We start from the raw sequence: 207331 nt of genomic DNA, 5'->3' as shown, positions 1-207331 counted from the left end.
TACAGTAATTGCACACATTAGTCAGTTATATAGCTGTTTTGTTTTTTCCTACAATCTCAAGTTTACTTTCTTGAACTTTGTAAGATTTAGCATATAGATACAAGGTACCTTAACCTGATCTACTGTATATACAGGCTATATTCCTTTTCAGTGTAGCAACAGTGAGCACAACAATTCTATTGATGAAATAGGCAGAGAAAACAATGTTCATAACCCCAGTACTGTATTATTCTTGTTATTACTGTTGTTGTTGCAATAAACCAGAACCACAGCTCAAGTAAAAAAATTGTACACAGAAAAATATCTGTAGGTCAGTTTGATTATTACCGAATATTCATTTTTCATTCATGTTTCTAAACTGAACATGTATAATCACTAATACTGTTCAACCGAGGTCTCACTAAATGTCACATTGGTGTCTCTGATCCTCTTGAAATGAATGCATAAAATTGAGCTGTCTGAATGTATATTAAAGGTTGATGGTAACTTCCATAGGTCTGCTTTGGCAAAAGCTAAATTAAATGTATTGCACCTTAACAAGATTTATTTCAAATATGGAGATGTTGGAGACACAGGAACAAAACAAAAGTGTTGTTGTTCTTGACTTGGAAGAAATGTGTTTAGTTTAGGTTCAGTGCAGTTCGGCTTTTCACCCAGTATAAGAACCCATGGGACCAAAGTGCCTTATTTACAAGGGCTTCTAAATGTTGTTGTTTTTTTCATACAGAAGCTATATGAGTCAGAGGAAGAGAAAGACCACAATGGGATTTGAATGATGACATCATAATGCAACTCTGACCACCAACAACAGAACCACAACATCATTTAAAAACTTTACTCATTAGGTTCCTCCATCTCTTGTCCTACAAACAGTTTTTACAATAGGTGTCCTGGATTAGTATATTTAGATGAATATATGTATGGAAAGGTCAAAAGGTTTAATTTAGTGCTTTAAATTAAAAAATATATATACTTTAATTAATTTCCATCTAACTTAAAAAACTTCAAATTCACAGAATATTTTTTTAATTTTTCTGAGATTATATTTAAATTTGAAACAGGTATAGCGTAAATGTTATTAAAGAATATTTTTTACTGCGAGATTGAAATGTATGTAGCAATTAATCAGATTTGCCTTCACTTAAAAAACAACTTTAAATCAAGTTTTCACTAACATTATTCCACAGTTATAACTCATAATGTTGATCACTTATTATTATAAAAGCACCAATCAACACCATACAGGAAAGCTCTTGATTCAATCACTGAGTTTGATTAAATAATTCATTTCATATCACTGTTCTTGTATTTGGTCTTAAGGTAAACAATTTCACCCCTAATAATTTTAATCTGGGGGCATTATAATTTATATAACAATTAACATTAAACAAATTTTATCAACCTTAAAGACAGCTTAAAATTACTTTTTGGTGCTGGTGTTGCAGTGCTATGGAGCTAATCTAGCCCATTGTGCCTATAGTTTGTAGTAGTGTAGCCTTAGGCCACTGGCACGAACAGCCTTGTCATTTGCTACCAACTGGGTTTCTTGATGAGAGTCTGACCCAGCCGACTCATCTGTCACCACTGTCTCATTCCTTTTATTTACATCTGTCTTTAGCATTCTAATTACTCCCTTTATTGCTTTAGCCTGGAGGAATCAGCAGAAAAACTAAGGACACCGGGTTTTAACCAATAATAAAAATACAACCCCCACCTACTGGCGCTAAATATGTGGCTTGTAATTATAAGCTACAGATCATGATCAGGTGTCACATGACCTCTTACATAATAAAACTATTCCTATTGACAATACCACCCCACCCCCCGACGCCAAGTATGTTTAGATCTTTACAGTATCTCCTGTACTACTAATATTTATTTGCTTGGACCAAACATTTGTTTCCTTAGTTATCTGATATGGACCTATGGGCATATATTTTCCCTTTAAATTATGTGGTTCTATAGATACTGCATACTATATGTTGGCTGTCGCAGTTATTTCTTTTAGGTTTACAGAGAAGTCGTCGTCAAATGGTTAGTCGCTTTATCTAAATTGATTGGTCTTTAAAGGAAAAAATGAATTTCTTCCTTTTACATCACTGAATACTAATGCTAAGTGACTTTTGGGGCGACTTTTTTGTTTTTTGTCTGCTGGAGCGACTGAAATCACTAATACTGCATCAGTGATATGGTTTCTCAAATGAACTTAACCAAAAAACCGATCCGAAGCTTACCCCCGAAAGCTTAGCACAATCATCGTTTAATGATCGTGCACACAGAAACATCCACGCCCACACAAGCAATTTTAACAGAGTTCTGTTTATTTCACAAACCGAGTCGCCTATCATCTTCGGCATTCAAAATCACCAGACAAAAGACTGCATTTAAAATGGCAGTACTGTATAAGTGCGATACAGACTACTGTTTCCTGAACCACAGAAGCCTATGTAATGTCGAATCACTGTGCTCTGTTTTGATAAAATGAAAATCTATTTGATGGGGGGGGACTTTTTAGTTCCAAGTCTTATTCTGTAGGATTCTTGTCTAAAATGGCATCAATAACAGGGCACACAGTCTTTAATGAGCTCTCAACTTTAAAGACTTGAAGGATATTAACAAGCTGCTTGACAAATGGTGCTTAGAAGCACATTAAAGACGCTGCTAATGGAGCGCATAATGACGGCTAATTTTCGATCAGATATAAATTAGAGCCCCCAACAGTTATTTGCCTTAAGGACTTTATGTAAATGATTCTGTTCTGTATAAACTGAAAGGCGAAGAGAGCCCTGCCATGTTGGCACTCCTTGTGGATATGATTAATAGATCTGCAGCAGAATAGGGTTGACAGCTGAAGGAACATACATCCACAGACAGCCATACCGCGTTCTTAATACGAAAGGCCCAATCTTTATTACAACTGATTCATTTATAACACTGCCTCAGCATCTGGGAACGAACAAAGTAAATCCTTTTAGCTGTTGTACGAATCTGTGAGGCAAAAAAAAGCGTGTTCGAAAACCAGAAGCGGATAATTTAATGTTGTAATGAGTTTCTTCCGTTCGAATGTGATGAGCACTTTTAATCATACTTCACGTCACAGCTTTGAAAAACGTAATGCAAAAGCACTAACAACCAAAGTAATAGAAAACTATTCGATTCCAAAAGATGTATGAAGTTGTTGGATTCGTGCGGAATGAGCAGTAAACTTAAGCTATTCTGTATTGGCCAGGCTTAAGTGCTGGAGAGTGATACACTTGACAAGGCCCATTCTCCTTTTTTGATTGCTGAACGGACAGGCAGGGTGAGCAGCAGGAATTCAAATCCATTATTCCCACGAACCGAAAGCTGAGAAAAATGAAATATGGGATATATGATTTTTAATAAAATACTAAACGTGCTAGAGGCGTTTTGGAAATCAAGATGCATCTAGCAGCCAAAGCTGAGAAAAATGTTAAAAGCTTTTAAGAGGGTTGTGTATTATAATTGACTGAATGCTTTGCGTATTTGCTTGTAAAACGCTTTACTGCTTATAAGATTAAATATTAATTTGACAAATTGTCTGTGAGCAAGTAGTAGCACTTTTGATCGTTTTTAAAAGTAAATAACTTTAACATTCAAAACAAAAATAATATACAACTTTAAGCAAAACGTCAAGTAAAATATTGCGTTCAAACTGGAAGCAATGATAAAAATACGAAAACAAAACAAGGGGGTTTACAGGTCTGGCAAAATATCCATTAGAAAACAGGCTTGTGGTGCTGTTTACGATAGACTTACAGTACGATACATCTGCACGTAAAACTGTTGTATTTAATATAATCTGTTTTAGAGTGTAACCAATGAAATTTGAAATATGAAATTTCTATATTATGTCGTTTTGTCAGGTTGTGACAGATGTCAGTTTGTAGGGCAGTAAACTGATCATTGAATTATTTGAATTGTCCCGTTTCTGAAGTTATGATGTTGAGAATTGCGTGTTTGTCATTAAAAGGTTTAGGCCAGTCTCCAAACTTTGTTCATTTTCACTAATATAGCTGTATAATTCTTCACTCGATTCTTTAAGTTATTAAACATATGTTTTATTGATAATGAATCTTACAGGTGGAATAGACACTGACGTTTAATAAAACGCAAATGTGTTTATACATGTGCACAAATATAAATGAGATGAGCTTTTACATCAAAGGATGTGTCTATAATAAATCTATTCCGGATTTAAGTGTGCTGTGCTCCTCTTTTTCCTTTTTTTGAAAATAATCGATTCCTGAGGTCTTGTCCAGATAGACTTGTAGCAGCCCACTTAAAGAAAGATGCTTTAACACAGATAAAAAAAAACATTAGTAAGACGTCTTCTTTAAAAAAGCAGTGCTTAATTATTGATACCTCTTGCGTGTGCCATACACGTGCTTTTGTTTTTGTGTCCATTTATGGTCCCCCAAAAATTCAGGTTTTGACTTACAGGACACTAAAAAACCGTGAGACATTAAAATGCAAATAATATTCAGTACACTTGTGACAGGCAACGTGCTGTTCGTTGCATTGCTTTATAAAATGTATATAAAATATAATGTTTAGACAATAACATTGCTAAAAAAGGTTTTTAAACAACAAATGAAGGACTGCTGACCAATATGTTATAGCATCAATTAAACTACCATTTAAAAAAAACTCCAAAACATTAATGACAAGGGCTCACGCGATAAAAGCCCAAACCATGAACTCATGTAGTCTCATTTTTGACATCATTGCACTACTTTGAGTGAACTGTAGCCTTTTTTTCATGAAGTGCTAACTATGCTAACTACACTTTCTATGCTAACTAAATGCTCGACCTACTGTAAAACCATGACTAAGCACCATATGAAAAAGGACCCACACAAAGCATTTTTCAAAAGGATATCAGTTTATACATCGTAGAGTATTCTGAACTTGTTTTTGTTACCAACATACTATTTTAATAACTATTGCATTAATTGAATTGACACAGCATTAATGCATTATTTAGATACAATAAAATGTTTCAAGAATTTTAGATATGCAGTACTTCTATACTAATCTAAATAACTAAGATTAAAAAATATACGTGAGATGATGTCACAATTCCTAGATTAAAGTGGTAGCGGCCCACCAAAAATGTATAAATGTTCTCCATTGGTTCGGAATCGAAAGCCTGTACTGTATATATAAATGCGCATTCAAGGTTTAGCCTACATTTCAAACAAAATCTTTTTCATTTAAAATCAGACACAATTAAAATGTTAAAATAACATAACATATATATGACGTTTTTTGTTGTTGTTGTTGTTGTTGTTGTTGTTGTTGTTGTTGTTGTTGTTGTTGTTGTTTAAATTAACACGTTTAACTATCAAAAGACCTCTTACCATAGGCTAATAGGTAATGCCTGAATCTTATGTTCAGTTTAAATAAGTTCCAACTTCCCAGCAAACTCAAGCTGTAATTGAGTTTTCCCTGTCCATACACCTATTGGCAAAACACAACAGACTGGCCCTCGTCAATTGCCACGGGGAAATTAGCTCAGTATTAAATAATACGTGGAACAGCGTTTAAGGATATGAAATAATTCCTCTGAGAAAGCAGGGACTCGTGATATAACCTCCTTAATAGCATTAGGAAAATATTTGGGCACAATAAAACTTATTAACTTGCAAGTTTACCACTGTGAGCCTGAATCCTCTGGTTGCACATGATTTTTAAGAATAATTATGTGTTGAGCTCTCTTGAGCATTCCCTCGGAGAAAATAGAGAGCTGTATTAGAATTTAAATGGACGTTATTAATAAAATACAAAGCATTGCATAAAACCACTTTTTGTCATTTAGGAATAGAGAGGTGGTTTCTATTCCAGTTCTAGCAACATATATTACCTTCTTCACCACAAAATTGCAGTTGTGAAATACTACGATTACAGCAGTGATTTTAATGGTATGAAGTTTTTTAAACAACGAATTACGCAATTTTGTTTACTTTTTATAGAAAATAAAGATTCTAGCACATTTTACACTTTTTAAAGTTCATTTATACTGCTATATAGAAATAGTGCGATTTCATATTTTTTGTTTCTTTAAAACAGTCATACGCGTCAAAGATTCAATAAAATTAATAAAACACATCTGACAGTCTACTCACCGGTGCACTGTGAGTGTTTGAAATGAAATAATACAAAGGCGTTTGTCTTTACTCTCACACCCCAACTCCATCGATTAGTTTCTGAAAAACACTTCACATTCTTATAACCACCGATGCGAATGAATATTGCATAAGCCCCATTAAAAAACCAAAATCACAAAACCATTGCAACTCTATAAAAGGCATCTATTATTAAAGAAATTGTAATTAGACCCCGGATGTATCTAGCACCTCAATGTTAAAAGGGGGCAGCACAATGAGCGATACTGTGACATTATCTAAAGAACCGAAAACAATAATAAAAAAAGAGGTTGTGGCGTCTAGTTTTCCATTTCTGGCCTGTGGTTCTTCTAATTTGAGATTAAAAGCAGTCACGTCTTTGAAGGCAGACACTTGGTGTAAATGTACAGTTAAAATATTCTATTCGTAGGTCCCCAGGCGGAGCTCCGCCAGTCCCAGGCTTCATTAATTTTTTATCAGCATCCCAGAGAAAGGGGAAAAATGTTCAGGGGAAAGAGAAAAATAAAACATAAGACCTAATTATAACAAAGGAAAACAGCATTCTATTTTTTCTTTAAAAATATGACCACTGAATTTGTTATTACTACTACTACTACTACGATTTTGTCCTATATAACATATTTCAAAGAAATAATAAATTATAATAAAAGTAATATCATCAATGAAAGCAAAAGTGGTACATATGTTGGAAGCCTACCTTGTCCTAGTATTCATATTACTAAAAATTATATTACAGATGGACGTCGTCCGTTTGTATTTTTTATGTGTCCATCCTACAGTACAGGATGTATCCATTTACTTGTTCTCCATCGGTCGTATTTAATTTAATATATACAGTATACTGTATGTGTATGCATTATCCCTTTTTAAAGCACACATTATTATCATAGATCATAGACCTAAATTGAATTTTTTCCCGTCTGTAGAAGTTAAATAGGAGATTGTCACGCTAGGGAGCTGCCACACTCGCGCTGAATGGGGATGTCAAGCAGTGAGTCTCACTAAGCAAAGTTAATTTGAATTCCCGAAGAGAATTTCACATTCCAGTTCGCCCTGACCCACAGTAATTAGCTGAGATAACTAATGATTACTTACTTACTCCTAGTAATTATCTAGTTTTCATAATTCGCTGTGTAATTTATTAATTCGTTCACATTAGCTTATTAAGTGAATGGCTCATTTAGGAGATGGGCAGAGAAGACACGTTTTAAAGAATCATTTCCTTACACCGAGAGGACATTTTAATTGATAAAATGTGTGACTATCTCAATGATATGGCTAATTTCTAAACTATTTCTGCCACTTTGATCCTTTTTACTTCGCCAAATTTACTTTTTAAGACGCTTACAGCAGTCATTAAAGGTTTAAGATAAACATTGTCCTACGAGCAAGCTCACTGCATGACCTGACTTTTAACACTATTAAGTCTCATAACTGCTTAAACATTGCAAAAACTTTGTTTTTAGGTAAAATTAAAGTAGGCCTATCGCTGAGGAATACATATTAAAACGACATTCATTTTGTTGTAAAATCTGGATTGCACCCATTTATCCACAATATAACTTCAATAAAAATGAATAGAATGGAAATACTTTAGAAATGCTTAATGTAACTGGTGGATAATTAAAAAAAAACAACCGGACAGATGAACACTACCAGTGTTTCTACTAAAAACCCCTTTAGTCGTAACATTGAGTGTCGTATTTGGACTACATTTTGATTTATTACGCAATAAGTAGTAATGAGTGAGAAAAGTTTTAGAAAACGTTTCGCGATTTTTTCTCAATACCGTGGGTTCGTCTCATACTGTTGAAACCTTTATAAGCATGAGGATCCATAAATCAATAAATGCAATTTAAAGAAAGGCCTAAAATTTAAAACATCTGTAAATTACACTGACAACGTAAAACCATGGCTGGTGTTTCTTCTCAAAACATGTCTTCAGACGCTGAAATTTCAGTTTTCAATCTGACTGAAATAAAACGCAATTTTATTCGTGTTTTGTCATTTGAAAGTTTATGTTTGATTCTTTCTCAATGTGTTGACATATATTGATCTGATTAATATTTTATGAGCGATGTCTCCTTAACTAACTCATATTTTGTGTTCGATAGCAGAGACGTCGCAGATATGTAAATCATGTGGAAACTAGTGAAGTCTCAGATCTCAAACAAAACACATTCACACATGTAATTTAGCATGATTTCGTTAACATTATGTGTAACTGAAATTCAAAAGCTGCATTATAGTTAGTCCGTGACACTTAATGTGTTTGTGCTATTTTTCTTAAAGTCTAATGGTTACACAAAAAGCTGCACTTTTTGAAAGAAATTTAAATTTCCACGTGTTTTCCAACTCCAAAATATATGTAATAATTCATACACGTATACATACACGTATGGTATAAATATATCATCAGAGAAAAAACGATAACTAAAATTAAAATTCCAGACATTATCTCATAATCTGCTCTTGTACACCGCATCTAGATATCGGGTAACTATCCATGGTACTGAAGTTGTTCAGTAATGCTGAATCGCCTATAGACCTACACTTACGAATTTGTAGTGTTTCACAGAATTTTATTGACTACGTATGGCACTGTTCAGAAGTATTATCGTACATTTAAATGTCTTTGTATAATTGCTATATCAACGCTTAACTATTTTAACATAAAAGGCTATTTTAACATTAACAACTTTCAGAGATTGCTTTCGGTATTGGCGTTCAAAAAGCTCACATAGAAATTAGACTTTTAAAAAGAAGTGCTATAAGACCTTGTGTTTAACATACACTAATATGAAGGTGTACTTCAAAGCTAGCTTATGTTGATGTTGGAATGGGAGTTGTTGGCTGTATATTTAAATAAAGACTGCCACGTTGGCAGGCGAAATGTTTTTCTAGGGCTTTGACATCTGGCAGGGATACGCTCCGGGGACCTATCCAGATCTCTATAGACTCCCTGATTAGAGCCTAATAGAATATTAGCAATTTCTCCCAGGTACGTGCTACCCCGGGCTCTTATATCTGCCAAAATTGCGCTTATAGAAACGCATCTTTATCGTTCATTTTAACTTGAGTTGAAACGCAAAAACAAAATCAAATTCTCACAGTTAAGAAAATCCGTAGTTGCTGTGCAGTTTTCTAGACCTCTTCAGTTTATCATCTCTTCCTCAAACTAAAAAAGCCCATTTTTAGGCGTACTGCACTGTACGTAGATAGTAATCTAAAAATGAAATAAGAGTTTCCTCTTCGTTTTTTAGAAAATAGTTTTTATTAGAATTCGATTGCATAAATTGCCCTGTTACATGCAAGTGCTGTTATATATTAGTAAACTAAATTGTACACTTATGTTTAGTAATTTTCAGGAATATGTTTCGCAATAATCCAACTCATTGAAAACTTAATTCCATGAAAATGTTAAAATTTGTTCTTTAATGAAAGACATATCGCAATTCAATAATTCAATAACTTAAAAGATACATGAATGTAATAAATAATATAAAATTCATTTGACAAGTAACCAAAAGGAACAGACGTTACAGAAAGTAATTCTTCAAATTCTCTCTGCTAAAACAGCAATACAGCAAAATCTGTAAGAATATATCTATGTGCATCGACTCGTTCCAATGAAATATTTACAATATACAAGTATACTTCCATGAAATTGGTTCTTCTCTTCAATAAGAAAACAATACTAAACAATGTGATTTAACAAGCAAAGACTTATTATTAATACGCTGATATTTTATACAAATAAATCTCAGGGAAAAGGAGAAAAACAAGAAAACAATATCTAATATACTCAGATTGTACTATTTCAAACGTTAACAGAAACGACAAAAATATTATTGACATATTTTAGCAGTCATCTCCCCTTCGAAAACATATTTTACTCGCTTTCAGAATTTGATATACTCTAGCAAAACGAGGAGGGAATCCCAATAAATATGTAATGAAGTAAACATTACCTCACACAATAAATAGTTTATAAGAAGGAGACCCACGCAAACGTATTGTAGAGGTTTGCAACTAATAAATAGAACATCTGGCAAAAGAAATCCAGCACTGACAAACAATTATTTCACACTTTATATCAATGTGTTGTGTTCTGAATCTATACATATATAAAAAGAAAACGTCTCCCCTTGTTCAGACGCGGTTTTTTATCATGCCACAGTATTTTGGTTATTTGCAAATAAATCAGTCGGTATTTTTGTAAAATACCTTTTTCATTTCCCCTGCTGTCATCATAGTTTAAATTAAAGAGGCGGAATTAATTACACTGAGCACAAAATTAAGTATATAGACGGCTAAATTAATAATTTACAGGGGGGTTGTTTGGCAGTAATCTAATAATAGCTTTCAGGAAGAGCAGCGAATACAGCTCTGCTCCCTTTCATCGCCTCTATAAAACGCCAGATTACATCATGATAAAAAGAGATGTATATTTGTTCGGGAAAATACTTATTAGTGGCTGCTTTGAAATAAACATATGTAGATAATACTGAATTCATCTATATGACCACTGGTTTAAAATGGTTTTATTCTCATACCTGAAATAAATCCAATACCATAAAAACGGTATTTTCCGAGTGACCTAAACATAATGAGCTGCATTTTTTTTTTTGACAAAACGGTGAAGCATAGTAAGGGGGAAAAAACAAATTGTCTTACTTGCTCAGTCAAACGATCCCTTTTTTAAATGATTCCACATCCTTTCGGGGGGGGGAACAAGACGTGTCAGTTTATGTTTTGATTTTGAGTCACTTTGGGTAATGATGAATAATTCTGTTTCAAAGTTCAAGTCATTGATGATTGAAAAAAGAGCGTGAGATAAGAAATATTATACAAATCGAATCGAAAGAGTTAGTGGGCTTTTACAGCCTTCATTGTTCTCTACTTTTTTTTTTTCAATTGCTAGAGGTCAAGCTAGGCGCAAGCAGAATACTTCATTCTTTTCTGTTTCTGCCGCTGGTTGCAAAACCAGACCCGAACCACATTCTTTTTGAGATCTAGTTTCTCTGCGATGGCTGCTATTTTCTCGGAGGAGGGACGAGGCTGAATGGCGAAGTACGCTTCTAAGGACCTCTTTTCTGGCGCCGCTATTGAAGTGCGCTTCCTCTTCTTCTCTGCCCCGTTGAAGAGCTCGGGTTTGTTGAGTTTCTCCCTGTGTGATTTCTCTGCTTCCTCCAGCCAGGCTTGCAGAATCGGCTTCAGGGCGATCATGTTGTTGTGGGACAGCGTGAGGGACTCGAACCGGCAGATGGTGCTTTGGCTAAGAGAGCCCACCCCTGGAATCTTCAGGTTGGCCAGCGCTGACCCAACATCCGCCTGGGTAACCCCGAGTTTGATCCTCCTCTGCTTGAAACGCTCGGCAAAGGCTTCCAAGTCTCTGGGATCCGCGTCGACGTCGCTCATGCAGCCCATGTGAGAGGGCAGCCCGTGGGCATGGGCCATGTTGATGGCCGCCTGGTGCATGGGGTTCATACCTGCCATGTGGGCAGGGTGTGCTGGCGTGGAAACAACAGATCCGTCCGGCCCCGCCATGGCCCCGAGCGCCAGCCCTGGCGTGATGTGATCGAGAAGGTCCCCCTCCAGAGCCTGGTGAGGCTGATGATGATGGTGGTGATGGTGGTGGTGATGGTGGGTCGCCAGAGCCGACGGGTGAGAAATAGGCACGGAGGACGAGGAGGAGGCAGAGGAGGTACAGGGGATAGTGTTCATGGTGTGGTAGGTAGCGTCCGGCTTGAAAGGGCTGTGATGAGGAGGGTGATGGTGGCTCTTGGTCTGAGAGACTATATCCACAGCCGCCAGAGCTTCAGCGCGGGCCAGCAAACTCTCATCCAAACCTCCGAATATATTGCTCTGCAATTGCAAATAGAATGCACACATTACTGTCAGCAGGGAATTCTCTCTCCACTCTTCGGATTAAAACATTTCCAGAATGTTAAAAAAAAGAAATCCTAAAAAAGAACACACAAAACAAGACACATGCAACATCCCAGGTCATAAAAATTAATACGAAAGGCAAACCCGACTGAATACATAAGTTGGGAGGAAAAAAAAGATTGGAGGTGTTGGGTGATTTGCTGTGCAGACATGAAAAAAACATCAAGCAAAAAAAAAGTGGGCTGTCAAAATGTGCCTTTAAGCGGTGATTATGCAGAATACGTACCGGTGGGGTTGGGAGACAGGTTCGGCGCATCGCCTCTGAGCTGCTGCTGCTGATAGTACTACTGTGTCTGGAAGACGAACAGGAAGAAGGCGCACTTGAAGTCAAAGTAGAAGATGAAGAAGAATGCAAACTGGAATACTTGGGTTCGGGCAAGCTGGTGTGAGGCATGGCGAATGCCTGCTTGCTGTTCAGAGACATCATCATCATATTTGCAGGCGACTGAGTTGAGGCGAGTGCCTCTTAATAAGTTCAGTCTCCGCCTCTTCGATGGGAGCTGAAGCCCCGCTGCCTGTTCAAGTCTCGAGTCACTGCTTAATAATTGCTGCTCTGTAGAAAGAAAGAAAAAAAGGAACTGTCTAGTCTGTTTAGCACATCTGTTAGTGCCCACAGGTCGGGGGACTTTCGCACTAAGTCTTTGCTGCTGCACTACGAGTGATGTCGCGAGCAGTGCAGACTACGCAAATGAACAGCGCTCGCGCCTTGGGCTACCTCTTCTGCTATGGCTGAGGCACAAGCCGCTTTAAAATAGATGCCCGCCTCCTATCCTACTGCTTTTCAGGTTTTTAAGTCTGTCGCCCCACTTTCTTTCTTTGTTTTGTCGCCGTTGATGCCTGTTGTTGCTTCTTCAGAAATGACGCTGCTAATCTTTTTTTAAAAGTTGTTTTTTTTTTCCTTCTCTTTTCATTCAGCCTTCCAAGAGATCAGCCTTGACATAGCGCACTTTCACCCTTTTCTGTAGTAGCCGGTACAAGAGCAAATTCAATTAAGAGATAAGAGGTGACAGTCTCGAGACTCTTCGACTTTATTCAATGCTGCGGGGACTCGGTCTGCCTCTTCTCTCAGGCGAGAGCTCTCTCTCCCTCTCTCTCTGTGTGTGTGTCTCTCTCTCTCAGCTACACCTGAAAAACCTTTCATGGATTTATTATTCTTCATTAGCCACAGCACCGCTGGGGGGCTACGCGCATGGGCAGTTTTGGCAAAGGCACTCAATTCACACGGCCAAAGCTAGCTAGTGTTGTGCTTTGCATTAACAAAAGTTTCTGGCACTTGCAGTGCGCAGTCTGCAGTATCTGCTAAAGGTAAAGAAAAATGAAGAAAGAGACAACAAAATATTATCAACCATATATATTATCATGGTCAACTCAAGAACGGGAAAATCGTCCAAATAGTTTTGTTTTGTTTTATTTTATTTAAGTACTGGCAGCTGGTAGCGTATGCATGAAGGTGTGTACTGTATGCATGGTCATATGCAGAGTGTATACATATATAATAATGAAGTCGTGGATGTCATGTTTCAAGCTTTAAGATTTTGAAGATGTGATTACGAGTGAAAGAAGCATGCTTTATAATTCCGATGGAAATAAAGAAATAAATATGAACAGCTTCATGTACCGCTATCTCCGCGGAACGAAATAAATCAAAGTTAAAAGCTTGACTATCATTTAATTATGGCGCGAATAGCGCTTTGGAAGAAGTAGAACAACATCTCTAAGCAAATTATGGCCAGGCCAGGAAGGGATTATTAGATTGGAATTTCATTTAGGCTCGTGAAACACAGCTTTTCAATATGTAATCTGCTACGCCTTATCTTATTTGTATGCCTAATTCACCTTGACGAATTTATTAGTTTTTGTAATAGTGAAAAAATTGAGAAGCTCCTTGGGTTAACGTATTGTATGTAGCATAAATTTTATGTCACTGGTGAAAAGGCTTTGTATGGGGAATCTTTTATTAATGACAGCGAAAAGTGGAATTTTGAAAGTCTTTAGGATTTGATTGCAAACCCAATACAATTCTGCACTTGTCGCAGCAGGCTATTATCATATCTTCACACTAATTAGGGTACTTCATCAGTGATATAATTAAAAACCTTTAATCATATTCTAATTAACAAGGGTTGTCTAATTTGTTTAATCTGTTAGAAGCCTTTGGATGGGCTAATTGATATAAACTGTTGATTAAATGCTGTTATGGATCATACTGTATGTACTTTTTATTAAACTGTTTTAGTTTAATGAGAAAGTGTGCGTTAAATCCCATGTTTAAAATGTTTGGCGAAAACGGTTTTCCAGGTAGCTTTTACAAAATAGAGTCACAAAGTTACCTGTCCGTATATTTCTTACCACGAACAATACTACAGAAATTCCTATTGTTGCCCAGTGTTTCATTAGCTTACCAACGACAATGTACCATCAATAAAAAACTGTTGTTTTGAATCTAAAACAGTTTAATGGTAAGTCGCAAAATAAAAACACAAATGTATTATTATTATTATTATAAGACATATAGGTCTGAAGGTTTACATCTGCTGTTGCCTTTAAATAATTTTCTCAGTAGTAACGTTTATTCAAATTTTCTGAAGCATTTTCTAATTGTATCAACAACCCTGATGTATGCACATGCTCCAAAATTAAGTATAAATTTATTTTTTCAATTAAATATTTGCGTATATCCATTCATATCGAAGTTAGAGCTTTTTTAAAAAGGTTTAAAGCTTATGGTTGTTTTCCAACCGTCTGTCTTGGAGGATTACAGTTTTGCCTGGCAGTTCAAGTACTGTTTCCAATTTGACGTTTAAAATTGAAATAAGAAACAACTGTTACGCATTTAAAAATATGCAAGTTATTTGTCCTTTATTCATATTGTCTTTCGTGTCTTTCCGAAATCTCTGCTCTGGACCTTTATATGTGTTGTGTGAAGGAACCATTGTTTAGTGATGAGTAAATACGCCAAGCAACCCCAATATAGAAAATATCAAGAATAATTGGAGACCTGCGATGTTCCGAACATCGGTAATTGTAATTTCAAAAGTGGGTTGAGCGGTCAGGCACGCTGCTTGAGCTAGATAGCCGAGTCTGTCACATCTGATCCTTTCTGGCTTCGTTTGTTAATGGCTTGTGTCTCTGCCGTTTTTTTTTCTTTTGACGCTCAGACATTTTGTCCCACTGCAGTGACAAAGCTACTGGTAAAAGTGCATTGCACTTACAGTCCCTCCAACTGCCACCAGATTGAACGCTGCCGGAGCTCACGAGTGGGTTGCCAGATACTGGAGTCACCTCTTACACACGCGGCCGAAGACATCAAGGGGAAATCAGTGTCTCCTCGCATACACTGCGCAGTCTGATTTATGATGAAACTTTAACGAAATCATTCATATTTCACCGACTCTAAACCGGCGTATGAAATTTTTATTCACAATGAAACACACTTAACATCCGTCCCATGTCAAATAAATCAATGCTGACAAGCAGCCGACTTTTGAAGTGCGTTTTGTTTCGAATTCCTAATTTTTTAACTTTGCCGAAAAAAATGATTCCCCATAGTCGTAATTACAATAACTCTTATGATTATAATTCAGATTGCCTGTGGGTCCTGTATTTTCCTTTGTCTGTATTTATGAATGTAATTCCTGTAGTGAAGATTCCCTGGTTGAAGAGGGGTTTGGGATTCAGCCTCGTCACCTAGTCCAGTGAATGAGAACGTCATCTGCATGTTTGCTTTTCATTTCAGTTCCTGACACTGGTTTCTTTTTTAAATTGTAATGTGATTTCATGGGGAATAACAAAACAACATACTTGTGACATAAGAATATGTCCCCATTCATCCCTCATGCCTTGGTTTCAAAATGACTAATAATCTGGTTGAAAATTATTAGTAGCAGTAGCGATGGAAGTACTGTATTTCCATGGTGTCCTGAAAAGGAATACAACTGAGGTCGCTATGCAACCTCTAGTCGTTGTTTAAAAAGAACACATGAAACTTCTACCGCCTTATTCTAAGATATCATTCCACAATTTAATACAATAGAAATATAAACGTTTATATTGATTTAGTCTTTGAAGATGATCTAATTTAAAATGAAGAAAGCTGTACAGGTAAATGAAAAAAAAAACACTTAATTGTTCTTCTAGATGCTATAGCCTTGAAAGAGTATACTGAATGCTGTACAATAACTTCTTTATGTTAAGTGTTGTTCTACTAATTAAGTATTAAGTAAGGTTAGGATAATAAAGATTGTACATAGCATGACATTTATCTTAAATCCTTTGTATAAGCCATTTACTATGAACACCTCATTCACACCCTTTACCAAACCAGACCTTACAGTCTGTAACACAAACAGTAATGAGTTATGCATTTTGTAATGTTCTTTTCAACCCAAAAGCTTTTACTTCATCTACCACTGATGAACAGAACAAACTCGGACGACGGCAAACATTGTGCACCAGCAGTGCATTACAGTGCAGAGCATTCCGAGTGTTTGGTAATGCTTCACTAGTTGAATTAAGGAGGAGATTTCAGAATGCTCGATTGAGCCAGCTCAGTGGAAATAGCCAGGATACCAGGGCTAACACCTCTTCTCTTACGAAAACTTCCAATGGCATCTTTAATGAGAACATAATTAGGCTTTTGGTGGAATGTTTAAGCACCTATTACAGCATGGTTTCCCCAGTCACTGCACTGGTGCATTAAGTCTAGTGAAAAAGAATATCACATAATGGTCTTCTGGCACCACTCAAAGCAGTAGTCTGGTCTCTCAGTCCAGTTCTGACTGTGCTTGTACATGATATGTTACGAATCGTTATTATTGGGCATTGATAATTATTGCAAAAAATCCATGTCATGAAAAAGAGGAACTTTAGAACTTGAGAAAAATGTTCTAAAAAACATCCAGATACATACTGTACTTGTCAGTACCATGTTTGACCTTACCACCCTGACAAGAACACAAGGGCAAGACATATGGGCTTATTCTTGAAAGTCAAAATAAAATACCTAAAATGTGATGATCTTGATAAACCACCTTTGAGAAGTGTTATGCTTTCAAAACTAAAATGTGGAAACACAAAGAGATTAGACATGATATTTTCTTATACATTATTCACTGGGGTTAAATATAACCTTCATATTTGGCGGATATTATTATTAAAGCCATATTACAACTGATCAACATGTAAAGATGAATTACCATGACTTTTGACATCCAATTATATGCTGGAGTATTTTGGTTATGATTTGGTTATAATTAAATACCGAATAACATTGGCAGGCTAAAGATAGAATATAAATGATTAAGGCTTTACAGAGCCAAAATTATATTAGATATAATGCATTTTAATATAATTATTCTCTGTAGTTATAGATTTAAAATAATGAAATATATTGTTTTTAGTCACTGTGTCATGTGCCTGTTTGAAAAACATCCTCAATTAATTAATATAAACACAGAAGGGATCAAAAGCAGGAAGAAAACATTAGGAACTAAATCTGTTGTTTGTCATTTCATAGGAAATTGTTATTGTCTTTTAATGTTTTAATTACATTTACGACCACTCAATGTGGGAAACTAATTCATATAAGAAAGTGATCCCATTAGCATTTGCAGTAAACTCCAGCACTAATTCCTTTAGGCTTTATCACTCATGAGATGCATTATATGTAGGTTTCAGTCCCTCTGTTTTGCCTTGTCTTGATTTTTGTCTTCCTGCATTTCCTTATTGCGGAATCATGCAGATGAGGAAAATGGTGATAAGACGTTGCTGTAGAAATATTTTTGCAAACATTCTTTTCAGATGTACCCTATCTTGCTAGAATTTCTTTTTATTTTCAAAAAACCATCATGCACATCATCACATGCATCTAATTTGCATTTTACTCCATAATATTAATGACATTCAAAATAACACGGGAAAAGTATGTACAATTACAAAAGCAGAAGAAAAATGTTTTAGATGTCATTAAAAATATATATTTTTTAAAACCAATGACTATTCACTGGGGCAGTGGTTAGCATTACTGCCTCTCAGTGCTGGGGCTCTGATTCCAGTTCTGGAGCTGGGGTGCCATCTCAATAGAGATTTTTGATACTCCCAGCTGGTCCAGTTTCCTCCCCAGTCCAAAGGCATACTGGTAGGTTAGCTGGCTTTGGGAAAATTAGCTCTGGTGTGTATCTGTGTGTGCCCAGTGATGGACTGGCATTCCATCCCTGGTGTATTGTGCTTTGCCCCCGTTGCTTACTGTGATAGACTCTGCCCCCCCCCATGAATTTGGAGGAGACAGATTCAATTCTGTATTTGTACCATTACCATTACATTGTCATTATGATTATATTGCTATTCATGTGCCACTGTGAAATCTGGAAATTCATCACCTAGAACTTCACAGTCACTAATAATAAGAGAGACCTGCTCGACTAAAACATTTAAAGGCTCCAGTACAGGAGTTAACAGATCTATGTTCACAATTATTAGTAAATATGTAGTTAAAGCTGGAAATAATAAATAGCGTGATCAAAAATAATTCCAAATGTAATAAAATGGCACTTAGGCCTCAATCTTCCCTAGAATCTAGAGTTACTTTCCTCTCTTAATGCACTTCCTTGAAAAGAGTAAGCTGTCTTTGTTGCAGTGTTCTCCTTTTCTTCTGTCTATTGGTAGTTATGTTTATACAGTAAAAAAAAACTCTCTGAGGAATTCTGAATAAAATTTTGCTTTTAGTAATTCTTCAGAGAAAGTGATATACAGTATATATATATATCTTCTTACTCTAAAAACAGCAAAGCTTGATTCAGCGTAGGTGACTTGTTTGGTTTTTACTTAGAACAGAATCAAGGTAAGCTTAAGCAGCGTATGTGTGCTTTACAAAAAGATATAAGCAGGTTTCCCCCAGGAGCCCTGTGCGTTAACAATCCCAATTATATTGCAAAGACCACCAGAGACAGGTTTTGTTATGATACATTCCTTTGTTATGCCACGAACAAGGTAACTGCTGGTAGCTTTCAATAGAGTGAAATAAAGATGCTCTGCAAGGAAGGTATGCAGTCTCTTAACTGCTTGCTTGTTATATCAGTTTTTATCTGATGACACCTATAACTTAATTATGATCCTTGGAACTTTCAGCTGAATTACCAATAACATGTGTCTGCAGTTTAAATGATTACATCCCAGCTGAGCTATAACATAATCATCCATCCATCCATTTTTTAACCAGCTCATTCAATTCAGGGTCGTGGGAAGCAATGAGTGCGAGGCGGGATACACGCAGGACAGGACGCCAGTCCATCGCAGGCCACACACAAATGCTCATACCAGGGTTAGTCTTCCCAGGAACCAATTAACCTGTCATTCATTAAATATTGTCAAACACCTCCAATTTTTTTATGTTGTTTTTCCTTGTATAAGTGCAATGCTTATACAGGAGGCCAGAGAGGGTGGGGGTAGGATGTCTGTGTGAGTCTGGACAGGTGAAAGAACTCTGAAGTATGGAGTTATAAACTTTTACTATTTGTGATTTTCATGGGGAGTCCTCCACTACTGAACTGAGAACACACATTATAGCCCTTGAGTTAGTGTTGAAGTAGCAACTGGGTTTTGAAACAGAGTACACTGGTGGAGAGGAAAGGGGAGGTAGACAGATTAATTAGACAGTAAAAGCCAGTTCTCGGGGCTGCTTTCATAAGAATGCTTTTTCATGTAGGCCATATAAACTTTAGAGGCATTACAAATCCTAATAACAGCCAAAAGGAAAGTGATCACTCCAGCACAACCAAAACAGAGCAAATCACATTTTATATACTGTACATTTCTTATTTGCAATCATCAAGGCTTTTCGTACCTAAGAACAACCATTGCAATCATGAGGAGACCATTTGGCCCCCCTAGCTTGTCTGTTGTATTATCTGATTAAACCTGTCTGGAAAGAAGGCAGGATACCAGCTTCAACAACATGGCTGGCAAGCTTGCTCCTTGCTTCCACCACCCTTTGTCCAATGCTGTGTGTCCTGATCTTGGTTATCTTATAAAAGCATAAGAAGGGTAAGTCAACTTTTAAGTTTGCAAAATTAGCTAGTTTATCAAAGAACAAGTTAGGAGAATCCAAAAATTGTCCTTTCCTGTCGACACCTCTTCCCTAATTCTTGATGGGGTTTCAACCAGTATTTAGCTGAAACGCAGTCTAGAATCTTTTCTTGATCATCTTCATTCTGTGACCTGGTTTCATTTGTGTTAGAGATCCAATGTTGTTTCCCAACATTGCCTCACCTCATTGGCTGTGTTTTTTATCTTGAGACAGGTATGAGTGAGAAAGAGACTTATTACAAAACATTATCATGCGAAAACCAGTTCTATGTAATAGCAGCTTCACAATTCCTTTTTGCTCTAGGAATGTTTTGGTTTTTTAAATGTGAATTAATGTATTTTTTTTACTTTCAATCTTGTTACATTTTGCTCCCTAGCATTTTTCTTTTTGGCAAGAGGCTACATTTTTCATAAGCGAAATTAATTTTGGATTTATGGTTTATTACATAATCACAATCTATGGCATTATCATAGTAGATCGTAGCACCACCTTGACAAAATTGTCAAGGTTAAAGCAGAAATCGCAGTGGCAATAAATTAAGAAGAAGAATACAGGAGAACCAAGCAAAACAGGGAAATTACCAGGCAAGTTCACCAAGCTACTGTAGCAAAGTGTATTTACAATAAAAAATATTCTTCCAAAATTCTCAGGTTACATTTTATTCTATGTGTTATATTTTGTGTATTTGCCTATTTCATTCATCGCATGCTAGCATTTTCTTTGATAACATGTTTTCTTTCACCAAGACATGCACAGAGTTTGAACAGAAAGAATGAAAATGAGGGTAGCAACTGATTAGAGCTAAAGAAAGTGAGGTGAGATAAGAGGTCAGCAAAACAAATAACACACTGATTTCAAGATGATGGACTACTGCCGATGTCCTTTAGGGAGGCATTAGACTTTGCGGGCCTGAATAGCACACAGCAGCTGCAGGGCAATAGATGATAAGGTCAATACTTATAATGATGTCACATACCTCTAGGTGCTCAGAATCAATATAGAAAGGCCCAGTGCACCTGTCAGCAAGTCAAATATAGGACTGGTAAGAAATCAACATTGTCTTCAAATTGTCTTCTATACTGAAATCTAAAAAAAAAAAGCATTTTTGATAACATTCATTTTCCAGAAAATCAGAAACCAGCCAAAAAAATATCTGTCCTGGTTTGGAAAAAAAAACTCTTCCTTGTGTTATAATGATTTTTAGACTTTTGAATCATATTAGAGATGACAGGCTGTATGCTATACTGTGTCAAGTCCACACTAACAACATCTTAAAAAAACAACGAGGAAAAGAAAGATTCTCTGGTTATAGGCAAATTAAAATATTTTGAATTTTACTCAAATATTTGGACATTACACATATTTAGAATTTTAGCTTCAGTTGCTTTGAAGATAATAGATTTTAACATATCCTTGATCATTACGATATGCTCAATAATTGTACCCTGCATTTACATCCCATAAGAATGTTAGAGAGGCGTAAAAAGAGATGACCCAATAGAACTTAACCCATTCGATTCAACTGACCATTTCTTGAAAATATCTTTGATAATGTGTCTGGGTAGCTTGTTCCTTTTAAATTAAAAGTGTCTTCTGTTTTTTGCACTAAATGCTCTTACTGTACTATTAGTTACCATTTGTGACCTCTGGTTTGTTCTTTACTGAGGACGTCCATGGGGCTAACATTGATCTTACAGTCTTCTCTATTCAAGGCAGAATAGCTTTGGTTATTTTAGCCTGTCAGAGTAGCACACTCCTTTGAGTCCACGCGTGTACCTGGCTGTTGTTTTTGGTACCAGTCCGAGAGCAGCAATATATTTTGTTTAATGTAGTGACCACAATTGTGCACAATATTCCAAATGATACTGTATTGCTTTAGTGTAACAGCCCTTGATTTGAATTCTGGACTTTTAGCTATGGATTCAAATCTTCTATTTCCTTTTTTATTGCTTCCTCACAGTGTCTAGATGATGAAAATGATATGTCAACATGTGTCGGCTTAAACACCTAAGTCTTCTTCACAAGCAGCTCCATCCGGCACATTTTTCAGATCACATTTTTACAAAAATGGAAAACCAGCCACAGACTCTATTCAATAAATACATCAATTACAACATCAATATTTAAAACTTCAAACTAATGCTAGAAAGATGTATCCATCCATAAAAATTAGATCAACAGATAGACTTAAATATGCATTTTGAATGAGATACAGTATTGGAAATAAGAGGGAAAAGTGAGTATATAATGCAAATTGCACATTATAAATTAATAGCTTTTGTGTAAAAAGAAAATGTTTCCTAATACAGTATTAAACTGACATGCTACAATGTCATTGGCTGTCAGACAACCCATCAGAAAGAGCCACAGTGCCTCAAGGCCAGTGTAAGTATAAGCACTAGAGTTTTAAGTATGGAGCGAACACCGTGGCTTCTGGGAAGGAAATCTCACATGATAAAAGCATAGAAATCAAAGTTTTAGTCACTGAAGGCTACTTCTACCAAGAGACTGCAGAACAATTTCATGCTTCACCCACTATGTAAGAGCGGAGTTAAAGAAATGAGTACATTCAATAACAGAAGAGCCTGAGAAAAACTCTCCACAAACAAAGTCAGGTTTCTCTGCATAAATTGTGAAACAGACTGGGAATTACCTTGCAGGAAACATATGAGTTAAATGAGTTCAATTTTAGTACGATCTGCATTAGCGGAAAATGGTCTCAATAGGCTTCTGGGAAACCATTTTTAAAACCTTTTAAAGGTTGTATATGTTTCTTATGTGAAATGCAAGATGGGTCAAATATCCTCTTCTTCCTCAGGATTGTTATCACTTACTACTGAAAACTTTTCTGTAGGTGCCCTTATTTAGAATGGGTCTTCAACTTAGAATATGTTACTTAATTACATTTCTATAGCATTTTTCACACCAAAGGATTGCAAAGTGCATCACATGTAGAGAGGGACATACTGTACTTTAGCCCATTACCTGGGTGAGGTATGGAAGCCATTATGTGTCTACAGCCTCCCCACAGAGAACAGGTAGAGAAGTAAGAAATTAATTTACCAATTGAATTAAGAAACTACATTATGTGGGCCAGATTACGCAAATTAAGAACCGACTTTAATCCAGACACTGGGATTCACAACTCAGTAGTCTATAGTAGTCAGGACTTTGGTTTAATATCTGATCCTAATGACAGTTTCTCCTGCAGCAGAGTGTCCCCAACTCAGTTTTTGCATCCATGTTGATTATTTCTAACATCCAAGAGAACAGTCAACATGGATTATAGACACTTGCCATTTAGGGAACTGTGTGGATTAAGAACTGATTAATAACCAATTACCCTGCAGCTCTCAACTGGTAACCCACGCATGTTAAGCATGTGTAAGCCTGAATCAGTACCTCGATGGTGGTGGAGAGGAGTCCCCATTATTTAATTATAATCATGAATTATAAACATTAAACAGTGTACATAAGGGGTAAATGTTAAAACGGGGGTGGTGTAAATAGTGGCATACCACAAGATCTGTTCTGGGACCACAGCTCTTCCTAATTTTTATCAATGATCACGATTCTGTTATAGTTGGTAAAGTAGTCATTTTTGCAAATGATACCAATTCAGAAGGATTAGAGTTCACTGTTGAAGTTTCAAGAAACAGAAAAATGAAATAAAAAAAGATTTAGATAAAAATTAAAGACTGGGCAAACATGTGCCAATGATGCTTAATGTAGAAAAGAGTAGGATTTTATATGCAGATAGTAAAAATGTAAACTATACTGTAAATACAAAAAAGCAGAGCTATAAGGAAGAAGACTTAATGGCTGATGTTAACACACTGTTAACATATTCCAGGCCATGTAGGGAAGCAATAAAAAGACAAAACAAAATATTATGCCATATGCTGTAGTCAAATCAAGGAGTGTTATATAATTCCTCCTCAAAAAATCCTCAAAGACTATGACAATGTCAGTTAAGCAGATTTCTCCAGAACGAACAGTAAAGCACAAACCAGAGGACACAATTGAAAACTATGTGGAAGTGTAATTAAAACCAAGAAGAGGAGGTACTCCATTACCTCAAGGGTTGTGGGAATATGGAACAAGCTGCCCAACCCTGTGGTTGAAGCTGATATTTTGGCTACCTCCAAGCCACAGCTGGATGAGATTCTTAGATCAATAAGGTACTAACTACCAAACAGGCTGAATTGCCTCCTCTAGTTTGCAACATTTGTTCTGTTCTTATTTTCATTATGTTTTGGAAATTATGGTCCAGATGGAAGAGCCCCACCTACTGGTCCACCAACACCACATACAACAGCAAAAAGTTTTCCATCCCAGTACTTACCAGTACTTAGCTTCTTAGATCTTAAAAGATCAGGCTAGAAGGTTGTAACTCTATTTTTTTTATTCATTTTCCCACCTCCATACTATGGTGTCCATTTGAGAAAAAATACTTTGCAGATCTGACCTGTATGGTAATTTAACACTTTTCTCAAGGCAAAATAGCCACAGACAATATGTGACAGATACAAGGACCTAACTGAGGGAAAATAAGGTGTGGCTGGCAGCTAAAAACATTAAGTAAGAGCTGTTCAGAAGAGATTATTCCTACGGACCGTATGGGAAAAAGAAGTTTAAAAAGTCTTTTATTTCAGTACAATGCAATTACTGAAATTTTCTTCCATGTAACTATCTTTACTAGTGTATCATTACATGCCAGACCAGAAAACCAATTACAGATATTTTAAAGACTTGCACCCCTGTACTAGATAAAGTGGCTTAGAAAATGAGCAGATTGATGGATACTTTATTTGTTATTGAAGTGCAGTGTTACTCTCTTGCCATATCTTGATTTTGATTGACTTTTGACCGAAGAATACTACTTTATAGTCTTTGCATGCTTATATCTACTGCTATCTGAAATGTCCCTACTGCAGACAGAGATGGGTATGTTCAGTAGGAGTGACCTATGCATTGCATATGCATATGGATTGCCACATAATCCCTAAGGCTGTAAAAGCAGCAGCAAACAAGGCATTTCCCTCAATGTGCTGTGCAGATGATGTACAGTAAGTAACCTCATAAGAGAGAAGTTTATTGGTGCAAATGCCTCTGATCAACACCATTCATCTTAAAACACACAGTTAATAGAACAGTTCCACAAAGTCATCACAGGCAACTTCATACAAAACAAACTGATTTTTAAGACTTTGGTGTGGGTTTTATAAGGCTGCCTAAAGAATAAGTCAAAGATCTATGTTTAAGTACCTTGCCTCTATACAACAAGTATAGGAATTTATTTATTAACAGCCATTGCGTAAGATAATTGAGAATGTGTAGTTGATGTAATATGGCGTAATATGGCAAATCTATAATTAAACGGCAGACCTCAAAATAGATTTTACCAGTAAAACCTTTTCTTGCAATTTTAATAGTTTACAGAAGTCTGACCTTTTTCCCATGGAATTTTCTCAGGGAGTAATCTGGGGGAAAAAATGATTTTTTAAAATGTATCTGAACCCAGTCCCCACCCCCCCACTCCCTCCAGCAACAGCACACCACATCTGACAGTCTCATACAAGCACAATAACAAGATTTAATTTGCAAAATGAATTTATTAGTTCATGTTGTAGCTGTACAATGTGCAATTCACAGCAGCGTGACCCTATTTCCCGATGCTGATAACTGGACACCTGCTAAAATATTTCACAGCTACTGTATGACTCTCTCCTCTAGGGCTGCCAACTTTGCAATGCAAATAAATGGCCTTCTGGGATCATTCTTGTGTGTGTGTAAGGGGGTGGGAATGGCCCACTCCAGCTTTTCTGTTTTCAGGGCTTGAAGGAGAGTGGGTCCTCCTTATCTGATTTTTTGGAATTTAAAACTTGCCTGCACTTATGATACAATAAATATTTTATCTCATGCATGTATAACATCAGGAAATAGGGGCAAATAACCAGTATTGGCAAAAAACATCAGAACTTCCAGGACAGGTCTTAAATACAGGACAGTTCCAGTAGAAATGGGATGCATGGACATCCTGTCTCTGTGCACTTTATAGTGTGAAGTATGAAGAAAAAAGAGAAATCACACTTTTCACTTGACCTTGGGCTCCTAAAGCCATACGTGTGGCACTTATCATTTGAAACTGCCTTCAGCCTTCTCGACTTTTGCAAAGCTTCTTGAAAGCTGCACACACAATTGTTTGGAGAATATGTGCCACCATTGGGATAGAGTAAGACAGACAGCATTCTTCTGTTTAATAATTAATATTTCTTTTTCTCTTTTGAATAGTCTGTTTCATGTGAAATATAGGATAAGTATAAATGTTTCAAACAAAAAATAAGTTTCAATAAAGTTTTAATAATGACTGATGTTTTTGTGTCAAAACAGGCTATTAGAACACTATACCGAGAAATTCTACCGGCATTGAGTTTTAATATAAATTTTAAACAAATGTGTCACCTATTGCCTGATTACAGTTTTTTGCATTTTAAAGCAGAATTCTCGCAAATATCGCCATTCATTTATTTCAGCTTACCATTCAACTTCTTCTGAAGAAGCTGCTTTATATTTAAACTTTGAACTTTATAACTGTGGATCTCTTTGTCATATACTTACACTTTTGTCTCTTCTCCACACAACAAGGAATCGATAATTAGCTCAGTAGCACAGCGCTTCTCATGTGACATTGCAGACAGATAGTTAGCACTGCTGCCGCACAGCTCCAGGATCATGGTTTTGGTCTGAGTGGAGGCGCCTTCTTCTCTCTGTGTTCGCATGGCGTTGTGACCCCTCCTTCATCTGCTTCCTCGCATCTCAGAGACATGTGGGGCAGGTTTGACTACTACTCTAAAACGTCCTCCTGAGAGTTGTCTGTGCTCCCCACCTCATTACTTTTCTCTGGCGTCTCTTTCCCCTGTGACCAGTTTGGAATCTGGGACTATAAGGATGGGCAGTGCTATTCGTCCACATGTCTAGCTACACAACACCAGAAGAAAGCTTTAGCAGGCCTACTGCTTTTAAAACAATACATTTAATCAAACTAGTATGTTCATAGGTCACTAACATACTATTTTCTATTTACTTATTTTCTTACTATTTTAAGAAAGTACAATCATTTCTATTTAACAATTATATTGCATAATATTAAGAAATACTGACCAGTGAAAGTCTGTCCCTCATTTCAATGTTCATTACAAACTCAAGAGCCATAATCTTCATATTAAATTTAATTAGTGCAAGAGAGTTATCTTTTCACATTGTTGAGACACTATGTCCTTCTCCTATGCAGTTTTATTAGCTGAAAATATTTAAAGAGTGGGCACTTATGTCTGGGATACACTACATACAGTGTTCATTTAACGTGATTGGTAGAACCACAGAATATATCATAACCCTCATAAAATAACCTAGAAATATCTTTTTAACTGTTAAAAGTTCCATAAATTCTATGTCTGAGGGATGGGCAGGAGGGAGGTGTGGTTTCACAACACTGGGGCCCTGAGTTCACTTCTTGACCTGGGGTGCTATCTGCAGGGAGTTTGTGCAGGCATGTTCTCTTTGTGTTCATGTTGGCTTCCCCTGGGTGCTCCGTTCACAGTCCAAAGACATGCTGGTAGGTTCTGGCTTCTGTGAGATTGGCCCTAGTGTGACGGCATGTGTTTTTGTCTGTGTGTGCCCTGTGATGAACTGGTGTCCCATACAGGGTGTATCCTGCTTTGCACCCATTGCTTGCCGAAACAGGTTCTGGCTCCCCCACATCTCTGTACTGGACAAACCCATTAGAAAATGGATGGATGGATGACAGCGAGTGCAGCTGAACTAAGTACTGACAACATGATGTATCTGAAACCGAGGTACAGTATCTGATGTGGAGAAGAATGTCATCCCTTCTATGAAGCATTGTGATGGATCAATTTGGCTTCAGGGCTGCCTTGCCTCCTAGTAATCCGGTGTCCATATTAGAACTGAGGAAGAGATAGATTCTAGAGTCTGCCAGGATATTTTAATCAAAAACCTTGTGCCTTTTGTTAAAAAGTGCTGGCTGGGATGAAAATTGACTTAGAAGGCGGGGTCGTTATCCAAGGAACACACTGATGTGAAGACAACAGTGCTCCTGATCTGTCATCTCAGTCACCAGGAGAAACTGTAGGGTGGGAGCTGAAGAAAGAGGATCACAAGTGCAAGCTCTCAATCTGGGGAGCTGGAGAACTAGATGAGAGGCTGAACTTCAAAATAGACTACAGGAAGCAGCTTCTTGAGGACATCAAGGCCAGATGAAAATTCACAAAAATACTGATTGCTGAGATGTGAAATCATTTGAACATTGTGCATTTAGGCATTTTTGAGAGATGTGACAGCTAGTATAATAATAGTAATACGTTCTTTTACATGTTATGAAAAATATTTAATGTACACCAATTTTTCTGCGCCAGCCTATATTGCATTGAATAAGGGTCTTAATCTTATATTAAGCATTGAATAAAACAAACAACTGTATTTGTGTGCACCTAGCTTAAAAGCTATATTTTTTTTGTCAGCGAAGTCTCGACTATATCTATATTATCTATAAGTTATAGTTATCTTAGCAAATGTCAAGATGTTCTTTTAATTGGAAATAAAGGGTTTATATTTCTCTGCCAGCAGCCCAGTAAATGTCCCCACTGACAGCTCCAAACACACGAGGTGGAGGCGGTGCCCTGTGCTTACACGTCACTAGCTCAAATAGAACCGTAATGCCACAAATATACGAATCCTAAAATAGTTAAATAAATAAACTATAAACTAAAGGAAACAATTTAAAGCATTATCGAGTGTTCGGTTAAATACATGCAAATAAAAATTGAAAACGTGGAAATAAACATGAGAAATTCAGTTATCCATGATGTGCACTACTTTGTATTCTTTGGAAACGAGATGCGCATTTTTTTGGCAAGATACATTAATAATGGCGACCTTCTAATGTGTAAGGAAATAAACCTGCAAAGCTTTCGGACGCTTCTTCTCTCACACTGTAGTCCAATCATATACCTGCAGTACAGCGGCACATACGAAGGTTTGCGCAGACCAAACGCAACATTTTTTATGTGAAAATGGGCCTTTTTGAAAGGGTACGAAAGGAATGGTTTATCATAGGAATAGTGTTAGTGATCACCTTTGCAAAACTGGAGCCTTCTATTGGAGTGAAGGGAGGTAAGTGCTCTGTACCTGAGTAATACTTTTATGCTTCCGTTTCAAAATCCATAGATTCTATTTGAAAAAAAAAACTTAATTATTTCTTAGGCATTTTGAGTCTTTTTCACCCATTTCTGATTGGCCACAGACTCACAATATTAAGTGCATTCCCTAAAAAGAGCATCTACATTCAAGAGTAGTTAGTAAGGTGAGGCTAACCGATAACTACATTCTTTTAAATTGCTTCTATAATGGTAAAATTAGGGTAGTTTGATGCGTGTTAAAGGACCATTAAGGAATTATGCATTTAAGAGCGTTGTCAAGGTACCTTCACGCGGTTCTTCAATGACTAGCCTTCTTCCCAATATCGTTCGTAAGGGTCAAGCACATTAGCTAGTGAATACTGTACAGTATGTAGCTAATGTCGTGGCTCGTCTTTTTTACACGAATCATCAAACTAGAAATATTTCCTGTATAAAGTATTCCTCGCTCTTGTGCAACAAATTAAGGAAACCATTTACAGTAGTACAACGCCTGAAAAACTAAAATCTTCTGCATAATGCTTCTATTACCAACTAGGTAGTAGTGTGAGTGACACGTTGCAGTAACTAGGATACACTTCCGTGTTCTGCTTTATAAATGTCCCGTCCCAGGTGGTGCTGCAGTGAAAGCTACAGTACATTAACTCTCCATCATACTTCATCCCTCTCCTTAAATTCTTTTCCACTTTACAGTGTTTTTTAAACAAGGCTCACACGAATCTATCCCGCGTCTTGTTTACCGCTAACTAGGAAAGCGTTGTGCCACTAACGCCAAGGCTAGTTTAGTTTTGTAATACTGATGCGTTTTTCAGTGCCAGTCCTGTATACTAAAAGTTTAAGATTTTGAGTCTGAGAAGTTCCTAGACTGCTAATTCGCAATTAATCAGTCACTATTTTTACAAGTAGGGAAAAACGTCTTTACTTAAATAAATTACGTTGTGGTAAAAAAAAAGTGCGTACTGTATATAAATTAACTTTGTCACCATATATACGGTTTTTCTGTAAGTTATCAGCCTTTTATTTGACCATTGTACCCTCTACAATGTTGAAGTTGGTCTTTGGAACATTGTTTTGTTAGCGGTAATGTATTTGTTATAGTGCAGGTTTTCAGTTTAATGATTTGGTTTTTGCAGAGAGGAGTGAGGAATACCGTACTTGCACATTCTACCAGTCCATGTGTTGGGAGTAGCAGATTGCTTGGCTTTTTTTCCTACTACTCAGTCCTTTCACCTAATAAATACCTTGTTTACCCAGAACAGTCACCTGTTGCTGTGCACATTCATGTTTGCTTTAAAAATAGATGGTCAAACTGTCATCCTGTAGGGAATTGTGATGTGGGTGACGTATTCTTTTGTTTGTAATAAATATACAATGGGCGGCACAGTGGTGCAGTGGTTTGTATTCCTGCCTCGCAGCACAGGGGCCCTGGGTACAATTCTAGACCTGGGGTGCCGTCTGCGTGGAGTCTGTATGTTTTCTCTGTGTTTGTGTGGGCCTTCCCCAGGTGCCCTGGTTTCCTCCCATAGTTCAAAGACATACTCCAGGTCCCTGGTGTGAATGTGTGCATATTTGTGTCTGTGTGTGCCCTGCTATGGACTGGAAATCCTGTCCAGGATGTATCCTATCTTGGCCCTGTTCCTTGGAATAGGCTTCGGCTCCTCCTTGACCCTGTATGGGGTTAGGAAGTGTAAAGTGGTTAGAAAACGATTAGATGGATATATGAAGGTACAGTATATGAAGCTCAAGTAGGTACTGTAGCTGCATCAGCATGTGTAGGCTGCTAAGGAACAGGTAAAGGTTTATTCCGTGCTGAAAAGAAAAGAGATACAGCGTTTTGGCAGTGGAGCCTTCTTCAAGTGTCAAATTGAGACATAATTAGAAATAGAGGAACATACTGTATGTAGAACCAGGCTTTACAATGTTTGTGGGGTTTCCTTTGTTTTGTGCTTGAAGAGTGGAGTTTGATTGATTTATAAAATAAAACAAGGATTAGATCTCTCAGTAGGAAAGACAGTAATTGAAAGGAGATCCATACAATAAAATCTCTGTAGTTTTTTTTGTTTTATATTCAAAGTGGCTACCTGACCGAGAAGAAATAAAACTTGTTAATCGAACCCAACGTCTTAAGGGATTTGATCATCACACTTCCATCATTATAACTCATATCCCATTTTTATTGAACAGAGCTTAATTTTTTATATACTGTAAGTTTTCTTTTGAGGTACTGTATATAGACAACATATCATAATTCATTTAGTACCTGTTTTTTATTCATTTGCAAAAAGCAAACTGAAACTGAATATTGGTTTTTCTTCTCCTGTGTTCACAGGTCCCTTGAAGCCAGAGATCACAATTACATATGTTGCTGTGACGCTCATCTTTTTCAACAGTGGATTGTCTTTAAAAACTGAGGTGATTGTTTCATTCTTAGAACACAAGTGGTCATTTTAAGATCACAGCAAAACCTGGAATATATATACTGTATATACATTCATTAATTTGTTGTATCATTTTTTAATTTCCCTGATCAGAAGCTAATTTCAATAATTAAATTTCCTAAAGCACGCTGAAAGTGAAACCACTGTGGAGGAGGCAGTGTGGAGTAGTGATTAGGGCTCTAGACTAGTTGTAATTGGAAGGTTGCTGGTTCAAATCCAGAGAAGGTTAGTGCTGTTGTACTCTTGAAAAAGGTGCCTCACTCAGATAGGTTTACTAGAAATAAGCCCAGTGCTAGAAATGTAAGTTGCTTTTGATAAAGTGTCTGCCAAATACATTAATGAAATTCCAGGGAGAAAAGAGTAGTGTTCTGTTGTTTGACATAGCTTGTACTATACTCTTAAGCTGGCAACTTTACAAACTCCTGATTTTTCAGCAAGTTTGTCTAATGGATGTTTGTGGTTGAGTATGTGTGTAAGCTGCAGTTGAAGTGGAATACAGATTTAACAGCTTGTATTCTAGAAGGATAGATAATGAGGTTTATTGTATGCTCTTACACAGATAGATCATGCATATTTGATATAATTTAGCTGAGAGCATTGACATTAGTTACAAATATTTGTAAAATAATTTGAAGACCAAATGTAGACAAGAATGCTAGCAAACGAGCAGCATCTTATATCTCTTCTAGTATATACTGAGTATCAAAACACACTCATCTCTATTTACTGTATATATGTATGTTTTATATATGTATAATTTCATGTTTTTACTATACTGTAGGTTTGATTAATTAATCACTTATTACCTACTATAATACACTTAAGTGACTTTGACTGTTGCATAAATGCCATTGATCTATAGCAAAGAAACTTGATTGGACACAAGTAATGAGGTGATTAAGTTGCTGAATGTCTAGTCTGACAATCTATCAAATATAAGACAAAAAAACCAGAAAGAAATCAATTTACCCTATTGAGAATAATTGATTTGCTTACCTAAAGATTAAATAATGCCTTAGTGCCAACAGTATGTTGGAACAACACTTCAGGTGGAATTGTGAGCAGTGGAGCCAAGACCTCTTTAATGACGAGGGTTTGGGTAGACCACCCATGTGGTGTGTAAAGCTGCTGAATGATGTGCTAACTGTCACGCACAACAGACCATTCAAAGTTTGATGGAGCTTCTCTTGTAGTGGAGCTACATGTTCTCTCTGTGTTTGTTTGTGCCTCCTCCTGGTGTCCTGGTTTCCTCCCAAAGTCCAAAGACATTGCTGGAGGGTTAATAGTCTTCAGGGAAAATAAGCCCCGCTGTGTGAGTGTGTGTGTCTGTGTCTGAGTATGATGTCCCATCGAGGGTCTACTCTGCCTTGTGCCCGTTGCCTGCTGGGATAGGCTCCAGCTCTTCCGTGATCCTGATTTGTATAAAGTGGTGAGAAAATGGATGGATAGTGATTTGAGAACCTGTGTGTTTAACTCGGGACATCACAGCAAAGAGTCCATCTTCTGCTTCCTTAACCTTACATCTGTCAGCAACCTTTTGTCTCTTTCTGTCTGTTGTGGTCACTTCAGAGTTCCTAAAACATTGGAGCAGAAATCTACCAGTTTTGTTTTGCAGTGCTCCTATTTAGCGCCCATTCAACAAAGTGTTGGACTCCTGTGTGTATCCACACTCCTGTTGTGTAACTGAACAGTACATAATTGTAGAGAACAAACACGTCAAACCCTTTACCAATTAGTTACACTGGAAGACAACTTTTGCCTTTTATCAGTCATGATGTAATATCATCACTGCATTTCTCATTACCTTTGACTGTCCTTTGTGATAATGTATCAGCTTGTCATCCATTGTCTAATAGTCGATGCTAATTTACCTCCTTTTCCTCTTTTCTTCAGCACTGCTGAAAAATCTTCCACCTCCCTCTGATGGATCATGTCACTATCTGATCCTACAAATTAAAAAGCTCTCTGCTGTCACACTGTCATTTCTCACACTGTTCTGCTGATGAGTTGGGCGATTAAAGTTTGCTGCACTAAAAATATAATGATCATTTTTCTTTATTGAATTCACTGTTCTGAAAAAAAGTGTTAGTGAGAGCTTGGTAAGTGTGTGTAAAAACTTAGGTTTTGATAAAAGACCTTATTTTAAAAGAAGAATTAGATTCTTAATTATATTGTTCCACAAACCAGATGAACATGGATCTTTTCAAAATGTAGAATTTGTTTTCTTTGTGTTCCAAAGAGAAAGGATTTTTGATTCCCTTTTATAAAAGTAATGGTTTTTATTTGGTAAGCAATACAAATGTTTTTATAAGCACATATCTAAAGAAACCTGGAATAGCATTACTTTTATGTAATTTATCTCTGTAGCTTTAAGATAAGTGTTTTGTGTACTTTTAGTCTTTTTTGTAAAATTTATGTACTGTATGTTAAATTTTCTCTGCAGTAAGACTAAGAAACAGCTTTCACCTTCACCCAGGTAACATTGCAGACTTCATGATTCCTCTGAGATGAAAGAAATCACCTCGTCCTTCACTTTCCTGGAAGAGCAGGAGGGCTAGATTCTAGAATGAGTGATGTTATGCCTCATGACATGACATCACTCATAGAATCAGTGATGTCATGCTTCTTGGTGCTGTTTTTGTTTGCACTCATGCAAGGACGTGCAGGTTTTGAAAGCCAGTCATTCAAAACTGAGCTTCACAATGTAAAACTGGAGCTGATATTTGGAGCTGATATTTGGCTTAACCAGCTTGGCTGAGGGCTGACCTCCTGGCCATAGGACGAGGAGGCCAGGACCCCCACACCGGGTAACCAAGGGGTCGCTGCAGAGGTGGAGCTGGGGTGGAGGTGGGATGCACGCGAGGGAGAGAGATATCGCGTTGGTATTTATAGCATTTGGTGGAGGAAGGATGAAGGGAGTGATTGCTGATTACTGACGGCTGGAAACGATTGAGCTTGGTTGTTGTCATCCCTCCCGAACTTTCGTTATATAAACTCCATTTAATAATTACGATGCAAAAGCACATTACATTTTTTAGCTGTTGCTGTAGCATAAAAATAAACTTTTAAGTTTAGAAAAAATGAAGTATATAGATTTTGATATAGATTAAATATTTTTATCAAAGGTGCTTGAGGTGCTTTAACTTTCTGCAACCAATAAAATATAGAAACCAATATGCCCTGCTTAACAGAGAGAAATGTTTTCATGCCATCGATATGCTGTCGCTGGCCTTTCAGGGTGTTCGCAGGATTTTATAATTTGGCAAGACCTTACAGTTCATCAGCGACAGGCCATGGTGTAGGAGACCAGGAGTCAAGGCGCCTGGCCAAGATCGTGCTCCATCTTCCTGCTTGTTTTCACACTGCCAGCTCCGATGGCGATCAGACCATCTCGTCTGTTCAATAAAATGTCAGTTCACCTCTGACCGAAAAGAGGTCTTTTACTGCTCATAACTTTGTAAATGTTCTGCTGTTGAAAGGGTTTTTTTTTCCTATTAGTATATTATGTTGGAAAGAATTCTGGGTTATTTGTCTTAGAGGACAATCTGCCACCCATGTATTGGTCACATTAGACAACATTAAATCCTCACTCAAACCCTTATGATTGTTTAAAGCAGCTTTCCTCAGTGTTTTCCATCCAAGAGCACACTTACATACTGCATATATATAAAAAGTTTGTGGCACACTGCCCCATCATTACAAACACACATACCAACAATATAATTATTAATATTCTAAACAAAATATATTTTAATGTTTAATATAAGTTTGCCTCAAAGAACATAGTCAACCTATCCTGGCAGGAGGTGATGATCTGAGAGAACTCGGCCACCCTCGGCCCTATGTTCTTGTTCTTTTTTTAAAGTCTGATGGCCGTGGACAGTTGTCTAACTGCGACACAACACTAATATATAACCATGTAATTTGTTAATTTAAAAAAAAAACATGTAACTGTTTTTTCCAAAAACTCCATGGCACGCCCGATAAGGTGTGCGGATAGACGCCGGTCTAAAGGAGGAAAGTAACGTGGCTTCTCTTTCTCACAGGAGCTGACGAGCGCTCTGATGCACGTGAGGCTTCATCTGTTTGTGCAGATCTTCACGCTGGTGTTTTTCCCTGCCGCAACATGGTTATTCCTGCAGTTCCTGGCATTTACCACCATCAACAAATGGCTGCTAATAGGGTAAGTTTGTTCTTAACTGACTTCATTTGAGTTCAGTATTGTTCATTGAATATAAACCAAATAAGCGTGATATTGTCAATTAATCTGTTATCTAAATTGTGATGGGAGATCTCTTAATACAATATTTTAAAGGTAAAGTTAGCATTTAGCGGTTCAGTAGTTGTCTTCTACACAGCAGTACCCTATTTTTATTGTGGTTTATGTGTAAAATAAAACAGCTGTGGCTTATACGATCTATGTATAGCTCAGATACAGGCCGTGAAGATGATTTTCTTTTTTTAATCTTCAGATATGATCTTCTTATTGTATCTCCCAGCCATAACTTTTAATTTGTCACAAGGCATATATTTTTTGTGTGAAACTTTACTGTCTCTGAAACACCAGTGTACAAAATATTGCTATAATTTTTATTGTCTCAATTTCAGGAACATGGTGAATGTGGTCTTTAAATGTGTGGGAAAATATACCGTAAAGTCTGCTGTTCTCTAGCTTCAGCAGACAGACCATGTTTAAATGAAAGCCAATACACATTTAGGATATGTAGAAATATAAATAATTTTTTCATTACTTTTTTAATACGGCATTAAACGTTTTATACATTTTTTCACATATTTATATACAGTACAGTACAGTGCATGTTCCTAACGCAGTACTTTACTGCAATCCATATTGCAGTAAAACATTGATTTTTCTCAATCCATGGATGTATGTAAGGTTTGGGAAATTCGTGTTTTATTTTTAAAATGATGCACCTATTATAATAGAAGGAAATGCCATTCAGTGACACAGAACAAACTTGCTACAGTCAAGAGCAGTGTCCTGTACTACGGTATGTAGTGTATTCATATGACAGGATACATAAGTTAATTCCTGTTTTTATCCTCAGTTTTATTTCTTTTGTGGCACTTGCTGTCATTCAGTTTATTTGTAAATCCAGACTTGTAGCACTAAGTCATGTTCATTTTCATCAGTGTTTGATCATTATTGTGACACTGCAGAGAAATTCTAATAATACAATCAGTTCTACACATCACTGGAAACCAACAGCAGCTCATACAATCCTGGAATAATTAATTAAGTGTTCAGACAGGGACTTTTAGCTGCATACAAATCATTTACGCCTTATCCCCATAATTGTTAGTGTAATACTTGTTCTTGTCCAGGTTTTAATGCAGTGCTATACAGAAGTTAAATGCACCTTACCTTATACAGTTGTTCATACTGTATTGGTGAGTTTTGGTCATGTAAAATGGTTTGGTAAGGTGATTGTGAGATTCCAATAGGAGTTTATGAATGGATAGAGACAGCAAATTAATGGGTTATTTTTCAGCCCCTTTTAATTATTAAATTGTAGCGATAAGTAAACTAAAACCACACACAAAATTGTTTTCAGAGTTTGGTAAGTGTAGGCACGAAACAACCACTGATTTTGAACCACACAGTTTTATGAATTTAGGATCATCAGCAGCTTTTTGGGGAATGTTTATTTTCTCAGACCTGTGTATTTGTTTTAAAACTTTGACTTTCCCACAGACAGAGAGGTCCTAGTGTATCTACTGGGCCCCGAGGCTCCTTAGTTCGACTTATTTTATAAAACATACATTTGTCAAGCTTAATAGAAAGTGTGTTTTTACTTGTCATTTCTGTCTTGCATTTCTATGAAAGCCCTGTGTATGTATGTATTTATGTGAAATCTACATTTTCCAAGAAAGTGTTTACATAACTGGAATCACGTGTTCTCCTCTCTCTGCCCCGTGTTATAAAGACTTTTTTCATTCATTCTTCCTCGACACCTGGGACTGCAAGCCTCCATCAATGTCTCTCTTGTTTTATGTTTTACTTTTACCAAAATGCAGGATAAAATTTACCCCTGTTACCGTAGTCACCAGTGTGAAAGTGAAACATTCTAAATCTTTAGAACAACTAAATCTTAAAGACATTTCCAGTTAAGTAGGGACATGGAGATCTAAAGGCAAAGGCGTGTCACCTGCAGAACAGGCACAGAACATAAGAACAGTGTATCTCATCTAGAAGAATCCTACCACTGACAAGAAGACTAACTGAGATTTAAACCTGCTGTCTGCACCCCACAATGATGAGCCCCTTTCCAACACTGGTTACAACACATATAGACAAGGGGAACTCTGGAACTGTCTCACTCATCCATATTGATGATGTGACTCATGATGGCAGCAACAGGATGAATTCTGAGGTTTATAGAGCCATTTCATCTGCTTATGTAAAACACATCTTCAGCAGCGCTTCAGAGAAATTGCATGGATTAATCTCATGATTTCAAATACATATTGCCTGAACGTATAGCAGAAATAATGTTCCAACGCTTTTGGAGGGCACTGTACAATATACATTTACAAATATCCATAAATGTGCCATATTGTATGGTAGATTCAGTGTCTTAGATTGCATAAATCCTTGGTGTTTCATTCCAAAATCCCAAATATAAGAGCAAAGCCAACACAATCACAGAGCCTCTGGATAGGTGAGTTAAGGCATTCAATGTTGATGTACTAACTGGAGGAGAGGGGATAAGAGAAACAGGGAAGAATTTCATGGAACTCCTCAACATGTAAAACATGAAACATGTACAGTAAATATCATAATGAACACATCTACTGTGAGTTATACGGAAACTAAATGAGTCCACATTGATTTCAGTGAGCACCCTGAAGCCTGGTTTACACTGCAGAACTAAGATAGCAACGACTCTCTGGCCTCCCCCATGGCACTGCCAGTGGCTCAGCTCTGAGACGGATTCACTCATCTCAGTAACACTACTCCACGCACTTTGAGGTTCAGAGAAAAAATATTGCTCTGCGTTTATATAGTCATGACTGGGGAGCTAGCTATGCTCTTCTCTTCCTTGTGTTTATTTCCATTTAGATGCTCAATCAATTCCTGATTGTTGCCACTCTGATATTTTTATCATTCTGTTCAGAGGTCTCTTCTTTAATCCTCAGATTACAGACTGTTGGCTGCATGCCTCCGCCTGTGTCATCTGCAGTTATTTTGACCAAAGCTGTTGGTGGAAATGAGGTAAGGCGTCTTCAGAGGTTTGTGCTTTTTCCGAGGGTTTCCAAGTTTTAATGCAGTACTATCCTGAAGTTATTCATTTTCACAGTGCATGATGTTTGCATTTTGTTGGAAAAGCATGTTACAGAATTGTAAGAAACAACACCATTCATAGGTTAATTTCACTTTTGTGCATTTATTTTTGATAAGCGTCTTGACAAATATTTTTAATTACAGAATATCGAATACATTTCTGGTATCGCAGGAGCTTGGCTAATCTTAACTATTTGGTGTCTTCTAAAACACTACAGCTCTAAATAATTTATTTTCAAATGGGCTATCAGTTATGAGACCCTCTAGTAAGGCTGTATAGAGATGTTCCTGAATAGCTTCCTTTAGGTCCTTTTCTTTACTGTTGTGTTTCAAAGCGTACATATTTAATAGGCGCAGTTAGATGGCGTTGTGTATATTATCTTCTGCCAGTTTTATATTCAGGCCAATTCAGTTCTTTTTAAATTGCAGATTGTGGCAGATAGTAAGATAAAATTTTACCATTGATGTACAGCACACTTAAGTTTATCTGTTCACATAAGGAAATGCATAACCTTTACTGCAGTTTTTAATGGTAAGGAAGAGCCCCATGTGCTTTGTTTAAGACTATAGTGTTTCAGTTGAGCATTCTGCATACAACCAAACCCAGTGCAGCCTGCTACAATGTTTCACATTGGTATATTTGGGTTCCCATTTTGAGGGAGAATTTAACCTTGTAGGCATTGCTGGTTGAAGTCTGGACTGTGACGTTCAGCATGTGACAAGCATCCAGAAAAGGCAATACACGACTAGACCAATGGTACTGGTCAGATCTGAACAGGTATTCCTTGGGCTTAAAGGAAGAGTAACACCTACACCGTTGCACAAATGTCTTAGACATCTTAGGCACAATCAGGATTTTGAATATACTATATGTTATGAGCATTGGTTTACTCAAATCCTCAGCTAGAATTTGCCGCAATTGTAACAGCTTAGACTGTTATTGCTATGCTGTAGCTTAGTTAGTTGGTGAGAAGAAACCAAGTTTATCCTTTAGCAATGTTTTAATATGCAGCAATCAGAATCTTTAAAATCCTAGATCACAACAACCAAAGGTGAACTGTGTCGTTATGTAGTAGTTAATCAGTCATTTTTTACCAGTCAAATCGAATTGACTCATTTTCTGGTGTTCGTCATCATTAGCTTCATCTACTTACTGTACCTCCACATATCCATAAAGATAAAAAGCTTTTTGTTCTCCAAACTACAGATCTGTTAGGATTAACTGTCAGCTTCAAACAAAATGGCTAAAATTCCAGTAGATGATCACCACAGAATTGTTTCTGTCTAAAGAAGGAAGAGCGTTGAGTGAAAAGGGGAGAACAGAAACATCTGAGACTTTTGCACAGCAAGGTATGACTTTTCAGGCACACGGTAGCTTGTGGTGTTGTCACTGTGAGCCTCATCAATCTTTCAGACGAAGCCCACGCGGCGGTGGGCGCTGTGCGGCTCACAGTGTGAGACATGGTGGATGGTTCTGTCAGGGCACGTTGCCGTTCTCCAGTGAGGGTATGACATGGAGGTGAGTGTTGGCTAGTGCTTCACAACTCTGAAACTGGGGAGGTGTGAAATTTAAATTCAGAAAAAAAAAAGTTACCATACTCTCTTCAATGTCTCGCTTTTATCTGCCATTTGATCTGAAAATGAAAATCTTTTTCTTTTCTTCCGGAGTTGTGCGGTCTGAACCAGTGACATTGGTTATTCTGACGTAGTTTTGATGTTCATGAAGGCTTGCATTTGGTAATGTTACTAAAATCATGATAAAGACTAGCCAAAGCGGTCATTGGCTATTGTGTATTAACTAGCAATTCTTAACATATTGTAGGTATACCAAATTTGTGTGACATAGTTGAAATATTGTTATCATATTTGTTAATGTTCAATTTCTGCTACCGATGGTTGTGACAGAATGACTTGGCTTCAGTATTGGCTTCATTTTTAGGGCAGTATTTACAAAGATGCGTCAATGAGACTAAATGTATTTTATGGTCAATTAATAATACAATTGTTCATTTTTAAGGTCCTTAGGATTTGCTACTATTTTGGTATCAAATGATGGAATTTACTTAAATTGAAATTTCATCAGTTTGCCATTCTGGTGGTAACAACAAACCCTGCTCCAGAAAACTGGTTTTGTTCAGTGCCTTTAAGTAGAAGAAACAAGTACCGTTCATTGTTATTTACTATTCTCCTTCAGATCATTAATAATTCTAAAGTAAGAACATTCAGGAAAGAACATTCATTATATAAAATCAGTACACGCATGGGCATACTGTAGGTTATGTAATGATGTTAAGAGTGATAAAAAATAGTCCATGAACTTTTATGTTTTTCTTAAAGTTTAATTTCTAGTTCTTCGTTTCAAACTACATTGACAGTATAAGCATGTAATTTGTGTTTCATTGATGTCCTTTACATAGTCACAAATATATGGTGGTAGCAAAGTATGTTCAAAACTGTGGGGGAAAAAAAAAGAAAAGAAAGACTTTGCAAATTACATCCATTTTGAATAACAGCTGAGCACGATATAGGGTTGAGATGATCTGTACAAATTCAGACACTGTCTGTAGGTCTGAGTGACCCTGGTAAGGAGGCAGTCAGGAAGCCTCCTTTCCTCCTTGTGATCACTAAGCTTACAGCAGCCATATCACCCTGCAACTCACAACTGACAACCCACTAAAGCTAAGCAGGTGTGAGCCTGGTAACTACCTGGATAGGAGACCTCCTGGGACAAACTAAGGTTGCTACTGGAAGAGGTGTTAGAGGAGCCAGTAGGAGGTGCTCTCCTTGTGGTCTGTGTGTGTCCTAATGCCCCAGTAGAGTGATGGGGACACTTTACGTTTAGATGGAAACATAAAACGAGATTTCCACTCTCTGTGGTAATTAAAAATCCCAGGGTGTTTCTTGTAAAGAGTAGGAGTGTAACCCCGGTGTCCTGGCCAAAATTCCCATTGGCTTTTACCAATCATGGCCTCCTAATAATGCCCATCTCTGAATTGGCTTCATCACTGTGTTCTCCTCCCCACTGAGAGCTGGTGTGTGGTGAGCGTACTGGCGCACTGGCTCAATATAAGTGTAATGAATTAATATTACAGAAAGGATATCCTGCTCTGCTGAACCAGGATCTGTGATGATTGGCTCTGATAGCTGTTTCTGACTCACCTTCCCTTGCAGATATCCTTCCCATCCACAGAGCCCCTTTACAACATGGTATAAAATTCATCTCGTTTATATACCTTATCTGCACATTTTATTTCCCCTGACATGGAATGTCTGTGTTCTTATTTCAGCAATCAATGTACTCTGAATGCTGTCTTCAGAAATGAATTCCAGAGACTGCAGGGTTTAATTGTTCTATCTTAAAAGGACCAAAGGTTGCCTTTGCTTTGGTTTGTCTCGTCTTTTGATCAGGTATCCATAAACTCGTTATAGAGTGTTTGTACAGTTTCAGAATGCGCGGGCTCCTCTGTGCTCCTGGCGGTCCCAGGAAAAGCTGGCACAGCAGCAGGCTGTTCCCTGACCCCGGCTCAGCCGTCTTGCTCCTCCTGCTCTAGGGAGAGGGGAGGAGAGAGGAATGGAGCCAGGGACAGCCTCGCCACGAAGTTGCGTTGTGTCTACCAAGTGGTCCCTCTGGGAACCGACAAACATGCCACTTCTTCAGATCGTTATTAATTCCTGCTTTGCATTTTCACTGTATGTAATATTAATGGGTCACCGCAGCTTTGTACTCGAATATGGAAACACAAGAGAGGGGCTACACCTCAATCGATGCTGTGAATAATGTTCTTCTGATAGTACAATGCCTTTTGTCTGTGTGCTTAGACAGCATTCCTTTCTTAACCCTTTCAGCAGCCTGTAATTCACAGTCATTTAACCTCTCAAGAGCAGCAGAGTGTGGATCGTTATCATCTGTCAAACTGAGCAGGAAATGTTTTTGTAATTAAAATTAAGGGCATAGCCAAACCTGTTTAACTATTTAAGCCTTTCACAGACCATTTAAAGTTGGCAGTTTCAAAGGAATTAATGATTGTCTTCTTTTATTTACTACAATATGTCCTTTATTGTTTAAATGAAATTAACTACCTCTTTCTGTACATCCCAGTGCTATATTTGAATGCAGACGTATTGTGGAGAAATGTTTCTTTGGAGAAATCAAGGAGGGCAATGGTACAAACAGTGTCTAGCCAGTTTCACGGGTCGTATTTATTTAGCTTTTAATTAAAATTGAGTGGATTATTTGCAGTGGTTGTAGTGGGAGGCATTAATCAGACTTCAATTTTAAGGCTATGGAGTGAACATACCAAGGTGTTTTATATGCTTATTGGAGTTTTTTTGTCAAGTTGAACATTTTTCCAATAATTAAGCACAATGTACTGAATTCCCAGTATCAGTATTGCCTTAGCTTCAAGACCCTGCCCGCCCTTATTGTCTTTTGTCCAAGAGTATAATTTCAGTAAATTAACATTTTTTGGTTCCTGTATTGCTTGCAGCTTTACTTGGACTGCACTTTTTCTGTTTTTTTTTAGCCTTTAATTCAGCATAAGGCACTTTATTCCTAACCTTTGCACCAAGTTTCAAATTGGAGGACCTGGGGTTCTATGGTTAAACCAATACATAATAATAAATCATATGGCTGAAGCTCTTAAGATACCAAGATGTTGATATAATTTTTGAAATTTGATGTCCATGTTATCTGAAGCCCAGACATAGTTATTATTGTTTTCTATTTTCTTAATAATAACAACTACATAATGATGCTTGTGTTTAATAGCCTTTTATGAAGAATTTAGCATGCAATTTAATGTTATAGGAACAAAACTACCTATTACCCATTTCAACGCACAGACTTGTAGTGTTTTATTATTACTTTTAAATTTCTTTAAGATTTACAGGGATGATGTAATGAATAATCATCAGGGAACAGCGTAACACTAAATAATAGTAAAGACAATAATCTGTTATGTATAGCATTTTTCATAAAAGTATCTCAAAGCTGTGTTCATAAAAAGTTTCATAATATTAGTGTATAACAATACAATCCCCAGTCCCACAGGGTGCGGAATTCCAGCACAACTAGAATCTGGCCACTGTGCATATCGAGTGGGAGTGATCTGTGTGGTAGACTGGGGCCAGACCATGGGGCCAACACTCTGTCAACGGCAGGAGTTTAAGGGCCTCCAGACATTTAAAGAGCAGTGGACCTGATATAACAGAATTTGTTTAAAAAGGGCAGAGATCATCCATAGGGTGTTGTGTAAGCCTAGTGCCAGAGACTGTTGTTAGATACACTGAGCATTTGCCTGAATGTGCTGCATTCGATACTGACACCGAAACAGACGGCTGTATGCGATTTTCAAGCCATAGGCTATACATCTCCCGGATACTCAGAACTTCCACTTTTATCAGCCGCCTCTTCCCCCCCATATTAGTCGGTCCTAATGAGGGTTTACTTATTTGTCAAAGAACAAGTCTGGATTTTGTATGAAATATAATGTAATCAGCATATAAGAAAGTATTATAGCAGTCAGTTCTCCGAGAAAGAAAGAAGGTCATGTCTGAATTTCTCCACACCAGACAAAGAGAGAAATGGCTGTGGGTAAATAATAACTTGAAAATTAAATATGTACTCTACCTTCACAGTGCACAGCACCTGAAACCCCCTCATGAATGGGGTTGGAGATAACTTACAGGATTTCTGAGAATTTGAACCAGTACAGTGCTATGCCTAAAATGAACACTGATGTTGAAGTTCTTTGTATTGTGCCCTTTGTCTATTGTTTCTTAGCTACTTATATTCACTGCATGAGAATTGTCTTTGCTGGGGAGACATTGCCTATTCATAATCTGACTTGATAGGTTAGGAGTATGTCTCTGGTAACGACACGCGTGTGAGTAGTGCAGAGTGCTCTCTTCTGAAGTGTGTGCTGTCAGTCCCCTTGCCATTTCCCATGCTGACACAGACCACACAGCACATTTAACTGACTGGAGGAGTGACCCGGCTCACACTGACAGCTCCACAAGCTCACAGGTCCCTGTCCACTCCCAGGCTCTCCGTTTCCGGAGAAGCTGAGGGTATCTCGACCATTAGAAGGCTGTGTGCTGCCTTTCTGGGATCCCAGACACAGCTGCATAATGACAAAGCCCATGTGTGGGCTGGAGAAGTCTGGATTATAGGGCTTGGCCTGGGCTTGGAACAAGCACGTTACTGGTTGAGCGACTTGTGTACATTTATGTGCTTGGTTAAAATGCAACTGTATAGGGCTTGTCCCCATTCCCTACTTTTTCTATACTAATAAAATACGTACCATTACCTAAGTGCTCCGAGTTGTTGCTCTTCATGAAGAGGCATGAAGCGAAATAAGAACTGAAGAGAATGTATGCTGGGCAGCATTGCGCCCTTGCAGTGCTGGGGCCCCGAGTTCCGTTCTGGACACGAGGAGCTCTCTGCATGGAATTTCCTTCAGGTGCTCTGGGTTCCTCCAAAACACACTGGCGGGTAAATTGGCTTCTGTCAATGGGCCCTGGTGTGTGGGTGTGTGAATCTGTGTGTTCAGTATAGCAAAATGGCCTAAGACTGAGTTGGGCCTCCGCAGACGTTTGTGAAATACAGTTTTTATAGCTTTGGTTTTAATCCAATTGAAAGTGAATAGAAATGAAATGGAAGAAAAATATTTCCAGTTTAACGATGGCTATTTTCTTGCTTGCAAGAGTTTTCTAACAATGTAAATGTCAGAGTTTAAAATCAATGCAAAAAAAGATAAATAGTCATAATCTTAAATCCTGGGTTCTGCAATTAAATCATTCCAGCCATCCACTTTAATGAAGAAAAATCATAAAACTGTCTTCTGATAGATGTGCTTAGTGGAGTGAAAGTCTCACCTCTTTGAGAGAAGTGTATTGGGTTATATGTAATCTATGATCTATGAATCCTAATAAATCAGTGATATTTGATTTTATTATTTGTGTTCTTATTTATGTTGGACAAATATCTAAGACCAGACTTTTTGCAATGTAAAAAAGGTAATACAAAAAATTGCACACATTCCATATATACTGGACATAAACACAGAAGCTGGTTTTAAAACTTGTTTTCTGTTTGTTAAGCGTTAGCCAGGAAAGAGAAGAATATTAGCTATCAAAAGGTGCCAAATATAATCCAAAACCATTAGAGGGTCGTACTCTTTCTAGCCTCCTTGTTTCGAGACCCACGGTAGCAAGGAACATTTCACACTGGCTTATAGCTCTATTATGGGACTGTTTAAGTCACGGGCCTGTGTAATGAATCTAGAAACCCCAGTGGAAGACAGCTCACAAGACCCCTGTAGAGATTTGAGGACCACTTTGGAACTCTAATCCACTCAAAATGTGCTGATAATTTTCCTTGCCAGGACACTCTCTGCCTGGTGTCACAAGAGTGGCCTCCTGGGAGAGGATCAGCCAATGATAACAAAGTAGCCAGATGTCTGGTTCTGGCAAACTCCCAGAAGTCAGACAGCGGTACGCAGCAGCATCCGCTGTGGGCTGGAGATCAAAGATACCTGAGAATTACTTATGGGCACAAAATATGTGTTGCTTATTCTACAGTTCCCATTAATAACAATCTGGGAGAATTTGTATTTCTAATTAACTCTTTCTTTCGGCATAAATGTGCTGTAGGTTTTTAGGCTGCAGCAAAATTTACAGCAGTGGGAGCGAATAACAGGAAGTGCGATCCAGCTGAGTCAGAACACGGCTCGAGCGCAAAAGCAGCTTTCAGAACAGCTTGGTGTTGAGGAACCTCGGTATATTCCTTCCAAACTAACAAAAGTGTTCGCCTGGCCTCAGGCACGTCATCTTACATTTGGTGGTTACTGAGACCCAGTGGTAAGATAGAGGTGAAAAGGTTCTCATGGCTTTCTTAAAGGCGTGCACATTATGTTAAGCTCTGATTGAGCAAAATGTTTGCTATAAATTGATATAGCTAACTAGAAGGCTGAGTGGTGTTTTGCATTAGCTGTACTTGTGAGTGAGATGCTTGATTTCATATACAATAATGTGATCTTTCTTTTCATTCTTTAGACTCCCTGCATGTTTCATGATCTGTAATCAATTGATTTTCTTGCATATTCTGTAATATGTAAATAGGCCTAAGCTGATTTCCTACATGTGGTGTGGATAGTGCTCGTTCTTTTACATTAGTTGTTTGAAAGGGGATTTTTGAAGAGGTTAAACTCGGATGTGTCAATTTTCTTACAGTTAGATTTACTGTCTGCCTCTGCCTGCTCTTTCTGCAGTTGCCTGTGTATATCTGCCTTTTAGAAAGTTTTTTTTCAAGAAATCATCTTTGTATTGCATAGCAAGGTTCTCCTTACATGCACAGTGGAATAGGTCACTGTACTTGAGTTGTGATTTGTCCTGTTTCTTCTGAATCCACTGTAGTATTGGATAACTACCTGGTGGAATTACATAAATGCATTTTATTTAGGTTTTGAATGGTAATTACTAATTTGTTCCTAGGAAGTGTCACATTTAAGGCCCCATGTAATGCTTTTGTGGTCATCCTGTTTATGATGAGTACTGTACTGTATCTTACTTTGTTAATGCTGTGAATAATCTAAATTCTGGTCTACTTGTATACTGTGACTATGCCTTGTGATCCAAATCAAACCACCTAACCTTTATAGTTGTTATATGGAAAGACCAATCACTTATTTGAAATAGTGATTTTTAATTCTTCAAATAAGGATTTATAACCTGTGTTGTTTTTGTGTTCTGCTTTTTCCCCAATTCATAATGTTCATTTTAAGTACCTTTTCTTGAGTATGCATGAAATCTCCCATTGGCTTATTGTTGTACATTTAAACATTCCAAACCTTCAAAGTACAGTATTTAAAACCAACTAAAGCATGCTACCTATTTTGATTACAGTTGATTATTATAGCCTTTTTGCACCAATGAAAACTTTTATTAGGTAATAATTTCTTGAAGGTTATTTGAAGGATTTAACATTGGAAAATGTACAATGATGGTGATGTTTTAATATAAAATACGATACATGGCTCCTAGAGAGATTGTCTTTAACTGGATTTTCTCCTTTGTAACCACACGTGGAGCAATCAGTTTGTATATTTGTCTGTGGTGAAAACTGTTTTTAAAACAACTATAATTGATAAGTCAATTGATTGTGCTCTTTCTTTTAGTATAAATAAATAGAATTATTTAACACCTGAAGAAGTATTCATAGCCAAAAGGTTGTTTTTTATTTCTAATTTTCAAACAGAGCTGAAAGAGCAGTTAACATCTACAGCATGTGCTACTCACCAGCTCCCCACTGATGTCTAAAATATTGGAAATACTCATTTTAAAAATCAAAATCTTATTGTAAACAAAATGTGTGATTTCTGTTGTGAACTCATTTCATAATTCTATCTTCAGATGTTCATATGTTACACCTTTGCAAAAGGTGCGCGTAATTTGACTTATTTTTGAAGATAAGATGGTCTTTTTTGTTATCTGAATTTGTCCTCAGAGTTTGATGCAGCTGATATACACATGTATATGTTCTTTTATTTTATTAAAAAATTTGCTTGAACGTTTGTGTTTCAAACACAAGTTTTTTTTAAACTCTGCCTTTTCTGTGTTCCTGTTTCCCCATCCTCTACACTAGTCTGTTTTGACATTCCATTAATTTATTGACATTATAAGCTTTAACTTCAAATTGTTTTGAGGACTGTGATAAAAACGTTGGTGGTGTACTGTACGTTCGGCAAGAAGAAAACTTTGAGGAGAAGACAACAGGAAAACAAGATTTACACCTTTAAGGATGAGTGTTGTTTCCACCTTAAGAATTTTCTCTGCCTTGATCTGAAACAACTGGCAGATCATCCAATACAGGTGTTGTTTTTATGAGGAGTGTACTGTAGTTGTTTGAATGTTAATCTAAGGTAGGGTTTTTAACAATCTTAAAAAAAAACAGGACAAGGGTGCTTCAATTGTTTAAAGCCTGCAACAAACTCACTTGGATTCCATTTCCTTTGGTCACAGGGAATCGGATTAAGGATTTATAAGTTCTGCACTCAGAACTGTGAAGGTATGATGTGGTGTAGGGTCAAAGAATCAACAAACAATCACGTCCATAAGGAAAAGAGGGGGTCCTGGTCATGGTGTTCTGGTCCAAGCTCTGAAAAATCAAGAGGATCTGCTCCTTGAACTGTCAGCCTTTTGTAACAAGCACTGGAGGCATCCCTTGAAATATTTAGATACTCCTGTTCTACTGCCGGTTTTCAATCTTTTGGTGTTGGACATCACTGTGAATTAAATTTGTGTATTTCTTGGTATATATGTGGGAAAAAGTGGATAACTCTCTTTAAGGTTATTCTTTTTAATGTGGTTTTGTTTCATATATATCATACACTACATCCTCCTGAGGTTGTAGCAAGCCTTTACCTACTGTGTTTTGTTACCACTCAGACCTGTGTGTTTATTAGATGGTACGAGTAACCCAGAAGCATGAACACTTTGGTATGTGCCCTTTCAAATTACACAGAATAGGTCTGCAGTTCAAAGTATCAAGAGCTTTTTTTGATGCCCAAAAACACGCACAACTTGGTAAACCTACAAAATAGGTCATCTGTTTCTTTTTAAGAGTTTGGGCTTTTACAGATGTAGTGTAGGAAAAACAAAATAAAACATAAAAATCTAAACCAGGGTTAGAATAACTTCCTTCTTTGCTATTACTGCTTTTGTTGCAAAAGTGTTTTAAATTATTTAGCAGAATAAAATTACTTTTATTATTCTTCATCTTTTCTTAGGAAAAAAAACAATTGAATTGGGGTTTTTTACATTGAAGTTAAATATCATTGCAAAGGTATTTCAAGAAAATAGGTAAATATTGAACTGTATTACGATATTAATTAATCAATCAATTAAGAGTGTTTAGTTTTTGATCATAGAAAGCCCTGTAGTTTTTATTCCTTGTGACCACACCTCACAGTGTGTAGAATTCAAAATAGTCATCTTTTTCATTATGTCTTCCAAATTAATAAGCGGTAAAAGCACATCGAAACTAGAAATTTACAATGTGTTTTTTTGGGGCAAAGATTGGAAATATAGTCAAGCTTCATATACAGCAATGACTGTAATGAGCCCCATAGGACTGTACACATGATCTGTACTGTAGTCTAAATTCCAGATGAGTACCTGGTGATTGAAGGAAGGTTTCAACTGTTGGCAGTTGCAGAGGCCAGTGCAATATAGCTGGTCTCAGTCATATTCCTAGTGGACAACTGTCCACATCTCAAAAATCAGCCCCACAATTGGCACTAATTAGCGGGTTGCCTAGCATCTCCTTAGAGAGGCCCAAGACTGAATGGGCATGTACATTAAGCTGCCCTCTCCACCAATTAGAAATTGGTCCCTGCGGGGGGACCTTCTATGCTGCTTTGTCAGCTCTGTAGGGTGTGATATGGGATCTGCGCTGGGACTGAATAACACAAGCTTTCGTTTTGCACTGTCGGCCTTATGTTTTCCACACGCTAAAAGAGCTAAAACAAACACACAGAATTTAATTTTAAAATGTTAACTGGTAGAAAGACACAGCTGGACTTGAGCATTTCATTTATAATGTGTAGACATTTATCACCCTAAACCTTGGTCAGATTTGTGCGTATTCAGCCTACCCTGGTTTAAGAAATATGCATTTGTGTTTGTTCTCCTCATTGGTTATGAAAATGTTAACTTTAACTAACAATCCTGTATCTGGTGATGGATACAAACCTTAACCTTACAGCATTCTTATTTTTTGTTTTTTGCTTGGCTTTTCCAGTAAGAACAATGTTCCCTGAATAACCTGGGATCTGCAGTGATTACATAGCATTTGTGTGCCTGTAAATGTGATAATTATATTTTTAAATTATTCTGTAATGCTTTAAATGCAGTACAGTAGACCATTCTCCAGCTTGGGTTTGCCTGATGTGGATTTGTTAAAAATCTGAACTAACAAAAAATCAATGGAACAAATATCTGTCAGTTGAAAAGAAAAATTGAAAAATTAGCATTTACACGCAGTCCACCAAAAGTGGTATCTACAGTAACCTGTGCTCTAGAATCTTGTAAAAATATCTGCAGCACATCCACACAACCTCACACCTTGTTCTCTCTGTCTTGTTTGCACTCCTCTGATGAAAAGTTTGGTGTTTGCCTTTTTTGATGGTTTTTGTACTTTTTTGGTTAATACCCTTACCACACAACATACTGTAGCTTCCAGACGAAAAGAAAAAGTTAATGAGATCAGAGGAAAAAGTAAAGATTCTGGGTAAGTTGTGTGAGTGTTTTCAGTTTCCACAATTAAGAAGTGTTTGATAATATTCATTTACCATAAGTATATGTCATAAATGTATATACTTTTATTGCACTATGTATTTATTACTAGATTTCAACTACAATTCAGTATAGGTAGGGCTATTCATTTGAGTCAAATAATCTATTAATATAAAAATTGATGAGTTTACATGGCTGCGTTTACGTATTGCTATTTGTTACATTAGGGGTTAAGTTTTTCCCCAGGTTTATGTACAGTATTACAGATTGATTTTTCTTTTTACCCAAATTAATTTTAACCCCCTGTACTCCTTTTGTGCCTAGCTAATGGTGTTTTCTTTCTATGTAGGAATTTACAACATACTGTACAGTATATTGGGGTATTTATCAACCTTTACATTGCTTAGTCATAACAAAGTAATTTTGTAATTACAGCTTTGACATCATGTTACTTGCCTGTGATTGAAGTTCACTTCAGAAAAATAAATGTCCTCTAAGGAGTCCAACACAGTGGTTCAGAGCCTTTCCGACAGTATTTTCCATTCAATGTATGCACCTGTGTGCACTTGAGAAATGACTATGGACAATAGATCACAAGCATGCTGCATGCAAAGAGTTATTCCTCTGTAAATGCCTTTGGGAAGAAATATAAAAGCCCTTGTGGTTTTTAAAAATTTAGAGCTTTGTCTTTGTGCATTTTCATTTCTGTAAATATATATTGAAAAGAAAGGAAAGAAGAAAAAGTTTCCTAGACTGAAAGATCCAAACTAGACACCTTTTCCTATGACATTTCTCTTAGTGTAAATTTGTTCATATTGGTTATTCATACAGTAAAGAGTGTTGAAAGTCTCAGAATTTCTGCTATTATATTTTAAAAGATATGTCCCCAAAAGAATATTTTAAAGTTATTTGCCATATTTTTAGCTTGTTCTGCCTCTTATTCACCACATGGTTAGTTTCTGCATGTACAGTACCAAACACGTCAGCTCTCTAAAATGGAAAAATTGATCATTTTTAAAGACGCTTATTCTATGTACAGTGTTTTGATAGGTACACCCCCTTAAGATTTTATATTTGACCTTCACTTAGTTCTCACAAAGTCCTGACAGGAGATACAACTAAGTTAAAACTCATTTAACAAATAAAACACAGAAAATTTTAATTTGTCATATTTATTTTAAAAAGTCAGCCATATTTATTACCTTTGTGTGAAAAGAAAGATAATGTATAATTGGAGGAAATTCAAAACCGTTGCCAATCTACCCAGGAGTCGACGTCCTACCAAATTGTCTGCAATTTCTAACTGCATGATGCTTCTATAAGTCTCAATAAACTTATATTATTGCAAAAATATTATAGCTGCTAAAGGGGGTACCACAAGTTGCTGAATGAGGGAGTGCACTTACTTTTTGGGGTTTATAGTAGTTTTTCACCACTGTTTGAGACTCCCAGCGAAAAGATTATCAGAATGCTTCAGAAAGGTCTTGAAATGCTTTGATTTACCAGTAATCCATATACAGTTTAATTTGTCCAAAAACATGTAAAACATAATAGACTTCTTCTTTCTACCACTGATTCCTGAACTATTTATCTATATTTGACTGAAATTAGAAAGTGAATGCAGAAAAATATTTTAGTTGATATACTATAAACATAATATAATAACAATAATAAATAAAAGTTATTTTATGGGATCAAGAACTATCCCTATCACTACCTTCTGTCATAGAGAGTTGCATTGCAGCATTAAGTGCATGGTGTGGCCTGCAGTGTCAGCCTGGTGCCCACAGGGAGATGTCAGCTGTCCTGCAGATAAATGACACAGTATGCTTCAACACTACAGTATTTAGTGAAATGTTGGTTTTCCTTTTCCAGTAAAAGCTAAGGGTTTGCTACAGAATACCATTTTTCCCATGTTGCACATGGCTCATGTGGCTCATGTGGCATCTTAAAAGGTAGAGTGCAACTTCCCTGTTTTATTACCTCCAATAACTCAGGCAATGTTCAAAAATATTTTATGATTGCGTTCAGTGTCTGCTTTTGGGAAATGATTTACCCAGGTATTAATAACAAGAGCTGTTACATGACCATTACTTGTCAAATGTACTGAATCTGGCAACAAGGCTCAAAGCATGTCATTGGATGTCCTCTTCATGTAACTGGCATTATCCTCGACAAATGCAGTCATGCCATTAAAATCGACTGTAACTGTGTTTAGCCATTTGACAGTGCCCTCATTTACAGAGTGCAGCCCAGATGCAGAGTATCTGCTGTTACTGCTGATATGCATTAACTTCACTGCTACTCCGTAAAACAATGTGCAGTAGGTAGAACTTCTCCGCAGGTACAGGTGTCTTAATCAATTCTTGGATTTCTGTCTTGTGCAAATAAGCAATTTTGGGGGATCTTTCCCATCACAGTGACCTGCCGTGGAAATGCCTCCCACCTCTCTTTATTAAATGTAATTTAAGAAATTAAGAAGTTTCTTGGCAGTATAATGGAATGGACAAATACTTCTGTCAAGTCATAACACAGTATGTCACAGTTCCAAATTCTCTCTGCCCTTGGATTTAGTTTTTTCCAAAGGACTCTGTCTCGCCAATCTCAGTTCTAGCCTTTTGCTTCTGTGGTTACGTGATGTTAAATCTCAAGTGATGTCTAATGATAATTTGCAGGTTGAACAGGTTGTATAAATTGGGTTTCATCCATCAATGCCCAGTACATGCATTAAGGTTTTTAGCCAGGAAATCCTGAAATTGTGATTTTTATTCTAAATCAGGTCATTATTGGCTTAATAGAGCTCATTTAACATCTTTTCCTAGATTTTCAGGTCCTGGAGCTTTGAAGAGAGCTTTAAAACCTGCAGACACACCAGCTCTCCAGAACCAAGACTACCCCCTCATGATTCTGTGTTTAGATCTCTCTAAACTTTTATTTACTCATATGCATTAATTGAACAGCAACTCCTGACAAATATTGATGGACTGATTTCTTAATTAGTTAAGAAATTAGGGAAGTTTAATGGAGTGGCTAAAGGGACACCTGGAGCATACCAACTGAAATGCAAGTAACATTGCCAAGTCAAGGAAAACAGAGGGCTCCAGTTATAAGAATTAAGATTTGAAACTAATTTTTGTTAATTCCGTAAATGTTTGTACTGTAGTAATGAGGCTATAAAGTAAAAATGAATCATGTCAAATTAGTTAAATATCACTTATTGATAAAGCCGGATATGGGTTTAAGCAGTACCAAGGAAACTTATCATACATTAATGTGATTAATTAATCTGTGTGTGTTATGGGAATTGTGCATATGAATGAAAGTTATCTACACATTTCGTGTCATAAATATAATTAATTTCAGATTTGCTTTGTGACCGTTAGGATCCCTTTATCCATTTTTATATAGTTTGAATATTTGTCTATTTGGTATCTCCTGTTTTACTAGGCTCTTACCACATAGTCACTGTGCCCTTCATTGGCTTCCAGGGTTTTTTTCTGCAACTTTGCTTTTGTCATGTTATACCAAAGCAACCTTTCAGTTATTTTTTACGCTAAAACTGTGTCATCTAAAACAGCAATCTTAATAAAGAATCACCTATGTTCACACATTGGCGGTGTAATGCACTTGCGCCACCAAAAATACAGTATACAGTTTGTACCTTGTCTAATTCCCAAACATGACTTATTGCAATTTCCTTTAACTCCAAACCTCTCCGCACTACATCTTAACCTACTGTAGTTTTATATGGAAATAACAGTAGAACAGCCATTTCTTTTCAGTCCCAGTTAAACAACATACCTCAATTCTCTAAATTACTTCTTTCTTCATGTACAGTAACAGCAGTTTAGTAAAAACTAGGCTCAGACACAAGATTTTAGTATGATTCACACTCACTGATAAATTCAATTCTGCTAATTCCTTGATTGCTGAAACTACAGAATTTCTGTCAGATACATCCCGATAAGACTGCAATGATACTTATTGTTTCTTCCTGTAACTAGGACAATTTCAACTTGTTCATTGATGGAAATGAAATGTAGCCAAGCACAGGTGTAAAGGATCTTGGTGGTTATCTTGGAAGCAGATTTGTGTTTTGAAAAGCATGTTTCAAGGTTGCTATGGTGTCTTTATTCACCTGTCTCTAACACGGCTTTCTACCACCTCTTGATTTTTGGTGTTCTGTTGAGTACTACTTCCTGGTGTTTCAGAAAAAAACCTTAAAAGGCTGTTGCGATTTCTGCTGCACAGATTTTAAATACAACAAAGATGATAAATTACATTTACTGTATATTTATAATCTGCCTTCACCATACATTCTTTCACACTGATCTCTAGACTCTGTCCTGCACTTTTCACTTTTAACAAAATTTCAGTTCTCCTGGTTCAAATACAGGTAGTGGAATGATCTTTCAATGGATTTGGAAATTGTGTAAAATTGTGTTTCTCTTAGCTTTAGTGGTTTAACCTGTTTTCATTGCCTGTTGTTTTCAGTATTATTTTTCACCTTAGAAATTGTAATTTACACAAATATTAAAGCAGGGCTGTTTGGAAGGATGTGTCACTCCTGCTGTATGATTTGTCAGCAGATGATGTAAAACGTGAGAAAATTGAAAGGAAATAATTGATTAAATCATTGAAAGATGTCAAAATAATACTTAATCAAAGAGAGGAGATGCAGTAATATGTGTTCTACTAACCTGTGGCAATGACACTAAATGAATCCACTCAATAATATGATACACAACCTGCATTGAAAGTGTGATGTAATAGACAAGCTGTCCGCTAAGGATTAGAAATGATAGTTATTAAATAAGCAGTAACAAGGAAGGTTTGAATCATTATGAGTATTGTGTAGAAAACTGGAATATGCCTCTTCCTAGATGCAATAAAAATGTTTTTTAGTGTTATGGCTCTAAAATTAAGTAATTTAAAACAAACACCTGAAATTCCATGTTATACAGAGAGCACCCTGCTTTTTTCATGAAACTTATTGCTTTTTGCAGGCACTAGGTGCTACAGGTTGACAGGCAAGTGATAAGGCAGCTTTTGCAAGGACCCACACAGGAGGCCTACCTAATATGATGTCTGGCCTAAGGGCCTATGGGAGCGCAGTTGGATTATTATGTTAATGCATGAGCCTGCTGCCCTCTTCCTATCCCAGCTGGCTTCCCTGTCGTTAGGAACTGCTTTGCTCTGACAGAGGAGTAATATGCTTCATGATTGAAAGGGCAAAGGATCCAGGAGTAAAAAGAGCAGGGCCATGCTGATAAGCATATGAAAAAAATAGCATTGTTGAAAGGTTATAATACACAATTCGAATGCCAGAATAAGCAGGCAAAGGAACAGTTGATTTTGTGCCGGTAAAAGGGAATATTTTAATGGGTTGTGAAGACCTTTAGTTCATCAGTAAATACTTGCTGAATGTCGGAGAGATATGGCCTCAGACAAAAACCCATGAATCGGAACAAAAATCCAGCTTGAATAATGTCTTGCTTTTAAAAATAAAATAAATAATGTCTTGCCTTAAAAATAAAAATAGTATTGTAATCTTATGACTTTGCAGAGTAGTTGTCTTAATTGAAGTCTGTGTGTGAACTACTTTATTGAGTTAGGACCTTGAACTATGGATTGGATTGAGAACTGGATATTGAGATGGGCAGCTCAGAACATTTATTTTGTGTGCTGTTAACCATTCTTTTGTCAGGTTGGATATCTGATGCATTTGGATTATTGTTACAGGTAAACCAGGAGTTACCTGTGCCAAAACGTCTTGGTATGCGGATTTTCCCTAAATTAACAGAGTCTGCAGGACCTGTAGATGCAAGACATCCCCAAAATATAATAATCCCCCTCAATATTTTCGCAGTAGCCAGGAGTGTTTCCTTCACAGGAGCTTCACCTTTTTAACGACAAACAATGCTGATGAGCATGTCTCATTAACTTTTCATTCAAGTTAGACAGTAAGTCGGTCGGTCCAATTGCCAGGCAGATGTAGTTTGCAAATTTGTATTATTTTTTCCTCTAGTGCAAAATAAATCTGTAGGGGTCTGTATGCAAGCTTTGACACAATGATATAAGGTTGTTATCCAAAAGGATCCCTGCGCGCCACAAGAGGAGAATCGTTTACCACATTCATCAGTGGCACCCAACTCAGTCTTTATGCTTCAGCAACCACACTGCACAGCAGAACAGGTGGAGGACTGAGAAGTTGCTTCACCACTTAACTTAAAGGGAAAGTTTATGTAGATCAGAATGAAATTGGTGCAAGCCTAGTGGAATTACCAAGGACATGAGGAGTTAACACCCTTACTCTTATAAACGGGGACGCCATTGGATCTTTAATAACCAAATAGTCAAAACCCTGGTTTTACGCCTTAACTGAAGGACTACAGCTCTTTCAGTACGCGTCCTTCGTCACCAAACGGGCATAATGGTTTGGAATTACTGATCGGAGGGAAGAGGGCCACCTGGTGGTCCACCAACACCATGTCCAGCAGCAGCCTGGTTTTCCACAGAAGTCTCCCATCTCAGTATGGACCAGGCCCAGCCACACTCAGTTTCTCAGATCTGACAAGGTCACAACCACATTTTCTCTCTGTTGCTGGATAAGGAGGAAATCATTGCATCGTGTTGCCATAGTGCCTCAGTTAGCAGACTTCCATTCTCAATTCACAGAAAAACAATTTAATACAAAGAAAAGAATAAGAACAAGCTGCATATTTACTTTTGTAGGTTTAGTCATAATTGAGTAATTATGTCAACTCCCTCTAACGTTCTGCTGCATTTTTATTAAAAAAGCTTAAAAATAAGTGAAGTCTTTACAATTATTCTGTGACTAACTTTTAGTACTTGTGTATTTAAATACACAGACATTTACAGTAGAAGTGGAGGAGACCTTAAAATAAAGTCTTGCCATCTTTAAAAATATATTGTATTTTATTATTAAAAAATAATGTATTTTATTGTTTACACATGTGAATTCATTAAAAAAATATTTTAAACACTATATCAGTGTTGAAAAAGAAACATGTGTGACCTGAGCACGTGTACAGTACATACTGAATTGGCATAAAAACCTTTAATTGTTTGAAGAGTAAAGTGAATGAGTCCTCTTACATGCATAATATTCACAAGTGAAATTTATCTCTGGAACTCAAAAAATTACTAGGAAATGCTACTTTGAAAAAGTAATTTTAATATTTGACTGCATAGCATGGAATTGTACAAGTAGCAAAAGTAAGGCATCTATTGAAATGATTTCAAATATTGTTTAGATGATTTACTAGTCATTTTAAAAAGATTTGTTTGCTTAAGCATTTAATATAACATGAGTGCAATTTTACAGTGGAATACTATATCCTTTTACTGTCCGAGACATTTCCTACAAGATACTGGGATAATCAGGCCATCACTGAAGGTGATGAGAAATGTATAGAAATATATATGACACTGAATTCACTAAAATGGTTTCAAATTATGTATTAGTTTTAACTGTAAATGCATTTCTGATAGATCTATTATAACATTTGCTAAATTAACATTTAAACCTCAAGATACTGCTTGCAGTTTGATTTCCAATGGGATTTTATGATGTCTCATGTCAGCAAGTAATCGTTCCAAAGTTAAATTAAAAAAAAAATGTTCTCTATTATTTTTCCTCAATAGTCATGTAAGAAATACTGGTGGTCATGATTTGCTTCTTGTGTTAACTCAGATCAAAGCTATTTCAGTTTCTATAACTTCTATAACCTAAGAGATCTTTAACAGTTGATTTGCTTTTGTGTTCTAGCATAATATTCCGTGAATCACAGAATTGTTTTCATCCCTGTAGAGTATGATGGGGGCACCACTTTGTTTGGGTTTTGCAGCAGTATTATTTAGAATTAAATCTGAGATGTTTGTGGCTAAAGACTTAATGTAGGCAGTTTACGGGTGCTTGAGTTTTCAGTTGGTTCGCTGTCAGTGATTTTCTGTGGTTGACACAGAAATCTGCAGCCAAACGCAAATTCGGCACCGTTGTCTGCAATCACCAAATACAGAAGAGTTTGAAAAGTGTATCAACGTGCAAAAAAGGAGAATATGAAAAAATATTTCATCATCTGCCTTAAGGATGCCTCGGTAGTTTTTTTTTTATTGTGCCGATTCGTATACTTTCACAGGTTACAACGTTTGTGCATACAAAGTACAGTACTGTATGTGAAGTGTTTTTTTTATTGAGTGTGTTTGTTTCTGTTACTATAATCAAGTTCAGTTGCTTCAAGTTATTTACAGAATGCAGGAACAGATTTTCTCTCTGTCTGCATCACAATAGTCTGCTTTGGTGAAGAACAGTGCTGTTGTGTCATTATATTCAGGGCATTGCTGTTAACGAGATGAAGGGCATCAACGGGTAATTGCTGGGTAAATATTTTGCTTCAGCTAAATGTCAGTAAAAAGGTGGTACTGCAACTCAAGCAAGGTGTTCTTTTCTTAACAAGAGATAATAAGAAACAGATGAGATTTGCAGTACAGGGATTGTCTTTCTTTCTTACCGTGTATGTCAGGGCTCGGGACTCACTTCATCATTGTACAGCGTTTTGTTTTGATTCTGCCTTGAAAGCTTTTTCCTTGGGCTTTTTTTTAAACTTCAGTGACTCGGAAAAAGCAAAGGCAAATCAGATCTAACAGATTTTATACTTGTGAGCAAGATCACAGTGTCGCATTAACAAATGAGTATTTTCTGTATGATAGGCCTACATTTCCAGTATCATCTTACGAAGTACAAGGCCTCCCAAAATTTTATTTACTTGTTTGTTTGGCAGAAGTTTTTCTTTCTTTAGTGGTAAATTTGCTCGATGACTCAAATACTCAAAATACGACAGTTCTGAGCCGACCAATGTGCTCATTCTCCACATGGACAGCTTCCCTCATTAAGCCATATTTAACACCCAATCAAAACAGTCCTGTAGCAAAGGAAAACTAAGTTTAAATCTGGTGTGTAACCAAATTAAAGAAGACATGGTTTAATGTATATCTGTACTGCAGCCATGGCCACACAGAATTTTCGTGGAGAGACTCATTATGAATGTTATGTTGAAATGCTTGTTTTGGCTTCTATGACTTTTAATGGCCTCATTGTCTCGATGCTCACTGCTGTCTCCTACCTGTAAGTCTATACACACTTAACACCGATGTCAGTCTGCCAGACCCTTCACAGAATGTGTTCTAGCAGAGAAAGAGCCATTTGTTCTTATGCTTCTAAATTCTTGATTCCCCTTCCATCTACAGTTAGACATTTTCAGTTAGTTTCTGAGATGATGTGTCGGTTGAAGCAGATTTTTTGTGAACAGGCAACTTATATAACAAGTTTATAATAGGGTCAGCACTCTTTAATTGTTTCCTTTTTTGTGCAACACAAAGAGTTTGAGGTTTTGCACCATGACACCTGCTATATAAAACCACAGTTGTTATTAGCTCAAAGCAATGTTAAATATAATTCCATGGACTAATGAGAGGAACTTCAAGCTCGGAAGATGATACTGTCAAACATATGACATAAAAACGTCATCCACAATCCCAGCACAGGCCTTGGTGTAAATATGCCAGCTCCGCAATTTCAAGTCATTTACTTACAGTTCAAACAACACTGCTTTTCTGCCTAAATGAATACCAATATGACAGTGGAGTGCAACCATCATATTTTTGAGGAAAAGTGAAATGAATGGAATTAGATGAATCTTATTCGGTGGTAGATGTCATGGATTGATTTGTCTGTCTATTTATCCATCCATTTGTTTTCGTACCTGCTTATACAGCTCATCAGACAATAATCCATACTGGGGTCTAATTTGCAATCTTTGCATTTCATGGTCCCTTCTGTTTCCTAAGGAATTCTGCGGGGAATAATTTGACAAACTCGCTTGATTGACGTATGGGTTTAGTGCAGCATTTTGTTTGATGTTTGTGTTTAGAGTTTTCCCAAGCCCTTTTCCCGCTTAATTAATCAATGGAGACGCCAGGTATCCCCAGCAGGGATCCCCAGGTCATTTGTATTTGGAGCTTCTAATTCTATTCACATTAGTGTGTGGAGCTGTATCACACCAACACTCACCCTCCGCATAGGGGAAAGGCTGAAGGGAAATGTTCTGTCTGTTTTTTCATGTTCATAATACTACAAAATACTGTACATTTTCATGGGTTTGGACATTCCAATGTCAGTGCTGTTCTTTCCGATTGTGTGGTATTAATAATTGCCTTATAAGAAGACAGGACCCCTAAATTAATTTGTTAATTAATTCACGTGATGGATTTGAGTAATTAGCTAGTGGGGTCATACAAATGAAACAATGCACTCTTTGGAGCAAGAACTAATCCGCAAATGATATTCAACACGGATAGCAAGAAATATAATGAAAGGTAAAAAGCTTGTGCAAACGTTTGTCTGTGGCCATTTAAATATGGCCATCCCTTATGGATCTATACCTCAGCAATTCTCAGTTATTTTTCTTTCTCCCAGGCCAGTAGCGCAGTCTTATTCTATATCCTACCTGTTTGGCTTCCTGATGAAACAGTTGAAGTTGATAGTAGCAAGTCTCAGCTGACATCATTGAGGCCATTAAAGATGGAGCATGACCATGTGGTCACGGGGAGCTGGTCTCAAATCTCAGCTCTGCAAACTGTTCTTGACACTGTGCTGATAATGAGAAGGGGCTCGACTACGGGCTTAATAATTCATACTGAACTCAAATCAACAGGGATGGAAGAGGAGAAGTTCCATTTTGATTTCAGAACCTTTATTTTTTCCAACACAGTTATTTTTGATAAAGAATTTCTGCTTTTCTCAAAACTAAACATGACTGTTTTCTCGTGGTGCAGTACTTTATTAGACCTCCACTCATTTGTTTCTTTATTCTACAGCATCATTATTGGGGATTTTTTAAATGCTGTCTAATCTAACTTATTCTTTAGCCTTGAATCCCAATTAAAAGTCAACGGCTTCCACACTGTATAAACTCTTGTTCAGACCAAACCTTCACCTAAGCTGCACTGAACTGTTGAGTGTGCAGAGTTTCAGTTCTGCTGTAGAGTAAGAAAAACATTCCATTGAATTGACTTTGTATTGTCTGAGGGGCTCCAGACAACACCACAGTGTTCAGTTATATACATGATAGAAAGCAATGCTGAGACAGTGTGTGATCACTCTTGATGGAAGGTCAGAACTATATTGAAACTGACAGTAATGTGTTCTGTTGTAGTTTGCTAAGAATAATCCTGTTCTCATATCAGTTTTGAGAGAGAGTATTGAATGCATTGCCTAAAAAATTTAACTTTGAGGGAACCTTTGGTCAATATAGGTATACCATAATAACTGTCTGGGTGTTTTCATACAGTATTTAGATTAAAACAATATAATAATAATAATAATAATAATAATAATAAGCAGGGGGTCTAGTGCTGAGCTTCTGAAACAAAGCTACACGACCTGAAGATCTCATCCTGCCACATTTTGAAAGAAGTAAAATTTTCTGTCTTTACAGCTTTGCTGCGTAGCTTGTTCCCAATTCTCTTCACCCTCTGTGTAAAAAAAAAAACAACTGACCCTTTTGTGCCTCAGTTCTAAATGTGCTTCACTGTTAATTCTGAAGTCCAGTTGTCAGTGCTCTTGAGGACTTTGAAGACTTGAATCAGGTCCCCTCATAGCTTTCTTTATTCTATTACTCTATTCAACTAAGATGATTAATTTCTTTTCGCTTTTTAGTGTCGGACATTACCTTAAACGTGGGAACATTTTCTGGTTTCCCCTTCCTGAATTTGTTCTAGAGTAGCAATATTTCTTCTTTAACATATTGACAACATTTTTATACAGTATCCTAAATGAGGTCCCTGACAAGTGCATTTAATGTACAGTAACATCTCTCTATTAAAATTCTACACTCTTTAACTGTATATATTAACATTGTTGGCCTTTTTATTGGTTATCCAAATTGTCTAGAAGACCTAGTGCCACTCTTTAATGCTCATATAAATGTTGAATAATGGAAGTGAAATGACTAGCTTAAATAGTAATTGCTGTTCACCTCTTTGACGTATAGTGGTAATTTAGGTGTTTAGACTATGTGGCCTCTGTGGAATATAGAATATATATTAGTATATGGAATGCATTTATTTATAAATTACTTCAGGTACCCCACTAACATGGCTTGTGTTATTTTCCCACAAAGACTCGGAGGCAGGTATCCCACCGTGACCCCAAGCCCTCAGATCAAGTGTAGTAGAGGCCTTTCAAGCTGCTGGTGCTGAGACTCGCCTCCTTGCTGCACTTCAGCATTCCTGATGCACATTTCTGCTGTAGTTGTTGGGTGAGGTGGGATAATCTAGAGTCCGATGATGCATTCACATCTCCTTCCTCATAAAAGTGATCCTCATTGAAAGAGTGTGAGAAGCAGCAAAGAGAAGCCCACCCAGGTGGGTTTGACCCTATTCTACAAATGTTAACTGCAGGGCTAATATGACACAAGATAGAGCAATAAGCTGCCTCAGAAAAGAAAGGGTTTTGGAAACCTTGTAATATCTTGAAACTTTATTGAACGGAATTAAAATTGTATAAATGTTTTCTTTTGCCAAATCAAAAATCGAAAATTAAAAGCCTAAATTCAGGTAAAAATACAAATGTTCCATCACCAAAATAACTTTAAAAGTTATTATTAATAATGGCATAAGGATTAGTAGTATTATAAATTAACTGCGAGTAGAATAAGTTATCACTTTATCCGTTGTTTTAATAATGAATTTTCCAAATGGCATTTATGCGAGATTGAATTTCATTTAAGAATACTTTTCTCTTTTCACACTGTTGTATATTAATGTAATGAAAGAGACCTGTCATATCTGCAGTAAAATGTAGCCTATATAGTTGATTTTTCTCGCACTCTGCATTATTAAATAAAACTGATTTGCAAGAAATAGGTTGGCCATAAATATTTCTCAGCTGCAAGGTGCATAACTGGCCTTAAATGTGCATGACTGAAATACACCTGCCTCTAAAATCTGAGCAATCCGGGAATGATCAATCAATACCAAATAATGACCATAATCGGAGCACTATGTAAAAATACAGCTTATAAAGTATTTCCTTTATTAACTGTCATCGTCTGCAGAATATATGCTCAAATAAACGTTTTGTAATAACTATGCCGGAGATGAATAGGTCCCCCATGAGAAGCCAGTGGTGTTGGGGATGGAAAGTGAGAAATAGGCAGCAGAACCCGAACATGCAGATATTGTCCTGCTTACATGCTCTCCCTGGTGTCATTCCCATTCATCAATGTCGGCAGGCTTGGTTCTCATTAAACCCCCCCCCTTCCACAGAATGACTTAATTTCCTTAAGAGGACCAGACACCTGATTCAATTTTGCACCCATTATGAGGAACCTGAATTTGTTTTCTGCCGCAGCTGCATTGAGATGAATGTTCGTATGCATTTAAAGAAAAAAAAAAACAATTCAATAATACTGTATTAAATGTTGTCAACTTAATTTCCAATACCAGATCCACGTCTATCCTTCTCCCGCCAAACTGAGAGGTTCATGACTCTTTTTGTTCCTGCTGAGGGGAAACCATTCAGTGCTCAGTGATTGTGTCAAAAGCATTGGGTGCAGCATTGCTCTAGTGCTGTTATCATTGGCCTTATGTCCTGGGATGCTCTGAATAGTCTCAGATCTCAGAATCTGGAGAAGATCAGCTAAGCTGAAACTCTATTTTTCTGAGACCCGTGTAGCTTGTCCACTTGAACTGACTTCCAGGTGAAATGAACACTAATTTTTATTTAGAAATTGAAAGACTTCGATTGATCATCCATTCCATCCCCATTTCTCACATCTATCCTTCTGGAGAAATATGATTTTTTTTTTCATTACATGCATGGGAAAAAAAATAAAAAAAACAAAATGACATTAGCCAGTCATCTGAAATATCAAAAGAAAAGGAAAGCTTTTGACAGCTGCGAAAGTAAAGATTTACTCCAAGAGGCTATGATTGGCTGTTAAGACAAAGAGTAATTATGAAGGTATGTTACATGATTAACTTGACTTTCTTATAAGCTTGTTACAGCTTTAAGGCTGGGATTCAGCTTATTGTTACTTATGGTACTCTATTTATTATTATACAGTGGGACTGCTGGTTTACAGTTCAGCAAATGAAAAAGGGTTTAATCTGAGAGATTCCTCTTGATTTAGAGGATATCACAGAAGAAACAAAATCATATAAACTTCAGTGTTACTGTCAAAATGCATGTTGATTTAAATTGATTTGCTAGATGCTTAAATTATTTTTTTTCAATTCTGACCAACAGTGTTTTTTCTCCCTTGTGGTGCTGGGAATTATTAAAAAGTAATATATAAGTGCATTGTTGAACAAATTAGATTGAAACACCTCTTTCTGGGACTATCTGATTTTTGTTCAGCAACCGCTTGGTTATAGTATGTGATTTTTAGATGTTATGAAAGGTCAAGAGGTGTAAATGGAAGGGCTGTTTATTTATGTCTAAATGAGTTCCACCAAGTCTATTGAATTATGAAAGCTTGATTTCTTATTGATCTCTTTAAATTAGTTTTTTCTGAGATTAGATTATTAATAATACTCACTTATGTTAGTATTTACTATATACAGTATGTGTGTTTAGTGTGTTTTTTTTAAAACATCACTCACCTTTTTTAGTTAGATGGATACTAAAGATTATTTTTGAGTGAAGTAGATATGTACAGTAGATATTCTATCTCACCTAACATCCATTTTGTAGTTACAGTAGAGTTCAGTAAAAAGTGTAAAATTGTTTAACCTGATAAAGCCATGTTGAAATTTCTGATAGGATTAGTAAATAGTGGGGGGCTATCAAACCATAAAACACATTTTAATTAACAAATCATTAGTTAATATCGATTTTGTCATTTTCATTAGGTTGTTATGAGTATTTCATTATTAAGAAACCATACTAATCTGATTTGTGAATTTATGTTGACTGTATTAAAGATCAGTAATATTCCTTACTATTTGACATGTTTGCATGGCAATTTAAAAGGAAATCGGTGCTAATAATCATAATTTTTCAGGAGTTAATTTTCTTGTAGAAAAGTGTGTTTTTTGTATAACCAGTGTATAATAAATGCTATTTGCTTTGCTTTAAAGGAGTAGTAGATGTGCAGTTGAAATGTGGTTGAAATGTCCTGCTTAATTTATCGTAGTAATTTTGAGTATAACCTTTTTAATTACCATCCTTGAGGAATATGAGCTGTAATACTAAAACAATATTCCAATATTTTTTTGTTACAGATGTTCTCTACAAATTATCACTTTAAACAAACCATTTCAAAATAAATTTCCAACAATAGAAAACATTGTTCAGGTGATTGCAGTCCGACATAAAGAGTTTGTCGGGAAAGAACAGGACCAGCTTACATGAATGACAAATTATTTCCCAAGTTTTTTCTTCTAAGTTCTTAATTGCTTACATACAAAATAAATGAATTTGGTTATAGTTAGTGTCAGTGCTGATATAATTAGGGGTCATTCCGGTATTATTATTATTATTATTTCAATTTATGCTTTTCATCCTGTGTTCAGTAGTTTGGTTTTCAGTCACTTTTAAAGACACTTTTGTTCTGTCGTGTCTTTCATCAGCAGAGCATGATTACATTTAATATAAGTTTATAAAATATGATATTTAATTTTTTAAGTTGATTAAATATGTGAATTGAAAACGTGTGCAAATAACATTTTGTACAGGACTGAAATTCATAATGAGCAAACGGTTTCTGGAAATGACTGTTTGACAAGGTGTTTTTTTCACCATCTCTTCTAGTGGGCCTGAAGTCTGAGGTTTGTAATTCACAAATGGGTTATGTGCTTCAGAATGAACCCGTCTTTCACAGAGCTTCATTCTGCTTAAGCCATGGTGAGCTGAAGGGAAAAATAGAAAAACTCTATCGTAGGTCGTAGGTAGTATGTATCGACTAGAAAAGAGATGATCTAGGTACAGTAAACCCATTTACTATGCTGTATTCCCTTCCTTCATATGTTCCAAGGTGTGTGGAAGATTCATCTTCATTTAACCCGTTGCTAACATTCTTCAAAAAATGTTTGATATGGTCAGGCTACATAAAGATTTGTTTCAAAGGTGGGTATTCAAGAGTACACCACCAAATAAATTGTAAGATGCAATTCAAGACAACTTTGTTAGAATTTGTTTGGTGAAAGACATTTAAAAATCACCAGAAATGAAATCTTCATCTACAGCTTTTATTTTATTTGCAAAACATAATGTTTCACTCTCTAAGATCAATATACCATTTTTCATACACAGTGTAAAAAACAGATTTTATATTTTTATAACTGTTAAATAGAAAATTTTTATTGCAGTTAATATAAGGCTGGACCTACAGTATGTGTTTTTTAGGTTTACTAAGCAATTAAAATACACATTTTTATTGCTATCTTAGATAGCAATACTTCTGAGTGGAGAGATTTGAGATTAGGCTAATTTGTTTTGCAGCATCATTTTTTTGTGTTTGTAACACTGTACCCAATTTTTTGCTAAAACACAGAGATGCTGTATATTTTTCGAAGAGATGAGTTCAGATGAGCTGCATGGGAATACCAGAGGAGAATAAAAAATATATATATCTACTTACTTGCAGCATTTCACTGTATGTCAAAGCAAGATTGGTGCCCTTGTGTTGCCTTGAACAACCTGTCAGTGCACAGGGGAGGTTTGGAAAGCCAGACTGGATTTTGAACTTGAAGTCTGCTCTGGTATTTTGTTTCCATTACTGTCAGGGCTGAAATGCTGGCCTCACACAGGTAGGTAGTGGGAAATGATAAAAGACCCTTCAGAATATGTTCATTGCAGTCTGATTCCAATTCAGGAAAATAACCTGTGAATTTGACTTGAAGTGCTGATAAGTGTGTCAGTCTTCTCCTTCCACCTTTCAAGCCGAGATTCTCGGTTCTGTCGAAGTGACTCTGAAAGCTGTGGGAACATATCTTTGATTCTACCCTGATTCGGGTTTTCTAGACGTGAAGACTTTTTCTGGAAAGCTTTCAATTTGTCTTGAAGCAGCTGGGCCACTGCAGTATCTTCTTGCTGATCTATATTCTGTACTATTATTGTTTGAAAGACATGCAAGGTAAGCAGATTTAAACACAAATATTGTTTTGGAAGAAGTTTGCAGGCATTTGACTTTGCAAAGACTGATTTGCATTCAAGAAATTCTTTTTTCTTGTTGTATGAATTTGATTTTTATTGTTGTACGGTACATAGGTGTGTTTCTTCTATATCAGAACTGTATAGCAGCCCGTAAATAGTACATCACAGTCTTTTTTTTTCTGTACCTGACATAAAAAATGAACAATGTTGTTTGGTTCATATTGTGCAAAACACATCAGAATGATACAGACACAAAATTAGTAAATTTCCTGTTTTTTACACCACTGGGTGTAATATCCAGATCGTCTAATTACATATGTGTATTGGATGATGTTTCAGGCCCCTCAAAGTTAAGGAACATTACTTTTAGTTTCCAGAGTTCTGTCCCTTATGCCTAATGCTCAAAAATTAAGGTTCTTCTTTAAGATTGTTTACTGTATATGGCATTAATGGAAGTTTTTTTTACTAAATCCTTTGTTAGTGACAACGTGTCTTGGACTAGCTGTTAATTTCATGTGATCGAAATTCTGTGCATGTAAAATGAAGTCAGTGCAGCCCCCCTTTTTAGTTAAAATGTAATTCTGAACATCTAATATTGCAGCATTATGTAGGAAGTACTGGATATGACAATCAGTCAATCATATTTGATTGAGAGAAATATTTGTCCTTTGATGGTGTCTTTATATTTATTACCTGTCATAAAATGCATTTGCATTACCTAAAAGGTTACTCAAATTAATATTTCAGTGATACCAGGTTCAGGCCATAGGGTTTTTAGCATAGCTTTTTTTAATGAAACAGAAGCGTTTTGTCCTTTCTGGACAAACAGATGTCATCTTGCAGGCAAACAGTATTTGACAAGTTTTTACTGCTTATAGGAAATGTTGCTTTTTTAAAGGATTTTAGCATTTTTCCTTAAATTAATTGTCAGCACGGAAATAAGCAACACAAGGGCACCAATCTTGCTTTGACATACAGTCAAATGCTGTAAGTATCCCGCACATGTTCATTTTATTTGCTGAAAAAAACTATAAAACAGAGATAAATTACACCCAAGACCAAAATAATTTGACATTTTTCAAGAACAGGTTCTGAAATGACAAAATGCTATTGGGTCAGCCTTGGTGCTCCAGTATGTGTTGCACTGGATTCAAAGGAAGGCCCCCTATACTGTGCAAAAGGGTGAACTCCATACTCTTCAGTAAGTGGAATGAGGCTCACTCTGGAAGCTTTAAAGTATGCAACACAAGGCAGCGCAATTAAAGTGGAAAAGGTCACAACTCAGTGTGCATGTGAACCCAGTCAAAACATTGAGTATCCATATTTCTTTTAAAATCTATTTGTACCTTTGAATGACAACTGTCATGCATTCTTAATGGTGTGAGTAAAATCGTATTAATCATGTGGAGTATATCGGGGTAGACCTTTTCCTGATTTTCTTTTTATTCTTTAATTCTAAGTGTCTTACAAGCCAGGAAAGATTATTGGTAATGGTGTTTACGTACTTCTGGTTATAACTGAATAACATGTACCCAGCCACTCAATGGTTTTGATTGCTTTTTGTTTGCCTATAAATGTACATAGTATGTATACTATTACCTTCTCTTTCATCTTGGTAAACCTATTTATGCCTCTGCAAACTTTTGCTAATGTAATATTAGCAACAGGCTTTCATGTTGGCACCAGTAATGCACTGAAACTATCAAGCATTTAAAACTGAGACAGGCATAAAGCCATACTTCCCAGGAAACTTATTTCCAGGCAGTGTTTGTTTACTTTCAGTTCTAAAACATAAGTCCTCTTTGCTAAAAAATAAATGAATCAGTACATGAATTAAATTCCCCATTCTCCTTGTCCTAATGTGTCTCCCAGACCTTGTGTTGAGGCGTGTTTCCCATAGACACGTTTGCCTTTGTACTGGCTAAGCTGGTAAGGGAGAAGTGTATTAAAATATTTGGGGTCTACAGCTGTCAGAAATAATGTTTTATTTAGCTGCCAGTTTTTTGCGATGTCCCTGTATTGCTCAGAATACCATATGTCGGGTCCCTGTTAGTAAACACAGGTTTCAAGCCACAGCTTGTTTCTGTGTTTGCGGATGCTGTGGAGCTGTGGTCCAGCACCATCATTTATTGATAAAGCTTGGAAACGAAGAATCTAATGAAATTATCAAAGTTGTTGAATTAATTATGAACATGAATAAGAAAGCTAAGCTCTCTGGAGCCAGGGATCTCATTACCCATTCAGTCTCATCATATCCTCTTTTGGAGCAGTGTGCAGGGGCTTGTGCTACAGCTCGTATGGACTTGGCTTTGGACTTCATTCAAACTTCCAGAACTAACTGGCAGCATCACCTGTTTTTTTTCTTAATTTGGCAAAGCCGAAGGTCTTTGGTGGTTAATATTTTGCTTTTTTTTTTTGCTTTGTACTGTCGTTTGACCGATATGCTTACAGAAGGCAGTGGTCTGCTATCTGAAAGCACTGCCTTTCGCATGTGTTATTTTGTTTTGTGTGTTACGTGCGCAACTGGACGTCGTTCAAGATTTTACTCATGTAAATCTCCTCGGCAAACTACTCAAGGAATTTGTTTGAGTTGTGTGCAGCAAATTAAAAAAGATCAAGGTGTCTCATTAGGTAAGCAAAGGCTGTTACTGCAGACATTTGAAACTATATAATTCTTTGCTGTCTCTTAACATTCTCATAGGGTGGTTTTAGATGTAAGACTTTTAAAACTCATTGTTGAGATAATTCTTTAAAGTACACTGTAATCATACATTGCTTGGTGCACATAAATCTTTAAAGAAACTGAGGAGATCTTATTTCCACATTTTTTTTAAAGCTCTATTGTGTTCTTTTTGTGCATGTATTTCTGTCTCTAAATTACTTTTCTAAAAAAAAGCCGTATAAAAAGAATTGAATCTTTGTTCAAGCATCATTTTATTACCCGATCGATTCAAAGTTGAAATTACTTTAAAGTTGATTGTAGGGGGAAAATTGTTCGCCCCAAACAGAATGACATTCTTCTTCAGGAGACATTGGTGTTATGTGACGGGAGGAATGTATCCTGTTGATGAACAACATATAAAAGATAATAACTTTTATTTGTTTCTGTTTACAGGCAGCTGCTATATTCAATTCTGCCTTTGGAAGTTTTCTGGTGAGTGACTTTATTTAACTCCTGTGATTCTTAAGATATTTATTAAGGCTTAGTTACATTCTGCATGGTTTTCCCTGAAAGGTGAAAGTCTCACATTCACATGGTTTAAAAATAACAGTAATGGAGATTGAGTAAATTATTTTAAGAAAAAAGTAAATATTTTTTTATTAAAAAAGGTAATATGTCCTTATATGTCTTTAAGAAAGTTGTACGTGTACATTAATGTATCTAATGTGCTTTAAAGTTTACACTGCCAAGTTTTAGCACAAGTTACTTTCCTTTTTGCCCTTTTGCTCACGTGTTTTTATTACATTCATTTGCTCAAAGATGAACTTCTTTCAACTCCTTCAGAAAAAAATATTATTAGATAAATGTGAGTTTTCCTAAAATAAAAAAGCTACAGCTTAAATACAGAAAATATGATGTTAAAGAAATAAAGAGAAGTATGCAAAATGTTGCGATACAGTATAAGAAAAAAATGGTCTTTATTGCTTCTGTTTAGAACTTGGAAAACAAGAATGGTTTGTGCAGTATCCATTAAAAAATTAAAAGATGACCACAGTTTTGGGATTTTAAATTTTATCTTTATAGTATTCTTTAGAAAGTTACATATCCTGATCCTGTGGTGCTTTCTATGAATTGACAGAATTGATTGCTCTGCAAATTAGTCTTAAAAGAGGCCCTATCAATATATTGATTCTTTTTATGAGGTCCATCAAATAGCCATTAGTTTTATCAAGGGGCCTTGGATTTTGAAAGGGTGCCTGAACTGAGTGATTGAAAAAGAGACACAGATGTCTGCTGCAGTGTGTTTGATGCTGTTTGAAATAATGAATTTGTAGCCCAGCAAACAGTGTTGCTTAATTTATGTATTATATATACATACAGTACAGATATAACTGCATTGGATTATATATTTACACACAGTTTTATGGCTTACACCAAGCCCATTCTTTGGAGACGTCTGTGAAATCTTTTGCATTTTTTACTTTAATCTTTATATAGTTTTTTTAATTTATGCAACTCTGTAAACATTTTGCGAGATACATTCAGCCTCTGCATAAAACTTTCGTTTCATAAATGTCAAAAGTTCAATGTTTAGAATTAAAGATTTTACATATTCATGTTGGGCCTGTAAGTGTCCCTTGCCTAATTAATACGCAACATTTTAAGATCTAATTGTTAAAGAAAACTGTGTTTTTATGTAGCAGCAATGGTAATAACTAATGATAGATGAATAAAATTTACATAAATTTCAGACCAAGAGAATATCTGATCATTGTGCCACAGAGAATTGCTCTAAGTTAGGAAGTTAATTTCATTATCTCCTCCCCTCATTTAAGCCTGCTGCTTTAGAATAATTGGAAAACAGAATAAATGATTAGATTTTACTACATGATGGGCTTTAATAAAATCTGATAGCATGTTAGCATTACAGAAAGGGTGCCAATTACAGAAGGAAAGCGTTGATATGCCAGCAAGGAAATTTAATAGAAGAATTAGGCTTCTTTTCCCTTCCTCAAAAACAAAATCATTTGCATTAGTTAATGCATAGAACCTCAAGCTTATTGTATATTTTGCTAAAGCATGAAAAGCAAAAGTTAATGGCTGACATGAAAGATAAGTGTTTCCTTTTTGCTTTAAACAGACAAGTAAACTGCAAGCTATGCATGCAGACTTCAAAACATTGAGCAACATAGAATGCATTGATTGAATGAACATAGGATTTAATTAGTTATAGTACATCGTTGCCAGCAATTATGCAGCAAATGTTTCATGTAAAGGACAGCTTTTGGGAACTATTAGAACTTTTTTAAGTATGACAATTAAACATGTACAGTATATAGCATAATGCTAACAGCAATTGTGTTCTGCCTAGGCTCTCCTTTTCTCAGTTGAAACCACTCCTGTAATGGCAGAGTTTCACCAAATATATTTTAATGAGTTGTTTTAACCAAAGTTTTGTGTTCACTGAGTATTCCTTGTGGTTTCTGAAATTCTGAAGTCAGTAAATTTCTGTCTAGATCATGTGCACAGGGTATTGTCAAAGGCAGGTGAACTGAGCAATTCCCACTTTGAATGTAATACCTTATGTACTGTACCACACTTATAAGTCATGTCATCTTCTGACATGTAATGGCAGTTGTAGTGCTACGGTATAATGGCAAAGTCACAGAAGCCATTCTAGTGAGGCTCTATGTTATTTTGGGTGCTCCATTGGCCACCTGTTCTACAGAGACAGCTTTTGTAGAAAATCTGAAACACATCTCCTTGTGAAAGAAAGAGCAAACAAATCAGGCTGCTCCAAACATTAAAGCAAACAAGTTAAAACATGCTTTTGTGGGGGGAATCTCGGAAACATGCAGTGTTTTGAGGTGCCATATTATTTAACTCCTTATCTTGTGCAGGAAAGCATAACAAATGTAATCATGTTTGCAGATTAAATATACATAAATTACACTAGCACATGTACAGATAAAAGTCATTGCTTAAAGGATTCTTAAGGTAGAGTATGGACAAATTCTGTTAGCTGTTTATCTCTGGGTTCACTGTTTGCTGTCTATGTATGGAAGGGACTTTAACTGGTTATTGAAAGTGATCACTAGGTGAAAGCTGTCATCGCTCTCTGCAAAAGGAAATACAAAAAATTCTTATTCCTAAAATAAAAAAAACAAACATGACCATTGTTATCTACAATTCAGATAAAGCACTTCGTCACTCATTCTGCCACAACTGTGTATAAATAACTGCATTAGTCATGGTAGGCATTTTTCTTAGAAATTTGTGACAGGAATTTAATTATGGGAATGACCAGCAACTAACAAATTTAATTTCGGTAGCTTGGGCTGACTAGATTTTTTTTTCTCCAAGAATGATGGATTTCTTTATTCACTTCACACCCTCCTCACCCTCCCCCTTTGTTTAAGAAATGCAGATAGAATTCTGTAAAGGAAGTTTTCACTTTCTATCTTTATTTCTCTGCAAGTATTCTGCTTCAAAACACATCTTTGTTGTCGAGAGCCTCTCACAGAAATTACATATTCATGGATTACATTTAAGGTTTTTCTGCTATCGTAAGCAAGCGTTATTGTTTTAAACCTAGGGTATAAAGGCGTCTTTGGCATTATCTTGAATATATCTGTATTATAATGTATGAGAATGAGCTGTGGTTTTTATGCATGTCTTAGTGTTTTTTTCTTCTCCTTCTAGAATATAAAAGTCTTCTTTTAATAATAGCTTGGAGGTTTGTAGCAAGACAGGCTACTTCCTGTACCAGACGTGTATGATTCAATTGACATAATTCAGTGGCAGCAAAACACAATTGTCCCGAATTGCCACGTGTTATAGTCCCCATTGCAAATGGCAGCCCTGTGTTGTTAAGGTTAGCTCAAGTTGCTTTTTATTTAATAAACAAAACATTTTTCTTCACTTGGGGCACTGGGTAATCTACCTTTCATAAACTGTTCTGTACTGCTGTGCCTATGTTTACAAAGAACTCTTAATATTAAAAAAATCTATAACTGTAGAAACAGTTTGGGGAATAAAAGTCTTTCAGAGTTTCTAAATTGTTTAGTTATTTTGAGAGCCATGAGATTCTTTGCAAGCTACTGGAACATGTCTTTTTTTTACCTTCTGTAAGAGGCTTTCTTTAAATAAAAGAGGAAAGTGAGAAATTTGATCAAAAGGTCTAATTCAAATGGGAAGGAAATGAATGCCACTTAACATGAAAACATAACCTGAGTTTCTGTCTCAATTCTAAAAGTGAGCTATATTTACACTGTTTTCTCTTATTCACTTTAATGTATCTATTTAGCACTTGTAATAGAAATATCGCATCTCATTGTAGCGGAGCTAGTTTGGGCACGGTGACATCATTGCCCTACCTGCGCGTAGCACCTCAGCCGCAACCTGGGCTGGGAAAGGTCTCCTTTAGCTCATGCGGCTGATTCCCTGTTGCGTTATGTCAGAGACCCGGGTTTGTGCCCAGGTTTTGCGGGACGAACCGGTGGGGTGGAGCAGCAAGGGACCGCGCGGAACCGCGGTGGTCACATCATCAACAAGAGCTGATAGTGTTCACTAAAAAGTGACATTTCGCTGAACAGGACAATACCCCACCCTTGTTATGGGAGTCATTTCCATTTACGGGGGATATACAGTACTTACATTAACACTTGCTCACATCCGATCCTGTAAGGGGAAAAAAGGTGTGTTCAAATGCTTTTCCAAGTTTTGTTTCCTTAACAATAACAAAGGTTTTTGTGACTTTATTAAAACTGACATTCCCTGAAGTGCTGAAGATCGTATTATTGAAATGTAATAATGAATTGACTATGCAAGAGTTTGAAGTTAAAGGTTTCTGGTACTGAAGCCACCAATCCCAAACCACTGGCCTCGGATGATAGTGTCTGGCAGTTCCAAACGCAAAGAGAGCTGTCTGGTGATCATTTACAGTGCAGCACACTGCCCTTGCCAGTGAGCCCTTAGCGTCCTTTACACTGACTCACTGTCAAAACACCAAGGTTCATGGCTTTACTGCTGTGCACAGAGATCCATCAGAAGGGTATTTATAGACCACTATTGGAACTCACTGCAATTTCCTGTATAGCTCACTGAACCTGGGTATTCCTACTGTAAGTGTAAACACTTTAGAATGTTTTGAAGTGTCCTGTAAGTTTGTTCTGGAAAATGTTTAAAATGTATTGTTTGTAATTTTAATAATTAATAATTATATACATATTAAGAAGGAACAAGTAAAGTGTATTCCATGTTGAAAAGAGAAGAAAAGAAACACACTGTTTCGGCTATGGAGCTTTGTTCTCGAACTCGAAATTTAAATTATTTTAAATTTAACCTTGATTAGATTTGATATAGTTTGCGAGCTATTTTAAAACTTTTGTATAGTTTTGCCATGAATCTACATTACTTTTCACATTATTTAGTCTGTCCTTACCCTGTTATTTTATAAAATAACCTGATCTTCAGACCTCTCTTTTGGTATATCATGTCGTTTACACTTCATTTACTTTAATAGTCTAACACAAGGGATGAAATTTTGTCAAACAAAAATTGCATATTTAAGCCTATTGGTTTAAATCCTCTTTGAACTGACTGCTATTTATATTTTAAGATTTTTAGATATTTTAATGACATTTACAAACAAAAGTTAGCTAGGCAAAGTCTAAACAAATTTGCTTACTTCTTTTTCTTTTCTACAAATGACCAGTCATTTTAAATGTCGCAGCAGCTGTGTCCCTCTGAGCAATATTTCACTGACAGTGCAGGTGGCATTAATCGAAGGTGTACGGTGAGACGGCCAAATTAAAGTTACAGGTCTGTGTTGAATGGATGAATCTGGAAGCCCTCTTGAACGGCTTCATGCTCCAATTTTGGTTGCATCAAAGGTAATTGTCTTTTGTAGGACGTGTCAATAATGAGCCGGATGTTTTAAGTAAGATGTTGCTGTCCTCTGGGAGTAGGATGCTAACCTTAGACAGCATGTCCAGTGGAAACCTTTCACTTGCTTGGCACACTGACAGATGTGTATCTAATGGGATCCGGAGTAGGTTAACTAGTGTACTCATTAAATCCCCCTTTCTCGTGTGGCAATTAGAAATGATGTGGAAGAATGAACACAGGATTTTTGCATGGTGGCAAATGAGCAGGTTTGTTCTTATGTTTCTCAGTCGTCATATGCGAGGATGAAAATGCGTCTTCATTTCTTTGTCTTATTCTTCAGTTTTATTAATTTTCAGTCATGATGAGAAATGCATTTTTAAATTCAAGAGCAAAGAACATTATGCATTTTGATAACTAAAAGTGGTAGATTGCGCACTGCGTTACACCATTAGGACATTCCATCACCCATTCAGTAACATTGGTAGCAACTTTGATCAACTACTCCTACGATAAAAACGGTAAAAGGAAAACAAACATGTACGTACTGTAGATATTTGGATGAAACAGAATAGCTCCAATCACAGTGGAGTCACTGTTTCTTAAAGTTTCAGATGTCTTCTCTGCACATCAATTTTCATGTTACCGTGTTTAAAGAGATAACAGTGGTGCTATCTCGGTGACTGCTGTTCTGGAAAGATCACATGGTGCTTGCTTCATGGACAGTTCAGGAGAGATAAAAGATAAGATCTCATGCCTTCAGAATATACCACAGTCTTCCAGTAGTGATGTGCTTTATTGTATTTCTGTGGAAAGTTTTTTTTTTTTGCAAAGCAGACTTTGTAAAAGCACTACACTACAGTGAAAATAATATTTTTGGTGGGTGGATATGCACCTGTGTTTACAAAAACTTTAAATTGCAGGATTTCAGAATTGAAGAAATGTTATGTATAGTTTCTGACTTTGTAGCATGTTTCCTTTCTGGAGTACAATATGTGCTGGAGAGAGTTGGGGTTGGATTTTCATGGATAATATTTCAAAGACATACTCTAAGTACAATCTCACTCACAAATCACATAAGAAATTAATAGCCATGTTAAAGCCCCAAACAGTAACATATTGATAATAACACTTATTCAGACAAGAGGCAAAAATAAAAAAAGCAACTTCTGTTTTTGTTTTTTCACAGTAATTCAGCAACAGGGAGGTCGTAGCTGTTTTTTTTTCAGGAGCAACTTTGTTAAATTAATTAATTATTATTGTATATCTAATTTGTAAGTCGGCCAACAGGCCATCGTTTTAAAAGAGGCACTTTTTATAGTGTGTTTATGTGTATAAATCCTTAATATTTATAAATATACTTGAAAGAGTGGTGGTACAGTGGCCCAGTATTTAGCACTGCAGCCTTATAGTACTTGGGTGCTATCTGTGTGGAGTTTGTATGTTTTTTCTGTGACCTGCTTGCCAGGATAGACTGGCTCCTCTGCAACCCTGGATGAAGCAGTTAGAAAAGATTAATTAGCATTGTTGTGTGCATCTCTGCTTTACAGTGTTTTGGAAAAAATAGAAAGTTATTTTGAAATCTATGTCAAACAACCAAAACTGGTTATCTGGTTGTCTACTGAGTGCAGAAAATCCTTTGTTGCAATCGTAATTCTAAACAACACATTTCCTGCAAGAATGTTTCCAGTGATAAAAAACAGAATTAAAATCTACCATTTTGATTTTTATCTGCTTGAGTTTTATATACCTTTATATACCTTATTATATATTACTTATTATTTGACTATATGTAAATTCACAGTACAGAAAACAGCTGCATCTTGTTATTCCTGTGAGTAGGTGATACTTTATAGTACAAGCAAAAACTTCCATATTTATGCATTAAAAGGAACGGTCATTAATTACATGTAAACCCCATTAGGTCATATTTAATAAAGCCTAAAGACCAAAAACAGTATTAACAAGTTACATACAGTATAGTTACACAAGTAAATATATTAATTGATTAAACAGTCATTAAGATTGAGAGATTAAGGATGAAAACTAAATCCCTTGATTAAACTATTCTGGCAATTACTCACAACAGGGGTAACACCCATAGACTGTAAAAGTGAAATGAAGTACCCTTCACAAGTTTTAACTAAAGTATACAGTATGTACAGTATATGGCAATAGCATTCAATGGGATACTTAGCATAAATTTAAGAAAGATAAACTTTAAGTTGTTAGAGTTCTTTGAAGAAGCAACAGGAGTAACGCATATACTGTAAACAATGCATATGATTTGATTTAGCTTGTCAGAGGGCTTTTCATTAAGTTCCTCATACATGATTAATTATGAATTTGCAAACAGTACGTGTTCAAGGAAATGCATGTATATGGATTAAGAATTGGTTAATGGAGAGAAAGCAGTGCAGATAAAGGGTGAATGCTTCAATGGGGATGATGTAATTAGTGGCGTACAACAGGGATCTGTATTAGGTCTACTTCGCATCTTAATTAACTGTATATCAATTACACAGATTCTGGCAAAGTAATGAAATTCAGAGATGATACAAAAAAGCTAATTAGCAAATTGTAGTGGTAAAGTGGCAATAGAAATGAATGACTGGGCTGATGACATTTGATGTAGACATGTACACTGGCCAAAATCTAATTAAAATTTATATTTTAAATTTATCAACACAGATATCCTTCTTGGTTAAGATAAAATCAAATGTAGTGAAAATGTTTTTAAGTCTATGGTTTCATGAAAAAAACTGGAGGGGAAACTAACAGGGCAATAAGCAATCTGTGCTCATATTGAATGTCCAACAGTTTTTGTATTGCTGAGGTTCTGTAGTATACAGTCTTTTCATCAAGTATCTGCTGCTGTAGCTGAAACTTCTGAACATGGACACCACAGTTTAAGGTAAGGGTGAGACATTTAGATATCTTAGTAGTGTACTGTATATACTGTACTGTATGTGGTTTGTGATCAGCTCTGCTGTATCTTGGATTGAAGGACAGTATGTGATGAATTTCATTCTGTTTCATCAGGGTACAATCATTTTTATTGGTACGCACGATGCCATGCATTAGAAAACTGTTTTTTTAAATTGAGCAGCAGATATTTTTGCCACCTCCTCATGGACCTAAAGAAGGATTGTTTATCCTGTTCAACAGGAAAAGGTTTTAAGCAGTTCCTTAAACAGCAGGACCTGCAGTCTAGATTTAAAATAGCTGGGATTTAGACTTTTTAATTGCTTAATGTATAATGCATATGAATACAAATAATGATGCTGATGTTTTGCATGTGCAGGAATTACCATCAGGTCGTGAGGGTAAAATGAGGAAAGAAAACTAAGAGGCAAAGTAGCATCTTGTCTTGTTGGTTTACTTTTTTATCTAACTTTTAAAAAGACATTCTTGAGTGATTTTGTTTTTGAAAATATTTTAGATGTTGAAGAGATCCAGCAAAGGTTAACAGTGGGTAGCAACAGAAAAAAAACAGCATTGAGCTATCGAATGTGTGTCCTGGTTTCTTGGTAGATAATGATCTCTTGGAACAGTGTGTTTTTGTTCAAGTAACAGTGTAAAGATGAAAGATTTTTCCAGGATAGCACTGTACTTCACATCTGACTGAAGCAGGTGTTAGAAATGCAGATGAATCGTGAAGACTAAAGACAATACAAATTTGAAGTGAAAATGCTACTGGCGCGCCTTCTCTGTTCTTAACACGTGAAGCCTGGGGAAGATTAATTATTCATCTTATTGTGTGCGTGTGTGTGCGTTAGTTCTGTAGTTAGAGAAAAGGTGTCTATTACATTTAAACAGTAACCCTCAGTTTGTTTTGTACAGGTTTGGCAGCTTGCATGTACGCAGCTCCTTGTGCCATTTTAATGATCAGATCAGGAGGAGATTTGGTGGCTAAAGTGCAGCTTCAGTTATTTAAAAAAAGAGGTGGGGAAAAAAGCTTTGCACACTGGGGGTGTTTTTCAAAGACGTGCAGACTTGAAGCCATTGGGAGAGTCCTTTGACTTTAATCTTGCACTCCTTTGAAAATTATGGCCGAGGACTGTGGTGCTTCATTAAAAGAGGTGTTTTTTTTTTTCTTATGTACTTTAAGCCAGAGTTTCAATACATGCTGATTTCAGCTTTCTTTCTTAGTAAATCTCATTCAGTCTAAGGGCAATTTATGTAGCAATGATTTTGATTTTTTTTTCTGTTAATTGCAGAACCACAACTTTTTATGATTTCCCAATGGATTTTGGTTTAGTTCCTGGGAATGATTGTTAGTTAAAATTTTAGTTTCATGATTAAGACAGTGCACGGTTTGTGAAGAATACACTCTCTTTTCATGGATACCCATTTCAAGCAGACATTTCCTGTCTTCTGTGAATTTGCCTGAATAATAATTGTAACAGGAGGTTCAAAAATTCTTCTGAAATACTCCTGAATCTTCACTGCCTTTCAAGGCTGTATTTTGCTGCTTCCTTCTTTCTGTAATCATTAATGTCTTCTGTGCAGAACACCTCTCTTTTAGCTCTAAGCACAGTGTCTGTGTTGCTTCATAGCCACAGTAAAAGCCACAACATAGATTTTTAGTAGTAGTACCGACTGCAACATTTAGCGTTTGAACTTTTGGCTTAGATACTTTAGTGAAATGTCACATGGTTACATTTTGACCCCTTGTTATGTTCACATACTGTTAATGAGGCTTCTATACATGAAACTAATTTGCAGGATGAGTTTCAAATAATTATTGAAAAAGGGGATCAAGTACTTATACTGAAAAGTGCTTTTGTGTAAAAATGTTTTGCCTGTGTTGTGTAAGCATGGTAAAATGTGATTGGTAAAATGTGAATGCCTTGATATAAGTAAATATAAGTATAGGCAATGATACAATTTTAGAGCTTGAAAGAAGGCTACTCCTCTTGCATAACAGCCTGATAAAGATCGATAGATATATACAGTATTTCATATATCTATATATTTAGATATACATATTTCATCCAGGGCAATACACAAGACCCTGAAGACGGTTCTTGAAAATTGTACTACTGACAATAAATAGGTTTGTGGAAGAGAGTTAAAACTATCCAGAACAAAGTATAGTTCCTCTGAGTGAATTGTCTGTGTGATTGGAGGCTATCAAGTAGACATCTTGAAAATACCTATTCTACAGGTACAGGTGTTTTTGTATTTAAAAAAAAGCTACACTTTTGGACAGAACAATTCTTAAGGGACATCTCATTGCTGGGAAACCATTGCTGAGAGAAGACAGCAAAACAAAAGCACTGAACTGTGCAACAGCAATGCAACAGTAGGATGAACAAACCTTGAAAAATGTGCTCTTCACAGATGAATCAGTTTTTGAACTGTTCAGCAATAATTAGCATCAGTTTTAAAGGCAGACTGGAAAGCTGAAAAACAATAAAACAACTATACAACAGTATGGGGGTGGATCAGTGCATGTGTACGACTGTTATCTCAGCCAAGGGCATAAGGAACTTGCCTAAAGTCAAAGACCAACAGAAACAGGTACATTCTGATCCACCAGGCCATTTGCTCAGGATCATGTTTTGTAGAGCAAGGATTTATCTTTTATCATGACTGACATACCGTCAATGTAGTAAAAACCTATTTGGTTATGCAAACTTATATGAATGCGAGGGACCATTTAACAGAGAGAGCCTTTTAACATTTGCAAACAGTCCTCTGCAAAATTCTGTTCCAAATATCATGGAGGATGAGAAAATTAAAAGGCAACCAAAAAATGTGTCCTAATTCTGGGGAGAGTTAAGGGATACTGAATTTTGAGCAACATTCCACACTCCCAGACTGATAAAATCGTTTTACATTTGAACAATTTTACATATCCTCCTAAATTAATTATAAATATAAAACAGAAAACAACTGATTGCACAAGTATTCCCCCCCCCCCCACCCCGAGAAAAGATTTAGTAGAGGCACCTTTGACAGAAATTACAGGTGTGAATCTTTATAATTCTAAAAATTCTAATTCTAAAACAAGTAAAGCAATAAAATTGCTTTGTAACAAACACTCACCATATCATTCCAGTGTCTTTTTGAATCAGTTCGGTTAAAGGACAGTTGTCCACCTCCACAAACGTTCCCTCTCAGCTGGATTCCACCAGGAGAAAATCGTCAATAGTACCATATACAATCTTTGTTCATATTTAATCAAAAACAAATTGTCTAATTAAGGAAATTTAAGAGTCTTAATTAGACCATTTGAAATACTGTATGAATCGGAAATTTTATATTTCTGCGAATTGGGATGGACAAGCGAACAAATTCCGTGAGGTGGGAAATCATTCGAAATTGTGGTTTTCTGAAAATACTGTATGTTATTAGTACATAATTGCCACAAGGTAAAATAAAAAAAATGAATTATATTGTTAAGGAATAAGACACATTATGTTAACAAAATTTCTGAATGAGAATAAAAGGCAACAAAATTTATTTTTCAAGTTGCGCTGGAATGTATGTCTTCGAATTAGAAGGAGCATCAAGACACTCCAATTCCCTGAGCTCCGCCTGCTGTAAGCCGTGCTCTAATATTCTAACCTTTGTTTTAAATGTATGCAGTGATTTCAGATTTAGCAGTGCAGCTGTCTGCTAACAGGTATTGTCTGAAAAAGAGATGTCACGCCTCAGTGGAATTCTAACCAGTTAAAACAAAATGAATAATGACATTTGTAGTCTGGCTTGTTTGGTTTCTTTCAGTAGTTTTTTTTCCCCTCTTTTATTTATTATAAAGTGCACTTCTTTTTTTGTTCATTGTATTCCCTTCACACACTCCCAAAATGTAAGTAGAGAGGAATTAATGGAATTATTTTTAAATTTGTCTATTCAAACAACATATATGATATTAATAATAATATTAATAAAATACATTTCTACAGTATGTAGGTCCTTCAATGAATCAAGGATTGTTGGTAGGAATGTGTATGTAGCATATGTATTCTGTCAATACAATCGCACAGATTAGTTTAAAATACTGCTAAAATTGTTTTCTCTCCACTCTAACACATAAAGACTTGTGCAATAAGATTGTCCTTAACATTTTAGGAAGAAGTTTTGACCTGTTCACTTTAAAACACTTAATATTTGCAATTTGCAAAAATGACAATCGCATTAATGCTATGTGCAGACTTTCTTCCACACAGGGAAACTAAATTATACTGTATATATATATTTAGTGTAGTAGACCCTAGCTTACAAAGAGGAATAATAGAGTCTGGAGCAAACTGCCCCACCATGTTGTTACAGCAGGTATCTTGGCTTTTATCAAAAAAGGCTTGATGAGATCCTCAGATCAGTTAGCTACTACCTATCAAATAAGCTAGATGGGATGAATTATCCTATTATATGTAGCTGTTGTATGTTCCTGCTGCTCATTCGGAAGCAAATGTATACAATTTAAGTTGTCTAATGGATTACTTTTGAGATGTGTCTGTCTGATTGTGTATAAATTAAGAAATGGCATTGTAGTGGCTAATTGTTACCTTGTACACTGATCAGTTATGATACATTCATTGTCAATACCTTGAAATCAAGACTTACAGTAAGTCCAGTCCAATTTATGGAAATTGTGGGAGACTTTATACTATAAACCGATGCTTCAGCTTCTATTGACCTCTCTATATTATTCTCTTTAGTTTTGTATGTTAACATCTTATATCAGCACTCGATGCTGGCAAAAGTGACAAAAACCTTGCATTAAGCATCAATGTTAGGGGCTGAGGCAAGCAAGATCTTATAGATTCATATCAATAATTCTAATGGAATAATTTGCAGTGTTGAAGCCAGCTAGTTTGCCTGTACGTGTATTGTTATTTTAATACAGCAGCAAAGTTTCGACGTTTTCCACAATTTACATCTCATTATCTTTCATTTAAAAACAGACTTGCCACTTAAAATTCTGTCATTGCAAAAAGTTGTAGTTGGCAGTTTTAATATTTTTGTCCAATATTTTATTTTCTTTTATTGGAAAAACTTTTTTAAGATATTGGTCAAGAATGCTGAAGATTTATGGAGATTGTTTGTGATTTAATTATTTTTAGTTGGTACTGCACAACCTGCAACACATTATCTGTTGTCATCTAGTCCTTCAAATGTATTGCAGTTTCTACTACAAATGTTCAAGGTTTCAGTTCAGAAAAAATCTTTATTGCCTAGCTAAATAGAAAACCATTTATTTAACACCATTGCCTCGAACCTTGGTCTCAGTAAAACCCTGTTCATTGGATATTTCAAAAATCCTAAATCGGAGGCTAATGAACGTGTTAATATTGCCTAGTTAAGCCAATATGTGAGAAATAAATAACTTGATATCCTGAAGCTCTCCAGGCCCAGGATTGGAAGGAAACTATTCTAACAAATCTTAAATGCTTGTGATAGCATTGTTGCTTGTGGTTTCTGGCTTAGAAACCAAACCAAGAATACTGTGTCAGGTGCCACTCAGAGACTGGATGAAGTCGGTTCAGTCTAAGTATGTTCAACAGGTGAGAGGAGAGTTAATGTTCAAGACATACATGAAATTAGAAGCCCACTAACTGACCTTCAGTCTGTTCTTTTTACCCAGTTGCATATGATCCATATGAAGGTGATATGATGAAATTAGGGCAAAAATGGGACAATACATTGTCCCGTCACTGTGCAAACATAATCCACAACTGTGAATCTTCTCTTCTATCATTCAGGCTATAACCCAGTTCCTATACAGGAGCTTATATTGTTAGCTGTGAAGGCTGAGAGATGGAGCAATATTTGCAACAAGATCAAGCTGTGTTAACTCTAGTCTCTAAGACTATTACACCATGGATCTAAATAGTAACAGCAGCAGGACTATCATAAATTAGATTTTGACTTTAAGCAGACACAGATTAGATGCTGATTGGTCCCGCTGAATCCACAAATTATGCAGTACCTGTCTCTCGGACTGCTTTCAAAATGCTTCTGACAAGGAGACCAATTGTAAGAAAAATTGGCCTTTTTTGTGATATTGTGTACCTGCAGCAAATATTCCATTATCATTTAAATTATAAGGAAATTAAAATGAAAGGAAATAACGGCTTTGTATTTTCTCATACACATGGTGGAGACCACATGCAGCTAGTGTAACAATCTGATTAGTTTAAAATTTCACTGGATATTTTGATACGGAACATGATAGGGGTTTGACACATAGCTTTCTTAATCAAGCTTGACATCCATCCTTTAATTGCTGAGAATATACCTATATAGTGGGTGAAAAAGTGAGTGGAAAAACTCAACTTGTTTTGGCTATAGTATATTTTTTTCAAATATGCCATTTGTATTTTATTGTTTTATTTCCTGCTACACTGCTATGTGGTGTTGCACTCGGTTACTGTTTATATGTAGTGTTCTATTACCCTTATAAAAATAATTCTTAAACCTAATTGTGACCAGTGGGAAAGACAAACTGTTTTGCCTCTGTCTTTCAGAGGCCTGTTGTTGAATTATTGCACATCTGATGTCGTGAGAGTTTGTTAAACAAAGAGAAGACATCATTTTTTATCATGTGTAAGTTTGTATAAAAGAAAGATTTATAATAATGTTGTATTATGGATATTAGCTGAGAGAATTTTCTCATGGACTTCTGTGCAATCACCTTTACACCCTAGATACTATGCTGTAGTTATAACATAGACAGATAAGGGGGAAATTCTCCCATATTGATGTAATTAATAAAGTACCAGAGAGATTTGTACTAGAACCACTGTTCTTCCTGAATTATATCAATGATCTAGATTCTACTGTAGTTAGCAGACATGTTATGTTTGCAGGTGAAACCAAATTATAAGCAATAACACTGCAGGAGATGCAGAAGAAATTCAAAAACTTTTTTTAGGAGTGGCTAGTAAGTGGAAGGTGATTTTTAATGCATGCCATTGCCAAAGACAAAAAGAGCAGGGTGAAGAAGACAGAGTTTTTCTCCTTTAATTTTATTTATATTGGGACTGTGCTATTTCAGCCATGGTTGTCCAGTTGTTCTTCAAAGAAGATGACTTGACATCTGCTGCAAAGAATATAGTTGTCCTCTGTTTGACAATGCACTGTCTACTCTACATTGATGCATCTTGAGTTCAAAACAAAATGGTAACAAGCCTGTACTATAATAAAATCGAATAAGATATTTTAAAAAAGCACATCTTCTGTGTAAGAAAAAATGTATTGCTCCCAAGAGGTATCTGTTTAAACTACCTGGATGTGTAGATTGCATGCTAATATATCTTGCAATTAGACTAGTTTTATCATTTAAATGTGGTGCTCAAGAGCTATTGAATTCTCTAAAAGCAGCTTTTAGGTTTCGTGCAGATCTTAACAAAACCTGAAGCAGGGCATATTTTGAGGGTCATGTGGAATGTTGCAGTTGTAGTTGTGCACAGAAATAGATCATATTAAACATTCCCCTAGCCATCATTGCACTCGAGCTTTATTTCTAACACAACTAAATTCCCCCAAGACTTTAAATTATTAATACCCAGGAATCTGTGGGATTCAGCAGATATTTTCACTGTTATTGATGGCAAATTCCAAGCTTTTTATTTACAAGACGTATATAATGAAATAAGAAGTCTGATATAACTCTGCACTTAGTCTTTAGGCTAATTTTTCAAAGGCCGATGGGGTTTTGGTTTTAATAAGTGTCTGAGTTTTTTTCTCTCTCGGCTCAACAGTAAGTTTGCAACCAAACTAACGAAAAACTATTCAGTCCCTACTTTATTGACCCTTTATTGCCTGCAGTAAAGACACAGAAGCTCTGATTTCACTTTATTCTGTTTTATTTTATTAGCATTACTTACTTAGTTGACTTTTTATTAGTATTTTGTGCACCTGAATTTTATATAGAAATGATGGACTTCCTGGTTTTGCAGATATATAATGGGTGAATTTTCTCTATTTTTGATAGTAGTTTGAATCTTGTGTTGTGCTTATGTGTAATTTGCATTGTCACATATAGATGCAAATTCATAATGGTTAGTTTTTTTTTTTTTCAGTTTAACTAATACACTGTGCTCCATACTATTCCTAGGAACTGTTCTTGGCAATTAGAAATGTAAAAACTGGCATAGGACAGCCAGTTTGCAGTGCACTGTGGACTGACCTGGTGAGCTGAGACTTCCTTGTGTATTACCAGGGCTCATAGCAGCAGAAAACTCATTTATTTCACCCTTTTCTTCAGAAAGCCTATTCATGTAGGTGAGGACAGCTCAAAGCCATGGTTCATTTTAATATTTTTCAACCACTCCCAGGAGGGAGCTTCTGAAATTCCACTTTCACACAGCACTTGTCTACAATTTGCTACTGATGCCTTGATCAATATCATCTAAATACACTAGGTAAGAATGAATAGTGGTCCCAGTACTGAGCCTTGCAGGACTCCACTTAAAGTTTTGCACGATCCAGACACATTACTGTTGCCCTCTGTATCCTACACTGCAGCTGGTGTTGTATCTATGCAGTGCAGAGGATATTCCCAAAGCTTTAAGTTTGACAATAAGCTTCTCATGAGGAAACTTGTTCAACTTCCTGAAAATCCAGACACACAAAATAAATAAAATAAAAACAGAAACTTAGATTATTGAAAAATCTTCTTTGCACTTTGATTCATGTACAAATGAAAGAAAAAAAATGTTTCTTAAAAACATTGTGACAGATTAAATTCTATACGTGGTGTGCATACAGTATGCGAATATTAAATTCAAATACTTTTTTATTATGAAGAGTATGTCAGATTAAAACTTTAGTTATTTTTATAAGTGAGAAAGAAGTTCTTGTAAGAAAAGCAAAGCCCTGATGTTTAATTGAATGTAAATCCTATGCTTCTTACTAGCAAAGTTTGTAAATTGAAGTGTGTGTAGTTTTGTAATAGGAAGTGGTACAGATCTAAAACACAGTGATAACTGTGCTAGCTCACACTAGTGAGAATGGTTCTTGTAAAATATTGTAAAATGGTGTTTGATTTGGGGGAGAAAAAAGTCAATGCACCATGAAAATAATTAACAATTAGGGTGAAATTTGCTCAGTGTGGATAAACGAATGCCCATTGCCAGTATCATTTGGCCGTATTAGCAGCCTGTTCACTTGATGATCTTCAAGTGTTTTATGTTTATAATTTTTGCCTTATGATAATAAAGTCATCAGTTCAGAATGATGCCGTCTCGAACAAGAGCTTAACCTTTGTAATGAAGCCTTTTATGGACTTTAATTTGCCCTCTTCCCCAGGGGCCGATGATAGATGATGCACTTTGTGCTTTTTACATCTGTGATCTAACACTTGTTTCTATATAGTTTTCTCCCCTAAGAAGCGCTCTCCCATTAGGCTGGTTTGCATTTATTCTTATTTTCTGTGGTATTTTCATAAAAACAGATGTGTCCATTAACTGGAGATCCAAGAGCCTTAGCTATGATAATTAATTGCAATTTCCTATCCTGATGACAAGCACATATGTCTAGAATATATTTACGCATGGTCAAAAGGCATTTTAATTCCGAGTTTAATTGGTGAACCTTTTCGTGTATCTATATCTGTATATAGATTTAAGAAAGTTTTCATTGTATAACTAGAGTCATGTAAAACCACATTTTGTCAACAAGCTGCTCATTCAAAATGTTGATTTTCACTACACTTCCTCCTGGGAGATGAAATCTTTAAAGTTTAGCGCCAGTTGGCAGTGCTGGCCAGTAAATAAAATAACCCCTGATGACCTTGGAGATTAATTTGTCTGGTGGGTCCAAAAGAATAAAATAGCTATGCAGCCTGTACTTTAGAAGAGGAAGTATTGTCAGAAAACGTGGAACAAGCTCTTTCTTTCATACCCACAGTTCTCTATTGTTATAATGTGTGCAACATTTTATTCTGTATTTGGTTTATCACAGTTCAAATCCTGACCTGGGCAGCTATCTGCATGAAGTACGTACAGTATGAAGAAGGCTCCACAGCCGCAAATCTGTGTTTCTTTTCTCCTACTCTTTTTAGCATGGAATAATTTGCTTTAACAAACCTTTGCTTGTTCCTCCATACTGTGTGTGCATGTTCTCCCTGTGTTCGCACGGGTTTCCTCTAGGTGCTACAGTTTCCTTCCACATTGCAAAAACATATTGGCTGATTGGGTAATTGGCTTCTGTGAAGACTGGCCCTGGTGCGAGGTTGTGATTGTGATTGTGTTTGGTCGGTGATAGACTGGTGTCTCCCGTCCAGGGTGTATCCTGTCTTGCGCTCATTGCTTGGTGGGATAGGCTCCAGCTCGCCCACAATCATGTATGAGACAAGGCTGTTAGAAAATTGAGAGATGGATGCATGGTCTGTAAATCCACATGGAGGAAAAGCGAAGATTTAAAGTTGTATGTAAGGTCTTTTATAGAAAGTATGACAATTCTTTGGTAGTTGCTGTTGTACTTTATTAAAGTCCTGTTGTTGACAGTGCTGATTTGGCTGGTTTCCTTTCCTGTCACATGCTTGGCAGAGTAGACTGGGGAGACCTTGTAAGATTGTCTATGGAGTTGTTTTTTTTATTTCAATAATAATAAACTTCATTTTTTTATTGCACTCTGAAAAAGCGATAGAAGACGACTTTATAGCTTATCCAGTTATCATCCTCTTCGACAGTATACATGTAGGAACTCTTGCAGAAATGTAATGCATCCCAAGCAATTTCATTAACAAACAGAAAACTTGATTTTCCATGTTGTTTTGCAGGCTGGAGTTTGTAAGCTTTGTTTGTTGTTAGCTGTAGGTAAGACTTGGCTCTGCTAGCTTGCATAACCTCAGGCAATCCTGCAGTAGAGGGGTTGGGTTAGATTCATACCGATAAGAGTGTCGCTGAAGAGTTTTTAAAAATTCTAATCAATACATTGTGTGGTAGGACAATGCTAATGTGAAACTGCACGTAAAGCTTGAGTTCCTCAAGCTTTTTTAAAAATTATTTTATCAACCATGTTTGTTACTGCTTTTTAAGAAGTGTTAATCTCTTGGTCTGGTTGCGATGTATTTAATTGGCTTTTTTTTTTCTTCCGAAGCATCTACTACTTGCACCCCTCCTTTTTCATTTTAACATTTTTAAACTATTTATGCTATATCGTGCTTTAAAATGAGCAATTCTTTTACGATAGATTGTTTTTTAAGCAAGACACTAATGTGCAATATAAAATATAAGTGAATGCTTATGTTTTAATGGTGTTCATGGAAAGACAATATGCAAGCGATACCCTGAAGAACTAATTTAAACATCTAAAACTTTTTGAAACACTGTGAAAAGGTTATGTAAGTACCATGTGCAGGTTCCCTTTGTTAACTGTTTTTTTCCACTTGATTTCTTCTTAAGTTTATCTGTGTAATTTCGCCAAATCAGAATGTTTTTAGCTCCTAAAAAGTTATTGAATTCGGTCAACTTAGAAAATATCACATTCTGCCTTTTTAAAATTCGAATTTTAACAACAATGAAAAAATAAGAAAACAAATTAAATGATGGTTTAATTAAAGGGACAAATAATCAAAGGTTGGACTTAATTACTTACTTAATTTTTCAAAACTAACTTTTCATTGCAATGGTACAGCAGAATTAGAACAATTAAAAACTTTTTTGAAGGGCAAGAACTTTTCATTTAATTTCAATTAGTTTATCAGAGAAAAAAAAGGCCCTTCCATTAAGACAGGTTAATGTGATATTCAGTCAAACTCTCCTTTAGCTGCACTAAAGAGTAAGTATGGCACATAGTAAACCCTGTAAAACTGCACATACAGAGAATGTTACGATCTCCAATGTCCCCTCGTGGCTTGTGCAAGGACAACAGCCCAGCAGCCCCTCTGGGTCAGCTATGTGTTCAGATAAGCAGTGTGTCATGGAACGTGCTGTCTTGCTGTAGGTGTTTGAATTTGAAATAATGAGCATTTTTTTGGTTACTGATTAAATATTGTGATTCTTTGTCATCAAACAGGTTATTTTTTATCCACCAAGCCTGTCTACACTCCATTGATGACGGGGCTTTCTCCTGTTATGCCCCAAAGCTCTGGTACTCTGTCCATAAGAATATCAGAGACTCACCTTCCCTGAGCTCTTTCAAATCTAGACTCAGAACCTTCTTCTTCAGAAGGGCCTTTACTTAACTGGTTCTGTTACAGTATATACTCATTTGCTCCTATCGTATTCAGTTCACCCATCTACTGTCTCCTCTCATTGTGTATCTTGTTGTTGTTGTTATTCTGTAAAGCCCTTTGAGAAGCCATCTTCAAAGGTGCTATATAAAATAAGTTTTATTATTATTCATATTTTCTAAACGCATACTGTAACTTGACCCTCAAGAAGGTAAAGATCGGAATCTGTAGTTAAAAAGACTCCATGCTTTAGTGTTTGTGTAAAATCATTTTTTTATCTTGAATAAGATTTTCCAAAAACAGATTAACTTAATGAGTGATATATGTCATAATGCAGCAGTGAACTGATTTTCCTTGGGTTTTCGGCAGGATGTTTAGTAAGACGTGCAGCACTGTACTTGTGCCAGTTCTGTCAAACAGATATCTCTACATTTCTGATCTGCAAGCTCTGACATCGATTTTACATTTATCGCAGGAGCCATCCAAAAAGCAGATGGGCAACAGAAAAGTGCAAGGGATGTGCTTTTCCTTTTGTTGTTGTTAGTTTTTTTTTTCTCTCAGCACCTATTTTTCCTATCAATTAAAGATTCTTGACAGTCTTCAGATGCTGAAAAGAGAGAACAATGTGCTCTGACCTCAAGTACCTCCCCCTTGCCACCCTTTCTGGCAGAGTCTCTTCCCAGCAGGAAGGAGAGCTGACACTCCTCTGCCTCTGCATCTTTAAATCAATAGCACAGTGACACAATACAAATTAACCTGGGCTGCTATGATTCATTGTAAATCACAAAAGCCACAGAGGAAAGGTTCAGAATAAACCCTCGACTGCTTACAATGACTAAGGTAGAAAGGAGGGGACAAATGAAGCAATTGTAAATGAAGCTGTATTTTGATTATTTTCAGTTTCATTTGACATAGATTTTAAGGGTTCCTCGGTTAACCTTGCTATTGTTTACTTAAAATACTTATTACTTTGACTCGCTGAACAAGTCCTCCGGGATTGCACGTTGCCTTCCTGTAAATCTAGAGTGGCAAAATTGTGCTAATTTACCCAGCTAGAAATATTAACCATATTATATCAAATAACTGCCAGAAACAATTCACTAGCCAGGCCCGTGACTTCATTTTAATTGATTTTCTTACTTGCGTTCAGCCTGTGTTGATTTGGTTTCCTCTGACAGAATGTTTATTAAAGACATTATAAAAAACGGTTTGTAAATTGTTTTCATTTATTGTTGATTTGTTACGGCTAAAACATTTAACCCTTCTGGCCCCAAATTAATTTAGTAATGAACTCCCACTGCGTTTGTTTCATGTAAACCCCATGTTTTTCATTCTGTTCTGGTCGTTCAGCCAGGCCCCTCTATTGCAGGGAGAAGAGACTAGTAACTGCATTTGTGCATAAGAGTTACAACAGTGGAAATGAATGTTGGATAGAAAGGTTTAAAATGAAATTGTAAGATAGTGATTAGTTCACCCTCCTGTTTTTGCAATGGGTTATAAGACCAGTTGCACTAAAGCATGGTATTTGCATGGACCCTCTATTAGAACTGGCACTGAGAGGTAGGGAGGTCCTGGATCTCGGAAAGGTGAAGGTGAAGGAATACACCCTGGAATGGAGGGGCGTACCTGCACTCTGAGGGACTGGACCCAGTGACACTGCAGGGAAGAGGAGTACCTGCACTCTGGGGGACTGGACCCAGTGACACTGCAGGGAAGAGGAGTACCTGCACTCTGGGGGACTGGACCCAGTGACACTGCAGGGAAGAGGAGTACCTGCACTCTGAGGGACTGGACCCAGTGGCAGTGCAGGGGAGAGGAGTACCTGCACTCTGAGGACTGGACCCAGTGACACTGCACTCCTCTTCCCTGCAGTGTCACTGGGTCCAGTCCCTCAGAGTGCAGGTACTCTGAGGGACTGGACCCAGTGGCACTGCAGGGAAGAGGCGTACTGCACCTGTACTCTGAGAAGCCAGACAGTGCACTGAATTGCTGTTGATCATACAGGGACAAAGTACCAGCTACTTTTCAATGTGGGTCTACATTTCACTAGCGTCAATAATACAGATGAGAACAAATAAACCCCATTTTTGATGTGGAAGTACGAATTTTAAAGCCATTGTCTTGCCATTACCAAAAGTTCACTTAAGGAGCCGATGTTTGTTTTGAAACCTATTAGGTTATTACTCCTCATATAGATGTGTAGTCTGAGGTCCATGTACGTACCAGACAGTGAATAGTAAGTGGCATGTTTTTCTCTGGGACATGTTGCTTTGCTCTTCTCTGCTGCTCACAGTCAGGGGTGTACACCTTGTATCAGCTCAAAAAGAAGCTATAGCACCAAGACAGTTACATTTCTTAAAAGGTTAATTAGTGCTCATGTGTTTCTGTAAGTAAATAATGGAAGTAATCAACAGACTTTTGCAGTGTGGAAAGTAAATCAAACTAATTAAAAAGTTTTCCTAATTTAAGTTGGATTTTTATTAATACATCACTAACAAAAAGAGGTCTCCCCATTTTTTAATTGAATAGCTGCAAGGATGCCACATCAACATTTTATTTCGAGCATCATGTACCAGCTGTCCAAATATGACAGACGTGCTGTTTGCCTAAAAGAAATGCTGCTAATCATCATTTTCAGTTTTAGGGCACAAAATGCTGGAACACACAGTACTATACACACACACGCTGAACAGTGCGTGACAGCAAAGCAGGGAGGGAACAGGCCAAGAGCCTGCTGCTTTAAGGTCCCCTGGCTCCGGGGAACAGAAAGAAAAATAGTAATTACTTGTTAGAGGTCTGGCTTGCTGGATAGCAAAAGACTGGTTTGAATCTGTTACAAATTGACTTCCCTGTTTGTCATTCTGAGGCTCTGGTGAGCGTAGGACACCACCTAGTGCACTGTGTCAAAGCTTTATGACAGTTTTCTTCTTTTCTTCCTGTAGCTGGAGGATGCTTAAACATTTCTTCCCTGCTACTTGTATAAAAAAAGGACTGTTCTTCCAAACATCCTACTTCATTGTTATACAGTTTTTCTATCGGAAGTTCGTTTTCTGCCACATGATAGGGAAAGCATGGACATCTTCAGACTAGGTTCTTATATTACATGCTAAATGAAGACCATCTGAATTTTTGTTTTGGAAGAGAAATACTGTTTTGGTACAGTCCATTCTTTGATATATATTCAGCTTGTAGGGATCTTGATAACTTAAGGCTTCTGCAGGTATTTTCATGAAAGATCAAAGAAATGAAGACAAGGTGTTTCCTTCAGTGGCTACACTATTTAATTGTTCTGCATTGTAAAGCAGTACCAGAGTGATGCACGTAAATACTGAGTCTGTTTTAATTTCTTCTACTTGTCTGCAATTGTCGTCATTGTTCATTTTATTAGCAATCCAGTGCGCGCCCCAACCTTCCTCTTTTCCAAGTAAAGCAAAAAAAAAATGAATGGTGACTTGACATCATATTTACAAATCTGCTGAAAGCTGTCTTCTAAATGCATTGAACAAAAAACAAATGTATGGAAAAAAACTGTTGTGGGCACATCTCTTGCCATTAGATGTTCTTATTCAGCTGTCAACATAAGGCACACTCGCCTGCCAAATTCTCTCACACTGTGCACTGCCTGCAGCTCGCCTGGAGCTTCTCTTTGACTAAAAGTGTTGATTTCACTTCTTTTAGCCTCATTCGCGTGTAGCGCTAAAATCTTGCTTGGAGTCTACCTTTTATTCTGTAAAGCATACAAGCGTGTGCCTGTTCTTGTACACTTCTGATGATGGTGTTAAGGAGTTCCAAGGCTGAGTGAGTGATCTTAATAAATAATTGATTAGTAGAGAATAATAAAATGGCAGGAAAAAAAGAGAGCAAGATGCTTTTAATTTTGACGCGAAAGCTTAAAAACAGTTCTTTAAAGACCTTTTTTTTTTTCTTTGACTTTTGTTTTTATTTCCTGCATATATTTCCTTAAGAACCTTCTTGTGTCTTTTGCTGTAAGCTACAGGGTCAAAGCACTGAAGTGGAATTTAAAACAGGGCCTTTGAATGTAATGGGTTTTGACTGGCATGTGTTATGTGCCTGAATGCACCATTGATTGAGCACTTGTTTGTTAAATCACTGCTGGTTTCTTCTGTTTGGAAGCCCGGTGACACATGTGTGGTCACTTTAGTGGAGAGGTTGCAGGGACACTTTTGCATCCATGGAAAGAAGGAGTCTGACTGGTTGTAGCCTCACTGTCCTGCTGTGCAGACTGCAAAGAAGAGAAGGGCTTGGTTTTCAGTGTACTGTAGAATCCCTTTGCCCAGGGAGGAGTTTTCAGCAGTGGTTTGCATTAGAATCCCTGTGCAGATTCTGGACAGCTCTGAGCTTCTGGAGAGCTCTGAGGCTCTGAGATGTCAAGTCACTTGGGCAAAGTCTCTTTCCTAGGCAGCAAATAAAGTCATACTAAAGATTTGTTTAGATTCATAAAAAATGATTTTTGTAAGTAAATCGAGCTGTTAACAGACGCTTCTTAAAGAGGTGTGGGAAATGTGCTAGGTCATATTTAGTTTGCAATATTGTCAGATACCACTCTCAATATTCTTAACGAAAAATATGTTTTCTGTTTATAACACGTCTCACAAACTGTTCAAATATTTTGGTCTTGTATCCAGGTTTTGATTTGTTTTCTGGAATATTTCTGTGTTCATAAAATGAAGGAGAGCAGTGGAACTGGAATAGAAGTCTCAAGTCTAATGCATCCTTGTGGTAATCTTCAGTGTCATGGGGTGGAAATAAAGAGCCCTTTCTTAAAATGTATTTATTGTGATATTACATAATAACCTCTAACTCTTGTAATCCATTTATGTTATGTAGCTTTTTGCAGGCTCAGTGTCAGACTATTACTGTTGCTTATCTTGTTGTATTTTTGCATTCGGGATCTCATTTTAACAATTTCACATTTTACCGTGACTGATTTTGAAGGTTCGACAAGCGTAACAGTTTATCTAATCTAAAAATGTAAGAATTTATTTGCTGCACAATAAGCCACATTTTTCCAAATAAACTGATAGATTTACATGCTTATGTTTTGCTTTTTTACATGATAGGCTACTCTTCACAGATATATAACGTATTTAATTAATAGAAGTTTTATTTTATACAAGACCATATTGTTTATTGATCACTCTTGAATTGGTGCACAGCATCGTCAATCTGTAGCCCTGGACACACTGAGCTTGAGAACTGTACAGTTCAGTAGCTATAATATTGAGGGTAACAGCTTGGATGATTGAAATATGGGGAAACTTGAAAATACTAATAATAGTAATTAACAGGAAGGAAATACTCTCTCTAGGAGCCTCAAAGAGGAAGTATAGACCTTGGATAGATGAACATTTAAAAATTCGAGATAGTCTTTTAGTTAGCTTGTGTTGAATGAAAAAAAAAACATGATCAGAAGATAGGACTTCATCTTTTCCTCTGCCTGGAAACTGCTGTATGAATATGAAGTTTCTGTGGTGCTGTGTTTCCCATCTATTACAAGAGGGAAGGTGGTGATAAATCACAGTATCCGTGACCGTTTTCCCCAGCCAGCGGAATACAGGAAGGAAATCAATCAAACCCTCTAACAGTAAAAAAAAAAGTTTGCGATCAGTAAGAACACCTGCTGGTGACATGAGAAGAGAAGGTAAAGCAGTCCTAATTGATTAATTTTTGTATTTGTAATATGCGACACCAAACATAGAAACATTTGTCTCTCTATAAAGAATCAAAAGTGAAGTGTTGAACAGGCAAACAAGTTCAGGCTTTTGAGTGCTGTTAGACACAAGGTATTTTGGATTTGTTTTTGATTAAGATTTAAATCCCACTTAACTGAAAAGATTTTAAAACAGAAGTTTTACCTTTATGCATTCATCTTCTAACTGTGCTAGACAAATAATTGTTTACGTTCCATGTCTGTTGAATAATACAACTTGTAGGCTGCTTCCAGATTTTTTTTAAAATAATGTATTAAATAATACGTTAATAATCTTTGAATTATTAATTATTACATTCACCACTTCAGCTCTTTTATGAATTTAAAAGAATAGTCAGTCAAGTTGTATTTATTTAGCTTCTGGTATATTGAAAATGAAAATTTACTATACATTAGTTACAAAATGTAACCACACCTTCAGAATCTGGCATACCTGTAAATACATAATGATAACTGCAAGGGAATCCTAGATAGATCTCTGTGGTGTCCTTATGTTGATCATAGGAGCAAAAATAAAAAGCTTCAGTTGAAAATGAAAAACCTGTAAAAAAATCTATGCCTTGTAATTCATTATGTTCACGTGATAATTTACATTTTCCTATCACAAGTGTATTGTTCAATGCTCATTAAGGTATCTTTCTGGAATGGTTTGAAGGTTTTTTTTTTGCATTGGCTTTTATTGGCTTAACACTGACATAAAATAGCTTATTCTTTATTTTCATTAATAGTCTCTACTCAATATCATGTCTTAGTTGTGTTAGTTCGAATACATGCTGTACAGTATTCGTTACATTTGTCAGTCAGAATGTGATGTCATTTCTATTGATTTTCCTACAAACAAAAGTGATCACACTGTAGAAATGTCCTGAGTGTATGCAAAAATAAGTACAGTATACTGTATATGGACTACAAGTTCACCAGGCTCCTTTTCCTGCCACCCAAATTCTGAAAAAAACTGTCTGCTTCAATGAACTGTCTGTGCAGGTATCTATTGGCATCATACGATAATTTTTGCAGTGTTAATATTTTGTTTCCTAGATCATAAATCACTCTAGATATACTGTAGGTGTCACACAAATAAATTAATAGCCACTTGTAAATTGTACAAGGCCACCTGAACTTAAGCACCACCATCTATACTTTGTTTTACAAATGAATGACAAATTCATCAGTTCTGCAGCAAGCCTGTCTCTCTTGCACAGGAACAAAAATTGCAATAACAATTCAATTAAAAGTTATATAAAGTAAAGAGGTGAAGAGTAGGAAGTTGCGTCAGCATCCAAGTAGCAAAGGAACAAGAAGATTTTAATTCCATGCTGCAAAGTAGGGAAGATAAGGAAAGTCACTGTTGTCTTTATTTACCTTTTCCAAAATAAAGTAAAAATAAATACAGTAGGCAGTAAAATAATGCTGTATGACTAGGAAGATATTTTACAGAGGGCAGACTACATGCAATGTAAGATATCAGTACCTTGAATGTAAAGAAAGTTCAGGAAATTGCATGAAAATTGACATACAGGTATCAGGATTGGCATCTTAGTGAAATGTATTCATGCCTGTTTAAAACAGAAATATGTTTTTTTGCAAGTTCTTTTATTGATGTGTTTATTTTCTGACTTGTTCAAGATGTTAATGGGGTTCTTAATGATTGCCTGTTATTCCTTCTTTACATTGTAATTTGCTATGCTGTTTCCAGCCAAAAAAATCAGGCTTTGCTAAAGAACTTCTCAAACCTGGTGACATGGAGCCCTGGTTGCTTCAGAATATTCTGAATCCCATTTGTGGTGTTCTGTTGAACACAGTCACCCTTGAAGAAAATCAGAAATGCTTTGTGCATGAGTAGTTAGATTGGCAAAAAAATCCAGAGTAGAGTTCATCTGAACACACAGAATAGACTATGGGACAAGTCTGACATGAAATAACACAGAAGAAAAGACACCTCTTTCACCATGTAACCTGCGTGGGATTAGACTAGCCAATCCATGCTGTTTTAGTTACAAATTCTGTGCAAAATATTATTCCTAAATGAATATTCTTGCAAGTCAGTTATTTCCCACTTGGAATGAAAAGCAGCATTTTGTATTTTGTATTTTCCTGTAAGAGAAAGTAGAATCGTTTCTTACTGCTGTTAAACACAAGAACAGAAAAGCCATGATAACCTTGCCTGTCATACAGTATGTGGTTTCAATATGTGGAAGAGTATTGTTTTAGGATGTGTATGGCCCTGATTATTTAGGTGTGTAGAACTCAATTCCTGGACTGCCTAGTTTCTTTTGTTTTTTCTTCCACCCAAGCCCTTAGGTACAGATTTGGTCTAATTATTTAATGAACTGCATAATTGTTATAGTTCTGGTTTGACTCTGAGGTCATGAGTAGCTGTATCTTTAATGGCATAAATGTTTTGAGTAAACAGCTGTAAAATCCCTTAAGAAACCTATTCATAGCTAACTAAAAATAGCTTAATTGTTTAAGTGGTTGGTCAGGATAGAACAAAAAACAGATATCATTAGACCCATCGGGAACTGAATCTGACACCCCCGATTTACAGTAGAGAATCTTTCCTTGAACTGTTTGTTAGATTTAACTTTTTGTTATTATTTCATGCATTTTATGTAGTTTTTTTAAAATGCTGATTATTTCTTTTTAAGAAAGCTTTGACATCTGTTGTGACATAACCTAGGTTTAAAGTATATATAATAATTGCAGGTGTTACTGTGCATAAGCCAATATATTTGTGTTTAATTATTCACTGTAAAAATAATAAACCAAGGGATCACAGAAACCTTGCAGCCTGACTTGCTTTCCAAGCACATCACAGATGGATGCCTATTGACAAGCAATGCCTTTTCACTGTCTGTTGGTAGAAATGCACGCACTCGTGCATTTATATGTAGTGGTCTGATGAGTGTCTTTACATTGTTAGAGGACCCAAAGAGCTCCAGATTCCTTCAAGACTTTGCTCTTGCTACACTGTCAGTTGAAGGGCCTTTTTAAACACTGAATTAATAATAAATACAGTATCTTTAGTTTTAATGTAAAAGAAAAAAATACATAATGTGGTCTATCATTTGGACAGGAATTTCATTTGATCTTTTAGACAAGGAAAGAACCTTTGAAGAAACAATCCATTCTTGTCTCATTGGAAGAGCTAAACAATTTGGTCTGCGAATGTTATGTACGTAGGATGAACTGCTGCTGAACTGTTTTTTATTTAAATGTTTTTTTATATCTCCCTTTGTTTTTCTTTCTCTTGTTCCTGTTTTATTTAGTTAAAACGTACTAACTTTACCTTTGAACAGACATATTGAATTCTTATGACATTTGTTTTGTGGTATTGTGTTACGTGCTACAGCACTATGAGCATTATATATTGTGTACGACACAACATGCTGGTGTAAATGTCTGCCAGCCCATAGTTGCTTAGCAACAAAACTGATACTGACCTTTTAAAAATATTTGTGTCAACCACAACATGTCTCGCGCTTTATCTATGGCCACTTAAACATTGATTCATTCTCATAATCATTAAGCCAGTTATAGTAACTTCCTAGTCAGAAGACAGTTAAACCATTGTCCAATGTAGTGGCATAGGACAGTAAATTTCGGACTATCTACTATAGAGTTGGTCCAGCTTTTCAGCATTTAAATCTAATCAGGGAAATTTCACACAACTTTTTTGTGCTTTGTATTCCGAGGCTTCATTGCTGTGGTTACAAGTGTGACGTTGTGTATGCTCTCACAATTTTCAGTAGCCACGACAAGGAAGCCCATTGAAATACATAGCAGTTATTGCTACCTTTGCCTCATGCACTGTGAATTGTAGGCAATATTTATTTTAGAGCAGGTCAGCTGTGTTTTAAAAAATTAAGGTAAATAATTAAGGTTAGTTTTCATTATCACTTTTTTATACAGTATTGTGCGGTCAAAGGAACCTCAATACCTGTAGTATTCTACGTGGTACTCTGTTGTCACGTTATCATCACTTGTTTCACTGTAAACCCAGAGGACGTGTTTGTCTTCTCCCTGTGCCTGGTGCTGGAGCCTGCATCCCTTGGCATCACAATGCTATATCAGGATATACAATTGGTATTCAACAGCGCAAGTACCTTCAAAATGCAACTGAAGGAAATGTTTATTCAGTCATTTGTACGGTCTCCAAAGGATAGATCTTTTGAGATAAAGACAAAAGTAATAATGCAATATTCTCTTGGAGGTGTCTTTGTGCTGCAAATGAAGATGTTATAACAAGTGTTGCAGAGTTTTTGTTTTTTGGTTACAATACCTTTGGTATGCTGTTTGGCTATGAGAATGTAATTTCGTGAATTTTGTTAATAAGCTACTGTATATCCATCGGTCTTACCAAATTCAGATCTAATTTGTACAGCTACTACAGGGGAAAACTGATTCTTAGAGGGGCATGTGTGAGTCTGTACATATTGAGATAGAATCACATTCACCCTTCAAATTGTGTCCTCCTGTTAATTTAGTTCATAGTACTGCTTATTTTACTCTGCCCTTTTGAGATTTTTTTCAATATAGCAGTGGTTATAGTAGTAAAAATTCCTGGTTAGTTTAAGAAGTTCAAACATTCTTTCCTATCCTTTCTATATGGAACTCCACTTCTATCTAAATTGAGAGATTTCAAAAGCAAATATAAGTTTCAAGCAGATTTAATGACTGTTATACACTACAAACCATTTCCTTTTGTAAGAGACTGCACATTCTACACCTTTTCAAAAAGAAGAATAGGTAGAGCTTAACATTAAATATTTCTTTATTCTTTCAGCTTCAGGTGAGGCTGTGGGACTGTTGTACAGTACTGGTGTTTGAGGAGGAGAAACACTAAATAAATAGTATATTTGATAAGAAACATACTGTTCTTTAACATCAGGAAATATCCTCAGGGTGACAGCTCATAGGTGAAAGATCTGTTGGATCCCATGTTGTAGTTTCTTAAGAGAAGATGAAGAAATGTTCATAAAAATTGATGATTTATTTGGCTTCTCTCAGTTTTATTTCTTTGAGATTCTTCTGTGTTGATTGCAGGTGTATTCCCCCATCATCTTTTTTTTCTTATACTACACCCAAACTCTGACACCTACCGCAGAAATGGAGCTTTTTTCTGCAGCATCCTCGTGTGTAAATTCTTTTCTGTGGCTCACGAAGAATACTCTCTCGAAACTTCTTTTCTGCGCACTATTTCACTAACAAAAAGAAGAAGCTTCTTACAGGCAATGATAACATTAATCACATCAGTACCTGTTGTTTGGGAAGTCCTGGGGTACAGTATCTCTCAAAAGAAATCCTGCACTTTGTATTATCCAATTTGAAAAAAATGAATCTATCAATTGCAAGGTTTTGGTAGCAGCAATTGTTCCCCTTAAGGTAACAAACATTGTGGCAGCATCCTAAATTTCCATTATTGGTTTAAAGATTTGGAGACTCTTTGCAGCCTTCCAAAGGCTCTTTTGAAAATAATATTTTGTCTGTAAAATTCACTTTGCACTTGATTTCCCAGTGAGGCAATCTGTTTTGACAGATTATATTTTCTTAGTAATTTATGAATCACTTCAGTTGTTTTTTTTTATATGGTCATCCAGCAGTGAGAAAGATGACATATCTAGAAACTTTATTTTCAAGCGTGTGGGTGCTGTCTACTTCCAGTATGTCCTCATAGTGCTTCTTCTTTAGGAATGTTTGAGTGCAAATGAAACATCTTCAGTAGCTTTTCAATAGCAGGGAGCCACATGAGAATATTGCTCAGGCCTCTTCTGCCTCTGGACAGAGCTCCTGACTTTCTGAAAGAGTTGACAAGACACACTTTCCTGGTCCCTGCTGTCAACAGAATCATCAGCTTTCCAGCTCCCCTCTGATTTCTGGAACAGCTCCTTCGCATCTGTGACCAGTTTCTGCCATGAGATGTATTGATGAGCAATGTAAAAGAGTTGTTAACATGACAAACCAAATCTGTTTTTCTGCATAGCATGCTGTTTCTATAAACGTTGCAGTAGAACTGACATTTCTACTTGTTTTAGACATCAAATTAGATAAAAAAAGATACAAAAAGGCTTGTGCCCTGTTACACTTGCGTCACAGTGCAAGTTGGTGCTAGAGGTGTAACCTACATTAAAAATGTAAGGATGACGGACAGCAAGATTTCCTTTGTTTCTGCTGTCACTTATAAAAGCTTCATGCAATTAATGCTGTGTTGTACCTGATTATTCACTCTGCTTTATTACTGTTAAACAACTAATGAAAGTTTACAGTTTCTAGATTTGCCAGATCGAAACAGAAACGTTCTGCTTCAATCGCTTCTGTGTTGTAATTAAATTACTGGTGAATGTTTTTGTATTCCAAAAATGTTTCAAAACAGTTTTAAGTTAGGGATGATATATGAACTATAGAACTTTAGAAATGCTGTAAAAATATGGATTAGCTCAGGCTGACAGTGCCATTGGAAAATGAAAACCAAAAATGATATTTAAGGCTGAACTTCTCCACTGCCAAACATGACTATGCACAGCCTCCTGTAATGAGCATTTAAAAGCATGTTTTCTTTTAAAAAAGCATATTTAACTCTTACTCTGTCAGCAGTTAACTAATCAAATGCATGTTTTCATTTGATACTCAAAAGCAAAAATTGAAACTCTCTTGGTCAAGTCTTACTCTGCTTTATATGGCCATTACATTCAATGTACTATATAATATTGTTTGTTGATTTCCTTGTGCTATTGTTAACATTAAGGACAATCTCTTTTCAGATTGGGTTCATGGTTAAAACTTACGCAATTTCTTTCTAACAATATGACCATTGGGTGAGCTCCAAAATATAACTACCAAAACAAGCCTTCAGAGAAGCAATAACTTGAATAGCACTTCTGTGATTTTGTTGCTTTTAAGAAACCCTTTACAAGCTTATGACACAGCCTACTGCTGTAGCTGTATATTTCTATTCATAATTGATGACCTGAGGCCAGACAGACAGCACAGTACACATGTAATATGGATTCACTTAGAGTTTCAGATCCATCACCCTGTCTGTCTTCTGAGCCTCCAAACATTCTGTAGCCACGTGTGCTGCTCTGAACCATGGAAAGTGTTCTGGGGTGCAATTTGTTAGAGGGTGGCCTGCACCGAGGTTAACAATCTATCAGCTGTTTCTTTTGTCTCATTTTCCTCCTTGTCTGTCCGGCCTGTTGGAGCATGAATGTGATGTTTGCAAAGTTTTGTTTGCTTGCATTGAACCACGATGCCTTAATGGAAAGTGGAGTTGAGAGGCGGTCCTTTTCCAATATCACACTTTGAACTCTTACCCCCTTATGTACTGCATTTTTGATTAACCATTGTCATTAGCTGGACTACATTTTGTGATATTATCCCGTTAGGCATTCTTTGACACCGAATATCAATGACAAGTCTTGCACACCTTCAGTCACAGTAATCGCAATTCTTTTACTTCTGTACAGAATGGAGAAATGATTCTTTGTTAATGACCATTTGGGCAGTGATATGAAATTCACCCTAACTATAGCTCATACCAGTATTTTACTTTCAGCATGTAGAATTAATCAACGGATTATCTGTGGTTAATTATTTTTTTGCAGTCCTGTCATTTTATTTCTATGAAGACTATTTGCAAGTTACTTTAAGGCAACCCACAAGTGTGAGGTTGATTTCTTCATGCTGCCCACACAGTATAACCAATGGCATATGTCTACACTGATGTTCTGTCAGTGAGTTTTCTTTGTCTTTCTTCAGTTCATTGTGCCTTTTAACAGCATCAGTCACATTTCTCAGTAGCCATCATCTGTGCTCTATGACCTTTAATCCAAATGAATTTGATTTTAACGTAAAAAAACAGTGCTTACTGCTGAAAATCCATTGCATACAACACAGGGTTAATAACCTCAAAATGCACATTGACTAAGAAACAAGCTCATACAGCATTGAAGCACCAGACATTAAATGCGCTGCAGGTTAAAGTTCACAGCTGATTTTATTATACAGATTGTAGCTTTTGTTTTATTATAGAGCTGGAAAAGCTCTGTATGCTGCAAAATCTGTATCTTCACTCAAATGGTACATTCAAATTTTTCATCTTTTATTCACAGACGAGAACTTGTTTTGTTGGTTTTGAGTATATAATTCATAATTACAGCTTGATAAAGTTGCACCTTGCAGAACAAGCAGCCTTGTACATATCTCTACAAAACTAATCGTATGCTCCCATGTGCTTTTTGCATTATTAAACAGCACTAATCAGGAAATAAGCTCCTGCATGTTAACTGCTGTACAGCTTTGTGTCCCAGCTTCCTGACCCACGTGCACCTTATGGTGTTAAATTTGTTTAAGCTGCACTGCTTTTTGTAGTGCCAACTACATTAGCTTTGGGGTTCAATGGATCGCACACCTTGCAATTCAGGTGATTAAATGCTGTGTTAAATGCAATGACTGTACTTTGTTTAATGCATCACTGTGGAAAGCAAAACAATTTAAGTAAATTAGCAGTGAGAGAAAATTTTGTTATAACTGAACGAACTAAAAAACTGCTCTGTTAACTCATCACCTGATGTTAAATCTGTTCAGTGGATATTTTATTGCGAAAGAGGACAGAGCGTGTTGACCCAGGTTTAATTCTTGTCTGGTCCATATAGCTGGCCTTTGTTCTTTAACTTGGCTTTTGTGTATTCAGATAGAGTAATCCACTTCCTTGTGATTAATTCAGATTCCACAGGTACTTTCTTCACCCACCTGCATTCAGATAGCTCTGGGAAAGGAAATCTGGAAAGAAATGTGTCGTGTCTTCCAGAGTCTTTTTCTTTAGAGAGAGCTGCTGCTCGGCTAATTAACAAATTCATATGGTCTTGCAGAGGAATCCAATAGAGGAATTCAACTTAGTCTCAGTAGGCACCAGCTGAGTAGAGGATAGTGTAACCTGACAAATTAAGCCCTGACAATTTTCCTGTCTGTGCCTGCACATTGCCATTGAACCATTCCCTACAGATTCTAGACCAGGATCTGTTAATTTACACAGTTAGACTATTTATTGTACTTCAGATGACACCATGTCCCTCTTAACTTGGTGGGGCTTTTCTGCATTTTATGCTGACGGACTGGGGAGTAGGGTGACAGATTACTCGCATATCATTTCGCCATTTTTTCTGCACATCCATGAACCTGAATTGATTTAAAATTTGTACTGCTTGTGAACAGCCTTTTAAACCAATGTATTTTTTGTAATCTTAAGCAAAAAAGGATAACGGCATGAGTGGTTAAATTCATTTTCCCGTTCTGTCTCTCGCCAGCTTTTGGTGTGACTGTGGCTTGCCTCACACTGACACTGAACTTGTTCCCATGAGATGGTGATTCACATTCAGCTCAGGGCAGAGCAACCACAGGCCCGTTTCCACTGGGCAACTGTCAGCAGTTGATGCAAAATGAGAACCGCAGGTCGCAGCCCATTACAAGATGATGAGCAAGAGGCCAGATCTCCAAAATCACCAACCCATTTAGCAGTAATTGCCCCCTTAGGTGTACAGACCTGGAGAGAGGCAGCCTGATGCGGGTGGAGTCAGGGACGAGGAGGAGTGAGGGTGACCTGGTAAGGTTATTCAACCAGCAGAGGTTGAGGTCCTGTGAAGGGCGATATATTTCTTGTTGCTGCTCATTGTGCATGTGGGTGTAAAAAGCTCTGCCATGAGGATTCTCGTGGCCCCTAATACACATCACGTGGCTTCTGATGAAATTTGCCTGCCGGCTCTGCATCATGTCAGATAAATATGAGGGTGAGACACTGGTTTTGGATGCATACAGACCTGACAGTTTTTAACACTGGCGTTGCAGTTAACCAGGTTCTGCCTGGTGTGCATTTCAGCAAATGCTAGTTTTTGTTCTGCTTTGCTTTGAGTTATTCGAATTGCCAGTAATTTCAATAAAAACAAGCTTCTCGTTTTTTACCTAAGTGCTTTTCTCGGATGATTAGCATTAAGATCTGAGTTGTCAAGATCAGGTGTATAAACAAATATAAATGATTCATGGATAAGGTTATTGTTCTTTCCTTCAAAGCTCTTGTGATGGGAAGGCGAGGGCTGTTTCTGAATCATGCTTGTTAAGTCCCTGAAATGAATTTGTTAATTTCTGCTCTTGTATTCTTTTTCTGCCCAATAACAAAGAAGGAATGCTTTCACAATCAGGAAAACACTGTCTGTGATCTATTGGGAGAGCTGGGGGTCTTCACAGATCGACTACAAAATCATCTGGGTCAGATATCATGTTTGTGGAAAGGGAAATTGAAAACCTGCTGTAATGTTATGGTTATATCACACTTAGAGGCTCAAGCAGAACACTGGGATCGTCAATTGTCCGGTATTTTCAAGTCTTAGTGGTGTGTTTTGTAAGCTTCTCGTGTCTTTCAAACGACAGCACTTAATTGTTTTTTTATTTGATTATAAATAATTTCTACAGAAATACAGTATATAAAGGTGTTGTCTCTTTCCTCCCTGACTTGTGTCCTGTGTGTATTTAGGACTCCTCCTGGCACACAGTCATGATGAAGGTGATTGCAGACATGTACCCCCTTGACCTCAGCCATTCAATAGCTACAACTACTGATTGGCAGAAGATGTATCAGCTCCATTTGTTTATATCACTTGGTGGTCTAGAATCAACTCTGCATTTTACAGGGCTTTGAATGAAAATAATAAAAAGGCAAATAAAGTCCTTTTTTTCCAACATTCATTGCATTTTATACTTTTAATTTACATGTCTTACGTTCCTTTTTCCGGAGTTCCACCTACAGTGTTTGAATTGAAATTGAAGTCTGCCGATGAAGAAGATTGAAGCCCTTGTTGATGAGGGCACTTAAAATCTTGCTGCTTCACCCTGTCCACTCAGCTGGTCCTGAAAACACTGCTGAACAAGGTAGAAAGGCCTAGGGTTAGACATCTCTTCCTAGCCAAAGTCAACTTTAAGAAGAAGCCATTGTGCATTACAGGATTTCTATTGTATTCTGAAACCTTTATTTTCAGTGACTGATTTTTATTTTTATTCTATAAAACACCTTCCTACAAGGTAAAAGCAAGTTGACCCTGATTCATATGAAAATCTAATTATATTAAATCATAGAAATATTCATATATGTGACATTCCTACAGATACTATTGTATCATTGTGAGGACAGTTCAATGTAAATTAAAGGACTAAAGCACCATCTAGTGGAAAGACAGTCTTAGTCAAGAATATTTTAAGGGAAATAGAAGAAATTAGGTAGTACTGTTTCATTGCGGTGTACAAGACCATATTTTTTATTCAAAATTAAATGCCATTGTTTGTAGAATATAACGATGTTCTCTCTTTCATTATTTTGGTCAGAATTTTGTATTGTGTGGTCAGCCACCAGGAATCAGAAAATTCCGACATTTGAACCGATCTTGAGATTAAATATTTAAAGGTTTTAGAATAATTTTGTATTTGTTGTACAGCTTCATTCTTAAGTACCTCAAAACTCTAAAGCTGTTTCAGAAGGCATATTGTAGTCAGTTTCAACTTTATTTGAAAGGCTTCTGTAAAATGCATTGATTCTTCATGATTCCACTGGACTAATGTAATTACTGCCTCTTAGAGACAAAAACCGAAGATCTGAGGCTTTGTTTTGAAATTGAGCGTTATTTAGTTAACCAATATACTGTATATAATCTGTCACTTAAATTGAACTGGATATATTTTTAACTTGTTCTAATTTTATTAATTTCTTTATTAAAAATAAAGAAAAGAGAAGAACTATCTAAAACTGTCTAGTTTTTAGTGCATTGTGAGTTGTAGAGAGGAAATAAATGCTGACAGAAATGTTTTAACAAGAAATAGTATAGATCATTGGTGAAAAAGATTTGAAGACTACGCCATCTGCTGGCTTTGTAACAGCATGCGGAGTTAAGAATAGTATTTTTTTTCTGAGTACTTGATTTAAATATACAGTACCAACCATTAACAATACAAGCACTTTTTAGTCTGGTCTGCATATGGACAAATTCCAATATTGCTGTTTTCACTGTATTGCACTTTTTTGTGTCATTGTTAGATTTTATCTAAAGTGACATTTTATGCAGCAGAGCAATCAGAAATCGAATAAAGCAAACTGTGCTTTTTCCTTTGCAAATTTCACATTTATTGCATTAAAGCCTTTCGGCATTTTTGCCGCTCTTTAAAAATTAAACTGCTGTACCTTAATTAATCATACAGCACATAAGCTTTTTTCAGTGGGTGAGAAGTACTTTCCATATACTGTAAACTCATTCTCTTTCTTCTAAAGAGCAACAATCTTTTTGTTTAAACTACAAAATCTGCTCAAAGGTTTTTTCAGAAAGCACACTGGTAAAAATGAATTAAAATTTGGTATTTTAATAATAATTGAAAAATGTGAGGAGAATTATGTTGTCATAATTATCTCAGTGGCTGGCCAGTGCATAGGCAGAAAATAAATTATTAAATTCTCACAGTATGCATACTGCACATATTTAGAGAGACACAAATGCACAACTAATCCACTACCTGATCCAGCAGTACAGGAGAGAGGCTGGAGGTCATACAGTTTATGGAAAGCTGCTCCTTGGATTGAGCCCTCTCCGTGACTGGTTTAATCAGAGCTCACTCATCATTCTCTAAAACACTGATGATGTGTGGAAATGATTTTAAAAATGACACAGCACAGTCAGTCCATTGAATTGAAGTTCCCCGGTGTGTGGCAAGTGAGAACATCCCCAGATCTGGCTTGCAAGAATCTGCTCTGGTTCACCACCACCATACTGATAACCAGTCTCCCTTCATACTCTGTATTCAAGCTCTTTGCCTTTTAAATGAATATGACTTTCCCTGCGTACCTCAAATTATCTAAGACAATGAAATGTAGATTTCTAGCACCAATATATGGGGGTATAAAAAGGACTTGTATTTTGAAATAACCATGACAATTAAAAAGGATTCTAGAAGTGTTTCATATTAATTTCAATACTAATTACTGTTGAGGTGGTCTTTGTGAACTTTGTACATACTGCAGTTGATGCTGCAGTAATTTTTAGGTTGGACATACAGAACTGGTTTGAACCGGAATGGAAGAATGCTGGTCACAAAGGCTACTATCTTATTCTGTACTGGTTTATATAGGAATGCATGCTATATAACTAAGCACCAATTGTATTAAAAGAAGAAAAGTCTTTTGGCAAATAGGGAAGAGGAAAATGTGCACGATCCTAGGATGCTACCAATTTACTAAGCACAGGGAAGCGTGATAGATAACAGAAAAATATTAAAGGACTATTCTAGTTTAATCTCTTTGAGAAAAATACACTGAGCATCTCTGTGTGTTTTGCTCCCATGCACATGAAATAAAAACTTCTTTTAACTTCTGATATGGATTACTGACTGTCTTTTAAGAGGAAAAACAGAAGAAATTATCCAACATTACCAATATGTTTCCACTATAAAGGATGTCTTAAAATCAACACTTTAATATGTGAGTTGCTAAAGCAACACGAGAGAATATACTGATTTTGAAAGAAGACAAATATTCGGTGCCTGATTTGCAGGTGTGTTAAACACAGAAACGGCATTTGTGACACAGTCTCAACAAAAACGGTATGTTTGGACCTTTACAAAGGTGCTATTTATTGTAGGGCTGTCTTTCAGAAACCGCTTGTAAGCAAAACCAATGTGCAGCAGCGCATGACCTGATGTAATGAGCACAATATCTGGTCATCTCAGCAGAGGAAGAAAGTAATATGGTCTGATGAGCTGTCTTTCTTACATCTGGACTGGTTTATGTTAGGAGAAAGTCAAAAGAAGCCCTTATCACACACTTTGTGCCCAACTGTTAAAAATGGTGGTGGATCTGTTATGGTATGTACAGCCATCTCCTGGGAGTCACTGTGTCAGATTATTATTCTGAGCAAGCTAGCATTTGTCATAGTACCTGTCCATGGAGCTGTTCTCCATACTGGTAACCATTGAAACACATTCTGACTGGAAACCTGTATCACCTGTGGGCAATCACACTATGCTTGCCACAGGTGATGCAGAATATTAAAGGTCCTATCTCAGAGTACTCAGGGCTCTGGTATAGAGTCTGCTATCTAGCACATGCTCTGCATTTTAGCTCTCTAGATTTTCATTCCTGGCTCTTTGTCTCTCAAACCCATTTTGTCCCAACCTCAACTCTTAGATATCTCCAGTGCTCTGTCTCAAATTACAAACTTGTTTCTGGGCCTTGACTCCAGGCTATTCCCTTGTGCTTTACTACAGTGTTTTCCTGGCTTTGACCCTTTCTAGGTTAGAATACAAACTCTAGACTGTGTTTTCCTGCACCACACTCATGAAACAGTGGTTTCATGTACACTAGGTTGAAGTCAAACACCTTCCAATCCTTCCCAATCGCCAGATCTAACATCATTGACTCTTTATAGGAAGGAAATGGAGGATTTCTTTCTTGAAGAATGGTCTCATATCCCACTAGAAACAGATCAAACTTGCATAACAGTATTTCAAGAAGGATAGAAGCTGTTCTGAGAGTACGAGTGATGCAACTCCTACTGAAGTCAGTTAATACTGTATACTGTATATACTGTATATTGCTTTGTGTTTCCGTTAATTTGTACACCCACTATATATGTACCTTTAACACGGAATGTCCAACCCAACCAAGGGACTTTCCTGTGTAAAGAATATCCCACTGTGTGTCTACAAATCTTTAATAATCATGAAAAAAAACCCACCTTTGAATAATCAAATGAAAACACGTTTCATTAAAGAACATCCTGCCTGCTTCTGATATATGTTTGGTCAACCATGGCTCCTGCCAGTGTGAATCATGAGGGCAATGAGTTTGATGGTGTTGTACAACCTCACTGTCAATATACAGTATCTCTGTGGAAGAGCAATGTGTGGATGATGCAGGAAGAGTTACATGCAGTGTGATTAAACTTACTTTGGACTGCCTCAGTGTCTGGTCTTTAGCAGGTTAGTCTAGGGCAGTAAATGAAGCCCTCTCACATTTTAGGGATGTAGTGGTACAGAATGATGTAGAATAATGTTCTGTTTTCATATTGTAGGCAGAATATGTGCTGGCAGTACACCGTGCATGTGCTCTGTGAGATGAAATATCAAACTGTAGAGCTCTTGAAAGGCTGGCAGATCATTCATAAATCAGTGTATAATATACAGTAACACTAGCAACTAAAATAAATTAAGTCAATACTTTGAGTACTGTTATTGGAAATAAGGCAATCCTAATGGTAATTTCCAAACATTAATGAAAGTAATGTAGCGTAATTACATCTGTTTTCTTTTTTTGCTATACTTTTATGTTCTGTATGTAAAAACATGACTAAGCCACGTCCTAGGGAAATATCCCTTTAAAAAATTCTTAATATTGCTCGTTAAGAAAGTCGATAATAGTTGTTAAGCAATTATTTAAAAAGTTTAAATAACGCCAGATTATTCATATCTTACAGGTGTTTTTTTTATTTCAAACACACACGTACATAGTGTGTGCACATACAGTACAGAGAGATATGTGGAAAATATTTTGTGATGTACAGAAAGGTTTAATGATGGAAAAAAGCATTTACCGTATTAAGACACTTTAGAAAAAGTCTCTTCTTAGAATTTGCTGTTCTGTTTACTTTTTTTCCACACAACCAAAGAAGGGTTTTAGTCTAAAAACATTGTGTAACATGCATTGTATTTTAATTTTGTAAGGAAACACATTTTATCAACCTTTAATTTTGTACTCTACATGTAGGTATGTACAATACACAAAGTCTTACAGTCACTGTGTAAACACACACGAGAGTTTCCATCTAGTTTCAGTTATGCATTCTTCATAAACCTCAGTGCATACCTTTTCACTGTTAATGGCATTTCACTATCTGACATTTGAGAGATATCATGTAATATTTGGCAGATCATCTGAATTAATGTAAATGCATTTGTATCATACAGCAAACCATAAGATCCCTGTGAAAACCTGGGCATTAACCAAGAAAGGGAATTTTAGAAAGTCATGTATTGTCAATAACTGAGCTGATGTACAGTATTGCAACTCCTGAAATGCCTTCAGGGCCACATTTACAGCATGATTTTACTCCAGTGTGAAATTTGCTTCCCATTTGCTGGCATTAATTGTGCAAATTTAAAGTGAAAAAATATAGCAATAGTTTTATTTTTCACTTCAACACAGTTTTACATTAAACAATGCATAACTGTCAGAGAAAGTGGAGCAAATTTTGTACTGGCACTGTTAATCCCCAGGGAATAACTTGAACACTGTGGTAACAAGGGCTCTAGAAAATGCCTGTTTAAATTTGTGAATTCTGTGCACGCGAAGGGACCGCATCATGTGTTAACTGTTCTTATAATGCTTGAGTTAATTGGAGTTTTACTGTCGTGTGGATTTGGGATAATGTAGTGCTGGTTTACTGATATTCAGACCCTTTCTTTTATCTCAGTGCATTTGCCCATCTGAGATGAACAGAAAAAAATCAGGCCAGGAAGCAGCCGTTGTGTCCAAGATAAACATATTGTTTTCAATATATAATTTAGTTCATCTGTTATGTTGGGGCTCTGCTTCTGAAAGCAGTGGATATATTAAAATAGTCTTTCGGTTTATCGTGGTTTTGACATTGTCGATATGTAAACTAAATTCCATGTACAGGATTGTAAAATATTAAGATGTGCAGCATGGTCAATTTTTGTAAGCATAATTCATAAAATGTTTATTACTCATAAGAGTAACTAAGCTGTTTTAACATGAACTTGACTTGTCAGACACTTCTGTGTTGGCATGGCTTTTAAATCTTTAGAAATGCAGGAAAGGCTGCCCAAACAAAGAAATCAGACCATGGAAGCAGAGAAGACATCTAGATAAAACTGAAATGAAGTGTGCAGGGATAAGAGTAGGAGGTACAGTATTTAGAAATTAACAGCTAGCAGGGGTTGTGAAAACATACCTTTCATTTTTTAATAGTTGTCTTTCACTCTGTATATGCAAAAACAATCGTGATGCAGAAAAATAAATAAGTGAAAAGGAAATATTCTAATGCAACATGACAAAAGTGGTACTTTGATATGTGTTATTATTATCCTCGTTATGTGCTAAATGCAACTGATAAGATAGAATGAGAAAATAGATGCAGAAGGCTGTTTCCTTTTAAGTCGAGGGAAATGTCACATTGAAATGAAACTGAGGAGCTAACCAAGTGTCTGTTTCTTCCTTTTGTTTTCTGAAATTGGAGGTTGCTGGTTGATTGCGAACTTTTCTGCTGTTGTGTGGAAGGTTTTTAATGCTTTTCTCCCATTTTCTCTGCTTGCTTTTATGTGACTTTGAATAAGACAAATAACACTTACTTCAGAAGGTCTTTCTCCCAGGCTATAACTGAATTTAATCCGCATACTGCATGAAGTCTTAAAACATGTAAAACTGTTTTTTTTGCATTAAGGCAATCTGAAGGGAAGTCATTGTTTTATCTTCTTAGGGACATACACCTGAATGTTTTTCCAAAAAGTATTACAATTTGTACAATTAAAACTTAATTATTCACAGTAAAAACACACAACATGTTGTTTAGCGATATTAAGCTGAAAGAAATAATTGTTACAATTTTAATAGCACCTTTATGAATATGGAATAACCTAATAAATGTATTCTTAATACTTCAATATCTAAGGGTTGCATAAATGTGACAGTTTAAATGTAAAGATAAAAATCTATTTTTTATTTATTCTTTAAGAACTAGAGAAAAGTCCACTTTGGTTCAAAGTCCTAATTATACCTGCCTTTTATTGTCCTTTATAGGCAGCAGTGAAGTCTTGAATAATTAGTCTGAATTTATAGGAATTTCAATAAATGAACAATTTCAGCATTTTTCTAAGATATGTTTAGGACTGCCAATTATGTTTATTGCCAGTTGGGAGTTCTTCATGTTTTGTCTCACCGTTGTGGACTCTGTGACCAAACACGGGAATGAGACGTAGTCAGAATCCTCCAACCCACTCGTCTTTTATCCACTTGTCTTTTAACACGTCACAAGCACCAGGGTCTCACACCACAGGTTCAGCTCTGATTGTAGGAGGATTATATTCCTCACAGACAGCACCACATGCCTGCAAGTGGCCAGGAGGTAACGGGGGTCACTGAGTCACTCAAGGCCAGAAAGCCATTGCTCAGATGATCCCACCCAGCTCTGGTGGCACCCAGCCACTTGAGGACTCCTAGTCTGTGTCAGCTAGTGACATGTCCCAGATTCAGACACATCAGAGAGCTTTTCCTGCTCTTCGGCAATAGCCTTCAGCAACTGAGCCACTCAGTACTTTCTTTTCCACTTTGTAATTTCAGGCCAACTATTGTCAGTATCATTCTTGCTGTCTGAACGACAGCATGATGTAAATGTCTCGACTTGAGACAACCTTGTTTTTCTTGGCACCATCAACATAGTGGCATCATTTCCGCTACAACTTACAGTAATCTAATAAGCATTCTCTCCATTTTCATTCTGGTAAAGCGCCATTCTCAACTTATTAGTCCAAGTTCTCAAAGGTTCAGTTCAGCGAGTCTGTTTCTATGTGGGATAAGTCTTATACACTCATCCTCACCATATGAACACAATTAGTTCCATTATGCTTGTACTGTAGGTGAAAATTGTAAAGGTGACACTAAATTCCAATTAAAATACAGATTAAAGCCTCAAGATCATAACGACATAAACCAGCTAACTGAATGTACTTTTCTGCTGTATTTGAAGAGTGTGGCACCATGAATTAAATATATTGTACAGTATGTTACAAATGTTGTATGTTGTTTTTTATGTAAGTTGTTGTGTTGAAATGTATTATGAAGCAGTTATGTGGACAAATTAAAGTTGCATGATCTCTATCATACGCATTATCAATAATTATAAAGAGAGCTAATCAAAATCCTTAATAAATGTTAGTTTAGTTATGTTAGTTAGTAATGGGAAATGTTAGTTAATAAACGTTGTGCAGTCAAAGTCATCAAGCTGTCTAGGGAATCTGTCAATTGGCTTCATTACTCTGCTCTCCTCCCCACTGATGGCTGATGTGTGGTGAGTGTTCTGGCGCACTATGGCTGCTGTCGCATCATCCAGGTGGGGCTGCACATTGGTGGTGGTGGAGGGGAATCCCCATGACCTGTAAAGCGCTTTGAGTGGAGTGTCCAGAAAAGCGCTATATAAGCATAAGCAATTATTAATTATTATAGTGATGTCAATAATGCGCGTTCATAGTGTCTGTATACCTATCGCTCATTTTAGTGAGTACTCATAAGTAAAGTACTCATTTAACAGGGGATGAATATACTGAATTCCCCAATCTTCACATTAGCATTTGTTCTGTGTTACTGGCTGTGCTCAAGAGGGAAGGTTTCATGTACACATCTGCAGGGTTTATTTGTTTTCTGGGTGGGTTCTACCATAGCCATTAGACAGTAGCCAGATTAAGACTGTTTCTTAAGAAAAACTGATTGTGCACTGGTTAAGGTTAAGCCACTGAATCAGTAGATGTGTTCTGGTAGATTTCTTGACAGAGTTTTGGGCATTATTAGTTGCGTTCTGCACCTGGAACACATTTCTAATACAAGAAAAACTGTGATTTTTTTTGCTCTTTTTGATTTTGTTTTAAGGGAATTTGCTCTGATCCGCAAATGGCAAGACTGATTTGAAAAAGTGAAAAGGGCACAGAGGGCACTGGCATTCATGTCATGCAATTGTTATAAACCATTTGAGTTTTGATTTGAGGAGCATTTCATTTTGCAAAATCTCCATCCTGACGACTAAGCCCCTGTCTCACTGTAGCCTGAAGCAGTTAGCTCTGTGTCAATGCACACCTTGTTTGCTTCAGTGAATGCCTCCCGGGACACCAGCAAGTAACCAGGCTTGATTAAATACTTAAATACTGTCCCAAGGTTTATAGAAAAGGAGAAAAAATAAAAGTTATGTTACCAGCAGCTATGTTTACCTCCCCAAAGTAAACCAACATTGATTTTTCTCTTGATTCTGTCATTTAATCTGCTGGAGTGTTATATAACCTGGTTATTGGTATTATTGCAAGTAGAAAATATTTGTTATTCTTCTACATACAAAAGGGAGTTCTTGTTCCTTAAATTAATTAATAGCACAGATGCACTCTATGAACTGCTCTCACTTGTATTATTTAAAAAAATGTAAAATGCGTTCTTTGGAATAACAAGAATCTACTGTATAAGGATATTCCAACTCTGAGCTTAAAATTGCTTTATTATTATAAAATATTATTACAAGATTTACTCTCTTTTAAAAGATGAATAAGGCCTACATTAGCCATCAGTGAAGACACCTTCACTATCTAAACATCAGTCATTTCTTCATGTAAAAAGTTTATACATAAGAAAGGCTAACATTTGATATATTTTGCTGATATTTTACCTTAATAATGCCCTTGAACATATTGCCTCTTTTAAGGGAGGGAAGATTTCCCTCACAGAATCAAGGCTGTTGACAGCTTTTAGAATAAGTCAAGAGTACATGTACTGTTGCACAGTTGGCATATATGAAGTGTATCTGCTTCTGCGTTCCTCACTTGTTAGTTCAATCTTTCAGAGGAAAAATAACACTGAGAAGCAATAATATAAAAGAAAGCCTTTCATTATTTATACACTGGCTTTTTTCTCTTGAAAAATGTGTATATTTTTAAGTACATTTATATGGCTAGAAGTATGTTTCCATGGCTAGACAGTCCTCTCCTTCCGCAAAAGAAGTGCATTTGCAGTTCTGACACAGTGCGATTTATTTATATCTTAGAAAGCCTACCAAACCCATCATTGCATTTGGCTGTCACAGGAAGAAATAAAGCCTTTCAAATCAGAAGTGTAAATGTATCAAAAAGGAAGGTTTCATACGAGAAGCGGAAGGTATCCAGGTTCATTTCGGCAGATGGAAAAAGAGAAATCAAGTGTGCTTTCTTTAACGTCTCTGAATAAGACAAGGCTGCAAGTGACCAGTCATTCAACTTCAACTGCAGACCCAGCAGCGTCAGAACGCCGTCAGTTCACAGTTGTCAAACAGTTTGTAATTTCATTTTTTGGGTCTAGAAATTTTTTCAGTTCAGCCCTGGATTTTCTAACTTTGTTACTACAACAGTAGGTCTGTGTACAGCATATACACAATCTCTGGGTTTCACAGTAAATTAACCCTAAACTTTTATTGCATTTCCAAACTGAAAAAAAGGAATCTTTAGCCATGCCGAGGTATAGTTATTCATGGAAATAAACTCCTTGCCTCTAAATTTAAATTTCATTTTTGTGTTCTGTAATTTATAAAGCAATATTTCTCTTTGTTTTTCAGGGTATTATAGTAACACCACTGCTGCTCCTGTTTTTTGTAAGTACAGTGTTCTTGTTTTATTCATTTCATTTGGCTGCAGACTAGAGGGTTTTGGCATCTCCCAAGGCCTGCTTTGGGCCTTCCACAGCTGTGTAAGGGAGAACAGTGTGAAAGCAAGATTGACCTGCTTTTCAGAGCTGCAGCAAACACACCCTTATTTAAATATTCTTGTGGATTTTTCTGTTGCATTTAAAATTCTAAGTCAGAGCTCCCGAGTGGCTCATCAACAGTAAAGGCACTCTCTTTAAGTACAGGCTGAGCTCATGTCAAAAGTAATGTAAATGCATGGCAAAACTATTTAAAAAAAAAGCTGAAACAATTTGGTAAAGGTCTAATTTTAATTATTTTAAAAAACGACCTTCATGTTTAGGGAAACCAAGGCTGCTTGAAGATGAAAGCTTAGCAAAAACATAATTTTATATTATTATCTAAGGATTTCACGGGTTGGAGCTTAGGCTATGTCACTGTCTGTAGTACAGCATACGGTTGGCTCAGTGTCACCTCTGGGTTGGGATTAGTTGACCAAAACTCTCTCAGAGGTGTGAAACATTTTAATTTTAAGGCCACAACTATGTAACAATTCCAGCTCAAAGTAAATACTCTTATAATAATGAAAACTAATGATACTACACTATAATTCTTCGTCTTTAGATAAGCAATTCCTAAACCTGAAGGCGTTTAATAGTAATAAAATAGGTTGAATTGTATTTCAGCTTAATTTATAAAGGCAACAGAAATTAATTGTAGATTGGTTAGAAAGAAAACACTACACACGCTGGTAAAACAATTTCACTTTCCCCAGTTTCCAAAAGCACAAATCAGAACAATTAACATTTTTTCAAGGTCTGTCCCAGAATCAGGTAATTTCATTAGCATCTGTTTTTTCGAGCCGCAGCAAGAAACAATGACTCTTTCTTCATCCGTGGTAATGTTAGCAAGGGTCCGAAATGCACAAGTCCTCTAAGCAGCACTAAAGGGAGGCTGAGGAGCCTGTGTATAATAATAATAATTATAATAATAAAAATTATAATAATTGCTTACAATTATATACAGTAGCGCTTTTCTGGACACTCCACTCAAAGCGCTTTACAGGTAATGGAGACTCCTCTCCACTACCACCAATGTGCAGCCCCACCTGGATGATGTGACGGCAGCCATAGTGCGCCAGAACGCTCACCACACATCACCTATCAGTGGGGAGGAGAGCAGAGTAATGAAGCCAATTCATAGATGGGGATTATTAGGAAACCATGACTAGTAAGGGCCAATGGGAAATTTGGCCAGGACGCCGGGGTTACACCCCTACTCTTTTTGAGAAACGCCCTGGGATTTTTAATGACCACAGAGAGTCAGGACCTCAATTGTATGTCTCATCCAAAGGATGGCGACTGTTTACAGTACAGTGTCCCCATCACTATACTGGGGTATTAGGACCCTCATGGACCACAGTATAGTCAACAGATGAACAGCATGAAGGGTGGGCAGGCCGGAGCAGGTCTGCACATCCTCACACTGCCCTGCAGGTCACTCTGAGACAAGATTCAAAGGCATTATAACAATTCCAAATAAAAAATAATTGCAATTATACAGTATATATTAAAAATATATATATATTTCTTCTTAAAAGAAAGTCTTATTTTAAAAAATGTTTATTCCTTCGATTTTTAACTACCTAAAATTAAATATATTTAGCTACGAATGTGTATATACAGTACTGTATATTTCATATTGCTTATTACGTGTTTTCAATTATATTATTTCATTTTGTTTGTATGACACTTGTGTTACTTTCCCAACTTATGCTAGTCTTATTATCAGTTAAATTCTGCATTTTTATCGTATTGTACCTGCATGTTTTTTCCTTGTGCTCAATATTAATAAAAATATTTGTAAAATGCCTTTAATGGTGCATCATCTAAGGGTGCTTTAATATTAAATGAAACCAATGGGTGTCAATGGGTTAATAAGGTAAATTGAAGATAATTAAAAGTATAAAACTAACTTTGAATATGGTATTTGAAAGTGTATCCCAATCTGAAGCAGAGGATTGTACAAAAGGCTGTCATTGAATATACTGGAAGTAGTTTAAAAGATACATGCAATTCCACTGTAATTAGAGGTGCTTGTACTTAGTGTAACTGAAACACATGAGGGTTTTTGTTCAAGACAAAGACATTCAGTAAATATTTGTGCAGTAGTTTAGATGCATCTTTGTTGCAGTAGCCCTTAGCCTTGAAAAGGTCGAAATCTTGTGTAGTGTGTTTTTATTCCCACTTTACCCTTCTTGTCACTGCATGTCAAACTGTACCTCAGTGACAACCTTCATATCTACACCAGCAAATTATTTTCCTAATTGAGAAGACATTCCTTTGACTTTGAGTGCCATATTAGTGCTGGAGGATTTCTGATGTCTTATGTCTCCGTGCTGACATTAAGCCTGTTTAGTTGAGAACTGTCAGCTCATATTTCACAGCTTGTGCAAGAAGGGAGTTTCATCCATATACCTGCAGCTATACTGTGTGTGAACATATGAAATGCTTATCTGATGTTTCATCACTGCTGCACCCTGGAAAGCTCTTCTAAAAAGTCTCCTGGTAATACAGGGTCTCGGACAAATGTATGCTTTAATTTTTCTTTTATTACCTTCAACCACATGCAGATGAGTGCTGGGGCAAGTCAGCTTGAAGGGTGAATTGCTAAATATAGAAATGTCTTAAAAGCCACATTGAAGCAGGGCAAAAACAAAGGTCATGATAATGGATTGCTGCTGTGTTTGGTGTGAGTTGCTGATTATTCAGGGGAAGGGAGGGAGTGTGTGGTGCATTAAGAACTGCCAGTTTTGTTTACAGGTCAGCAGATTACTATGATTAGCTCAAAATGTGCCATCTGTTTCCAGCAGATTTTTTTTGCTTTCCATAAGGTACAGTACTGTAGCATAATATACCAGGAATACACATGGTGGCCATTAAGTTCGCTGGGGGGATTCAAAGCTGACCTGTTTTAGAGTTACATTACTATGCCCAAAAAGGTCAAGTGAGCACAGGTCATTTGTTTTTGTAATAATTCAGCACTCAGGATTAATGTTTTACAATTTTCTTTACAAAATATGTACACATGTGAAGTCTACTACACTTGACCTCAGATAGCCAGTGCTTGTAAATAACAACCCATAGGAATCAACACTGTAGTTCTTATTTTCTACAGCTTAGCTCTACAAGTTTTTAGGAAATTAATGCAGTGTAAGTAGTGGTTTAGATTCCATATCTTCTTTTATTTTTCTAATGTAGAAGCTCTTTTGTCCCAATCCCACTTTGACATTGCCAGAGTTCTTCTGTTTTTGGAGAACTTGGTCCATAGCTCAGCACTGTCTTACATGTGTTGATCTAATTTAACCACATGAATGTAGAAAAATGACATTCAGCAAATAAATATTTTTTTATAATACTTTTGGAGGTGGAATAGTGGGAATAGATTTATAATACCCTAGTAAAAAATACTGCTGTTCTTGTGGTCTTATCTAGAGAGTCTGGAGAGGTTCTGTGTGTTGTTTCCCCATTTAAGTGAAAACTGAGCACTTGAATTTGGTCTGTGTTGACTTTTTCGCTATCCATTGTTTTAACAAAGATCATGTGGAACCTATGCTTGACTTTTTTCTTTCGGAGGAAGTTGTTTTCTTCCTTAAAAATGAGATGAAATCTCTGTTTTTCATTCTTGCAGCTTGGCTCTTCCTCCTCAGTGCCTTTCTCCTCCATCTTCTCCCAGCTTTTCATGACTGTGGTGGTGCCTCTTATTATTGGTCAGGTAAGTCTTCATTCATGCTTCAGTTACACTTACAGTTACATTGTCCTCCTTAAAGATGTGTAATGAAAACAAAACTGAATTGATCAGTAGAACCACACCTAGAGCTATATCTACATTTTGGTTTACTGTATACAGTACATTTACCTACTAGTGACAGGCTTCTGTTTGAACATTTTTGCTTTGTAATGTAGGGCTGGGCATTATTCTGTAATCATGGATATTTATGGGATTTACATCTCCAGTGTGTTTGGGCAAAGGTGTTACATGGAAACAATAATAAATAGTAACTAATAAAGCTCAAATAGCTTTTTCCTCACGAAAAACAAACATTTCTCACAGCTGTGTAATCTCCATGTCAAATGGTTTTTGCTACTGCTTCTCTCATATACGCAGCAGGGAACCCTACATCAGGAGGGCTGGAACTTCCCCTGCTGCCCAGTCTGTCATGTAAACACATGCTCTTGAAATTACAACCTTATATATCCTTGACTGCCATGGATGAAAATAACACAACACAACAACTTGTATTCACCATGTATGCAACATGTAGTCACCAGGTGATAAGCCATGATGCTGATAACCATCAGCTCAGCGCCTGGCCTGAGGCAGTCAGCAAAAAAGGGTTTTCCACGATGAGACAATATTAGTCATTCCTTCTCTGTACCTCATGATGGTGGCCTTCTGTTTGTTGACCTCCATTGTGACAATGTTCCTTTATGTTGCACCATCTACTCAGGTATTCAGTGAGTATTCAAGGCCAGGATGTAAATTCTCATTCCATGATGTGCATAATCACCTTAGTCCCCTGTGCTTGTGTCCCTGGGGACAGTTGAAATCACAGATTTACAGATGCAACCTCAGCAGCACAGTTTAGGGGCAGTCAGTCTTACCACAGCTGCTCTGACTGATGCAACACATTGCAGAGTATCAGGATGCAGTTGCTGAATGCTTGCACATTGGTTCAATTTTGACCAATTTATGTAATTTAGACATTTATTAGTTTTAGAACTTTTTTTCTTTTTCTGTTATTTCTGTTACTTACATTGACCTTCCCTACTAAATCTTAAATATTTTTTGTTGCTGTGCAAAATCATTCTTGTAGTTTGCTCTGTTTCCTTGAAACCCTCCAGGGCTTCAAAAGTGACAAACAGCTTTTTTTACTTTTAATTACAATATACAGTATTACTTCATCTTATGACCTTAATAATTCATTCATGCAACTAGTTGCCAGGGTTTAACGAAACTCAGTGGTAATACGCAATAAGTGCAAAGATGCTGAAAAATAGAAGCCAAATAAAATTAAATCAGTAGTATTATATCAAGGATTCATATCCAAGAATAGGTAGGCTGGAATAGGCTGGAGGTAGTTCTTTAGCTTTTGATTGACAGATTGAATAGTAATAATGTGTATTAAAAGTATCTTGTCACAAGTAAAAGTGTTTTCCAGCTTTTTGTATCGGTTGAAAAAAAGATGATTCATGTTGATTTGGATTAGTCTCTTTGGTTAGGATGATGCATTTCTCAGTGTTAAGAAACAACAATATTACATGGAAATGTGGAAAGACGTGCAAATTATTTTTCCTGTAGTTGTTGATGGGGTCTTTCGTTGGCAGTGATAAATGTGTCCTTTCTTCTACAGAGGTACTACGTAGATTTCCATTAAATACATATTTGAGGACTTAATCTTCCAACATTGCAATCTTCCCATATACAGTAGCTTTTGGGCAACCGAAATGCCAAATTCTGCACAAATCCATCTGCCTGCCTGTGCCACACACTCCACCTTATAAAGGTGAAGAGAAGGGAATGCATAAAGGCTCCGGGGGTATAAGTATGATTATAAAATTACAAAGAGAGGTTTCATCAAAATACTCTGAAGACTGCAAACTAGAAGCCTGCCTTTGAACACTATTCCACTGTTGTAAGATAACACAACCTACTTGAGACTTCTGTCAGCGGCACTGCATTGGCAGAACAGTTTTTACCTCAGCATCACATTTCCAGACTGTCTTCCAAACGCTGGGCTGCAACATGACAGATAGAAGAAACAGCGACTGCCACAATTGACATATTCCCCATTCTTTTGGCATGTCTTCTCCTTTCTGGACACCTGATTGATTCTGACAGTCTATATTGGGTATTTCATATGAAAGAGAATTTTATGATTAAATGTTAATGAGCAAGAATTTTTCTCAGTGCTTTTATTACAGGCCGCCAGTTTTGAACATTTTTCAAAGTAACACACCCAAATCCACTGTTTGCAATGAATTAATAATACCATCTTGTCACTGAAGTATCATGCATTCTTTAATCAGGATGGTTGAAACAGACGCTTCATGAAAGGTATTTTTTATGATCAGAACAATTAGAACTTATCTGGTATCAGACAGGGGTTTATGCATTAATTTGTGACCCCATGTTTTTCTCCTTTTTTCAAGTTCATATTTATAATAAAATAAAAATATAGTCTGGGCATATGAAAAAAGCTTGTCCAAAGGCTTTGTGAACTTTGAAACAGCAAAAGAAGTCTTTGTTCCGTGTTCAGTAATGAGTAGTCGACTTGTAAAATAAACATACGCAAGTAAGCATAAGTAAAATACTTGTTTGCCAGTAGCTTAGATCACTCTTTAATAGCTGAAGATTTGGTATCTTTTTAACCTATTCTCACATGTAGTTTTGTTTCCTTTTTTGTGGCATTTGTGTGATATTTACTGTAGTATTCCTAATGGTGTAATTGGCTTACACACATTTTAGTACACAAAAGAAATAAAAACAATATACTGTAGCACGCTACTTTAATTGTTATTTTAAATGTCCACTGTGATTTTTTTGAATCTCTGGTTTATCATTTTCAGTTCTATTAAGGTGCAATTTATATCCTTATTTATTTAACATGTATTTATTTAATAAAAATGATATATACATAAAGTATATATCATTGTTATTACCTACACTTATTACTATTACCAGTCTGGATCCAGGTCTTCCAGAAAAGCTTCCATCAATCTCTATTCCTGCTATCCTCATCCAGCTTGGTCCTTTTCAACTTCTTGTGTGAGTGTCCACCTTCCCTAGCTCAAATATTCAGTAATGTGTGGGTGTAGTGAATTCATTTGCTAAACAACGTTTAATTTCCAGTGATATCTTTTCCTCGTTTGTTGAGCAACCATTTATCCTATGTTACTGTATGTCCACACATGCACTCCCAGTCTAATGAAGAGATTATTTTCATTCTCCTTCAGGATGTACAGTAGTTGGGGATGAGGTGCTTATCCATGCTATTGAAAACTGATCAAAAAGACCCTTCACACCTTGATATTATTATAATAATCCTTTATTATCTCAGATATTTATTCATCCGAAACCCAGATGAAGGTGATCTTGATGGATAGAATGGGATTGGGTTCTAAATATGTTTTGAGGAATAAAGGCCACATTGTTTTCAATTTTGTATTTGTTTCAATGTTGTCACTATTTAACCAGATTCTTTTAGTTAAGAGCAATGTCTCATTTACAAAGAGACCCTATTTTATGTTCAGAGAGTTTACAGGAGCATTTTGAGTGAAGTTCTCTACACTGTTCATGGATACCTCAGTTCCATCCAGACTCTGAACTCGTAACCCTTCTGTTCTAATTGTTTGTAAAAGGTCAGTATAGTTGGGTTCCCAGTATTTTAGTCTCTATGTGTGTGTATAATGTATATCAGTATGTACATATAACAATGTATTGGATGTATATATTTGAAGAGAAGAAAAATAAACCTACATGATGACCATTTTTAGTTAAAAATATACTGTAGGTGGAAAATGCTAGAAAAATCTAAGCAAAAGCATAGAAAATATTAAACACATTTGTGAATATTCTTATTAGAATTCTGTCACATTTCGGTGCATTTGGTTTGCATTTTTCTTATTAATGTATATAGAGTGTTGTTAATGATTAAAATTAATAACTTAGATAATTATTTTCTTTTGTGATATTTAATTACCATGTATTTTGAATATTTTTATTTCTTAATATTTATATCTAAATATGTGACCTTATTGTAATATCTGCTCTATTTTTTTCTGTGCAAAAAGTGTTAGACTCTACATAATATGTACTTACAATAAATGTTATACTGTATAGATGCACAATTTCTCAAAGCCACTAGCATTTCTGACTATTATAATAACTTTGAATGTTCTAATACATTCTAATTAGCCAGCAGCCATATCACCCTTCAACTCACAACGGGCAACCCACTGAAGCTAAGCAGGTGTGAGCCTGGTCAGTACCTGGATGGGAGACCTCCTGGGAAAAACTAAGGTTGCTGCTGGAAGAGGTGTTAGTGGGGCCAGCAGGGGGCGCTCACCCTGCGGTCCATGTGGGTCCTAATGCCCCAGTATAGTGACGGGGACACTATACTGTAAACAGGCGCCGTCCTTCGGATGAGACGTAAAACTGAGGTCCTGACTCTCTGTGGTCGTTAAAAATCCCGGGGCGTTTCTCGAAAAGAGTAGGGGTGTAACCCCGGCGTCCTGGCCAAATTTCCCATTGGCTCTTATCAATCATGGCCTCCTAATAATGCCCCTCTATGAATTGGCTACATTACTCTGTTCTCCTCCCCACTAATAGCTGATGTGTGGTGAGTGTTCTGGCGCACTATGGCTGCCGTCGCATCATCCAGGTGGATGCTGCACATTGGTGGTGGTGGAGGGGAGTCCCCATTACCTGTAAAGCGCTTTGAGTGGAGTGTCCAGAAAAGCGCTATATAAGTGTAAGCAATTATTATTATTATTATTATTATTAATACAGCTAGGTTTGGGTGAGAATATGTCACTTCCGTTTTAATTCACTTTGATCAGAAAGTTCAAAACCATAATGAAAACTTTAAGTAAACTGTACACTAGCATCCAATACAAAGTGTTGTAGTAGCTTATCCTATTTACCATTCAGATTTAATCAACTCAGTATTGGGCAATCCTCTTCATTAACATAATGTCTTATTTATTTTTATTTCGAATATAATGTTTTACTTAATGAAATATGGTATTAAGGATTAATTGCTCTCATTAAACAAAATTGCTAACATTTCAGTTGAAGATCACCATAGAATTAAGACTTAATTGCTTTATGTTTTTTTATTTTAATAAGATTTATAATTATGCAGCTAAAAATTGTAGAACATTCACATAAGTGCAGCCTTAAATCCGAAAGAAAGAAATATATGAATCCTGCATTCAGCATAACCCCTCAGTATAAATGTGCAGTACTGTACCAGAAGTAACCAATAAGTAGGGGTTGGTGTTTTAAGGTTGGGGTGGGTGGATTCACCTACTGTGTGCTTTTTATCTTCAATTGAAGGTGAATTTAAAATGGTACAATTTGGTAAACTGTACAAGTGTATTTGTGTCAGAAGAAAAGCTCAGTCTTTTTACTGTGCAAACTGAGGGACAACAGCATGTTTTAACTTCTTTAAGCAACAAACTAATCAATATGTGCCCAGCTAGCTCTTCATATAAAGGAATCTTAAAAGGAGTTTTTCTTCAAATTTGAATTAATTTTTTGAGAGACACCACAAGAGTAATATTGGTCAAAAGATAATCTGCTTGAAAATGAACACGTAAGTAAATATCACTGAGCCATATATCATTCATACACCTGATGTTACTTTGTCATGAATATAGAATATTGTTATGAAAATATCACATATATACACATATGTGTAGAACTGCTGGATTATTTTAGCCTAGGGACAGTTTTAGCCTAGGGACAGTTTCAGTTTTTGTAATATATACTATATAATGTTACCATTAATATGAGATTTTTTTCTTCCTAAATATTTTACACTTCATTGAAATTGTGCACATATATCCTCCCTAACTACATTAATGAATTGACTAATAAGATTAAATTATTCAGTTTCTTGTCTTTTCCCTCTCTTTGAGTGGAGAGTTTCTATTTAAAAAAGTTAGCAGGGATGTAAGGGTCACAGAACATGTAACTAAGGTATGATGTAGTAATATCATGCTGTGGGTCGCAGGGTAGGCTGATGTAACCATTTTGCAATCTAATGACAAATGTCTTTTCCTATTAGTGGACCTTTTTCCCCCAAGTTTCAAAAGTTATGCAGTACCTCAGCAGCAGAGTCAGATTAAATTTGAACTTTGAAGGGTAAAATATATACAAGATCCTGTTGTTAATTTTTCTAGTAGTTCTCATCTAAAAGCTTGCAAATGCCATTTGTCTTCGGGTTAACAGAAAGACTAGATATGGGGCAGCTGAATTATTTAAGCTCCCACAACACATGCACTTTTGCTTTTCAAGCATGAGTTATAATTTAATTAGAAACTTCTGGTGCATTGCTGGCTATTTAAATATTAAAATGTTCCGCTGATCACTTTCGATTAGCCACCCTGGTGAAATTCCTTAAGATGTCAGTGGGATTTCCCCCCCCCCTTCATGTTCCCAAACTTGCGCTTGAAATTGTTTGTTGATACAAAGGGGACCCTGGTAATTACATTCATCCATTAGAATCAACAGAGGAGTGAAACTTTAGGGAGGTTTAATGGGCACGTCTCTGTGACAGCTAGCAAAGAGCATCTGGCATGATTAGTACCCAATTGGAAGCTAGTTGAAAATGTACTCTCATTATGGCTACCCACTGGAAGTTGCTCTAAAAATGCTTAAATTTCCCCGCAGTGAAGTGGTGGGACAGGAAAGCTTGAAACCTCCAGGGGCATCTCTCAGTCACTGCATGCCTCTCCGCTGTCACATTGATTTTGCGATGCACTGTTTGTCTTTTGAATGAAACCTGTTGATGTATCACTGTATGTGTGTGCTTTTAATCGGGCCTTTGCTGTTCTCTCCTCAGATTGTTCAGCGGTACAGTAAGGAATGGCTGGAGAGGAAAAAGCTCCCTTTCGGGACCATCAGCAGCTGTGTGCTCCTCATGATTATTTACACCACCTTCTGCGACACTTTCTCCAACCCCACCATTGACTTGGACAAGTTCAGCCTGATCGTCGTCATCCTCATCAGTAAGTGTCACCCTCCCCCGGTTAATAATCTGCTCCTGCCCTTGTGGCAGGTTGCTCAATCGTCTCTGGCCCCTCTCGCGACATCTCTAGTTAATCACCAGTGGCAAAGATTTAATAGTGATCCCTAGCCATGGGCGCCCGTGCTAATTATAAGTCAGCATCTACTTTAATCTTGTCCAGACTTATATTTATCCCTTTATGTATTAAAGCAATTTGTTAGCTTTGGAGTCAAATCTTGAAATGCCTGGGATAGGAAGACAAGATTTATATGATATGAATTAAGTCTGAATCACAGTGTGATACCTCACCTGTCTTTACTTCAGAAATAGCTACAAGAGAGAACATGTCAAACACAGTATGTAACCAGGCTTGGGAGTGGGAGCACCTGAATGCTGTGATGCATCTTACAGAGACTGTGTAAGCATGTAAAAACCCTGAACGTGAACCAACAGGGCTAGAGAAGAGTTCTCTTTGCCTTTTTTGAGTTCCCTCCAATGAAGCAAAGTCATACAGTAAAGAACCTTACATGACTTACATGCTCTCTGTATGTTTCCCGGGTGTGTTTTCTGTTGTTTTGTTTTTGACTTTTCTTAACTTGGCTTGGAGATATACTTTTTATGAAAAATACTGAAAGCTTGCAGCCATCTATCCCAAATCAGGAAGGCCTTTGTTCTTAGACACCCAGAGCTTGTGTCAGAAACATGGGGTACAAAGCAGGACTACACTCCACGAGACACCAGTCCCTGTCAGGTCACACACGTGCCCACGTGCCATTCTTCAAAGTTGGGAGGAAACGAGAGCATTCACTAAAAACCTGGAGAGACATGTAGGGGGTGTTTGAACGCTACAGAGAAAGTACCCCAGTTCAAAATTGCTGATAAGCAGCAGTGCCATCTGCAATCATATGGCAAAATCATAAAGAAGAAAAGAGAATTAATGAATGCATTCATTTTTCATCTATCCATCCATTTTCTAACCGCTTTGTCCAATATAGGGTTGTGGCAGGGGGGCAGATCCTATCTCCTCAAGTTATGGGCACAAGGCAGGATACATCCTGGACTTGATGCCAGATATCACAGGGCACACACATACAGTAACACACTCACAGTGGGGTCAATTTTTCCAGAATCAAATGAACTGACTAGTACAGTATGTCTTTGAACTGTGGGACAAGTCAGCGCACCTGAAGAAAACCCAATCCATCTCATGCAGAACATGCAAACTTCACTTAGAATAAACCCGGGGCCCCAGCACTGCGAGACAGCAATGCTGACCACTGAGCCACACAAACTACAGGACACATGTAGAAACTGAGAAGAGGAGACACATCTTTCTGCAGAGTATAAAACAAGCTGCCTCGCCACCATATAATAGCTGATAATTCTTCAGAAAAAAGCTAAATGATCAATTACAGTAGCTACTGAAAAAACAAGCATGATGGACTAAATGGTCTTCTCATGTTTATAACCATTAGGACGTACTGTACCTGTGCATAGAAAACAATGTATATAATCATGCCGTAAATTTGAACAGAAAAATTGTGAAGATGGATTGAAAAGCATCCTTTTATTGAATTTAATTGTTACAGAATGATAAAAACATAAAAATGAATTTTGCCCATCTTGCTTGATTGATTACTAGTGGCTGATGAATGACAATGTTTGATAATGATGGCCGTTCAACAGCTTCAACAGCATGGGTTGAATCTTTAATAATCTTATTTTAATTTTAATCATCTTTATCATCATATTTCATTTTCTTGTCTCAAGATTGTGCACGCCATCAATTGTGTTCTCCCAATACAATCTGCATGAACTATTACAGTCTTTGATTTTTTCTTTTTCTCCTTCACCTGCAACGCTATAGAGAAAAGCTATAAAGCAGTAGTGAGTGTTCTGCCATCCAGTAATCTACAGTACCCAGGACTTCTTTTTAATCCACAAGGTTTTCCCACTATACTGCAAATGGGCTTTGCCCTTACATTATGAGGTCTAATCTGGAACTTCTCAATAGAAATGATCATAGTTCATGGGGGCAGACACAAACAAGACCAGAACAAAATTCTCTTTGTAGTTATTTTGCTTGTGCAGAGTGGAGTTTTATTTTATGCTCTTTTATTTTTTCCTCTGTGCTGAAGCCTCACCATTGCTCTGCCCATCAAAGAATACAAATAAGTGCTACTAGTCTATTTGAAAATTTCCTGGTTGGCAAGTAGCTTTATCAAAAGATGGTTCCATTTATTTTGGCACTGTTCTTCCAGTCACAAGGGTGACAATTAACCAACAAGATGTTTTATACACTTTTCTACAGTTCTGAACTTACTGTTTTCTAATGGTAAATTCAAGATCTTAAATTAAAAGGATTATGTACTGTTAATGAATAAACCAGGCTTAATTGCTCTCCTAAAAACAATACTTATATCTCTTTCTGAAAAAAAAATACATTTTTGCAGAAGAACAAAACTGTTTATTGACTGCATGTACTTCTGTACACATTTTCACCTAACATCCAGGTGAAAACACATGCAAAAATAGGAGATAAAAAATAAAAACCTTATCGTGCCAGATTCATCACCAAATAAAACAACAGAAAACTCCTCTAAGACAGTGTGGGTTGCTTTGAGGTAACACATGCTTGATTACTTGATGTAGCGTGTCTGAAATACTCCCCATTACTCCTCTATCAAGATTAATTGAGTGGTGGAAGTTTTGGATGAATTCCTCAGAGAGAGCCTTGTTTTGTTAAAGCAGCATGTGAACTGGTTGCTACTGTCAGCAGACAGCTTCACAGACCCTCATTATAGGGGGCCTAATTCATTACGTGTCAGAGCTGATCTAGTAGAGAACCCCTTTCATCTCTCTTTGTATTAAAGTAATTTGTTCGCATCAGAGGAATCAAAGAAGGGGACTGCCTTTATATGAAAAAAATTAAATTGTTTGAGAACTGGTAAAGGCTTTCTTTGGCCATATATTTCTAAATCAAAACTATGAACATTAAACTGTAAAACTGAAGTGAACAGTAAAAGCTATTAAGTTATTTCATTGCTGCATTTGTGTAGGTTTTTTTATTTAAGTCTTTCATCTCACAGGACAGATTTCCCCTGACCATGTTTGTGCACTAATATAAAAATGATTATCTAAACATTCATAACATTTGTTTTTTTAGATTAATTAAAATTGTATTTCAGAAATAGGTTAGAATTAAACAATTATCACAGTCCTTGTACATGAAACTTTAAAAAAATAAAGTATGACTATGAATTGTATTCAAAGAAAAAAATGTAGACATCACATACGGTACAATGGTCCTGTTTTGTAAGTAATAGTGTGTGACTGGTGAACTTGCACTTTCCACTCTCTCCCAGTGAGTAAATCACAGACGATAAAGCATTGTTTCAAATGCATTAATAAATCAAGAAAACTGTGTTAAAAGCACATTTTACATTCACTTAATAAAGATTCCCCATTAAAATAAGAGTAATGAATTGGCAAACTGGTAAAAACAAAAGAGTATTAGAATGTGCAAAGTTAAAAAAAATATTACAGTAAAGGTTAAAGTAATAAAAGGATTTTTCAGTACATTACTGAGCAGATATGTTTGCATCTTTCATGCATTAGTGTTTAAGGTACTTAATACAAAGTTAAGGATGACTTAACTTTTACTTTTGTAAAAATAAAAATTATTTGTAAAAATAAATGTTAAAAAGAAAAAGAAATAACAGGTGACACAAATAAAATTTACATGATGCACTTAACAATATTTTATAATTTTTCAACTGTTGATACAGTATATGTAAATCGGCAACAAATGAAAATAAAATTAGAAAACTAAATTACACAAACAGGTCTTATTGTATGCAAAGATTTAGAAACATGAAGCACAGACATGATCTAACTGGGAATTACAGTAGTAGTAGTAATAGTAGTAATAATAATAATTCCTCACACTTATATAGCACTTTTCTGGACACTCGACTCAAAGCGCTTTACAGGTCATGGGGACTCCCCTCCACCACCACCAATGTGCAGCCCCACCTGGATGTACACATCTATAAAGTCCAAACACAAAATGTAGCATCTCCTTTCCTTCTTAGATTTACCTGGTGGCATTCTATTTAGTAAAAGCTTAAAACAGGAGGAACTAAAATTAAATCTGTGTCTCAATGGAAGTCAATATAAAAATACTGCCACAGGTGTTTCAAGTGATGTCTTTTCTAGTTTAGATAACCTTGCAGTTCAGTGTTATACTAGCTGTAATATGGCTTGACCAGCCCAACAAAAAGTGTTACTGTAATACTGGATGAAACAAAGGCATGGACTCCTGCCTCAACATCACATAAAGGGAAAAAATCTGTCTGTCAGCATTTCTTAAGTGGTACACATATATTTGTAATGGAATAACATGGAAGACATGACAGTATTAAAAATACAAAATAAAGAAGAAAAGGCACAACAATTCAGCTGTGAAGCCTCCTTCAGGTGTGTGGGAATATGAGGCAAAGGCATGAGTAAGGAAGACAAGAGAATTTGAGATTGGGTACAGGGTGATAAAGTCTAAAGAGATGTAAATCTCAAATTGGATGGGGAAATAAATCTGGAAATAAATTAGTCAATCCTTTAGATCAGGGGAAGTTGTGAACCCAGTTTAAGGATAATGTTGACTTCTGCTTCTTTCTGGTCAGTGTAATCGTGGCCAAGGAAGGTAAAATGGGCAATAGTCTTGAATCCTCACTGCTCTTACATGAAACAGCTGAACATAAACAGAAACAGCTGCCCAGTCTTCTTCCAACACATTTATGCCAATGTAAATGTCAAGGCACTGTCTGCAACAGAAGTTTGGACAAACAAAATAACCTCTCTAGGAGACTTTAATATGACCAGAAATTCTGTCTGTATTTGTATGAGGTGCCGTTTAGGCCATAATTCAAACTTCACTTCTTATACACACACAAATTGCTCTCATATACAGTACACACAAAATGCTCTCACACTCCATTTTACCTCTAAAATGTATTTGTTTCTTGAATAAATATGGTGTGACATTACATTTTCTTGGTTGCTTTTTGGGTGTGCTTATTTTAGGAATGAAAGTATCTGGAAAAGACCCCTATTTCCTCTGTGCAAGTATTGTAACTGGCCCCTTGAACACTTGGGTATGTGATTGTTTCAGATGTGATGCAAATAAGCAGTTAGATGAGTGCTCTGAGCTGGATCAAATGGTTGCCTGTGCTGGATGTCTCAGTGTTTGATTCCTGCCAACCTGGAGGGTTTGATTTTATTGATGAAATAAATTTGTGTAAAAAGTTGTATATTCTCGTGCAGCTTCTCAGTCTCGGCCTCTGTGGTCCTTAACAAGCCAATGTTTTTTGTTTATTTGTCTTTTGCAGTATTCTCCATCCAGCTAGGCTTCATGCTTTTAACGTTTCTCTTTTCTACAGGGTAAGTATTGCTGTTACCTTTGAGCACACTGCACTCCTCCATGCTGTGTTTAAAGCAGCCGTCATGTTCCACACAGCCCCTTGTTGCATCTTGCAGGGCAAGATTGACAGCTTCCTTGCTGGATCGATGGGTGTTTTTTCTTCTTCTCTTCCAGGAAGAAGTCAGGTTTCACTCCAGCAGACACTGTGGCGATCATGTTTTGTGCTACACACAAATCCCTCACTTTAGGTAGGTGGATCTCACTTTTCCTATCTAAGGTTAGTATTTTTTTGTTTTCTGTCCCAGGCTGATGGAGCTACAGTATCACGCAGCATGAGATTTTCATCTTTGCAGTCAATACTTTCATCCTATCTTGCTCTCTTTGGCAACTTAACAGTATGTAAGAGCTCTGAAACACATTTGGTGAATACCTGGAATGCTATGGATATTTGGCCTTGAGAATTCACCAGCAATGAATTATTTGCCCCATTTTATTAATGCCTCTACAAGGAAGGAAACATACAGTAGGTGGATCTGAATGTTCAGTTCTGGGCAGCAGAATATGTTGACAAGTTAAAACCCCTTAAAAGACTCTGGAGTCCATTATAAGCCAAGCATTGATGCTGAATGTCATGACTGGAGATCAGTGGATTGTTAGCTTATCTATGTAGAATGCTCATTAACATTGTGAATCAAAGGAGATATTTTTATAAGATAATTATACAAATACGAAGTACAGAAATAGTTTTGTAGTCTCTGGAAAAAAAAACCTTTGACCTTCATTCGTCATACTTCGTACTTCTTTTGTTCAAGACAGAAGTCAGAGAGGATTTTTTTTTCCTCTTGACTGCCCATTGTTTTTAAATAAGTTGTGCATTTTTCATAGGACCATTGTATATTAAGGGTATTTAAGTGACAGAAAGAGTGAATTACTTGAGTGTATTCTGAAATATTTATCAACTTTTGCAATAAACCGTACTCATGTTAATTAGAAAAGTGTGTGCAGTATCTAGTGGAAAGACTGTGGATTGATGACTAGGTAGAGAAACAGTAAAAAAATAAGTTTAACACTTGTCCTGTGTTGTGACTCACAGTAGGTAATCTCTACTGCTAATACAATTATACATCTGTGTTGTTTTTTTCTGAGTTGGTTTGACGTGTTTTTTTATAAAAGCTAACATTACAGCTAGAAAAAGTACTTTTAGCAAAAGTTGTTTTTCTGCCTAATAATCAAAAAAGAAATGGACACGTTTTTAAATTCTCTTTTAAATTGAATGCTATTGATACTTTTATTTTTTGCACAGTGAAATAGATACTGATTATGCAGTATTCCACATTCTGTGCTGATTAACCTTTTTATTAAAATATCTGGGGCATAAAGAGTTCATTAAATATTAACATGTGCACTAAGAGTTATTAAAAATTGAAAAACCCTAAATTTTATTAACCTATAGTAATATATTGTCTTCTTGTGAGCAAATTGTGCCTTTTCAGCACATTGAGGGGTTTTTGACTGCCAAGCAATTCATAAAGTTTTTTTGCCTTTCTTTTTATACTGTATACTTTTGACCTTATACTTTCTTTGTGATTTTTAGATGATATTTGTATCTTTTTTCACTTTAATGGTGGAAATATTTATGACTTTTTATAACTGAGAAAATACAACAATGACTGATGGCATAATATGCATGTCTTGATCATTTTTTTTTATTGTTATGCCTTTTAACATGACTGCTAGTGGAGATCATAACTGTGGAGAGAGGACCACAGAGATTGATAAAGGAATGAAATGACTTAAGTTCCATATTCAGCACTAGGCTGTCCCATTTTACATATTTTACATTATTGTTAATACTAATAACAGGCTTTAAAGCCAACTTCTTATAATAGCCATTTTCTAAAGCAGATTTTTTCATATGTATTTTAAAACTATATTGTTGGGTCCAATTTAGAGATTGGGTATTTGACTTCCAGAATAATAAGTGCCAGAGGAAAAATGTTTAATGAAAGCTAGCTTAGTGAAGAAAATCACCATTACCTTTTATCCTTTCTTTCAAACTTAGAAATTCCCAAATATGTTTCTGTTTTTTTTTGTTCTGAGATACAAAGGGTTAAATATCGCCTGGTGTTTTTACCTGAGAACAGAAAGGAGTTATTTTTAAAATCAATGCAAGAAGGTAGTACAGTATTTCATCCTCATGAACCATTAAGCCCCATCATGTGTAGTGTTTACAGGTGAAATTGGACGTGTTAATGTTGTACTGTGTGAATATTCTGGTATACAGCCAATGGTGTTCATCCAAACTGTCACCAGAGCTGGTACACAATAGTACAGCAGGGTGGCACGTAATGAGTAGTCACCCTTGATGTAAAGCAGTCAATTATAAAAAACTTTGGAATACCTAAAAAACTTTGCCTTTCAGGACCTTTCATCAACTACTAGATACCAGATTTTGTTTTCATTCTTGGGTTTGTATGCTTTGTATGCTTTGTATCATCACAATACAATAATCAAGTTTATTTTTCATATTAGGAATTTTCGCTGTTTATCTCGTACAAGCAACAGGGTGATATACTGTATGAAAGAGGCAGAATATGCAGTATTAGACTGAGCTACTTAAGGGAAACTGATGGTTGATTTGTTTAACAATAATGTTGTTTTTCTTTGAGAATGCTACTCCTTTTAGAAACAGAAAGACTCTTGTCATCCTTTTCTGAAAAAATTGATACTTAATGACCAATCTTTGAAAACAGTATTTTATACAACATGAGAAGTGTTTTTATTTATTATTTGCAGAACACTGCACTTCCTTTTACAATGTATCCCACTCCCAACTCCCAGTGAAAAGTAGAGTGCACTATCTGTAGTTTTCTTTTTCATGCAAAAACAAAGAACATTACTTTTATTCACAAAGCTTCAAGGCTTTGAAAGTCATGTTGTAACTGTTATATAAGTATTATTTTACAAATTTATATTGACCATATTGAACGTCTTTATGAGCAGCTGCTGCTCTCTGACAGCAGTAACAGAATATTTAAAATGCTTTTTAAGGCTACTTCTCTCCTCCTTTTATCTCATTTTATCTAGTAGCATAAATTTGTAAAGACATTCTGTTAGCACAGACATGTTACTAAAAATCAGTGTGGAAAAAAATATTTTTAAATATAACAAAGTTTTTTCAAACAATGCCAGAGTGAAAATCAAAAACTAAATGAGCTTTACAGGATAAATATTGTTTTTCTGCAGTTTCTCTGGGAACTCCGCAGACAAGCAGAGGAGCCTCCGAGGAGTAGTTTATAATCTTAAACACATAAGGGCAAAAGATCTCTCATTTCCATTACGGTCTGGCCTTTATAGAGTTAATGGTGGTGCTAATATGTTCTTAAGCAAAATGTGATTCATGGCTTTCATTAGTACGTGTGCCAGGATGTCTTTTCTTTTCTCCCCTCTTTTTATTTAATGATTGCCTGGAGATGAGGTGGCACAGTTGACCCTTAATCATGAGGTTGGGCATTGATGTTGAAGTTGAGCTATGGAAGGACACAGCCCAGCTGGTAACTCTTCATAATCCAACTCCCAGGAGTTTGTTAAGCAAGAGGGTCAGCCCCCGGGGAATGCGGCGCCTCCGTCGTGGATAATTTAATAGAGCCCCTCTTGTCTTTGTTTGCTTCCACCCTCATAAATATCTATTCTTCAGAACAATATTAGTTCAAGAGAAGCAGCTGGTTAGGGTGGAGGTCGCAGGCTCCCACCTTTGAAATCAGCTCATCTGAGTAATAGGTTCATGTTTGTAGAACAGTCAACAATAAATAAATTACTGCTTCCTCATGTAGGAAGAAAAGGGGAATTACTTTTGTTTTCAGTGCAGACTGCAGGTAGAGCAAGGTATTATTTCTGTCTTAAGCGTGATTCCTGGGATAATTTGAATAATTCACCAATAACGTGATGATGTAAAATGATTCTCATGTCCTGTTTAAAAATGCAGTGGCAAATACACCAGTTACTCTCTTGTCTTCTCCTCTGGTTGTACAAGCCTCCGTGATAAACGGCAGATGTTTTCTCGTCTAGAGAGCTGCTCTGGTGCATTCGTTCTGGGTTTCATCCAAGGAAACCTTGGTTTGCCAAATAGAAAAGGATTAAATCTAATCCCCTGCAATTGTAGCGCTGGCCTTTGTCCTCAGTGCTTGTGAAGCGACTGTGCTGTGCTTGGCTTCCTTTCGAGAGATCAAAAGGTTAGGCTAACTCAAATGATCGAAGTGACTAGGCCTCAGACGTGGTCTCGAATGCATATATTATGTTAGGCAAATGTTTAGCAAAATGTCACTCTCAGGTGCTGTCAACAGAGACTGAAAAACGTTTTTTTATATATGTAGTGAGCTGGTTCTGTGGCCATGTGTGTAACAAGCTTTCATTTCCAAACAGTAACCCCGAGGAGGCCCTTCACACCTGCCCCTGCCACACTGGCATTTCAGGGATCCGAGAGGGGCGTGGGCTGTTTCAACAGCAGGTCTACCCCCAAGCGGACTGCAGCTATTTGAAAACAGCATGTTTGTTTTTCACAGATTTTTAGCGCTTGTACTTTACTCACAGCCGAGCAGCACATGAAATGCTGTCTTTGGTACTTAGCACAAATGTGAAGTTGACGACTTGTTACATTTAAAGACTAACGTTGCTATACGTATACAGGCTTCTTTTTGCCCTAAGTGACTAGATGGAGAAGTATAATAATTTCACAAAAAGCTCTTTTGATGCCTGGTGGGCAGGATAATTGACATCATAATAGAAACTAGTATCCTGAAGGTGGCCTATAGTGTCCTAAAACAGAAAACAGTAAGAAGGGAAAGGTATGGTTTGTTCCTTCACAATTGTCATCTGTATAGTATGGTCTACAGTACATATTGCCACTAGATGCCTCCAACCTTTGAAATCAGATGTGCAATGGCTTCTGTAAATCACATTGAAAGATGCAGTCTTGTAGCCTTTCCATTAAAAATTCCCTCTAAACAAATAAGATTTTGCTGTGTGCAAGTGTTACATTTCTACATTTTTGGTGCCTTAAGCTCTGCTCTCTAAATGAGCATTTAGATACACTTCTGTACTTTTTTGCCAAAAGGGGTATCAAATGAATTACTATAGGCTGGCATTTTCAATAAAAACATTTTTTAAAAGACCCATAATTTGCATTTAAAAGCAATACAAGAACAGGGGGAAATGCTTATTTTTGCTGGGTTTTCTGTTGTTTTTGTTTCGCTCGTTTTGCCAATGGAAACACAATTTTTAAAGTAACATATGATAATGTAATGTGATTGTTCCATGGTGCCTCACAACAGTACAGCCCTCACATGAATCTCAGTGTTATAGAATTAGACATTAACTAATGTGTAATTAACATCCTTTTCTTTGAAGGAATGTTATCAGAAATAATGTGTGAAAACTGGCCGTGCTACAGTGTAAACCATATTTTGGTGGTACAGTGCTACAATGAACACCAAATTTTGTCTGGTTCTGTTCCAGTCATTGTTATAATTACCATTATTATTATTATTATTATTATTATTATTATTATTATTATTATTATTATTATTATTATTATAATTATTATTATTAATAATAATAATGATAATAATAATAATATTATTAATAATAATAATAACAACTATTAAGCATTGTTTTTCACTCTGTTCTTTAAACAGTTCAAATCTTCATATTTTGTTTTCCTGCGTACCTGCACATTATCTGTGTATTTCCCACTGTTCATTATTGTTTCAAAATTGATCATTTTCATCCACATTTCTGATATCTGGATAGGCTTTCTTGCCAAAGTAGTTTTTAAAAGAGTCTAATTGTGCCTGTGCCTAACAGTTGGGAGCCTTTCCCTTTGTGCAGTAGTTGATCTTCTAGGAGTAGAAAAGGAAAGCAGCACAAACAGTGACAGACGGTTTTCTGTATTTAAAAGGCTGAAAGCGATAGTGTTAACCAGTAAACATTCATAGGAAACATTCATTTGGGAAAGCATGTGAGGGAACATGTAGAGTGATTATAGGAAAAAATGTCAGATTTATATGAATTTATAAATCAGAAATATGTGAACAAAGAAGAATTAAGAAGTAGGGTGGCTGAAGGGTAACATGCTAAACATCTACAGAAAAAAAGAGTTCTGAAAAAAAATTATATACTGCACTGTATGTGATAAATCTACTGTTTGCTTTGTGCACTTGTAGAGAACAGTACTGGGTGTTTTAGAGAACACCCATCCCATATTATCCTCAGGTGCTCACTGGGTAATATGGGATGGGTGAGTGCAGTTTCATTGGTTAACGTTTTTTAGAGTGCTTTGGTACCTGCTCACAGCTAGACACACCCTGAAGGAGCACAGCACCATTGTTTAAATGTTAAGCATTTTTTGCTGGCTCTGTGAAGCCTTTTAATCTTTCAGCATAGCAGGAATGTGTAGTTCACTCCCTGTAGGTTTTGTTATTTCAGCTTGGAATCAATTTGAAAACAGTTTGAAAATATCTGTTGCAGGTTAGAAAATACAAAAGCTTTACCAACCTGGTCAGAAGCATCTCTGTTTTGCTGTGGGGTGCAAATGCATTAAGTTTTATTTATTTTTTTTATGAAACAGACCAACAGCTGTGAACACTCCAAAAAAGGTGTTTAGAAGTTGTTGTTTTTTTTTGTTTTAATCAAGACTTTTCAGGAGAGAATTGCATGGGGATTCCCTCCTGGACTGGGTAAAAAATAAACTTGTTGTTTGAAACAGAAAATTCACACATTCTTGACTGTTTATTGTTTCAACAATTTTGCTTCTTACTATGCGTTTCCTAAATGAGGTCACTTTATGTTATTGAAGGACCCAAGTGCTACATTGCTAGCTGGCTGATTGAAAACCTTTTCCTCAGTAGCAGAAAGGTTCATTTCAAACAGGTAATTGTAGCAAAAACACGTTCACGTACTGTACATCCTCAAAACTCAATCTTTTCATATTTAATTTCTCATGCTGGTAGAATGGTAGAATAAGAGCATTCTTATGTGGTTTGCAGCATGCAGTATACTGCATAGAGTGTATGGAAAGAACGACTGGCCTGTCTCTTCATCTATTGAGGTAAAGTTAGTCTGGATAAAGCGGTGGCAGTGTTTATCAGTAGGAAGGGTGATTCCGCTCTGCAAAGTTCCACAGTTCTGTATGGCATTGACTTTCATATGTGTGAGGGTATAAAGTTTACCAAAGATTGTTTTGAATACTTTTGTTGATTTGGGGAGACGGGTCCCATAATTACAGAGCCAAGGGTCAAATGTCAAGGATTTTTCTAACTGCCTGTGAGGGACAGAGGTAAGGTCCTAGTAAGTCCTCTCCTTCCAGTGTGACAGGTGTGTAAATGAAGTCTGTATATACCATTGCAAGGAGAAACAAAGTGAAAATCCACAAAACTCAACATTTTAAACACTTGCTGCCACACTGCCAAGCACTAAACATTTTTTCTGCTAATGAAATGGATTTTCTGTCTAACTGAGGCATGGGCCCTTCTAAAAGGACCCTGCACCTGCATCTACTGTATGTGCATGTCCAGCGTGGGTGTTAAAGGCTGTACTGTAAGTCCTACTGTAACTGTAATGTGAACCAGGCTATACTGACATTTACTGTAGTTCATCTCTCTAAATGCGTTTTCCCACATACCATCTATTACACATCTGGAGGAGAGGTGGGTGTAGTCAGACGCTATTCAGCCAACTCTCATTGTGACATGGCACCAGCTGCAGAAGGAAGGAAGCTTTGCCTCCAGCAATACTAAAGTGTGCATCAGAGAAAAACAGTTGTTTACTTTGTTTGAACTGCAGAATCTCACCACAGGGAGATGGTTTACTTGAAGTTTTGCATCTTTCGTTCTCATCTCGCGACAAAGAGACGGATGAATAACAATGTCATTTTCTTGTTTCACCTCTCAAATTATTTATTTGGTCTGTTAAATTTTCAGCTTGCAGTAAATTGAATGCGACACACAAAGTACATCGTGTTTTTTATCGACAGCTAGCTCATCTCTCTTTAATCACTGAAGGTCGGAGGTTGTACAGTAAATAAGCTGTGGTTGGAACACGAACTTGAGTGTATCAAAACTAACATGAAAGTGTGGAAACATGAGTAAAAAGTTTGTTCTTTTTAGTTAAACTTTTGTTACCAGCTCTGTCCTTTAATTTTCCCTTTTCCCTTTGTCTCGTTGGTTTTTGTGGCATTTTAAGTGCAGATTTGTCACCCTCATTATGTTTCAATAACTGGCTAATAATTTACTTTTTTCTAGTTTATAGAAGAAAACTAAAATGCATTTTCTTAAACTTTTTCTAATTTGGTTGTAAACTATTTTTATTTCTTTCAGAAATAACTTGTCGTCTGAATTACCTTATGACCATCTCAGAGTTACAGTATTATTTTAATACCATTCCGTGTTAAGGTCAAGATAGAAAATCAGTAAAATATTAACAAGTTACGTGTTTCTAGAAGTGGATAAGGACATCTGTATAGTCAAAATCTACCATGCACCATGAAACAAGGTTTAATACAGTGTCACCAAATATGAACAAGGTCTTAGAATACATCTCTTAGCAAGTGGAGTATGATAAACCTGGTATTAAGAAATATACTGTATAACTTTATTAGGATTAATACATATTTAAAAAATGTTTTAAATTATTTTTGATTTAATATGATTGGTTGTTCCAGGGTCCAGCCATACACATATTGGATGTACAGGTATATGGATTAAGGGGATTTTAGCATGTAAAAAATATCTGTGGGGAATATAAAGCATCCTGAGAATTTACTGTAGTCAGTTAGAGCTGGAAGTACAAAATAATACCAGTTTTCTTTTGCTCTCTTCCCTTTATTAGTGTGAGGATATTTAACTCCAACAAGACCACTTTCTGTTTTTCAAATCAGCTCTTCAACCTAGAGCTAGATTATTAGTGCCATAAAAACCTTCAGGGTATTCCTATCTGTCTGTGACTTTTTGAGCTTGAGAGACCCCCAGCTTTGCCGCAGGTCACACAGTGCCCTGAGGCATTGTATAGTATGTGTATATGGACATCATGTCAGGCCTAATCACATACTGTATGTCCATCAACTTGATACAGATTCCATGATGATACAGCCTGAGCAATATCTCCAGAGGAAGTTTGTACCAGCATTTTGTACCTTAACAGAATTTAGCATAATTTCAAAGATCTGTGGATGTTTTCAGTTAGAGCTGCCACTTGCCTTCTCATCCTCATCTTCATCACCTTTTTCCATATTTTGCATCTTTGTCACAAATAAAGGGCCAGGTCAGGAAGGTTTTTGAAGTTTGTTGCTTTTGATTGACATCACAGCTCCTCTCCTTGCTTTGATTGACCACATCCTTTTCTCAGAAGGAATGTAGTCAGAAATAATGTGAGAAAACTGGCTGTGCTACAGTAAACAAAGAGATATGTTCATAGAAATTGCATTTTGATTTACATATGGTTCATGTTCTCTGGGCATAGTTTTAATTTAAATTCCCTCTTAGTAGATTGTATTTCTTTTCATCTTATCAGAACAATTACAGTGGGCCTACTGTATTATTGTATTATTTCATAACTCTGGTATACATTTCAATAACTTCATGAAACTTTGCTTTTAAATCACAGCATCACATCATAAACAGATGCAGTATATAAGAAAAACAAGTTTTTCAGTATACTAGTATTTGTATTCTGTACAACATGTTGATTGAGAGCCCTTAAGGAGTTTTTTAGGTTTGTCTTGATCGAACCTTGATGTTTTTCTTTTTCTGCAGCATATTTTAACTTCTTGGCAACCTGCTGCTCTGAACCAAGAGGTCACAAACTGAAAAGCCCTCACCTGCTGTTGCTGTTGTGATTTCTGTGGTCGTAATGTTGAAATGACTGGAAGAAGTTGTTTTTATTAGTTTAGGGTTAGCTGGGTTTTCTTTACATGCGGCATATGAATTCAAAGTCTCCAGCCAGAAATGTGAAAATAAGGAGCAAAACATTGCAGGCAGAATAAATCTCTTTCTTGTCACACTCTCCTGAGTACTCCTAATCGTTCATGGTATTTTGAAAGTTTTGAATTTTGCATTAGTGCTTAAATGTACATTGAAAAATGTAGTGGTACTTCTCATGACTTTCACGGGCAAGCAAAACTAAAATCAATTCAATAATAATAAGATGAATACTGCAAATGGATCTTACGTTTTGGCTTATAGATGAATATTATGTGGTACTAGTGGTGCAGCCACAACAGTTTCTTGGGCTGCTGATGAGTTAAGGTATCAGTCAACCATTTGGGCTATTTTGTGTACAGATATGTGAGGGCTTGAGTCGTCTTCAGTGGTACCCTGCTGCTAATTTAGAGTGCTTGAATTGTAGAGTCTGATTGCCAGGTTAGACACAGAATGACTAACTAAATCCTGTTTCAACAACTTATTTGCAGAACAGGCATCGAACAAAGCATTGTATATTTGTCTAATAAAAACGTAAGCAGGGATTGTAGATGTCTCTGCAAGTCTCAGTTGTGTCAGTTTACTGTAGATCCACTTTTAATTAATTAATTTAAAGCCACCACAGCAGTGAATAATTTGGGTTGGGGGGGGGGGGGGGGGGATCTTAAAATGGGGTTTGTTGTAATCTCGGAAGTGAGTTTTTTTCATAAGTTAAGAAAAAAACAAAGTGTAACATTCATTGAAGTGCAAATGACTTGTTTACTTCTTTGCTCCCATACTGTTAAAGTTCCTGTGATAAAATAAAATTACAAATGCTTATGAGTGAAAGACAAACAGACCTGAGATCAAAAGAACACAAAATGTCTAGATGTGATTTCAGACAGTCAAATGGGTCCATTTCACTTCCTTGTCATATAGTGTACTTTTATCCCTGGGGCAGTTGCGAATAAATAAATCAAATGTTGTCTTAAATGGTTAAAATACAGATTTCAGAAGTCAAGCTTTTGAAAATTGCGATTATTTTGCTTCAGTAGGAGGTATATTTTCAAAGCCATCTCCTAAAAGCACAAGAGACTGGTAATGTTTATCTCTGTCGAGCTTGTAGCTCGAGATGAAAAGCAGACAGAGCAGTCAGGTTCTCTAGCCCCCTACAGAAAGTTTTTTTTTTCCAAACCTGACATTTAAACCCAATCCCTGGAACACTATTATTTCTTTATAACAGTGCAAAACTGCAGCTGAGCTTAGAAATCTAATATTATGAAGAACTGAAGTCCTTATTGTTTTACCTCTTCCGCCTGGAGTATAGGATAAAAGAAACTTGGTGCTTAAACATTGTTGGCAGATGTCGCTTGAAAGCTCTCCTTATGGAGTGTGCAGCAATGTCAAATTCTGTTGGGTAATTTTTGACAAATGTGTCATGCTTGACATGGAAATGTGCCTTGCTGTACATTAGAGATTTCCCCAGTGTTCAGAACAGGTAGTAATGTGCTGAGAAAGTGCTCTTCATCTACTCACACTATGTACTTGTCTACTGGTGGAGAAAGGCTCTTGCAGGAAATTACTTTAGTCAGAAGAAGAATCCATTTACAATATGTGCTTTATAACATCTTTCAGACAATGCATTGCAGATTAGAGACATTTTTGATTAATCTTTCATAAACATTTTTCAGTGCAACGGCTCTAAGTCCTACCAAATGCATGCACAGTGCCTGTTCCATAAAGTCAGATGTCATCAAAAAGACTTGTACTGGGTCTTTGCAAAGGAAGTGACACGGAATCATAGAGTGGCGCATTAAAATGTATCTGTGAGTCATAATGCTACCATGATAGCTCTGTGAAACTTTCCTTTGAAATTTGCATCACTTGGCCTCGACTATTTTTCTTTCAAATAAAAAAAAAATCTTTTCTGTCCTCATCAATACTGCACAGCAATATGATGTCTATTTAGTCCATTTGCATTGCCTTTTTTTCTGAATCTTCGACTATAGTTTCTCTTTTATATGTTCTTTTTAATATGCTATTTAATTTTAATGCAAAGGAAAAAAATTTATATATATCAAAAAGTTGGCATGATGTTGTTCTACATTATTCTCTTTGAAAACCGGTTTTGTTCATCCTTCAGGGATGTACAGAAAAGTATTGTCATGATGGTATGATCGCACACTTGGGTTCACAGACTTGCAGCCCAGGACAAAATAATGCTGTTGTGTAGAGTGTTAATATAGCTTACCATTGAAAAGCTGTTCTATGATCTAAACATTTTAAAACATCCCAAGCCAGTGTGAAGCTTTTTTGGAAGAATTGTACAGTACTGTTACAATGGTAACATGCTGGGAGGTCTTAGCATATAAAAAAGCACACTTAAATAGGAATACTTTAAGACCTTAAAAAATCTGTATTTTCATAACTTGATCCTCTATTAAGAAAGTGGTTTCATGGACTCAAAGAGGAGTTTCAAAGAGTGGGATAGCAAACTTTTTGACAACTGTCCTTTCATGCAAATTTCTGAAATGTTTCATGATTGTCATGGTGTGCTGCAAATGATTTCTCTGATATAAGATAAATATAAAATATAAAATGTGCTACTATTAATTTCTCGTAGATAAACACATTCACGTTGTGGTCCTGGATTTCATTGCACATAGAGGCCCTGTCTGTGTGGAGTTTGCATGTACTTATGGGCTTTCAGAAGGTGCTCTTTTTTCCCAAAGATATCCTGGCTGGGTTTATGGCTGTCTCCAGACAGATGTCTTCCCACCTTGCAACCCCATGATTTTTTGATAGGCTTCTGGGCGCTCCAACCCTCATCAAGCACTCTTACCAACCAGTGTACTGGTAATATGTTGGGAACAAACAGTTCAGATATACGATTGTCCTTTGGAATGAAAAAAGAGTATGAATTAAAAGATAAATGAGTCAAAAACTCTAAAAATTGATTATATCTTATTAAAATTCAAGGTGTGTTTCACGTAGGATAAACATCGATGTCTCTTTAAATAATAAGAACTGTCTGTTTTGTGGCTGTCTGTTTACAAAATTTGTGACTGCAAATGAGACCTGGTCTCCATGGAACCCTCCTTGTATAAATATAAATAATGAATAAATATTAGATAAATAATTCCTGTTACTAAATAATTCACATATTTTAAAATTCACTTCAAGAAAAAATATTAATATATATATATATGTCGCTGTCAGCTCTTTAGACTCTAGACAACGAAGTTAATCCTGGCTTTAACAGGATGGCACCAACTGATGACCTACAGTATGTGTGACCCAGAGCCGGTGAAAGGTCACTGCTGCTTAAAAGCTTCGTAGGAGGCTTCACAGCGGCATTAGGCCTCATGGCTCAGAGGGCAGGAGTCCAGACTTCAAACACAGAATCCTCTCCTCGGCTGGCAGCAACTGGCTTGTCATTCAGCAGACTTCACTCTGCAGGAGACAGAAGGACAAGCTATCCCGAGAAGGGGGATGAAAGATTGATTTGGCTAGCTCTGCTCCCGAAACCTGGAATTTATTCGTGCTGAGATACTGTACAGTATATGTCTTCATTTCAATGCAAACTTAAAAGCTAAGCTAAGAAACTACTGAAGGAGGCAGGAAAAGTCTTTGGAGTTAACTACACAATGTATTGAAAAGAATGAAAAATGGGAGTAGAAGTGATATGTTAATATTACACTTCAGCTGTGCTTAATTGTGCTTAATTGCAAGGCAGGTTATAGAGGTTTGAAAATACAGAATGCATATAAATGAATTCACCATTTTACTCCAGTCTCTTGCATTGTTCTCTATATTTTAAAATACAGTAACTCATGTTAGATTTAATTGTATTACTTAAAGATTGTTTTCAAAAATAGTTAGAGGTGAGACTTTAGAAGACTTTGCCTAACTTTTCAATGAAATGAACATTTTTCCAAAACAACATTTTGTATCTAGAAAACCACTCAGACAGGTTGCTTGTTCTTACCTATTTCACAAAGTGGGCGCTGATTCAGAACTCTCTGTGTCTGTCATAGTTCACTGAGCGTCAAAAGAATGTTATCGCTTACAGCTACCTGTACACCAAATCCACAAAGTTACCAGGAAAAAGACTAAATTAATTTGGAGCAGTTGCATTGACATTTAAGCGGCGACTTTTGTCAGGTCTGTGTACACATCAAATAGCACATTGTTTTGCACATCTGTGCTTTTGTACCGACATCCGTCATTATTACATGTACTCAGTAGTCAGTTTCTTTTCATGCTCAGTATACATTGTTTTATAGAATGTAAGGCTTTTTATACTAGCTATTTATACTAAAACTATTGTAACAACCTGCGTTTTAAAAAGCCAGAAGTGAGATAACTATACCTTAGAAACCCTTGTTATTCATTTATGTGTCTGGCTATCTAAAGCTAAATATAATAAATGAGGCAGAATAATCCCTCTGTAGACAGTTCTGCTCCTAACGGTGTGAGGGCCATAGCAGTATAACATTCAAATTTCCTTTAATACTTGGTGACAGTTTTGCTTTCATTGACGCCCAAGTCAATGAAGGGTTTCTCATTATAACCCAAGCAGAACGAGAAACAGTGCTCTGTGGTTGCTTACCTTGATTAAAAATACAAGAAGCTAAAGTAAAAGTCTATTAAAGCACTACTCTTTTTTAACATCAGCGATAGCAATTTAATTTGCATATTACCCATAATCCACATCAACTTCTCATAGGTACAGTAATGGTAAGTAGACTTAGATTCATTTGACTTGTGTTTGCATTTTGGGATTCCCACTACTTATGCTCTGGGAAATAAATTCTGTGTGCCTTTACGGATTTATATTGATCATGCAGTTCAGCCTTCAACAGACTGTATTTTTATAGGTGACTTGTGCACTTATTCTGTACAAAGACATCTCATGGTCCATTCTGATAACTGTAACAAACTGATAACTGTAATTGGTATAGAGCTTCAAGGTCAATAAAAGGTAACTTATACATTTTGTAGACTGTATCTCCTCCTTGTGTCTTTAGGGATTCCAATGATGAAGATCGTGTTTGCAGGCCATGAGCACCTATCTTTGATCTCCATCCCACTCCTGATCTACCACCCCACACAAATCCTCCTGGGTAGTGTGTTAGTCCATAGCATAAAGTCGTGGATGGTCACCAGACAGAAGGTAAGACTAACTTATGTTTTTTTTTTTAAATCATACAGTAAAGGTATCCAGAACACTAATGGACTTTCAGAATTTAAGACTGTAAAAACCAGGAGCTTCTTCACAAACAGACCTGCGAGTATCTGAATTGACTTCATGCATAAGGATATAGAATCAAGCAGCCTGTGGGAATCAGCCTGGCCATTTTTGGGGTTGTGCTGTCTTTTCCTGTTCACTTCTCTGATGTTCTATATGAGTGGTGTGACAGTAACAGCAGGTAAACGGGTCATCATTTTGCATTACTGTGCTTTTTCATTTTTCCTTTCGTGCTTCATGATAGCCTTGTCATCTCAGTGAATATTGGATTGGTGCGAAACATTTTCCTATGAACTGCCTCTCAGCCTCGAGGAGATCAACGTGGTAAATGTCTCCGCTAATGCAGGCACAGCCATGGTATCATCACAGTAACCAACAGTATTTTCCAGAATATCGAGTAGGCAGGATGCTTTAGCATCAAAATAATAGAGCGAAGTGCTTTTTGGTAATAAAATACAGTAATCCCTCGCTATGAACAAGCCCTATAAGAGTTTTTGTTTAATTCAGATGTAATTCCTACCTGTGAAATCTGTGAAAAAGGCAGATTTTCACTCTTGCAAGCTGGGCTCTCATAAAACATTGCTGAGATTCCTCTTTTCTTGTATTCTGGAATAAGGAATTTACTTTTTTATTAAATTTCAACTTATTTTATTATAAAGCTTGTGTTTTAAGCACATATAGTACAGAATGGTACAGTACCTAATGTTTATTCATTTGCTAATGACAGTAACAATGTAAACACTGTACAGTAAAGCAGAACCTTTCCAATGAAAAGTTGTTTTTGTGTCCACATGTACTGCAGGAACATTTTACATTCCTGTCCAAAAAAAAAACACATCAGAAAGGGAATGCTGATGGGCTGAATTAAAAACACTACTCCTCAGTTTTTTGTGCTTTTTGTTTTCACATTTGCAGGCAATGAAATTAACTAAGCTGCAGCCTGTATAACAGGAACCCGAAGTCTTTAGGAACCAGCTTGTTGAACCGCTGGCCCAGGTGAAGGACTCCGTCGTGACCTCGACATCGCTGAAGGCTTTTTGAGAGAAAGGACACTGCCATTCAAGTGCCTTAACACAGCTATCCAGGACCACAGTCTCTGCCTAAACCCAACAGGTTTGGTGCTGCAGGTGGCATTCTTCTGAATTTTTTTAAAAATAAATCTATTTTTTTTAAATAAGGGATGAAACTATAATGACAAAGATCAGTGTGTCAGTGTCCAACACTAAATTGCCATGGCAATATTTAACGCTTTCCTTAATTGTGATGGACTAATTAGGTGAATGTAGCTGTGGGTTTTTTATCTATACTTTTTTATTTTTTTGTTGTCTGTTATCTTTTAGAATATAAGTGAAAGGGTTCACAGTTTTGGCTTGCTGTCCAGCTGAATTTGGCTAAACACACTCAATGTGCTTTTCTGTTGTTGGAATAAAACACCATAGACCGAATGAGGTAGAGGCAGTTACCCCAAAATATTATGCCCATGGTTGCCCTGAGTTTTTACAAGACCTTTAATGTGAGTCATGAAATCAGTTCACCTAAATAAGCACGTCTCTGAAAACCTTGTATACCATCCAAACCCCCTGAATTGTAGCTGATATTACCTGTAACACAAAAGTTCTTTCACTGATAGAAAATAATGTAGCTCAAAGAGTTGCATTTTGTAAGTGGAAATCTGAGGGTAGCTAGACAGTCTGTAATAATGTCATTTAGCATGCGGTGTATTAAAATAGGTTAATGTGTTCTTGCCTAGAGGGCCTCAAATACCTTAACAGAAAACTCTCTTTAGTAAGAGTTCCATTAAGAAAGAACACAGTGCCCTATTAATACTCTTTAAAGTGCTGCTGCTTGGAAGAAATACAATTTGCAGAGCTGCAGACTTATTTGTTATTTCCATGGCTATCTCTGTTCTTGATTTCATGTAAGTTTCTAAAATGACAATTCTGCAGTTCTGCCTTGCCAGCAAGTGGACCTACATTCTGTTGGAAGTTTACTGATCATGTCTCCTCCACACAGCAGCCCAGACTAACAGTAACGCAATGATAAGATGCATTATTTCCTGTGCTCATCTGTTTTACTGAAGTTCCCCATTTAGAACTGCTTGGCACTTTTGTATACGTTCTCTGTAGTGCCACTGCATGTATTTCATCAGCTTGAAAGCTAAGTAACTCAAAGATGCCAAACCTATTTCCCCGAGGAGATGGAGTGAAAATGAGCAATCCTGCAGTGGAAACCAACTTTGCGTTGGACACAGACCAATGAAGGGCGCTCTCAGATTTAACAAGATTGCAACTCCATGGGTGACAGGCCTGGCTGCCCTCCATGTGCAAGAACAGGCTGGTGCCATTGACTTTGCTTACAGTATATTCCAGTCTTGGACATATCACAGTATGTGGATTCCAGACATGTGCCCTCTTGTCTTCTGGCTGTTCTTGTGTAAAAATGTCAAAGTTCCCAATCCCAGTTACAGAAAACAGCTTCTTTGTATCTTAGAAGAGTTACATCTTGCGGCGTTAAAACCGTGTCCTGCTTCAATCTTCAAATCTTGTCCAGTGCAGTGATCTGCCTCAAACTGAAAGACATTAGTTTAGTACAATTCTTTAAACACTTGCTTGGCCTCTAGGAAAAACCAATTTAACAAATATTCTTCATATATGTTACTGGAGTGCAACCATGATTTATTTTCTGTATCTGCTATATATTTTACAAGGGTTTGAACTGATGATAAACACCTTTACCAAACATTCCAATTACAGCAGGATTTCAGGGAAGGTCCATTTTTTCATATGATTCTTGGATGATGAGTTGCTGGGATGTTGACTGGCCACTAACATTGTTTTGTTTTAGATTTTTCTAATCCAGTTTTTTTTCCTAAAAATGTCCCTGTTTATTCCTGCTGTGTTAGCTGCAATATTAAAATATTCCCCATCGTACAGCTTAAATTAACATTGTCAGAATGTTTTCCTCCAAAATGGAGGAAAAAAATAGAGGTTCAAAATTTAGTTCCGTTCTTGTTTCAATCTCAGTTTTTCCCTTTGCTCATTGGTTTGAATGTAAATTCTGCTCCTGTGGTTTTTCCCAACTGTGTGATACATTCTGTCTCCCATTTAAAACAAGGAGATGGGGTTAAATTTATTACAGAAATAAATTTATTCTGGATAATTCGTGGATATAATATGAGCTGCTTTGACATAAATGCTATACAACCAGTCCAGAAATTCATCATGGGGTATAGTATATCTTATTACAAAAAAAAACTTTCGCTTAAATTTTGTGCAAGGTGTTCTGTGCATCTGTGAGAAGGCTTTGATATGATAAATACCACCAAAAGCAGACACTGACATTTAAACCTTTGTGCAAGACTCTGAATACCACTTCACTTCTACCCACAACTACCCTTCACAAATTGTACCTACTGTAGAGTGTTGTATTGTAATTCAGTGCCAGTGTTGGCCGTTGGCTGCTCTGGCATAAAGGTGACTGACAGCCTATAAATGCCTTTTGATGGGGGTATAAAGGAGCCCAGTGGGGTAACTCCTGATGGCTCTGGTGCAGCTCGGGTTCTGCAGTTTCCGTGGGCAGTTCTCCCTTATACATTTGTGAGGATAACAGGCTCATTCTGTCTAACGAAGGGAAAGGGTGTGTGTGTATCTGAACTTTCCTGTACATTGCTGCTGTCTTTATAATGTTAGTGGGGTAGGAAGATCAGGGACCTTTAAAGCTTTCAGTCTGGGATCAAATTGCTTCTGTTCTTTTTTGCTTTTTATTTTCTTTTGCCAGTGTACCTTTGTTTCCTTAAACCTTTTGGAAAACCTCAAGAATAAAGAATTGCTATAGATACCAACGTTTGGAAAGAATCTGGGTCCATACACCACACAAGCATATTGAGTGCTGAACTGTCGGTTGTACTGTGTCACATTTTGTACAAGGGGTACATTTACACATTACGCACGTCATCAGTCCTGGTCTGCAGAATTTCTGCCCTGTCTGGAATCCGTATTGAGACTTCTAGAAAGTGAGGTTACTGCGGTGTGTGCAAGGTTACAATTGTCAACCAAAGAATAGCACACACACAAACACAAAAGGGTGCTTTTCTGGTGAGATGAAAGGCTGAGATAGATTCTACCTCTTTTCATGGATAATGTGAACAGGAGTAAACCTCTTAGGAACCCTTTGGGATGAAAAGCACTATTTAAATGTAATTCTGTATTCTTATAATCATTATTACTATCTTGAATAATTCCGTCCTCTCCACAGATAACTGTCGTTGTACAAATCCCTCTTAGGTTGTATCCTGTAGCTGATACACTTGACATGGCTGAATATAAGTCGATATAACCATTAAATCGGTGTGTGTGTGTGGGGTGTGTCCTGAGACAAACCCTGGGTCTTTTTAAACCAACTCCCTCACTCAGATTCTCTGACAAAAACAGACTGAAACTATCCACAAACTAGTAGATGCATATTCTTCTTTAAACCTATGCTTGTAGCTGTCTGTAACACACAGTGCACAGTCAGTTACTACCCAGTCAGCCACTGGCAGACTATGGGCGATCCTTCTTAGGCTATTTCTGTATGATAAAACTAAAATGCAATGTGTTAGTTGAAGTGATATTCTATACTTCTTTTTGAGGTATTCAGGTAGTTCTCAATTTACATACTCTTAATTTGCATGTTTTCTTTTTAACACACCTGAGGAATATATGCTACTTAATTTAGGACAAATTCTTTCTCATTTTGAGGTGCTTTGGCTCGGCAAGCAACAGGCAAGTTGACAGAATGATCAAGACACTGTGAAAAATATTTTGAAAAGGATATCTCAATACAGATAATTGTTTTAAATGAAAAGAAATATTGTTAGTCATTAAAATTCCAAATCCACAACCTCAGCTAAATAAATAAAACTATTAAAAACAGTTGACAAAAAAAACCTGAATAAGGAAAAATTATTTGAAATGCTAGTTTACAGGTTTTGTAATAAATTGTATTTAAAATGTTCACTGAGAGTAAGAATAACAGTGCAGTTCATGAGTCATACATTTCCACACTGTCCACACACCATTACCAACAGTCTTCCCTTCACAAAGTACTGGAAATATATTAAACACTAACAAACATTTAGTTTAGAATGAGTTTTGGTACAACTATACTGTATAAACACCTTACATGAATAAAGATGAGCAATTTATTTTTTTTGCGAGATCAGCCATCTGGTTAAGACTGAACCCAGAACGCATCTTTCTGCTTTACACACACTGTTACATGAAAATCTGTTTTAATTTGCACATTTATGAGTTGCTCTGCATCTTTAAGGAGTGTATCTGCTGTGTAAATCGAGAACTACTGGACTATGTTTTTTATTTTTGTATTTACGACAACGTTGGAGAAAAACAGTATTGCTGATCTCATAATGTACTGTACATCTGAAAGTTCACAGTGTTTTAGAACATCCTTTGTGTAGATTAATAATTACTTTATACTTAATACATTGAAAAAGACTTGTCATACCTGACCTTGGGCTCATATGTAGGAGTTGGTCCCCCTTCCTCACAAGTCAAGCTACAGTATCAGTGAAAATGTGTTTTAGTCTTTTTTGCAATGACCAGACAACATGAGCGTTTGTAAATATTCTTTTGTGAACAAGAAAATGAAAATACTTCTGAAAAATAAGGAGTGTTGGGCTGGAGCATAGGGAGAGATTTTTCATGATACTGAACTCATCTCAGAGATGGTCCCCATGGTCACTTCATGCTAGAAACAAGAACCAGAGAGTGGTTACAAGACAAACACAGACCATGACATTTAAGCAACATTAGTAATAGTCCCATATTATAAAAAATAAAATATAAGCTGCAGAATTACAACAAAGCAATTCTATTTTGGGATTTGGTGACATTTTATAAACCTCCTGGGCTGTGGTTTATTAAAACATATACTAACGCATGATTTAATGAAGATACTAGAAGTTCTTACAAAATTTATAAAGATCTATTTGTCTCAACTCATAATAATAAACCCAAATCTTAACATTCTACACAACAGAGTACTGTGTTGTTTCTCTTTCATAAAATATGGCACAAATTTTAAAACTTTTTTCCAAGTTTAACTTTTTTCTAATTTTTTTTTGGTTCATCTTAATATGCGAGAAGGCAAAGTTGTGCAGATTCAAACTTTTGTGAATTTATTTAACATTTATTTCTGTATTTACACTGTCACTGGGGACATATTCCTACAGTATATGATATGCCTCTATATGTGTGATACTTGATGACCTGCAATCAATTATTTTGCTTTAGGTTTTCTTTTTCTCCCTTTACAAAATGTTTTTTTTTTTTAATTAAAACTACAATCGCATCTCCCGTCTCTTCCAAACCATCCTTAATGTAGTTGTGGATTTTGAAGCCCTTCTCCTGTTTTCCAAGTTGTCTTAAAATGTTTGCTTCTATTTTTATTCTGTTTTCCTAATCATAATCTTTATTGGGAAAGTGAGAAATATGTCATCTTGAAATTAAATGTTTGAAAATGTTGATATTAAAAAAACTGGGGTCCTTGCATTTAAGGCACTTTTTACCTTTTTTTAATGATGTAGTTGTTTACAGTTATAGATAAATTATTTAAAAGGGTTGTATAAATGGGTGGACAAAAATATCAGCCAAATAAATCAGTAAGTAGTAAATAACAGGAAAATACAATATATTTGGCTCATGAGCTGCTTTGCATCCTAAAAGCTTACCTTGTGAGGGACTCTGCTTACTAAAGAAATGTGGTGTTATTCTCTGTTCCTTTCATTTCTTTTAAACAGCAAAAATGTTACTAAAGGGACCATTATTCATTTATTAGTCATATACTGTACAAATGTTTAATGACAATGTGAGATATAACCTCTTGAGTTACACTAAAAATTGTAACTTGACTAAATTTGTCAAAAGCCTAAAAAGTATTGAGGTGTTCTCATGCAAGTGTGACATTTTTCACGCATTGATATTTCTATGGTTTATAATACTTAAAAGCATCATACAATTATGAAATGTATCATTTATTATATTCCAGTTAAGGCAAACAGTTCAAAAGCTGAATATCTCTGGAGATTGCGTTACAAAGCAAAGTGAACTTGTTCCCTTCATTTTAAAATGTGTTTGTATTGCATTCCCTGACTGCCAAACAAACTAAATATTGAAGCCAAATGATTTCAGGTGTATTGTTGTTTTTGTCTTAATTGTTTGTCATTTTGTTGCAAGTGTTCCTTCAGTTTTTTATCTGTTAGTGACATATCCTTGTTACTTCTGAGACTGTACAATAAAAAGTTGCAAGATTCGAAATCACTGATGTGTGTGAGAGTGAATTGTATTTCAAATGTGTTGAACAGATTATTCTCTCTTTAGTCTCTCTATAAAATAAGCAAAATACACAAACATCAACAAGTACAGATATTAGTTGTTCATATATATATTTAATATTTTATGTCATCTCGTATAAGTGAATAATAGAAATTGTATTAAGAAGCTAATTTGACTCATGTAGTTAGTAGTACAGTATATTGTGCAATAATTAGTATCATCCTTATAAGAGAAAATAAATTTGTACAAAATTATGTAGCCAACAATTCAGTTTTTATTTCAATTAAAGGAAATACATAGTACTTTTACAATATTAAAGTATTTCAGTATGAACTGATTATTGACTACAATTCATGATAATAGTTTAGCGATGAGCAATGTTAAACTGTCGTTTTATGCCAGGACTAGTAACAATGTGGCATTCTCAAAAAATTAAATGTGTGACTTCATTGATGGGGAGTTTTAAATTAAGTACTGTAACAAATACTCATACAAATAAGTTCAGGGGGGGTAGCTGCGTCAGCATGCATAGGCTGCAAAGGAACAAGTAATATGTTTATTCCTTGCTGAAAAAAAGAAGAAAGAAAACGCAACGTTTCGGCCGTGGAGCCTTCTTCAGGTGTTGTGTTTTCTTTCTTCTTTTTTTCAGCATGGAATAAACATATTACTTGTTCTCATACAAATAATACATTTTAAAAAAACATTGCAAAGCCAACCAATATTTTTTAATTGATTTGAGATCAGGTCATTTTCCATTTTACGTGTTCATGACATCGTAGATCAGTATCATGGATTAGAGGGCTTGGCAGGGAACTGCAAAGGAACAAGTAGAGGCTAATGTCGCACTAAGAAAGAAAACTGTGAAATAAACGAGTCACCTGTGGAGCCATCTTCCGTTCTGTAGGGCAACGTGTGGAAGAGCAGGAGTATGAGATGAAGAAAGAAAAATTAAAAATTAAACTCATTCCATCATGGCATTGTGTTTGTTCAGAAATCTGTTATGGCATCTCTTGCCTTTTACATGGGTGAGATAGGAAGAAGAGTGGTTTAGGATTAGGGTTTTATGACATGACAGAGCAGTGAGGATTAAATGTTGGCCTCTAACAGCCAACAGTTCCCTTATTTTACCTCCTTCAGGCATGATTAATCTGACCTGTCTGTGTCCTTTCATAAGGGAAGAAAGACACCAGAAAGACATCAGAACCCAAACTTATTTTTTGTAAACCAAGTTCACACCTTCCCTTACCTTTTAAAACTAGATTGTTTCTATATCTCTCAGATCATTTCCAGATTTCTGGCATCATTGTTCTCCTGGTATTTGTCTTCTAAATGTCTCTCTTCAAACCCAATTTCTCATCCCCTCACTCTCCTATCTGCTCTTCCATAACCTCATTTGAAGGCTCCTGTTTCCGTTTCTTTTCCCTTCTTTTTTGCTTTTCAGCTCGCAGTCGGCCTCTTCTTGTTCCCTGAAGTCTAAATACATAAAATTAAATTATTAATAATAATTGTGATTATTCATTCACATACAATATACCATACATATATATATATAATTTAAAGTAGTCGTTTCCTCTGATTTTCTGTTCAATAGCGGTTGTTATTCAAATTAACATGATTATGAACATTGTAAACAGTGTTTTGAGGGTTAAGAATACTTTAAAAACAGATATTGGGCACTGCTACAAATTATTCTAATTTCATTGACATCCATACCCACTTAATTATATATCTATAACAAAAGGTTTCTCTCACAACCGGATTTACTCAACACACAAGTTACAGATGTACAGTACACCAACTGCTTGGCTTTTTACTTTAATACTTGGGACAAGCCTGACCTCTAGTGGGCAATTTTGAAATAACCGAAAGGTTGTTAAGCATTTTCGGGTCCTAAATTGGTTCTGCAAAACTCGTGCTGTTGGCTATAATATTTCAAAAGAACATCTCTGCACTCTTGTGAAATCTGTCCTATCTGTCCTTGTGAAAATCTATTCCTATCAACACCTTAACTGAACAACATTTTATTTACTGTATTATGGCGCGTTTTCAAGAGTTTGGAAACTAAAGACTATTGAAATAGTTGAATGTACAGTAAGAATAAGGTATATTCACACAAGATACTGTACAGTATACCAAAAGCCACACAAAAAAGAGAATTATCTTGGGGGGGGGGGTGGAGAGGTGTTCAATAGTAATTCAAATTTTAAAAGTTCCTGGTTTCTTTGTACTGACTGGAACAAGGTAAAACATAATCCAGATTATCAAGTATTTCAAAAATAGATTACACATAATAACCTCATGAGTCTAAAGAAGGCTCTCAAACTCCTAATCTGAGAACACAAATCATTTGTTTTTTTCCTGCTAATATTTTTAGTTAATATTTAACATATACCAAGTAGCCTTTATAACCACTTAGATATTGTATTAGTACATTTATATTGGAAATTAAAAAATACCTTGTCCATTTTGTTGCATAACCTACTGTATAAACAGTAATTTAGTTTAAGTAGTGTCAATAAAGATATATAGACACTACACCAAGTGGATAGCAGAAAACTGGAAATGAACCGAGAGAATAACAGACACTTTCAAAAATTAGATTTTTAAGCACAGAATAAGTGCATGTACAGGTCATGCGAAGATTATCTGGATGTTCCATAAAATATCTGCAAAGAAAATATTATAAACATGAACACATCAACCCAGATCCTTTGCATTTTAGTAAATTGCAATGTCTTGTTCAATAAAAACAATATTGAAACAATAGCTTTGTGTGTAAATTTTATTCCCAAGGAAAAGGTACAGAATTTAGTAAAATATTGCTGTAACTACAATATAATTATTTGTTGTCTCATTATTTTAAATGGGGAATTAACTTTTTTTCTTCTAACATAATCACTGTATTAGTACAACTCATATAAAACGTTTATGTCCTAAAGTAAATATATTTCATAATATCTAAAATGTACAAATCAGTTACATTTTATAAGATTAGGGTCTAATCTACAAAACTAACGTATAGCATCTCTTTTTCATAAATCTTTTACTAAAGCATGCACACTGTCACCTTCATCCAGTGTATATGACACATTAAGCTGCCATTTATATTTTTTTAATTGACAATTAACACTACTAAATTAGTACAAGCATCACTGGGTCTATACGTCCATCCATTTTCTATCTCCATGCCTCAGTAAGGTTTGAAGGTGACTATATTTCTTTGGTCTTAAGTGTTAGTGTTTTCCGATACCCACATAATTCGCTTAACAACCGCATTATGTATCCTATATTACGTTTCAGGAAAAAAGAAAGAAAAGTAGTTGTCAGTGGAAAGAACTATTCCAAAGCAAATCTTGTAACTAGTTTTTTTTTTTTACCAGCTTTTGGCATGAAAGATCAGAAAATACCCCAAAACCACAGCACTGTTAAATGCTAAACATTTCACGAGTGGTGACTGGTAAGCTGGGGGCAGGAGCAGTATAAGAGGATTCTGTGGTTGGGCACAGTCTGGGCTCTGTCAAGGTCCCCCTAAACTCACTTGGCGAAACAATTTCTCGCTTGGCCAGTTCTGGCAGGGAGATGCCAGCACATCTGAGCTGGCACATCTCTCCAGGTTCAGTGGCTCCCCAGTATGTGATGCACTCTGGGATCCTTGGGGATGAAAAGTACTATAGAAATGCAATTGTATTTGATTTTGCACTTTTAGGCATTGTGACTTACTGTTCAGCACATGAGACCTGTTGGAGGTTTGTTAACTGTAAGATGGGATTCCTAGCTTTTAACAGTCACCTTCCATTTCAATGGTTTGTTCCCAAACATAAACGTCTTCTGCCTCTCTGAATTTCTCCAAATGTCAGTACAGTACAGTACATAATATCAAACAAGAGATACTAGCAGTGAGTAAGTATAGTATATTATTGTTGTTTTTGGAACCAGTAGAGAAAACAATAAACATAACACAAAATTAATGTGTGAAAATGTCAGCTTGGAGTTTTGGTTTCAAACAGTGACCAGACAATTCTAATCGATATGGTGTCGTCTGAAACGAGTTTGCAGGGAGGAGTAAAGTCAAAGTTCCTTCAGGCTCCTGCTCGCCCAGCCTTATCAGCCACCACGGCCTCTGCTGTGCTGATCTGCAGGTACGGTTGTAACACGTGAAAGGTGTGCACTATTTGGTTTCTGTCGCGCATCTTGTGGTCGAGCCCGGATGAGTGCTGAGCTCCGTCACTTCCCCACGGGAGTGATGACGTCGTACTCGGCCTCCAGCAGGACAAAGCTGTTCTGCCGGATCTTGCGTACCTGCACCAGGTCCCCGCACTCCTGGACGTGGATGACATTGCTGTCGCGGTCGCTGATGGACACCTCGGTGCGCTTGCGGCAGTACTGGCTGTGCAGGTACCGGAGGCCCGTGGTGACAGCCATGCCCAGTGCGGCCGCACAGCCCAGCAGGATGCCCAGCTCTGCCGGCCCGAGGTGAGGGACTTTCCCCGGCACGCCGGTCTCCCGGGGGCGCCCCCTCTCCCCCGCCGCCGACACGTTCCGTACCCGGGACCCCAACGCCGCCGTGCGCAGGAGGGAGTCTGCTGGCGTGGCCTGGGTCGCAGCGCCGGAGAGTGACCGTCTCAGGGCAGGAGAAGGCTTGAGGTGAAGAGAGGCCCAGGTCTCAGGTTCTGCTTGCTCCGGGGGCCTCAGGAGGGCCGTCGGCACCAAGGGCACCTCCCTGTCCGCTGGGGTACCCCTCGGGGCCGGAGATGCGTGTCCAGCAGCAGTGGGGGAGCCCTGCTGGTCCCCGTTCCCCACGTCTGAGCTCAGTGCCGAATGGGCAGAATGTTCTCCCGCCAAGCCCAGCTGAAACTGCACCAGGGACATGTTAATGTTTGTTTCCAAATTCATTTTTGGGAATCCCATGGGAGTTCATTCAGATTCATACCACAGCGGTTCTCCACTACATTGTTTAAAAAGTGCTCATAATAATATTTTAAATCACAATTTTTTTGTGGAATAATTTCTTGCTACAGGTACTTGACTGCCTTACACTGATATATTTCACAAATCCTAGTTTGATCCTAGTTCTTAATGAACAGACCCTTGCTACAATTTGCTCAGAGGAATTTGTGAATTAATATTTAGCTAAAAGCTGTCTTTTCCTCTTTGTTTAACTGTGACAGATTGTAACTACCTTGATAATAGTAAAGTAATGGATTCATACAGTGAACAAGCAAATCTGCTTCAAGTACAGTGAGTTCGTCTAATGTGCAGTCTTGTGCAGGCTGCAAGGCTGGGTTGTATTCGGTGCTGTACAATCAGGGAGATTTCATAGTTCTCCAGCAGAGTGAGCCAAACAGCTTAGCTTTGACCATATAATGAGGAGAGGAAAAAATATTTTTGAATAGAGAACTGGAGGCTGTGAGACCAGTTCCAGTGACAGACTAAGCATTTTCCTGATTTAGCAGCTATAGCATTCGTCTTTAATGTCATGGCATACATCCCATTTAATTTGGGCGGCCATCCTTGTAAATAAAGGTTCAATTAAAGCAAGTCATGAAGATAAATTATGACAATAATTCCCAGCTCCACTTTAAAATCAGTGTGCATTAAGATATTAAGTCTTGTCCCATAATACACAATACAGAAGCAGTAAAATAGTCATTCAAAGTCAAATACAAGCCAATAAATGTTAAGAGCGTGCCGTGATGAGTCATTCTAACTGAAACTTTAAAGGTTTTTTAAAAAATATTTCACGACATTTATTGCACACTTAATATTTCATGAGTTAATACTTTTTATACTGTTTTGGAATTGTTGTAAGGCTTTAAGGCAAATTCATATAAAAGCAAGGGGTATAAAAATCTTCAACCCAATACAGATGCCCTGATAATAGTTATACCCCTGGTTTAGAGAAAGTGCAATGCAATTTTCACAAAGAATATAAGACTTCTTAGTTTTTCCATAAGAACCTGATAGTAGTTATATGAAGTATACTGATATATACTGTGGATTATTTCTACAAGACAGATATATACAGTACTGTATATACTGAAACAGCAAATATGTAAAGCATTCTCAAACGAAGCATATGGACACTACACATTCACACATACTGTATTACAAATAATGTGAATTATCTTTAAGCCAAACTGAAGTCTTACTTCTTCTCCGTTGTTGCAGTTCTTGCATAGTTGGGGCACACTGTACTTGGGGTAGTTTCTTGTCCTGAAGAAAAACATAAGGAAAATGGTCAGGAAACAAGGAAAGAGATTCAGAAGCAGTACTGGCTACTGTATGTATTAGTTTACCCGCTGTTAGACCTCACTGTAACTGCTATTAACAACTGGCCCCAGAGGAGTCTGGCTTGTCCAACACTCTATTAAGCCTGAAGAACACTGAGCAACTCCTGTTGGAGGAGATCCCATGCCACAGCACATTTACCACACAGTAAATTAGCAAGTAATAAGACTTTAAATATAACAGAAAAATGAGGAAAGAAAGCTATATGTTTCTAACTTCCCCTTTGGCAATTTCTTCCAATTTATTCCTATTTTAAAGCTACGTGTACATTTCTTTAGAATAGGCTGGTGTTGCAATTTTTAACAATATCAAGTCACCTGGGAAATGGACCGTGATGCAGGAGTGTGTGTGGCACTCCACATGAAAGTGTTAGAAAAGGACCTGCTCTATGGCTTCGGAAGGGATTGTGTCCGTATGGGAAATGGTTTGAGGTAATCAAACCCAGGTTACATCTTTTGATCGAATCATAATTCTTGGAATATTGTTAAATTTTGCATTTTATGTTCTCAGAAATTACTTCAACTCTGGTTATTCCTGCCTTTTCTTTTTTTTTTTAAAGTGACTTTTTCTACATTTAATAACACAGCAATCACAGCCTGTTCTCTGCATGTGGAATCGCAGAGAAGCTATGTTTCTCCTTTTTTTGCATTTTTTTACTTTATATTAATTTAAGTTTGTACTTCTTCATTGTTACAAAATGTGGTTTGCTTAGAAACTGTCAGGTGACATATTCTTCAGGAGGCTATGGTGTCACAGCCAAAACATTGTGCTTATCAGCAAGGAATTAACCACTGCTTATTCCTAAAATTTATACAGCCTATTAGAAGTTGATCAAACTAATTTCTCTTCAGGATAATTGCCTGTATCATGGTGTACATTACACCATCAGTCAAGGTCTATTCATTCATTGTGCACAGAGCTGTTTCAGCAAATCCCTTTTGTATCACATAATAATAAATGTCTTTCACCTAAAAAAACCCATGCCGACAGACTTCACTGTTGTAAAGTACTGGGTATTCAAGTATCTTAATCATTTGATGTATTGTCAAACCAACATGTAATTAATGACATCCAAGAATGAGGTGCTTTGTGAATGGTTATTGAGTACAGTAGGGTCTCGACATCTGCAAATTTAACAATGGTTCCGTGAACCACGGTCTGATGGGGTTTTGGATGGAAGAAGAGAAGAGTGGGACGAAACCAAGCCAGAGGTTAAGCCTGCGCACAGACTGGGATCGTGAGACCAATCTAGCTAGTGAGTGAGCCTCTCTCTGCCCCCTGCTCAAGACCTCATGCCAATGAGTGCTTTAATTATCATATAAGGGAGGGTTACTTATATCTTTTAACCATAATCATATTACATACCCAAACAGATTATGCAACAATATTGGTACAGACTTGGTTATATAGTATGCAAAGTTGGTTATTTATAGCAGTTCTCTGCACAAATGTAAAGACCTCTACTGTAATAAGTTTTGGCTTAGACAGAGGAGTTAAGCAAGGAGCAGCAGGCAAAGGTGGAAATGGGGTAGAGGCAGGATGAATGCAAAAGTTGTGAGAAGAGGGGTGTGCAAGAGTTATATATATAGCACATGTTGGTAATGATTGTGATTTAAAGCAGCTGGGTGAGTTTGACTTGTCTTTTCTTTACCCTTCCTAATGTCAGTTAAGAACTTTCACTCCACGAAGAATAACAAATCCAAGAATAAGATAAATTGTGAATGCTTATTGAGTATTTTAAGTATAATACGTTTTTGCTTCACCTGCTAGATATAGGATGTGGAAGCTGGGACACCAAAAATCAAGCAAGTTGACCCCAAATCCACCGATTGCTTAAACAGAGAGGTGGGAGCAGGCACTAGGTGAATGCAGCATTTTCAAGAGAGCGTATGACATGCTTGCATCAGAACTGCTGAGAAGCACCAATTCAAAATGAGTGGCAACAATATTTCTGTGGAGAATATAGATTTTTGTTCAAATTTCACAGAGATGGAAGTCAGGACAGGGTGAGGCCTTTCTCATTAACACAGAGAGAAGTTAAAATCTAGAAAGAATGTAATCAATATTATTTAACAATGAACAAGTAATAGGTTTATTCCATGCTGAAAAGAGAAGAGAAAAAACAGTTTTGGCTGTGAAACACAACGTGAGGGCTCACACCTGAAGAAGGCTTCACAGCCAAAATGTTGTGTATTTAGCATTCTCTTTTGGAATAAACCAAAGCATCTCAGCATCGAATAAACCTATTACTTGTTCCTTTGTAGACTATGCATGCTGACGCAGCTACTCACCTGAAATATTATTTAAATATAGGTTAAATTGAGAGTGGCATTTGAGAACTGCCTTTTGTTTCAAATTGAGACCCCCAAAGAAAGGCAACGATGATTCAGTATACTTCACAAAAGGAAAATGTCAATGGTAGGACACCTGTTTACTGAGCTAAATGTATGACCTGGTGCCAAGGAGTTGTCTTTAGGAAGAACCCAAGGAGGAAGACATCAAAGTGCTGGGCCCATGGACAGAGACAGAAGTAGCACATTAGTATACATTAGTAGGACGCCTGCTGACTGAAGCATGAGTCAGGGGTAGGACACCTCAGTAACCAAGGCAATGGCGTCAGCAGCAGTAGTAGTAGCTGTGAGATTGGAAATGTGGGCCGAGGGCTCCAAAGATGTTGCAATTGGGCCATGTTGGATGCTAGGAATAGAAGCAAAAGAGAGTGGAGGGGAAGCAGAGGGGTTAAATTAATTACAGAAAAGAGAGGAAAGTGGAAACAGCCGGGATAATAAACCAAAAGCAAGAAATAACAAAAAGAGACAGTGAAGAGGGAATACTAAGAGAAACAGAAATAGGGGGACAAGGTTGAATGGAAGGTCCTGGGGGTCATAGTAGGGGCAAGCCAAGTGTCATCTTGATAACTGGAGTCTAGCTGAGTGCTGGGCGACATCATCACTGGAGGTGGAAGTATTTGTATGCTGGATGACTGAGCTTACTTGTTATGGGCCCCAGAGAGGGTGAGAGAAAAAAATTGTGTTTTCTTTTCTGAAGGGAATGCCATGAATGTAGAGAGTTCTTTGCAACCTTCAGTACCTAGAGTCCAGTCTTTGATATAGTGAGACTGCAGTAATGGGAGATGTGGGAGTGCAGGAAGACAAAACAGTGAGCTGATTCTTGAGAATTCTTTGAGATTCTTGGGCAAGTCAGAAAGCTTTGTTGGAACAGCAGGTCTAGAGTTCCATAGTTAGGAGGGATATTTTTAAAAAGGACAAGCACTGAATTTCTTTCCTCCTGTCTCACTTTGTTTTGTTTGTTCAGTCTGAGAAGTTGTGCAGACACATGTAGAAGTTCTCTTTTCTTTCTGTCTTTTTGGTTGTTTAATTTGTTCATTTTTGGTTTATTCAATCTAAATCTTAATATGTTGAATAATACTTTATTCAATATATTTTTTTCCTTCCTTCTGTTTTTTGGAGCACTTGTAGCTGTATTTGTTATGATTTGGAGCATAGTCTAAGCATTGATGAACTGTAGATGAAACAACAACTGAGCAACAAAAATGCAAGAAGAGGTGTTAGCGTGAGATTAATATACAGCGGAAATTGCCATTGATTGTGATTTAAAACTGGTGGGTGAGATTGGCTTCTCTAATATTATCCTTTCCAAACATCAGTTAAAAACTTCCATTTGTTCAACTTTTAAAAGTGCCAGCTGAAGAATAATAGAGGATACTTCTATCCTGTGGACTCTTTACCTTCCAATGTAGTTTTCTAGCCCCATTAATGTTCTTATATCCATGAATTTGTACATTTTCTTTTTAAAATCTTGCTGGTACATTGACCAGTTGATGCTGTTGACAGAGTGACAAAGAAACAGGATTGCTTAGTGAACCGTTTAACAATGTTTTTTATTCTTCTCAAGTTGACCTAATTAAATAGTTTTGACATGCATTTCTGTACTATTGTGTCTGTTGTGCAAGGTGATCTTAATGACAAGCATACATATTTCTATTGTATTTAGAGTACCTGTACTACTGTAAATCTAAATGTTCATACACCTGTCGGACAAGATGCCCTGACGAGCCCCAGTGCTCCTGTATGAGCACCCTCAATCACCACGGCGCATTCCACATGTGCAAGGAGTTCATCAGGGCCATCGCTAACAAGATCAGGCCGGGCTTATCAACCTCGTTAAGAACCTCACGCACTATTAAAAGTGTTCTGACATTGAGTTGACTAAGAGTGTGTGTTTGTTCTTTGTTTTTAGGTTTTCCAGGAGTTACTTTATAGTTACTTTATAGTTTTTTTCCCCCATTCACAGCCTTCCGTTGCAACGCTACCACTCGCTAACTATCTATCATCCCCTCCTGTCTCCAGCCCAGATCCGACTGCTTCTCCTGCGCATCTCAGCTGCCTGCTGTTTTCACCCAATCACATAATAAACTCAGTAATCTTCACTTCGCTAATTGGACTCTGAGGCCAATTACTCCGCTGTGCCCTTTCTTTCCACCTACGGTCCTGGCGTAACAGAAATGTCTTTCCTTCATTTTGATTTTGCTATTGCTGTGAAGTCCATCTGATAGCTTCTCAAAACAATATGGTAATACTTCTGTATCTGTGCTTAAAAGAAGTATATTTTATTGGCCTAACAATGAAAGAGACCTATTAAAAAAATCTAATTCCAGTGAAATGAAAGAACTTTGTTTTGAAAGAAGACAGAGACTTCATCTCTGTAAACAGGTTAAAATGAAAAATTCAATTTGCTGAGCAAGAAAATAGCTTGACCTCTTAATCTGTTGTCTGCTGTCAAATAAACGTACATTATGCAGAAAATATTCTCAGTCTGGTTTCTTTGAAGCTCCATTACAAATGTAGGTCATTTTAGGGGGTAATTTTCATTTTGGGGGGGGGGGGGGGGAGGTCTGTGTTTAAAAAGGCTGTAATGATGTTTTGTGTCTACCCCAGCTACAGTATGATGTACTGTACAGTAAACAAGTAGGGTAGACACTGCACTTGGAAGCATTTTAGAAACACTGCAATATTCATCTCCAGCATCAATGGCAACAGCCAAAGATGCTACCACAGCAGTTTCTGTCTCAAAAATAATGATTCAGCCTCTTAGTCCTGTCAATGAGGTGCTGCCGACTGGAGCTTTAACAGAACATACCAGTTGAATCCAGGGAGTAGGGAGGGCCTCGTTGGCTGCTGTGTGCGGTGTGTTAGATGGAGTTCCCCTGTTGCCCTGGGAGACAGTGAAACCAGCATAAGAGGGCTGCCAAGCTCCTCTCCCAGAGACCCAGAGGGCGTTGTCTCTCTGGGCTCTCCTGCACTCCTGTCCTCAGGATCTGCACTGAGGGTCTGTGGGCTTAGTTCTGTGGCAGCCTCTTTCGCTTCGGTGGTGGTGGTGGGCCCATTGGTGATGTGGACTCCAGGAGCAGAAGCTTTGGGCAGGAAACACAGGGAAAAAAAACATTTACTGTACTTCAAAACAGGTCAGCATCAACTGTAACAGCACCTGCTGTTAAGAGACACGGGATGTGATTGCGAATCAGTGCTACTGTGTATAAAATACTCAATTTAATATAATTTTAAGTTATTTATCAAAACATTTTATTAGATCAGTTTCTTTTTTTCTATATTAACTCTTATGGAGAAAAAAAAGGGAAAAATACTCCTTACCCTTCCCTTAGGTTTCAAGCTGCAGCCTTAACTACCACTTACTGTACATGTCTCCGCTAAGTGTGTGATGACTTATGTCAGAATGTCAGCTGAGACTGGGACAGCGACAGATTAAGATGGAGTCTTTACTGGCACTGCTGAAGAAGGGCACAGGCCAGACATCATCAAGGGGTTACATGTAGAAATATTTGTCCTACATCTGACAGCAGCATTCCAAGAGCAATGCATAAAATTCTCTGTGGAAACGCTGGACAATCTTCAATTCCTTACTTACTGTGTACAGTAAAACATACTCTCCAAAACACCTTAAACACAGAAAAAGTGAAGATGAACAAATGTGCAGAAACTTTTAACTGTTTAAATAACCGAATTACATGAAATATTTTTCTTTTTATTTTCCAGGATTGTTTTCACTTTCGCATGGCATTATAAATCTTACTTTAAGCTGCCACCTTGAAGATAAAGCAGAGTTGTGGAGGGGCTATGGGAATATACAGTATACTCTATGTAATCCATCCATTTTCTAACACATCATCAAGTACAGGGTTGCTGCGCAGCTGGAGCCTATCCAGGCAATCAGCTGGGACAAGGCGGGATTCACTTTGGACAGGACACCAGTCCAATGCAGGGCGCACACAGACACAGACACATACATCCACACACTCACACCCAAGCCAGTTTTCCCAGAAGCCAATTAACTACCAGTATGTATTTGGACTGTGGGAGGAAATCAGAACACCCAGAGAAAACCCATACAAACACCGAGAGAGCTAAAAGCTCCATGCAGATAGCATTCCAAGTCCAGAACTGAGCCCAGGGTCCCAGCACTATGAGGCAGAAATGCTAACCGCTAGACCACTATGTCACCCTACAGTATATATATACTGTATAATTTTTACTTGAAAATTCTAGCTTTGTGAAACTTTGGCACTGACAAAAGAGTTTAATATTGATTAAATGCATCTACTGTATGTGAATAAGAGTTTTTTAATGCTCTTTCTCCGTTCTTATTTATATTGTTCTATACTGCATGTTTATTTTGAGTTATACAGGAACCTTAAAACCACACACTTAAAATCAAAATGAGGTAAGCCTCTACAGCACATTAGATCAAAGAAAGAAATTGGAAAGAAACTTTTAACTATCACTATGTACATCAATTTTAAATCCCCTTATAATTATTTTGTTTGACAGTGTCATTTTAAAATGATTTATTTACAAGAATTGTATCACCCTGGTCTAATAAATTTTTCATTTTAAAAATTGGCTTCAAACATAATTTTGTGTAAAGGACACAGCACATTGGGTGTGGGAATTGCTGTCGGGCTAAAATGACAGAACTTGATGTCTCCAGATAGATCATGTTATTTATTACAGCCCAGTAAAACAACATATCCAGGTCAATTAGAATTAAAGAGAGCAGGGGGGCCAAGCTTGATCTGGAGTCTTTCGTGTAATACCACATGTTACCACCCGGGAGCGAAAGCGAATACTTGGAGAAGTTTCACTCCGCTCGTTTTCATTTTTTAGTAGTGCAGTTAACTTCACCTTTTCGAATTTCGAATAGACAGAAGTGTATTTCGCCTTTTTTTTTTGTAAACGGCTATTGTCTCATAATTAGAAATTAAAAATCTAGTAAAAATTCGTCTAATTTCCCAAATGACTTGAAGACAGTTTAAGTTAATGTAGTATTTTGACAGCAACCTTTGCTTATTGTATGTGTGAGGCTTATTTAAGTAAAGGATACGTACTATATGCCGCATCTGAAATAAGCTCCTGTAGATTATTGTAACAATTCATTACAGGTTTAATAAGATGTTGGCTATTTTTTTACAGCAGCAGGTTAATATATATATGTTTCTGAAAAATAAATACGAGACAGTCCTTTCTCGTACAGTATGTAGACTCGTATTTATGCATTATAATGAGGACAGTGCTTCTGCATGATCTTTGTGTAAACTTGTAAATGTAAGCCGTAAACCTGTGATGAAATATACACCTTACTTCTACATGTGATGCATTATACATTGTATGTGTCCAGGCTCCAATGTCACAATTTAATTTAATGTACTTTTTATAGGAATTATGTCTTTGTTCCAAAGGCACTCCTTGTCTCCCCTAATGGCCCCAACATGCAACTTAAATCTATCACATTGCTGGCTTTCCTAATTGTATTTATCACCCTGCCAGCCTCTGGGACAGCATCCAGCATTGTTGTATGTGAAAAGCATACTTATGACCTCTTTATCACTTCAGGCTCACTCAAGCTTTAGCATTCCTGCCTTGGTCCAGCTAAAGAGCAGTTTACCTCGGGAGTTAAGAGTAGTCTGTGCCACAGCTCTGCCCAGCGAGTGGAACTGTTTTGAAAATATACATATCTGTACCTGTGCTCGTCATGTTGATGTCAAATGCCAGTCCAGATGGTGCGATCTCCTGTCCAGCAACAGCAACCACGGGTGTGAGGTTAGCCAGAGTCTGATCGTGCACGACGGCTGACTCAATCCGGGCCCAGTAAGTAAAGTATGACTGCACAACTGTTATGCTGGAGAAGAAAAATAAAGAAAACAGTACATAGTCTAAAGGAGGAACATGAAATTGAACAGGAGAACGCAATAATAATACAGGATATTGCCATTCATTTCACCTCTGGCCTTTTCCAGGTTTAGATCAAAACTGAATACAACTTTTTTTTCAGTTTTTATAAATACTGGGAGCTAAAACAGACACAGAAGGTTATTTAAAAAAAATCCAAGTGAAGTGTTTTCACAGTAAGTGCTCCTCTTTGAGTGTGATGGTGTTTCATCTAGGCCAGGTCTATAGATCCACCTTAGCAGAAAGCATTTTCTTTTGTGTGTTCACCTCCCTGTTTAAAAGCATATTAATCCTGCCTGGGCTTTTGCAAAGAGCTTGCTGTCTGCTTGATTTACACATCTGAACTTTCAATATGAAACAGTGGCAAAGCCATTTGAGCAACAACAGGTTTACAAGTTGCAGAGATGGGGTATTGGATTCAATCATCCTGCCGTTTAAATCAATAGTACTTAACACTGACCTCTTAAATCTAATTTCATTTAAAGACTTTATTCCATAAGCAAGGCTTTAATGTTTTCTTTGAACCACTGCCAGTATAGTTAACAGGAAAAACTTGTAGGGGAATGAAAACACTCTCATGGAGCTCATCAGGTCTTTCGTGGTGATCAAGGTTTGTTCTGAAGCTGCTCGCCCAGTGGGGTTATAAACCGTGGTACTGAAAACCCTTAATTCATGCCATACCATTAACAAGGATTAGAATATAATGCATGACATATAATTACTATGCTTCTTGGTTGCTGACCATGGAGTGATGTCTCAAACCAAACCAGGTTAATCTAGTCGTAAGAGAAATTCCTGTGTTGAAGTTGGAAAGGATCCAACCAGATCAGTGGTTTAGTCCTTTTTCCCTCTTTTTATGGCCCTGTAGTGAGATTGCACAGAAACACTGTGGTGCTGTAAGCCCAAGGCACAGACATATTGAGCAAGTGTAGATTTGTCTGGAAATCTTGCTCATCTGGGAATTTTCAGAAATTAGGATGCAGACCCCTGCTTGATTCAGCACCCTCTGAGACAACACCTCCCTCACTGAAGGGGTTGTTTCCCAGTATCCCGCTGAGTGTCGAACCCTTACAAGAAGCGCACGTCTCCAGCGGGGCTGTCAGGCGCCCGCCAGACGAAGGAGAGGTTCCTCTTGAGCTGTTTGTCTGAGTGGGTGACGGTGTCCCCCTCCTTCTCGCAGCGCAGCCGCTTGGAGCCGTGCGGGATAAGGATGAAGGTACCGGCGATGCGGTCGTCAGTCACTCGCCGCGCCTGCAGCAGGAAGCCCATGAAGTCCCGAGTGCTCCTCACTGCCACTGCAAAGGCAACAGCGCACTGTTACTCACCCTGGGACAGCCTGATCAAATACCCACCTCACTCCACTGCAGGGGCAACAGCACACTGTTACTCACCCTGGGACAGCCTGATCAAATACCCACCTCACTCCACTGCAGGGGCAACAGCACACTGTTACTCACCCTGGGACAGCCTGATCAAATACCCACCTCACTCCACTGCAGGGGCAACAGCACACTGTTACTCACATTCACATCTGTTTGAAACATTTACACTGGCAGTCACAATCACGGGAAAACCCAGACAAGTTGAGAGAAATGCAAAAGTGTAAGTGTGAGTCTGAGTGTACTACTGATTCATATGCAATATTACAGTTTCTTTACAAATAGCTTCTATTTTTTCCAGCAACAAAAATAACTAAACCTTCACACTACCACCTCCATGATTTGCTGTGGGCAAAACAAAGGCATTTAGAATAGGTTATCATGACTCCAACGAAGGATAACTATCTCCTTGATAACTATCATGATAACATGATAACTATCTCCATCTCCAAGGAAGGAGAATAAGAGTGATAATTCTGTATCCTTTACTATCCATCACAAACAAGCATATCCTGTGAGGGAAACTGAAAGGAGTCCATATCTGTAGCATGATGCAGCACAGATACTTAAAAAGGGAGAGCTTTCTGAACTTAAGTAGCCTTGGCAGAAGAGAAAACGGAATCAAAAAGAAAATTATTCTGAAGTGTCAAGGGACAGTAAAATCACCCTTTGAGAAGCTGACATGATGGAGAGAACTGCAGCTTGAAAACCTTTGCTTTCAGAAATCCAAAATATCAAGAACAGCCTCATCCTTATTGTTCTGAGTCCTCTCTTCCGCTGCTGCACTGAAAGCCTCTTGGGATAATGTCCATCTTTCTACTGCTGCAGAAACATCACCTGCATCTGCTGCAAGATTTCCCTCTCCTGAAACACTGCCTGGAGAGAAGATTATGCCAAAGAACCTGACATTGGTTTTTAGAAGAGTTTGGGTTTTCTTCCTCCACCTCTTCTATTCACGAACATCAACAGTAGAGAGCGTTTCGGAAAACCCCTGGGTGCTCCATGAGGCTGAACTGCAGTCCGTCGACAGCAGCCTTCATGAAACCAAACCGATTTCTCTGCTCATTTCATTTGAGACACACGTGTTCACCACATTCAAATGTCTACAAAATCTTATTACAGCAGGTCGCAAGGCACTTTCTGATGCTTGACACCAGCGACATTGTAGCTAATACTTTATCAGGTAATATATCTTTTTGCACAACATTTTATTAATGAACAATGTGTAACTTTGCATTATATAGCCACAATGTCCTTTATTTCCATAATACATTCCCATAGCATTCCTCTTTTGGACTCTGAATCTGTAATAAATGTCTCAATACCCCCGTAACCTGTCATCTGATGGTGAAACTTTTGCCTCTTGTACAAACAGGAGTTTTCTGTAGGGAAACCGGCCGCAGACAACATTTAGCGTGATGCAGTTGTGGCATTTTGTAGTCGCACGTGGAAACACGTGCTCTGTATGAACGACTGCTGCATGTACTCTGTAGGAGTCACTGCTTTTCTCTCCATTGATGAAAAAGGCAGTCACATTGGGAGGCCTTACAGGAGCGCTTGGTACAGTATGTCCGCCACTGTCTGTCTCCAGCCTGACTGCCTTTACAGTTCTCACAGATCACTCCACCCCTCCGCTCGGCAAAAAATAATTTATAACTGAAGCCACGGTGGAACAGCCCTATTATTCACACAAGGGCAACCCCTTAACAAACACAGAAGCACCAGAAGCAAAGAAGAGTCTCCAGCACAGCTCTGGAGAACTATCTGAGGGTGTTCTGTACGCCACCCTTCACTAGCCATGCTTATGGAGCTGCCTGTTAAACTTTCAGGGGATATTAAACAGCAATGTGCAGACAATGCCCCTTATCAACGGGAATCAGTGGAGTGCAACAATGTTCAGCGCCTCCCGCGCCACAAAGGTCATTTCACAAGTTCTCCACAGCTCATTAATTCAGCTTATTAGTTCAAACTAATGGCCTCGAACCAGACATATCAAAGCTATAATTTCAGCCACATCACATCAGACAGTCAGCTGGGTGATCAAGAGCTCTACAAAGCCTTGCAAGAGGGCTGTGAAATTTAGGCATGTAGGGTCCCCCCCCCACCCCCACCCCAACAGCCAGTTGGATTCTGAGGTGCACCTCATTTCTAAAAGGTCAGGCACGTGCGGTACCCACCATCCTGAAGGGCATTTCCTTTAAAATCATCTCTCTTAATACAACAAGCAGTTTCAGATTGCATTCCATAAGCAAGATAAATCACCACTCCTGTGCCCTGTGCTTGGAATAGCTCCTTTCAGACAGGAAGGTCATAGGCTACATTCTTGGCCAAGGTTGGCTGTACGTTAGTCTAAATTGAGTTCTTTGAGCAGGCTAGACAGCAGTCCTGACAAGCAGGGTATCTAACTTTATTAGCATCAAACACTCCAGGGAGCCACATATGGTTTGTTCATTTAGAGAAGAAACCTTTATTTTGCTATCATTTTTATTTATTTATGTTTTGTATAACACTGCTCCTAGTATAATTCAGATGGGGATGTTGCAGTACCTGAAGGTCTACCTAAACAAAGCAAACTCGAGGCATAAATCCATCCAGAAACAGGCCCCCAGGGGAGATGGTGAGCCCCTTGATTAAATACTACAAAGAGGAGAGCGCAAAGACATCTCCTTCTACAGAGGACAGAGGAAAATTAGAATTAAATTGCTTCACATACAGTTACTCTCCATTTCAAAATAGAGTTCTGTGCACCACACGCTGGAAATGGAGTGCCTGCTCTGTATGTAGTTGTGTTTTACTTTCCTTTAGGAAACACTGGACTGTGACAATGTTTTTTTCAAATCCAAAAAGTATACCTAGCCCATTGATTATTCCAGAAAATGTGAAAACCAAAGTGTTGCAAATACTAGGAGCTTAAGCATTTAACTTAAAAGTTGGAAAAAGACTAATGCAAAAAAGCCAAACCAGCCAAGCAAGAGAAAGATAGATCAAGACATGCTTACCAAATGAATAGAGATATGAAATTCACTGTAAATCTGGATTCACTGTCATGGTAATGTACATGAGGAGCTTTCTTAATCAAAAAAACAATTAAAGTTTTGGTCACACTGTAGATTTTACTGTTTTTTTCCATGTATTAAATAATAAATGTATTAATTTTCTAGCACAGACACATTGATAGTAGTTCTTTTAGCATCTAATGCCATAAAACAATTTTTAACAAAATGTCTGTCAAGCAAAAGAGCTGGAAGAGCTAGAAAAATGCCCTACACCTCCCCAACAGATCAAAAGTCTTGGCATGAAGTACCAGGCCAAATCTCCGTTTGCATTTCACCCCTAATCACTTCCAACAGCAGTTAGGAAGAGTGGCAACATACCAGGCACGGTGCCCCCAGGATGGTAGGAGACAGCCTCTGTTTGCAGGGTGATGTAGTTGTTGTGTGGGTCCTGGGGCTGGGCGCTGATGTGCCTGGGCTTCATGTCCATGCAGGCAGAGGGGTTTGCTCCATGGGAAAAGCTCCATGTGCAGGAGACCAGGCTCAGAGCAACCCCCACCAGGAGAAGCTGCTTTGAGCCACTTTTCGCCCTCTTGAAAGTCTTCATAAATCACACAAGGGTCAAGGGGGTTAGACATACACAAGACATCTCTTCTACCACTCCCAAGAGGAAAGCTGAGCCTAACATCAGCAGTCACAAGCTTATCTTTGAGAAATCGTAGCAAACTTCTGATTGGAAGATATCACCATCACAGAGCAGATAGGATTATTTTTTACAATCCTTTAATTCTTACTAGGTGACCTTGCCCATAATCACAACCGAGAAATGTAGAAAAGTGACAGTTAATTTCAGTTTTCTAATTTTTTCAAAATGATACTTGAGAAAGTACAAAAGAAATAATAATTCCCCATTATCTGGGTATGTCATCACTCAGAAACAGCTAAATGAAGACTAAAAGTCTTTAGTTATATATTCAAAGAACACCACACAGCAAGAGTCAAGGGTACGAATTATTCAATAAGTAATGAACCAGAGAAGTTTAATCAGTGAAAATATATATTCTTTTCAAATGTGCAGAGTTCTTGACTTAAAAATATTTTATAAGAAATCTAATTTTTTCATTCTAATACAGAATATTTTTACATATATTTTACATTGACGGTTTTATAAAGGCTGTTCATTCTGAATTTCAAGATACAACTGCACCCCAACCAACATTACACCAACAGTAAAAGTCAAACAGAACCATCATACAAACAATGTTCGGGACTAAGCTTACACAAATGTAAAAGTTTACTGATATTTCATCACTGAATCTTTATTTTCCCTTTTATTTGTACGTCAATTAAATGTGCTTACCTTTACATGCATTTTAGTCTAGTTTGATGCCAGAGGTGGCCATGTGGAAAGTATGTCCAAAATAATCCCAAATGATACATCCTGGAGAAGATGTAGCTCGGCTCTCCCTCTCTCTAATAGGAAGTGCAGCAGCTGTTGCTAAACACCTCCAGGAACTTTCTGCCATCTCATCCTCCTTCTTTAATCGCATTACTCCTCGCCCTCTCTCTCACCTCACAGCCCCCTGGCTCTCTCTCTCTCTTCCTCTCTCTTGCTGTTGCCTTTGCCATGTAAATAATGGGGAAGTCTCTATTTCTGTGAGGGGATCATCTGGGGCACTTTATCCTACCTCAGCTGGAGCTCCTCATTGTTCTTTTCCTGAGACGTGAGTGGACTCCTGAACAAAGCCATTCCGCTCCATTGAGCTCACAGGACTAACCACCAAACATCATGGGAACCTTAAGCACTTTTGCATAAGTTTGTTGTTTGGGAAGTTTGGTCTTCTCTCGTCTATGTTTTCCAAACGTATTTGCATGACTGCAGATCCACTGCGACAGCCTTTCAGGTCGAAGATGCTATCCAAAAAATCAACAGCTTCTATGGAAACTCATCACGGAACTGTTGATGCTTTTAGTTCTAATGAATACAACTTTTTTTAACATAAATAATGTACCCAAAATGTTAAAAAGGAATTTTCAAGACAAACAGATTCAAAACCCAGTGGCTCCTTTCTAGTGAGCAGTGACACTGGATGACACAGCACAAGAAGGCTAATATCTACCAGAGCGCGTGGTTTGTGGGACAAATGGCCTTTCTAATCTCTGTGTTTGTATGCAAAGAAAATGTAAACTGTATTTATAGTGGAAGGAAATGTGTAACGAATGGTTTTTAAATTTAATTGTACAGTGACAACAAGGTTGGAAAGCGGAAACACTTGGCTGAATGAGGAACAGCAGATACTGTATATTGAAAGCAAAGGGTTCTGCAAAGAGGGGCTCAAGTGCTAAATGAGTAAGCCAGGTTGCCTATAATTATAGCTAGAATGGCTGCAGGAGGAGACCTGTGAAAGACGGGTGATGGTTGAGGTTTGTTAGGTAGGAGCTTCAATGTCCAAGTCAACTTTCTCAACTTTCTGATGGTTCACGAACCAGCGGTGTCTAAGGTGATGTCAGCATGGAACCCCAAGGGAAAGACATCCTCAGCAAAGGGCAACAGTGGGTAAAAGTGAATTCTCCAGGATTGTTATATCTGTGCATTAATTCAAAGGGCAGGGCAAGACAGGCAAGCAACTGTAGAGGCACTGACTGAAAATTTCAACCTGGAGCACTGGCAGGCAGTTTCATCAAAAACACTGCCCCGAGAACTCCACAGAGCAAGATGCCATAGTCAGGCTGAAGTGTACAAACTGCTCACCACACCAAATCACGCATGTTTTCAAATCCAGAGGCGCTAATAACACAGAGGAGAAATGCAATCAGGTCAGATGAACCATCCTACACCATGTTAGTAAAAAAAAACATGTTTGTGTGGGGTCAGCCCAAAGAACTCCATAGCCCTGATTGCCTGGTTCCAAGAGTGGAGGATTCTGGTGGTTCTGTAATGTAGTGAGGCACATTTTACTCACAAGCTGTGGGCTCTCATATTCCTTTAGAAGGTAAGATCAAAGCTGGTCACTGCTTAACGGCACTGAGTGATCATCTTCACCCCATGTTGCAAAATGTCTTTGCTTCTAGGAAGGGTGACTTCCAGGATGACAATTCACAGAACGTGTGGTGGTCCAATGTTAAAATGAGCATGAAACTAATGTGATCCACATGTGAAGTCAGAACACCAGATGTCACATGTAGGCTGTACTGGTGTATACGGTGGCTAAAAACTGTATTAAATGTCTTTACATCAGTGTTTTCATGTTATTATCCACTATCTGTATGCTTACAAATATTCTGACTAGAACTATTCCATGCAAGACCGCTCTTAAGAGTTATATTCTCTTGTCAAGATAAGAGACAATTATTATCCACTCAGGAGATTAGATCCTTCATTTACTCACACATTAATAAATCAATTATGAGAAAGGCTTTAAGAGATGTAGTCTATAATTTTACCTAATAAGAAAGCAAAGTGGATTCAACGCATTTATACAGAGCACTTAAATTACAAACAGTTGTCCTCAAAGTATTTACCCAGTCTGTTCATGCAAAGTTCTTACCTATAACGGGGTCAAACCAATTCACAATTTAAAATTACTCGATCATATTCCACTTCAATATTAATGAGCGTGAGTCTTCTTGGAGCCATTCATTATCTACTTGACATTTTCCTAGGCTTGGTAGAAAACTGACAAATGATAAGATTGGGAGAAATAAAATCCCGCTTACCAATGCTTTGTGCAATTACTTTGTGCACACAAAAATTTGTATTGCTTACAAAGGTTTCTGGAAAATAAGACTGTGGATACTGTAGGTCTAATTTGATTTCAAATAACGATTTATACTGATATTAATGCAACAGAGTATACTTTGTTGCCTCTACTGCTTTGATACATTTTTTCACCATTTTCAATACATTTGCTTTGATCAATATTACTCCTGTCAGACCTCCAGAATGTGAATCATAACCTTGCATCAAGGCCAGTGAGAGATACCGCCTAAAGCCTTCTTTCCCCCCCCATCAACAGTTCATACATTTGTGTCCTGATCAATGTGCGATGAGTTCCACCATTGAAAAGACACACAACACAACCAAGGGTTACATCTGGTTTCTTAGAGAGAAAAAATAAGAAAAGCTTAAAAAAGGCAATTGAAACGATCGATATCTAGTCTCATCTCGCACCTTAATTTTTCCAGAGCTGCCTTTCTGTAAAGGATGAGTGGACATTTGTTTCCGGACAGGGGAACATCGAGAAGCGGCACATTCAAACACAGACTACTATTTGTGCACACCACGCACTGGTCCAAAATCCCAAAAGGTTCGTTTTACAGTTGAAAGGCAAAAGCTATACTTACTGAGGGTGTAGTGCTGCAGGCAGCATTGTTGGAGCGCTACTGGAAGCAAACCAACAAGAACACCACACTGGGACACTTGAACTGAAAGAGGAAAGACTCAACTCAACACACTTTCATGCACACACTCAAATATTTTGCTATTTTATTGCCCACTAATGATCATGACAAAAGCCTGGGGTGTGGGGTAGTGTTTAAGCCGTCTGCATGGTGTTGGGGTCGCACTAAAGACATCAGAAATACAATACATATACAATTTTTGTGAATGGTTAAATATCTGTAATGCTAGGCAGGGCAGTAATGCTTAGCTAAATATCCTTATATACAAAAGGATAAAAATGCATAATTACTGTGTAATAGTGTAATTATTTTCTTATAAAAGTAAATAATTCACCTCAAATGACAGCACTTTTCTTCAAGAAAGCGGTTATCTTTTTAAAAATCCATTGCAATGCATATAATAGTTCTAGCAGTGAATGATGAACAGAATAAAACAAGAAAATTGTTCAACAATGTGCAAAGTATCACTTAATCATTATCAAGCCAATGGTTGTGATTCCCATGAGAAATATTTCAATCTTGGGAGGAACTGAAGAATTAAACATCTGGGAATCTGGGAAGCCCCAGACTACACTGAAAAATTACCATCCTTAGAATAAGTGCAATTACATATTCTAAGAGGTGGTGGTGCCACAAGATGCAAATTGTTTTAAATACAGGTTTAAAAATGGAAATTCAAGATGGTGGGGCAGGTTCACCATAAACACGTATTTTAAACATTTACCTTTTCTCTTCAGGTTTTATAGTGACCTGCATACACAGAAAATCTGCAAAAATCATTGTTTGAAGAGCATAGCCAGCAATGCAAAACATGTATAGAATATACAGCCTCAGAAGCTCTTAATTATTGAATTTGCACTGTAATGAAATTAACATGAAATGTATTAGACAGACATGCAGAGAATATGTACTTAATTTCTAACACATTCTCTGTGCAGCAGGAGGTGTACTGACAGACCATTATTTTTTTAACTGTATTAATTGGTTTTTCGTACAGAAATGTGAAGACTACAATAGCCAGCAGGGCTTTGATTAAGATAAGTAAACATTTTGCTCAGCTAACCCCGCTATACCTGCTGTAATGATTCACTGTTTGATGCCGAACATAGCATTCCTTATTAAAGCAAGGCTCCACAGCATTTGATCAATAACATGTCCTTTATCCTCAGGTTAAGGCTGACCTTGCAGTCTTTGTCTCCTTCTTAGGCAGTGTATATGCACAGATGGAGAAGAAGCAGTCTTTTTACTTAGAGATCCGTCATCACAAATGTAAAATGCTGTCTAAAATTTATAACATTTTAACAAGTTAATTGGAAGAGTAGTACACTCTTATTGCATGCATTTCTTCCACTGTGAAGAACTACCAGAAAGATTAATTTGCTAAATTACTAAAGATGTATAAAAAGTGTATGGTACCCAAAGACACCAATAACTTCCAAGCCTGCATTTGGGGTCAGATTCCATTGCTGCATGGAGCTTCCTAATCTTTCATTAAGAAGCTCCATGAAGGGTAAATGGACTCCAAACCAAGTTGTTTTCTGCAGCTTAAAGGAGACTGAGTAAGGCTACTACTGTTTTAAGACAATTCCCTAGAACAAGGGTTAGCAACACATGGCACGCAACTAAGTATAAGAGGTGAATACATTTAAAAAAAACAATTTATGCTTTACTGCTCTGTCAATCTCTGAATTACGTGACCCAATAAAAGCTCTTTGACATAGGAAGAAAAAAAAAATATTCAGTTTAGTGTATTACTTTTACCAAAGCCAGAAACTTGCGTTGTAGGAAAGCCCGTAATGTGTGTGGAAATCTTTATCAACAGTTAAAATCGAGCTACAAAATGGCACAGCTTTGCAAAACATGGAAACACGTTTACAGAGAGGGAATATACAAAAGACTTTTCATAGTTTTGTTCCGTTCTCCTTCATAAAGACAACCATCACTTGAATAAGCGACTTACCTGCCTGCTAGATCAGCGGAGACATGCCTAAACAAAATGGCACAAAAGCAATGCAAAAGATGAGTGTTAAAAGATGTATGGTATTGGTATTTATTGTTGGGCTTGAGTGTGTGAATTATAAAAGCCATCCTGCCACTGGCAGTTTTTAGGAGATACAGCGACTCGGATGGAGCTCGAGAATAGCCAAGCTGCCTAAAACTCGATCACGGCACAATAACTAGGCAAAATACTAAAGGGGGTTCAGTAGCAAGCATTGCTACCTCATAGGGCTGGGGTCCTGGGATCAAGTCCAGATCTGGGGATTTATCTATGTGGTTTTTGTTCTCCCCCAGTTCTCAAAGGTTTTCTCTGGGTGCTCAGGTTACCTCCAACACAAAGACAATCTGGTAGGCTAACTGGCTTCTAGGAAAATTGGCCATGGTGTGTGTTTGTCTAGCTCATGATGGTCTATCGTCCAGCTCAGGGTGTCTCCTACCTTGTGCCCATTGCTTGCCGTGTTAGATTCCAGGTCTCCTGCAATCCCGACATGCATAAACCACTAGAAAATGGATGGTTTAATTTTGAGGATAGAGGGGCCACACAACCAGCGTTTCCAATGGATCTCACTGCACATCTAAAACAAACGCAACCTCTGATTGCAGGGTTCAGACCAAACTTATGCTTTTAAAAACTATAAAATCTTTTTGAAATGTGGGAGGCATTTCATGTAAAACTTACCATTTATTCTCAGGACACTGGTTTATTTACTATTCACAATTGCCAACAACTATTAAAACATTAAAGACAACCAAACGCCACCAACATGAATGATCGTTTCGGTGGGTGAATGCTGAGGATTGCATCATGTAGCTTATTCAATTACAGTGTTCAGCCTTATGGACCCCAAAGTTTAGGAAGACCTCAGCAAATGGACAGCAAGAGCAAGGAATAGATTTAATTTTAAAATGTATTCATTTAATATTTTATCCATTTATGAAAACTAAAAAGGACATACAATTGATATTTTTAAAACTCCAATCCCTGCAAAGTGGGTTGACCATGAGGAGATCAAGGTCTAGCATGTGGATTTACTTCTTGATAGGTTTTTTTAAAGCATTTTCAAAATTCTCTTTTCAAATGTTGATTTAGGCCAAAATCAATTTTTGAAAACTATACACATTGCTAATACCCTCAAATCTACAGCTTTAATTCTATTTAATAAGAGCCTAATTCCACTCAATGAATCAGAAAACATGGTTTATTCAATGCACCCCTGGCCTCACCTGACCCCACGCAATTCCAAAAAAAAGGTCACCCAATATAGATTACCCTAAAACTACAAATTGTTTTTTTTTTTTACACAAATAGAGCCCAAGATCAATGACCCTTAGAATTTCAACAGAGATCAAGTAACTGGTGCTGGTTTGGAACACCTGCCATAATGCCAGTGTGTTTAACTGACCTCATCGGTACCCATTGCTATCCAGGCAAGATGGCGTCAATCCCTTACAGAATTCTAGAACCTCAGGGGGACAGAGCCGATTTTATAGTGAGCAACATCTTCTTAAGCTTTCACAATAGCTACCTCAAAACCTTTTTGTACACGCAATCAGATCTAAAAAAAAAAAATGAAAGAACTCAAATGTTCATTTATTCAAGGTCTTTTCTTCATACAACAAAAAATGATTTCCATTCAAAAAAGTTCCAACAATGAAACATAAAAAGAACACAGGCTTGAACAAAAGTAAAACTTGAAAGCAGATTTAAAAAGAAAATCCTCTTCATCACATCTTCCTCTTTTGAGTACTTATGTACAACACTGGGGAGAAAACAAAAAGAAAACGTCACTATATTTGAGATAGACTGTAATTACTTAATTAAAATAATACAGTTGAACCCAAAGCACATAATTCTGTATAAAAGTTCAAAGGGGAACTGCAATGTTATTTTTATATTTCGGGGTTAGAAACAATCAGCATTGATGAGAGCAGTTCAAAACACAATGAAAGTAAAATGTACACAAAAAAACTAATTTACGATACAAAATAGACAACATTTCCAGGTATGCGCAGCACAATGTTCAGTGATTAAGAACAAGGCAACATGTTGCGGCCGTATGACATTGTAAACAAGCAGGCTTCTGAATACATCTCTTTTAATCCAATGGAAATATTGCTCTCAACTTCGAGACAGTTCTGCCAACAAATACTACTTGTTAACTTTACATGCAGATCACGTTGTAAACTTCATGGTGAAATCTGCATGAACAACCAGTACTTATTCACTCATTTATCGAATTACATTAGTCATTACAGAGACTAGTGAGCAGGAAGGGCCAGCTTAAGCCACAATTCTTGCCAACTCTTCCTCTTGCCTGTGGCGAGACCAGCAGTTTTTGACAAGGTGATCATAAACTGTTTTCACAAAATTCAAAATTGTGCATCATTCCAAATTTGTAAAAGATTTTGTGATACCATCAATTTATTTTGTTACTGATAGTGAATAACTGGTCTGAAAAAGTAAACACCATTGGGGAAAAAAAAGTGACACTTAAGTAGGCTGAAGGAAAATAAATATTCATTAATTCCTTGGTATAGTCCTTTTCCTCCAAAAGAGCTTAACCTATGGGAAGAGACCCAATTCACCCATATCTTAAGAGCAGCACTCACCTGGACGATGCAGAACAAATGGGGAACCGAGAAATGACTTCAACTGAATTAATGAGAAAATCTAGAGGCCAAAATCGTAGAAGCTTAAAACCTCTTCTCTTGCATACAGCCCCATGGGACAGTTAATGATCAAGTGCTCCATAACCACACTGGGAAACTGGTTTTGAACTACAGAGCTGTCATTATTGGCTGCTACAAGACAGCAGCAAGGAATGTCTCCAATTCAAGGAATGACCAGGCCCAGCCCAGCTTTGCCTCTGAGATCTGACAAGATATACAAGTCAGTTGGGAATGCTGCCATCATGATATTCACAATAATCTACTAAACATTAGTATTCCGTTTACACAACAAGTTAACGATTTGCCATTTTTTGTCTAGTGGATTCTGCATTTTTCGGAACAATCTCTGCAAAATGATTTTAAACGATTTAGCAGTTGCCTTGATACATGTCAACATACTTGATTATTTATAGCATGATTCTTGATTATGCATCTTAAAGCACCACAATGTCAAAGACAACACTATAGTATACATTGCAAGTGATGTAGTTCATTACAAAATCCTACTGAAATCGGAAACTAAAACAGATAAGTTATGCTACAGATGGCTAGATATAAAAGTAAATAGAAAAGACAGTTAATTCCTTATACTTATATAACTTTTCTAGACACTCCACTCAAAAGCACTTTACAGCTAATGGGGACTCCCCTCCACCACCACCTGGATGATACAATGGCAGGCAAAAAGTACCAATATGTTCACCATACACCAGCTATCAGTGGGGTGATAGAGTGATAAAGCCAAAGCATAGATGGGGATTACTGGGAGGCCAAGATTGGTAAAGGCCAGGGGGAAATATGGCCAGGACTACTCTTTTTGAGAAATGCCCCGAGATTTTTAATGACAATGGACTGTCGGGGCCTCGGTTTTGCATCTCACCTGAAGGATTGCATCTTTTTTACAGTATAGTGTCCCCATCACTATACCGTAAGTGGGACTTTAGGAGCCACAGAGACCACAGGTGCAAGAGCTCCCTAGTGGTCCCACTAACACTTCTTCCAGCAGCGACCTTAGCGTTTCCCAGGAGGCCTCCCATCCAGGTACTGACCAGGCTCACACCTGCTGAGCTTCAGTGGGTTACCAGTTGTGAGCTGTGATATAGCTGCCATTATAGCCATGATAAAAACCATTTATAATCTATGTTGGCACGACTAATAAGACCAGCTTGTTGCATATTCTTGCTCCACCTCGCCTATGAAAATGCTACAAAAAAGTGCAAGGGCCAACCTACCATTGTTTCCTCGCAGGAAAGCATCTCCATACTTATTTTTCAGCTGCCCATTGACGTACTCCTCTGTCTGTTCCACAGCGATGTTCATGTAACCATCCAGACAGGCCAAGACTCCTGCACATAGACAGTGGAAAGGCTCATTAAGTAATGCCACAGTTCCCTTCTCACTTTATCCAGGAAGCATACTGCCTTTTAAAACCTTAAAATTAAAACAAATTCTAACAGACTAATCGAATGTTATTCAGTCCAATTCACCACTACAGTCTCCTGCTAGACTGGAGAACTGATACAGTACGAGGCTTTATTTTGAAACTGCCCCAGCAGATACTGCCAGTACCAATGGACCATACCCAAGACACTTCAGGATATACCACAACATGCTGTGCAACATTTGTGGGGTATACAAACAGTATCTAAGTGCTACTGTAGTACACAAATGTTCTATTTGGAATGGCAGTATCCACACCCCAACATGAACTGGTGAAGAATGCATCAAGAAGCATGTTATTTCCACATTTGCAGCTCATTTACTGGGGGTGGGGGTGTCTCATTGCCATTCTTGATTTAATTTTATTTTGGATGTTGGGGTTGCTATGCACCAGTTTTGAAAGATGCAAAGGAACATCCAGAGAGTAGTTCAGTGTCTCACAGTGCCTCAGCTGAAAAGCCTTAATCAAGGTTGTACTTTAGAGCAGTTTCAAACTGGTACAAGAATGACTCATACTCCACTTGTGAAAGAGTGGAACCAGAGCTCCGACTGGGCATTTATATGGCCACTATTCAACAGCTGAAGGATGTGCTCTCACTTATTAAAGTAAATGTTTCCTATTCTACCAAATTTGTATGGCCGTGCTTTAAAGATGACTGGACACTCCAACTCCAAAAGTTACCCAAGTCTTACCTCTGTAATCGACACCAGAGTTCAGTTTCACCACTACTGGTCTTCCGATTATTTGTTTCAGAAAATCACTAGGGGTTTGCTTCCGGAGACTCATGTCGGCTGGCGAGGCACGTCATAAAGTTATTAGACAGGACGGTACATGGTAGAACGACATTACAAAACAACGATATATTGTAGGATAACTACTTGGAACAGTACAAAAGTAGTATATACCGAGACATTCAAAACGTAGAGATTAACTGTACAAGCACAAACGCAGCAAGCTCATTTGATTGACAACAGCAATGAAGCCTCCTATGCTAGCACAATTAATGTAATTGCGTCTGCAGGTGTATATTGCACTTTAAGTAAAAAAATAAGTTCTACAGTAGGACTAGCATTTAAGTAGAACACACAACCCAGCTTAAAAACTAACTATACAGAAAGAGCATCATTTGAAGCTTCGTAATTAGAGTAAACTTAAAATCGATAGTATTAGGAACCAAGAGAGAGTTCAAGAGCTTTTTTTTTAATAATATGACGGCGATAGCTATCAGAAATGCATAAAATAACATTCGACATAACCATTCCTGCATGCTCTATCACTACAATAAAATTCATCAGGAAAAGGCCTTCGTTCCACATACAGTACTTACGGTGCACCGAAAACTGCTCTTAACCCCTTGAAAAATATTTGTAGTAAAGCAGCACATCACTTATAAACGTCGCCTAAACTCCACATATTAATAATACCGGGCTAAATACACACACAATTAAAACTTACCGTTTCGTTTCAAACACGATTTCTCTCAAAACTCTTAGAGAGCAATGGAGCCAATAGCCGATTTATACGCTCGGGTTTTCTACGGCAGCCGCAAAGGGAAACACATTCTCCGAGTAACGCAAAGTCGAAGTTAATCTTCGGACTCCAACCACGACACTGAAAAAACTAGTGGAAAAGGCGTTTCTGGCGAGCTATGACGCTCCTGATAGAAAGTGCAATTCAAACAAATCTGGTTTGGCAAAACGCCATTTCTAGTATTCGTACTGTAATCCTTATGTGCTGGAGTGAGTTATATGGTATTTTGTGCAACTCTGGCTGTGGGTTTTGGTAGAATGAAACAAGGAAGATATACTACGATTTGAAAACAGCAGAAAAACGTTGAACGCTGAAGGGACCGGCAAAGGCTTTATGTTTAGGACTAATCACAAAGTTACAGTACATATTACAGCGTGCTTCTTTCCAGGTTGCAGATAAGATTAAGGGGTATTTAGGGTAAAATGATTTACTAAACCTAACCTAAAGATATCTAACTTAAATAATTCTTAATAATGCATTTAGGGAGATTTTTTAGTACAATGAGCAGTGCCTTGATACCATTTGTTTAACTGCATTACGTTTGCCCTTTCAGCTGTTTAGTACCGGTATCCTCTAAAACTTTCATGGAATGAAAATTCGTTACATTTATACTGCATATGAATTTTTTTTTGTCTCAAATGATCCCAAAGTGCTTTAATGACCCACTTACACCATCTACCACTGTAGGGCAGCACCTACATGGATAGATAGATAGAAAGATAGATACTTTATTGATCCCGTGAGGGAAATTGCAGTGCAACAGCAGCTTAACACACACAACACAGCCACAGTGTAACGAATTATATACTAATAGTACAATACATACAATACAATACAAGAGTTACTCACAGTCCGGACACACAAGAGGAAACTAGAACAGAACAGTACACAGAAAATCGTATCACACGTATGAATATAAATATAGATGTAACCATAGATATAAATGTATTGCACAGGTCCCTGGCATATATTGCACAAAAGTGGTTGTAAACGGGAAAAAGAAAAAGAAAGAGAACAGATGTAGCAGTATATGTGTATATGCGTTTAGTCCAGAAACAGGTCACTGTCGCTGTTGCCTCTGCCAAGACGCAAGGTGGATGCGTTGTACAGTCTTATGGCAGACGGCAAGAATGACCTCCTGTAGCGCTCCCTGTCGCACCGTGGATGAATCAGTCTATTGCTGAACGTGCTCTTCATTCCTGCAAGCCTGTCATAGAGGGGATGGGAGAAGTTGTCCATGATGGCCTCCAGTTTGGACATCATTCTCCTCTCAGCCACTACCTCCAAGGGGTCCAGGTCAGACCCAATGACAGAGCTCGCTCTCCTGATGAGCTTGTTCAGCCTTTTGGAATCTACTGCTCTAATCCCAGAGCCCCAGCACACCACTGCGTAGAAAATGGCACTCGCTACCACCGACTGATAAAACATGTGTAGCATCTTACTACACACATTGAAGGACCTGAGCCTCCTCAAGAAGTAAAGTCGGCTCTGTCCGTTCTTATAGATGGCCTCGATGTTCTTAGACCATTCCAGTCTATCGTCGATGTGCACTCCCAGGTACTTGTACGAGTCCACCATCTCCACGCCACTCCCATGGATGTAGACAGGAGTAGGTTTGACCTTTTTCCTCTTGAAATCTACCACCAGTTCCTTTGTCTTTGTAACATTCAGTTCCAAGTGGTTCACCCCACACCACTCCACAAAGCTGCTGACCAGTCCTCTGTACTCCTCCTCCTGCTCACCCTTGATACATCCCACAATTGCAGAGTCATCTGAGAACTTTTGCAGGTGGCATGACTTTGAGTTGTACTTGAAGTCCGAAGTATAGAGGGTGAAGAGGAATGGAGAAAGAACTGTCCCTTGAGGTGCCCCTGTGTTACACCTGATGACACCTGACAGCTATGATTCGCACCAGTTCAGGTAAAGAAGTGAGCATTTACATGTCACTGTATCAGACCACAGTGAGGGGAAGACAATCTTGGATTTTAAATGTTCTTATTAACTGCATGGGACATTTTAAGAAATTTGATGTTGATCTTTATCTTAATACTGTAGTTTTAATAACAGATCACCATACTTGCATATGTGTATTTTAATCATGCCTTTCCTCCAGAGATAAAGCTGTATAAGCTGTATTTTTTACATCAAGAAAGTTTAATATAACTTTCATGTAGAAATGGGTTCATAAAATCATATTTGTTGTACGTGTAAAGGGTGGAAGGGTGGTGCAGTGGTTAGCTTTGTTGCTTTGTGGCGCTGGGGCACAGGTGGTCTCTGCATGGAGTTGGTGTGTTCTCCCTGTGTTCCCTTCAGTTTCCTCTGGATGCTATGGTTTCCTCCCACAGTTCAAAGACATACTGGAAGAATTAATTGGCCCTGGTGTGAGTATGTGTGTTTTAGTCTGTGTCTGCCCTGTGTGTGATGGACTAGTGTCCCATCCAGGGTGTATCAGGCTCTGGATTTCCTTATGACCCTGTACTGGATAACAAAATGATGGTCAAGATAATACTGGTTTAGAACATGGATGGTTCAGTGGCACTGGAGTCTGTTTGAGAAGATGACGCTCTTGGATTAACTACACCCTGCCAAATGGACTAGGTGGGCCATAAAGCCTCTTGTCTATAACTGTTCTATGCTAAGTCATCTACTTGAACTCCAGACAATGTAGAATTCTTCTGCAGCAGAAGGCTCACCCTGTGGTGTAGCAATATCTGCTGATGTCCAGAGGGTGGCTCTGTCTATACCCTAAGCCCATGAGCAACCATGATCAAATTCCAGCAGAGGCAGGGCACAAATGCAGCTATGAGAGGCTTGAAAAATGACAAATCTTGATGTCTCATGTTTTGCTTGTGAGGGGGTTTTAATTGATAATACAGTAAAAGTTATATATTAGTCAGTTTTGGCACCAGCTTGGGTTCAAACAAATTATTGGAGCTAAGCATAAACTCTACAAGTTACTGAGCAAGGTTAATAGGCCTCTTTCATATTCCCATGGACAATGGGAAGCTTGAGAAAAACAGTAAATAGGCAATTGCTTAAAGCCCAAATGTTTTCTTAATTCTGCATCTGTGAATGGAATAAATAATCCTCCACTGTAAACCCACACTCTAAAAGGAGACAGCCATTGGTTTATATACAAAAATCAATTCAAGTACAAACAACATTGGCATGGGTGGCACAGTGGTTAGCATTGCTATCTGTATGGTGTTTGTATGTTCTCTCTTCATGAGTGTTTTCTCTAGGTGCTCTGCTTTTCTTCTACAGTCCAAAAACATACTGGTAGGTGAATTTGCTTCTGGAAAAATTGTCCCTGCTGAGAGCTTGTGCTTGTGTTTGTGTCTGTGTGCACTGTGATAGATTGGCATCTGTTCAGGGTGTATTCTGCCTTGTGCCTGTTGCTTGTTGGGATAGGTTCTGAATCACCCATCACCTTGTGTTGGATAGAAAATAGATAAGCTACGATAACTTTATTGGCCATATACAATTTCTTGTATTAGGAATTCGTCTTTTCACATACCCCAACTTGCTCTCCATGAGAGAGGCAGACAGGGAGAGAAGCTTGGGGTCAGAGCACGGGGTCAGCCATTTACTGTATATAGTGCCCCTGGAGCAGTAGGGGTTAAGGACCTTGCTCAGGGGCCCAACAGAGTAGGATTCCTCTGCCGGCTGCGGGATACAAACCAGCAACCTTCCAGCCACAGGCGCAGATCCTTAGCCACAGAGCTACCACACCGCCCAGATGAACAGCATGAATGAACAAATGGACAAGGTTGACATATATTGCCTGGCAGTTATGAGAAGATTCAAGATTCAAGATTTCTTTATTTGCCACATACCACAAGTGTATTGGAATGCTTACTTGTTCAGCTATACCCAGTAACATTAGAGAGAGAAAAAATAGGCACAAATGCCATACAGACATGGACAATAAATGTAGACAATAGACATTAGAATATAGCCTACGGGACATAGTGCAAACAGTGCAGTACCTTAAAGTGCAGGTGCTAATTTGAGCTGTTTATGATGCGGACTACTTGGGGAAAGAAATACCTCCTACCAGAACCCAGGAGTGAAAACAGATCATGGCCAGGGTGAATTGGGTCCCGAATTAAAGCTCGAACCCGGTTGTGGCAGTGGACGAGATATATCTGGTCGATGGAGGGTAGCTTGGTCCCAGTGATTTTCTGCGCGGACCTCACAACCCTCTGTATGGCTTTTCTGTCCTGTACTGTAGCTCCACCATACCACACCGTAATACCACCGGTCAGGACTCAATCGTATTACAGTAAAAATTGGTGAGTGTTGTCTTGCTCATCCCCCACTTCCTTAACTATCACAGAAGGGAATCCTTTCCCTACATTTGAGCTGTCGGTGCCCAATGCCTTGTAGGTTTTGGCTTCTCAGTGAGGACTCCAGCTGGTAAAGCCTACAGTATCTGCAACACCACAGCCCTGAATCACACCAATCAGACCACTCTTGTCCCTGCCACCTCAGCTCTCCTTTTCAGTTTGCCATTTGAGGATAGTGTTGAATGATGAGATCCAGAAAGTTCAAGCCTAAAAATATCTGTTTGAATGTCTTGTGTTTTTTTCAATATGTCCATGTGTGTGTAGGACAGCAATGGCTTAAGTAAAAAGTACAATAGTGACTCCTAGAGGTTAGATCATTATTAATAATGACTCCTGGAGGTTAGAGCATTATTTATGCACCACTGAACCAAAAAACAGACTGGATTCATTTAAGGTGATTTAATAAAGAGTCATAATGGTTATATACATGTAAATACCATTGTAATGCGTGTAATGTACATGTTAACTGCCAGGTGCACGTAGCACTGTCTTTTGTAGAAATAATAGCTATGTTTGAATTTGATTTTTGTGTTATTGCTATGCGGAATATGAACCCATTGCTCTTTTGTTCATCAGTATAACCTTAAACATTATTATCTGTTGTAAAGTGTTCAGAATCCATAACAATTTCTATTTACAGCAAGGTTTCACAGATTTTGTATGCTTTATGATAAATACAAATAAATATTTTTGTCTCAGGTTATTAAGGCAATTTACAATGTCTCTCTGAAGTACTGTAGCATGCACATCTGTACCAACACTGGTATGTCAGGAAAGCTTACTGCAGTACACAACGAGCGGTATCAAGCTTTTCCGCTAATGGCAATATTAAATGGGGAGCATTTAAGAAGTGACATTCTAATTTTTTTTTCAATCGTATTGGTATTGATACTGGTTGAAGCCGTAGGCACTGCTGGTTATAGGGAAGAATGTTAGTTCTACATGGATCAGCAGGAAACCTTCATGCTCAGATTTTTGCCTCTCTTTCCTAACCAAGTCTATTTTGGAATCCGTCATCATCAGGGATATTATTTTGAGGGCTCATGTCCTAAGGTAAGGCTCTTGCCAGTTCCCAAGGGTCCTGGGAAATAACATTCTTTATATAAAGGCGACAAAGCCCCAATGGCAGAGAGTTACTGTACAAATGTTATTACTGTAGCATTTTCAAAGCCCCTTTTCTTTTTAGAATGTAAGGTAAAGGGAGCCTCATACACACATCAGTATTATATTAAATGTGAACAGTGTAAAAAACACCTAAAACAGATCTATTTGTTTGTACTTTTACAGCACTCAAGACATTGTAACACCAGAGCTCTCAATGTCTTTTCCTCTTTGTGCACGTGTATTCAAATTCTCTTTTACATTACTTTTTTTTTACATTTTGTATCTTAAACCTGCCTCATATTCAAGACAAAAGAAAAATTATGATGAATAAATGCTTCTTCTCTCTGCCCTTCATGGTCTGTCCACTTGATTTTAAAGAGGACAAAAAAAACATAATTCATTAAAAATATTTATTTTCATTGTCATTGCTAAATTAGAGCAAAACTAGGGCAGGACAGTAAGTGAAATCAGCCTGAATTATCCTTATCCGCTACATATGTTTCACAGGTAAGTAACATGGTACACATTTTGTGGAGATCCAGACTTCTTTGGATCAAAGTGTGTCCTATATGGTGAGACACATCCTAGACAAAAGCTGTGTCATCTACATATTTTTCTGTAGCAGTCTGTCATTGTCCAGTGTGGCTTTGTTCTCTACTTATACTTGTCCATCCTTTCCAAAATTCTTTATAGCCTACATATTTTCTTCATCCCATCTTGTACAATCATTGACCTACGTGGTCTGACACCTCCACAAAGAAGGTTTCTCACTGCTCTGTAACAGGACACTCTTGGAATAAAGAAACCGTCTTAACTGGCATGTGCTGTTTGACTGTGTCACACACTGAAGACTAGTACAGTACTTCAATAACACATATAATTTGTTGATGTCGTACACATGCGTGTTAGAGACAACATTAGGAGTATTGTACAGTATTGAAAGTAATATCATGGAATTACAATATAATTTCATTAATTACACGGTATAATATGTTGTTTTTGAATATGTTGTAAGGTTACACAGTTTCCAAGAAAGAAATAGCAAGCAATACCAGTGCACACGTTTGGGAAACAGTGTACATTCAACCTGATGCAAATACTTTTAGTCTGAGTCCTTAAAGCTTGGTGCAGTTTCCCCACTTATTAAATCTAAAGCAAATGAATAAAATAATAAATAATACATGACATCTAATTAATTCTCTTCTCATTCAATAGGACCAATCAAAAGTAGGTTGACCACTTTTTTACAATTGATATGCTTTTATGTTATGGAACTTCTTAAATGTGGAGGACAGGATCCAGATCTGGGACCTTTCGGGAGGACATCTTTGAAACAGAGGCCTTGGGATGTAAATTGTGACTTTTCATTTGCTGCTAAAGTTTCATATTTCGTATTTATTTTTCTTATTACGAACCAAAGAATCAGTCCACAGCCAAAAGGCTTTATATTTCCTTTAGTGAGGAAACCCAAATTAATGTGATATTTTCTCATTTTTATACCACCATCCAATTCTGATTTTTATAAGAAGCCAAAAATGGATTGGATTAAAAGAGAGAGGCATGAGAGAGGTAGGAGCATTGGTGCAAGATTTCAGCAAAACACTAAGAAGCTGAATAACAAAGAACTGCTTACCATCAAGACAGTTTCAGCTTGTTAGCAGGACTCCAGCAGTCTTGTTGAGGGCAGAGGGTAATTTGCTATCTGCAGCAGTGTTAAACTAAGGTCAGCATTGCAAGTCCTTAAGTCATAAACAGGAGTGGTTCCTGAGTCATGTACACCTAGGCTCAGTTTGATAAATATTCAATGAACTTTTTTTTTGCTCTCTGCTCTTGTTTTTTTTTTTCAAAAGGAGAATGTGAAAAAATAACCAAGGTGTTGTAGGTTTCCATACTGTTGCTGCTTAGAAATACAACCAAAGGCTTCTATTGAAATGGGTTATATAATGAACATGGTCTGGAATCTTTTAAAGTGAATTAGAACATTGTGATGCCACACTAAAGTGTATGATCCAGGTGGGCCCATGATGATCAGGCCCCCCAATGTACATCAATGAAGATTACATGCATGTTATCAGGAAGATGTAAGGCAGCATGTCAGCAAGTGAAGTTGCCCAAAAAATGAGATACTACACCCCAAGCATCGAAAGACTAAAGAGAAACCAGGAAACCAGCTCCACAAGGAACTTGCCATGTTCTGGAAGGCATCTGCCTAATCATTTTACAGCCTGAAAGATTCTAGGAAGATATTACCTTGAGCATCAGCAGAAAGGCTGTATGGTAGCTCGTCATCTGTATGAAAATGATTTAATCTTTGTAGACCTTTCAGGGCTAATATTCTGATAACTGAGAGACAACATCACCATTTCAAAGAATATCAGATGTGGTGACAGACTGGTGGAGTGTGGTAATCACCAGCAGTTGTTTTGCGCTAAGCAGACCTGACTGAAGACAATATGTGGAGACTTGTGTAGTAAGCATTAAGCTGGCAATGCACTGTTCAATACACCTAATGGTGCAGTGTGGAAGAATCTGATTTGACCCAAGAACAGCATTTCGTGCACAATGCTCAGTGATACATTGACAAATTCCTTGAGCCAATGGGTCATGCCTTGACACATTCCTGCTAACCTGAAGTTTCCGAAGTATTAATTCTTCAGCAGGACAAAGTGCCCTCACATTATATTAGCACCGCAATATCAAGGTCCAGACATATCCAGCCTTTTCTGCTGACCTACTGTTATTCAAGTAGAATATAAGTGGGACCTCACCAGTGTCATCAACAGACAACTTTCACCAGCTGGCTGCGGTGTCCCACAGCAGTCTATCCAGAGGCTGATCAGGTCCATGTGTCAGCACTGTCCAGATTGTGGCAAGGAGTTTATACTGTACCTGGCACTAACTAGGAAATGTTTTTATTGCTTCAACAGTGCCACATTTTATGCATATTTTATTTCTGTTTTATGTGATTTTGTTTGACATCTAGGTTTAAAATATTTGACAAAAACCATTAGACCTGAGTGTTGCATTTCTTTTGTGTCAGAATAGTTTGCTTTCCTTGTATGTTATCCTGTGTTTTCTGCCCCTGTGTGTGTTGCTGGGTAGATCAGGAGGTTCAATCTTATCAGGGTAATAAAAGATCTTACCGCCCTTGGGTAAATTCTACCAAGCTGTTCAATATATTGCTTTCCTTCTCCAACATGATTTGGTAATGATTAGGTTTCCAGCTAAAAATGAACTAAACTACTGTCCAGCCATGTTTGAATTTTTTTAAAGGCTTGATTACAAATTAGGATCCCCTGAAACACACCCTCCTTGAGATGTCAATAAAAATAAATTATTTTCTCTGAAGGACACACTATGATACATTGATACTGTGCAGAACTTGCATAGGGAAAAGATTCCAAAACAAATGAAAGTAAGCTTAATATGTTGTGCCAAAGTCCGCACAAGATGACTGACTGCTCGAATATTGAAAATTGTAATGAGCAAGTAAATAATTCTTTGACACCTGCAGATGTGACTTGAGTTCTAATGACTGTTCACTCTTCTAAAGCAGTCTTATAACCAGCAGTCACCTGAGACAGGCTGAATTGTGGGTTTATCCTTTATAAGCAATAGAGCCACTTTGATACCTTTGACTTCTGAGCCCAGAGGAGGGAATGGCCAAATGGAAAGATTGCAACTAAGTTTACACAGATGGAAGACCACCATACAAGGTTAGCGACACAGTGCCTCTGAGTGTGATAGGAAGCTGAAGGAAGTTTGAAGCAGAGTCTACACAGAGTTGACCTTCAGAAGTGAAGCTTTCTCTAGAGGTCAGACTTGATACTGAAAGGATAATGGAAAACCTCGAGGGAGTGTTAAAATGAAAAACAGATTGCCTGCTGGCTAGCACTTTTTCCCTTAATCCCTCACTGTATTGAAGTAATATCATGCAAGTGATAGGGGTTGTGATCAAAAAGAGCACAGAACTGGCACCCCAGCCTCCATGACACCAAATCAGCTCTTACATTCCCAAGGGCTAGAGGAAAGATCTCAGCATCATGTTTCTTTTCTGCAAAGCAGCTCAGAACTGTATGACATAGATAAAATTCCGTGACATGCAAATGGATATAAAACATTCTTCAACGTGCAATGTACTCTTTCTTTGTTTAATCTGTCATCACAAAGTGTCAACACAAATTCCCAATGCTAAATATACATTAAAGTAGCATTTCATTTTAATATCTTAACTTATTACAAGTATATAATTTTATTTTAAGCATTTACTGCAGTTCTAGGTTAAGAAGGTAATAACTAATATTGAAGTGAATGTAAAGTCGTATAACGTCAGTAATGTTTTAAGGTTAAAACAAATCAAATGCATTGGCAGAATTACATTACAGATGTTTGATTATCAATTTAAATTAGTACAGCTGAGATTACAAACAACATTTGCAACATTTTTATTAGAAAGATTTGGATAAATACAAATTAAAAGGATACTCTGTAAATTATTATTTCATAGCATAAGGCTGTATTAACCATGATGAAAAACAACAACTAAACCAAGCAATTTGCAGTTCTTCTTGGTCTTTGTGTTGTAAAAGTTGGCAAAGTTGGTGAGTTCAGTGTTATTAATAATGCCTAAATTCAACCTTTGACTGAACTTAGAAACCTTTGTGTTATTGTTGGCCCTGGGTTGTTGATGTTCATATTACAAATGTAACAAAGGTATCTTTTTTTCTGTCTACATAACATTGCTGAGTTAAGATTTTTGCTCTATCTGATGCTAAAAAAAACACATACCTTTACTTCATCAAGATAAGGCTATTGTATTGTCTGGCAGGGGTGCTTGCTATGTTACTAAATTGGCTTCAGCATAACCAGAGGTCTGCAACATGTGTGCAAACACTATTCTGTTTCAGCATATACAGTACTGCCTGTCCTGGAGTGGTATTTAATATCATCCTGCCTACTTACAAAGCACCAAATGGTCTCAATCTAGGTTATGTTAAGGAGGTATGCATCTGCTGATTCAGTTTTCTTATTCAAAGACCAGGCTCTGAAAAACAGATGATACATCTTTGTCTTATGCAGAGTTCCATGAGTATGGAACACAGACTTTGTAACTGTTGACATTTTTTACTATTGTAAATTGTATGATTTTTTAAAATGTTTGTTTTGCTCTTTATTATATTTGGTCAATTTACTGTGTGCATTTTCCCTTATGTTATGAAATTTAAAAATAAACAGCATTTAGGTTTTCAAAAAAGTGCTTATATATAGATATTCCCACTCCTATTAATAATAAAAGATTAATTATGGTTTTAAAAAGTGTTCAATATTTTATACTAGTTTACTGCTCTTCAGTCAGTCAAAACGCACAAATGCTAGTAGAACATCTGCCTAATTACAGGTACATTTGTGTTATACAGTATGCTCTGAATTAGAAAATATTTTTCTTACTTGCAATTCCATCCACCTATTTTCTAAGTGCTTTACCCGGTAGAGGATCACGGGGGAGCTGGAGCCTATCCCAGCAAGCAACAAGTACAAGGTGGGATACACCCTGGACTTGACGAAATCATTGCAGGGCACACACAGACACAAACACACTCACACCAGGTCAGTTTCCTAGAAGCCAGTTAATCTACCAACATGTCTAAGGACTGTAGGAGGAAACTAGACGACTATGAGGACACCCACATGAGCCTGGGGAGAAACATCCAAACTCCACACATACTGTATATCTTCCCCAGGAATTGAACCTAGGGCCCCCATAATGCAAGGTAGCAATGCTAACCACTGTACCACAGTGCCAATTGTTTTTTAATTGCATGACAAAATATGCACCATTTTGGAGTGCTGTGTAATTAAAGATCTTCAATGTGTGCTTTTTATCATGCTAAGTTAATAATCTTGAAAGATGCTGATTACTGTCATAAATATCTGTCTCTAGTGTATGTGTCTATCCATCTTCATTGCCCCTGTAGTTTACTTCTAAATTAAATAATGGTTTTAACAGGATAAAATAATTTTGAGATTATTAACTACAATGGCCCTTCTCCCTAGTGTTTTCATATGGGACACAATGTAATGAGAATATTTCAAATTCTAAGGTGCTGATTTGCATAACATTAAAAGTTTTGGGGAAAGAACCATCTTTTAATAAATCAAAACCAATGTTTTCTCCTTAAAGGGAACATAAGTTGATGTACAGTGCCCTGAAGTACAATCAAAGTAATCTATATTAAATCTATAGATCAAATTATTATTATTGTTATTGTTATTATTCTTGTGTTTTTGCCATCTGAGCTTTTGAGCTTGCAGTAATGATACTTTCAAACAGGAGTCCTTTCAAACTCCTTCAAACATGTAAAGCTAAATAACTCAAAGTTGTTACATTAATTTGATTTTACAAAGATTAGAACACTCTCAATCTCATAAGGTTTAAACACTTTTGCTATGATAACTCTAAATCAATTCTGGTGCAAAAGAATAGTTTGAAAGATCTGCCAATGGACTCGAAGTGGTTTAAGCAAAGCCAATGCATCTGTCTCTATCACTCAATATCAGATATATATTGAATTTCTAGCTACAGCTCATATAGTGATATGACAAATCAACCTTTAAGACAATTCAAAACAAATCAGAGACAAAGGGGTAGAGGTACAGATCAGGAGAAGGTTACTTATCCTTTTAAGTACAGTGAAATATATCTTTAAGAACTGTAATTTGCATCATACCACACACACAGTACATAGATCGGGCCACTGTTCCAAACTGAGCAGACGAGCGAGGAGGAAACAGGTCAGGGATACCAGTGTGAAGCCATCAGTGACTTTGAAAGAAGCAACAGTTACATAATCCCACAGTGGAGATGGTGAGAGATTGATCCAAAAAGGCTGATAGCAGTAATTACTGCCAAAGGTGCTTCCTCCAAGTGGTAGGGGCTTAACATTAATATAATCAGTACATTTCAATGTTCCATCTTCTTCACAGCTTTTTCTTGCTTTCAGCCTCCTTCACATTAAACAGTGTTCAATTTTATTGAACTTCAAATTCAAATGGTTTCATAATGTCTGAACCTGTTAACATTGATTAACCCTCCAGAAATGGAGACAGTAATGTTGTGTATTCTGTAAAGTGTCAGTATACAAAGTGCACTCTGACAAACCTATATCCATAAATATGCATTGTGACATTTTGAACACAGCTGCACTTTCTTCTTTAATGTTGAAATCTGACAGCCACACAGCATATTTTGCCATATTGTCATACCTATTTGTTTGTTTTTAAATAATGTTGCAGATTTTCAGAGGAATATCACAACGGTGAATCAAACTTCATGTGTACCATATATGTACAGTAAGTTGAGGAAATATGAAGGTCATCATCAACCTGAAGTATATTCTATTCTTTAGTGTTTTGTGTCAAACAACCATCAGCATTATTACTAGTCAATATAGCAATTGCCCAGTATCCATGTTATACCTGCATTGATTTTAAAATAATAAAAGAAAAGTTCTATCTGTAATCATATGTACAAGTCAGTGGTCATTCATAACAGTTTTCCTGCAGTCTGATTTCCTTCATTATTAGATTAGCTTTGCAGACAGACTGGACAAACCAAAAATGCTCGCAGAAATAAAAGAATATCTTCAAAAAAGTTGCACAGAATGTCTACCAAAATTGTCACTATAAGATTTGCATTTGTTGAGGTCAAAGGTGAACAAACAGTTGAAATTCAACTCCCTCCTCAAATACATTATGTACAATGCCTTTCATAGGAGGCTGGAAGCCTGAATTTCTTAGTAGGAGACTTCATACCTTATTAAAAGAATTAAATGAGTCTGGAGGCTGAATTTCAAATTACATCCTGGTGTTTAATTGTACACCTCTCTTGCAATTCTATGAACGGCCACTTTTCCTAACACAGAAGTACAACTTGGTTAGGAAAAATTATTTACTTTAGCACTGCAGTCCTATTTAAACATTTAAAAACACAGAAGCCAAGATCTCTCTATGTTTTTATAACTGGTTAATTTGATGCTACAAGGTTGAAAGAAAGAACACAAAACAATATTTTAGCTGTAAAGCCTTTTTGGCAATCTCACAGATTCAAGAAGGCTCCATAGTTTTTCTTTTTTGTATAAATATACAATTTTATAAAAATGTTTAGTTTGCACAGTCACAAAGCTACCCAGTTCGTAGTTATGTACAGTATATGGATTTTTTTTTATTATTGTAAACAAAGACAAGACTGAAATTTTGGATCAAAATTGAATTTTAAAATAGTTTATACAGTAGCTACTCCCAATGTTTTCATAAGGGTGCTATATAACAAGAAGATTCCTCCAGCAAGACAATGCTGTAAAACAGTCAATTATTCTGGTTTCTTTTTCAATTTTATGGCAACTAACAAAAACTCCAATTGAGTGTAATTCTGTGATTAAATGTACAGTATTTGGACACACAAATCATATACCTTTTGTAACAATTATAATATTGATGCAGCATTTAATAAAAAATAGAGAGCTAAAGTTCTCTATTGAGGCCTCTGTTTGAGGTTATTTGATTTCTGGAGAAGAAAGTCTTCTTGCTTAGGATTAGAACACATTTATACTTTCACAGGGAACATGTAATGTCATTTCTGCCCAGTAAATCAATGCTGTTCTGCAAATGTTTATGCTGAAGGAGTGGAATGATTTATTTTTTAACAGGCTAATTACATTAGAACATTTATGGAACAACAAGTTCACAGACAAACTCATAAACAGCCGATATCATGGCATCATGTCCATACATGACTGATGGTTTATCTGTAACACAATTGCAAAGTCAGGGAAAGTTGTTGCAGGTGTGAGTGGGGGCATGTCTGTGTCTGTGTGTGCCTTGTGATGGACTGGCATCCCATCCAGGGATCCATGTGCCCATTGATTGCCAGGTTAGGCTAAAGATCCCCATTGACCCTGGATTGGATAAAGTAGATAATGGATGTATGGAGGTACTCATACTTGTCTCAGGGATAGAATAATATATTATTGTGTTTCATTACCACTGCATGATGTAGATAACCTTTCTAAAACCCAGACAATTGTCTGCAATTGAAGGAGATGCTGAGACAAGTGCTGAAGGACAGAGCACACAAGGCGTCTGTTTATCTGATAGTAACTAAGCAACAGAGGCTCAACCTGGCATTGACCTCTACCTGATAAGGTCAACACCTGAGGATTATCTCATCACTGAACTCAATGGAGAAGGAACAAGACAGAGGGAGTGAGTAAAGGTTGGGAGTGTGAAGTGAAAAGAGAACGCATCTTGAATTTGAGCTTTTTGTTAGTATTCCTTTAACACCTACATGAAAATTATCAAACAAGCAAAATGTGCTGTATTAAAAAAAATAGATTGTTATCAAGCGTTTTGTAAAATCTGATCTGAACAGAACGTCTCAATGAGATCATAAACACACCAGGTTCAAGTCATTTTGTAATGATAGAAAGGATATGCGTGAACTTTATGCTACAACAAAAATGAAAGTTTTTATTAAGGAACTCATTTTTTTTTGTTCAGTGAAAACAAAGAAAGAAATTAAATAGTAGACACAGGTGATGAAAACTATTAATTTAACAGGAGGCTGGAAACTTCAAATGAGCTTGTTTCAGTCTAAAGGTCTAGTAGCACACGACATTGTTCTCCAGCACGGTAAATCTCTCTGCTGTGCAATTACCTTCAACGTCAGGATTCAAGCTACAGTACATATGTCTTTTTCATACTAATGTGTTTGAAGGAAATGCTTTTCTTTGAAAAACAAAGGAAATTAAAGGCCTGATAAACAAAATCTTGTGACTAAAGCTGAGCACGTTAAAAAGGATTTACTATTGTGATGAAGACAAAACAACTTAACTCTTTGCTCATCCACAAAGTTCACGATATGAAGATGTCTGAGTTTACTGTACGTACAGTATTTCAGGCACAGCATACCAGTAGGATTTTCTTTGGAACAACTCTCACTCTTAAGGTTGGTACAGCTCTAATAGTATTACAAAAACATCTCAGGAAACCACTGCCATGTAAACTGTCTGCTATTCGTAAACAACCTGTTTAATGGGAATTTATTTTATGCATGGGAAAGGAAAATTTTGAATAACAAAAAAAAACGTTTTGTTATGGTAGATCTTCAAATCACTGCAAGCACTGCAATCACTGCTATCACTGAACATTAAGCTGAACACTCGCAACCTAAAGTAAATCAATACACAGCCACTTCTGCTACAACATGAGAGTTGTGCTCCTGAAAAGCAGATTGTTATAGAAAAACACATTACTAAATGATTGATTCGATGGAATTTAAGGGTTTAGGGAGTAGAGAGTTTGTTAAAAAAATATTAAAAACAAAGGTATTTAATGATTCCTTACACTTATATAGCACTTTTGTGGACACTCCACTCGAGGCACTTTACAGGTAATGGGGACTCCCCTCCACCACCACCCAGCTGGATGACGTGACAGAAACTTTTTTAACAACACAAACTCCTAAGCCCAGTAGCATGAAAAAAATAATGTTTTCTTTTCTCTCATTTTTAACATCAAACTTTTGTTCCAGAGTAGTAGCCTTCCTTCTCACTGGCATCACACACACTAGGATAACACTTCATACCTTTGCCACTCAGAATGAAAATATAGTAGTTGAGCACAGATACACAACACAAGGTGACGCCAATACGTGAGAGAATGTGCCATCACCGCAAACACATGTTGCCTCACAATGATTTTTACTCTATGCATGTGACGAGTTCCAGTGCACTCAAGTTGCATTATCACCAACCTGCTTTCTGTAAAAAGCGTGTTCCCCAATAAACCAGCTGCTTCGTAGCCAATTTTGGAAACTTGTGTTATACAAGAAATAACTCTATTCAAAGTTTTTTTTTTAAATTGTTCACAAAATTAGTTTAGAGTTTTGCACTGACGTTTGTGCTTTCCTTAATATTGGAACTGCAGATGCCGAGCCTTTTAGACTCAACAATGGACTTGAGTGTAGTTCACTGTTGCACTGATATGCACATGTTCTCTGGGTCCTGTTCTCCCAGTGTGTGTGTCAGTGTGGGTGCAGGTGGACACTGGAGAAAGGTGTTAGCACAGGAATACCGAAGCTATCGCATACAACAGTCCTACAGCACCCAGGAGGAAGGGAATGGGTCTCAGTGAAGGGAACCCATTACTCAGGTACTGTACGCTAATGGGCCTGTAACAAACAGAGCCCAGGCAAAATCTCTTCCGCAGAGTTACTGTCCACAGAGAGAGGATGAATGTGTGCTGGCTCTCACTTTCTGGCCTCTGTGAGGAGCTGGCTGTGCTAGTTTTTTGCTTGGCACTCTCCGTGTTTTGAGAACCCTACTTCATTAGAGTGTTGTGTGAAAAGAGGAAAATGTGCTCAAAGTATTGTCTGGGTGACGACCTTTAGGTGCAGCCATATATGAGGTCACACTGTTGTTGCTATAACTACTATCAGTTAATTATCCTTCAGCAAACATTACTTCAACAGTCTGGCATTCCTGGGGTCACAGGATAGACAGTGGCCTATCATACAGTAAATGACAAAAATGGAAAGTTAGAACCGAAGCCTTCAAACATTGCAACTTGGAAGTCCTAAAGTATTTTTTGCATAGATAGGAAATATGCAGATACTGTAAATCCTTATGCATAAGACACTGAAATTAGATCTTATGTAAAATTATTTCTTAAAAGTAGTACTATGGCATACAGTAAGACAGTTTCACTAAATCAAAGGGATGGATAGAACAAAGCTAAGTGTCCAACAAAGATATCTTTTGACAAAGAATTATCAGGGAGAATATGAAAAACAGTTGCTGCACTTAAAGGGGAAGTTCACATTAGTTTCATTTTCCTGTTTGTGTTTTTTTTTTATTCCTTGTTAAATATCATATTGTTACAGGCTGAGGTAGGTGACAATGGAGGTTTCTCAAAGAATCTAGACACAATGAAGTAAGACCTACTGTAACTAGTGTCAATATTCCCACTTCCTAGAGCTTCAGACCAAGGGATTAGTTAATTGTGCTGGGTGTGCAACACACTGATCAAAAAAATAAATAGCTAATTAAGTGTCCAAAGTGTAGGATAAAAGACAGAGGACAGAACAAGGGACAGAAACCACAAGAGAAGATGGGGGACAGGAGGAAAAAATGTAAAGCATGGTATGGTGTAAAGAGGTATTTGTTTGAGCTCATCCTAGAAACTACGATTGGAGATAAATATCTGAACTTTGCTAAGAGAGCTTGCTATTCTGTAGCTTTTGGGAAACTTAGAGTTCCTACATGAAGAATCTTTCAATTTAAAACAGCTTCTCCTGCTTAGTGGGTGCATTTTAGAATAGGGAGAGTGGCTCCCATTTATTTTCTGGTATCTGGGTCTGCAGAGAAAGAGATTTAATTGCAGGTTGTTTTCTATATACAGTAGTTTAGAAGGCAACTTATCTCTTCTTTTGACCTCTGTAGGCATTATTTAAGGTTCAAATACCGGGTAGCAGTCTGGGGTTTTCTGGGTGTTCTAGACATAGGTCTCTGAAAACCGTAGACGTACAGTAGGCCTTGTCTGTAAACTTGTAATGGACATAGGGAAACTGGTGTGTTGTGTGTTTATGTGGTGTGTTGTATAGCATGTG

The 207331-nt window shown here is 37.1% G+C and overlaps 4 protein-coding genes across 5 annotated transcripts; 1 reads left to right on the top strand and 3 right to left on the bottom strand.

The window, feature by feature from the left end:
• Positions 1-9411: 9411 nt before the first annotated feature.
• pou4f2 (POU class 4 homeobox 2) lies at positions 9412-13222 on the bottom strand. The gene is made up of 2 exons (XM_088633140.1): positions 12346-13222; positions 9412-12035 (listed from the first exon to the last, which is right to left on the bottom strand). The coding sequence occupies exons 1-2, from the start codon at positions 12550-12552 to the stop codon at positions 11100-11102; spliced, it is 1143 nt and encodes a 380-aa protein (XP_088489266.1). The 5' UTR covers positions 12553-13222; the 3' UTR covers positions 9412-11099.
• A 15932-nt stretch (positions 13223-29154) lies between these two features.
• Positions 29155-158235, top strand: slc10a7 (solute carrier family 10 member 7). The gene is made up of 12 exons (XM_088633139.1): positions 29155-29397; positions 31750-31832; positions 35905-36041; positions 39020-39095; positions 71756-71794; positions 119436-119471; positions 123192-123275; positions 130132-130297; positions 135684-135735; positions 135890-135963; positions 150696-150841; positions 151832-158235. The coding sequence occupies exons 1-12, from the start codon at positions 29298-29300 to the stop codon at positions 151862-151864; spliced, it is 1026 nt and encodes a 341-aa protein (XP_088489265.1). The 5' UTR covers positions 29155-29297; the 3' UTR covers positions 151865-158235.
• A 2783-nt stretch (positions 158236-161018) lies between these two features.
• reeld1 (reeler domain containing 1) lies at positions 161019-179095 on the bottom strand. Of its 2 annotated transcripts, XM_088633138.1 has the most exons (8): positions 178535-179095; positions 177556-177775; positions 173875-174097; positions 172595-172752; positions 169699-169972; positions 168287-168382; positions 164400-164463; positions 161019-163104 (listed from the first exon to the last, which is right to left on the bottom strand). In XM_088633138.1, exons 1-8 carry the CDS (start codon positions 178544-178546, stop codon positions 162475-162477), a joined length of 1677 nt encoding a protein of 558 aa, XP_088489264.1. In that variant the 5' UTR covers positions 178547-179095; the 3' UTR covers positions 161019-162474. The 2 variants fall into 2 exon arrangements, with proteins under 2 accessions (XP_088489264.1, XP_088489263.1); XM_088633137.1 differs by lacking the exon at positions 168287-168382.
• Positions 179096-185143: 6048 nt separating this feature from the next.
• Positions 185144-189299, bottom strand: lsm6 (LSM6 homolog, U6 small nuclear RNA and mRNA degradation associated). Its single transcript, XM_088633136.1, has 4 exons — positions 189140-189299; positions 188377-188475; positions 187476-187589; positions 185144-185333 (listed from the first exon to the last, which is right to left on the bottom strand). The coding sequence occupies exons 2-4, from the start codon at positions 188468-188470 to the stop codon at positions 185299-185301; spliced, it is 243 nt and encodes an 80-aa protein (XP_088489262.1). The 5' UTR covers positions 188471-188475; positions 189140-189299; the 3' UTR covers positions 185144-185298.
• Positions 189300-207331: the final 18032 nt, after the last annotated feature.

This window comes from Lepisosteus platostomus, chromosome 1 (assembly GCF_059453375.1).
Source record: "Lepisosteus platostomus isolate fLepPlt1 chromosome 1, fLepPlt1.hap1, whole genome shotgun sequence".
Classification (NCBI taxonomy): domain Eukaryota; kingdom Metazoa; phylum Chordata; class Actinopteri; order Semionotiformes; family Lepisosteidae; genus Lepisosteus; species Lepisosteus platostomus.
This window is presented reverse-complemented; position numbering and strand designations above follow the sequence as displayed.

Coding starts and splice junctions, on each gene's coding strand:
- pou4f2 (XM_088633140.1), bottom strand. CDS start 12,552: ATGATGATGATGTCTCTGAACAGCAAGCAGGCATTCGCCATGCCTCAC. Junction 12,036..12,345: donor CCTGTCTCCCAACCCCACCG/GTACGTATTCTG, acceptor TTGCAATTGCAG/AGCAATATATTCGGAGGTTT.
- lsm6 (XM_088633136.1), bottom strand. CDS start 188,470: ATGAGTCTCCGGAAGCAAACCCCTAGTGATTTTCTGAAACAAATAATC. Junction 187,590..188,376: donor CTCTGGTGTCGATTACAGAG/GTAAGACTTGGG, acceptor GTCTATGTGCAG/GAGTCTTGGCCTGTCTGGAT. Junction 185,334..187,475: donor TTTCCTGCGAGGAAACAATG/GTAGGTTGGCCC, acceptor TTTTCTCCCCAG/TGTTGTACATAAGTACTCAA.
- reeld1 (XM_088633138.1), bottom strand. Junction 172,753..173,874: donor GCTGGAGACGTGCGCTTCTT/GTAAGGGTTCGA, acceptor TTTCTTCTCCAG/CATAACAGTTGTGCAGTCAT. Junction 163,105..164,399: donor ACTGCAACAACGGAGAAGAA/GTAAGACTTCAG, acceptor TCCCTGGTGCAG/TTTCAGCTGGGCTTGGCGGG.
- slc10a7 (XM_088633139.1), top strand. CDS start 29,298: ATGGGCCTTTTTGAAAGGGTACGAAAGGAATGGTTTATCATAGGAATA. Junction 135,736..135,889: donor ACGTTTCTCTTTTCTACAGG/GTAAGTATTGCT, acceptor CTTCTCTTCCAG/GAAGAAGTCAGGTTTCACTC. Junction 150,842..151,831: donor GGATGGTCACCAGACAGAAG/GTAAGACTAACT, acceptor TCACATTTGCAG/GCAATGAAATTAACTAAGCT.